This window comes from Thalassophryne amazonica, chromosome 2 (assembly GCF_902500255.1).
Source record: "Thalassophryne amazonica chromosome 2, fThaAma1.1, whole genome shotgun sequence".
Lineage (NCBI taxonomy): Eukaryota > Metazoa > Chordata > Actinopteri > Batrachoidiformes > Batrachoididae > Thalassophryne > Thalassophryne amazonica.
Window position 1 is genome coordinate 38,262,025 of NC_047104.1, and position 288,358 is coordinate 38,550,382.

The following is a 288,358-nucleotide window of genomic DNA, read 5'->3' on the forward strand; positions in this document are numbered from 1 at the left end:
ACAGAATAATGCAATACATAAAACAAAATAACTGATAAACAGTAAATGCAATACATAACAAATGGAACACTGAAGATAAATAATAACCAAAACCCGTGAGTAAGACATAATACAATAAATGTGAAAAACTAAACTAAACTAAGGCTGAAGTAACTAAAGGGACAACGAGTGAAGCAAAACAAAAGTAATATAATACAATAAGGCAAAACTATATACGTGGCAACCAAATAATACACAGAAAATAAATGAAACAAAGCCACTCATAAGGGAAGCATGACCGTGATAACAAGACATGACATGAATAACCACACAGGGGCTCAGAGCACAGAAATGGATACGAATCCATACCTATGGCAGACGGCCCTAAAGGGCTGAATCATGACATTTTTGTGAGAAAAAAAATATTTGGAAGTTGATCTTGGATTTCACCGATACTGCAAAACAGATCCATTGTGATGACTAACATACAATTTGCCATTAATATTACACAAATCAAGGAGCATTTCTAACAAAAAGTAATTTTCTGTAGGTCATTTTGCCGGCCATCTTGAATTTACAAGTGCACAATCTACCACTTGGTAAGCACTACCTTGGAAATCATGATGCCAGATTTAGTGCTTTTATCAGCATTTGCATGATTTTACTGTAAAATTAATGTTGTCTGCTCTACTGTTGTCTTTAACTAATTACTTAAATTACATAAGACACTGTCGGTTACACATTAATGTGACAAATTTGGAATCAAATTTGCTTTTCTGGGATTATATTTCTCAACCTCACTTTCTGTTCACACAGTCAGTCCAAATATTCCCAAAATAAGACTAATTTACATCAACATCATCTCTCATCTTTGTGACACGTGAACTGATGAGTCATCTCCTGACAGCTGTGTAGTGTGAATGTCACAACAACAGAATCCTGTCTGGTCATCCAAACACTTTTTAAAAATCCTTGTGTCTGTATATATTACTGTAGTGAGTCACCGCTGGCTCATACCAGTAAGAATATGTGCCATTTTTAATATTGCAGCAGCAATTTGCTGCTCATTCTTCTTTACCCCCATGAATTGAAAAGGTACAGAAGAACCCAGAGAAAGAATGATACATATGGAGACAAAAACAGTATCTTGTTTCCAGAGAGGGACGAGTCCTTTCTTCCAGTTGTTGGGATGACAAATCGAAACCAAGTCTGCTTGCAGTGCCAGGACATCAGGGCTGGTTATCAGAACTGGATCAGTGCCCCTGAGTCCCGGGAACCAGAGTAAAAATGGCCCAGTGCTCCTTGACTTTGCCAAATGTCACAGCTTATGAGTTGCTGGATCCTGGATTCAGCTTCTGGATGCTCAGGTCCCTGTTTTATGAGAGTTTCACACTCTGGGTAAGAGGACTTGCAAAAATGTTCACAACAGGCCACATGAAAATAATGTTGGACTTCATTTGGAGTCAATAATGGTCCACAGGAGGAAGGCTTTCATATCAGTGGACACTCTGAATGTCATCTGGAGGAGTCATAGTCCTGCAGGGCTTAATGGGAATTCCTGGATACATAATTGAACATCTCAAATGAATTCACGTTCTCCACACCATTCATTATAGTAATGCAATGCAGTCCATCAATACCTCTCCAGCATATGGACTTAAAATCTACTGAGTCCACGTACGAGGAAAAAAAATGCAGACAGTTTTTCCCCCATATGAAAATAAACGTCTTTGAGCACCTCTGGTTCTCCACCTCCCACAGATTTCATGATCCAAACCTCCAGCAGTGAAAAAAACCTGCAAAAATTCAGACTCACCGGTTCGCTTGTTAAATCCACTTTAAACGGTCATAAAACCTGCTGCAATGCAATTAGGAAACAATATACAAGCAGCATCAAAGAAACCTGCAGCTGTTTTAAACCCACATCAAAACTGCCTCAAAACTTACTGAATGCAAACTTTTGATCTCTTGCCCTCGGCAGGTAAAAACCCTAAATCACATTTCCTTTGATACAAAAAGCCGGAGGAATTAAAAATTAAAAAAACAAATATAGAACTAAGCAGCATCATTAGAATGAGTGTATAGAAGCTGGATTTGTTTTTCCATAAGATGGTGATTACAGACGCTTTCTTCTCGACGGACTGATGTCCAGATTTACGGGAAGCAAGGCGTGAGCGGTGCTCTTGTCAAAAGTGTTGTTACAACACACTAAATAGTTTATTGTGAAGTTACATGGCAAATGTCAGATGACTGGCTTCGTGGTGAGAGCACTGAGCCTAAGGTTGCTGGTTCACATCCTGTGTGGCAATGGCACCTGATGTTGCCTACTCAGCCAGCAGTAAAAGTGCTACTTCTCCAAATTCAGTTGGGGGCACAAAAGGTAGCGAGAAAAGGAACTGGCCACTTGACCTTATTGAATGGCAACCACCCAGGTAGACTACCTGCACCAGGTAGATGGTGACTATTGAGGTGTTGGAATGGGATTCATTAGGGGAAAGCTGTTTGGAACCTGGAAATTATGAAACCACAGGAGAGCACCAAGGGTCTTGTTTTTGGAGGGTGGCAACTGGTACGTTGCTGATGGACTGTCCACTGCACAGTGGCCCCTAGGTCTAAATCACTGATGGTTCAAACAGGTGCTCATCTGAAACAAAGTTTCTCTTCATCAAGATGTCCATCCTTCACTTGTGAGTATGGTGCCACCGAAATTCAATGACTCCTCTGCGTGATTGTTTGCCCCTGAACCTGCCGTCTGGGTCCTTCAGTCAGTGTTTTCGCTCCTCGGGTTCATAATAACGTAGAATAACGCAGGGCTCAGTGCTGGGTCCTTTGTTGTTCATAATCTATATAAATGATATAAGTTGGGTGTCGAGTTCATTGAGATGTGTCCTTTTTGTGGATGATACAACTGTGTTCTGTAGCGGTGAAAATCTTGAACAGCTTCTGGACATAGTGGAGAAAGAACTGGAAAAATTTAAGGTTTGGTTTGACGCTAATAAGTTGTCACTCAACCTTGGGAAAACTAAATGTATTATATTTGGAAATAAATAGGCACCCAAATGTAAAAATTTAACTATAAACAATAAGGAAATTGAGTTAGTAACAGAGAATACATTTTTAGGTGTTATAATTGATAATAAACTTAGCTGGAAACCACATATAAATTATGTGAAATCAAAATTGTCAAAAACTATAGCCATTTTGTATAAAGCCAAAGACCTACTGCCGCAAGAAGGGTTACTTACTTTATATCATTCTCTGATGGTACCATATATGACATATTGTGTTGAGTCATGGGGAAACACTTACAAATCAAATACCAATCCAATATTCCTTTTGCAAAAACGAGCCATACGAATCATCTGCAATAAACAATATCGTGAACGAACTCATTCTCTATTTGTGTCTTTAAATTTATTAAAATTCATTGATCTGGTCGGTTACATTACAATTCAAACTTTATTTCGAGCGAAAAACCAAGCCTTACCGAGACATGTCCAGAGTCTGTTCCGATTGAGGGAATCCAGATATAGTTTAAGAGGTTGTGCAATTTTTATGAAACCACCAGTAAGAACAAATGTAAAGGGTTTTTGTGTGTCTGTGGTTGGGGTGAGGAAATGGAACAAATGTTCAACAGAGGTTAGAATGAGTAGTACCTTAGTGAGATTTAAGAAACTACTTAAAAAGAACATTATGTCTAAGTATTATAAAGAAGCAAATATAATTTGATTTATATGGAATGTTCAATTTATAAGTGGGACTTATTGTATATTTGAATGTGTGGGTATGTGTATGCGTATGTAGATATATAGATATGGGTAGGTGTATATGTATATGTATATAAGTGACTGTGTATATGTATGTATATATTTATGTTTGTAAAGTATATACGTATGTATATAGGTATATATGGCACAGCCCAAGCAGAGGGTCACCCCCAAGAGCCTGGTCTGCTTGAGGTTTCTTCCTTATAGGGAGTTTTTCCTCACCACAGTTGCCTGGTGCTTGCTCTGGGGGTTGGTAAGGTTAGTCCTTACTGGCGTAAAGTGCCTTGATTCGACTTTTCTGTGATCTGGTACTATATAAATATAATTATAAGTGAATAGTATATTGATGTGTATGTCTGTGTGTCGACATGTAGTAGTGAATTTATATTTATGTAAATATGACTGATTAGAATTGTTGGACTTGTACTAGCAGGAGTGGGCGCTAATAAGCTTTGCTTCAGCCCACACCCTTTCGGACTCACTAGTTTTGTCTGTGTTTGTTTGTGGAATTGTTCATTTTTTTCTATTTGAATATTTTGTGTGCCGAATAAAAAACTTTGTCACTTTGTCACTTTAATCATTTCTGACATGCAAGTTTGCCTTTGATTTCATTGCCGTCACCAAAAAAGTTAAAAATTTTCATCCTGGCCATTTGATAACTCAAAACCGAACACGTGGCTCTACAGAATAGGAGTTGGACTAGCAATACAGACCAGGGTTCGATTCCAGGTGTGTGTTTCAGGTTACCTGTTTGTGTAATTGGACAATACACTTTTAAGGCATTGTAGCAGACTTTTATCCAATAGGGCAGTGCAGTCTCATTTACCACAGCCGGTCCCATTGTGCAATATATGCACAGCATAACTTCACATGGAAACATGGTGTACTGTTGTGTTTTCGGCTGCAATCACCAAAACAGTTGTGAGAAGTGTTTTTTTTTTCAGTTCCTAGTGGAGAAGGGAAGATGAGGCAGATGGGAGACATTGTGTCGGTAAGTGTTAGCCTACACAGCTAACCAGAGTAACTGCGTTCTATCGCCTGTAAAACCGCCTCAACATGTTTGAGCTCCAGGTCATAAACAAACCGCAGCACATCTCCGCTTTCCCACCGTGTCGTCACTTTATCTTTGTATTTTACTTTGCGTGTAATTTGCCCAAAAACTCAAAGAAAATGCCGTGTTTTTGTTCCCCGGAAGTAGAGAAATCACGTTCTATGTGTCATATTTTACCCCTTTAGCGCCCGCCATCAAAGAGACTGCAGTGCCAAATTCACACTATGGTACCCGAGTGTAAGCAGTGGCCTTGGGGCCTGTACCTGACTTACTACTTATTTATGTATCTTAAAACGACATGAACTGATTTCACTGAAACTGGGTGGAAAGGTAAACCTTCCATGAAAGAATAGTTTAGTAGATTTTGAGATGACATCTGACCCAGGACTGTTTTTAAATGACCACTTCAGCATAGATAAGCAAAAAGCTGTTGGGCCTGGGTAGAGGCATGCACTATGTTTTGTCACAATATTGCCTTTTTTGTTTGCTATCTTGCAGTTTCTTATTTAATTTTGACAGATTTATATTAATAGATGTGTAATCCACGCAGTGCATTTGGCTGATGATATCAGAAGTTGCAGCTCTGACATACAAACAGAACAATAAGAATGAATGTATTTGTAAGAAATACTTTAAAATTTCCTATAAATGAAGACATTTTTCTGTCTATATAGTCACTGTAGGTTGTCTGTTGGTTTTCTCTGGCATTTGATCACATGCAGCGTTTTTACTTTAGGTGATATTCTGTGTAAACAGAAAAAGTGCACTGAATTACTGCAACACTGACTTTTGTAATGATTTCTGACATTAAAAACAGAATGTGTAATGTTGCCCTCTGCAGGTTGTCTCTTAAAATGATCACAGTGAGTGCTGAGCTCTATGATTAACCCTTTCTGCCAGTGTTATTAAGTTTATAAGGTTAAACACCTGTAACACAGTTGTAGAGCAGCTATATGAATTATTTTATTGCTAGTTTTTCTGTTTGTTTGTTTGGTTTTGTTTTTTGCCTCTGACATGGTTCTCCTATTTGTTTCTGTGTTTCCAAATCAGCAACTGATACATTCCCAGTAAAGGAGAATTTTAGTTATGATAAGAATTCTGTAGAAGTGGATCTGGGGACATCATTGAACTTCCTCCGTGAACCTGCACTGATTTCCGGGTACCTGAGGAGTCAGCAAACATGAAATTAAAGTAATGATTAATACATCAGCAAACCTGGTGATGGTGATGATGATGACGATGATGACCGGATGATGAGGCCTGGAAAACAAGAACTAGTTACACTCTAAATACATTTCATGGAGGCAAATTAGCTCATCTTGGTACTATTCCAAAGCCAAGATAATCTGAAATGTTTCACACTTGGAAAGGCTTCCAGGCTGTAAAACCTTTGCCAAAACCACAAATCTTGAGTCATATCTATTTGGTTTTGGAAAATGCAAGGACAAACACTGTAAATGGTAAATAACCTGTAAGCGAGCAGCAGAGACCTCGCCCGATTTATGTGAAAAGGACCAAAGGATACCTGGTCAAGGACAGACTCAATTTGTTTCTTGAGAAGTACAAAAAGATGATGCAGGGGAAGAAGGGTACACTGATGTTGAGAACTGTGGCGCTGAATGTTGGGACAATGAAAGGACAAGGAAGGGAGTTTACAGATTTGAGAGAGGAATGAGATAAGAGTTGTGTGTGCAACAAACTATATGGAAGGACAACAAGGCCAGGGAATATGGAGGAGGGTGCTTGATTAGCAAGGGAGAGGTTGAGTAGGTATAGTATTATCTGAAGAACTCAAACATGCTGTGGCCAGTGTGAATAAGAAGTGATAAAAAAAAATCAGTTATTTCCTATTAAAGATGTCCGATCAGCTCCACAAATAAAACTGCAATACAACAATACATATATAAAATAAATAAAACTTACAAAAATGCTAAATTAAAAAGTGATTTAAAAAACTGGTGCAAAATTGGTGCAAAATTCCACTGGGGAGGTGATGGTCTAGTGGTTAAAGTGTTGGGCTTTGGACTAGAGGATCCTCAGTTCAAATCCCAGCCTGACTGGAAAATCACTAAGGGCCCTTGGGCAAGGTCCTTAATCCCATAGTTGCTCCCGGTGTGTAGTGGGCGCCTTGCATGGCAGCACCCTCACATTGGGATGAATGTGAGGCATTGATGTGTAAAGTGCTTTGAGCGTCTGATGCAGATGGAAATGCAGCCCATTTACTGTTCCTGTGACACTGCAAATTTCCCCATGTGGGACTAATAATGGAATATCTTATGTTATATCTTATGTTATTGATGACAAGTGCTGTTTTACAGGATTAGCTCCTCATCAACAATCTGATTTGTAATGACTCAGTGCAGCGCAGTGGCAGGTGACAAGCTAACTAACTGTATAATCATTGTCTTAAAAAGTTTCTTTACATTTCCTGGAATCAGCTCCATGAGATACTGGACTCTGCTAATGACACGTTCACCTGTCCAGGAGCAACAACAGGCAGATTACAGATTACAGATTAAGTGATTCTGTCTTGTCCCACACAATAATATTGTTTAGCTCACTAGCTCATGGCAGTGTTTACATTGTAAATCAATATTGCACCAATTAAATTTGCTTTGACCCAAGGTGAACCCCAAAACATATAAAAATACAGGAAATACACTCAACAAAAATATAAACACAACACTTTTCGTTTTGCTCCCATTTTGTATGAGATGAACTCAAAGATCTAAAACTTTTTCCACATACACAATATCACCATTTCCCTCAAATATTGTTCACAAACCAGTCTAAATCTGTGATAGTGAGCACTTCTCCTTTGCTGAGATAATCCATCCCACCTCACAGGTGTGCCATACCAGATGCTGATTAGACACCATGATTAGTGCACAGGTGTGCCTTAGACTGCCCACAATAAAAGGCCACTCTGAAAGGTGCAGTTTTGTTTTATTGGGGGGGGGATACCAGTCAGTATCTGGTGTGACCACCATTTGCCTCATGCAGTGCAACACATCTCCTTCGCATAGAGTTGATCAGGTTGTCAATTGTGGCCTGTGGAATGTTGGTCCACTCCTCTTCAATGGCTGTGCGAAGTTGCTGGATATTGGCAGGAACTGGTACACGCTGTCGTATACGCCGGTCCAGAGCATCCCAAACATGCTCAATGGTGACATGTCCGGTGAGTATCCGGCCATGCAAGAACTGGGACATTTTCAGCTTCCAAGAATTGTGTACAGATCCTTGCAACATGGGGCCGTGCATTATCCTGCTGCAACATGAGGTGATGTTCTTGATGTATGACACAACAATGGGCCTCAGGATCTCGTCACGGTATCTCTGTGCATTCAAAATGCCATCAATAAAATGCACCTGTGTTCTTCGTCCATAACAGACGCCTGCCCATACCATAACACCACCGCCACCATGGGCCACTCGATCCACAACATTGACATCAGAAAACCGCTCACCCACACAACGCCACACACACTGTCTGCCATCTGCCCTGAACAGTGTGAACCGGGATTCATCCGTGAAGAGAACACCTCTCCAACGTGCCAAATGCCAGCGAATGTGAGCATTTGCCCACTCAAGTCGGTTACGACGATGAACTGGAGTCAGGTCGAGACCCCGATGAGGACGACGAGCATGCAGATGAGCTTCCCTGAGACGGTTTCTGACAGTTTATGCAGAAATGCTTTGGTTATGCAAACCGATTGTTTCAGCAGCTGTCCGAGTGGCTGGTCTCAGACGATCTTGGAGGTGAACATGCTGGATGTGGAGGTCCTGGGCTGGTGTGGTTACACGTGGTCTGCGGTTGTGAGGCTGGTTGGATGTACTGCCAAATTCTCTGAAACGCCTTTGGAGACGGCTTATGGTAGAGAAATGAACATTCAATACACGAGCAACAGCTCTGGTTGACATTCCTGCTGTCAGCATGCCAATTGCACGCTCCCTCAAATCTTGTGACATCTGTGGCATTGTGCTGTGTGATAAAACTGCACCTTTCAGAGTGGCCTTTTATTGTGGACAGTCTAAGGCACACCTGTGCACTAATCATGGTGTCTAATCAGCATCTTGATATGGCACACCAGTGAGGTGGGATGGATTATCTCAGCAAAGGAGAAGTGCTCACTATCACAGATTTAGACTGGTTTGTGAACAATATTTGAGGGAAATGGTGATATTGTGTATGTGGAAAAAGTTTTAGATCTTTGAGTTCATCTCATACAAAATGGGAGCAAAACCAAAAGTGTTGCGTTTATATTTTTGTTGAGTGTACGTGGCTGATAACTTTTATTGGCCACACCAAAGTAAATCATTAGGAGAACCACCATGCAGTCCCCAAGAATATGAATTAACAAGCGCAATCAGAGATTTCCGACGTCCACCAATCCGGATCCGGATCAACTCCAGAATTCAGTGGAGTCTTCCATGCCCTACTATGTATCTGTGGTGCAAATTTAATGAGAATCCATGAAGTACTTTTGACAGAATCCTTTAAATCCTACATAAAGAGAAATTTTGATCCAGAATCCCGAACCAGTTCTGGATCACCTCCAAAATTAAGTGCAATCTTTCATACCCTAATATCAATCCATGGTGCAAATTTGGTGAGAATCCGTGAAGTAGTTTTGGCGTAATCCTTCAAAGCCTATTTAAAGAGAAATCTTGATCCAGAATCTGGATCTGGATCACCTCCTAAATTCAGTGGAATCTTCCATGCCCAAATATGTAGCTGTGGTGCAAATTCCATCAAAATCCGTGCAGCAGTTTTGACGTAATCTTGCTAACAGTAATCTTTTATAGCCTATGTAAAGTTAAACTTGATCCAGAATCTGGATCCGGATCTGGATCACTTCCAAAATTTCATGGAGTCTTTCATGGTCTAATAGCTATCTGTGGTGAAACTTTTGTCAAAATCCGTGCAGTAGTTTTGACGTAATCCTGCTAAAAGACAGACAAATAAATAAATAAAAGCTGATAATTTTTATTACATCCTTGGTGGATGTAATAAACACCTGAACTGATGGTGCTTCAGGGCCGGGGAGCGTGGTCAGGCTTTTCTTTTTTTTTTTTTTTTTTGTCACACTGAGTCAACCGCGCTCCAGCCCTTCATGCATTAATGAGTTCATTGTGAATCAGTGCGGGCGGGCCTCTCAATATTGGCAACGCCCAGACAAGGGTGTCATTTAGGATGTTCTGGGTCTCTACAGAAAACCAATGAGTGAGGTCACACTGGCTTTGTCCAACATACAGGTGTGCTCAAAAGTTTACATACCCTGGCAGAATTTCTGGTTTCTTGGCCATTTTTCATGGATGGTTCCACTCATGGTTAGTGGTTGGGTGAAGCCATTTATTGCCAAACAACTGTGTTACTCTTTTTAAATCATAATGACAACAGAAACTACCCAAATGACCCTGATCAAAAGTTTACATCCCCCTGTTCTTAATACTGTGTGTTGCCCCCTTTAACATCATTGACAGTATGGAGTCTTTTGTGGTCTTTGTGGACGAGGCTCTCTGATGGAGAAGCTGCCACTGAATATGTCTTGGACTTTATTTACATCAATTACAAAGAAATACAAACAATATGGCACTTTATGGTAAATCTGCACGGAGTAGACAGTTCTCAAAAACTGAGTGACTGTGCAAGAAGAAGAGTGAGGAAAGCCACCAAGACACCCAGACAACCCAGAAGAAGTTATAGGCTTCTGGGGCTGTGATTGGAGAAATTGTACACAGTGCAAACTTTGCATTTTGCATCACCACTTTTAGGATATTCATTCACCAAAACAGATTAAAGCTAAACTTGCATCTCAGATGTACCTTCTGGCAATTTGTAGATAAACTTTCAGGTCTTGTCTTTAAGAAAATCCTCCTCTATACCACTTCATCATGAAGATGGATAACCAGTGATACAAAATGCAAAGCTTTTATCATTCATATTCTCTAAAAAAAAATGGCCAAAATCTAAACTTCTGCCAGGGTATGAAAACCTTTGAGTACAACTGTATATACAGTCTATGATGTCATCATAGACTGGGCTGCTCCACAGGCAACACTCGTTCCTTGATGAGTGTCCATGGGTGCACAACCCTCTGCCCCAAGGAATTCAACAACAGCATGTTTCAAATGCATGTCCAAGTACAGCACCATTTTTTTACCAAGTACCATGCGCACGTGTTACATTGAAGGGGATTCTGCGCATACCTGAAATTCCAGGTGAAAACCTTTTGTTGTATAACATCTAAAAAATAAAGGATTATTCTCAAACCAGTTGCACTTCGATATCTTTCTTATCATTGAAGTAATCAAATTGGAGGCAGAACTTTTCAGCCGATCCTGGTATATCAATTCAGAGTGGGTACCAACCCAATTTGGCAGAACTGGTACTGAAATGATGCACGCCCAGAGTATAGTATGTATAGTACTTCTCCCTTAACGCATCATTAAGCTGGATACCAATCACTAAAAAGAAAGCAGGACTGAATGAAGAGGATGTCCTAGTGGAATCATGCTATTAAACTGAAAGGCAACATTCTTTAATAAAGAGAGGGAATAACCTTCATACTGCTCTGCACCTGACTTGTTTGCACTTTGTGGAACAGTCACAGGACAAGGAAGATGGCTAGGCTAAGGAAAGGCTAACTACTGTATAATGTTTTAGGGCCCCTTCACACATGGTACGAATTAGTACAAATCAGGGTGACTCACGGCGGAACAGCTTGTATGAGCGAACCACAAAAACATCGAGCCGACAAGCAGGCGTGAACGATCTCGGTGTGTAACCACATCACGCAGCTGCTGTGAAAAAAAAAATACATGCCACCCACAGGATTCAAACCTGCACTTTCCAAAAGCTCTGATTGCCAGCCAGAATCTTTACCACTGAGCTACTATTGCTGTCCTATAAAAGGTACGGGAAAATGCCTACATCAAGAAGGACATGGACATATTTAAAAAAAAAAAATCCATACACCATATAAAAACACCCCATTTTATTGAATCCCTCTTATCAAGCGGACAAGACAAGTATGATCTGTCTGTTCCTCTGTAGATGACCCATGGTCACAGACGTACAGTCATGAAATGACATGAATGAGAAGCAGGGCGCTCTTATCATGTCCACATCTGCTGGCAGCATGTTCATCCGGCCCCACGTGCATGTTCTACCCGACACGTGTGTCTTCTGGACAGCGTGCCGCAGGACAGACACCGCGTCATGTGGAACAGAGCTCATGTGGGTGATGTGACATTCAGATTGCCCGCTGCGTGTTATGATCTGACAGTCCGTTTCACCTGGGAAAGCCTGTCAGTGTCCACGCCGTGCGCGCACTCGCTGCAGCCCATTGCAACAGGGATATATGTTTTTATGTATGTCCACGTGAGGACAGCAAGCAGACACATGCGTCACAGTGGACAGTTGTTAGTTCATGTCTGTCACAAACACAGTACGTGTTCCCCAGCCGTGACAGCCAGAACCACAGATCTCCACAGCCGCTCCTGTCAGCGGCTCACTATCAGTTCAGTGCACAGACCAACGTGTCACTATGTCTGTTTGCAAAGCCACACTCATGGGGCACTTAGACAAATTTCACATCCAGCTCGACAGTGATCATCTGCTGACTGTTGTCGTGTTAACAGTGTGAATGGCCACACATGTTCTAAATGCCAAGCAATTAATGTTACAACCCCAATTCCAATGAAGTTGGGATGTTGTGTAAAATGTAAATAAAAACAGAATACAATGACTTGCAAATCCTCTTCAACCTATATTCAATTGAATACACCACAAAGACAAGATATTGAATGTTCAGACTGATAAACTTTATTTTTTGTGCAAATATTTGCTCATTTTGAAATGGGTGCCTGCAACACATTTCAAAAAAGCTGGGACAGTGGTATGTTTACCACTGTTTTACATCACCTTTCCTTCTAAGAACACTCAATAAGCATTTGGGAACTGAGGACACTAATTGTTGAAGCTTTGTAGGTGGAATTCTTTCCCATTCTTGCATGATGTACGACTTCAGTTGTTCAACAGTCCGGGGTCTCCATTGTCATGTCTTGAGCTTCATAATGCGCCACACATTTTCAATGAGCCACAGGTCTGGACTGCAGGCAGGCCAGTCTCGTACCTGCATTCTTTTACTATGAAGCCACGCTGTTGTAACGTGCAGAATGTGGCTTGGCATTGTCTTGCTTAAATAAGCAGGGACGTCCCTGAAAAAAACGTTGCTTGGATGGCAGCATGTGTTGCTCCAAAACCTGGATGTACCTTTCAGCATTGATGGTGCCATCACAGATGTGTAAGTTGCCCATGCCATGGGCACTAACACACCCCCATACCATCACAGATGCTGGCTTTTGAACTTTGTGCTGGTAACAGTCTGGATGGTCTTTTTCCTCTTTTGTCCAGAGGACACGACGCCCATGATTTCCATGTTTTTGGTATATTGATAATATAATATATATATTAATATTGATTTTTGAGTGCACTTTTCCACTTTGCGTCTGTCCATTTCAAATGAGCTCAGGCCCAGAGAAGGCGGCGGTGTTTCTGGATGTTGTTGATATATGGCTTTCGCTTTACATGGTAGAGTTTTAACGTGCACTTGTAGATGTAGCGACAAACTGTCTTAACTGACAATGGTTTTCTGAAGTGTTCCTGAGCCCACATGGTAAGATCCTTTACACAATGATGTCGGTTTTTAATGCAGTGCCGCCTGAGGGAACGAAGGTCAAGGGCATTCAGTGTTGGTTTTCAGCTTTGCCGCTTACGTGTAGAAAGTTCTCCAGATTCTCTGAATCTTCTGATTATATTATGGACTGTAGATGATGGAATCCCTAAATTCCTTGCAATTGAACATTGAGAAACATTGTTCTTAAACTGTTGAACTATTTTTTGATCCTCGCTGTATCTTTGCTTGTGAATGGCTGAGCCTTTTGGGGATGCTCCTTTTATACCCAGTCATGACACTCACCTGTTTCCAATTAACCTGTTCACCTGTGGAATGTTCCAAACAGGTGTTCTTTGAGCATTCAACTTTCCCAGTCTTTTGTTGCCCCTGTCCCAGCTTTTTTGAAATGTGTTGCAGGCATCAATTTCAAAATGAGCAAATATTTGCACAAAAACAATAAAGTTTATCAGTTTGAACATTAAATATCTTGTCTTTGTGGTGTATTCAATTTAATATACATGTAGGTTGAAGAGGATTTGCAAATCATTGTATTCTGTTTTTATTTACATTTCACACAACTTCCCAACTTCATTGGAATTGGGGTTGTAGATGTTCATGTGTGTCAGCTGGAATTTGGCCGACACCGGCCATGAGAGGGTTCGATGGGCTCTCACAGCACACACTCTGTCTTTCAGTTGTTGGTGTGCACAAATATTTGGAGCAACAGGTGCACGAGGCGTTGGAGGCAGCTATGATTTTACATGTATTGCATATGATTCCTGCTTCATGCGCAATTCAACCACATTCGTACTGTGTGAAGGGACCCTGAAAAATGTAAAAAAGAATAAGTCTCTTTTCCTTCTCCCTTGTTCCCACAGCAGATCTGACGTGGATCTGCAAGTTGATTTGGCACAGGTTTTACGCCAGATGCCCTTCCTGACCCAATTCCACATTACGTGGAGAATGAGCAGGGGTGTCTTCGAACCGAGAACCTTCTGTTGGTTCAGGTTACATTTATGTTTAATGCCACCAGAAACAAACGTAGTGGGAGGGGATGGCTTCAATGAGAGAGAGAGAGAGAGAGAGAGAGAGAGAGAGAGAGAGAGAGAGAGAGAGAGAGATGTAATAAAGAGGAGGAGTAACAGTTTTTCTTTTAGTCTTCAGCCTCCTTCAGCTCGTGTGGAAAGTATTTTTGTTCTTTGTTCCAGATCACAGATGGTCTGAATCTTGGACCAGGACGAACCCAGAAACCACAAAATGGACTAAAGAGGACTAAAGGAGGAGTGAACTCTGAACTCTGTGCACCTCGACTGCTTCTCTCACCATGTGAACGTGGTTCTGGTGGATAAATTCTGTGGAAAGTTTTCGTTTGTTTGTTTGAGCACTATGGATCGAAGTGTTTTATCAGCCAGCTGAGGCCTTCTTCCAGTTCCGATCGATTATCGATATCCGGTATTGATCGGCAGGGGGGGTGGGGCGGCGCAGGATGGACGTGCCGCTCGTGCTGCTCGCGCTGTGGACGTGCTGCTGCTGGACGCTCGCGGACACGAAGGGCTCGTTCCCGCTCAGACCCGCCTACAGCCTGTACTCCACGGGACACGGCGGCGCGCACGGGCACGCAGCACGCGCCACCAGCAGGCACAGGTAGTCCCACGCGCACACACGCACACACGCAGCTGGAAAGGTGATGACGTCAGCGTGTGTTCCCCTCCACACGTCCAAACGCCTGTGCTAAAATTAAACACATTTCAAGAAGGATTTAAAGGGGAAAAAAACTTTATTAGACAAAGTTCTTAAATGTCAGAAGTCCTCCGTCATACCTCAAACACACGAACTCTGATTTTTTTTAACGGGACATAAACGCGCTTTTTGCTTTTACACACAGCTGAGATTATCGTGAGACATTTTTAGATTCTTTTTATAACCAAAAATAAAAACCAGCCTGCGAATATTTCACATCAAAGCCTGAGAAAACTAACTTTAATTTGCTGTTAATGTTTTGCTGGAACCCCCCCCCCCCCCCCAAAAAAAAAACAAAAAACAAAAAAAAAGAGAGTAAAGCTATAAAAATAATCCCACTTAAATTAAAACTACACTAAAAGTACTAAAAATAAACCCTCATAAATGTGAACACTAGATAACTTATTTTGTGTCAGAGACTAAAACAGTATTTTTACACGTAAAAAGCCAACGTCTGTCAGACCTTTTAGTCAAACTGGAGGCAGGTTCGAAGGGTTTAAACTCAGATCAGGAAACAGACTTTGCTTCTTGCCAAATGTTGAGTTCTCTGATACAAAAGGTGCTGTGTTCTATGTGGTTTAACAAATCTATATACCAGGATGTAAAAGCTGACATTCCAAACCGTCTAATTCAATCTGTCTTTTGATCTCGAATCCAGATTAATTTGGATAGTTGTTGCAGTACTTTTGGTTACTTCCAAGAGATGGGGATGGACCGCAAGTCTGCCCGGTGGAGGGACCCGGGGCCGTCCCAGACCCAGGGTGGTTCCACAGGCTGTTGCAACAATGTGCAACACCAGTTTCATGCTCCTTGACGTGACCTAATTTCTTCTTTTGTTATTTTCATGGTCCAGTAGATTTTCAAAATCCGTCTTCAGCACTTGTGGAGACAATTTCTTTCTCCTGATGTCATTCTGGGCAGCATAGTGACTTAGTGGTTAGCACTGTTGCCTCACAGCAAGAAGGTCATGGGATCACTTCACAGATGGGTCTTTCTGTGTAGAGTTTGCGTGTTCTTCCCGTGTTTGCGTGGGTTCCCTCCAGGTGCTCTGGCTTCTCCCCACATCCAAAGATACTCTGGTTAGATGAACTGGAAACTTTAAATTGATCATGCGTGTGAATGAGTTTGTTTGTCTACCTGCACTAGACTGGCCTCCTGTCCAAGGTATACTCAGCCTCTCATCCGATGACTGCTGAGATAGGCTCCAGCCCCCCCATGGCCCTTGATTGGAGTAAGTGTGACAGAGGCCAACAGGAGTCACTGTGCATATGTTAGTCACTAAACCTCATTCTTCAACACCTAAAGACACTGGCCACAGACACCGGGGACGGTGGGTTTTACCCTCCTGGTTAGAGCACCTGCCTCCCATGCTGGAGATCGCGGGTTCACATCCCGAGAGTGGAGTAAATGGAGAGAAACACATACACAACACGGGGGTTAAATTGGTGCAAAGTACAAAGTCAGTGAAGTGGAACACCAAAATGTACGTGGTCTGTTAGAAAACTATCCGACCTTTTTATTTTTTGCAAAAACCATATGGATTTGAATCACGTGTGATGGCATCAGCCAAGTTTGAACCTTCGTGCGCATGCGTGAGTTTTTTCACGCCTGTCGGCTGCGTCACTCGCCTGTGAGCAGGCTTTGTGTGAGCACTGGTCCACCCCTCTCGTCGGATTTTTATTGCGAATAAAATGTCTGAATGATTTGGAGCTTTGCTGCATCAAATTTTTCCAGAAGGTTCAAGCTTGGCTGATGCAATCACACGTGATTCAAATCCATATGGTTTTTGCAAAAAATAAAAAGGTCGGATACTTTTCTAACAGACCTCGTAAGTCCCTTTTCTGTTGTTTATAAATTAATAAAATATCAAGTGACAAGAATCTATTTTAGCTATTATATAGAACAAATAATTAATGTTTTTACATTCTTTCAATGGAATGAATATTTAATTTGGTGAAAGCTAGAACATTCAACTCGGCTTTGCCTCTTTGAATGTTATGTTCCAGCTTTCACCTCATGAAATATTCGTACCATTGAACTCATAAACATTCATTATTTGCATAATAGAAAATGGATGATGTCCTTTTCCAGGTTTCACATCCACAGAGCCAATACTGCCCCCGCATTAACTGACTTTTTTTTTCTTCTTTATTAGAAGACAAAGACAACATGACAACATAAAACAAAACAGGCATTAACGAGCACTGACTCACATTAACTGACTTTATTATTTCCTTCAGGAAACAAACATTTCTTTTGGATTCTTCTGTTTTTGATTTGATTGCTAAATTCACTTTGAATTTGTTGGATTGGCACATCCAATCCAATCCAATCCACTTTATTTATATAGCACATTTAACAACAAAAACGTTCCAAAGTGCTGCACATAGAATCACGATAGATAAAACCCCAATAAATTAAAAATAAGAAAATTAACAATAAAAATAAGTAGAATATGCAAGATAAATAAATACATACATACATACAAAAGATAAAACCAATAAAATCTACCTAATTAAAAACAAAAACAATAAAACAGAGGACCACACAACTCATGCGGTGTTGAAAACCAGAGAATAAAAGTGGGTCTTCAGACGAGACTTAAAACACTCCACTGTGGGGGCTGTTCAGACATGGAGGGGCAGAGCGTTCCAAAGTCTGGGGCCAGCCACAGAGAAAGCCCTGTCCCCCCTGGTTTTAAGTCTCATCTTAGGTACAACAAGCTGGAAATGACCCTCAGACCTCAGAGTATGCGCTGGAGAGTAAATTTGTAGGAGGTCAGTGATGTATTGAGGGGCCATTCCATTCAAAGCTTTAAAGACAAACAATAAAATCTTAAAATCAATTATAAAATTAATAGGAAGCCAGTGCAAAGATGCAAGATGGGGATATGTGAGCACGCTTCCAGGCCCCTGTTAAAAGTCGTGCTGCAGCTTTCTGGACTGCAAACGGGAAAGAGCCCGTTGGCTGATGCTGAAATGAAGTGCGTTACAGTAGTCCAAATGACTTGAAATAAAAGAGTGCACAACTTGTTCAAAAAGGTTAAAAGATAAAAACGGTTTTACCTTTGATAAAAGACGAAGATGATAAAAACACGATTTCAAAACACCATTGATTTGTTTATCAAATTTAAAATCGCTGTCTATGGTGACGCCAAGGCTGGTGACTTTGGGACACACAAAATCCTTGAGAGGTCCCAAGTCAACGAGGGCACTTCCAAACAACATAACCTCTGTCTTGCCCTCATTAAGTTTTAAAAATTTCTGTGACAACCAAGCTCTGACGTCACACAGACAGTCGAGTAGGGGTGTCAGGGGGCAAAGGCTGTTTTTAGCAATTGGCACATGTTTTACACCAGATGCCCTGTTTGACACAATGGCAGATATACAAGGAGAATGCAGCACAGGTGGCATTGAACCAGGAACCTTCTTGTTGGAAGACAATCATGGCACTGTCATTCAGCTTTTACTCATGGACTTTAATTTTTCTTTGTGATGTTTTATTCCATGTCACCATTTTCGTCTTTCAGTGATAAGACCAGGTCCATCTTTTATCCACTTTTGATTGGCCTTTCCAATGTTATTTTGACTTTTGGGCTTCATATCAGAGAAGGTGGCTCTGTGGGTTAGGATTCCACTGGTCACTGAGGACCGCCCAGTCAACACATTTTCCATCTCTACCTGCTCTGCCAAAATCTGATTAACTCATTCAGGTGTACAATCCATCAAGCACCAGTAGATGCCTGAATGAGATAATCAGCTTGTGACACAGCTGGGAGACAACGAAAATGTGCACGTTAGGTGGTACTTGTGGACTGATTTCAGAACCACTGTGTTAAACCCCCTGCTGAGATGATCGGTTGCAAGGAAGACCTGCACGGTCTTTCATGGCACACTGTTGCCCACCAGTAAATTAGACTGTCATGTATATAGACTGGGCTTTGATTCCAGCTCTGGGATTTCAGCTACATGTCTGTGTCTTTGGACAAGACACTTCATCGGTATCGTCCATGGGTACTGGTCATGGCTGGGGAAGTAACTGGCAAAGAACATCTCCATGTTTTGAGTCATAGACTCTCATCTGCTTTATGTATCTGGAAATCCCGATTGTCCTCAGGCCTGTAGGACTTCTTGATGTCAGAGCCAGGTCATCAGCAAAAACTATGTCCTCTAAATGGAATGAAAAGCACCAGCAGATTCCAGTCTCCCCTCCCTGTTATTGTGTCATTCATGAGTCAGTCCACAATCAGGAAACAGAGGAACCTTGACGTACAACATCTCTGTCACACCCTCCCAGTTTTTCTTCATAGTGTCCTCATCTCCTGAGTAAAACCCTGAAGTCATCCAGACCACCATTTCTGCAGGTCTGTCCTGGTAAAACAGGCAGAGTCTTGTGTGGCGCCGTTTACTTTTGCACATGAAATCTTACCCCTCCACCCCCCAAAAAAAGCAGTGACAACATCACATAAACAATGGATTTCATGCTGGTTGTTCACAATAACAATGATGTCATCAACATGCTGAGCAAATAATGAATCACAGGATCAGTGTGATGCAAAACAAACAAAAAAAAAAAATAAATATATATATATATATATATATATATATATATATATATATATATATATATATATATATATATATACACACACAGCGTTAAAACACCATCAGCACCATATATACCTTTGCAAATCATCAATTGGAAGTGCCGTAATTGTGGGTTTTTCTTCTGTTTCCTTCACTTGTCACTGCTCATGAGTTTCCTTCACAAGAAGAAAAAGAAAACACGCATTGGTTTTCTATTTCCACTGACATTATTTCAACAGGAAGATGACAGATCTGTATTTGGATCAATGTGACAGCTTTCATTTCTCAATCTTTTCCAAATGTGATAGAATGTAAATAATAATCAATAAACAAAAAAAGGTAAGTGAAGTGATCTTGCCCTGTAATGGCTGCATTAATCAGATGATGTTGTGCTGCACCTCCATGTGTCGTAAAGTTTCTGTTTTGTTCACTGCTAAAATATATATAAATCATAAACAGTGCTGCTGATGGAGGAGACAACGGGAGACAGAAATAAGACAGGATTAGCAGCGTTTTATAAGGCCTCCTGTTGTTTTTTATGAAAGCGTGTGGAAAAAAACAAACTTGTGACAGACTGAACAGCAGCGATATGATGGAGAAAAAAAATCACACACTGAGTAGAAAGTGAAAGTTGTCATCATGGTGATTATCTTACATTTTACAGCATGTACAGTCATGTCCATAACTAGTTGGACAATGACAGTTTTTGTCATTTTGCCTCTATATACACACTCACTCATCTTCAACTGCTTACTCTAATTAAGGGTCACGGGGGGGCTGGAGCCTATCCCATCAGTCATAGGGCGTGAGGCAGTGTACCCCCTGGACAGGGTGCCAGTCTGTCGCAGGGTCACATATAGACAAAAACACATTCACACCCGCAGACAATTTAAAGTTTCCAATCCACCCAACCTGCATGTCTTTGGATGTGGGAGGAAGCCGGAGCACCTGGAGAGAACCCACACAAACACAGGAAGAACAATCAAACTCCACACAGAAAGGCCACAGGTGGGAATCAAACCATGACCTTCTCGCTGTGAGGCAACAGTGCTAACCACTAAGCCACCGTGCTACCTGCCTCTATACACACCTGTAAAATTCAAATAAAATGAAACATTCAAGATGTCCTTGTCATTAGAGCTGCAACAAAATTATTATTTTCATAACTGATTAATTATGAAACTAATTGTAGTTAATCAATTACTTATTTTGTCCATAAAATATCAGAAAATGGTAAAAATGTTGACAAGATGATGCCTTCAGATGTAGATATTCAATTTACTGCCAGACAGGAGTAAATAAACTCGTAAATATTCACATTTAAGGAGCAGAACTCAGAGAATTTGGATATTTAAAAAAGACTCAAAATGTTGCTTTGGTAATCAAAATAATTGACTAAGCATCAATTAATCATTCAAAGGTTTAAAGATTTTATTGTTGTTTTCACTGTGCATTTGTATACACAAGAGAATGAAATTTTGTTACTCATTCAGTGACTGCAGTGCACTAGAAACCTCAATAGAATAGTTTACATCATAAAATAAATAAATAAAGCACATCATAATAAACTAATATAGTCATAAAAACAGATAAAATACAATCAATCAATTAATCAATTAATTTCAAACTTTCAGCTTGAAGAGGCTTTACAAAAATATATTTCATCAATTATTTAGGGATTAAGGCCATTTTTATACACACTCCTGTCATTTCCAGACCCATAAATAATTTGACTATTTTAAATACTAATCATCACTTTTACAGCCACTTTTCTTTAGACACGTCAGGTGGTCTTGGACTTCATTTCCATCAATCATTAAGACATACAAACAGTATGGTACTGTGTGGCAAGGGTGTCTGGAGGAGGCAGTTCTCAATAACTGTGACCACACAGGAAGGAGGTGGGTGAGGGCAGCCAGCAAGAAACCCATGACATGGCATTGCCAGACCCACAGAGCTTGAATGGCTGGATGAACCTGAAAAATGGCCCGAGACTTATTATGGCTGAATTTGCAGCTATCTGATCAACACACTTGGGCCTCATGATAGTGAGGAAGGTTTTCAAGTCTTTGGAGGCGTAGATCAGTGTACAGTTTTATTAGTGGTCACATGAGGGAACGCCGTTATCAGCCTGTTGGTGTTTGTTTGTGCTCTTTCTGCTGTCTGGTCCCATCTTTGTGGGGTGCATGCAGTGCAGCAGCAGGATGTGCCTTGATGTTGAGGTACTTTTTAATGTGGTCCAAAAAAAAAAAAACACTCCTTCACAGTCTGGCTGGTGTGCGCATCCGTGAGTCAGGCTGCAGTTCACCTGAAAGCCACCATACCAGCTAGACCCGAACCATGGCTTCTTGGACAGTCGCCTCTGCGCTTCTTCTTGCTGGCTTTACTTCTTCCGCGGCTTACACTCATTTTGACACTGGCGAGTCCAACTTTTCACTTTTCACATTGTGTACGTCCATTGTCTGCAAAATCGCTCTTTTTGCGTGCTCGCGTTCTGCATAAATGCTCGTCTTTAGAAATGTTAATCTGTGTTTGATTTCAAAAGAATTAACTGAAAATCAGATCGTTAGTTTGCCATAATAACTTCAGTCACAGCTTATTGCCTAAATGTGGAGCTGCACAGAGGAAACCAAAGGAAAAAAGAAAATGAAAATACACAAGGGGAGTGGGTTTGTTTTTAATCTGATGAGTTTGACCACAGGTTGAGCTCCTGTGATCCCATCTTCCACCTGTACTGGACACTTTTGAGCCAAACGACATCCGATCCTCCAGACTAAATGCTTGCGAAGTGAAAATCTTGAAAATGGTCATTGTCATCCATCTGGATGTGATGTGTTGATGAGTTTTACATATGACGCTGAGCTGATCCATCAGTGTGTGATGATCACCGAGTGCACACTTTGAATGGTGACATCTTGAAATATTATGCGCAGTCAGGGGCTGAATAAGAGTTTTCTGCCCACCAGTATGGCCCACGCACCGAATGACTCCAGCCCGTGACATCATCTTGATGCCTCATACTAACTTCTGTGGTTGTGTTTGTGATTGAGAAACTGCTCATAGTGTAACTTTTGTCATCACCAAGCACAGCTTCACAGTGAAGTTTTCTCAAGAGAAAACATATTATTACGGAACCCGGGAGAGGTCACGTAAAGTGATATGTTTTTCTGGCCATGATAATTTGTGCACACGTTTCCCTTTAATTGAGCCCTCGAATTAATAAAACGTGTGCACATTTTCCTTTAATTGAGCCCTCAATTAAATAAAATGTGCGCACGTTTTCCTTTAATTGAGCCATCGCATTAATAAAATGAGCACCCGTTTTCTTTAATTGAGCTCTTGAATTAATAAAACGAGCCATGTTTAAGTAGATCGTGCCCTTGTTTTACTCAAACGATGCTTAAAACATGCGCACAATATAATAAAACGTGCGCACAATATCATAAAATGAGCGCACAATATAATAAAACGTGTGCACATTCTCTCCACATGCAAAACATTTTGCGATGACACTTCCAGGGCTCCGTATATTATATCTAGACTCAAGTCTCTCTTGTGCTGCCTGGCAAAGTTTGGTTTCACATCTTTTTCAGAAAATCCTTCTCTGTACTAGCAAGCTGTACGGTATAATGGAGTGAATATTCCTGCTCCAGGCAGTCCTCATTTGTTCAGTTACATGTGTAAAAGTGTTTTTGATGGCTTCCCTGATGAGTTTCCTGCAAGACAGTGGTTCTGCAAAGTTTCAGTCAGTAACCCTGTAAAACAACTGAATATTCAGAATATTCAAATGGTCGATTATGATAGATACAGGTGAAGACCAGAAACACCCTGATTTTCAGCCATGTTACCATTTTTTTAATATGAGCGAAGCATCGCGCAGCGGCTCGAAGCTCACTCATGGTACGGGGCCTCCTGAACAGAAAGTGCCAAATTTCAAATCCACAGTAAAACAGGAAATGTCCCATGGAATCTCGCGGGAACTCAGTGGCAACAGGAAGTGACAAATTCTCAGTCACAGTGAAACAGGTAATGTCAAATGTTGAACACTTCCTGGCATGGGTGGAGCTAGAGTGGAGGCCGGGGTTTCACTGGACTCCCCTGAAATCAGATTGGACACAGATGATTGACATGTCATGGCACAACACGTCTGGTTGAAAGACCTGCATTTTCAAATTAGTGAGCCACACTGACTGCTAGGTTCCTCCTATCCAGTGGTTTGTGCTGTGTACCACAAAAAGTTCTAATCCACCTTAGTAGAAAAAGAAAAATGTTTGCTTCAGATTTGAACTGAACACGTTGTTTGAACTATGGACATCTAATCACACCAAACTTATATTGATGAGTAAACAACGGTATTTTATGCCATAAATGAGGACCAGGTTGTTAAAAACAGCATTTCTCCTTTAATTCTGGGGGCCTTATTTATATACACACATGTAAGCTAACAGACAGCAGCTGGTTCATGCTCTGTTGGCTTATTAGTGGAGCAGATAACTGAAACAATCCTTCAAATGGTGATACAAGCATCAAATTCAGCACAAATACAGCTGGAGCAAAATTAATGGAGCAACTTTAACTTTTGAACCCTGTACAAACTGAAACTGACCTTTGTCGCCATTATTGCTGCTTTTACCTCATAACTCCAAAACATTCAGTTACAGACTGTCCAAACTATACCTTGAGAGACAATAATTTGTCCATATTGTACAGCCCTACTCTCAACTAGCTGAAAACTTTGAATATTAATTTACTTCTACATAAAAAAAAATGCTTAAAGTGGCAGGGGGTTAAGAGGGCTGTAATTTGGGGGTCAGCTGAAAAGCAAAAAAAGAAAAATGCTTAAAAGGTGGGGAGTATGGGGGGCAGAGCCCCTCCAGAAGCTGAAAGTTAAAATAAGGAAAATGCTTAAAAAGGCGGGCTGTCGGGGGGGGGGGGCCTCCCCACCCCCCAGAAGCTGAAAGGTTTTAGTCATGCTCATGCTCCCAAGAACAATTTTACAAAAAAATTAAAAGTATGTCCGTGACATACTGTATGCATATTATAATAATTTACAGTTCCTCTTTTTATGTCTACAAGGTCTGTCAATAAAGTATAGGTCTTTTTTATTTTTTTCAAAAACTATATGGATTTCATTCATATGTTTTTACGTCAGACATGCTTGAACTCTCGTGCGCATGCGTGAGTTTTTTCACGCCTGTCGGTGACGTCATTCGCCTGTGAGCACTCCTTGTGGGAGGAGTCGTCCAGCCACTCATCGGAATTCCTTTGTCTGAGAAGTTGCTGAGAGACTGGCGCTTTGTTTGATCAAAATTTTTTCTAAACCTGTGAGACACATCGAAGTGGACACAGTTCGAAAAATTATGCTGGTTTTCGGTGAAGATTTTAATGGCTGATGAGAGATTTTGAGGTGATACTGTCGCTTTAAGGACTTCCCACGGAGCGAGACATCGCGCAGCGCTCTCAGGCGCCGTCGTCAGCCTGTCTCAAGCTGAAAACCTCCACATTTCAGGCTCTATTGATCCAGGACGTCGTGAGAGAACAGAGAAGTTTCAGAAGAAGTCGGTTTCAGCATTTTATCCGTATATTCCACTGTTAAAGGAGATTTTTTTAATGAAAGATGTGCAGACGGGTCCGCGCGTCGGGACGCAGCCGGCGCGGTGCGGCGGCACAGGAAAAACACCTCCGTGTTAATAACCATTTGTAAAATCCAGGCGGCTTTTGATGGCTTTCAGTGGAGTGAGTATATGAGAAATTGTTTAACAGCTGGACATGTTCCAACTTGTCCTTAAGGCTTCCAACAGAGGTGTTTTTCCTGTGGTGGAGCGTCGCGGCGGCTGCGAGCCGACGCTGCAATACGCCCGCACGTCTTTCATTAAAAAAATCTCCTTTAACAGTGGACTATCTGGATAAAATGCTGAAACCGACTACTTCTGAAACTTCTCTGTTCTCTCACGACGTCCTGGATCAATAGAGCCTGAAATGTGGAGGTTTTCACCTTGAAACAGGCTGACGACGGCGCCTGGGAGTGCTGCGCGATGTCCCGCTCTGTGGGAAGTCCTTAAAGCGACAGTATCACCTCAAAATCTCTCATCAGCCGTTAAAATTTTCACCGGAAACCAGCTTAATTTTTCGAACCGTGTCCACTTCGATGTGTCTCACAGGTTTAGAAAAAATTTTGATCAAACAAAGCGCCAGTCTCTCAGCAACTTCTCAGACAAAGGAATTCCGACGAGGGGCTGGACGACTCCTCCCACAGGCGAATGACGTCACCGACAGGCGTGGAAAAACTCACGCATGCGCACGAGGGTTCAAGCATGTCTGACGTAAAAACATATGAATGAAATCCATATAGTTTTTGAAAAAATAAAAAGGACCTATACTTTATTGACAGCCCTCGTAGTTTAAATCAAAAAGCTGGCACCGAGGGACATAAAGTCTTGTCACTAATCACAGACCATTCTTGCCTTTGACATACTTTTTACATTTCTTTGTGATTGTTGTAACTGAACTCCAAGTGACAGGCCACACTTAACATTTAATAGTATACAAATAATGAATATTTATGAGTGCAGTGGTAAGAAAGTTCGCATCAGTTGAAAGATGGAACATTCCATCTTTTAACAAATGACAATATTCTGTCCATTGCACAAATGGAAAACATTCATTATTTGTCTTATATGACACCTAAATATATTTGCCTTATTTGAAATTTCATTTAAAATTTGAAGGGTGTTTCTTGTAGGAACATGGGGCAGAGTAGGCTCCATGTCCGCCCAGCAGTTCACTTCAGCTGGGGTCAGCCACCACATGGCTGAGCTCAGCAAGAGTTGCTTTTCTCCTCAGCGGTGGGTGGAAGGACACCTCTGCTTTCCTAAGTCCAGCTATTCTGGACTGAGACAAAAATTTGACTCTGGACTTTTTGGTCCAGACTGGCCCACCACTACAGTCCACGTACAGATACTGTGCCAACTCACCCTCATTGAAGTACATATAAACACACAAGCCCTTAATAACACTACTATACTGAACAATATATCACTTTATATTCTGGAGCCTTGAATAAAATAAGTGATGAAAATTGTGAAAATAGCATATTTACATGCTCAAACCACATCACATTGCAACATGTGAGTTGAAAGCTTGTAGATCTGCAGTCATGTGTGGCATTCTTTGATGAAAGTATAAAATAGTGATTATATGGTTGTTAATAAAAGCAACTAATCAGTTAATCGTGATACGAATATGGTATTGTTTTCCAGTGCTTTAGATAACTACATTTAGTTGTAACACATCACACTGTGCTTTGCTATGAGGTGAGTACATTACATGTTTGATTTGAATGTTTATGGAGACGTAAATCTCTTAAACCCATGGAACCTGAAAAGGTGGGGAGGGGCATTTCATTTATATGACGGGCTAAACCTTTATATGAATGACTGTTTATCCACACTGTGCTGGCACCAAACACACCATCGCCACCACCACTGATCTACTCCTGTATGACCTCCATGGCAGCGGTAGCCGCGTCCTCAATTTCACTGTCCAACTCGTTCGACATCACCGGCTGCTGAGCCTGAGAGGGACCCGCTGCAGGCGCCCCTGCCAGGCCAGTCCCAGGAGCAAACAAACCTGATTTTTTTTTCTGCTCAGCAGCATCCACAGCCCAAGCTCTTTTTTCCATTTTCTGTACGGCCTTTACGTTTCTTATCCATTTTGTGAGTTGCTTTATTTTTCGTGTTCTGTTGTGTTTTTTTCTCTTGTTCTCACCATGTACCCACAATTGGGACAGGTATTTCTTGACAGACGACAAACTACTGGTTTCAGTGCTGTGTGTCTGCAGGCTGCAGTTGGGCTCTGTGGGCCGTGCATGTCTCTCTGTTTGGGCTAGGAAAGTTACCACAGGAAAAAATAAAAATAAAAAAATACCGGGCAGCCATCAGCCCATTTATTGAACGGCCCACCGGGAAAAATCCTGGTACTCTTAATTGCCAATCCGTGTCTGTCAGCAGTACATTAATTTGTCCAGTTTTTAATCTGACAGTGCTACTACAACCACTAAAGATGTTCCCGCGAACACTGAAGCTATTTTTTCCACAAGCTAATGAAGGCGTTCAGTAGAGTGAAACATATGGGACAAAAATGCACAGTAAATAGAACTAAAATAAACACTGCACGATGACAGTCATAAAGAATGTCACATGACATAATTCACCAATCAAATGACAAGGATCTATTTTGATGTCATATAAAACAAATAATGAATATTGTCCATTCATGAAATGGAGAGAATATTTGCATGAGTTGAAAGATGGAATATTTGCATGAGTTGAAAGATGGAACATTCCATCTTTCAACTCATGCAAATATTCTCTCCATTTCATGAATGGACAATATTCATTATTTGTTTTATATGACACCTAAATTAATCCTTGTCATTTGATATTTTTCTTAAAATTAGACAGGTGTTTTTTCTCTGAGCAGGAAGCCGTCTGCACAGGGGTTGACTGCCAACACACCGCTGAGCTCAGCGGGAGCCGCTGTGGGTCAAAGTGCAGTATGTGGAAGCACGTCTACTGTCCTCAATCGCAATAGCAACTTGTTTATTCTTCATCTGAGAGCACTTATTGACACTAAAGATGTCCCCGTGAACACTGCTTAAGCTTCTAATCACCATATTGTGTACTGAATTTAGCTTCCTCATATCATGATTGATTGGTTTATTTATTATAATCCTAATGCAGGACTAATAAACACCTTGACATGAAAAGGTTTAAAACTCTTATTGATAAAAGCCCTGACAAATGACAGTTTCTTAGAACAGGATGAGACGTTTCTCTCCGTGTGCTGTGAAGCTGCTGGAAATCTTGTCTCCTTGCAAATTCACATATTTTGTGGACAGTTTTTGACTGGCACTGTAATTCAATTTAGGAATGACTCATAATCATGAAAACAGTAATCTGATTAAACACAGTTGTGCTGTCCCACAATGGGATGAGGTCACCTCAAAAAGTGATCCCATTTGTGAACCACATTATACTTAAGCTGCATATGAATCAAATAAAAAAATGTCAATTCCCCTGCAAACAGCAAAAACTTGTGATATTTTGAGCCGAATGGGACAAAACAGCATTTTGTTCAAATGTTCTGTGTAAGAAATTAGGAATGTTTTGTTTGCTGTCTTTTTTTTTTTTTTTTTTAGTTTTCACTGACAAAATAAAGTGTCGTAGTTAATTACAAACAGAAAACCACATTTAAAGCAAAGTCTTAATGATGACTGTGGAACAAAACGGAAGCACCGCTCAGATTTGCTTCAGTGGATTTTGTTCTGTTGTTAAGCAAATTAACACAAAGGGCCCTATCTTGAAGATCTACAGAGCACAGTCTAAAGTGCATGGTGCATATGGTGCATGTCCAGTTCCACTGTACTATCTACAATGTGCATAATGTAAGCACAAAGTAAGGCACAGGGTGGAAGGGGGGGTGTACTTAGTCACTTAATGTATGTCACTTCCTTAAAGAGGCAGGTGCACCAACAAATGGCACATTGAATGAAGACTTTGTTTGTTTTCTAGAACAACAAAAAAACTCATGAAGGCAATATCGATGGCAAAGGAAACCAAGCGACCAAGCAGGAGGATGTGCTCTGTGATTTGCAGTTTTTGAGAATTTGAGGTGAACGTGGTGCATTCTGAGTCTACCTGAATGAATGAATGAATGAATGAATAGAAACTTGTCACATATATACATACAACGAAACTTGTCCCCTGCATTTAACCATCGTAATTACAGTTAGACACAATCTAACCACTAGGGGCAGTGAGCAGCCACAGTGCAGCGCCCGGGGACCAACTCCAGATGTAGAGATGCTGCCTTGGTCAGAGCCAGAGAAAGGAGCAGACCCTAAATAAGCATGTTTTTGTTTTTTTTATTGTGAGAGGAAACCGGACATGGGGAGAACATGCAAACTCCACACAGAAAGGCCGGGAATCGATCCCATGACCTTCTTGCTGTGAGGCACCAGTGCTAACCACTTATTCACCGTGCTGCCCCCCAAGTCTACATGAGATGAAAAATTATTGTTTCTTCCTGTATTTTTCCTGAAAGATGATCAAGTAACTTCAAATAGTAAAGAACACACGTTTTCAAGGAGTCTCTGACCCTCCTTGATAAAAGTGTACTTTCACAGATGTCCACAGATTATGTTTTCTTCATAACTGCATTTTAAAAAGATGTATTTCTAGTAAAATATTAAACCTGAGGTCAAAAATTAATGAATGAATGTTTATTTGTAAGGATTTGTTTGTTTGTTTGTTTTGGAAATCCACCCTGTGTAAAATTATCTCCTTCTGCTCTGCCACACATCAGCTTGTTCAGTTTATTGTCTTCCATGTTGGTTCTGGACGCCTCATTTCTATTGGCTGTACAAGTATTTTTCTGCATTTATCAAGCGAGCAACACAAATATGATATGTCTGCTCCTCTGGTGATGACCCATGGTCACAGACATAAAGTCATGAAATGACGAATGAGAAGCAGTTTGATCGTCTCATTCATGTCCACATCTGCTGGTGCGTCTCCAACTGGCCGCATGCACGTCTTGTGGACGACGTGCCGCATTTCACCGCGTCATGTGAAACATAGCTCACGTGGGTGACATGACAGTGAGATCGCCTGCTGCGTGTTCTGATCTGACAGTCCATGTAAACCTGGGAGCAGCCTGTCCATGTGCATGCCATGCACACACTCGCTCGCTGCAGCACGTCGCCACAGTGACATATGTTTTTATTTATGTCCACTTGATAACAGCAAACAGACACACGTGTGTCACAGTGGGCAGTTGTTTGTCCATGTCCGTCCAAACACAGTACGTAGTGTCCAGCTGGAATGTCCAGATCCACAGATTTCCACAGCCGCTTCAATGGGAGGACACACCTCCTGTCATCTCAGCGCACACACAAAAGCCATACTCGTGTGGGACTTAGACAAATTTCTCTGCGAGTATGAAAGTGATTATCTGCAGTCTGTAGTCATGCGAAGAGTGCGACTAGCCACATATTTTCTAAGTGCCATGCGAGCGGTGTTAGGTGTTCGTGCGTGTCACCTGGAATTTGGCCGACACCTGTCGTTAGGGGGTGTGATGGGTTTGCATAGCGCACACTTTGTCTTTCAGGCGCTTGTGTGTGCATATAGTTGTAGCAACAGGTGTACGAGACTTTAGAGGCAGGGACGACATTAAACAGTTTGCACATGATTCCTACGCCGTGCGCACTGAGTGTGCACTTCATCCAAACTTCACACTATGTGTGAAGGAGTCCTTAATACTGTACCATATAAATAACCAGGCTTTTGGTGCTCTACAGTGCGAATGCATTCTGCTTCCTCACGATAACAATGCACCAACATTGTGCCTGACCACACCAATACAAGGACCAACACAAGCAGTCTTACTATTTTATTGATGTTGGCCACGAAAATGCTAAATATGTCAAGGGTAACTCTAAAAGAAATGAACACCTTTCCACACAGAAAATCTTCTGGGAAATGAGTGATTCAATTTTGGAGGTGATCCATAATATATTCTGGAACTGAGAATGATTGGTACGTAACATTTAACTCAAAAAGCTGTGAGAGGATGTTGATGAAATTTGTTGAGCAGATTTAGAATTTGATCCTGAAAATATTTTGGATCCAGGATCCAGAAAAGGTTTTAAGCATTCAGGAACATTAAAAAAAATGTGTATATTGAACTTCAGTAACATTTTGTGAGCAGATAAAGAAAAATGCTTTAGAAAGTAATGCATTTATTTTTGAGTCATTCCAGAACATATTCTGGATCTGGAAGAATGTTAGAGATGCAGCAACATTCAACTCAGAAAGTTATGAATGGATGTTGTTGAAATTTTATCAGTATATATAGAAATTCTTTCTGAGTGCCTTTTAATATTCTCATGGATTTACAGTCTTATATGCTCCATTTAATTTGCTTTACTCATATTTAAGGTGGGTTTTCTCTTCTTATTTACTGATTTACTCTGTGAAGCACTTTGTGACTGTATGTCTGTGTAAATGTTATACAAACGCTTCTTTCTTGCTTCCGTGACACGTCAGAGTCCGCATCATGTGTTTAGGTCTAAACAAGAACACCAGGCAACAGATGTTGATCTTGTAAAAACAAGCACCAATGAAATAATTCAATTCATTTAATTGAATTATTATACAACTACACTTAACACAAAGGATCTAAAAAGTGTAGTTGGATTCCCTCCTAAAGACATCACAGTTACATTGAAGGAGAAACTCACAGGACGCCAGTTTGTCCAGGGTGTGTCCAGTTCACCTAACCTGCATGTCTTTGGATGTGGGAGGGAGGCAAAGCACCTGGAGAGAGCCCACGCAAACACAGGGAGGACATGCAAATTCCACACAGAAAGTGGGAATTAATCCCATGACCTTCTTGCTGTGAGGCAACAGTGCTAACCACTAAGCCACCGTGCTGGCCATGAAAGAGAGACTGACAAAGCTAAACTATCCAGTTTTTTTTTTTTAACAAAGCAGTAAAATCTGAAAAATAACTAATCTGCAGGCCAGATAAGCGCACATACACACGTGCACACGTACACATGCACATGCATACATGTGCATGCAGAATCACTCTGGCTGTAAAATCAGCAACAGCAAACTGAAGAACACATATAAACGCCCGCGTGACTCATTTCCTGTTTAAAGGCTGATGACAGTGTGTGTATGTGTGTAGGTGTGTGTGTGTGTGTGTGTGTGTGTGTGTGTGTGTGTGTGTGTGTGTGTGAGATCCAGATCTTGTGCAACTGCATCATCAAGATCATAATTTTTATTTGTGAACATCGTTAAGATTTGTAACTGAAAATTCTGAGCATCACTTTGTCTGAGGGAGCAGTCTGAGGTTATTGCAGCATTCGTCCCTTTAGCCCCGCCCACATCTGTAGTTAACGCTGCAGATTTTGTTACAGCGTGTTTGATTGATGATGAAACATGTTCCTGTAGGTGTGTGTCCACTGATGGAACATTTCGACGTGGGCACTGTGTGTAACGTTCAGACTGTGAGCTGAATGTCGGTTCTTACGTGTGCTGCATTTTAACTGTGAAAATAAGAGTAAAGTTTGATACTGGTGTTTTTCAGCACCTGTATTTTGGGCTATTTGACCTTTTATTGTAAACAGTGAAATGTTTTCCACACTGCAGTTCTCTCTCTCTCTCTCTCTCTCAGAAACAGCGTTATCCTGACAAACCCTGAGTTTTTGAAGCCGCAAACGCTGGCACTGATTCCCAGTTGGGGGGGGTGTCAAAGGTCACAGCTGGTTCTGATAGTCCTAGTTTAGTTCTGGATGAAGTTCAAAGCTCATGTTTCAGTTTTCACTTTCTGCAGAGTGTGTGTTTTGTCATGCCTGTTCAGAATCGTCTCTCGGTCCACGTCAGAGTTCAGTGGACAGATTTGTTGCCTCCTGCACTGATCGCTGATATAAACATTTATGAATTTTGCTTGGACGGTGGTGACAGCAAGTCCCGTGCTGTGGTTCCAGTCCCACATGCAGTATGACGATCAGAACCCAATGAGTTCAGTGTGAGTTGACTCCGTTGTTAAGGAGACACACGTCAAAACTCTTGTCTCCTAAAAGAAACAGGTCCAGTTGTGTTGATTATGCAGTTTTGTGGTCTTGCGTTACATTTTGAAGACACAAACAGAATCAGAAACACAAGTCTGAACTCTGGCGTCAGTGCAGTGTGAAATTTAAAGTGTCTGTGCATATGCGCCTCCCAGTGGAACCACTCTGGGGCCTGCTTGGCAGTGACGCGGTAGGGCTGGGCAGTAATATGGTAATACTGTATCCCAGGATATTTAAAAATAGCAACAGTATCCCTTTAAATACCATCATTTAAACAATCTGCTGTTTAATGTCCACTGTTTATTATAAATTCATGAGGACTGTGTGTGTGTCAGTGTCCAGCAGTAGGACCATTTCCTGTGTTTGAAGATGCTATAAAAGTAAATGATGCACCCCCTCCGAATGCTACTGCAGAATGCTCCCGATTATCTTCACCACTCCAGTCAGTTTCCACCTCGCTAATTGAAATTGATCAATAAAAAGTAAGCTGCTTTGAGCATTTCCCTTTTTCACTCAGAATCACCACAGCATATCTGAGGTGGATCTGCATGTTTATGTGGCACAAGTAGAAAACAATCTGTATTGTGTTTTAATTTTAGTGAACTCAAACCTGGCATCAAAATAACTGAGCAGCCAGTTATAATAATAATAATAATAATAATAATAATAATAATAATTTATTAGACACCCATGCATAACAGAAATTCACTCATATACAAATAACCAAACTTGTAACAGAAAAGTCAAAAATGAGAAGAAATATAAGAAAATAAACCAAATACATGGTGCCTAAAGGTGTAGGCAGAAGCAATGCTTATCCACGCCTACCCTCCTGTATAAAATCAATCAAACAGGCATATATGCCTGTTCATAGACATTTATATCCAACACAGTCTGAACACAGCAGCACATAGTTACAGATAAAAGAAGTCAAATATTTCTCCAGATAACTCAGAAAACCCCCCCCCCCAAAAAAAACGAAGGTTATGGATGTGGCTCATTCGCGCATACGGCAAACCCCTGCAGCTAAAATAAACAGAAAATGATCTGTCAACATCATTTTGACATCATACTGCCAACAATAAATAATTAACACCTTTTACTGGTTGTTCTATGACTGAGAAATAAGTCTCACATATGGAAAATATAAATACAAATTTAAATTTTTTTAAAAACCATTTCAGCAAATGAATAGAGTCATGTGACTGCTGCTCTGTCACTTTCTGCTCTTCAACATTACTAAATGCTCACGGAGTACCATGACACGGGATCTGGATTATACCAAAGGAGAAGCTGATGGTGTTATTCTTAAGTTTATATATTATAAAGCCTTCGACAGAAGATAAGCTTTCAGGCAGGAGCAGTTGATGGGTGTATCACCTAAACAAACTGTGTGCTGCAAAAAGATATATGTTAAAAAAAACACTTTAAAAACACTAAAGCCCCCAAAATTACATGCGGTGATAAGACAATATGACAGATGACACACCTCCAAGCTGTTGTTGGTAGGCAGACAGTAATACCGTATCTCGGGGTATAATTTGGGGAAGGTTTAAAGGTATCAATTGGATACCACACATCTCTATGATGTAGACATGAACAATCCATCCCCACCTTCCAAAAATAGCAGTTTATCTGCTGGGGGTGGAATGATACATTGTGTATCGCGATAATCATATCGTGGGGCCTGTATTGAATCATATAGCTTTTTTATGAATATCGTGATACCATGCGAAATAATCACTGGAAGAAATAATGACCTTATGCAGAAGAATCATACGTGATTTGTAAAATGTACAAATAGGAAACAGATAACATCAAGGATTACAATTTATACTTCAGAATAATTTGTTCCTTCAAAGTCAAACATTCATCACAGATTACGTTGGAATTAGTGTGAATGGTGCTATAACAAGTAAGATGTCCGTAAGGGCAAGGGACCCAATTGTAAGTTGATTTTTGGCAGTCAGCTCTTTTACCAAAATTTATAAATTTGCATTTATAAATGTCAGAAATGCATGTTTTTTTTTTTTAGCACACAGAGCTTTGACCTCACACTATTAATGTGTAAAAAGTTTCGATTTTGAGAGTTTACGGTTCTTGAGTTTTAAGACATGAACGTTTGCTTTAAGGACAGAATTTCTCCTGACAAGTGCAACTTATGTATCACAATATGTATCAAATCGTGATAGGTATATCATGATATTGTATTGTGGAGCTAGTGTATGGTTCCATGCCTATCTGCCATGTGGGCCTTAACCTTCGATCACTGGTGTTCTCAGTACTGAGGCACCTTCACCCTGGTTCTCTCGCAGGGAAATGCACCACATGGGCATGGTGTTGTCACTGATCTCTCTTCACAACAACATTAATATTTCTTCGCTGGGTCTCTCAAAGTATCTACTTATTTGACACAAAGTCATTCCAATGGTACCCAAGGGTTCTCTGGAGGGGTGCGGTCATGAAGACATCCAGTAGGTCACTTGTTAGAGTCCAAGTCTCATCACCATATTTGGATGTTTGTCTAAGTCTTGAAGGTCCTGGAGCCATGAAGTTGTTAGACAGAGGTACCTCTGTCCAGCAACTTCATGGCTTCATCAGTTCGACCCAAACAATTCACAACCTCATCGGTTGAGCTCTCAAGAGTCATGAATGTTACTAACATACAGACACACTGCTGACAACTTGTTCTGGATTCCTCCAAATCAGTATAATTCAATTTCCACACACTGTGTCTGGGTTGTTGCTGCGTGCGCGCGCGTGCACACACACACACACACACACACACACACACACACACACACACACACACATTCAACAGGCGCCTGTGATTGTCCTTCATCACCATCTTCATCACAGGGTTCCAGTGCAAAGAATTTTGTAGAAATGGTGTCAGTGTCTGCTGTGGACATGGAGGAGGACTGCAGGTCTTCTTTATGTCCTGTATGTAGTGCTAACAAATTACCAGTCATGTATTTGTGTGTTGGACAGGAACTGGTGTGCGTTTGTGGTGACGAAGACCGTGAGCTGCGTGGTTGAGGATGGCGTGGAAACCTACGTGAAGCCAGATTATCATCCCTGCACCTGGAACGGCGGACAGTGCTCCAGGGTGGTAGTGTGAGTCCCGATTTCCTGAGTCTGGAGTAGTCAGGATTTGTACCCACAACACTGTTGCTAATAGAAGACACACTGTTCCTCTGAGGGGAAATAAGATCATTGTCTAATTTAAACGTCTGAGACCACAAAAGCCATTTTCTTCAGAAGCCAACCACAATGTTACATTTTATTTGATTTCCTCTCAGACTTAGAATTGGTGACAATAATCACACATATTTGTATTTTTTTTTAAATTAATCCCATCTAAAAAGTGCACACTAAAATTTCTAAGTATGAATTTGGATATCTTAAATCAACAGACTGATTTAGAGTGAACACAAACAACTACTAATTTAAATTTGAACCACCATCCTGTGATTCATTATTGGCAACAAAAGTAGAACCTTATTTTCTTTTATATAAATCACACTCATTAAAAATGGCCTCTTGAAAAGGAAACACCCATATACAGCCACTTTTTAAAATTAACTTTATTCATATTTTTACATGCATATATATATATATATATATATTAGTATACAGTACATGTTTCAGTTTGTCTCTGTTTTAAGAGAACACCTTCTTTTGATCTTGTTCTTCTTGTTCTTGAAACATTTTTTCTACAGTTTCTTTATAGAGAATAAAGACTATTCTACTGTATTCTACTTTATTCTACAATCAATGGCCACTTTATTAGGTTCACCTGTTCAACTCAGTGGATATAGGCATCTACATGTGGTGAAGACAACATGCTGAAGTTCAAAACAAGCATTAGAATGGTGAAGAAATGGGATTTAAGTGACTTTGAAGATGGCATAGTTGTTGGTGTCAGACAGGCTGGTCTGAGTATTTGAGAAACTGTTGATCTCTTGGGATCTTTGCTCAAAGTGATCTCTAGGATTTACAGAAAATGGTCCAAGAAAGAGAAAATATCCAGAGAGCGGCAGCTGTATGGATAAAAATGCCTTGTTGATGTCAGAGGTCAGAGGAAAATAGGCAGACTGGTTGAATGGGCAACTGCATGATGCCATCATATCAAAATGGACCAACATCTCTGAGGAATGTTTCCAACACCTTGTTGAATCTATGCCATGGAGAATTAAGACAGTTCTGAAGGCAAAAGGGGTTCCAACCTGGTACTAGCAAGGTGTTTCTAATAAAGTGGCTGGTGAGAGTATGTCACACCTTTTCTAGACTAACAGCGCTTTAATTTTAGATTTTTGTGTATTATTGTACTGTACTTTTTGTTATTGCCATTTATGCTCTTATTCTTAGAGTTTACTTTTAGTTTTTCGGTATATAAGTTGCACGGGAGTGTAAGTCGCAGGATCTCTCAAACTAGTAACACAAACAAACAAAAACATGACTTATACTGGTATATATGGTACTTGATGATGATGAAAACTGTTTATTTTGAACATTTGATACAACAACAATTACAAGATAGATCAGTGAAGACAACAACAAAAAAGTTCCTACTGTGTACCCAACATGTCCGAAAAGGGGTAGGGTGAAGCATCAGCTTATTTATCCCTTCTCCTTCTTCCCCACAACCACTAATACCCTTTGCCACATATACACATAGATTCCTACACACCTAAACCGATATCAATATATATATATATATATATATATATATATATATATATATATATATATATATACATACACACATATATATATATACACATACACACACATATATATACATATATATATATATACACATATACACACATATATACACAAACATAAATATACACCTACACGTACCTACTTACATACAAAATACTATATATTTACAAGCCGAAGCAAAAAACAAAAACACCCTAACCCTCATTATCCTTCCTCCTCCCTATACCTAGAAAAAAACATATTTTTGTACCGCTATTTGAACTGGTTCATGCTTGGACATTGCTTGAGCCCCACTCCCAATCTGTTCCACATCCTTACCCCACAGACAGAAATACAGAAACCTTTTAATGTTGTTCGTGCCCACTGATGCTTTAAATTAAATTTCCCCCTCAGACTGCAATCCCCTGTGAATTTTAAGAATTTGGATTGTAAAAATAGTGGATTTGTATGATCTCTATAGCCAGTATTATGAATAATTCTTATAGCTCTTTTCTGCATTACTGATAGTGATTGTGTTGTACCTTTATAAGTATTACCCCATACCTCTGCACAGTACTGTAAATATGGTAAATTTCAAATAAATCAAATAAAATCAAATACAAGCTGTATATTAATCATTTTTAAAAATGCATGAAAGGAAGTAATGACAAAAAAAATCAGACTGGTTATATGTAGGTAAAATAAATCAAGTGGATGGAGATGGAGGACGAGGAGGTGTAACTGCATCACATCTGGGAGCTGCTGCTCCAGAAAAATGATGTGCTTGCAAAACCTCTACCTTCTCTCACCTACTGAGTCCACCATCTAAGCGGCAACGCACCCCTTCAGGGGTAGACCACTGTGAAAGGGAATGGCAGATGTCAGTCTGATGGGTTTAATTCATGTTGTGGCTGTCATGATCTGGACTCTTTTGCTTTGTGTTTCTGTTTTATCATGTGTTTTTGTTTTGCCATGTTTAGTTTAGGTTCTAGTTTTCTTTAGTCTTAGTTTATGTTTCTGTGTTTTGTTATGTGTGATTTCTCTTGCTGGGTTTTTCCTGCTTGGGCTTTGTCTCTCCCTATCTGTCTTGTTGGTTGGTGGTGGGCGTCACACTCTCTTTGGGCCACACCCTGTTCTGGATCGTTCCACACACCTGTTTCTAATCTGCCGCTCATCACCTGGGTGTATTTAAGCTCCACTGGTTGCACTAGTTCCCTGCCAGATTGTTGCCTTGTGCAAGTGTCCAGACGTTTCTGTCCTTCAAACCTAATAAAACGATCTGGCCAGCCATGGACTACAGAGGACTCAAGTGCATTCCAGCTGGCAGTATGCTACCATAGCCGCCAGCTAGCACTACAAGAGGACTGTCTTACTGCACTGAGCTCTGGGATCAGCAACCTCACTAAGCGGCAAGACGCCTTTATGACTTCTGTGAGTTCTCAGATAGAGCAACTTCTTGCTACTGTTTCACATCAGGCCTCCTCTGACTCGGCACTCGCCTCAACCAATCAACCACTTCCACGTCCGAATGCTGTCCTGCCGGCATCTGCAGCTGCGCTTGTATTCTGCAATCAGCTGTCACGGTTCTCTTATGGTTGTGCCATTGAGGTACTTCCCGGTACTAGTCCTCCTCTGGGAAAACTGTTTTCTCTGTCTGCCCTGGAATGCATCGCAATGAATGATTATATACAGGAATCATTAGAGGCACGCTTGATTTGGCCTTCACCATCACCCGAAGGGATGGGGTTCTTCTTCATAGAAGTCCAGAGAATTTTGTTTCTCATGGTCTGAGAGCTCTTCAGCAAACTCCAGGTGGGCTGCCATGTGCCTTTTACTAAGGAATGGCTTCTGTCTGGCCATTGTACTGTACAGACCTGATTGGTAAATTGCTGCAAAGATGGTTGTTCTTCTGGAAAGTTCTCCTCTCTCTACAGAGGAATGCTGGAGCTCTGACAGAATGACTATCGGGTTCTTGATCACCTCCCTATCTAACCCGATTCCCTATCTAACCCGATCGCTCCATTTAGAGGGCTGGCCAGCTCAAGGAAGAGTCCTGGGGGATCCAAACTTCTTCCATTTATGGATGATGGAGGTCACTGTGTTCACTGGGACCTTCAAAGCAGAAGAAATGTTTCTGGACCCTTCCCCAGATTTGTGCCTCGAGACAATCCTGTTTCAGACATCTGCAGACAATTCCTTTGACTTCATGCTTGGTTTGTGCTCTGACATGCACTGTCAACTTTGAGATCTTACAGGTGTGTGTCTTTCCATATCATGTACAATCAACTGAATTTACCCCAGGTGGACTTCAGTTAAGCTCAGATGATCAGTGGAAACAGGATGCACCTGAGCTCAATTTTGAGCTTCATGGCAAAGGATGTGAATACTTGTAATTTCTTTGGTTTATTTATTTGCTTATTTAGGTTTTTATTTTATTTTATTTTTTTTTATTTTATTGCTTAGTTGTGCTGAAGGTTCCCAGTTAAAAATCCCACCTCTGCCACATTTCTCCATGCAGTGTGTAGTTGCATCAGGAATGCCAACCAGCGTAGAACTTCTGCCAATTCAACATGCAGATCCACCTTGGATCTGCTGTGGCGACCATGAATGAAAACAAGGGAGCAGCTGAAGGGCCTTAGTACTAGATTTTTATTTTTAATAAATTTGCAAAAATCTAAAAAAAAAAAAAAAACTTTTTCACATTGTCATTATAGCGTATTGTGTGTAGAATTTTGAGTCAAAAATGAATTTCATCCATTTTGGAATAAGGCTGTAATGTTCACTTTATTCAGCCCCGCCCACTTTTACAGCAGAGGCATTTCCGTTTTGGATTAGGACTTCCGGTGAGCGGTGTTTCAGTACAGAACAACGGAAGATATGACATGGATAGAAACAAAAACCTGTTGGGAAAGTGTAGGAACACGGACCCACAACAGGGGGCGCAAATGAACGGACAATGGAGTAAGTCAAAATAACAAGCTTTACTGTTGTGAATGTGCACAACGAATACAACCAATCACAGCAATGGACAACAGTCAATTCACAAAAGTGTCGTGTGGGCAGGCTCGAAGATAGGAGACGCCTCTCCAAGGTAAGACCGGAACCACACGGCTTCCTCCGCCACAGGACCCCGGGAATACTGGAGCCGCCAAGTCCCGAACTCCCAGGTGGCCACTGCCTCCGCGTGTCGGACCTGGTACTGCTGGCGAGGAACAAAGGACAGTTAGATGGGGGCGCGTTTGCACCCAGGACTCCGAACAGCAGGGAAGTTACCTCCACCTCTCGTTGGAACAGTAATCCACAAACTAAGCACAAATCCAAAAAGATACACTCCGTAGCTTCGATACGTTACCTCTCTGGTAGAAACGATATCTCGGCAATGAGGTGGAGGTGCCGTCCTGCTGATATACCCCACAGATGATTGCCGTCAGCTGTCTCAGGTGATGGGTGACAGCTGTCACCGTAGCTGCTCACGTGAGGCGGCGGCGCCCTCTGGTGCCTGGAGCCCGCACTCCAGGCAGGGCGCCCTCTGGTGGTGGTGGGCCAGCAGTACCTCCTCTTCAGCGGCCCACACAACAGGACCCCCCCCCCAACGGGCGCCTCCTGGCGCCCGACCGGGCTTGCCCGGGTGGCGACGGTAGAAGTCGGCCAGGAGGGCCGGGTCCAGGATGAAGCTCTTCTTCACCCAGGAGCGTTCTTCGGGACCGTACCCCTCCCAGTCCACCAGATATTGAAAGCCCCGGCCCATCCGTCGGACGTCCAACAACCGGCGCACTGTCCAAGCCGGCTCGCCATCGATGATCCGGGCAGGAGGTGGTGCCGGACCGGGTGTACAGAGGGGCGAGGTGTGATGGGGCTTGAGCTTTGACACATGAAATACTGGATGGATCCGCAGTGAGGCTGGAAGCCGAAGCCTCACTGCGGCGGGATTGATGACCTTGAGAATTTTAAACGGTCCTATGTATCTGTCCTGCAGTTTAGGGGAGGCCACTTGTAGCGGGATGTCCTTTGTGGACAACCACACTTCCTGCCCGGGGCGATACGTAGGGGCCGGGGTCCGCCGCCGGTCTGCATGGGTCTTCGCCCTCATCCGGGCCTTCAACAAAGCAGAACGGGCGGCACGCCACACCCGACGGCACTTCCGCAGGTGGGCCTGGACCGAGGGCACACCGACCTCTCACTCAACCACCGGGAACAATGGGGGCTGATACCCCAAACACACTTCAAAGGGGGAGAGGCCGGTGGCTGATGACACTTGACTGTTGTGGGCGTACTCGATCCAGGCCAGATGAGTACTCCAGGCCGCCGGGTGCGCGGCTGTCACACAACGCAGTGTTTGCTCCATTTCTTGATTGGCCCGCTCTGCTTGCCCGTTGGTCTGGGGGTGATACCCGGACGAGAGACTGACCGTGGCCGCGATCGGAGACGATGTCTGATGGTATCCCATGCAGGCGGACGACATGGTGGACCAGGAGGTCCGCTGTCTCCTGGGCCGTTGGGAGCTTCGGGAGGGCCACGAAGTGGGCCGCCTTGGAGAATCGGTCCACTATCGTGAGGATCACGGTGTTTCCCTGGGACGGCGGGAGGCCCGTGACAAAATCCAGGCCGATGTGGGACCAGGGGCGATGAGGCACGGGCAGCGGCTGTAGCAGTCCCGGAGCCTTGCGATGGTCGGCCTTGCCCCTGGCGCAGGTGGTACAGGCCTGGATATAGTCCCGGACGTCGGCCTCCAGGGACGCCCACCAGAAGCGCTGCCGGACAACTGCCACGGTTCTTCGCACCCCTGGATGACAGGAGAGCTTAGAGCCGTGACAGAAGTCCAGAACTGCAGCCCTTGCCTCTGGTGGGACGTAAAGTCTGTTCTTTGGCCCAGTCCCGGGGTCCGGGCTTCGTGCCAGGGCCTCCCGGACGGTTCTCTCTACGTCCCAGGTGAGGGTGGCCACGATAGTGGACTCCGGGATGATGGGTTCCGGTGGATCCGACAACTCCGCTTTGACCTTGTCTTCGTGTACCCGGGACAAGGCATCCGATTTCTGGTTCTTGGTCCCGGGCCGGTAGGTGATGCGGAAGTCAAAACGGCCGAAGAACAGTGACCAGCGGGCTTGCCTGGGATTCAGCCGCTTGGCGGTCCTGATATACTCCAGGTTCCGGTGGTCAGTGAAAACCGTGAATGGCACGGACGTTCCCTCCAACAGGTGTCTCCACTCTTCAAGAGCCTCTTTCACCGCAAGGAGTTCTCGGTTGCCGACGTCATAGTTCCGTTCAGCCGGGGTCAACCTGCGGGAAAAATAGGCACACGGACGAAGGACCTTATCGGTCTTCCCACTCTGGGACAGCACAGCTCCTATCCCTGAGTCCGAGGCGTCCACTTCAACCACTAACTGGCGACTAGGATCGGGCTGCACCAGAACGGGTGCAGACGAGAAGCGCCGTTTCAACTCCTTGAACGCGGCCTCGCAACGATCCGACCAGGTGAAGGGGACTTTTGGTGAGGTCAGGGCTGTCAGGGGGCTAACAACCTGACTGTAGCCCTTAATGAACCTCCTGTAGAAATTCGCAAAGCCGAGGAACTGTTGCAGCTTCCTACGGCTTGTGGGTTGGGGCCAGTCTTTCACCGCTGCAACCTTGGCCGGATCAGGTGCGACGGAGTTGGGGGAGATGATGAACCCCAGGAAGGACAAAGAGGTGCGGTGAAACTCACACTTCTCGCCCTTAACAAACAGCCGGTTCTCCAATAACCGCTGCAGGACCTGACGTACATGCCGGACATGAGTCTCAGGATCCGGAGAAAAGATGAGTATATCGTCTAGATATACGAAGACGAACCGGTGCAGGAAGTCCCGCAATACGTCGTTAACCAAGGCTTGGAACGTCGCGGGGGCGTTTGTGAGGCCGAACGGCATGACCAGGTACTCAAAGTGACCTAAGGGGGTGTTGAATGCCGTCTTCCACTCGTCTCCCTTCCGGATCCGAACCAGATGATACGCGTTTCTAAGATCAAGCTTGGTAAAAATCTTGGCTCCATGCAGGGGCGTGAACACCGAATCCAACAGGGGTAACGGGTATCGGTTGCGAACCGTGATTTCGTTCAGCCCCCTATAATCGATGCATGGACGAAGTCCGCCATCTTTTTTACCCACAAAAAAGAAACCTGCGCCCATCGGGGAGGTGGAATTTCGGATCAACCCGGCAGCTAACGAGTCCCGGATGTAGGTCTCCATTGATTCGCGCTCAGGCCGTGAGAGGTTGTACAGTCTACTGGACGGGAACCCACTGCCTGGAACCAAATCGATGGCACAATCGTACGGACGGTGGGGGGGGGAGTGTGAGCGCCAGATCCTTGCTGAACACGTCGACAAGGTCGTGGTACTCCACCGGCACCGTCCCCAGATTGGGCGAGACTCTGACCTCCTCCTTAGCTTGGGAGCCGGGAGGAACCGAGGAACCTAGACACACCCGATGGCAGGTCTCGCTCCACTGAACCACTACCCCGGACGGCCAATCAATCCGGGGATTGTGCTTCAACATCCAGGGAAAGCCTAAAACCACACGGGAAGTGGCCTGAGTCACAAAAAACTCGATCACCTCCCGGTGGTTTCCTGACACCACCAGCGTTACAGGTGGTGTCTTATGTGTGATCGGAGGGAGCAGGGAGCCATCTAGCGCTCGAACCTGCACAGGCGAGGTAAGCGCCACCAGAGGGAGCCCTATCTCCCTGGCCCATCTGCAGTCCAACAGATTCCCCTCAGAGCCCGTGTCCACCAGTGCTGGGGCCTTCAGGGTTAAATCCTCATACAGGATCGTGACTGGGAGTCGTGTAGCAATGTGGGTGTGTCCCACGTGAATGTCTCGACCCACCCCTAGCCCAGTCTCTAGGGGCGGGCGTTGGTGTTGTAACCGCTCGGGGCAGTCTCTCACATGGTGCTCTAGTGCACCACAAACAAAACAAGCTCCATGGGCCCGTCTCCTCTGTGCAGCTGGTGCCCTAAATGTTGCCCTACTCGTGTCCATAGCTTCGTCAGTAGGGGGAGCTGTGGCCTCACGGAGCGCAGGGGCCGTGGAGCGTGGGGAAGGCGGAGCGCGGTCAGAACCGGAAGGGAGAGGGACGGCGCGTGCCCGGCCACGCCCTTCGTCTCGTTCCCGCCGACGTTCTTCTAACCGGTTGTCCAACCGTATGACAAGATCGATAAGCCCGTCTAAATCCCGCGGTTCGTCCTTAGCCACCAGGTGCTCCTTGAGAACCAAAGACAGTCCGTTTACAAAGGCGGCGCGGAGGGCAGCGTTATTCCAGCCGGATCTCGCAGCCGCGATGCGGAAGTCGACTGCATAAACAGCTGCGCTCCGGCGCCCCTGTCTCATTGACAGTAGCACGGTTGAAGCGGTCTCGCCCCTATTAGGGTGATCGAACACGGTTCTGAGCCCCCTCACAAACCCATCGTATGTCAGAAGGAGCCGTGAATTCTGCTCCCAGAGCGCTGTAGCCCAAGCGCGTGCCTCACTGCGAAGCAGGTTTATGACATAAGCTACTTTACTAGCATCGGTCGCGTACATAACGGGACGCTGTGCGAAGACGAGCGAACACTGCATCAGAAAATCCGCGCACGTCTCCACACAGCCTCCGTACGGCTCTGGAGGGCTTATGTATGCTTCCGGGGAAGGAGGGAGAGGTCGTTGAACAACCAGTGGAACGTCAACGTTACGCACAGGATCTACGGGAGGGAGAGCCGCAGCGGCGCCCGGAGGGCGCGCTTCCACCTGCGCGGCGAGAGCCTCCACCCTGCGGTTCAGGAGGACGTTCTGCTCGGTCATGAATCCAACCGAGTCGTGAAAGCGGTGAGGATCCGCTGCAACTCACCGATTACCCCTCCCGCGGACGCCTGCGCGTCCTGTTCTTCCATTGGCCGTTCAACAGCCGGTTGACGCCCCTCAGGATCCATGACGCTGGCCGAGATATCCTGTTGGGAAAGTGTAGGAACACGGACCCACAACAGGGGGCGCAAATGAACGGACAATGGAGTAAGTCAAAATAACAAGCTTTACTGTTGTGAATGTGCACAACGAATACAACCAATCACAGCAATGGACAACAGTCAATTCACAAAAGTGTCGTGTGGGCAGGCTCGAAGATAGGAGACGCCTCTCCAAGGTAAGACCGGAACCACACGGCTTCCTCCGCCACAGGACCCCGGGAATACTGGAGCCGCCAAGTCCCGAACTCCCAGGTGGCCACTGCCTCCGCGTGTCGGACCTGGTACTGCTGGCGAGGAACAAAGGACAGTTAGATGGGGGCGCGTTTGCACCCAGGACTCCGAACAGCAGGGAAGTTACCTCCACCTCTCGTTGGAACAGTAATCCACAAACTAAGCACAAATCCAAAAAGATACACTCCGTAGCTTCGATACGTAACCTCTCTGGTAGAAACGATATCTCGGCAATGAGGTGGAGGTGCCGTCCTGCTGATATACCCCACAGATGATTGCCGTCAGCTGTCTCAGGTGATGGGTGACAGCTGTCACCGTAGCTGCTCACGTGAGGCGGCGGCGCCCTCTGGTGCCTGGAGCCCGCACTCCAGGCAGGGCGCCCTCTGGTGGTGGTGGGCCAGCAGTACCTCCTCTTCAGCGGCCCACACAACAAAACCTTTTTGAAAAGCTCAAAGGGATCGACTCTGGCTCACCCATGGGTCATAACAGAGTGGGAAGATGACATGAAAAAGTGGCCGTCGATTATTTTAAACTACTTTGTGTTGTCACTCAGCATGGACAGTTTCGCTATGAGTAACTACGAGCTCCGTGCCACACAGCGCTGCTGAAGCTCGTATAAATAATATATATAAAAGCACAATGAATTTAAAATACTACCCGACAAGTAGTATCACCATAATGCCAAGATTACGTAACATTAATATACGTATGGTGTTATTTCATGCAGTGTTTGGTTGTATCAAACGCCAGAAAATGAGTAAATAAGATAGTAGCTAATGTTACAAACACAGCTTACCTATTTGTCTCACTAGCATCCGCCGTGGCTTCTTCAACGGAGGGTTATAGTCCAATAATTTATCTGTGTAAGATCCAGTGGTGTGGTTTTTTTCTCCATAAAATGAAAAGAACAGACAGGGACGTCTGGGTGGATTTTTCAAATTCAGCGCCTTTAGTGAGCACCGGAGATCCTCGTCTTTCAATGGAGGAGGGAGCAAGTTAAATGCTGGTCCACAGCACTCAGATCTCTGCTTTCCATGTTCAAAACATCGTTCTGAAAGTGATAGTTTCCTCTTCTTCTAGTTGTTGTGGCACCTACAAACTGAACAATTAATGCTGCTCATGTTCGGACACTTCTAGTGTACCGTGTTCCCACGGAGATAATCATTGACGCAGTGGCAAACCGGAAGTTGCTTGACAAAATGACGCCACCCACCCTGACTTCCTGTATAAGGTGAATAAAAAAAATGTGGAAATCATGAAGCGCTGTGAATACACTGTAAATAAATATCAACATTCAATGCAGTCGAGACACAAACATGACTCTTGTAGTGTGTTTCAAGCCTAAGTCTTGAATTGAGATACACAAATTGATTGTTTTTTTCCACATTGCACTGCCAGAGATAGTTGTGAAGCAGAATTATTTTCCAGATGCACAGATGCATCAGGATATTGACCAAAGTACATCACATCATGCATTGACACTTAAATATATGGTTCTCTTGTTTTGATTTTGTTGTTGTATTTGAACTGTTGGGCAGTCACAGTGCAGTAATTCACTAAAGGATAGCTTGTCTAATGTTTTACAAATGCTATTTTACAAATTTCAGTGATGCAGAAAGAAGCCCTTATTGAAGCCAGCTGTTATAATGACACACATGTAACTATTTTGAATGCCTTCATAGCGCTGATGAATTCAGTGAAGCAGTTATTTCATTCTTAAACATGACCTCCAGAGTTTGAGCAAAGTATGTGCTTTTGGTTGTGCACCTTAATGTTTTGCTGCATATACAAAATGTTTCTCAAATTCACCTCAGTTACGACAATAGTAGTCAGAAAATATTTAGAGTGTGGGTGGGATGGATCAAAAAGTGACAAATCAGAATTCCTGCTAAGTGTGAGGGGCAATTATGACATTTTGAGCCTGACTCAGAAAAAGTAGGGAAGGTTCCCCATCTTTTGGATTCTGAGAAACCAACATTTCTCAACTTTGCACCCAATGATTCAAAACTTCACACATTCCTGAGAAAAATTGGTTTCTCAGAATGCAAAAGTTGGAGAACCGCACCCTACTTTTTCCGGGTCAGACTCTAAACTTCTCAATTGCCAGTCATAATTAATAATTCCTAACTATATTACAGGCTCTGTAAATGGCATAGAACAGGCTAGGATATGGTGACTTCCATCTGCCCCTCCCACGCATGCGTGCACCAGAGGGTGCGCTCTGCGCTCCTTGATATTGTCTGCATTTATGCTACATTGTCATCGGTGGTAGAAAAGCCATCATAGTGGAATTCCGTCTGCAGCAGCAGGCTATAGGTGATGATGTGAGGCGTGGTATTTTCCAATGCTAATGACACAGACAAGAATTACTTTCTTTGAAGGATACAGTATTTGCTCAGCGATATATTAAAACAGGAAGCAGTGGCTCTGATGGCATCTTAAAAACTGAACTTTTGTGTAGCTATAGATTAATTACTCTCAGTAATATTACACAAATTATTCACATTTACCCAATTAAAACCAGGTAACCCTCTGCACTGATATAATATTTCTCTCCCTGTCCATCTTTCTCCTCATTAAAAATAAAACAGCACCACTTACAGCTAATATGTGAATGCACCATACGTAACATAACTTACACTCACAGTGCAAATGCTTGTAGTTCGTACCAGTTCGAGACAAAGAACACCTCCGTTTCGGAGTGCCAGAAGGACAAGCTGGGACATGCCTTTCAGTGCTTACCAGTCGAGTGAGTATCAGAGAAATTGTGGAGAGCTGGACATGTCCCAGCTTGTCCTTGTGGCACTCCGAAATGGACGTGTTCTTTGTCTCGCTTGCCGTCGTGACGCGCGAAGCGTCCATTCCTCTTTCCATGACAAAAACTCCTCGTTAAAAGTGGAATGTGCCGTTCATTTCCAAACTGGACACTGTGTTTTATCCAGGACATCATCTGGACTAGCACAGGAATTGTGAAAAGACGTGGACATCAGCACTTTTTCGGCAAATTGAGACAGACGTGCGGAGGAATTCTGCGCGTTGCGGGTGCCGCGACACGCAAAGCAACGCCGTGATAAAGTTTCACAGAACATGTTCTGGCATGTCCAGGCTCGTCCACAATTTCTTGGATAATCACTCGACTGAAAAACCACCGACAGCTGTCTGAACGCCATCTCAAAGCCGTCCTGTGAGACCAAAACGGAGGTGGTTTTGTGTCGGTCCAGCAGCAAATCCATCGTGACACGCGAAGCATCCACTCGGCTTTCCATGACAAAATCGCTTGTTAAAAGTGAAATCTGCAGGAAAATAGTTGATGTCCAGCTCTTGTGATAACCAGAGAAATTGCACACGATGGTCACGGATCCACAGAGCGATCCATTTAGAAATGAAATGGTCGCTCAGCCTGTCGATGGCAGCTGGAGCGCGGCGCGCCCCACAGCTGCTGTGGGCCATCCTTAAAGGGACAGTAACATCCCTTAATGTCTTTGAAGCCCATAAAATTTTCACCAAAAACCACCTGAATTTCTCGAATGGTGTCCACATGGATGTGCCTCACAGTTTCTAAAAAAAATTTGATCAAGCAAAGCGGCAGTCTCTCAGCCATTTCCCTGACAATGAAAATCCGCTGAGAGGGCTGGACCACTCCTCACTCAAAGCCTGCTCACAGGCGAATGACGCAACCGACAGGCGTGAAAAAAATCACGCATGCAGATGAAGGTTCAAGGTTGGCTCACGCAAGCACACGTAATTCAAATCCATATGTTTTTTTTTTAAATACGGTCGGATACTTTTCTAATAGACCTCGTATTTTGGGTGTCACGTGAATTACATCTGTCAGACTGTCATCTGTCATTCCCTTAAATAGCAGATTTGAACATGGTGCTTTGTAATTTAGATGGTGGACACAGTACTAGATGACAGAAGTGAGAGGTTTTCTGGAAATGGAACACATGGGAGCAGAAGTCCCTGAGGTGAAGCAGCTGAGCACCTCATTCTTGCTACATGTCCTCATCCTCCTCCCCTGACCACCTGATCTCCCCCATATCCCATCAAGTGCATTGAGTTTTCTGGCCTCACACTTTTCAGCATTTGTTTTAGAAATGCAAACTACGATATATATATATATATATATATATATATATATATATATATATATATATATATATATATATATATATATATATATATATATATATATATATATATATATATATATATATATAGTCAAATAATGGTGTTTGAAATATTTTTCACAAAGCCAGAATGAACCTGACAATGTCAAAGACTCACATAAAGTCTGTCAGTCCAAAATCAAGCACATAGTAGAACACAGCAGAACACGACAATTTAAAAGAAACGTATATTAAGCTTTTTATTTATAATGTGCATTTTAGTAATAGCAAAGAAACTTGATGTTCTCTGTCTTTCAGTTTGACCGTATAAATCACAATAAACACAAACAGAACATTTCCTACCTACTGTTGGAAGCACATATAAAAGTTCATTATATCTTTAACATAAAACATGTATCGTTTAATTTTAAATCATATTGCATCTAAATTGTTTCAGTCACAGTGACAATCTTAACTTGAATCCTTCCAGCTATCGGACCTACATGAGGCCGAGGTACAAGGTGGCCTACAAGATGGTGACGGAGCTCGAGTGGAAGTGTTGCCATGGTTACAGCGGAGTGGACTGTGGTGAAGGTCCAGCAGTGGGTTCAGGGACTCAGATTTCCACCACCAAGCCTCAGCCCAGGCCAGGACAGGGAGGAGCTCCTCCCAACTATGGGCAGATAGGAGGACCTGGGACCAGCTATGGACAGGGAGGGGGAGCTGGTGGGGCTGGCTATGGACAGGGAAGAGGAGGTGGATCTGAATCTCATGGAGGACAAAATGGTTAGTAATTTTTAATTGTTTGAAGCCGTCAAACAGCTCAATACTGAGGACACTTTGGTTACGTCCAACATGCATCTGACTCTAAAGCAGCACTTATGAGAGCACATACAATCACCAAACTATGACCACTGATCATCAAAGCTACCAACAAATCCCCAAATCTATTTGGATCTGTACCAATCTGCCTTTGTTGCCAAAAGACACCGACAATTCAGTTCACTAATGTAAGCCAAAAATTATGTGATTCTCAATGAGCCGCAGAGACAAAGACCATCTCAGTGTCCATGGGCCTCCTTTCTATTAATATTATTAATGAATGCTGTTCAGTTTTGAGTTTAAGAGATAAACTGCTGGATCCACGTAGTACATGTCAACACCACCAATCTGATTCCCTTTGAACAGTAAAAAAACCAAACAAACAAACAACAAAAAAAAAACAGTGAGGAAAAAACTGAAAGGTGGAGAAGGAAAACATGAGAAGAGTAAGAACTAATTTTGGGAACTAATTTTGGGATGACATACAGAGAAGATCCATCTGTGGGACAGCAGTAGGACTATCAATATGCTATAGCTCAATATACAGGCTGGGGTTCTATTCCAGGTGTGTGCTTCAGGCTACCTGCCTGGGCAAGAAACACTGTCTAAACTGTCTATCCACCTGTAAATTGGTACCAATCTTGGTTGGGGAAGTAACCATCCCATACAGCTGGAAACATAGACTCTCCTCCGTGTCATGCTGCGTGTATGTTTAACATTGTGTTACGTCACCTTTCCTTCTAACAACACTCAATAAGCATTTGAAAACTGAGGACACTAAAGGCGCTTTTCTACTACAAAGCTCCAGCACTACTCGGTTTGGTTCCAGGCGCGTCCTTTTCTACTACAAATAGTACCTCTTCAACGTGGGCGGGGTCAGCAGAGCAAACTGCAGTGATGTCGTTTTATATGCGACATAAACATAAACAATGGCAGACTCCATGTGTTTACTGCTGTGTGAGTTTTTAAGAGAAAGTTGCTGGCGGCGAGATGAAACATGCTTGAAAAGTACAGAAGACTTTGGGAATTCATACAACAATATGAAGATGAAGACGAGAAGATACAAGCTGAAAAGAGATGAAGAGACAAAGCATGACGGTAAGCTAATCGTTAGCTTCCTAACTAGCTCGTAAATAAGTAATAACTGCAGGCTGTCGCTATTAACTATTAAAATTGTGGCTGTCAAAATAAAGCATTAATTTAGATTAATTAATGACAGCACCTATCACGCCTTCAGTCACATTTTGCTCTGGGTTTTTTTTTTTTTACATCAGTGACTTGGTCTGTAAATAAAGTCATGTTTCTGAGAGCAATAAACGTGTTAATGGCAATACTTTTTTTTTTTTTTACCAAAGTAACTTGCTTTGATAACTTATTGTTAAATCTCAAATGTGGGAGTTTGTGCGTTTACTGACGTTCATGCACAAAATGTTGATTCAGTTTTTATGACATTAATTAACGTCGTCACTGAACTCGAACAGGCTTAAAACACATTAAAAACGTTTGTTTTTCATACAGATTTTAATGTTCAATGGACAAATTTAAATATGAAATGTAATAAGATAATTATTAAAGGAGTCATATTGTGCAGAAAGAATCAGCCTCCAAACTCCCGCAATTCTGTTTTATAGACATTCTTTATAATACAGCCTTTTGTCATTGTACACATTATACATACAATGAAATTTGTCTGCATTTAACCCATCCAAATTACAGTTAGACAGTTCTCCCAATTTAAGATCAATTTACAGCTTGTTTAATACCTCCTTGATATGTAACAAAAATAACCCTGATCCTTTTGTACCTGAATATTAAATGCCCCAAGCACACACAGATCTGTTTTTTTTTTTTTAAATATACCTGCAATTAAATGATTAATTTAGATTAACTAACCACAAACCCTGTAATCAATTACATTATTTTTTTAATAACCTGACAGCACTAATTAAAATATGTATGCTGTGAGTGTTTCAGATGGTTTTCTCAGAGTCACCGCTGCAAAGGTTCATGCCACAGAACGGGACACCTTTGTCATCATTTGCCTACACGTTATACACCGGTTATGTTTCACTGTGAATTTTGAATAAATTTTTGTACTTTTTGCTAAAATGTCTCCACTTTTGAGTAACATCAATTTCATTTGTAAATGTTACCAAGGTTTACTGATTTAAAGGCTAACAGTTTGAAAAGCTGTTTAAGCTTAATCCAGTAGTAAAATAAGTTTTACATTTAATGGGGTCATAAATGTAAATTTAAGTAAACAGACAGTAAAACTGGTTGTTCAAAATTCCTTGATGTAATGGTGCCTTCACTGAAGTGACTAAACCTTTTTGTTTATGTTAAATACCATTTGGTAAAATCTCGGTTTAGACATGCTTATTCCAGCATCTGTGTAAAGATTCAGCCAGGTGTAGTGTGCAGTATCTTCTGGAGCGGCAAAACCCAAATTAAAAATTCTTAGAAATGAAGCTTCATTGCACCAAAACATCAATGACAAAATGATTTTTACTGTTGATTCAGCATGAAATTACAAATTATGATAGTCACAAGTCAAATTGTTTACTGCAACAAAAAAAGAGCAAATACAAAAAAAAAAAAAAAAGCAACACAAACTACACAAAAGTTTCATGTGTCTGTAGTCTGGGATGGGGGCACAGGTCACACGCCCCGGTCACGCATCGTGTGCACAAAGTCTCCCAGCACGCCAATATATGCCTGATTAAATGCAGCTTCCATCACTGATGCTTCCTCAAGGATCAGTTGGATGTGTCGATCACACTGGGCCCAGTTCAGCTTCAGCCTCAACATCATTCAAGATGGACAGATTCGCTTGCTGGAACAGTCTCCTTTTGTTCTTGCCTGGACAATAATGAAGAAAAAATGGGAAAGCAAGTTTAAACACACACACACACACACACACACACACACACACACACACACACACACACACACACACACACACACACACATACACACACACACACACACACACAGTGACCCCCCCCCCCCCCCCCCCAAAAAAATAAACCCCCAGAAGAATTGTAATAAAATCCTACCAAAAAAAAAAAAAACCTTCAGTCTCTGTATGATCATTCCCCAGAGTTTCGGTTATCTTGGTCACTTTGCATAAAAATTATGTTCTTTCAAAATTATGCTCCAACAAATCAGACCATTTGGAGCATAATTTTGAAAGAACATGACATTTATGCAAAGCGACCAAGATAACCGAAACTTTGGGAAGGTCCAGCAAAATTTACTGGACCTTTGTGGGATTTATGACAATATTTCTTCTGGGTTTTGCTTTGTTTTTTGGTGAGGGGGGGTAACCCTGTATATATATATATATAAATATATATATATATATATATATATATATATCACAGTAATGGCACTAAATGAGTCGAATGTACACGTTTGCTGTCATGCTGACTTAAGGTGTTTGTCTGTCAGAAGTTAATATTTTAAAGCGGAGCACGGAGTTAGCTAGCTCACTAGTTAGCAATCAGCTAGCTCACTGTGTCTGCATACATGAGACAACGATGTTACTTTAACAAATGTTTATATTCAAAATCTCCGTTTGTTAAAGTGTGCTTCCCACCAATGGGATAAGTAACATTAAACGGTGCTCTCAAGCAGACTACAGGCAAAGTCACAAAAACACTTACCATCCGTCACTTCCAACAAAGCAGTCATTCTGCCTCCCGGTGCTCGTTGGTCAGTGTCCGGAAACCGCGTTCCTGCGGTCGAACTGTTTCCAGCCCTTAAGGTGCGTTTACACATAAGCAAGACGTGTTACGAATGTCATTTATCTGTCATTTGTGACACATTCCTGACATTCTTAACGTGACTTAACGCATCTGAATAGGTTTCTTAATAGTGCGTGTTGGTGATATTCTTGATATTCGTGGATCATGTTTTACCTGTCAAACAATCTTCCACAAATGTCACACACCACCCTTATTTCGTCTCACGTCGTGGAGGTTGCAACTGAGCGTATTGAGCCGTCTTGATGAGTAGTGATCATTAACAGATCGTGACAACATTTGTAGTGGTTCCTGTGATGGTTCTTGGAGCCCAAACTTTCACACGTTATTACGAAATGACACGGAAACTGTCAAGTTTTGACACGACTTGTATCGCGGCATCACATTTCACTGCGCGCCACGACAAATCAGTTTTCTGGCACATGCGCACAATTAAACTCGGCTCCACAGAGTTCAGTTTGATGCAGTATGCTGAAGAGGAACAGTGACGCGAAGTCAGCCAAGTGTCGTTCTACAGTTCCTGCTGAAGCTCCTCAGGACGCTCCTGCAGGTGTTCTATCTGCTGTTGTAACCGATGAGCGGGAGAACGAGTCTGACCCAGAGGAACGAGAGGAGACTCATGTGCAGCCAGACATCTCTGCACCTCCTCCAGTCTGGCGGAGGAAGAAGTGTGCGCACAATTAAACCCTGCTGCACTGCATTCAGTTTGATTGCTGACACCAAGTCGGCTGAAAGTCTCATTTCAGTGCTCCTCAGCGCGCTCCTGCAGGTGTTCCACCTGCTGCATGCCTGATGTTTGGGAAAACGCGCGAGACAAGAGCCGCATGAAGCCACACATCTGGCTCTGTCCATCTCATCCTCTCTGCGCCACTCCATGGCACAAAGCCCAACTACGGATGCAGTCACAAAGTTCTTCTGAAAAACTGGAGCGATCTGAATTCAGTTGGATGAATATGGGTGTGTGTGTGGAGACAATTCACCTCGTTCACAACGTGACAGAACTTAACGATGCGCTTACGCGCAATAGCGCGCAACAACGCGGAACATTATTCTTGACCGTGCGTAATGGTTCCTGATAATTCTACAGCAGCACGTGCCATTAATCGTAACGGGTGGTAACATGTTGCAGCAGTTCCTGAGGACACCTGACACCTCTGCCCCGAATCATCACATTCGTGATCAGCGGCCAAGAATGTGTACTTCGTGGCATTCGTGACTTGTCGTCGTTATGTGTAAATGCAGCATTACGGTCTGACCTACTCCGGTCGTTGTGGTCCTGTAATCACTTTTAAGCTTTTTCAGCTGTTCCCTGCATTGCTGTAATGTCCGGTGAGCCGGTCTCGGCCAAAGACTGGGAGATTTTCTCATTTCGGATCACTTCATCCACCTCACTGTATTCTCTCCTCCACCACCAAACACAGAAACGTCTGCAGCTCATCCACGGACCAAGGTGTGGTTTTGTGCGAGTAAAAAAACTTGCCGTGAAATGAAAGAAAAGGACAGCCACTGTAACGCCGCTGTGACTATTTAAAAATGGCTGGTTTTGATTTTCGTCTCGGACGGTGCGCTCATGACTCATCCAGTGATGACATTCTCTGACCAATCAGTGCCCGGCAGCCTGTTGACGTCACATTTTAGTATCGGCTCGGCTCGCTTGGAACCGCTCCTGAGCAGATACTAAAAAAAGCACCCGGTACCAGGTACTAACCCTAGTGGAAAAGCAAAAAAAATGAGTAGAGTGGAGCCTAGTAGTGCTACTTTTGTGAAGTAGAAAAGCGCTATAATTGTGAGTGTCATGATTGGGTAGAAAAGGAGCATCCCCAAAAGGCTCAGCAAAGATGGGGTGACGATCACCACTTTGTGAACAACTGCGTGAAAAAAATAGTCCAACAGTTTAAGAACAATGTTTCTCAACGTTCAATTGCAAGGAATTTAGGGATTCCATCATCTACAGTCCATAATATAATCAGAAGATTCAGAGAATCTGGAGAACTTTCTACATGTAAGCAGCAAGGCCAGACACCAACATTGAATGCCCATGACCATTGATCCCTCAGGCGACACTGCATTAAAAACCGACATCATTGTGTAAAGGATCTTACTGCGTGGGCTCAGGAACACCTCAGAAAACCATTGTCAGTTAAAACAGTTCATCCCTACATCTACAAGTGCAAGTTAAAACTCTACCATGCAAAGCGAAAGCCATACATCAACAACATCCAGAAATGCCGCCGCCTTCTCTGGACCCGAGCTCATTTGAAATGGACAGACACAAAGTGGAAAAGTGTGCTGTGGTCTGATGAGTCCACATTCCAAATTGTTTTTGGAAGTCATGGACATCGTGTCCTCCGGACAAAAGAGGAAAAAGACCATCCAGATTGTTACCAGTGTAAAGTTCAAAAGCCAGCATCTGTGATGGTATGGGGGTGTGTTAGTGCCCATGGCATGGGCAACTTACACATCTGTGATGGCACCATCAATGCTGAAAGGTACATCCAGGTTTTGGAGCAACACATGCTGCCATCCAAGCAATGTCTTTTTCAGGGACGCCCCTGCTTATTTCAGCAAGACAATGCCAAGCCGCATTCTGCACGTGTTACAACAGCGCAGTTTCGTAGTAAAAGAGTGCGGGCACTAGACTGGCCTGCCTGCAGTCCAGACCTGTCTCCCATTGAAAATGTGTGGTGCATTATGAAGCGCAAAATACGACAACAGAGACCCCGGACTGCTGAACAACTGAAGTCATTCATCAAGCAAGAATGGGAAAGAATTCCACCTACAAAGCTTCAACAATTAGTGTCCTCAGTTCCCAAATGCTTATTGAGTGTTGTTAGAAGGAAAGGTGATGTAACACAGTGGTAAACATACCACTGTCCCAGCTAGTGACACTGCCCCTTCTAGTGTGACACATTATTTATTTTAATCATCTCTTTTTGAAGGACAAAGATTGATCTGAAAGGTGTCTCTGTTCTGTTTTCTGAAAAACTGTGAAAAACTAAGCATTTTTTGTAACACAGTCAACCCTGCTAACACATAATGTCTTGGTGATGTTGCATATTGGTTAATTTGGGTTATGGTTATCAGAAACGTTTCTAGAATGTTTTCATAATGTTTTTACGTCCTTTTATGTATTGACAAGTCATGTTTATAGTGCAGGGAAATTGGACAAATCTGTTCATTTCAGTCTCGAGATTATGACTTTAGGTAACGTTACCAGAATGTTTTGGAAATGTCTGGATGAAACATATCTTTTGGTGACTTTATGTAACATTACCAGAATGTTTTGGGAACCAAATAGAAAATTTCCTGAACAATGTTCTCAAAACTGTGCTAACATTATTGTCAAACGTTCTGTGAACCAAAAAGAAACTGTCCTTAAAAATGTTCCCAGAATGTTTGCCTAACATTCTCAAAATGTTTGTGCTAATGTTACTGTTACTATCAAACCTTCTTGGAACCAAACCAAAACTTTCCTCTGAAATATTCCGAGAACTTTATAGCTAACGTTCTGACAACATTTGACAAACATTCTTTTAACGATTTGGGAACTTTATTTTGTTAGCTGGGTTGGGACCTTGTTTTGTATAATGCTTTGGGGATGTTTTTGAGACTTTTGCATAGTATGAACACTTAAATTGTTATAATAATTGCTTTGCAATTTTAAAGTTATAGCATATATAGGAAGATGTCACTGAACAATAAGCTAAATTTATTATTTCAGATGATAATTTGTGATAGAATTCAGAGAATGCTATTTTGATATACGGGGGGTATTTAGTCAGTCCCTGATTGTGCAAGTTCTCCTACTTAGAAAGATGAGAGAGGTCTGTAATTTTCATCATAGGTACACGTCAACTGTGAGAGTAAAATTAGAAAAAAAAATCCAGGAAATCACATTGTAGGATTTTTAAAGAATTTTTTTGTAAATTATGGTGGAAAATAAGTATTTGGTCAATAACAAAATTTCAACTCTTGTAACATAATCTTTGATGCAATGACAGAGGTCAAACATTTCCTGTCAGTCTTCACCAGGTTTGCACACACTGTAGCTGGAATTTTGGCTGATTCCTCACTGAAGGAAGGAGGTTTTGGCTTAAAATCTCAGGATACATGGCCATGTTCATTCTGCCCTTAACACGGATCAGTTGTCCTGTCCCCTTTGCAGAAAAACAGCCACAAAGCATGATGTTTCCACCCCCATGCTTCACAGTAGGCATGGTATTCTTGGGATGCAACTCACCATTCGTCTTCCTCCAAACATGACAAGTTGAATTTTTACTAAACAGTTCTATTTTGGTTTCATCTTTCCACATGATATTCTCCCAATCCTCTTCTGGAGCATATTATCTATCTATCTATATCTGTATCTCTCTCTCTCTATATATATATATAGACTTACTATTGGTAAGATTGGTAGACTTACTATTGGTAAGATGGTAGACCAAATCAGTTCTAAAAGTTTTTGTGTGGAAATAACTTCGAATTTCGTGTGAAGTTGCTAGCCGAATTGAAGAGTGTGTTATTCGGAAATTGAATGTGTTGTGATCTGCGAGGTATCAAAATAAGTACCTTTGCAAATGATCGTTCTCTGTTATTTATATTCTATTTAAATGGAGTCAGGTGTGTGTATGTATGTATGTGTTAGCGGGTAATGTTTGCTAGCTTGTCGTCGCATATCACGTCCGGCCATTCATTAAAATTTCTTTATAAATTGCCTAAATGTTGCTTTTGAAGTATGAATTTGTCCTATAAATTCCCACACACGGTGATTTTGCGACATGTCACAAAGTGTTTTTATGAACTTGGAAGTGACACACCTGGGCAGCCGTCAACCTGACTTTAGCTAAGACGGGATTTTATATATAACGTTACATGTTGCTCATCAGTATCTAAACCAGATAGTTTATACTGGATGTAAATCGATCTGCTGTGTCCTTTGCATCATGTTTTAATCCAGTGACTTGCATTTAAACCTTCTAAACAGCGCCGCTATACGTTGGCAGTCAGCATTACAGGCTGATGCAAGCGTGCTGAAACGTGGAATGTCAAACTGCATTTTTTGTTGTGCACTTGCATTTGTTTAAAATGCAACTGACTTAAAATGTTTTTGGAAGTTTCTTCCACTGAAACGAAGTTGTGTGCACTTGCAGTTTACATTTTGGGAAGTTGCTCCTAAAAAGCTCCTGCACTGATTTTTTTCTTCTTCTTTTTTTAGCACTTGCCAGATTTTTTTTTAAATTGTGTGTTTGTGTGTGCCTGTTTTGTCAATGCCATATGCAAAATTTGAATTTTTGAGAATGTGTTTCATGGGGAGGCTATTATATTTTTAGATATGCCCTTCTTTTCCTACTGTTCTATGCTGCGATGTGACACTGAAATTTCCCCATTGAGGGATGAATAAAGGCTTTTCTTTACTTATCTTATATTTCATGTCATCTTTTCACTCGGGATAAGAACATGATTAATCAGTGCATTATTGATTTTGAATTCAATCACCATAATGGGTTAACTGGTTATATAATGTTATTGGAAGGGACAAGTTAAGAACAGCACAAAGTAAATCGCTTTGTATTGCCACTGAACAGGTGAAAATGCCATTAGAAGTGTGTGGGATCATGTAGAGGGTCCAAATGGATCTAAATGTGAAAATTTACATCACTAAATGTAGATCAACTTCTTTTAAAACAACTGATTATGCAGTTGGCTGCTTACTTTAGTATACACTAAATGACAAGTCGTCAAAAATGTTTAGAGCTCGACCCATACACAACTCCAATTCCAATGAAGTTGGGACGTTGTGTAAAATGTAAATATAAACAGAATACAATGATTTGCAAATCCTCTTCAACCTATATTCAATTGAAAACACCACAATGTTCAAACTAGAGTAGACTTTTTTGTTTTGTGCAAATATTTGCTCATTTTGAAATGGATGCCTGCAACACATTTCAAAAAAATTGGGATGAGGCAACAAAAGCCTGGGAAAGTTGATGAATGCTCAAAGAACACCTAATTGGAAACAGGTGAGTGTCATGATTGGTTATAAAAGGAGCATCCCCAAAAGACTCAGCTGTTCACAAGCAAAGATGGGGCGAGGATCACCACTTTGTGAACAACTGCGTGAAAAAACAGTCCAAGAGTTTAAGAACAATGTTTCTCAACGTTCAATTGCAAGGAATTTAGGGATTCCATCATCTACAATCCATAATATAATCAGAAGATTCGGAGAATCTGGAGAACTTTCTAAATGTAAGCGGCAAGGCCGAAAACCAACATTGGATGCCCATTTCAAATTGTTTTTGGAAATCGTGGATGTCGTGTCCTCCAGACAAAAGAGGAAAAAGACAATCCAGATTGTTACCAGCGCAAAGTTCAAAAGCCAGCATCTGTGATGGTATGGGGGTGTGTTAGTGCCCATGGCATGAGCAACTTACACATCTGTGATGGCACCATCAATGCTGAAAGGTACATTCAGGTTTTGGAGCAACACATGCTGCCATCTAAGTAACGTCTTTTTCAGGAAAATCCCTGCTTATTTCTTTTTCAAGGACATCTCTGCTTATTTCAGCCAGACAATGCCAAGCCACATTCTGCACGTGTTACAACAGCGTGGCTTCGTAGTAAAAGAGTGCGGATACTTGACTGACCTGCCTGGAGTCCAGACCTGTCACCCACTGAAAATGTGTGGCGCATTATGAAGCGCAAAATACGACAACGGAGACCCCGGACTGTTGAACAACTGTAGTCATACATCAAGCAAGAATGGTAAAGAATTCTACCTACAAAACTTCAACAATTAGTGTCCTCAGTTCCCAAACGTTTAGAGTGTTGTTAGAAGTAAAGGTGATGTAACACAGTAGTAAACATACCACTGTCCCAGCATTTTTGAAATGTGTTGAAGGCATCCATTTCAAAATGAGCAAATATTTGCACAAAACAATAAAGTTAATCAGTTTGAACATTAACTATCTTGTCTTTGTGGTGTATTCAATTGAATATAGGTTGAAGAGGATTTGCAAATCATTCTATTCTGTTTTTATTTACATTTTACACAACGTCCCAACTTCACTGGAATTCAGAGAATGCTATTTTGATATACAGTGGGGTAAAAGTATTTAGTCAGTCCCTGATTGTGCAAGTTCTCCTACTTAAAGATGAGAGGGGTCTGTAATTTTCAACATAGGTACACGTCAACTGTGAGAGTAAAATGAGAAAAAAAATTCCAGGAAATCACACTGTAGGATGTTTAAATAATTTATTTGTAAATTATGGTGGAAAATAAGTATTTGGTCAATAACAAAAGTTCAACTCAATAATTTGTAACATAATCTTTGTTGCAATGACAGAGGTCAAACGTTTCCTGTAAGTCTTCACCAGGTTTGCACACACTGTAGCTGGTATTTTGGCCCATTCCTCCATGCAGATCTCCTCTAGAGCAGTGAGTGGCTAGGTCACTCCAGAACCTTGAAATGCTTTTTACGGAGCCACTCCTTTGTTGCCTGAGCGGTGTGTTTGGGATCATTGTCATGCTGGAAGACCCAGCCACGTTGCATCTTCAGCTACAGCTCTTTTTATTGAAGTGAACATATTTATCTGGGGGTAATTCCATAGTGAATATCGCCTTTTCCTGTGTGCAGATGGACTGCAGGAGGAAGCGTGTGTGTGTATCACAAATCTTGTGTGTGTACCACAAATCTTAGAAACATGGTGTCTAACCAGATCCTTACTCTGGATGGCATTACCCTGACCTCTAGTAATACTGTGAGAAATCTTGGAGTCATTTTTGATCAGGATATGTCATTCAAAGCGCATATTAAACAAATATGTAGGACTGCTTTTTTGCATTTACGCAATATCTCTAAAATCAGAAAGGTCTTGTCTCAGAGTGATGCTGAAAAACTAATTCATGCATTTATTTCCTCTAGGCTGGACTATTGTAATTCATTATTATCAGGTTGTCCTAAAAGTTCCCTAAAAAGCCTTCAGTTAATTCAAAATGCTGCAGCTAGAGTACTGACGGGGACTAGAAGGAGAGAGCATATCTCACCTATATTGGCCTCTCTTCATTGGCTTCCTGTTAATTCTAGAATAGAATTTAAAATTCTTCTTCTTACTTATAAGGTTTTGAATAATCAGGTCCCATCTTATCTTAGGGACCTCGTAGTACCATATCACCCCAATAGAGCGCTTCGCTCTCAGACTGCAGGCTTACTTGTAGTTCCTAGGGTTTGTAAGAGTAGAATGGGAGGCAGAGCCTTCAGCTTTCAGGCTCCTCTCCTGTGGAACCAGCTCCCAATTCAGATCAGGGAGACAGACACCCTCTCTACTTTTAAGATTAGGCTTAAACTTTCCTTTTTGCTAAAGCTTATAGTTAGGGCTGGATCAGGTGACCCTGAACCATCCCTTAGTTATGCTGCTATAGACGTAGACTGCTGGGGGGTTCCCATGATGCACTGTTTCTTTCTCTTTTTGCTCTGTATGCACCACTCTGCATTTAATCATTAGTGATCGATCTCTGCTCCCCTCCACAGCATGTCTTTTTCCTGGTTCTCTCCCTCAGCCCCAACCAGTCCCAGCAGAAGACTGCCCCTCCCTGAGCCTGGTTCTGCTGGAGGTTTCTTCCTGTTAAAAGGGAGTTTTTCCTTCCCACTGTAGCCAAGTGCTTGCTCACAGGGGGTCGTTTTGACCGTTGGGGTTTTACATAATTATTGTATGGCCTTGCCTTACAATATAAAGCGCCTTGGGGCAACTGTTTGTTGTGATTTGGCGCTATATAAAAAAAATTGATTGATTGATTGATTGTATACCCGAGGTTTTGAGATTACCTGGGACCTCACCCACTTTCTTGATGCATGTTCCAGGAGCGTGCATGCCAACATCTATAAGATGTCTTGAAAATCACTTTAAAGGGATTGTCTGGTCTCAGAAACAATGTTTTTAGATTGAGAATTGTTTATTTCTTGCTAACTTTTACAAAAGTCAGCTGCGAGTGAGGAGCTGCGTGTCAGAGAGCGAGCTGCAAAAAGTTTGCACCTGAGTTTTTGTGCCTCAGATGTGGTGTTTGTAGTTGCCATCTGCCACGCCGGTGTTTGCCAACCCGGATAGTGGGAATACCACCTCAACCGGCAACTTATCCCAGCGACTGGACAGCAACAACGTCCGAGGCCCACCCAACGTGGTGAATTCACAGAGGCCGTGCGCTGCGTCATTGAAGCCACGCGTCATGAGTGCCGCTTCCCCGAGGCCACGTGCAGCCACCGCAGATCCATCGGCGCGGAAACACCGAGGCCGCGCAGCACCAGCGCAGCGCAGATCCATCCCGGTGACCAACAATGCAAGCTGTTAACATTGGCGATCACCAAGCAGCCCACAAGCCAACCATGGGGCCTAAGAAGGTTCTGATGGCGGAGGAAGGTGATGATATTAAAAAATCTCTGGACTTTCTATCAGAGGAGATTTCTGTTGTGAAGCAGCAACAGAAATCAATCATGGATCTGGTGGAGCAGGTGAAGGCATTAAGGCTCCAGAACGCTGAGAAAGACCGGAGTCTGGTGCAGCTGGAAAATAGAGTGTCTGAATTGGAGCAGTACACCAGAATTAACGACGTCATCATCACCGGTCTTCACATCAAACCACGGTCCTATGCACGGGCGGTAACAGATGAGAGCGGAGGGGAGCCCAGTGAACAGGAGGTCAGCTCTGTGGAAAAACAGGTTGCTGATTTCCTCCTATCTATAGGTATAGAAATGGATTTAAATAACATTTAAATCCATTTAAACACAAACTAGAAACTAGAACTAGAAAACACAAAACAGCACTGTTAAAACAAGGAAGAAAACTGAAAGGGACAAACGTATTCATCAATGAACATCTCACCAAACGGAACGCCGACATCGCCAGGAAAGCACGCTTCTTAAAGAAACAGGGAAAAATCCAGCACACATGGACTTCAAACTGTAAAATATTCATTAAACTGAACGGATCACCAGAACAAGCAAAAGTTATGGCAATAAGGAACATCGAGGAGCTGGACAAATATGAACAATAGGTATGAGGACTCAAACACAACACAGCATCATGAAGCAGACTGGAGCAACCCACTCATCCACATCAACTACACCCGGAGACAAGAGAGACATAATGACTAAGGATAATGATCTGTTTATTTCTGCCCAGGAGCTCTGTCTAGATACATTTAATTATAATAACTCTGCTAACCGCCCCTTCGAATCTGAAAATGATCCTGATACCTTTTTCAGTGAGAATATTGTGAGACAGTGCAAATAGTTTACAGAAGAACAATTCAAAAATGATAAAATCAATGATGAAGATTTTTCAATTATACATTTCAACAGCAGAACTCTTTCTCGTAATCTGTCCACTATTAATGATTGTTTGAAAAAGTTTTTCAGTTATTGCAATTTCAGAAACATGGTTAAATGAGGATAATAAAGATCTGGTATATCTTGATGGTTATGAATTGTTCCTGGTTAATAGGCAGACGAGAAGGGATGGAGGCGTTGCATTATATGTAAGGTCAGATTACAACTGTAAACTCATTAACAACATGTCATTTACAGTGGACAACATGATGGAATGTGTTACCATAGAAATTACATCAATAAACTCCAAAAACATAGTTGTTAGTTGTATTTACAGAGCTCCTGGGACAAATATTGACACCTTTGAAGACGTTATCTTAGGAATGTACAACAAAATCAACAAATAAGCATTTATTTGTCTGTGGAGATTTCAATATAGATTTTTTAAACCCTCACAATCATCTACAAATCACCTCATTTATAAACACCTTGTACTGTTTAGGACTGTTTCCAACCATCATTCATCCTAGCAGAATAACTGTGGACTCAACAACTCTCATTGACAATATTTTAACCAACGCTATATGCGGTAATCTTAGTGGGGGAGTACTGGTCAGTTATATCAGTGATCACTTGCCAGTTTTCTCAGTCTTTGCATTGGAGGGTTGTTGTAAGTATCGAAGCAATACCAAATTCATGAGTAGAAAAGTAACACCTGAAACAATTGAAAATTTAAGGGAGGATTTATCAAGTTAGAATTGGTCGGATGTTTTTGTTGATGATGTTGACAGGTCATATGATGCTTTCATTTCCATTTTTTTCAGTTTGTATAATAAACACTGTCCATTTGTTGACAAAATATACAAAAATCAATACAGCAATAAACCATGGATAACTAAGGGGCTTCAGAGGGCATGTAAAAAGAAAAACTTACTATATAAACGATTCATAAAACTACGAACTAAGGAAGCTGAAAGTAAGTATAAAACATATAAGAATAAGTTAATCAATATCATGAGACTCAGTAAAAAAAAGATATTATAGTGAGTTACTTGTCAAAAATAGAAATAACATCAAAAACACATGGAACATAAATGAAATAGTAAAAAAGAATAGAGTAACTAGAGATTATCCTTCATTTTTTCAGAGTAACAAGTACATCACGATTGATAACAAGTCTATTGCTGAACACTTTAATGAATACTTCGTTAATGTGGGTAAAAATCTTGCCAGTAAAATTGACTCATCAGCTAATAACTTCTGGGTAAATAATTCATCATTTAACAAATCTGTTTCAATGTTCATTGGTAGTACTCACGAAAGGGAAATAGTTTATCTGGTTCATGGTTCAAAAAGTAAGAAATCGACTGATTTTAATAATATGGCTTTATTAAAAAAAGTTATTGATTGTATAGTAAAACTGTTCAATTACATTTGCAATATGTCACTAAGTACTGGTAAATTTCCTTCTCAAATGAAAATAGCCAAAGTCATTCCTCTGTTTAAAACTGGTGACAAACACACATTTTCTAATTATAGACCTATATCACTCCTGCCACAATTTTCCAAAATTTTGGAAAAAATATTTGCTAAAAGATTAAATGATTATTTACTGAAGCATAACATCATTTGTGAAGAACAATATGGATCCAGAAGGTCTCGAACTACATCACAGGCTTTGATGGACTTTGTGGAAAGTATAGCAACTGCAATTGACAATAAACAATACGTAGGTGTTTTTTTTTTGTTTTTTTACAGAAAGCGTTTGACACAATTAACCATGGAATACTATTAACTAAACTGCAGAAATATGGAATCAGAGGTCTGGCATATGAATGGATAACTAGTTATTTACAAGGCAGATTTCAGTATGTTCAATTCAATAATACAAATTCTGAACTCAGGGAAGTCACATGTGGGGTGCCGCAGGGCTGAGTGCTGGGTCCTTTGTTGGTTATACTCTATATAAATTATATAAGTTGGGTGTCGAGTTCACTGAGATGTGTCCTTTTTGCGGATGATACGATGTTTTGTATGCGGTGAAAATCTTGAACAGCTTCTGGACATAGTGGAGAAAGAACTGAAAAAATTTAAGGTTTGATTTGATGCTAATAAGTTGTCACTCAACCTTGGGAAAACCAAATGTATTATATTTGGAAATAAACAGGCACCCAAATGTAAAAATTTAACTATAAACAATAAGGAAATTGAGTTAGTAACAGAGAATAAATTTTTAGGTGTTATAATTGATAATAAACTTAGCTGGAAACCACATATAAATTATGTCAAATCAAAATTGTCAAAAACTATAGCCATTTTGTATAAAGCCAAAGACGTACTGCCACAAGAAGGGTTACTTACTTTATATCATTCTCTGATGGTACCATACATGACATATTGTGTTGAATAGTGGGGAAACACTTACAAATCAAACACCAATCCAATATTCCTTTTGCAAAAACGAGCCATACGAATCATCTGCAATAAACATTATTGTGAACCAACTCATTCTCTATTTGTGTCTTTAGATTTATTAAAATTCATAGATTTGGTCGATTACATTACAATTCAAACTTTGTTTCGATCGAAAAACCAAGCCTTACAGAGACATATCCAGAGTCTGTTCAGATTGAGGGAATCCAGTTATAGTTTAAGAGGTTGTGCAATTTTTATGAAACCACCAGTAAGAACAAATGTAAAGGGTTTTTGTGTGTCTGTGGTTGAGGTGAAGAAATGGAACGAATGTTCAACAGAGGTTAGAATGAGTGGTACCTTAGTAAGATTTAAGAAACTACTCAAAAAGAACATCATGTCTAGGTATCATAAAGAAGCAAATATAATTTGATTTATAGGGAATGTTCAATTTCTAAGTGGGACTTATTGTATATTTGAATGTGTGGGTATGTGTATGCGTATGTATGTATATGTGTGTGTATGTGTTAATGTATATGTATGTGTATATGTATGTATGTATGTAAGGTGTATATGTATATATGTATATAAGTGACCATGTATATGTATGTATATATATATATATATATGTATATATGTAAAGTATATATGTATGTATATAGGTATATATGGCACGGCCCAAGCAGAGGGTCACCCCCAAGAGCTTGGTCTGCTTGAGGTTTCTTCCTTATAGGGAGTTTTTCCTCACCACAGTTGCCTAGTGCTTGCTCTGGGGGGTTGGTAAGGTTAGTCCTTACTTGCGTAAAGTGCCTTGAGTTGACTTTCTTGTGATCTGGTAAAATATAAATATAAATGAATAGTATATTGATGTGTATGTCTGTCTGTGTGTTGACATGTAGTAGTGAATTTGTATTTATGTAAATATGACTGATTAGAATTGATGGACTTGTACTAGCAGGGGTGGGTGCTGATAAGCTTTGCTTCAGCCCACACCCTTTCGGACTCACTAGTTTTGTTTATGAGTTTGTGGAATTGTTCATTTTTTTCTATTTGAATAGTTTGTGTGCCAAATAAAAGTATAGCTCTCAAAAAAAAAAAAAAAAAATGTAAGCAACACATTTGATTTATACATAAATAGAATGTTTCAGAGTGAGCAGCCAGCTGACATCACGCTGCCTTTCTCTACTCTAATTGACAGTCGTGTGTCCTTCCCAGCATCTCTTGTACAGATCGGAGAAGCCCCCGCAAGATCTATGACGTCACTACCAAATGTAGGTCATGGCATCTGATCCCTTTACTTTCTCTATTTCTCTCCGTTGGGGGGAGAAATTCTAAATTGTTTCCAGACAGCACAAATTTTGATCATACTGGCAATATAATATTATGAATCTCTTTTATAAATGCAAAGGAATAAAATTATAGTGGTGCCAAAAAAATATATTTATACGTCTTAAATCCCCAGAGGCCATACAGGTTTAACTGATAGTGCAGCTTCCACTCATCTCATCTTCAACCACTTATCTGGGATTGGGTCGCGGGGGCAACAGCTCTAGCAGGGGACCCCAGACTTCCCTTTCCTGTGCCACATTGACCACCTCTGACTGGGGGAATCCTGAGGCATTCCCAGGCCAGCGTTTAGATATAAAGGCTCCACCTAGTCCCGGGTCTTCCCCGGGGTCTCCTCCCAGATGGACGTGACTGGAACACCTCTCTTGGGAGGTGCCCAACGGGCATCCTTACCAGGTGCCCGAACTCAGCTGGCCCCTTTCAATGGGAAGGAGCAGTGGCTCTGCTCCGAGCTCCCCACGGATGGCTGAACTTCTCACCTTATCTCTAAGGGAGACACCAGCCAACCTCCTAAGGAAGCCCATTTCGGCTGCTTGTACCCGCGATCTAGTTCTTTTAGTCCCAACCCTCATGACCATAGGTGAGAGTAGGAACAAAGATTGAGCAGTAGATCGAGAGCTTCGCCTTTTGGCTCAGCTCCCTTTTCGTCACAACAGTATGGTAGAGCTAATGCAAACCACCCCTGCTGCGCCGATTCTCTGCCCAATCTCACACTCCATTGTACCCTGACTCGTGAACAAGACCCCGAGGTACTTAAAGTCCTTCAAAGGACCACATCATCGGCAAACAGCAGTAATGAGACCCTGAGCCCACCAAGCTGGAAACCCTCCTCCCCCCGACTACGCCTTGATATCCTGTCCATGAATATCACAACCAGGATTGGTGACAAGGCGCAGTCCTGGTGGAGGCCAACATCCACCGGAAACAAGTCCAACATACTGCCAAGCACCCAAACACAGCTCTCACTTTGTGAGTAGAGATTGCATGGCCCTGAGAAGGGACCACCTCACTCCATATTCCCGCAGCACCTCCCACCGTATCTCCCAGGGTACCCGGCCATACGCCTTCTCAAAGTTCACAAAACACATGTAGACTGGGTGAGCATACTCCCAGGCACCCAGGATCCTTGTGAGAGTGGAGTTGGTCGGTTGTTCCACGACCAGGACAAAATCCGTATTGTTCCTCTTCAATCAGAGGTTCGACTATCGGCCAAACCCTCCTTTCCAGCACCCTGGAGTAGACTTTACCAAGGAAGCTAAGTAGTGTGATACCCCTGTAGTTGGCACACACTCTCTGGTCCCCACTTTTAAGTATGTGGACGACCACCCCAGTTTGCCACTCCTTAGGAACTGTCCCAAACCTCAACACAATGTTGAAGAGACTTCTCATCCAAGACAATCCCTCCACACCCAGAGCCTTCAGCATTTCTGGACTGATCTCATTAATCCCCGGGGCATTGCCACTGAGTAGTTGTTTGACTACCTCAGCGACTTCCACCAGGGAAATTGCTGAAAATCCTCCATCAGCTTCCAGCTCTGCCCCTACTATAGAGGGCGCTCTGGTCTGATGCAGGAGTTCCTCAGAATGTTCCTACTGGCGCCAGATTACATCCTCAGTTGAGGTCAACAGAGTCCCATCTTTACTGTAGAAAGCTTAAATGGTTCCCCATTTTCCCCTCCTGAGGTGCCTCACGGTCCACCAGAAGCACCTTGCTGCTGACAGAAAGGTCTTCTCCATGGTTGCTCTGAATTCCTCCCACACCTGCTGCTTTGCCTCCCTCGCAGCAGAGGCTGCTGCTCTTCGGGCCTGTCTGTACCTTGCAACTGCCTCTGCAGTCCTCCGAGATAACATATCCTGGAAGGACTCCTTCTTCAGTTGGATGGCTTCCCTGGCAACTGGTGTTCACCACGGTGTTTGAGGGTTGCTGCCCCTTGAGGCACCTAAGACCTTCACGCCACAGCTCCCTGCTGCGGCTTCAACAATGGAAGCTTTGAACATTGCCCATTCTGGTTCAATGCCCCCAACCTCCACAGGGATGCTCGAAAACCTCTGCCAGAGGTGTGAGTTGAAGATCTGTTGGCTCCTCCAGACATTCCCAGTTCACCCGCACTATCAGTTTGGGTCTGTCTCTAGTCCTCCCCCATACTCTGATCACACTCACCAAAAGATGGTGATCAGTTGACAGCTCTTCCCCTCTCTTCACCCAAGTGTCCAGAACATGCAGCCTCAGATCAGATGATACGATCACAAAATTGATCATCGATCTTCAGCCTAGGGTGCTCTGGTACCATGTACACTTATGAGCATCCTTATGTTCGAACATGGTGTTCTTTATCGACAATCCATGACAAGCACAGAAGTCCAGTAACAAACAACCATTTGGGTTTAGGCCGTTCCTCCCAATCACGTCTCTCCAGGTGTCTCTGTCATTGCCCACGTGTACGTTGGTCCCCCAGCAGAACAATGGAGTCCCCCACAAGAGCCCCATACAGGACTCCATTCAGGGACTCCAAGAAGGCTGAATACTCTAAAATGCTGTTCGGTGCATACGCACAAACAGTCAGAGTCCCCCCCCCCCCCCCCCCCACCCACCCCGAAGGCACAGGGAGGCGACCCTCTCATCTCCCGGGGTAAACTCCAATGTAGCGGTGCTCAGCCGGGGACTTGTGAGTATCCCCACACCCGTCCGGCACTTCACAGCCTGGGCAACTCCAGAGAAGAATAAGGTCCAACCCCTATCAAGGGGAGTGGTTCTGGATCCAAGGCTGTGCATGGAGGAGAGGCCCACCAGATCTAAAGGCGCTTTTCCACTTCACAAAAGTAGCACTACTCTGCACTACTCGGCTCAACTCTACGCGGTTTTTTCGCTTTTCCATTAGGGTAGTTTTTGGTACCAGGTCGTTTTTTTAGTACCTGCTCGGGAGCGGTTCCAAGCGAGCCGAGCCGATACTAAAATGTGATGTCAACAGACTGCCAGCCATTGATTGGTCAGAGAGTGTGAGTCACAAATGCGACGTCCGACGGCGTCCAACAACAACAATCAAAGCCGCCATTGTTCGCTAGCGTTTGCCTTTTCCTAACGCCCGTAAAATTACACTGTGGTCTGTCGATGAGGTGCAGACGTTTTTGTGTTTGGTGGCAGAGGACACCATACAGAGACAGCTCGACGGAGCCACCCGAAATGAAAAAATATTTCAGGAGCTCTCCAAGCTGATGGCTACTCACGGATACCAGCGGACATCGCAACAATGCCGCGAAAAACTAAAAAAGCTGAAAAGCAACTACAGGGCAATTAAAGTCCACAATGGACGCAGTGGGTCCAAACCGTAAAAGGTGGAAATGGTTCGACCAAATGGACGCCATTTACGGGCACCGACCGGCGAGCAACGGGAGGGAGGTTGGCGTTGACTCTGCCATGGCTTTGCTGGAGGCGATGGTGGAGGACGGTGACGGTATGTTTATTATTTACTTATTTTTTGTCTGCTTGAAAGCAGCTTAAATAAATGTTTAACGTTATTTAAACCAATGGTCTAAACACCATAACGCGTACCAGGTAACTAGCTAGCTGTGCTCTGCAATAAAGTACTCAAAAAAAGTCAGCGTATCAACGTCTACGTCTGACTACTAGTGTCATTACTGTTACAGTTTATATTTTATGCAGTGTGTGTGTGTGTGTGTGTGTGTGTGTGTGTGTATAACCGAACCCTATATATAATATATATATATATATATATATACAGTGGTCCCTCGCTATATCGCGGTTCACTTTTCGCGGTCTCGCGGATTTTTTTAGTGCAATTTTGCATGCTGCTTCTTTTTATATATATATATATATATATATATATACATACAGACGTGTGTGTGCATATTGTGTGTGTGTTTTTGCATGTTGCCATGTTGTGTTGTGCTTGTACTTAAGTCATTTGTGTACTTTTTTGTTCAAGATTCACATTCCTTAAGTGAGGAGGGTTCAGCCACCACCTTTTTCCAGGATGACTCCCCTACTGTCCCGTCGCCAGCCCCAACCACGCCGCCAGCCCCGACCCCGTCGCCAACCCTGACCCCGACGCCAGCCTCAAGGCCCCCCCTGCCCGGCACCATCATCAGGTTCTGATTCCACATCCGGCAGACGGCCCACGTGTAGGTTTCTCATCCTGTAGCTCCCAGCTCCAAATGTACATCCTCCATATCTTCTTTAATTGCTTTTTGGAATCACTTTCCATTTCTTTCATTTTTCTGTAGGGAAGAGAAAAAGGAGCCTCTACCAAGACCATCTGACCTTGATGAATCAGATGTAGTCTAACTCTGCTGCACAACACGAGGACAACCGGGCAGAGCGCACAGAACATATACGGTTGATCCTGGATGACGCCCGTGAAGCACAACAGACTGAAGCCGTGTTCAATCAAGGACTCCTTCAAGTGCTGGGTGACCTTGTCCAGGCAATACGCCAACGGCGCGAGTGACCCATCAGTCTGGACTGGGCCCAATGTAGAACATGTAAATTTTGTATATACTTTGCTGTGTTACACTTATTTTTTCTCATTTGTTTGAATAAATAATCACTTATGCGATTGTGTCATAGTTTTGTGAGTGAAAGGTATCAGGTCAGAATGTCTACAAGCCAACAAGTCCACACCCAAAATGTCCACAAAGTCCAAAAGCCAAAAATGTCCACACACTGTAAAATCTTCTCCAAGCATTTCCCACCGAAAATTGTAATCATAAAATACTAAACAGAAATCACATTAAATGCAGACTATATTTAAAGCAAAATTATGTGCACAAAGAGTAACATTTATTAAAAGCAACAAATTTCATTTATGATATTTCACACTTAATTTGAACAAGAAGCAAACTAATAATAAAGTCAAACTATGTGGACGGAGGTTTTAGGTGTGGACCTTTTGGTTTGTGGACGTCTTGACTAGAAAGCGAGTGAACAGTAAAAATATTTGTCATTGATGATTTGAAGCAATGATTGTTCCACCATAAGAATTTTTGATCAGTTAATTCACACTTAAGAAGCCAGTGCACACAGCACCTGGATGAATCTTTGCAATGATGCTGGAGAAATCATGTCCAAACTGAGCTTTACCAAATAGTATTTAACCAAAACAGGTTATACTTAACAACGGTGCTGACCAGTGACAGCACCATTATGAATCCCCGGTTATACAGGGGTTAGGGTTTAATGAGGTGTGACATTCTGACACAAAAAGAAGAAATTAATTCATAGATTCTGGACAACCAGTTGTATTATCAATATTTGCCAGTTTTTCTAGCTTTAAGCATTCACGTGTGATTAAATCTTGGTAACTTTTTAGAGTCATATGTTAAAGTTCCAGACATTTGTGCAAAAACTGCAAGTTTATTCAGAGTGATTCAGGTCACAAGACAGGCAAAATTTAAGAATTCGACAGGTACTGCATCAGACCTTCTCTTACATCTCTGCCCTCCTCCTCTGCCCCCTGTGCCACTGCCACCACGGGCTCAACTGCTGCTGCAGGTGTGTTCCACTCCACGTCATACGTCTCTCCGTGATTTTCACACAAGTTGTGTAAAGCACAGCAAGTCATCACCATTGATTTTGTCAAACTGAGATCGTAGTCATTCCTTTTCAGGAGGCAACGCCATCTTCCTTTCAGCCTGCCAAAAGCATTCTCTACAACCACCCGTGCTCTACTGAATTTTCTGTTGAAGGATTGTTGTTCTGCTGTAAGCCATCCAGTGTCGTGGAATGGTTTCAGGAGCCAGTTCTGTAAAGGATATGCTGAGTCTGCCAGGATGTAGTAGCCAGCAGTCACCCCACCGATGTTTCTGGTGTGAGATCGGAAGCAGTTTCCTTCGGTGGCTAACTCCCACAGTGTGGACAGTCTCAGGACCCTGGCATCATGCAATCTCCCTGGCAGTCCAGTGAAGACATTCCACGAAAAGCCCCTTTCCATCAACAACACCCTGAAGTATGACTGAGTGCCACCCTTTACGATTGAAATAGTCACAGTGATACTCCTGAGGTGCAATGATTGATATGTGTGATCCATCGATAGCACCAACACACTGGGAGTCCCCACCTGTTCTTGAAGTAGAGAGCCATTTCTTTCAATTTGTCCTCACCCGAGAAATGGATTTCTTCTGGCACCAACAAACTCTCTGCTGCATCACAAAATTCCTGCACACACCGACACACAGTTGTGACGCTGACACCAAAAAGATGTGCAATGGTCCGATATTCAGACCCAGTGGCAAGCTTCCACAGTGCAATAGCCACTCGCTTCTTCAGGGGCACACATCTACGGAAGGTCATGTCTTGTCGCTCTATAACTGGCTGCAGTTTGTTACACAGGAAGGTCAGCGTTTCTTCTGACATCCTGAAATTATCCAACCACTGCGTGTGGGTGAAGTTTGGAACAATAACATCCCACCATTCAGATGCTTTGTTCAACCTCCAGACAGACAATTCTCAGCGGGGGCGCACTGACAACAGAACCATCTGAAACAAACACACACAGCACACATATTTTAATTATTAGTGTTGTCAGGTGATTTAAAAAAAAATGTGGTTGGTGACAAGGTCTGTGGCAAGTTTATGTAAATGAATCACATTTATTTGCATATGGTGTTTTTTTTTTTTTTCAAAAATCTGACCGCTCAGATCTGTGTTCAAGGGACTAATCTGTAGTAAATTAAAAGAGGATATTTTTTTCCCCGTTACATTTGTCAAGGAGCTGTGAATTAATCGTAAGGAGAGAAAAAAGAATACTCAGAATTTTGAGAGTTGGGAGATACTACAATTGATTTTATTTAGCCATTAACTATAAATTAAAATCTATATCTATATCTATATCGTAAATCAGACACATTTACACCAGTTCGAGTTCAGTGGCGATGTCAATTAATGATGGTTAAAGTCGAACCAACGTTTTTGTGCATGAACATCGGTAAATAATGCAGAGACTGCTTTTGGCGCCTTTAGCCGCACAGTGCTCCGTCACATAGCGAAGTGCGGCTAAAGGCGTCAAAGGTGGCGCAAATACAGAATCGGAAGTAATGCTTTATTTTGACCGTCATAATTTGAAATTAATAGCGACAGCTTGCACTCATTACAACATTGTACACTGGACTTATTTATGAGCTCCGTAGCAAGCTAGCGACAGCTACAAAAACTTACCCTCATGCGTCGTCTCCTGGCAGCTCTTATCCTCTCGTCTTCTTCTTCATATCGTTGGATGACTTCTAACACTCCTGTACGTTTCTAAAGTTCGTTGTCTCGAAGCCTGTAGCCTTCGTTGAATAATCCACAGAACTAATATTAAACACACAACCAACTTGCTGTCCTCCATTGTTAATGTGTTTGTGTCGCGTACAAACAACATCACAGCGGTTTCGCGCAGCCGACCCCGCTCAAGTTGGGGTGTAGTGGAAAAGCACGCACTTGGAACCAAACCGAGTAGAGCCGAGTAGAGTAGAGCCGAGTAGTGCTGGAGCTTTGTAGTGGAAAAGTGGCTTAACTGGTATCGCTCCACCGCATGCACAAGCTCCGGCTCCTTTCCCCACAGCGAGGTGACGTTCCACACCCCCAGAGCTAGCCCCTCCCCCCCAGGTCTGGTCCGCTGAGGCCCTTGACTTTCGTTGCCACCCATGGGGCAATATATGACTTAAATCTTAAAAACCCAGAGGCTGCACAGGTTTAACTGACAGTGCAGCTTCCAAGGAAAAAAAAAAACACCCGGTGACTCTGCGAAAGCAGCTTGGGGAATTCAGGAATGATGTGCAGAGATGTAGCTCAGCCCGTTACGGCATAAAACGATGCCAAAATCGGCAACTTTACACATGATCACATTTAGCAGCAAGCCTATGTGTTTTGAATTTCAGCACTATGCAAATTCAAAAGGATGTCACTCAAGTGATATGATGTTTTTTGAAACCTTTAAAGACACATGAAGAAGTGTGCTGACCTCCTGTGGTGGCTGGTGCCATGTTTGTGTTGCAGACCATTGACCATGTGACTGTAAAAGCATTTGTAACTGAATCTTTAATGTTTGCTCTTTGTTGAATTCAATACCAAGTTGAACAAGAGAAGATGCGGCAGCTAGAGGAGAAGATCCAGATTCTGACTAAGAATCTCCAGGACCTGCAGTCCACTCTAACAACCATGGAGGAGAACTTCCAGCAAGAGTTGAACAAACCTGGCAGTGGCGGCCAGACAATCACGGGCGGAAGAAACCCAGCCGATGCAGCCCAGCCAGAGATTAAAGAGACAATACACAGCATTCAGACCAAATTGGACCAGCTGGACAACCGCACCCAGGTAAGGATGTAAGGACCAGGAATAGGACATAAGAAGAAAAGGGGAAAAACAGACGGGGTTACTGCTGAAAGATAGATTTATGATTCATAAATTATTTGACATTAGGGGCAGCTTGTGTTTTTGAATGAATTGTACCATCTGGTCATTATATATGTCTTGTGTTTTGGGGCGTGTAGGCTCATGATAAGACACTGGTCAGCATCAACAACCACCTGGTGAATGGCAAAGAGAACGAGCTCGATGGAGGAGCAGCAGAAGTGAAGCTAACCTCCCTGAAGGAGGAGATCCTGAAGGAGCTGGAGAGAAGGGTGTCATTGTCCTGCTCCTCCTGCCAGGTTGCGCTTACCTTTTGTCCAGTCAGCACACTCATGCACACATGTGTGACATGTACAGGTCACACGTTAGGTCATTAATCCACGAATACTGAGGAATAATGTTTGGTGCCCACAGCAAAGCAAAACCATGATGAGACTCAATGCCCAGACTGACCCCCATAAAGATGATGCTGTTAGCTGAGCTTGTTGGTGTCCGGGCTTCTTTGTCTTTCCCAGGTCACCCACGCTCCACCTGTTTGCCAATATATGGGTTGGCCCTGCAAATGGACACACACACAGAACGACAAACACACATTGGGCACTTTATATACAGATTAAAATAAAAATTTTGATACAGCAGTATGATATAAAATTCATTGTATTTTCAGAGTAGTTCCAATTGTGTGAGAGCAAAGTGGACCAAACAATAAGTGCGCTTGTCTCCCAAGTGAAAAATCCCAGGTTCAAGGCTGCCCAATGCCTGTCCACCTCATACAGTTGGAGCTGTTTTATAAAAACCAGATCACCATGTGGGTCCCATGTCGACCCCCCTGTGATGACCTGGAGCAAATGAGGTTCAGTGCACAATAAGTAACAACTGCATTTAAATTCTGCAGAAATAATTAGTTTAGTCAATGGGCAGCACAGTGCTTAGTGTTTAGCACTGTTGCCTCACAGCAAGAAGGTTGTGGGATCGATTTCCACCTGGGGCCTTTCTGTGTGGAGTTTGCATGTTCGCCCCGTGTTTGTGTGGGTTCCCTCCGGGTGCTCCGACTTCCTCCCACATCCAAAGACACACAGGTTAGGTGAATTGGAAACTTCAAATAGTGTATCCGGGTGTGAATGTGTTTGTTTGTCTGTATGTGACCCTGTGACAGACTGGCATCCTGTCCAGGGTGTACACCGCATCACGCCCTATGACTGATGGGATAGGTTCCAGCCCCCCGTGACCCTCAATTGGAGTATGCGGGTATAGATGTATGATAGTGTCAATTTAACAGCTGCAGCTGCTCACACTGTGTTCCATGGGAAGTGTTGCACGACATCGCACTGCCGATGTGGAGGAAAATAAAATAAAAAACAGCTGTATAATTAGTGAATATCATTGGGTTGATATAAGGGGACAATATATAAGAGGTTTTACATCCTCTTTGAAGACAACTTTGGATGCTGTAGCTCCTCTGAAAAAGAGAGCTTTAAATCAGAAGTGTCTGACTCCGTGGTATAACTCACAAACTCGTAGCTTAAAGCAGATAACCCGTAAGTTGGAGAGGAAATGGCGTCTCACTAATTTAGAAGATCTTCACTTAGCCTGGAAAAAGAGTTTGTTGCTCTATAAAAAAGCCCTCCGTAAAGCTAGGACATCTTTCTACTCATCACTAATTGAAGAAATAAGAATAACCTCAGGTTTCTTTTCAGCACTGTAGCTAGGCTGACAAAGAGTCAGAGCTCTATTGAGCTGAGTATTCCATTAACTTTAACTAGTAATGACTTCATGACTTTCTTTGCTAACAAAATTTTGACTATTAGAGAAAAAATTACTCATGGCCATCCCAAAGATGTATCGTTATCTTTGGCTGCTTTCAGTGATGCCGGTATTTGGTTGGACTCTTTCTCTCCGGTTGTTCTGTCTGGGTTGTTTTCATTGGTTGCTTCGTCCAAACCATCGGCATGTTTATTGGACCCCATTCCTGCCAGGCTGCTCAAGGAAGTCCTACCATTATTTAATGCTTCAATCTTAAATATGATCAATCTATCTTTGTTAGTTGGTTATGTACCACAGGCCTTTAAGGTGGCAGTAATTAAACCATTACTTAAAAAGCCATCACTTGACCCAGCTATCTTAGCTAATTATAGGCCAATTTCCAACCTTCCTTTTCTCTCAAAGATTCTTGAGAGGGTAGTTGTAAAACAGCTAACTGATCACCTGCAGAGGAATGGTCTATTTGAAGAGTTTCAGTCAGGTTTTAGAATTCATCATAGTACAGAAACAGCATTAGTGAAGGTTACAAATGATCTTCTTATGGCTTCGGACAGTGGACTTATCTCTGTGCTTGTTCTGTTGGACCTCAGTGCTGCTTTTGATACTGTTGACCATAAAATTTTATTACAGAGATTAGAGCATGTCATAGGTATTAAAGGCACTGCGCTGCGGTGGTTTGAATCATATTTGTCTAATAGATTACAGTTTGTTCATGTAAATGGGAATCTTCTTCACAGACTAAAGTTAATTATGGAGTTCCACAAGGTTCTGTGCTAGGACCAATTTTATTCACTTTATACATGCTTCCCTTAGGCAGTATTATTAGACGGTATTGCTTAAATTTTCATTGTTACGCAGATGATACCCAGCTTTATCTATCCATGAAGCCAGAGGATACACACCAATTAGCTAAACTGCTGGATTGTCTTACAGACATAAAGACATGGATGACCTCTAATTTCCTGCTTTTAAACTCAGATAAAACTGAAGTTATTGTACTTGGCCCCACAAATCTTAGAAGCATGGTGTCTAACCAGATCGTTACTCTGGATGGCATTTCCCTGATCTCTAGTAATACTGTGAGAAATCTTGGAGTCATTTTTGATCAGGATATGTCATTCAAAGCGCATATTAAACAAATATGTAGGACTGCCTTTTTGCATTTACACAATATCTCTAAAATCAGAAAGGTCTTGTCTCAGAGTGATGCTGAAAAACTAATTCATGCATTTATTTCCTCTAGGCTGGACTATTGTAATTCATTATTATCAGGTTGTCCTAAAAGTTCCCTAAAAGCCTTCAGTTGGTTCAGAATGCTGCAGCTAGAGTACTGACGGGGACTAGCAGGAGAGAGCATATCTCACCCGTGTGGCCTCTCTTCATTGGCTTCCTGTTAATTCTAGAATAGAATTTAAAATTCTTCTTCTTACTTATAAGGTTTTGAATAATCAGGTCCCATCTTATCTTAGGGACCTCGTAGTACCATATTACCCCATTAGAGCGCTTCGCTCTCAGACTGCGGGCTTACTTGTAGTTCCTAGGGTTTGTAAGAGTAGAATGGGAGGCAGAGCCTTCAGCTTTCAGGCTCCTCTCCTGTGGAACCAGCTCCCAATTCAGATCAGGGAGACAGATACCCTCTCTACTTTTAAGATTAGGCTTAAAACTTTCCTTTTCGCTAAGGCTTATAGTTAGGGCTGGATCGGGTGACCCTGGACCATCCCTTGGTTATGCTGCTTTAGACGTAGATTGTGGGGGGTTCCCATGATGCACTGTTTCTTTCTCTTTTTGCTCCGTATGCATCACTCTGCATTTAATCATTAGTGATCGATCTCTGCCCCCCTTCACGGCATGTCTTTTTCCTGGTTTTTTCCCTCGGCCCCAACCAGTCTCAGCAGAAGACTGCCCCTCCCTGAGCCTGGTTCTGCTGGAGGTTTCTTCCTGTTAAAAGGGAGCTTTTCCTTCCCACTGTTGCCAAGTGCTTGCTCATAGGGGGTCGTTTTGACCATTGGGGTTTTTCATAATTATTGTATGGCCTTGCCTTACAATATGGAGCGCCTTGGCGCAACTGTTTGTTGTGATTTGGCGCTATATAAGAAAAAAGTTGATTGATTGATTGATTGATATAAGTAATACATAAAAGGGGACGCAATACAGAACCCCGCGGTTTAAATAACCCTGGTTAAAAAAATCCCACTCACGGGATTTGAACCCACACACTCTGATTACCAGATTGAAACTTTACCACTGCGCTACAATCACTGTTTTGTAACAGGAGCATGGCTAAAATCAACAAGCAGATAAACTCATCACTCTCTCACTCACTCATCTTCAATCGCTGAAATTGGGTCGCGGGGGCAACAGCTCTAGCAGGGGACTCCAGACTTCCCTCTCCCATGCCACATTGACCGCCTCTGACTGGGGGATCCCGAGGCGTTCTCAGGCCAGTGTGGAGATATAATCTCTCCACCTAGTGTAGGGTCTTCCCTGGGGTGTCCTCCCAGGTGGATGTGCCTGGAACACCTCCCTAGGAAGGCACCCAGGAGGCATCCTTACCAGATGCCTGAACCACCTCAGCTGGCTCCTTTCAACATGAAGGAGCAGTGGCTCTACTCAAAGCTCCCCACGGATGACTGAACTTCTCACCCTCTCTCTAAGGGAAACATCAGCCACTCTCCTAAGGATGCCCATTTCAGCTGCTTTACCCGCGATCTAGTTATTTTGGTCATCACCCAACCCTTATGACCATAGGTGAGAGTAGGAACAAAGATTGAGCAGTAGATCGAGAGCTTCGCCTTTTGGCTCAGCTCCCTCTTCGTCACAACAGTACGGTAGAGCAAATGCAACACCGCCCCTGAGAGATTGGCCGATTCTCCGGCCAATCTAAGACTCCATTATCCCCTCACTCGTGAACAAGTGAGGGGACAAGGTACTTGAACTCCTTCACTTAAGGCAAGGCCGTATACCCTACCTGGAGTAGGAAATCCATCAGTTTCCTGCTGAGAACCATGGCCTCAGATTTAGAGGTGATGATCCTCATCCCAGCTGCTTCACACTTGGCTGCGAACCGATCCATTGAGTGTTGGAGGTCACCGGCCAATGAAGCCAACAGGACCACATCATCTTCAAAAATCAGTATTGAGACCCTGAGGCCACTAAACCGGAAACCCTCCTCCCCCTGACTACGCCTCGATATCCTGTCCATGAATATCACAAACAGGATTGGTGATAAGGCACAGCCTTTGCGGAGGCCAGCCCCAACTGGAAACAAGTCTGACTTATTACCAAACACCCTAACACAACTCTCGCTTTGAGAGTACAGAGATTGGATGGCCCTGACAAGGGACCCCCTCACTCCATACTTCCACAGTACATCCCACAGTATCTCCTGGGGTACTTGATCATACGCCTTCTCCAAGTCCACAAAACAGCTGTAGACTGGATGGGCATACTCCCAGGCACCCTCCAGGGTCCTTGTGAGAGTGAAGAGCTGGTCGGTTTTTCCACAACCAGGACGGAACCCACATTGTTCCTCTTCAATCAGAGGTTTGACTATTGGCTGAACCCTCCTTTCCAGCACCCTCCTTTTTTGTTTTCTTTTTAGAAAATACATTTATCTGCTTTAAAAAAAAAAAAAACAAGCAGATAAACATTTTTTCAAAAAAAAAAAAAAGAAAAAAAGCACTGTGATAACTGACCAAGCGGTATTTGGTGTTCATATTTCTGCTGATACGTGACTGAAAGTGGCATATTTGTCGCACTGTTGGGTTGTAATGGTCCTGCGGCACGCTGCTCACAGCCCTCATGGCCTGACACGCGTGTCCTGTCAGACATGACATTCAGATCGCCTGCTGCATGTCCAAACAGACTGATGGTTTTTATGCTTTTATGTATTCCCACACAAGCACACGCGCGTGTCCGTCAAAACACGGGACGTGTGCTGCAGCTGTGGTGTCCAGAACCGGAGATGTCTCAACAGCTGTGGGCAGCCAGCCACGCCCCCTGTCCTGTTAGTGCACAGACCAAGATGTCACTCTGTGATCAGATGAGAAATGCCTCGCCTACAGAGGGAGGGGTGCATGAACCACACGTACACATGTGTTGGGGGGCATGCAAAACACACGCACGTGTTGTGGGAGGACTCCACAGTGGGGGGACTCCACTTGGCAACTCCACAGTCGTGGGGGCACATAGACAAATTTCACTGCCAGCTCGACAATGACTGTCTGCAGACTGTTGTCATGTTAAGAGTGTGAATGGCCACACATTTTCTAAGTGCCAAACGAGTGGTGTTAGATGTTCGTGTGTATCACCTGGAATGACACCTGTCGCGAGAGGGATTGATGGACTCACACAGCGCACACTCTGTCTTTCAGCCGCTGATGTGCGCAAATAGTTGTAGCAACAGGTGTACGAGGCATTGGAAGCAGCTACAATTTTACACATTTTGCATGCGATTTCTGCTTCATGCGCACTTTATGAGCAAATCGACCAAATTCACACTATGTGTGAAGTGGCCCTTAGTGAAGCGTAGGGCGAGTGGCCAGCGATCACCTTAGTATTTCTTCTGTTTTTCTTATTGCTTAATGCTGACAAATTATACTGTATTTGTTGTATTTCTGATGCCTGACTCTCTTTTTTTTCCTCTCTGTTTGAGATGCGAGAGTGGTGTCTACTTCTGCAGGCCTCCCATCCTGTACACCGGCATGGACTCTAAAAATTTCCTGTATATTCATTTTGTCAATTGTGTCGGTAGCATGGCCCAAGCAGAGAGTCACCTCATTGAATCTGGTCTGCTTGAGGTTTCTTCCTCAAATCATCAGAAGAAGTTTTTCCTTACCACTGTTACCTGTGTGCTTGCTCTAGGGGTTGGTAAGGTTCAACCTTACTTGTGTGAGTGCCTTGAGGCAACTTTGTTGTGATTTGGTCCTATAAAGATGAAATAAATTGAAATTTACAAAAACGAATAAATAATTAAAAATATGTTCTTGTTCCTTTTAGCATATTCCTACAGTAAGGTTCCATGACAGCTGCTTATTCTCCATGATGATGTTTTGCCTTTTCCTCATGTACTTATTACGTATAACTTGTTACTCTTTCCCTCTTCCTATTTCCTGGTAACTCTCTGCCCCTCATTCCCACAGTCTTCCCATCTTGTGTGGCCGTATCATATTCTTATTTTTCTCACCTGCACAAAAGAGTGAGTCCAGCATCGGGTCACGTCCTGTGTGAATTCTACCTCAGATTATTCATTGTACATGCACATTAAAGTCTTCCATATAAATAACACAATGACCGTTACCGTGACAGCGAGAACATGATGACTGACTGCCATGTGCTTCCAGGCTGGGGTAGAAGACCTGCGTAGACAGCACCAACAGGACCGAGACAGGATTCAAGCTCTGGAAAAGAAGATAAATGTTATGGATGCTCGGTACCAGCAGACTGTGGACGGGCTACAGAAGGATGTGGTACATACTCAGGGCTGCTGTGATGTCATCAACAACCTCCAAAACCGCATCACAGATACTGAACACAAAATGAACTCACTGTCTGAGAACTTTGACATTGTGCAGAACCGTCTGAGCAAGGAGCTGAGCGGAACAGATGGGACAAGTGATCACAGTGAAGGAAATGATGGAGGACGGATTGGTGGTGGCAGTGAAAATCACGACAGACTGCAAAACCAACTGAAGGACCTGGAGTCGCGGATCAACAGCACGATGAGATGTACTGGAGAGAGCTGCTCGCACCTGGAGAACAATCTGAAGAAAAACTTCCATGAGGTACTAGGTGATCTGAGGGATGACTTGTTGGACCGCTTTGATGACCAAGCCTACAGGATCACAGATGTGGAACTAGATGTTGGACTGGTGAAGAACGAGATGACGGACCTTGAGAGGAGACTGGTGAAGCTGGAAAATACCACCTCCCTGCTGAGCAGGAAGCAGGAGACGTGTGGCTGTAGACGAGAAGAAGTAACAGGAGACAGCACAGGAGGAGAAGGAGGAACGAGAGGAAGCATAGGAGGAGAAGGAGGAACGAGAGGAAGCAAAGGAGGAGAAGGAGGAATGATCGGAAGCACAGGAGGAGGAACGAAAGGAAGCACAGGAGGAGAAGGAGGAGGAGGAGACAATATGACAGAGAAGTCCCTGGAGTGGAGGGTTGTAGCCAATGAGAACAAGATTCACCACTTTAACATGCGACTCAAAGACCTGTCAGTGTCGGGAGACTCCCTCCACGACAAAGTAAGAAATATTTTTTTCATTTCTCACATTTTGTGATGTGTTCATCGCACATGCTCATATAACAATGAAAATCCTGTTAATCATGCTGCTCTAATTAATATCACCAGTTTCCAGTGTTAATCAGACATTAGAAGACTCTGACAAACTGAATCAGTACATCCCAATCATTCTCTAAAGGGGCTATTCCACAGAGCACCGTTCCTTCCCGTTTCTTCCCGATTAGCAAATTGGGGCATGTTTTGAAGCATCATAGTAACTTCTTCATCCTTCTTTGTCAGTCTTGGACAAACTTGGTATACATAATAATTACAGCCATCCTCAGCACCAGATTTGAAGTTGGGGTCTAATTTTCAAACTGTTCAAAAATTTCATCTCAACTGTGTGGTAACTTCCGGGTGTTCGTCATCTTAGCAGTTTCAGTCATGTTTGAACATCTTTAAATGGGTTAGTCCTAATGAGTACGGCTTGAAATTTGTATGATTGTGCTCCATTGGGGTAAAAATCTGAAGTCGAAACACTGTTTGTTGCGATGCAGCTCCTTAAGGCCGTCACACCTTGATGATTTAGCCAGCCTATACTGACCGTATTAAAAACGCTGGCATATGCAGGGGTATGTCTAATACATTATGCAACTGTCACACCTTGACAATTTAGCCAGCGTATGCTGACAGAACCGTTTCCATTGAGGGGTTCGGGTCGGTACTGCACGGTATGATACGTGTCGGAATGGTTAAGTCCGGCTTGGTTTGCGTTTCCATCGCTGGCAGAATCCTTTTGTTTGGCAGATGGTGTACGTCATCAAACGGGCGTATGCTGTTGCATGGCCTCACCCATCCACACGGATGCCAAGCACAGTAATTTAACATTTTTTAAATTTTATTTTATTTTTGTCTTGGTGGGTGATGGGATTTATTTTCATCACGGGACGAGTCCACTGATGTCTGTGACAAATGCTGTTAAATGAATGAGGCACTGTGATTCTATCAACTTTTAAAATAAGTAAATTTTCTTGTTGTGGCACAAAACACCGGCGTGCTCTGGTTCAGGCTGAAAAATGCACAAAACACAGAGTGACTTCTTTAAAAATGCTATGTTTCTTCAGCCATGACAAGAAATTGAAGTATTTTCAGACATTGGTTTGCAAAGTCAGGACGCTTTACGGATAAATTTTTGTCAGGCTGTGATGATGAATCCGACTGAAATAAACAGGTAAGATTAGGACTTTATGAAAATTCAGTAAGGTATATCTTATATATTATATTCCAATTCTAAGGTGGAACTATGCTAGTATATAAAGGTATATCTAAATATCTAAAAAGGAAGAGTAAAATAGGAGAGTAGAAAAGAGTAGAGTAGAGCCACTTAGATGCCTGGTCTTGAGAACCAGGGATGGTAGGTTGAAAAGCTTTTTTATCCCATGGGAACTCTCCCTACCCACCCAAGCGGCTCAAGAAAAAGGTATATATATAATATAATAAATAATAAGACATAAGAAGCATAAGACATCACAGGAGAATATTGTAGTATAGGTAATTTAATATGTAGACTAGTAGTAAAATTAAATATAGTTAGAAGGCTAAGCTATAAATCTGCTATTTTATTATAGAAACAGAAGCTATGAGTGTGTGAGTGTACTGGTATCTATCTAAAGTAACTCTGTTAGCATACTATAGGAAAATAAAAAGTATAATCATTATGCTATCAAATGGAAACCTAAGAAATTAGGTACTATAAAGGAACACATAAACTGATGAATCATTAAAAATCTACACCATGTAAAATAAAATTGTAAATAGTGAAAATAAGCTACTTATAGTAGAAGAGCTAAATTAGCCGTTAATAAGCCAACTGTACCCAGCAAGCTAACATGATAAACAAAAATGGTAATTAGTGTATAAAGTATAATAACATAGTTAAACCTATAGTATTGGTATTAACAAATACATATAAAATAAATGTGGACAAAAGTATGAATTAATGTGGGTTATCAAAAACAAAAGAACCAGCTATTTTGTAAGTTACGATAAACATTGCTACAGCCTGCTAGATGTTTAATTCGTGAGTGAATGGTTTTAATATTTCTAACAGTCTGACCTGTTCGCATGAGGACTGCAGTTTTGAGTCAATCAATGGACAGCTTCAGTGGATGTATTTTCACTTATGAGTAATTTACAAGAAACGTATGTCAACAATCACATAACTTACCTGTAGAATGATCGAGGAAGGCTGCTTCCTTGTAACTCCGCTTTTATTATCAGCTCCACTGAACAGAACAGCACACAGTGACTAACATTCCCTCTCCGCTCATCACACACACTCCCGTAAAGCATTACTGTTGTAAAACTGCCTTATGAACCCATATATGACATTGCCTACAACTTATAACCCATGTATGTGGGATGTATGAGACATACGCTGGCATACGTCAAAAATATTGTGCATGCCAAAATTTTTCAATGTACTCGCCGTATTATGATGTATATCAGTGTGCTTCAACATGCTCTAAAGTTAAGGTGCCTTGACACTTCCACAAATTTGATCCCTGCACTGGCACGCAATTTGGCGTGCCAGTGAATAAACTCGTAATGTACTGATTAACTGATTCCATCTGCTCAAAGTGATGTTAATCAGTGAAATCACCTGGTGGAGTGGGTGGTTCCAGAGAAAACCTGCACCCTCTCTGCCCTTTCTAGAACGACTTGAATACCCATGCCCTCATATCTATGTGTGGTGCAAATTTGGAAGTAATCCTTCAAAGCCTATATAACGGGAAATCTTGATCCAGAATCTGGATCCACATCCAGATGAATTACAAAATGTAATGGAATCTTCCATGGCCTAATATCCATGTGTGGTGAATATTTGTTGAGAATTCATGAAGTAGTTGTGATGTAATCCTGCTAACAGACAAACAAATAAATAAATAAACGCCGATGATTGTATTACATCCTTGGAGGATGTAATAAATTTTACAGATACATTAGTTAACTCATAAGAAGGAATGAAAATGCAACTGTTTTACCACTCCATTACAATATATACAGTATATTATAAATAATTACCTTTGAGACGACTCCAGATACGTTTGCCGCAGCACAACACGCATGAGACAACCTGTAGTTGTAGATAATTTCTCTGTGATTCTGGGAGCGATGAGAAATGGTTTCATCAGCCAAGTTCTGAGAGCAAATGTGTCATCGGCTACGAAATTATTATTTTATTTTATGTGTATATAGTGTGGCGTCAAGCAGGACAAAAGCAGGTCGCATTGGCACAACAAATTGCACGGCAGTGCGGGAATCAAATTCATGCAAGTGTTCGAGGCGGCTTTACACACTCATAAGTTATTAGACGAACGCCAGTATATGCCAGCGTTTTTGATATTATATGCTGACTAAATGGTCAAGGTGTGACAGGGGTGTCACTTTCCTTTTTGAGCAGTTTACCAGGTCTGCACTTTATAAACCAGTCTGTTAGGAGGCAAGCCAGAGTAAGTTGTTTCATCCCATTTTTGCAGTTTTTTTGGACTGCAGGTGATCATAACAGCACAGTGCCCTGTGGAATAGGGGTGCAACCATAAAGATTAGTGACTTATTTCCTAGAATCCCCATCAGCCTTAAATCCACTTCTCTTATTCAGTAACAGTCAGTAGTGTCCATGCATAATTTGTAGGATCAGCAGCAGAAATATTAATCCATTAATGATCGTCTTTCAGGTTGTGGATTTGAGCCATGATGTGCGTAAAATAAAGGCTGTCACCGGAGATCATGGCGAACACTTCAACCGTATTGTCACAGAGATTGAGATTTTGGGACAAGAGTGTGAGGTGTGTGGACGGGTGGAGAAGGCGCTAGAGAGGCTGAAAAATAACACCCATCATGCAATGGACCACCTGCAGAACCAGATCAACAATCTCCAAACCCACTCAGAGACTGGAATCCGTCCTGGCGGGTGCTTCCAGATCTGCTCGGAGGTGAAGGAGGATGTCAGGCTGCTGAGAGATGATGTGAGAAGGTGCACATGTCAGAACCCACGGGATCCACAAACAGGTGAGCCGGACCAAGCAGTTTACTCAGAATATGTGTCTGTAAATCACACATCATACAGTGTAAAATAAAGCCGATCCTTGTGGCTCACTTCAAACAGACAGGGAACAGCGCCCCCAAGAGTTCATAAATATTAGCTATTTTGTCTGTGTGTGTATACCGTGTGTGTGTGTGTGTGTATATATATATATATATATATATATATATATATATAAATATATATATATATATATATATATATATATATATATATGCTCAAGATTGGGTAGTGTTTATAAAATAGGCAGCTGATATTTTTCAACGGTGGTAATAAATTACACTTTTTATAATAAGTTGGAAAAGCATGTTAGTCCGGAATGTTTTTGAACATCAGACCTCAACATTTTTTAGAAGAACTCAACCCTTTTATTTCATGTTAATTATGTATTTTTTTTATGTGAATTTACTGTCTTAATGTATTTATAAATTGTTTAGGTTCTTGGAATCATATACACACGATTATTATTATTATCATCATTATTATTATTATTTTCAGTATTATTATTATATTATCACTTCTATTTTGTCATTTGAATTTTAAATGGACCACAATGGAAATAAGTGTTTTCAGTGTCTTGTACCATCCATATATTTTTAATGTATTTGCAATTATATTATGTATTTACTTTGAACTTATTAAATAAAATCACACACGCACGCAGGCACTCAGGCTTTTACTGTATAGATGATGTACCGCCCCCTGCTGGAATGGTGTGTGTGTCCAGAATATAATTAGTAACATCCAGACAGAATCAACTGACATATTTGGACTTATGAAAAAGCCTGTAAAAATCCACAGATTAACCGCATCATCGTTAAAGCCGCAATGTTCAAAGCATGTGAAAAAAGTAGCGGCTTATATTCCGGAAATAATGGTAAGCATACCAAACGGCAAATGACAGCTCTCTCCAGTTTGTCCGTGATTGAAGTTTGTACGCATGCAGGCATAGCTTTTTATCTTTACTGCATTCTGCCGTAAGCAGGTGCTTCTATTTTTGCACATGCACTAACACATGGAAGACATCAAATGCAGTACAGTTTTCACTCATAGTAATGGACACTTAACTAGACTAGACCAACTGAACTACAAAAACACAATAAATCAGTAACACTAACTAAACTAACATGAACCACAATAACAGCATTTAAAACCCCAAAACCCAGAGCTCCCATGGTGCATTGCAGCATAACATCCATTGTTCACTGTTGTTAGCTAATATCGCTGATTTCTCCAAAAATATTAGTCCTATCAACATTGTTTTTGCAGCTTTCATCCTTGAACCATAATACATAAGCATACCAAATGCCAAATGTCAGCTCTCCCCAGTTTGTCCGTGATCGGACTGCTTACTCCAATCCAGTGTTACAGGGGGGCTGGAACCTATCCCAAAGGGATCCCAGGATGCAAGTCTGTTGCAGTAAATATTAGTTATTTAATATATACAATCACAATTCCAATGAAGTTGGGATGGTGTGTAAAATGTAAATAAAAACAGAATACAATGATTTGCAAATCCTCTTCAACCTATATTCAATTGCAACACATTTCAAAAAAGCTGGGACAGTGGTATGGTTACCACTGTGTTACATCACCTTTCCTTCTAACAACATTCAATAAGCGCTTGGGAACTGAGGACACTAATTGTTGAAGCTTTGTAGTTGAAATTCTTTCCCATTCTTGCTTGATGTACGACTTCAGGTGTTCAACAGTCCGGGGTATCAGTTGTCATATTTTGCGAGTTTCATAATACGGTGCACATTTTCAATGGGTGACAGGTCTAGACTGCAGGAAGGCCAGTCTAGTACCCGCACTCTTTTACTACGAAGCCACGCTGTTGTAACACGTGCAGAATGTGGCTTGGCATTGTGTTGCTGAAATAAGCAGGGACGTCCCTGAAAAACACATTGCTTGGATGGCAGCATGTGTTGCTCCAAAACCTGGATGTACTTTTCAGCATTGATGGTGCCATGGGCACTAACACACCCCCATACCATCACAGATGCTGGCTTTTGAACTTTGCCCTGGTATCAATCTGGATGGATTTTGTCCTCTTTTGTCCAGATACAACGTCCATGATTTCCAAAAACAATCTGAAATGGGTACTCATCAGACCACAGCACACTTTTCCACTTTGCGTCCGTCCATTTCAAATGAGCTCAAGCCCAGAGAAGGCAGCGGCGTTTTGGATGTTGTTGATGTATGGCTTTCACTTTGAATGGTAAAGTTTTAACTTGCACTTGTAGATGTAGCGCCGAACTGTGTTAACTGACAATGGTTTACTGAAGTGTTCCTGAGCCCACGCGGTAAGATCCTTTACACAGTGATGTTGGCTTTTAATGCAGTGCCACCTGAGGGGTCGAAGGTCATGGGCATTCAGTGTTGGTTTTTGGCCTTACCGCTTATGTGTAGAAAGTTCTCCAGATTCTCTGAATCTTCTGATTATATTATGGACTGTAGATGATGGAATCCCTAAATTCCTTGCAACTGAACATTGAGAAACATTGTTCTTAAACTGTTGGAGTATAATTTCGCGCAGCTGTTCACAAAGTTAGTGAAATTAACGTCACCTCTGTTGCTTTTACAAAGTGAAAATATTAGCTATATGTTGTAAAGTAATGCACTAATTTTGAAGGTTTGAGCATTTACAGACACATATGCCAAAAGGCATTACGGGAAAATGAGCTTCCGGTCATCAGTGGTTGGTCGGTTTATATATATGTAAAAACCAACACACACATTACTGTAACATCTGTGTTGGTTTTTACAAATAAATCTGTATTTGTAAATATGTCATATTTCTTCATTTTGTAAAAAAAAAAGGCAATTTGAAAACTTAAAATTCTGTTCGTTAAGTGCAATTCAGCACATAGCGAATGTGTGGCAATCGTTATCCACACTCCATCCAGTAGATGGCAGTGTTCATGGCGGTGTGAATACCAATTACCACACATTTGCTATAAGTGCTGAATCACTTAAACAGAATTTTCAGTTTTCAAATTGCCTTTTTTTTTATACAAATGAACATGGAAGTTAATTGATTCACTGATGGTTTCCAGAGTTAGCTGAAAAGCTAATCATCTAACAAAAAAAGTTAGCTTCTCTAATTAACAGATTAGCAGAACTGTGCCCACCGCTGCCTATCAGTCATAGATCATTAGACTCAACATTTACACTGATTTTAAAAAAGTTAGCAGATATAGTCAAATAACCTTTTAAAAATGTGAGCTCAAATTTGTACTTGATGAGATGCAAACTAAAATATTACCTGAAACAAATCTCCAATAGGTGAAGGGTCTCCTGATTCTGGTGGTACCGCTGGCAGTGAACACGGACCTGGGTTGGATGAAGAGAAGTCGCTGGATGGCCACAGTGTTATCGGAGGCTCCATGAATAACAACCAGCTGAAGGCACTGCAGGGTGAACTTTCAGAAATCATCCTGACCTTCAGCTCCATCAATGACACCCTGAAAGGCCTCGAACACACCATCAACAAACACAACAGCGTCATCACTGATCTGGGTGAGCACCAAGCTGTCATTTTTACAGGATGTCAATAGTGATCATCGGAACAAAACTACATTAGTGAAATGACCACTAAAGGTCATTTAACTGCCCTTATTGATTATTCTAAATAAAATTTAAAAAAAATTAAGATGTTCGACTGGTATATGACTTTTATACAAGTCGGAGCTGGTAACTGAAACAGTCTTCTTCAAATTTGAGATAATTTTCTAAAGTTGAGTTATTAGTATGTTAAAGTCTGTGATGAGATGTATACCTGGGTTTGATTTCTAGCCATGCTACCTGTCAGTGTCCTTGGAGAAGACACTTGATCTACATATGTAAATTGGTACCAGCTTTAACTGGGGGAGTAACCTGTATTGGACTGGCATCCAGTCCTAGGAGAGTCATTGAGTTAAGTCAGTGGGGTAATTTTTTGTATTTGGGCGAGTTTCTTCGCATATGGTGCAACCATCATGGTTGTGTGAGCATTGCTGAGAAAGCTCAGACTTGAACTTTAACGCCTTCTGATGTCACCTAGACCAGCAGTTAATATGACTGTGCAAACATGTACTAAGCTAGGTCAAAGGGCACCTTCCAGATACTTTGTAATTTTGATTTAAAATATTATTTTTCAGTAAAGTGAATGCAAATTAGTGGTGGATATAGTGAGGACAACTGCAGATGTAATGACAAATGAAAGATCATAGATCTCACTGTAACTACCAGTTTAAACAAAGGTTAAAGAAGTAAAAAAAAAAGGGAATTGTGTGGTTTTTATGTATTTGTATTTATTCTAACATTAAGTGGTCTTCATAAAGTCAAATGGTAGATTAATATTGGAAATAAAATTAAAGTACAGATCATGTGAGATTCATTAAAAAAAAGATGGTTTTGGATTTTCCCCTTTTTGTCTACCACCTAAATATCACTTGTTCACTCTGTGACAGGGAATACCAAGGATAAGATCATCTCTGAGCTGGACAAAATCCAGCAGGATGTGACAGATCACATTGAGGACAACTGGAACCGCTTGAATGGTATGGATCGGGACATCCGGAGATTTGAGACCACTCTGCTGCTAGAAGCAGGAGATTGTAGGAGGTCCAGCGATGGGCTGGAGAAGAGGCTGTCTAAGCTGGAGGGCATCTGCAAGAAGTTGGAAGGGGTCTTTGACTCCATATACAAGATCAAGGAAGGTGAGCTTGACTATCAGGAAGTTCAATGATTTTGGGTTGGTGTTTTGGACTGTTCGTAGAGTGGGAGATCTTGTCAGATCCATCATTTTGCTCTTTGATGAGGTCTCCAAATGTTGATTTAATGGATTGTGATGAAATGGGGGAATGAGACATGTGTCATGTGACTTTTTCTGAGCCTTTGCCACTTTTCTCCTTATGCCACATCTCCTTGTACTTCTGTCTACTTTGACCATCTCGCTGACTATCCCAGTTCTTTTTCACCAACCTTTACAGTATCTCCTTATATTTTCCTGGACATCTTTATTCCACCACCAAGTCACTTTGTCTTTCTTCCACTGTCCAAATGTCACACCCAGTACCTTCCTAGCTGTCTCCTTCACCACATCTGCAGTACTTTTCCAGTTGTCCAAAATCACTTCACCTCCATCCAGTGCTTGTCACACCTCCTCCCTGAATTTCACACAACATTCTTCCTCCTTCAGCTTTCATCATCTGATCCTTAAAACTCAAATTATTGAACTAATCGGGTGAATTCAGTGTAAATCTGTGATTGGTCAGACATCACCTCAGCAGAACCAAACGGGAAGAACAAATGAAGTGTACAGTGCATCTGAAAAGTATGCTTCATTTTTTACATTTTGAAATGTTACAGCCTTATTCCAAAATGGATGAAATTCATTTTTTTCTCAAACTTTTACACACATTACCCCATAATGATAATGTCATTTTTTTTGCAATTAAAAAAAAAAGCTAAGAAATCACACTTACGTAAGTATTCACAGCCTTTGCCATGACGCTCAAAACTGAGCTCAGGTTCCTCCTGTTTCCACTGATCATCCATGAGATTTTTAAATAATACAGTTTAGGAAGATCATGGCTTAAGATATACCATACTGAATTATTGTTATTTTATTTGTAATTTCAGTAAAGACTGCACACTTATTATGTACAGTTATTATAACGGAGATCAGGGAAACCAATTGGAGTCCCATTCTTGGTAAAACCAAAACCACCAGAGAGTAACAAAAGTCACACCTCTTAATGTTGGAAGCTGGTATGTTGCTGAGATGTCTTCCAATGTACAATGGCACCCAGGACCTAACCAGAGGTGGGTCATGTGGTTGGGTACATGGGTTGTTCAATCTCTCAGATGGGGTGGAGTTTTGATGGACTGTCAAAGGTGCTTGAAAGGTTCTGCATTACAGTGGCAGCACACACTGAGGTTCAGAGACTCATATCAGTCAGACATCAATCAGAAGTCTGGTCTTAGCTTGGTCTTTTGACATATCTTGTAAACAGACACATGAGGATAATCACGTAATTCACACTCTTCTGTTCAGTGGTGGAAATGTCAGCTTCAGTAATAAAAATAATCATCAGTTGCAAAATACAGAGTTCTGCAGAGTTTCAGGCAATCAGAGCATTGAAATGATCCAAAGGTTCTGCAGAAAAAGTCTTGCAAGCAAATAAACAACATGTCAATTTGATATTTCTGTGATCCAGGACTGAACAGCCACGTGTCTCGTCTGTGGACGTGTGTGACTGCACTAAACAACACTGTTGGCCACCACGACGGGGTCCTCTACTTTATCCAGAACAACCAGGATGACATCCACAGCAGGATCAAGAGTCTTAACTCATCCTTCAACCATATCTCCAAAGGTCTGCAGAGTCTGTCTGAACAGAACTGGACCAGTAAGAAGTTTGGGCATTGTATTTTCACCCCTTTTCCACACATTAACTAAAGAAAGCCTTATGTGATTGAAACCATTACTGTGCTTATTGGGGACGCTTCCATTCAAAAAAGGCCATCGCCTGTTATCCAGTATGGCCGTTTCAAACCCCATCTTGATTTTTGTTTCGGCGCACTAACTAAATAACACCTCATCTGACTGAAAACATTTCTTGGTCATGTCTTGAGGGAAGCTAAATGATGGTTGTTTTTGAAAATGAGAATTGTCCGTCATCTACTATGGCCGCCATAGGCGCCATCTTGATTTTCATTTCTACACAATAACAAAAGAACGACAGTACGCATACTCTGATTGGCTGATTTCCAGTGTGATATTTTCTCATATCAGACCATGACAATCGGTGCGGATCGCATGTCACATTTGTGACTTTGTTTACAATTTTAACAGAGCAAAATAAAACAAAACAAAAAGCAAACAAAGAAATAATGAGTGACGAAGAGGACCATTCTCCGAGCGAATTTTATTACACTGACGAGTTTGAATTGGAGGAATTAACAGCAAACGAGCTTGAAGTGGACATGCCGAATGAAGACCAACCAGATGAAAACACAGCTCCGAACAGCCATATAATAAACAAATTATTAACATCGATTGCTCAGTCTGTACGGGAATATCAGACCTCTGACTTTTTTATATGGGCCGAGTGCAGCAAGGTCCGTACTGTCCAGACCTCGGTCTGATATTTTCCCGTGCAGACCTTGCGCTTGGTTAATAATCCTTTAATACAGGGTGTCCCAAAAAAGTGCCACAAAATCATTTGACTCTATTCTGGGAAACTGGTGGAATTCTACTTTGTCAATCGTGCAAACCCAACGAGAATCTCAATGTCATTTAGCAGTTAGAAAAGCTCCAGACAGAAAGACAATATGGAGGATTGTAAAGAAGTTTCAAACTGATAGAACTGTTTACAATGTTGACAAAGGGAGATCTGCCTGAACCAGAGGAGTAGTGCACATATTGAGCACATCTTGTGAATGCCAAAACTCTTACAAACTGGGGTGAAATTAGAAATGAACACTAAAGATAAAATTCCCTGAGATATGCTTCAAGATGACATATGACAGATATCAGTATCCAAAAGTGTATAGGGTTTCTATGCCTTTATTTTTGTGGAACTTTTTTTGGGACACCCTGTACAAATAGACCATGCACCATCTTTAAAGCACCAGTCAACAGCTATATAAATCATTTCCAGACATCCTTATCACCTCTACTATAAAACCATACATAAACCTAACATGCATATGGGGCATATGCCATGCTTTGTCTTGCTCTTGTCTTCACTGGTCTCAAAATTAAACAGAATTAATTTTTGACAACATGCATGCTTCCTTTAATTACACAAAAACAATAAGAGACCAGCTGTATGTTAGGGCCCTGTCCCACTGGCGTTTAGGAGGATTTGCGGATGGAATGCGCACCTAAGTGGCCCACATCCGCCAAACAACCGCAATAACTGTGTAACATTCCTATATGAGTCGGCCGCCATCCGAACACATCCGTGATCATCTGCAGAGGCACGCATGTCCGCAGCCAGGATTTTTGAGCGGCTCAAAAATCCTGCTGCGGATGAGATCCGCATCATTGCCTGAACACATACTGAAGACATATGCAGGACATACACAACCAACACGCCCCATATCCCCTGTCATCTGCTGATATCCGCAACAAGACGGGTTGGCGCGGCTTGGCGGCGGACCGGGACAGTGTGCAAAACAGATATGATGCGTGCCCAGCACGGCCACATCACGGTCGCAAATGGTATGTCGCGCATGCAGACTAGAGCATGACACGGGAGTGGATTTTCACTCCCGTCCCATCCCGCTCCCAGAAAAAAAAATCCCATCCTGTCCCAATCCTGGACTGGAGTAAAAAATAAATCCCATCCTGTCCCACTCCTGTAAAGATGACTCCCAATCCCATCCCACTCCCACTCAAAATCAGTCCCACTCCCATCCTACTCCCGTATGTCTCGAGCCGCGATGATCAATCAGGGACTGAATATGTAGTGACGTGGAGATGTCTGGAGTTTGACTGAAGATGTGAACATGTCCTGTCGCTGGTAGCAGCCTGTGAGCAGGACTTATGTCTCTTTTGTCCTTTATTTCACAATTATGACAGAGTTTTTGGAGCGAGCAGAGTTTCTTTTTCTTTTTATATTACGTGCGCGCGCAAGCGAATGGAGATTATTTTACTTATTAACTACACAGATGTATAATAGAACAAATGGTGACTGGTTTCTAAACACAATTATGACAGAGTTTTTTGGTGGAAGAGCGAGCTGCAGCAAGCAGCGGAGTTTCTTTTTTTTTTTTTTTTTTTTAATTGTTTACATGTGCGCGTGTGAACGGGACAGTTGGTCCTCAAACTGGGTCCTGCAGAGGCAGAAGGACCGCTGAAAGCAGCCGTCATCCAGATGCAGCTCCTGCAGCAAATAATGATACTCTCTGTATTGGGAGCTTTTCACAACTCGCTCCGTGTGATCAAGGTCCGTCATGTTAACTTGACTGACAACCGGAGCCGGAGAGCGGAATGGAAGCTCCTCCTATTTGATGACGCCCCGGGGCAAATTTTCGCAGCAAAAGCAGAGCGACACACCGGGCAAAGGAGGCGCGTCCGTCGCCACGCGACCCCCGCGAATTTGTAGCGTCTGATCGCGCCCGGTGTGAACGCGGCATTAAATAGATGAAAATCATCATCTATTTTTGGCATTCCCGCTCCTGCCCACTCCCGTTCATTTTTATTCCCGTCCCATCCCAATCACGGGATTGATAAAATTTTGACTCCCATCCCGCGGGAATCCCACAGGAATCACGTGACCCACGGGAATTCCCGAAAAATGTCATCCTCTAATGCAGACAGAGTGGGCACGGATGAAGCGAGTGCATCACGGCCGCTGTGCCCCTCATGGGGGCGCCTCCGTGGTCACCTTCGCTTCTGTTCCCTGTTACGAGGGCTGTCAATAAAGTAACGGTCCTTTTTATTTTTTTCAAAAACTATATGGATTTCATTCATATGTTTTTACGTCAGACATGCTTGAACCCTCGTGCGCATGCGTGAGTTTTTCCACGCCTGTCGGTGACGTCATTCGCCTGTGAGCACTCCTTGTGGGAGGAGTCGTCCAGCCCCTCGTCGGAATTCCTTTGTCTGAGAAGTTGCTGAGAGACTGGCGCGTTGTTTGATCAAAATTTTTTCTAAACCTGTGAGACACATCGAAGTGGACATGGTTCGAAAAATTAAGCTGGTTTTCAGTGAAACCTTTAACGGCTGATGAGAGATTTTGAGGTGATACTGTCGCTTTAAGGACTTCCCACGGTGCGAGACGTCGCTCAGCGCTCTCAGCCGCCGTCGTCAGCCTGTTCAAGCTGAAAACCTCCACATTTCAGGCTCTATTGATCCAGGACGTCGTGAGAGAACAGAGAAGTTTCAGAAGAAGTCGGTTTCAGCATTTTATCCGGATATTCCACTGTTAAAGGAGATTTTTTTAATGAAAGACGTGCGGACGGGTCCGCGCGTCGGGACGCAGCCGACGCGGTGCGGCAGCACAGGAAAAACACCTCCGTGTTGATAACCATTTGTAAAATCCAGGCGGCTTTTGATGGCTTTCAGTGGAGTGAGTATATGAGAAATTGTTTAACAGGCAGGACATGTTCCAACTTGTCCTCAAGGCTTTCAACAGAGGTGTTTTTCCTGTGGCGGAGCATCGCGGCGGCTGCGTCCCGACGCGCGGACCCGTCCGCACGTCTTTCATTAAAAAAATCTCCTTTAACAGTGGAATATCCGGATAAAATGCTGAAACCGACTTCTTCTGAAACTTCTCTGTTCTCTCACGACGTCCTGGATCAATAGAACCTGAAATGTGGAGGTTTTCAGCTTGAACAGGCTGACGACAGCGGCTGAGAGCGCTGAGCGACGTCTCGCACCGTGGGAAGTCCTTAAAGCGACAGAATCACCTCAAAATCTCTCATCAGCCGTTAAAATTTTCACTGAAAACCAGCTTAATTTTTCGAACCGTTTCCACTTCGATGTGTCTCACAGGTTTAGAAAAAATTTTGATCAAACAAAGCACCAGTCTCTCAGCAACTTCTCAGACAAAGGAATTCCGACGAGGGGCTGGACGACTCCTCCCACAAGGAGTGCTCACAGGCGAATGACGTCACCGACAGGCGTGGAAAAACTCACGCATGCGCACGAGGGTTCAAGCATGTCTGACGTAAAAACATATGAATGAAATCCATATAGTTTTTGAAAAAAATAAAAAGGACCGTTACTTTATTGACAGCCCACGTATATCCGCTTTTCTTCCTCATGTATTCGCTGATCCACCCCAGGACATTTGTCATTTCCGCCCACCTTTGTTGCAGACGCTCAGCTTTTGTCTCCTCATTTCATGCGCAAATCCTCCTAAACGCCAGTGGGACAGGGCCCTAACATCAACAGAAGACTGATGGAACCAAACAGACGTAGAAGGAAATACATTAAATTTCCTGCCTACTTCACAAGATAATGTTTCCTGCACTCAGAATTGGTGCTTCTTGGTCAAATTTCATCTCCATAGTAGAGTGAGAAGAACTGGATTCCTCTGCCTTGGTGCTGCATATGATCAGTGTTTATTGCTTCATGGAGAAACTGTTAAGCTCACTTCCTTCACTTCTGATGTGCTGAACCTTGGTCTGTGCATGGAAAAGAGTGCTGATGCAACAACTTAAGACCACTGTTATATTAACAAATGTTCTTCCCATGTGGAGCTGTGTGTGTGCACAGTCCAAGTGAAATAACAACTAAATCAAACAAACTACAAGAGCAACATGCCGAAGCTGCTGTCTGCTGTGCCAGCTCTGCTGCTCTATCCATCTCAGATTATTTTTGTCCTGCTGAGAGTTGTGGGAGTTAAAACTTATAAAATTCAAAAATTATAAGTTAAATCATCAAATGGTGAGCAGTGGCGTGCAGTCACTATGATTTGTCTGTGTAGATCGTATATAGGGACAGCCTGCAGAGGGTGCTAATTCACTGTGATTTATTGCAAGTGAGGAAAAAAAAGAATGGTGCTCCAGTAATTGTCCACACGTATATCAAGGCTTTAGTCCAAAATGATTCATCTCTATATGAGGCTTTAGTGGCAACTCATAGAAATTACATCTACCTTCTTTCTTTGTTGTGCTGATGCCTGTCTTTATATTACAATATCTCCCCCAAACAGGTCCCCCAGGAGAGAGAGGTCTTGATGGTTTACCTGGATTACCAGGACCCCAGGGCCCACCTGGTCCTCCAGGAGACTATGGACCACAAGGTTTACCAGGTACGGCATCAGCAGCATAATAAAGGGTGCACAGTGGTGGGACATCAGTACAACTATACTGTGTTACCTGTTAAACATTTGTGTACTGAAAAGTCTAGATGCACATTCGGATTGAAAAAGCACATAGATCCCTCAGGATAAAACCTCCCAATACAGATCCAGCACGCTCCATAATTGTTTGTTTCCTGGATTACGCGGCAAAAGAAGCCATTCTGCGGCAAGCTTGGGCACAAACGCAAGTGATCTTTCATGGGAAGACCATATACTTTGATCAAGACCCCCGAAGTCCAAAAGAAGAGGGCAAGAGTATGCAGAGTGATTCAGCAGCTGAAGGAAAAAGACGTGCGGGCCAGATGTCGCTTCCCTGCGCAGCTCCGTATTGACGTGCTTGTCGAGGCTATACCAACACTCCGGGAGCTGGGTGTTAATGTACAAGTAAGCGAAAGAGAGAAGATAAGATAGGGAAGTTACCAAGGAGCTATGGAGCAGATGAGAGAATGGGAGAAGAGGAGGAAATGGAGCGTCATCACACACTGACTTAAGAGCCTATATTTGAGACACGAAAGCATCTAACTGGCATTGAAATGATTCATAGATGCAATCTAAAGTTATGTTAAGTTTATTTTCTTATAGGGGAAAGATAGGTTTAATCAAAGCCAATGTCACTATTTTTATAAGTGTACATTTAACTTTTTGAAATCATGGGAAGCCTGTTGTACTGTATGCTTTTTGTTATGAGACCTGAGTTTTGGCCAAGATCTCACCAAAGAATTTATGTTCTACTTTGTTTGGTGATGTACTGTGCACTAAGTGCTTGTTTCCCAGACTCTACCTGGTAGACAACAGGGGCCAGACAACGCTGTCTGTGTATTTACTGGCTGGATATGTGGGAGTCACGTTCATTTTTTGCATTCAAGTATTTTTTTTGTTCGGTTCATTTACCTTGACACGTTCATGTTCACACACCTGCTAATCACATCATGTGGAGTTTATCATCGTCTAAAAGTCTGAAAAAATGGGAGCAAATAGCGGAAAAGAATATTATTAAAAGAAGTTATTAAAACAAATTATTGTATGTCAGAGATAAACATTATTACTTACAATGTTAAAGGACTGGGCCACCCAATCAAAAGAAAACAATATTGAACCAACTGAAATAATTTAAATGCTCAATATCTTTATTGCAAGAAACACACCTCGACGACTTTGAGCACAAGAAATTAGAAAGGTAATGAATAAATCAAATATTTTTTGCAAGCTGCCCTAAAAGTAGGAAGAGAGGAGTGGCAATTTTGATTAAGAGAAATACCTGTTTTAAAATACAAAAAGAAGTGAAAGATCCACAGGGGAGATATACAGTGGGGCCAAAAAGTATTTAGTCCCTGATTGTGCAAGTTCTACTTCGAAAGATGAGAGAGGTCTGTAATTTTCATCATAGGTACACTTCAACTATGAGAGACAAAATGAGAAACAAATCCAGGAAATCACATTGTAGGATTTTTAAAGAATTTATTTGTAAATTATGGTGGAAAATAAGTATTTGGTCAATAATAAAAGTTCAACTCAATACTTTTGGAACATAATCTTTGTTGGCAATGACAGAGGTCAAATGTTTCCTGTAAGTCTTCACCAGGTTTGCACACACTGTAGCTGGTATTTTGGCTCATTCCTCCATGCAGTTCTCCTCTAGAGCAGTGATGTTTTGGGGCTGTCGCGGGGCAAGACAGACTTTCAACTCCCTCAACAAATTTTCTATGGGGTTGAGGTCTGGAGACTGGCTGGGCCACTCCAGGACCTTGAAATGCTTTTTATGGAGCCACTCTGTTGTTGCCTGAGCGGTGTGTTTAGGATCATTGTCATGCTGGAAGACCCAGCCACGCTGCATCTTCAGTGCTCTCATTGATGGAAGGAGGGTTTGGCTTAAAATCTCAGGATACATGGCCACGTTCATTCTTCCCTTAATACAGATCAGTCGTCCTGTCCCCTTTGCAGAAAAACAGCCCCAAAGCATGATGTTTCCACCCCCATGCTTCATAGTAGATATGGTGTTCTTGGGATGCAACTCACCATTCTTCTTTCTCCAAACATTACTAGTTGAGTGCTTACTAAAAACTTTTATTTTGGTTTCATCTGACCACATGATATTCTCCCAATCTTCTTCTGAATCATCCATGTTGTTTGGCAAACTTCAGATGGGCCTGGACATGTACTGGCTTAAGCAGGGGGACACGCCTGGCACTGCAGGATTTGAGTCCCTCTCTGCATAGTGTATAGCCTTTGTTACTTTGGTCCCAGCTCTCTGCAGGTCATTCATCAGGTCCCTCCGTGTAGTTCTGGGATTTTTGCTCACCGTTCTCATGATCATTTTGACCCCACGGGATGAGATCTTGCTTGGAGCCCCAGATCGAGGGAGATTATCAATGGTCTTGTATGTATTCCATTTTCTTACAATTGCTCCCACAGTTGATTTATTCATACCAACCTGCTTGCTGATTGTAGATTAACTCTTCCCAGCCTGGTGCAGGTCTACAATGTTCTTCTTGGTGTCCTTCGACAGCTCTTTGGTCTTGGCCATGGTTGAGTTTGGAGTCTGACTGTTTGAGGCTGTGGACAGGTGTCTTTTATACGGATAACGAGTTCCAGCAGATGCAGTTAATACAGGTAACAGGTGAAGGCCAGAAGAGCTTCTTAAAGAAGTAGTTACAGGTCCGTGAGAGCCAGAAATCTTGCTTGTTTGTGGGTGACCAAATACTTATTTTCCACCACAATTTACAAATAAATTCTTTAAAAATCCTACAATGTGATTTCCTGGATTTTTTTTTCTTCTCATTTTGTCTCTCATAGTTGAAGTGTACCTGTTCTGTCCTCACTAGATGTGCTTTAATCTAGCTATGACAGACAGTGAACAGAATGAGAGTTGGCTTCATCTCATTTAATGAAACTGTAAAGCTGTAACACACAAACAATACAGCAATCAGTGTCATTCATCCTTTTGTTGTAACATTTCCATATAGAAATAAAATGTTTGTTGAAATGACTACTCTAGAGTTAGCTTGTAAATTATCCTGCCAAATGGGTCTAATTAGCACAACAAAAGAAAAGCGTTAGCATCATGCTAGCAGTATGCTAACGTTTCTCAGAACAGATCACAAACATGTTTTGCTAACATTTTCTAAAGACAAAGCAATCTGATAAACTGTAGCCTACTGACAAATGAAATTTTTAAATGAAACACCAAACACTTACAGCCTTACGTGGGCCAAGACGACGGAGACGGCTGCTTCTGCTATGAGTTTGCAGTTAAAAACGAGGAATTGAAAACCTGTCGCCACAAGAGGGCAAACTAAACCAACACATAACCAAACTAATATCAAACAGGTAAATAAACTAACCATAACACTCCCTGCCTGGTATTAATTCTTTATACCACTCTAAACTGTATTTACTTTATTTTTCGACCTTTTTATCATTGTTTAGAGGGAGTAGATGAATAAGTTGAGTTACTGGTCGAAGGTAGACACGTGAAGTGCCTTGCTTCACAACTCTTACTTCCACCTTTCTGATTTTCTTGTCTTCACTCGGGATGCACTTAGTAATGAGACCAATCGGCCACTCGTTGTGTTTCACTAAATCATCTTTAACTAAGACGACATCTCCTTCTTTAACATTGTCCTTTTCGTGAGTCCATTTGTTCCTTACTTGAAGCATTAAAAGGTACTCTTGTCTCCAGCATTTCCAGAAGGCATCCGCAAGACTTTGAACTTGTTGCCATTGCTTTTTGTACGTCTTTAATGTCAAATGTTCTTTCAGGAGCGGGCGCAGCTCCTGTCTTTTGAGTTAGGAGCATCGATGGTGTCAAGACAGTTGGCGTGTCTGAATCTGAGGTAATGGGAACTAATGGCCGAGCATTAATAATGGCCATAACGTCTGCCATTAGTGTTGTAAGAACTTCATGTGTGAGACGAGTAGGGCCTGTCTGCAGTAACATGGCGTCAAGAATGCGGCGGGCTATGCCTATCATCCTTTCCCATGAGCCACCCATATGTGATGAGTGGGGCCTGTTAAAAGTCCATGTGCAGCCTTCCTTTGTCAGGTAATCGTGGATCTCAAGGTCACTGGTGCTGATTTTTAACTCTGTACAAGCCCCAATAAAGTTAGTGCCATGATCTGATCTGAGAACTTTGGAAGGGCCCCTGACAGCAAAACACCTTCGTAACGCATTAATGAAACTTGAGGTGGACATAGATTCGATGACTTCTATGTGAACTGCTCGGGTGCCTAGACAACTGACTAAAACTGCCCAGCGCTTACTTTCAGCATTGCCTCCTCTAGTTCTGCGAGAGACTATGGTCCATGGCCCAAAAACATCTAAGCCGACTCGAGAGAATGGAGGCTCCATGACAAGACGGTCCTCAGGAAGGTTGGCCATCTTTTGTTCAGCGGGTTTACCTCTGAGCTTACGGCATGTGACACATTGATAGATTACACTTGAGACTAGTTTTCTGACTCCGATAATCCAAACCCCTGCCGATCGTAGTGCCCCTTCTGTGAGATGACGACCTTGGTGGGCGACTTGAGTTTGTGGATTTGTGGTGCTTTTGTTTGCAGCCTTGGATGTGTTCCTGGCTACTTTGATGAGTTTTGTCATACCTCTTATGAGATGTTTCCATGTTGAAAACCTTTCGAAGCGGTGTGAACTGAGAGGTTTGATGCTGACTTTGGTAGCAGAGACATTGACTTCAGGACGAATCTCTGCATCATGTTCTGGTTCAATTAGTTTGAACTTGCTTGTGTCTGCAGTAGGCGGCAGCTGAGTAAGTTCTTTTGTCAGGAAAGGTGGTCCTGTGAACCAGTACATTTGCGACAGCAGAGGTGGTGTTATTGGGTGTGTAGCAACATCTGCTGGATTGTTTTCTGATGAGACATGATGCCATTGGGACGGCACAGATGATTTTCTAATTCTCGAGACTCTGTTTGAAACATAGACATAAAATCTTCTGGATGTGTTGTAGATGTAACCAAGCACAACCTTACTGTCGGTGTAGAACTTAACAGCATGCAAGGTAAGGTCCATTTCCTGGCATATAAGCTCAGCCATTTCTACAGCGAGGACAGCTGCGCAGAGCTCCAAACGGGGAATGGTGTGTGCTGGCTTTGGTGCTAGTTTTGATTTTCCCATGACAAAACCAGTGAAGTAATCTCCATGCTCATTCTGAATGCGCATGTAGGCGACGGCTGCTATTGCTGTGGATGAAGCGTCACTGAAGACACAAAGTTCTCTGTGTGACGCTGAGGAGAGAAACAATAGTACATATGGTCTGGGGATATCTATATGCTCTAACTCCAGAAGAGAATCTTTCCATGTAGTCCATAACCTTTCTTTGTCAGGAGACAAGAGGTCGTCCCAGTCGCATGGTTCAGAGGTGAGTTCTCTTATGAGTCCCTTTCCCTGTACAGTTATCGGTGCAACAAAACCTAAAGGGTCATACAAACTATTTACAGTGGATAGTATACCTCTTTTGGTGAAGAGCTTTTGCTCTTTGCACACCTGAAAACTAAAAGTGTCAGTTTCAAGACTCCAGCTAATGCCTAAACTTCTCTGAACAGGCAATGGGTCATTGTCTAGGTTGAGGCTTTTAATGTCCTTTGCCAAGTCACTTGGTGGGAATGCCTCCATGACCTTACTGCTGTTTGAAGCAATTTTGTGTAAACGCAGGTTTGACTCTGCCAACATTTTCTGTGTGTTCTGCAGTAGAGTGATTGCTTCGAGTTCTGTGGGGAGTGAGGTCAGACCGTCATCCACATAAAAGTTCCTAGTGACAAACTGCACTGCGTCCTTACCATACTCCACCTCTCCTGCCTCAGCTGCTTTGCGTAGTCCATAGATTGCGACAGAAGGAGATGGCCGATTTCCAAACACATGAACTTTCATGCGGTACTCAATGATCTCCTTTGAGATGTCATTGTCTTTGTGCCAAAGGAATCGCAGGAAATTGTGATGATCTTCCCTCACTGTGAAACAGTAGAACATTTTCTCCACGTCTGCGGTTATTGCAAAAGGCTCTCTACGGAATCTCATGAGGACCCCGAGCAAGGCATTGTTAAAATCTGGGCCGCTTAAGAGGACATCACTGAGCAATATGCCCTCATGTTTGGCACTTGAATGAAAAACCACATGGATCTGATTAGGTTTTTGTGGGTGGTACACCCTAAACATAGGGAGGTACCAACGCTCTTCATCAGGCTGTAAGGGGGGTGCAATTTCAGCTTGCTGGTTATCTAGGATTTTCTGCATGAATTGCACAAAGTGTTCTCTCATATCGGGTTTTTTGTGAAGACTCCGTTGGAGTGTGTAAAGTCTCTTTAAAGTTTGTTCTCTGTTGTTTGGTAAGCATTGTCTGGGTGTAACAAAGGGAAGGGGTGCAGTCCAGCTGTTTGTCTCATCTTGGCACATTTCATTTTGCATTATAGTAAGAAACTGTGCATCTTGTTGAGAGGGTGCCAACCTCTCATCATTCTCTTGTTTAATGAAGATGGTGTCCCATGATTGTCTGTTTTTCTTGTTTGGTAAGTATCTGTGCAGTTTTGAGCCACATTCGTAACTTGTTTCACTTTTTTCTCTTTTACTTGCAGGACATTAGTGCAGGGACTGAAATAGGATGGATGACCATTGAGCAAGGTGTTAGTTTTGTATGCCTTTACAGCAACTGGTTTGTGAGCGCCACTTACACATACATCACCCACAATGACCCAACCAAGGTCGAGACACTGGGCAAATGGTGCATTGTTGGGACCATTGTATTGCTCTCTCACTTTGTGCAGCCTCAGGATGTCTCTGCCGAGTAGCAGCAGAATTTTTGCATTTGGATCGACAGGATGGATTTTGTGCGTGAGCGCATTTAAATGTGGGTGGTGTTGGACGACTTCAGGAGAGGGTATCTCTGAGCGATCATCTGGGATCATGTCACACTCTAGCATAGGAGGCAGTGGCACTCTAATGTGGCCATCCATGGACTCAATGATAAAGTCTTTAGCTCTCCTCCCACTCACTTCCATGACACCAGAGCATGTCTTTAAAGTATAAACCTCTGTGCCTCCATTAACTCTGAAAATGTCAAAAAAGTCTGAGCGAGCAAGAGACTGATTACTCTGCTCATCCATAACAGCATATAAGTTTACTGCCTTTTCTCATTGGCCTGCTGGATAAACTTTAGCTAGGCAGATCTTGGCACAGGACCTAGGACTGCGCTGTTCCCCACATACCTCAGTGCACATTGTGGTAGCAGAGACTTGTGGTGGAGGACTTGGCTCGGGCTCCCCGCCGTGCTGCTCCATCTCTGTTGACGCTGTGATGTCAGGTGATGGAGGAGGGCCGGGATGCAGAGCGGTATTGTGTCTTTCACTCTGACATTCTTTGCATGTAACTTTGATTGGACAGTTCTTGGCTTGGTGTTTTATTGAGGCACAACACTTGAAGCAAATGCCTTTCTCTTTCAAATATGCTTTTCTCTCTTCAAGAGGCTTGTTGCAAAAACCGCGACATTTTTTGAGGGGATGGGGCTTTTATGGAGAGGACATTGCTTATCGGGATCTCCATCTCCATCGGTAAATACTGTTCCCTGTGCTATATCGCTCTTATTCACTGATATTGTAGGGCGAGCTCTGTTTTTAAATGATTTCTCAATCTTGGGTTGGGCTGCTGATAGAAAAGAGAAGCTGGGATTGTTTCTTATGCGTGCCTGCTCTTGCACAAATCTAGAAAAAGTAGAAAAAGGTGGGAAGGTGACCCTATAATTTACTTTGTATTGAGAAGCGTGTGAGATCCACTTTTCTTGTAGGGAATAAGGCAACTTCTCTACTATGGGATTAACTCCATGAGCAGTATCTAGAAAGGCAAGCCCAGGAGAATAACCCTCTGCTTTTGCTAGTTCAAGTTCAAGTAAGAGGTCCCCTAGCTCTCTTAGTTTAACATTGTCTCTAGAGGTGATTCTGGGAAAGTCCTCAATTTTCTTAAAGAGGGCATGTTCTATTACCTCTGGTGCACCATATGTTTCTTCTAGGTGCTGCCAAACCATTTGGAGAGCTGCAGTGAAGTTGTTGATTTGAGCTGCACTGATTCTCTTTGCTTGTTCTGTTGACTTTGGTCCGAGCCATTTCAAAAGGAGATCTAGTTCTTCTCTGGGTGACAAAGATAGGTCTTTGGTGATGTTCAGAAATGAGAATTTCCATCCACGATAGTTTTGTGGGTCATCATCAAATTTCTGCATTGTTCCTGTCACAAGTTCACGTCTCATCAAATATTTAGCTACATCATTGCTGTTGGATGTTTGCTGAGCGTTAAATGGAGATTAACTGAATGGCTGGTATTGGTAGTTTGCTGCTGGATACACAGAGCGAGGCTCGGGTGTTGACGTGTGGTTGTAAGCTACAGGACTTTGTTGTTGTTGTGTTTTCAGCTTGACATCATCAAGGGGGATTGGCTTGAGCGTCAGCATTTGGGATTTCATCTTGGTGAATGGGGTTTATGTTAAGTATTAGAGGTTGTGTTAACATTTGGTTGTCTGGCAGGAAGACTTGACTGTCAATGTAATTCTGAACCCTTTGTCTGGGGTCCACAGAGTTGTCGGACAGACGATCTTGGCAGAGAGGTTGCTGTTCTTCATACTGAGTGGCTGCCTCGAGAATATCCGCTTCTGCTGCTGCAGCTGCTGCTTCTTTCTTTACCTTTAGGATGTGTAGTTGAACTTGAATTTCAGCCTGTTGTTTCATGGCCTCAGCTTCCTCTTCTGCATAGGCCAACTGTGCTTGTGCAGCCCCAGCTTTGACTCGCGCTTTGAGTGCTGCAACGCTTGCGGATGACCTGGAAGACTTGACGATCCAGAGCAACGAGACCTCATTTCAAACTGCTCCCCTTGACTCTCCTATATGTGGCTTCTTACTTGACTTTGAGGTTGTGGGTCCGCTGGCTGCCACATGATGACCGGATGACTGAAGTAACAGCTTCTGGTGCTGCCTGCTGTTTATAAGGCTCTTTACTGTTCTGTCCTCACTAGATGTGCTGTAATCTAGCTATGACAGACAGTGAACAGAATGAGAGTTGGCTTCATCTCATTTAATGAAATTGTAAAGCTGTAACACACAAAAAAATACAGCAATCAGTGTCATTCATCCTTTTGTTGTAACATTTCCATATAGAAATAAAATATGTTTGTTGAAATGACTACTCTAGAGTTAGCTTGGTGTGACAACGTTCTTCTCTGACGTGCGCACCATTAAACCCTGCTGCACCGCATTCAGTTTCATTGCTGCAGTAATGCTGAAGAAGGACAGTGACGCCAAGTTGGCTAAAAGTCTCGTTCCAATGCTCATCAGCGCGCTCCTGCAGGTGTTCCACCTGCTGCTGCTGTCCCTGATGTTTGGGAAAACGAGTGCAACGAGCGCTGCATGGAGCCACACATCTGGCTCTCTCTGTATCCTCCTCCTCTCTGTGCCACTCCATGGCACAGCTAAGCATGCAAGTCTTCTGCCGTGGATTAATCTAGATTTTGAGGAGCAAAGTGGAGCTATCTGAATTGTTCAGCAGCTGGTAGGATGACTATGGGTGTGTGTGTGTGTGTGTGTGTGTGTGTGTGTGTGTGTGTGTGTGTGTGTGTGTGTGTGTGTGTGTGTGTGTGTGTGTGTGTGTGTGTGTGTGTGGAGACAATGTTCCTCATTCACAATGTGACAGAACGTAACGATGCGCTGTTACACGCAATAGCGCGGAACAGAGCGGAACATTATTCTTGACCGTGCATAATGGTTCCTGATAATTCGCTAGCAACACGTGCCATTAATCATAACGCATGGTAACAGGTTGCAGCAGTTCCTGAGGACACCTGACACCTCTGCCTCAAATCATCACATTCATGATCAGCAGCCAAGAATGCATACTTCGTGGCATTCATAACTTGTCATCGTAAATGCAGCATAAGAAGGAATGTTTTGCCATGGTTTCTTTTTCTTTTTCATTCCCTTCCAGTTACAGTTCCTAGCAGCACCATGTAGATAGGCTGATATCCAAATTTATTTGGCAAAACAAACGGCCTAGAGTGAGACTTAAAGTTCTGAACTCCGCTAAAGGAAAAGGTGGATTAGCCCTTCCAAATCTTAAGAGCTACTATTGGGTGACCCAGCTTAAAGCTTTGGTCACATGGATCAGGATGGATAAGCACACAAGATGGCTGCAGTTAGAGCAATGCTCACTGCCAGATAGACCAGTATCAGCGTTGATATTTATGGACACAAAACAACAACAAAAACTGAAAATTCAAAAGGAGTGGGTCAAGTTTACAATTAGTGTTTGGGAAAATATTCTGAAACAATTGAAATTACCTCTTAGTTTATCTAGAGCTACTAAAATAGCAAATATGACAGATTTTCTACCTATGAGGCTGGATGGTGGTTTTAAAAGGTGGGCAGATAAGGGTCTGTCTACAATAAATCAATTATTCATTGGTACAAACCTTAAATCTTTCTCCAAAATTCAAAGTGAATTCCAATTACCTAACAGTGACCTATGACCTATTTCAATTCTTTCAAACAAGACATTACTTGGAGAAACATAAAGAATTTGATAAAGTTAGGGAACAGCCTGTTGTGTGTTGGGGGGGTCTGGCTGGACAAGGTTGGGTTGTTTTGTGTTTATTTTCCTTCCCAGATGATTTGGGGCTGTTCTCTGAGGAAAATGTGCTGCAGAAGAGTCTCTTTCCTCTGTTACAATGATTGGCTGCACCTGTTGCATTCTCGTGCGGCTCTCTATCAGGACAATCCACGACACCTGTGATGTTCACGTGCAGATCTGAGGACTTCCAGCTGGTACCAATGTAGTGATGAGGAACTACATTTAAACCAGCAGTGAGTTGGATAACATTGCCGGAGAATACGACCTTGTGACGACCGTGTGGGGACGCTGAGGGCCGTTTCAGAGTCTGACATTGCGCCTGTGAAGGAGGACAAGGGTGAGAGGCAAACGTTGTCAGCACACGACAGAGGTGAATATTCTGAAAAGTTTATCCGTGAATGTAGATTGGCGTTTATACGCAGCTATAAGTAATTATTGGTGGAAATTGTTTGGTGTGCTCCTCATGGCAGTGGCGTGTGGATTAATGATCCTCCACTAGCTGTGAGCAGCAGCCTCTTTGAACTAAGTTTGAAACCAGACCTAAACGTGTAGCTGATAAGTTTGCCTCTAAACAATATTTCATAGTAATAAGTGTTGAATAATCTCATCTCTGTTCCTCCTTCGCAGAGTACAGTCTGGGAAAGTCACCTGGGGGGGGGGGGGGGGGTGTTGGCGGAACTCCTGAGCCCTGAACGTTCGGACTCCGACTGTTGAGACGCTGAGAGCGCGCACCGCCTTTTCACCTCACCAGAACTTTAATTATTTAGTATTTCATGTATAGCACAAAGGGAGAAAAATAAATGTGTTTTCTTTTTGGAACTGCTTCTGATTATTTCATGCTGGGTTCAGTCAGATACTGGACCGCTCCTCAATCCACGTCTTATCCATAACAGAATTCTCCGGCCAAACCAATATGGACCCAGCGGCAGAAGCAGTTCCATTTCAGGAGAAAGTCCAGAAGCACCTGGAGATGATTTGGGAGCAAGTGCAGCACCTTTCGATTCAAATTAAACAGACAGACGCCCGTGTTACGGAGCTTGTAGCTCAGGCTGTTCCGCTTCCTGTGATTGCAGCTCCGGTTCCATCGAGCCCGGTGCAGATAAATTCGCCGTCTGGAGATTCGGCTCCTGAACTGGTTATATGTCATCCGGAGCCCTATTCGGGAAATGTGGAGGCTTGTGCCGTTTTTGATGCAGTGTTCTTTGGTTTTTGCTCAGCGACCGGCGTCTTTCTCCTCTGAGTAGCCGAGTTGCATATGTTATTAATCTGTTGCGAGGTGACGCCCTGGCGTGGGTCACGGCGTTGTGGAGCAATAAATCATCACTGCTAGAATCCTTTGACGAATTTTCCCGTGAACTTCGTTTGTTTTTTGATCATCCGATGAAAACAAATACCGTGGTTCAATGATTGCTGAACCTCCGACAGGGGCGACGAAGCGCAGCTGATTATTCTGTGGATTTTCGAGTCTTATCCGCTCAGTCTGGTTGGAATGCTGCTGCTTTGAGGGGGGTGTTTGTAGACGGGTTGAATGACTCCCTGAAAGACGAGCTAGCCGTCCGTGACGAACCGAAGGATTTAGATGAGTTAATATCCTTGGTTATTCGTCTAGACGATCGGATTAGGGAGCGTGGACGAGAGAGAGGGCGAGTGTCCGAGCGGGGTGTTTTGTCTCGGGGTTTTCCCCGACACAAGTCCGGACCGCCTCTTCTTCGTTCCTCTGAGACTCCTCCGACGGGACCTCTAGCTACTCTAGTGGACGAGCCAATGCAACTTGGAAGGGTCAGAATAGCCATATTGCCCCGGTCAAACGAGCGTCAGGAGACAGCATCGTAATATGGCTCCAGGTGTTTTATGGACATTTTGTGGGATATAAATGGGAGTTTTTGTAAACCAGGTTTTGTGTATAGCACTTGAGGTAGTTCTGGTGGGGTGAACAGGCTGGCTGGTCGGAGTTCGTTTGGACTCAGGTAAGCGTGTGTTTTTTTTTTTATTGTTTATAGTTATTTAATTTTTGTTAGCGGAATGGGTCGTTTTATTTTGTTGGTTTTTATTTCCCTGTCCCCTAACCCCAGCCTCACACACTTCTGGCCGTTCGTCTTTGGTGTTGTGGGGTGGTGCAGGTTGGTTGCTGGGCATTCCCATGAGGACCTCTGCACCTGGGGGGGGGGGGGGGGGGTCCAGGGCTCTTTTCTTAGATTTAGTTGTTTCCCGGTTCCTCTCCAGCCTCAGCGTGCCTCTGACCGTTCGCCATTGGCATTGCTGAGGTGTCGGGCAGTGGGGATATCGGTGGGGCCGATCAGTGCCGTACGCCTTTTCCGCTGCCCACCCCTCCCGGTAGGCTGGAGTATAGTCGGGGGGTCGACACCGGCCGTCTTGCCGGTTTTCCCCTGCCCTTGGGGGTGGAGCTGGGTTGCGTTTTTCCTATTGGCTTCTCCGGCTTAGTAGTCCTGTGCCGATTGCCACGACATGTTTCCCGACGGACCTGGAGGGTCTTTCGGGGTGCTGGGGAGGTCAATGGGGCTTTCTGTAGTTTTTGTTTGCTCCTGGGGTGGTTTTTGGAAATCCCTGGGGGTTTGGGGTTTTTGTTTCCTCCTGTTTCCCCCCGGGGTTTGATGGGATGGTCCTCTGGGGGGGAGGTTGACTGTGGGGCCGACCGGCCGTGTTGGGCTGGGGTGGGGTTCCTGGGTTGTGGGGGTGTCTCCTGGGGTTTGATGGGACGGTGTTGGCGGAACTCCTGAGTCCTGAACGTTCGGACTGTTGAGACGCTGAGAGAGCGCGCCGCCTTTTCACCTCACCAGAACTTTAATTATTTAGTATTTCATGTATAGCACAAAGGGAGAAAAATAAATGTGTTTTCTTTTTGGAACTGCTTCTGATTATTTCATGCTGGGTTCAGTCAGATACTGGACCGCTCCTCAATCCGCGTCTTATCCATAACACAGCCAACAGATTTTAAGCAATAATGCTTAGAGGTTGTGGAAGATAAAAGGAATTGAAAAAGATCATTTCTTTATATAAAATTATTCATACAGAACAAGAGGAAAATACATTGGACATAAAAAAAAATAAATGGGAGTTAGACCTTAATACAATCATTGAGGACATAGACTGGGAGAATTCATGTGGGGAGTGGCACAGATGTCTCAACAGCCCAAATTGGAGAGAGTTTAGTTGGAAGTTAAGAATGAGATTTTTTAGGACGCCTACCATTGTAGCCAAATTTAACAATGACATAAGCGCCCTCTGTTGGCGAAACTGTGAACAGCTGGGTGACTTCTCACATTTTCTGGGAATGTCCAAAGGCAAAGATTTTTTGGGATAATGTAAATAAAAAAAATTAAGAAAATCCTAAATTTAAATGTACCATTTGAGGCTCATCGAATAATATTAAGTGGTCAAACAAATGATGCTTGGGAAAAGGAAAGTAATACATATTTTAACATTTTACTAGTGGTTGCCCACAAAGTGATCACAGCTAATTGGTTGAAGCCGCATTCGCCTACTTTGGATCAATGGATCCAAAGATTAAAGTCTGTAAATTGTATGGAAGAATTACAACTATCCTGAGTTTAAAGAGGGACATTTATTTAAGAAAGTAGTCATGTTATCCTTTTTTTCTCGCTCTCTCTTTAATGTTTCTTGCTCATTGTGAATTTTCACCAAGTTGGAATTAATTGTCCTAAACGAGTGTGGTTTCATGTCAAGTAATGTTCAGTTTTAATAAAAGTTCAAAAAAAAAAAAAAAAGAAAGAAAGTCTAGATGCATTTTTACAAGTAATGTGAATCTTAGCAATTCAAGAGTCACAGCTGTATCAACAAAGCTACAAAACACTATTTTTTTAGTAATTAAGAGAATAAACACAACCTGTTTCTGTATTTTGCACTCAGATTACACAGGGTGTGCAAATCATAAATGGCGTTGGAACCCCTGGTCTATGCCAACATAGACCGTGTGCCATAGCTTGTTAAGATAAAGCACAAAATCTATTACTTTTAGGGCCCTGTCCCATCCCAACTTTTTCTACTCATGGTTAATGGTCGAGTGAAGCCATTTATTGGCAAACAACAGTGTTTACGCTTTTTGAATCATAATGACAACAGAGACTACCCAAATGAACCTGATCAAAAGGTATAACTGTGTATCACCAGTTATCCATCTTCATGATGAAGTGGTATAGAGGAGGATTTTCTTAAAAAGACGACCTGAAAGTTTAGCTACAAACTGCCAGAAGGTACATCTGAGATGCAAGCCTGGATTTGATCTGTTTTGGTGAAAGAAATCCTTCTCTGCTCTACTCCACTATGAAGCTAAGAGTAGTGATGCAAAATGCAAAGTTTGCACTGTGCACAATTTCTCCAATCACAGCCACATAAGCCCATAACTTCTCCTGGGTTGTTTGGGTGTCTTGGTGGCTTTCCTCACTCTTCTACTTCTTGCACATTCAGTTTTTGAGAACTGTCTACTCCATGCAGATTTACCACAGAGTGCCATATTGTTTGTATTTCTTTGTAATTGATGTAAATAAAGTCCGAAACATATTCAGTAGCAGCTTCACCATCAGAGAGCCTCGTCCACAAAGACCACAAAAGACTCCAAGCTGTCAATTATGTTAAAGGGGGCAACACACAGTATTAAGAAAAGGAGTATGTAAACTTTTTGATCAGGGTCATTTGGGCAGTTTATGTTGTCATTATGATTTAAAAAGAGAAAACACAGTTGTTTGACAATAAATGGCTTCACCCAACCACTAACCATGAGTGGAAAAAAGTTTTTGTGTTGTCATTCATTTCTCTGAAAAATGGCCAAAATAAATAAATAATAAATAAATAAACTTCTGCTAGGGTATGTAAACTTTTGACACAAATGTATACGTCGCTAGGCCGTTTACTCACCAATATAACTTTGGTGTCATTATTAGTCCATGGTTCAAATGACGTGTTCAATTAAAATCTAAGTCAGACATTTTTCTTCTTCTACTAAGTCAATATGTGTCACCAATTTCAAAATGCAGCTCTTCTCAACCAGGCATGCGGTGCCGTGACATGTCAGTCATCTGTATCCAATCAGATTTCAGGGGAGTGCAGTGCAACTCTGGCCTCTGCTCTAGTTCCACCCATGCCAGGAAGTGTTCAACATTTGACATTTCCTTTTTCACTGTGGACTCAAAATTTGGCATTTCCTGTTTCAGTCTCAACTTGCCACTCAATTCCCGCGATATCCCTTGAGATCTCATCTCATAGAATCCAGGAAGTACTCAACAATTCACATTTCCTGTTTCACTGTGCACTCAACATTTGGCACTTCCTGTTTCAGTGTGAACTTGCCACTGTATTCCCGTGAGAATCCATGAGATCTCGTCTGTCAATCCAGGACGTCTTGATCCAGGAAGTATTTGACATTTCCTGTTTCACTGTGGACTCAAAATTTGGCACTTCCTGTTTGGGACTCCCTGCACCATGAGCGAGTTTCGCGTGGCTGCGCGTCGCTTTACTCATATAATACTCAGATATTTACATAAAGGACAATACAAACCTGGATGTCTTCAGGAATCTTTAGGATGTTCCACTGATGGACAAAAACATACATAAGAAATTGCTGATAGGGTGCCAGCTTGTAGCATCCCTTAGAAAATGGGATTTGCCATCAGTAGTAAGCCCTGCAACACTTCAACATGCTTCCCAGGCAATTGCTTTACTAAAAGCTTTAAATGGACTGCATTTATATAGTGTTTTTCCATCTACATCAGACACTCAAAACGCTTTACAATAATGCTTCACATTGACTGCAATGTCATGGTGCTGTCATACAATGTGCTCACTACACACCGAGAGCATGTAGGGGATTAAGGACCTTGCCTAAGGGCCCTTAGTGATTTTCCGGTCAGGCTGGGATTTGAACCAAGGATCTTCCGGTCTCAAGCCCGATGCTTAACCACTAGACCGTCACCTCCCCTGCATTATTACTTGAAGCTCCATTTAACAACTCATTCGGGACTACTAACATCTGTTGATCAACTATTGTAAACCTAATATAGACCACATCACACAATTTCTGTGGACATGTAACAGCAAGCAAATTCTAGTCAAGATGGATTCATGTCTAGTGTACCCACAGATATAGACAGACTACTAGTTTTTTTTTATATTAACTTTGACTGTTATAATTTAATTAATGTGCCATATCATTGCTGAGTTGATTCAGTATTTCCTCAAGACTGACTGGGCTGGTGCTTATCCAGAGAGATATCATAGCCTAAAGCAGATGAGCGTCTATGACTGCCTCTGGATGGGACACCAGTCCATCTGAAGGGTACTTCTCCAGTAAAGAATGGTACCCATTACAGCTGGGTGGAGTGGAGCAAAGTGTCTTATCCAAGAAGACAGCTAGCACGAATCATACAACTGCATCAAACCCCATTTTTTATATTTGTAGTCCAACAGATCCACCTGCTGTATGAGTTCCTTTTTTAATGTAGGACACATGGAAATACTTAATGTCAAAGCCTGTTATGCTATGAATGTCATCTGAAATCAGCCTTTTGTCTATTGAGTCCTTACTTTGGACTTGATACATTAATAAATATAGGCCTAAAATTTGTTTGTTTGTTTTTTGCCACCAGGTCTGCCCGGTGCAGATGCTCATGTACCCAGATTATCATTTTCTGCTGCCCTCACAGTTGCCATGGAGAAGGCTGGAACCATTATATTTGATAAGGTCTTTGTCAATGAAGGAGAATTCTATGACCGAAGAACAGGTGAGCACATCAAAGAAAAAACATGTTGCACACGGAAAACAGTATCTGATCTTCAGCTGCGCTCATTGACCAGAGCAGATGCACAGACTTGTCGTGTTAATTTTATCACCCGATCAGACACTTTAACACCGTGAGAAAGAGTGTAAATGTAAACTAACACACAGTAACTTAAACCTGAGCATCAGAGAGCCAATCAGACACTTTAACACTGTGAGACAGAGTGTAATTATAAACTCTTTTTACATTAAATGTTTGTCATTGGTGTCGGATGGAAAGGGTTTATTAATTATTAGGGAAAGCATGTTTATTAATTATTTATTTCTTCACTAATCCCCTGATGTGTAATGTAATTTGTGCCCGTTGTCTTCTTAAACACAGTCTGTTGTGTTTGTTTCAGGTTTTAGGTTCCTAGTTTGTAAGAAAAATGTTAGTTAACTTTCTGGATGCTGGTGTCCACTCTAGTGGCCTTTATAGATCGATGCTCAAACACATGACAGGATGACCCGCTGCCCCCCTCCTGCACACAGGAGACTTAGGAGCAGATGCAGCAATCAGAATCAAACAAAACAGAGACAAGGGCATTTTAAAAACTGATTTTTGAACGTTTGATTGCACTCTTAAACACGCCCGTGGTACATTTTACAAGATCTGTTAGAAAACTATCCGACCTTTTTATTTTTTGCAAAAACTATATGGATTTGAATCATGTGCGCTTGCATCAGCCAAGATTGAACCTTTGTGCGCATGCATGATTTTTTTCATGCCTGTCGGTTGCGTCATTCGCCTGTGAGCATGCTTTGAGTGAGCAGTGGTCCAGTGTCGTCCACAATTTCTCGGATAGTCACACGACTGAAAAGCCACCGAAAGCCGTCTGAATCTTCCGAATGGTGCAAGAGCTGGACATGTTACAACATGGAGGTGCTTTTGTCCCGCACCATTAGCGGCTCCGTGGCGAATTCCTCTGCTCCTCTTTCCATGACAAAAACTCCTGTAACAGTGGAATGTGCCGAAAAAGTGGTATGTCCACCTCTTCTGCCATTTCTGTAGCAGTCAGACGACGTCCCGGATCAACACAGCGTTCAGTTTGGAAATGATCTAGTCGTTTCAGCCTGCTGATAGCCGCTCGGAGCGCTGCGTGCCCTCCGCCATTGTGCGCCATCTTTAAACCAGTTGTAACACTCCTTAATCTGTGTGATCCCCATAGAATCGTCCCTGAAAGCCGTCTGAATCTTCTGAATGGTTTCCACCTGGCTGTCTCTCACAGTTTCTGGAAAATTTGATGCAGCAAAGCTCCAAATCGTTCAGACATTTTCCTCACAATAAAAATCCGACGAGGTGGGTGGACCACTGCTCACTCAAAGCGTGCTCACAGGCAAATGACGCAACCAACAGGCGTGAAAAAACTCACGCATGCACACAAAGGTTCAAGCTCGGCTGATGCAAGCGCACATGATTCAAATCATATAGTTTTTGCAAAAATGAAAAGGTCGGATAGTTTTCTAACATACCTCGTATATGTTGTGTCCAGCCTTGACGATTTTGCCACAGGGCAGCATAAATGCAAACTCTGCTGAATGCAACACATTTTGGAAAGATTTTCAAAGCTTAAGAGCTTGTTGATGAAAATAGAGAGATATTTTATTTTAGTTTTATGCAAGACATTTTAGTCTTGTCTTTTTCAGCAACAATAATGCATGTTATTTTAAACTGAGCATTTTAAAACACTGACATAGTTTCATTGTCTCATTTTTGTTATGAGGAAGATATTTGTGCTTATCTTGTCTGACAAAATTAACACTAGAGTTATGGCAAATTATGAACCAGACTTGACGGAAACCTTCTGAAAACTATGCCTTTAAATTTCCATATCTTCTGGACCATATGTCACATGGGAATATTAGTCGTATCTGTCCAAAAATGCATCATCAGTTGGAAAAACATATATATGTCACCTAATTTTTGATGGTGGTTCTGCTTCATGCAAAAAGAAGAAGCAAAATATGTTCAATTGATGCATTATTTAGTTCTAACGCAAACACCACATTAGTGAGCAGAAGCTACTGGGCTTATTAATGTTATTGTATAAGGCACAAAGAATCCAAGAGTAAAGTACATCTCATCACCACTGAACAGAGGAAAAATGTTAAAACAAAGCTAAACCCATGCACATTTAAGTTGGTGAATGTACACAAACCTTTGATTAATTATACATTTTTTTAAAACATTGTGGCTACATTTACTTTAGCCTAGCCATCTTCCTCATTGTCCTGTAGATCTTCCACAAAGTGCAAACAAGTTGAGTGCTAAGTAGTATGAAGGTTAATCCCTCTCTTTATTCAAGAGTGTGGCGTTTCAGTTTGAGAGCATGATTTATTAATTCCACTCATTCTCTAAGACCCCAAACATCCTCCTCATTCAGACTTTCTTCTTCTTCTTGTTGTTTTCAATGGTTGGGATCAGGGGCGTGCTGGGAACATTTTTCAGCCCGGGAGTTTCATATCCAACGGGCCCACAAACTGCACAGAGATAATAAGAGTTCTGCTGGGGCATTAAATCTAGCATTTATGTGCTGACTGACTGTGAAAATTGGTTGGCTTATAATAGAAAGAAAAAGTTAAGGTGGGTTTACACTGCGAGTTTTGGCCCTTTTTCAGCCGATTTTTCACTCATGCGAGAATTTTTTGGATCGCACCGAGTTTCAGCTTCCTGCATCGTGCAGTCTACACAGAGTAACGAGCTGCGTTTAACATCTGACGACCACCTCCCGATGGGGAATCATATGGTCAGATGAAAATCAAACCTGCTTGATATTTTGGTCGGCCTTCGTGACTCGCGAGGGTTCCGCGCTGTTGAAGCAGCGCTACAAGCGTCTACGCGCTGATTACCTCGCGCACTGTGCATGTGCAAACACCGGAGAGAGCAAACAATGATCTCATGTAAAGTCTTGTTTTTTTTTTTTAATTGCGTTCCCTCGCAATAACCTAATATCATATTAAAGTTCATGCCTATCAGCGCGCAGTGAGTAGAATCAGGTGGGGGGAGACTGAACGCATATGCGTGCGCGCACGCGCACACACACACAGCAGACAACAGGATTTACGATATGAAATATAGTTTATTTATACAACAGTGTAAGTAGAAGCACCTGTTATGTTTGTTTTCTTTTTTCCATCCTCTTGTGAATCACCTTGCTGTCTGCTGTGTGTGTGTGTGTGTGTGTGTGTGTGTGTGTGTGTGTGTGTGTGTGTGTGTGTGTGTGTGTGTGTGTGCGCGCATATGCATTCAGTCTCCCCCCACCTGATTCCACTCACTGTGCACGCTGACAGGCATGAACTTTAATATGATATTAGGTTATTGTGAGGGAACGCAAAAAAAAAAAACAAAAAAAAAAAACACAAGACTTTACATGAGATCACTGCTCTCGCCGGTGTTTGCACATGCACAGTGCGCGACGTAATCAGCGCGTAGACACATGTAGCGCTGCTTCAACAGCGCAGAAAAAAAGAAAAAGAAAAAAAAAAAAAGTTAGGTTTTGCTTCCCAACGTGTGGTTTTTGAACGTACAGTGTAAGAACATGAATCGTGCGCTCTGAACGTTTAAACCCTGCGGTTTTGTCGCACAGTTTGAGCTGGAGCCAAGTACAATGATTGAAAATATCGTCAGTGAAGTCTGTAAGAAGCTGGAAGAGGTGGTACTGTACTACAAATGTTGCATCAACAGGCACGTAGCCCTATTTACCATTTCCCTCTTCGCTCTGTCTTCTTGAAAAAATATCTGTGAGCTTTGCACACTTGGCAGCATCTTCCTCCAAAGCCTTTCTTTTCTTAATCTAGCCTTTTCAGCTCCACCTGGCTTTTTTCTGTCCATCTTTTCACTCACGGGCCACTCTTCCTATACTTGCTCGTAGCGCAAGTCCCATCTGGGCGCACAGGGCTTGATTGGACTGAACTAACTGTAATGAATGCATAGGGGTGTTAACATGTAATGGTATGTCCCTACCTTAGGCTTTGGAAAAGATAACAGCATTGCAAAGGAAGCAGTCTTAAGTTATTTCGTGATTGTAAAACATTTATAACACTTAATGTCTTCTCTTTAAGATACAGCAGCCCAAGTGTCTTGCTGTGTAGCCTAACAGTTAGTGGTGGTCATATATGTATGCATATATTAACACTCCCTCACAACGGCCCCAGGTTGGACCAGCCCACCGGGAAAACTCCCGACTCTCCCGATTACCCAGCACGCAGTAGGTTGGGATCCAGCTTAATGGTGCATTACTGCCATCTTTGCTCTGGAGTGTGGACCAGACAATGCCTCATTCAGATATACAGTAGCAGCTTTGTGTATATTATGCCATCTTGTGACCATTGATGGTAATGCAGTATTTTGATATGCAAGTCACTGAGTTGCAGGACCAGCCAGACAAATTAAAAACAACATATAGTCCCGAAAACAAGATTTCAGACAATACCCATTCAGATCAGTACATGAGGTGCATGCACAAAGTATGCACCATTATTTTATCACATGGAAACAAATAAAGCATACAAGGTGCCATTTGGTGAGGAGGTGTAGGGAACCTCCTTGGGCATGCATGAATTTTTTCATGTCCGCAGAGCACGCCAGATGTGAGCATCAAGCCAAAGAGTACAGACATGTACTGTGCCACCGTTGATTTTAATACGTATAACACAACTTGAAGCAGAGAATTTTGACAGAGGATTTGGGTATGTGGTTGGTTCATTCATGTTTTTTTTTTCTTTTTTGGCCAAAGCATCACTCCTGTAATTCGTTCAGACTTCCTACTCTGCTGATGTGGCTTTCTCAGATTTTTGGCTATTTAAAATGACAGTAAAAAGGGACTCGATTTGAGTCACGAGAAGACTTCATGAGGAATGCGACAGCCCAGCCGGACACCGTGCTGAAGGAGGACTTTCAAAAATGCTTCTATAAAAGGCAGAATCACTGGGAGAAGTGTGTGTGAGAGAGTAGGGAATAACAGCAGTGTTGTGTTTGGCCAGGAAAACCTGAATCAGCTGAGCAAAATGAGCAGATGCAGGACTTCCAGAGGCAGTTGCTCCTCATCCACCATCAGCTGCTTCATTGCTGACACTCTCCGCATGCCCAGATTGTCCGTTAAATGGAATTTACCAAACTTGTACTAATCCCTACATTCTCCGCAAGCTCTTGTATTGTGACACAATGACCACCCACAACCAAAGTCCATATTCTGTCATCACTTGGTCATTTCGGCTTGTGAATGTTCTCAAGTCATTCCGCCATGGAAATCTGACAAAGGTGCAATACATATCTGCTCACGTCTGATGTGCTCTGCAGACAAGAAAATAATTCACGCATGCGCAAGAAGGTTCCGTACAACTCCCCATGACACCTCTCATGCTTCGTTTCCGTGGGATAAAATAAGGTCAGACACTTTTTGCTTTCACCCTGCCATCATGCCGTATCAGTTTGTCACTTAGCCATAAATAGTAATGCAGTGTCTATATTATAATAGCCAAGTGGCCTCTGTATGTGTGTGTGTATGGCTTCGATCACGCAAAAACCCAGAGAGAGCTGATACAACCCCAATTCCATTGAAGTTGGGATGTTGTGTAAAATGAAAATAAAAACAGAATACAATGATTTGAAAATCCTCTTCAACTTATATTCAATTGAATACACCACAAAGACAAGATATTTAATGTTTAAAACTGATCAACTTTGTGTTTTTGTGAAAATATTTGCTCATTTTGAAATGGATGCCTGCAACACGTTTCAAAAATTTGGGATGGGGCAACAAAAGACTGGGAAGGTTGATAAATGCTCAAAGAACACCTGTCTGGAAACAGGTGAGTGTCATGATGGGTATAACAGAGGCATCCCCAAAAGTCTCAGCCATTCACAAGCAAAGATGGGGTGAGGGATCACCATTTGAGAAAACTGTGTGAAAAAATAGTCCAACAGTTTAAGAACAATGTTTCTCAACTATCAATTGCAAGGAATTTAGGGATTCCATCATCTACAGCCATAATATAATCAGAAGATTCAGAGAATCTGGAGAACTTTCTACACATAAGCGGCAAAGCTGAAAACCAACACTGAATGCCCGTGACCTTTCGATCCCTCAGGCTAGCATGCATTAAAAACCAACATCATTGTGTAAGGATCTTACCGCATGGGCTCAGGAACACTTCAGAAACCATTGTCAGTTAACAGTTTGTCGCTACATCTACAAGTGCAAGTTAAACCTCTACCAGCAAAGCGGAAAGCCATACCTCAACAACCATACAGAAACGGTGCGCCTTTCTGGGCCTGAGCTCATTTGAAATGGACAGACGCAGAGTGGAAACTGTGCTGTGGTCTAATGAGTCCACATTTCAATTGTTTTTGGAAATCATGGATGTCGTGTCCTCTGGACAAAAGAGGAAAAAGGACCATCCAGATTGCTACCAGTGCAAAGTTCAAAAGCCAGCATCTGTGATGATATGGGGGTGTGTTAGTGCCCATGGCATGGGCAACTACACATCTGTGATGGCACCATCAATGCTGAAAGGTACATCCAGGTTTTGGAGCAACACATGCTGCCATCCAAGCAACGTCTTTTTCAGGGACGTCCCTGCTTATTTCAGCAAGACAATGCCAAGCCACATTCTGCACGGTTACAACAGTGTGGCTTCATAGTAAAACAGTGCAGGTACTAGACTGGCCTGCCTGCAGTCCAGACCTGTCGCCCATGAAAATGTGTGGCGCATTATGAAGCGCAAAATACGACAACGGAGACCCCAGACTGTTGAACTACTGAAGTCGTACATCAAGCAAGATGGAAACGAATTCCACCTACAAGCTTCAACAATTAGTGTCCTCAGTTCCCAAACGCTTATTGAGTGTTGTTAGAAGGAAAGGTGATGTAACACCGTGGTTACACATACCACTGTCCCAGGTTTTTTGAAACATGTTGCAGGCATCCATTTCAAAATCGAGCAAATATTTGCACAAAAACAATGAAGTTTATCAGTTTGAACATTAAATATCTTCTCTTTGTGGTGTATTCAATTGAATATAGGTTTTGAAGAGGATTTACAAATCATTGTATTCTGGTTTTATTGTCAAGGTATGAACGAAAACAGAAACTTGATAGGACAAATATTTTTTGGAGAAATTAGCAATTTTTTAATCAAAGTCTTTTATTGTTTTTTTCATCATTTTTCCACACAAATAAACCATTTCCTACAAGAAACCATGAAATGGAAAGTGTTATTCCAAAGCATTACATGACTCTGACAAGACTGATCAATACCACAGAAAAACTGCATTCAGTGTTTACTGGTCTGTTTAAAGAAATTTGAAATGTAGATAATCAAATATTCACCTGCAGAAATAAGTGTGATGACATTCACTTTCATCAGACAAATAGAACAGGGAGGAAGATGTGCAGCCATTCTTACTCCAACCAGACTGACAGCAGCAGCTCTTTGAACATGTCCAGACATGCAGTACCCCATTCACTGCATTGCTCCTCATGCAGGTGGATATAAGCCTAGTAACTGTGGAAACCTTGGGGAATCCCCTGGCAGATCTATGTGCAAGCATCTGGGGTGCCATGAATCATATGAATGCAGTGGTGTGCACCCAGTTAAATGAAATTGTCATTTCAGCACTAGAAATACATTTGCGAGCGCACAAATTAGCCATAATTGGATGCTTAAATTAACCAGGAAGGAGTTTCATAAAGAAGGCTATATTTATAACACATAAAGTAGATATCAATACCTTCAAAAGGGAATTCAGTTTGAAGAGTTTTATTTACTGCCCACGAGGCTATAGTCCAAGTCTGGGTGTCCATGACAACTGCCACAGAACATTTCAGGCCTTCTAAGTCCATAATTTGCTGAGCTATTCTACCTTGAACATGGCTCCAGAAATGACAGCCATAATTTCTGCCTAAAAACGGAGACAGACCCCATGCACACATAAATTGGCCATATCTCAGAAACTACTTGGCCTACAGGCCTACAAACTTCAGATTTGTGTTCTTGAATAGTCTGGGAATATTTGATTAAACTTTAATGAAAATCTGAAACAAAGTGCGTTGAAGCCCCTCAAATATTTGTTGATCTGACATGGAATGACCCCTCAAGGAAGGGACAAACATGATTATATGACACTGGAGCAGAAAACAGTCGATCTGTAAAATGAATGACCTCCGATTCCAGATATTCAGTATGTGAGTAACAATAGGGTTGCAGGTATAGTTTGAAAGTGGATTGTAAATGGTAACTGAGAGCAGAAGAAATTAGCAATTTATCTAACAATAAACAAAAGATGTTGCTGCAATGGACCATGGGAGCTCGGTTTTGAGGTTTTAACTGTTTGTGGTTGTTAAACAGTGTGTTAATGCTATGATTTTATTGGTTTTTGTAGCTGAACTGGTTTTAGTCAGTTTAGATATGGCTGATGTTGCTCTATCTTGAGTAAGTTAAGTTTCATGTTGGTACCATGAGGGAAATGTTTAGTAGTTTTAATATCTTCAGCCACTGTCTTTGTCAATTAAAGCACCTGCTTACTGCAGCTGTGGACAGCTGATATATGTCATTTGGTATGCTTATGTATTTTGGGTCAAGGATGAACACTGTAAAAACATTAAAATTGTAGCCACAAAGGTCCTACGGTCACAATTGGCGAAGGTCCCGGGTCCTGATTGAAAAGATGTTCCCGCTAGCTTGGCTAAGGGGGAATTCCCCTTTGGCTGACCTGGTAGAGGAACAGTCTTTAGTGTGAACCGTCTGGGGTTCGATCCCACCACCATCCCGGCCACAAAGATCCTACAGTCACAATTGGCGTTGTCAGCAGGATGTGCGTAGTCATAGAACATGCTTAAATGCACCTTCGGGACGAAGTCAAAAATGGTGGGGAGATATGTAGTGGGATGAAGGTCCCGGGTCCTGATTGAAAAGACGTTCCCGCTAGCTTGGCTAAGGGGGAATTCCCCTTTGGCTGACCTGGCAGAGGAACAGTCTTTAGTGTGAGCCATCTGGGGTTCGATCCCACTGCCATCCCGGCCACAAAGGTCCTACGGTCACGATGTAGCGGGATGAAGGTCCCAGGTCCTGATTGAAAAGATGTTCCCGCTAGCTACACAATGGATGTTGCTAACTACTTTTTTGATTCACACACCATTCCAGAAGGGGCGGTAAGTCATCTTTACATTAAAAGTGTGAGTGTGGTGATTTTCAAGATTCAATGTAAGTTCATAATATAATAGTAATATGTTAAAAACACATGGATGACACAAGTGAAAACACTTATTTCCACTTGGCCCATTTAAAAAATAAAATGACAAAATAGAAGTAGAAATAAAATAATAATAATAATAATATATATGATAACAAAAACCTAAACAATTTATATATACATTAAGACAGTAAATTAACATTAAAAAATGACATAATTAACAGGAAATAAAGTGGTTGAGTTCTTCTAAAAATTGTTGAGGTCTAAGGTTCTAAAAAACATTCTGGACTCACATGCCATTCCAACTCATTATACAAGCTTTGCTTAATTTATTACCACCCTTACCACAAAAATGTCAGTTACCTACTTTATAAACACAACCCAATCTAGAGCCACTGGATCCCCACGAGCAACACGCTACGTTTTTTATATATAAGTCAGCTTGAGTTGCAAGATCAACCAAAAAAAAAAAAAGAAGCACAACATATAGTCCTGAAAACACAGTAATGATTATTATAACTGAAATCTTACCTTGCAGACCTTGAATCCTATTGTCTATTGATCTAAGCATTGATTGTGACTCTGTCATCCTCAGGAATTTTCACCGCTCCTTTAGATGGACGCTACTTCTTCAGTGCTATCTTGACAGGCCACAAGAATGAGAAGATTGAGGCAGTTTTATCAAAGTCTAACTACGGCATGGCACGAGTGGACTCAGGTGGCTATCAGCCTGAGGGTTTGGAGAACAACCCTGTTGCTGAGGCGAAGACAACCCCGGGGTCTCTGGCTGTTTTCAACATCATTCTGCCTCTGCAGGCTCGAGATTCTGTTTGCATTGACCTTGTAATGGGCAAACTGGCCCATTCTGTGGAACCCCTCACCATCTTCAATGGGATGCTACTCTATGAACACATGTGATTCACAAAAAGGTCAAAAGCTGTCATGATGACCTGCAGTGACTCTGTAAATGTTAGAGGCCACACAGAAAACACAAGCAGGTCGATCGGTGCACTTCAAGAACTCCAGTCAGTGCTTGTAACGTCTGAGAAGTCAAAAGACAAGGCCAGAGAACCTAAACAGTCTCAACGCCATGAAGTATTATGTCACTTCCTGCAGACCTTATTTGATAGATTATAACAATGACATTTTTTCTTGAGCAGTCTTGCCTCCACATTCTACCTAATCATCTGATGTGTTCTTCACACCAACCCCTCCGACCCCATAAATTATTTGTGTAAACACCTTGTTATAAAAGAAATAAGTCCTATACAGGCCTGAGGCCCATTGGTATTGGTCCTTATCCCTGGATGCTGTCGTGTGAAGCAGATGAGAGTCTACAGCTCACCATGGACAGGATGTCAGTCCATCACAGGTTACTTCCCAACCATTTACAGCTGGGTGGACTGGGACAATGCAGATGAAGTGTCTTGTCCAAGGACACAGACAGGTAGCCTGCCCGGGAATTGAACTCAGATCTATAGTCCAACTCCTAATCCCACTGGGCTATTTCAATTAAGCCTCGGTCCCACTGAATAATAAGCCATGAATAATGAACCACACATGGGTGTCAGCGATTATTCAAAGAATGAGCCACGTTTTAAACTGTCACATATCCGCTACTAAGGCGCCTCTATGTGCCTCTCTGTACCTCACATGTACTTGGTATCAGCCTCTTGTGAGCCACGACCGACCTGTCATTTGAGCCCCGTCCAGCCTCGAATGGCTCATGTCACTGCATAAGAGTCATGTAACACAACTTTAGTATACGTTTAGGCATGGGTTTGGTCCAAACCTCCAGCCCTCCCACACTTGGTCCCTTTAAAGTGTGGGTTTTCAATTCACATCCATTCAAGATGTTGTCACACAATCCGGCCGCAGTGGAGGTGCAAAGGGGGGGGCTTGACCACACCCAATAATGAGCCAAGCCCCCCCCATTAATTCTGCCAATACTGTGAATAGTGATTGACATATTGGTGGATCTCAACTGCAGTTTTGCACTGAGAATGTCTCAATATTGCGTAACTGAGCAAAGTGATGAATGTGTGTGTTCGGTGATCCACCAATGCTGAATCACCCTTCACAAACAGAATTTTCAGTTTTGCCAATAAACATTTATTTGTAAAAACCCACACACAAGTTACAAATCAGAAATTTGTGTTTGTGGATCACAAAGCACGTGTACAAATCAAAGGATATTTGTAAATCACCCTCTGTGCATTTGCAAGTATTAATGAGACAAATTTAACTCCATACTCCAAAAATTAGGTTTCCTAAATATTTGTTACGGCCACTCACTTATCTGTATTTACACCTATGTGCAAGTTTACTGAACTTGCAATCATTCTAAGTATGTGTGTGTGCATTAATACCACATTTTAGAGGAGCACGGGTGACTAAAACATACCTTGGTATTATAAAGCAATTTACTATATATTGTTCATTTCGACGACATTTTGTGGAGCCCCTCCAACAAAAATTTCCTGGCGCGCCACTGTCCGGCCAGTGTGCGTCGTGCGCGGGAGCAATAGCGGAAAGAATATTATTAAAAGAAGTTATTAAAACAAATTATTGTATGTCAGAGATAAACATTATTACTTACAATGTTAAAGGACTGGGCCACCCAATCAAAAGAAAACAATATTGAACCAACTGAAATAATTTAAATGCTCAATATCTTTATTGCAAGAAACACACCTCGACGACTTTGAGCACAAGAAATTAGAAAGGTAATGAATAAATCAAATTTTTTTGCAAGCTGCCCTAAAAGTAGGAAGAGAGGAGTGGCAATTTTGATTAAGAGAAATACCTGTTTTAAAATACAAAAAGAAGTGAAAGATCCACAGGGAGATATACAGTGGGGCCAAAAAGTATTTAGTCCCTGATTGTGCAAGTTCTACTTCGAAAGATGAGAGAGGTCTGTAATTTTCATCATAGGTACACTTCAACTATGAGAGACAAAATGAGAAACAAATCCAGGAAATCACATTGTAGGATTTTTAAAGAATTTATTTGTAAATTATGGTGGAAAATAAGTATTTGGTCAATAATAAAAGTTCAACTCAATACTTTTGGAACATAATCTTTGTTGGCAATGACAGAGGTCAAATGTTTCCTGTAAGTCTTCACCAGGTTTGCACACACTGTAGCTGGTATTTTGGCTCATTCCTCCATGCAGTTCTCCTCTAGAGCAGTGATGTTTTGGGGCTGTCGCGGGGCAAGACAGACTTTCAACTCCCTCAACAAATTTTCTATGGGGTTGAGGTCTGGAGACTGGCTGGGCCACTCCAGGACCTTGAAATGCTTTTTATGGAGCCACTCTGTTGTTGCCTGAGCGGTGTGTTTAGGATCATTGTCATGCTGGAAGACCCAGCCACGCTGCATCTTCAGTGCTCTCATTGATGGAAGGAGGGTTTGGCTTAAAATCTCAGGATACATGGCCACGTTCATTCTTCCCTTAATACAGATCAGTCGTCCTGTCCCCTTTGCAGAAAAACAGCCCCAAAGCATGATGTTTCCACCCCCATGCTTCATAGTAGATATGGTGTTCTTGGGATGCAACTCACCATTCTTCTTTCTCCAAACATTACTAGTTGAGTGCTTACTAAAAACTTTTATTTTGGTTTCATCTGACCACATGATATTCTCCCAATCTTCTTCTGAATCATCCATGTTGTTTGGCAAACTTCAGATGGGCCTGGACATGTACTGGCTTAAGCAGGGGGACACGCCTGGCACTGCAGGATTTGAGTCCCTCTCTGCATAGTGTATAGCCTTTGTTACTTTGGTCCCAGCTCTCTGCAGGTCATTCATCAGGTCCCTCCGTGTAGTTCTGGGATTTTTGCTCACCGTTCTCATGATCATTTTGACCCCACGGGATGAGATCTTGCTTGGAGCCCCAGATCGAGGGAGATTATCAATGGTCTTGTATGTATTCCATTTTCTTACAATTGCTCCCACAGTTGATTTATTCATACCAACCTGCTTGCTGATTGTAGATTAACTCTTCCCAGCCTGGTGCAGGTCTACAATGTTCTTCTTGGTGTCCTTCGACAGCTCTTTGGTCTTGGCCATGGTTGAGTTTGGAGTCTGACTGTTTGAGGCTGTGGACAGGTGTCTTTTATACGGATAACGAGTTCCAGCAGATGCAGTTAATACAGGTAACAGGTGGAGGACAGAAGAGCTTCTTAAAGAAGTTGTTACAGGTCCGTGAGAGCCAGAAATCTTGCCTGTTTGTGGGTGACCAAATACTTAGTTTTCACCACAATTTACAAATAAATTCTTTAAAAATCCTACAATGTGATTTCCTGGATTTTTTTTTTCTCATTTTGTCTCTCACAGTTGAAGTGTACCTATTCTGTCCTCACTAGATGTGCTTTAATCTAGCTATGACAGACAGTGAACAGAATGAGAGTTGGCTTCATCATTTAATGAAACTGTAAAGCTGTAACACACAAACAATACAGCAATCAGTGTCATTCATCCTTTTGTTGTAACATTTCCATATAGAAATAAAATGTTTGTTGAAATGACTACTCTAGAGTTAGCTTGTAAATTATCCTGCCAAATGGGTCTAATTAGCACAACAAAAGAAAAGCGTTAGCATCATGCTAGCAGTATGCTAACGTTTCTCAGAACAGATCACAAACATGTTTTGCTAACATTTTCTAAAGACAAAGCAATCTGATAAACTGTAGCCTACTGACAAATGAAATTTTTAAATGAAACACCAAACACTTACAGCCTTACGTGGGCCAAGACGACGGAGACGGCTGCTTCTGCTATGAGTTTGCAGTTAAAAACGAGGAATTGAAAACCTGTCGCCACAAGAGGGCAAACTAAACCAACACATAACCAAACTAATATCAAACAGGTAAATAAACTAACCATAACACTCCCTGCCTGGTATTAATTCTTTATACCACTCTAAACTGTATTTACTTTATTTTTCGACCTTTTTATCATTGTTTAGAGGGAGTAGATGAATAAGTTGAGTTACTGGTCGAAGGTAGACACGTGAAGTGCCTTGCTTCACAACTCTTACTTCCACCTTTCTGATTTTCTTGTCTTCACTCGGGATGCACTTAGTAATGAGACCAATCGGCCACTCGTTGTGTTTCACTAAATCATCTTTAACTAAGACGACATCTCCTTCTTTAACATTGTCCTTTTCGTGAGTCCATTTGTTCCTTACTTGAAGCATTAAAAGGTACTCTTGTCTCCAGCATTTCCAGAAGGCATCCGCAAGACTTTGAACTTGTTGCCATTGCTTTTTGTACGTCTTTAATGTCAAATGTTCTTTCAGGAGCGGGCGCAGCTCCTGTCTTTTGAGTTAGGAGCATCGATGGTGTCAAGACAGTTGGCGTGTCTGAATCTGAGGTAATGGGAACTAATGGCCGAGCATTAATAATGGCCATAACGTCTGCCATTAGTGTTGTAAGAACTTCATGTGTGAGACGAGTAGGGCCTGTCTGCAGTAACATGGCGTCAAGAATGCGGCGGGCTATGCCTATCATCCTTTCCCATGAGCCACCCATATGATGAGTGGGGCCTGTTAAAAGTCCATGTGCAGCCTTCCTTTGTCAGGTAATCGTGGATCTCAAGGTCACTGGTGCTGATTTTTAACTCTGTACAAGCCCCAATAAAGTTAGTGCCATGATCTGATCTGAGAACTTTGGAAGGGCCCCTGACAGCAAAACACCTTCGTAACGCATTAATGAAACTTGAGGTGGACATAGATTCGATGACTTCTATGTGAACTGCTCGGGTGCCTAGACAACTGACTAAAACTGCCCAGCGCTTACTTTCAGCATTGCCTCCTCTAGTTCTGCGAGAGACTATGGTCCATGGCCCAAAAACATCTAAGCCGACTCGAGAGAATGGAGGCTCCATGACAAGACGGTCCTCAGGAAGGTTGGCCATCTTTTGTTCAGCGGGTTTACCTCTGAGCTTACGGCATGTGACACATTGATAGATTACACTTGAGACTAGTTTTCTGACTCCGATAATCCAAACCCCTGCCGATCGTAGTGCCCCTTCTGTGAGATGACGACCTTGGTGGGCGACTTGAGTTTGTGGATTTGTGGTGCTTTTGTTTGCAGCCTTGGATGTGTTCCTGGCTACTTTGATGAGTTTTGTCATACCTCTTATGAGATGTTTCCATGTTGAAAACCTTTCGAAGCGGTGTGAACTGAGAGGTTTGATGCTGACTTTGGTAGCAGAGACATTGACTTCAGGACGAATCTCTGCATCATGTTCTGGTTCAATTAGTTTGAACTTGCTTGTGTCTGCAGTAGGCGGCAGCTGAGTAAGTTCTTTTGTCAGGAAAGGTGGTCCTGTGAACCAGTACATTTGCGACAGCAGAGGTGGTGTTATTGGGTGTGTAGCAACATCTGCTGGATTGTTTTCTGATGAGACATGATGCCATTGGGACGGCACAGATGATTTTCTAATTCTCGAGACTCTGTTTGAAACATAGACATAAAATCTTCTGGATGTGTTGTAGATGTAACCAAGCACAACCTTACTGTCGGTGTAGAACTTAACAGCATGCAAGGTAAGGTCCATTTCCTGGCATATAAGCTCAGCCATTTCTACAGCGAGGGCAGCTGCGCAGCTCCAAACGGGGAATGGTGTGTGCTGGCTTTGGTGCTAGTTTTGATTTTCCCATGACAAAACCAGTGAAGTAATCTCCATGCTCATTCTGAATGCGCATGTAGGCGACGGCTGCTATTGCTGTGGATGAAGCGTCACTGAAGACACAAAGTTCTCTGTGTGACGCTGAGGAGAGAAACAATAGTACATATGGTCTGGGGATATCTATATGCTCTAACTCCAGAAGAGAATCTTTCCATGTAGTCCATAACCTTTCTTTGTCAGGAGACAAGAGGTCGTCCCAGTCGCATGGTTCAGAGGTGAGTTCTCTTATGAGTCCCTTTCCCTGTACAGTTATCGGTGCAACAAAACCTAAAGGGTCATACAAACTATTTACAGTGGATAGTATACCTCTTTTGGTGAAGAGCTTTTGCTCTTTGCACACCTGAAAACTAAAAGTGTCAGTTTCAAGACTCCAGCTAATGCCTAAACTTCTCTGAACAGGCAATGGGTCATTGTCTAGGTTGAGGCTTTTAATGTCCTTTGCCAAGTCACTTGGTGGGAATGCCTCCATGACCTTACTGCTGTTTGAAGCAATTTTGTGTAAACGCAGGTTTGACTCTGCCAACATTTTCTGTGTGTTCTGCAGTAGAGTGATTGCTTCGAGTTCTGTGGGGAGTGAGGTCAGACCGTCATCCACATAAAAGTTCCTAGTGACAAACTGCACTGCGTCTTACCATACTCCACCTCTCCTGCCTCAGCTGCTTTGCGTAGTCCATAGATTGCGACAGAAGGAGATGGCAGATTTTCCAAACACATGAAACTTTCATGCGTTACTCAATGATCTCCTTTGAGATGTCATTGTCTTTGTGCCAAAAGGAATCGCAGGAAATTGTGATGATCTTCCCTCACTGTGAAACAGTAGAACATTTTCTCCACGTCTGCGGTTATTGCAAAGGCTCTCTACGGAATCTCATGAGGACCCCGAGCAAGGCATTGTAAAATCTGGGCCGCTTAAGAGGACATCAATGAGCAATATGCCCTCATGTTTGGCACTTGAATGAAAAACCACATGGATCTGATTAGGTTTTGTGGGTGGTACACCCTAAACATAGGGAGGTACCAACGCTCTTCATCAGGCTGTAAGGGGGGTGCAATTTCAGCTTGCTGGTTATCTAGGATTTTCTGCATGAATTGCACAAAGTGTTCTCTCATATCAGGTTTTTTGTGAAGACTCCGTTGGAGTGTGTAAAGTCTCTTTAAAGTTGTTCTCTGTTGTTTGGTAAGCATTGTCTGGGTGTAACAAAGGGAAGGGGTGCAGTCCAGCTGTTTGTCTCATCTTGGCACATTTCATTTTGCATTATAGTAAGAAACTGTGCATCTTGTGAGAGGGTGCCAACCTCTCATCATTCTCTTGTTTAATGAAGATGGTGTCCCATGATTGTCTGTTTTTCTTGTTTGGTAAGTATCTGTGCAGTTTTGAGCCACATTCGTAACTTGTTTCACTTTTTTCTCTTTTACTTGCAGGACATTAGTGCAGGGACTGAAATAGGATGGATGACCATTGAGCAAGGTGTTAGTTTTGTATGCCTTACAGCAACTGGTTTGTGAGCGCCACTTACACATACATCACCACAATGACCCAACCAAGGTCGAGACACTGGCAAATGGTGCATTGTTGGGACCATTGTATTGCTCTCTCACTTTGTGCAGCCTCAGGATGTCTCTGCCGAGTAGCAGCAGAATTTTTGCATTTGGATCGAACAGGATGGATTTTGTGCGTGAAGCGCATTTAAATGTGGGTGGTGTTGGACGACTTCAAGGAGAGGGTATCTCTGAGCGATCATCTGGGATCATGTCACACTCTAGCATAGGAGGCAGTGGCACTCTAATGTGGCCATCCATGGACTCAATGATAAAGTCTTTAGCTCTCCTCCCACTCACTTCCATGACACCAGAGCATGTCTTTAAAGTATAAACCTCTGTGCCTCCATTAACTCTGAAAATGTCAAAAAAGTCTGAGCGAGCAAGAGACTGATTACTCTGCTCATCCATAACAGCATATAAGTTTACTGCCTTTTCTCATTGGCCTGCTGGATAAACTTTAGCTAGGCAGATCTTGGCACAGGACCTAGGACTGCGCTGTTCCCCACATACCTCAGTGCACATTGTGGTAGCAGAGACTTGTGGTGGAGGACTTGGCTCGGGCCCCGCCGTGCTGCTCCATCTCTGTTGACGCTGTGATGTCAGGTGATGGAGGAGGGCCGGGATGCAGAGCGGTATTGTGTCTTTCACTCTGACATTCTTTGCATGTAACTTTGATTGGACAGTTCTTGGCTTGGTGTTTTATTGAGGCACAACACTTGAAGCAAATGCCTTTCTCTTTCAAATATGCTTTTCTCTCTTCAAGAGGCTTGTTGCCAAAACCGCGACATTTTTTGAGGGGATGGGGCTTTTTATGGAGAGGACATTGCTTATCGGGATCTCCATCTCCATCGGTAAATACTGTTCCCTGTGCTATATCGCTCTTATTCACTGATATTGTAGGGCGAGCTCTGTTTTTAAATGATTTCTCAATCTTGGGTTGGGCTGCTGATAGAAAAGAGAAGCTGGGATTGTTTCTTATGCGTGCCTGCTCTTGCACAAATCTAGAAAAAGTAGAAAAAGGTGGGAAGGTGACCCTATAATTTACTTTGTATTGAGAAGCGTGTGAGATCCACTTTTCTTGTAGGGAATAAGGCAACTTCTCTACTATGGGATTAACTCCATGAGCAGTATCTAGAAAGGCAAGCCCAGGAGAATAACCCTCTGCTTTTGCTAGTTCAAGTTCAAGTAAGAGGTCCCCTAGCTCTCTTAGTTTAACATTGTCTCTAGAGGTGATTCTGGGAAAGTCCTCATTTTCTTAAAGAGGGCATGTTCTATTACCTCTGGTGCACCATATGTTTCTTCTAGGTGCTGCCAAACCATTTGGAGAGCTGCAGTGAAGTTGTTGATTTGAGCTGCACTGATTCTCTTTGCTTGTTCTGTTGACTTTGGTCCTAGCCATTTCAAAAGGAGATCTAGTTCTTCTCTGGGTGACAAAGATAGGTCTTTGGTGATGTTCAGAAATGAGAATTTCCATCCACGATAGTTTTGTGGGTCGTCATCAAATTTCTGCATTGTTCCTGTCACAAGTTCACGTCTCATCAAATATTTAGCTACATCATTGCTGTTGGATGTTTGCTGAGCGTTAAATGGAGATGAACTGAATGGCTGGTATTGGTAGTTTGCTGCTGGATAGACAGAGCGAGGCTCGGGTGTTGACGTGTGGTTGTAAGCTACAGGACTTTGTTGTTGTTGTGTTTTCAGCTTGACATCATCAAGGGGGGATTGGCTGAGCGTCAGCATTTGGGATTTCATCTTGGTGAATGGGGTTTATGTTAGTATTGGAGGTTGTGTTAACATTTGGTTGTCTGGCAGGAAGACTTGACTGTCAATGTAATTCTGAAACCCTTTGTCTGGGGTCCACAGAGTTGTCGGACAGCGATCCTTGGCAGAGAGGTTGCTGTTCTTCATACTGAGTGCTGCCTCGAGAATATCCGCTTCTGCTCGCTGCAGCTGCTGCTTCTTTCTTTACCTTTAGGATGTGTAGTTGAGCTTGAATTTCAGCCTGTTGTTTCATTGCCTCAGCTAGTCCTCTTCTGCATAGCCAACTGTGCTTGTGCAGCCCCAGCTTTGACTCGCGCTTTGAGTGCTGCAAACGCTTGCGGATGACCTGGAAGACTTGACGATCCAGAGCAACGAGACCTCATTTCAAACTGCTCCCCTTGACTCTCCTATATGTGGCTTCTTACTTGACTTTGAGGTTGTGGGTCCGCTGGCTGCCACATGATGACCGGATGACTGAAGTAACAGCTTCTGGTGCTGCCTGCTGTTTATAAGGCTCTTTACTGTTTCTGTCCTCACTAGATGTGCTGTAATCTAGCTATGACAGACAGTGAACAGAATGAGAGTTGGCTTCATCTCATTTAATGAAATGTGTAAAGCTGTAACACACAAAAAAATACAGCAATCAGTGTCATTCATCCTTTGTTGTAACATTTCCATATAGAAATAAAATATGTTTGTTGAAATGAATACTCTAGAGTTAGCTTGGTGTGACAACGTTCTTCTCTGACGTGCGCACCATTAAACCCTGCTGCACCGCATTCAGTTTCATTGCTGCAGTAATGCGAAGAAGGACAGTGACGCCAAGTTGGCTAAAGTCTCGTTCCAATGCTCATCAGCGCGCTCCTGCAGGTGTTCCACCTGCTGCTGCTGTCCCTGATGTTTGGGGAAAACGAGTGCAACGAGCGCTGCATGGAGCCACACATCTGGCTCTCTCTGTACCTCCTCCTCTCTGTGCCACTCCATGGCCACAGCTAAGCATGCAAGTCTTCTGCCGTGGAATTAATCTAGATTTTGAGGAGCAAAGTGAGCTATCTGAATTGTTCAGCAGCTGGTAGGTGACTATGGGGTGTGTGTGTGTGTGTGTGTGTGTGTGTGTTGTGTGTGTGTGGTGTTGGTGTGTGTGGTGTGTGTGTGTGTGTGTGTGTGTGTGTGTGTGTGTGTGGAGACAATGTTCCTCATTCACAATGTGACAGAACGTAACGATGCGCTGTTACACGCAATAGCGCGGAACAGAGCGGAACATTATTCTTGACCGTGCATAATGGTTCCTGATAATTCGCTAGCAACACGTGCCATTAATCATAACGCATGGTAACAGGTTGCAGCAGTTCCTGAGGACACCTGACACCTCTGCCTCAAATCATCACATTCATGATCAGCAGCCAAGAATGCATACTTCGTGGCATTCATAAACTTGTCATCGTAAATGCAGCATAAGAAGGAATGTTTGCCATGGTTTCTTTTTCTTTTTCATTCCCTTCCAGTTACAGTTCCTAGCAGCACCATGTAGGATAGGCTGATATCCAAATTTATTTGGCAAAACAAACGGCCTAGATGAGACTTAAAGTTCTGAACTCCGCTAAAGGCAAAAGGTGGATTAGCCCCCTTCCAAATCTTAAGAGCTACTATTGGTGACCCAGCTTAAAGCTTTGGTCACATGGATCAGGATGGATAAGCACACAAGATGGCTGCAGTTAGAGCAATGCTCACTGCCAGATTAGAACCAGTAATCAGCGTTGATATTTATGGACACAAAACAACAACAAAAACTGAAAATTCAAAAGGAGTGGGTCAAGTTTACAATTAGTGTTTGGGAAAATATTCTGAAACAATTTGAAAATTACCTCTTAGTTTATCTAGAGCTACTAAAATAGCAAATATGACAGATTTTCTACCTATGAGGCTGGATGGTGGTTTAAAAGGTGGGCAGATAAGGGTCCTGTCTACAATAAATCAATTATTCATTGGTACAAACCTTAAATCTTTCTCCAAAATTCAAAGTGAATTCCAATTACCTAACAGTGACCTATGACCTATTTCAATTCTTTCAAACCAAGACATTACTTGGAGAAACATAAAGAATTTGATAAAGTTAGGGAACAGCCTGTTGTGTGTTGGGGGGGTCTGGCTGGACAAGGTTGGGTTGTTTTGTGTTTATTTTCCTTCCCCAGATGATTTGGGGCCTGTTCTCTGAGGAAAATGTGCTGCAGAAGAGTCTCTTTCCTCTGTTACAATGATTGGGCTGCACCTGTTGCATTCCTCGTGCGGCTCTCTATCAGGACCAATCCACGACACCTGTGATGTTCACGTGCAGATCTGAGGACTTCCAGCTGGTACCAATGTAGTGATGAGGAACTACATTTAACCAGCAGTGAATTGGATAACATTGCCGGAGAATACGACCTTTGTGACGACCGTGTTGGGGACGCTGAGGGCCGTTTCAGAGTCTGACATTGCGCCTGTGAAGGAGGACAAGGGTGAGAGGCAAACGTTGTCAGCACACGACAGAGGTGAATATTCTGAAAAGTTTATCCGTGAATGTAGATTGGCGTTTATACGCAGCTATAAGTAATTATTGGTGGAAATTGTTTGGTGTGCTCCTCACGGGCAGTGGCGTGTGGATTAATGATCCTCCACTAGCTGTGAGCAGCAGCCTCTTTGAACTAAGTTTGAAATCAGACCTAAACGTGTAGCTGATAAGTTTGCCTCTAAACAATATTTCATAGTAATAAGTGTTGAATAATCTCATCTCTGTTCTGTTCCTCCTTCGCAGAGTACAGTCTGGGAAAGTCACCTGGGGGGGGGGGGGGGTGTTGGCGGAACTCCTGAGCCCTGAACGTTCGGACTCCGACTGTTGAGACGCTGAGAGCGCGCACCGCCTTTTCACCTCACCAGAACTTTAATTATTTAGTATTTCATGTATAGCACAAAGGGAGAAAAATAATGTGTTTTCTTTTGGAACTGCTTCTGATTATTTCATGCTGGGTTCAGTCAGATACTGGACCGCTCCTCAATCCGCGTCTTATCCATAACAGAATTCTCCGGCCAAACCAATATGGACCCAGCGGCAGTAAGCAGTTCCTTTCAGGAGAAAGTCCAGAAGCACCTGGAGATGATTTGGGAGCAAGTGCAGCACCTTTCGATTCAAATTAAACAGACAGACGCCCGTTGTTACGGAGCTTGTAGCTCAGGCTGTTCCGCTTCCTGTGATTGCAGCTCCGGTTCCATCGAGCCCGGTGCAGATAAATTCGCCGTCTGGAGATTCGGCTCCTGAACTGGTTATATGTCATCCGGAGCCCTATTCGGGAAATGTGGAGGCTTGTGCCGTTTTTGATGCAGTGTTCTTTGGTTTTTGCTCAGCGACCGGCGTCTTTCTCCTCTGAGTAGCCGAGTTGCATATGTTATTAATCTGTTGCGAGGTGACGCCCTGGCGTGGGTCACGGCGTTGTGGAGCAATAAATCATCACTGCTAGAATCCTTTGACGAATTTTCCCGTGAACTTCGTTTGTTTTTTGATCATCCAATGAAAACAAATACCGTGGTTCAATGATTGCTGAACCTCCGACAGGGGCGACGAAGCGCAGCTGATTATTCTGTGGATTTTCGAGTCTTTTCCGCTCAGTCTGGTTGGAATGCTGCTGCTTTGAGGGGGGTGTTTTGTAGACGGGTTGAATGACTCCCTGAAAGACGAGCTAGCCGTCCGTGACGAACCGAAGGATTTAGATGAGTTAATATCCTTGGTTATTCGTCTAGACGATCGGATTAGGGAGCGTGGACGAGAGAGAGGGCGAGTGTCCGAGCGGGGTGTTTTGTCTCGGGGTTTTCCCCGACACAAGTCCGGACCGCCTCTTCTTCGTTCCTCTGAGACTCCTCCGACGGGACCTCTAGCTACTCTAGTGGACGAGCCAATGCAACTTGGAAGGGTCAGAATAGCCATATTGCCCCGGTCAAACGAGCGTCAGGAGACAGCATCGTAATATGGCTCCAGGTGTTTTATGGACATTTTTGTGGGATATAAATGGGAGTTTTTGTAAACCAGGTTTTGTGTATAGCACTTGAGGTAGTTCTGGTGGGGTGAACAGGCTGGCTGGTCGGAGTTCGTTTGGACTCAGGTAAGCGTGTGTTTTTTTTTTATTGTTTATAGTTATTTAATTTTTGTTAGCGGAATGGGTCGTTTTATTTTGTTGGTTTTTATTTCCCTGTCCCCTAACCCCAGCCTCACACACTTCTGGCCGTTCGTCTTTGGTGTTGTGGGGTGGTGCAGGTTGGTTGCTGGGCATTCCCATGAGGACCTCTGCACCTGGGGGGGGGGTCCAGGGCTCTTTTCTTAGATTTAGTTGTTTCCCGGTTCCTCTCCAGCCTCAGCGTGCCTCTGACCGTTCGCCATTGGCATTGCTGAGGTGTCGGGCAGTGGGGATATCGGTGGGGCCGATCAGTGCCGTACGCCTTTTCCGCTGCCCACCCCTCCCGGTAGGCTGGAGTATAGTCGGGGGGGTCGACACCGGCCGTCTTGCCGGTTTTCCCCTGCCCTTGGGGGTGGAGCTGGGTTGCGTTTTTCCTATTGGCTTCTCCGGCTTAGTAGTCCTGTGCCGATTGCCACGACATGTTTCCCGACGGACCTGGAGGGTCTTTCGGGGTGCTGGGGAGGTCAATGGGGCTTTCTGTAGTTTTTGTTTGCTCCTGGGGTGGTTTTTGGAAATCCCTGGGGGTTTGGGGTTTTTGTTTCCTCCTGTTTCCCCCCGGGGTTTGATGGGATGGTCCTCTGGGGGGGAGGTTGACTGTGGGGCCGACCGGCCGTGTTGGGCTGGGGTGGGGTTCCTGGGTTGTGGGGGTGTCTCCTGGGGTTTGATGGGACGGTGTTGGCGGAACTCCTGAGTCCTGAACGTTCGGACTGTTGAGACGCTGAGAGAGCGCGCCGCCTTTTCACCTCACCAGAACTTTAATTATTTAGTATTTCATGTATAGCACAAAGGGAGAAAAATAAATGTGTTTTCTTTTTGGAACTGCTTCTGATTATTTCATGCTGGGTTCAGTCAGATACTGGACCGCTCCTCAATCCGCGTCTTATCCATAACACAGCCAACAGATTTTAAGCAATAATGCTTAGAGGTTGTGGAAGATAAAAAGGAATTGAAAAAGATCATTTCTTTATATAAAATTATTCATACAGAACAAGAGGAAAATACATTGGACATAAAAAAAAATAAATGGGAGTTAGACCTTAATACAATCATTGAGGACATAGACTGGGAGAATTCATGTGGGGAGTGGCACAGATGTCTCAACAGCCCAAATTGGAGAGAGTTTAGTTGGAAGTTAAGAATGAGATTTTTTAGGACGCCTACCATTGTAGCCAAATTTAACAATGACATAAGCGCCCTCTGTTGGCGAAACTGTGAACAGCTGGGTGACTTCTCACATTTTCTGGGAATGTCCAAAGGCAAAGATTTTTTGGGATAATGTAAATAAAAAAAATTAAGAAAATCCTAAATTTAAATGTACCATTTGAGGCTCATCGAATAATATTAAGTGGTCAAACAAATGATGCTTGGGAAAAGGAAAGTAATACATATTTTAACATTTTACTAGTGGTTGCCCACAAAGTGATCACAGCTAATTGGTTGAAGCCGCATTCGCCTACTTTGGATCAATGGATCCAAAGATTAAAGTCTGTAAATTGTATGGAAGAATTACAACTATCCTGAGTTTAAAGAGGGACATTTATTTAAGAAAGTAGTCATCTGTTATCCTTTTTTTCTCGCTCTCTCTTTAATGTTTCTTGCTCATTGTGAATTTTCACCAAGTTGGAATTAATTGTCCTAAACGAGTGTGGTTTCATGTCAAGTAATGTTCAGTTTTAATAAAAGTTCAAAAAAAAAAAAAAAGAAAGAAAGTCTAGATGCATTTTTACAAGTAATGTGAATCTTAGCAATTCAAGAGTCACAGCTGTATCAACAAAGCTACAAAACACTATTTTTTTAGTAATTAAGAGAATAAACACAACCTGTTTCTGTATTTTGCACTCAGATTACACAGGGTGTGCAAATCATAAATGGCGTTGGAACCCCTGGTCTATGCCAACATAGACCGTGTGCCATAGCTTGTTAAGATAAAGCACAAATCTATTACTTTTAGGGCCCTGTCCCATCCCAACTTTTTCTACTCATGGTTAATGGTCGAGTGAAGCCATTTATTGGCAAACAACAGTGTTTACGCTTTTTGAATCATAATGACAACAGAGACTACCCAAATGAACCTGATCAAAGGTATAACTGTGTATCACCAGTTATCCATCTTCATGATGAAGTGGTATAGAGGAGGATTTTCTTAAAAAGACGACCTGAAAGTTTAGCTACAAACTGCCAGAAGGTACATCTGAGATGCAAGCCTGGATTTGATCTGTTTTGGTGAAAGAAATCCTTCTCTGCTCTACTCCACTATGAAGCTAAGAGTAGTGATGCAAAATGCAAAGTTTGCACTGTGCACAATTTCTCCAATCACAGCCACATAAGCCCATAACTTCTCCTGGGTTGTTTGGGTGTCTTGGTGGCTTTCCTCACTCTTCTACTTCTTGCACATTCAGTTTTTGAGAACTGTCTACTCCATGCAGATTTACCACAGAGTGCCATATTGTTTGTATTTCTTTGTAATTGATGTAAATAAAGTCCGAAACATATTCAGTAGCAGCTTCACCATCAGAGAGCCTCGTCCACAAAGACCACAAAAGACTCCAAGCTGTCAATTATGTTAAAGGGGGCAATACACAGTATTAAGAAAAGGAGTATGTAAACTTTTGATCAGGGTCATTTGGGCAGTTTATGTTGTCATTATGATTTAAAAAGAGAAAACACAGTTGTTTGACAATAAATGGCTTCACCCAACCACTAACCATGAGTGGAAAAAAGTTTTTGTGTTGTCATTCATTTCTCTGAAAAATGGCCAAAATAAATAAATAAATAAATAAATAAACTTCTGCTAGGGTATGTAAACTTTTGACACAAATGTATACGTCGCTAGGCCGTTTACTCACCAATATAACTTTGGTGTCATTATTAGTCCATGGTTCAAATGACGTGTTCAATTAAAATCTAAGTCAGACATTTTTCTTCTTCTACTAAGTCAATATGTGTCACCAATTTCAAAATGCAGCTCTTCTCAACCAGGCATGCGGTGCCGTGACATGTCAGTCATCTGTATCCAATCAGATTTCAGGGGAGTGCAGTGCAACTCTGGCCTCTGCTCTAGTTCCACCCATGCCAGGAAGTGTTCAACATTTGACATTTCCTTTTTCACTGTGGACTCAAAATTTGGCATTTCCTGTTTCAGTCTCAACTTGCCACTCAATTCCCGCGATATCCCTTGAGATCTCATCTCATAGAATCCAGGAAGTACTCAACAATTCACATTTCCTGTTTCACTGTGCACTCAACATTTGGCACTTCCTGTTTCAGTGTGAACTTGCCACTGTATTCCCGTGAGAATCCATGAGATCTCGTCTGTCAATCCAGGACGTCTTGATCCAGGAAGTATTTGACATTTCCTGTTTCACTGTGGACTCAAAATTTGGCACTTCCTGTTTGGGACTCCCTGCACCATGAGCGAGTTTCGCGTGGCTGCGCGTCGCTTTACTCATATAATACTCAGATATTTACATAAAGGACAATACAAACCTGGATGTCTTCAGGAATCTTTAGGATGTTCCACTGATGGACAAAAACATACATAAGAAATTGCTGATAGGGTGCCAGCTTGTAGCATCCCTTAGAAAATGGGATTTGCCATCAGTAGTAAGCCCTGCAACACTTCAACATGCTTCCCAGGCAATTGCTTTACTAAAGCTTTAAATGGACTGCATTTATATAGTGTTTTTCCATCTACATCAGACACTCAAAACGCTTTACAATAATGCTTCACATTGACTGCAATGTCATGGTGCTGTCATACAATGTGCTCACTACACACCGAGAGCATGTAGGGGATTAAGGACCTTGCCTAAGGGCCCTTAGTGATTTTCCGGTCAGGCTGGGATTTGAACCAAGGATCTTCCGGTCTCAAGCCCGATACTTAACCACTAGACCGTCACCTCCCCTGCATTATTACTTGAAGCTCCATTTAACAACTCATTCGGGACTACTAACATCTGTTGATCAACTATTGTAAACCTAATATAGACCACATCACACAATTTCTGTGGACATGTAACAGCAAGCAAATTCTAGTCAAGATGGATTCATGTCTAGTGTACCCACAGATATAGACAGACTACTAGTTTTTTTTTTTATATTAACTTTGACTGTTATAATTTAATTAATGTGCCATATCATTGCTGAGTTGATTCAGTATTTCCTCAAGACTGACTGGGCTGGTGCTTATCCAGAGAGATATCATAGCCTAAAGCAGATGAGCGTCTATGACTGCCTCTGGATGGGACACCAGTCCATCTGAAGGGTACTTCTCCAGTAAAGAATGGTACCCATTACAGCTGGGTGGAGTGGAGCAAAGTGTCTTATCCAAGAAGACAGCTAGCACGAATCATACAACTGCATCAAACCCCATTTTTTATATTTGTAGTCCAACAGATCCACCTGCTGTATGAGTTCCTTTTTTAATGTAGGACACATGGAAATACTTAATGTCAAAGCCTGTTATGCTATGAATGTCATCTGAAATCAGCCTTTTGTCTATTGAGTCCTTACTTTGGACTTGATACATTAATAAATATAGGCCTAAAATTTGTTTGTTTGTTTTTTGCCACCAGGTCTGCCCGGTGCAGATGCTCATGTACCCAGATTATCATTTTCTGCTGCCCTCACAGTTGCCATGGAGAAGGCTGGAACCATTATATTTGATAAGGTCTTTGTCAATGAAGGAGAATTCTATGACCGAAGAACAGGTGAGCACATCAAAGAAAAAACATGTTGCACACGGAAAACAGTATCTGATCTTCAGCTGCGCTCATTGACCAGAGCAGATGCACAGACTTGTCGTGTTAATTTTATCACCCGATCAGACACTTTAACACCGTGAGAAAGAGTGTAAATGTAAACTAACACACAGTAACTTAAACCTGAGCATCAGAGAGCCAATCAGACACTTTAACACTGTGAGACAGAGTGTAATTATAAACTCTTTTACATTAAATGTTTGTCATTGGTGTCGGATGGAAAGGGTTTATTAATTATTAGGGAAAGCATGTTTATTAATTATTTATTTCTTCACTAATCCCCTGATGTGTAATGTAATTTGTGCCCGTTGTCTTCTTAAACACAGTCTGTTGTGTTTGTTTCAGGTTTTAGGTTCCTAGTTTGTAAGAAAAATGTTAGTTAACTTTCTGGATGCTGGTGTCCACTCTAGTGGCCTTTATAGATCGATGCTCAAACACATGACAGGATGACCCGCTGCCCCCCTCCTGCACACAGGAGACTTAGGAGCAGATGCAGCAATCAGAATCAAACAAAACAGAGACAAGGGCATTTTAAAAACTGATTTTTGAACGTTTTGATTGCACTCTTAAACACGCCCGTGGTACATTTTACAAGATCTGTTAGAAAACTATCCGACCTTTTTATTTTTTGCAAAAACTATATGGATTTGAATCATGTGCGCTTGCATCAGCCAAGATTGAACCTTTGTGCGCATGCATGATTTTTTTCATGCCTGTCGGTTGCGTCATTCGCCTGTGAGCATGCTTTGAGTGAGCAGTGGTCCAGTGTCGTCCACAATTTCTCGGATAGTCACACGACTGAAAAGCCACCGAAAGCCGTCTGAATCTTCCGAATGGTGCAAGAGCTGGACATGTTACAACATGGAGGTGCTTTTGTCCCGCACCATTAGCGGCTCCGTGGCGAATTCCTCTGCTCCTCTTTCCATGACAAAAACTCCTGTAACAGTGGAATGTGCCGAAAAAGTGGTATGTCCACCTCTTCTGCCATTTCTGTAGCAGTCAGACGACGTCCCGGATCAACACAGCGTTCAGTTTGGAAATGATCTAGTCGTTTCAGCCTGCTGATAGCCGCTCGGAGCGCTGCGTGCCCTCCGCCATTGTGCGCCATCTTTAAACCAGTTGTAACACTCCTTAATCTGTGTGATCCCCATAGAATCGTCCCTGAAAGCCGTCTGAATCTTCTGAATGGTTTCCACCTGGCTGTCTCTCACAGTTTCTGGAAAATTTGATGCAGCAAAGCTCCAAATCGTTCAGACATTTTCCTCACAATAAAAATCCGACGAGGTGGGTGGACCACTGCTCACTCAAAGCGTGCTCACAGGCAAATGACGCAACCAACAGGCGTGAAAAAACTCACGCATGCACACAAAGGTTCAAGCTCGGCTGATGCAAGCGCACATGATTCAAATCCATATAGTTTTTGCAAAAATGAAAAGGTCGGATAGTTTTCTAACATACCTCGTATATGTTGTGTCCAGCCTTGACGATTTTGCCACAGGGCAGCATAAATGCAAACTCTGCTGAATGCAACACATTTTGGAAAGATTTTCAAAGCTTAAGAGCTTGTTGACGAAAATAGAGAGATATTTTATTTTAGTTTTATGCAAGACATTTTAGTCTTGTCTTTTTCAGCAACAATAATGCATGTTATTTTAGACTGAGCATTTTAAAACACTGACATAGTTTCATTGTCTCATTTTTGTTATGAGGAAGATATTTGTGCTTATCTTGTCTGACAAAATTAACACTAGAGTTATGGCAAATTATGAACCAGACTTGACGGAAACCTTCTGAAAACTATGCCTTTAAATTTCCATATCTTCTGGACCATATGTCACACGGGAATATTAGTCGTATCTGTCCAAAAATGCATCATCAGTTGGAAAAACATATATATGTCACCTAATTTTTGATGGTGGTTCTGCTTCATGCAAAAAGAAGAAGCAAAATATGTTCAATTGATGCATTATTTAGTTCTAACGCAAACACCACATTAGTGAGCAGAAGCTACTGGGCTTATTAATGTTATTGTATAAGGCACAAAGAATCCAAGAGTAAAGTACATCTCATCACCACTGAACAGAGGAAAATGTTAAAACAAAGCTAAACCCATGCACATTTAAGTTGGTGAATGTACACAAACCTTTGATTAATTATACATTTTTTAAAACATTGTGGCTACATTTACTTTAGCCTAGCCATCTTCCTCATTGTCCTGTAGATCTTCCACAAAGTGCAAACAAGTTGAGTGCTAAGTAGTATGAAGGTTAATCCCTCTCTTTATTCAAGAGTGTGGCGTTTCAGTTTGAGAGCATGATTTATTAATTCCACTCATTCTCTAAGACCCCAAACATCCTCCTCATTCAGACTTTCTTCTTCTTCTTGTTGTTTTTCAATGGTTGGGATCAGGGGCGTGCTGGGAACATTTTTCAGCCCGGGAGTTTCATATCCAACGGGCCCACAAACTGCACAGAGATAATAAGAGTTCTGCTGGGGCATTTAAATCTAGCATTTATGTGCTGACTGACTGTGAAAATTGGTTGGCTTATAATAGAAAGAAAAAGTTAAGGTGGGTTTACACTGCGAGTTTTGGCCCTTTTTCAGCCGATTTTTCACTCATGCCAGAATTTTTTGGATCGCACCGAGTTTCAGCTTCCTGCATCGTGCAGTCTACACAGAGTAACGAGCTGCGTTTAACATCTGACGACCACCTCCCGATGGGGAATCATATGGTCAGATGAAAATCAAACCTGCTTGATATTTTGGTCGGCCTTCGTGACTCGCGAGGGTTCCGCGCTGTTGAAGCAGCGCTACAAGCGTCTACGCGCTGATTACCTCGCGCACTGTGCATGTGCAAACACCGGAGAGAGCAAACAATGATCTCATGTAAAGTCTTGTTTTTTTTTTTAATTGCGTTCCCTCGCAATAACCTAATATCATATTAAAGTTCATGCCTATCAGCGCGCACAGTGAGTGGAATCAGGTGGGGGGAGACTGAACGCATATGCGTGCGCGCACGCGCACACACACACAGCAGACAACAACAGGATTTACGATATGAAATATAGTTTATTTATACAACAGTGTAAGTAGAAGCACCTGTTATGTTTGTTTTCTTTTTTCCATCCTCTTGTGAATCACCTTGCTGTCTGCTGTGTGTGTGTGTGTGTGTGTGTGTGTGTGTGTGTGTGTGTGTGTGTGTGTGTGTGTGTGTGTGTGTGCGCGCATATGCATTCAGTCTCCCCCCACCTGATTCCACTCACTGTGCACGCTGACAGGCATGAACTTTAATATGATATTAGGTTATTGTGAGGGAACGCAAAAAAAAAAAACAAAAAAAAAAAAACACAAGACTTTACATGAGATCACTGCTCTCGCCGGTGTTTGCACATGCACAGTGCGCGACGTAATCAGCGCGTAGACACATGTAGCGCTGCTTCAACAGCGCAGAAAAAAAGAAAAAGAAAAAAAAAAAAGTTAGGTTTTGCTTCCCAACGTGTGGTTTTTGAACGTACAGTGTAAGAACATGAATCGTGCGCTCTGAACGTTTAAACCCTGCGGTTTTGTCGCACAGTTTGAGCTGGAGCCAAGTACAATGATTGAAAATATCGTCAGTGAAGTCTGTAAGAAGCTGGAAGAGGTGGTACTGTACTACAAATGTTGCATCAACAGGCACGTAGCCCTATTTACCATTTCCCTCTTCGCTCTGTCTTCTTGAAAAAATATCTGTGAGCTTTGCACACTTGGCAGCATCTTCCTCCAAAGCCTTTCTTTTCTTAATCTAGCCTTTTCAGCTCCACCTGGCTTTTTTCTGTCCATCTTTTCACTCACGGGCCACTCTTCCTATACTTGCTCGTAGCGCAAGTCCCATCTGGGCGCACAGGGCTTGATTGGACTGAACTAACTGTAATGAATGCATAGGGGTGTTAAACATGTAATGGTATGTCCCTACCTTAGGCTTTGGAAAAGATAACAGCATTGCAAAGGAAGCAGTCTTAAGTTATTTTCGTGATTGTAAAACATTTATAACACTTAATGTCTTCTCTTTAAGATACAGCAGCCCAAGTGTCTTGCTGTGTAGCCTAACAGTTAGTGGTGGTCATATATGTATGCATATATTAACACTCCCTCACAACGGCCCCAGGTTGGACCAGCCCACCGGGAAAACTCCCGACTCTCCCGATTACCCAGCACGCAGTAGGTTGGGATCCAGCTTAATGGTGCATTACTGCCATCTTTGCTCTGGAGTGTGGACCAGACAATGCCTCATTCAGATATACAGTAGCAGCTTTGTGTATATTATGCCATCTTGTGACCATTGATGGTAATGCAGTATTTTTGATATGCAAGTCACTGAGTTGCAGGACCAGCCAGACAAATTAAAAACAACATATAGTCCCGAAAACAAGATTTCAGACAATACCCATTCAGATCAGTACATGAGGTGCATGCACAAAGTATGCAACCTTATTTTATCACATGGAAACAAATAAAGCATACAAGGTGCCATTTGGTGAGGAGGTGTAGGGAACCTCCTTGGGCATGCATGAATTTTTTCATGTCCGCAGAGCACGCCAGATGTGAGCATCAAGCCAAAGAGTACAGACATGTACTGTGCCACCGTTGGATTTTAATACGTATAACACAACTTGAAGCAGAGAATTTTGACAGAGGATTTGGGTATGTGGTTGGTTCATTCATGTTTTTTTTTTCTTTTTTGGCCAAAGCATCACTCCTGTAATTCGTTCAGACTTCCTACTCTGCTGATGTGGCTTTCTCAGATTTTTGGCTATTTAAAATGACAGTAAAAAGGGACTCGATTTGAGTCACGAGAAGACTTCATGAGGAATGCGACAGCCCAGCCGGACACCGTGCTGAAGGAGGACTTTCAAAAATGCTTCTATAAAAGGCAGAATCACTGGGAGAAGTGTGTGTGAGAGAGTAGGGAATAACAGCAGTGTTGTGTTTGGCCAGGAAAACCTGAATCAGCTGAGCAAAATGAGCAGATGCAGGACTTCCAGAGGCAGTTGCTCCTCATCCACCATCAGCTGCTTCATTGCTGACACTCTCCGCATGCCCAGATTGTCCGTTAAAATGGAATTTACCAAACTTGTACTAATCCCTACATTCTCCGCAAGCTCTTGTATTGTGACACAATGACCACCCACAACCAAAGTCCATATTCTGTCATCACTTGGTCATTTCGGCTTGTGAATGTTCTCAAGTCATTCCGCCATGGAAATCTGACAAAGGTGCAATACATATCTGCTCACGTCTGATGTGCTCTGCAGACAAGAAAATAATTCACGCATGCGCAAGAAGGTTCCGTACAACTCCCCATGACACCTCTCATGCTTCGTTTCCGTGGGATAAAATAAGGTCAGACACTTTTTGCTTTCACCTGCCATCATGCCGTATCAGTTTGTCACTTAGCCATAAATAGTAATGCAGTGTCTATATTATAATAGCCAAGTGGCCTCTGTATGTGTGTGTGTATGGCTTCGATCACGCAAAAACCAGAGAGAGCTGATACAACCCCAATTCCATTGAAGTTGGGATGTTGTGTAAAATGAAAATAAAAACAGAATACAATGATTTGAAAATCCTCTTCAACTTATATTCAATTGAATACACCACAAAGACAAGATATTTAATGTTTAAACTGATCAACTTTGTTGTTTTTGTGAAAATATTTGCTCATTTTGAAATGGATGCCTGCAACACGTTTCAAAAATTTGGGATGGGGCAACAAAAGACTGGGAAGGTTGATAAATGCTCAAAGAACACCTGTCTGGAAACAGGTGAGTGTCATGATTGGGTATAAAAGGAGCATCCCCAAAAGTCTCAGCCATTCACAAGCAAAGATGGGGTGAGGATCACCATTTTGAGAACAACTGTGTGAAAAAATAGTCCAACAGTTTAAGAACAATGTTTCTCAACTATCAATTGCAAGGAATTTAGGGATTCCATCATCTACAGTCCATAATATAATCAGAAGATTCAGAGAATCTGGAGAACTTTCTACACATAAGCGGCAAAGCTGAAAACCAACACTGAATGCCCGTGACCTTCGATCCCTCAGGCAGCACTGCATTAAAAACCAACATCATTGTGTAAAGGATCTTACCGCATGGGCTCAGGAACACTTCAGAAAACCATTGTCAGTTAACAGTTTGTCGCTACATCTACAAGTGCAAGTTAAAACTCTACCATGCAAAGCGAAAGCCATACATCAACAACATACAGAAACGGTGCCGCCTTTCTGGGCCTGAGCTCATTTGAAATGGACAGACGCAGAGTGGAAAACTGTGCTGTGGTCTAATGAGTCCACATTTCAAATTGTTTTTGGAAATCATGGATGTCGTGTCCTCTGGACAAAAGAGGAAAAAGACCATCCAGATTGCTACCAGTGCAAAGTTCAAAAGCCAGCATCTGTGATGTATGGGGGTGTGTTAGTGACCATGGCATGGGCAACTTACACATCTGTGATGGCACCATCAATGCTGAAAGGTACATCCAGGTTTTGGAGCAACACATGCTGCCATCCAAGCAACGTCTTTTTCAGGGACGTCCCTGCTTATTTCAGCAAGACAATGCCAAGCCACATTCTGCACGTGTTACAACAGTGTGGCTTCATAGTAAAACAGTGCAGGTACTAGACTGGCCTGCCTGCAGTCCAGACCTGTCGCCCATTGAAAATGTGTGGCGCATTATGAAGCGCAAAATACGACAACGGAGACCCCAGACTGTTGAACTACTGAAGTCGTACATCAAGCAAGAATGGAAAAGAATTCCACCTACAAAGCTTCAACAATTAGTGTCCTCAGTTCCCAAACGCTTATTGAGTGTTGTTAGAAGGAAAGGTGATGTAACACCGTGGTAAACATACCACTGTCCCAGGTTTTTTGAAACATGTTGCAGGCATCCATTTCAAAATGAGCAAATATTTGCACAAAAACAATGAAGTTTATCAGTTTGAACATTAAATATCTTCTCTTTGTGGTGTATTCAATTGAATATAGGTTGAAGAGGATTTACAAATCATTGTATTCTGGTTTTATTGTCAAGGATGAACGAAAACAGAAACTTGATAGGACAAATATTTTTTGGAGAAATTAGCAATTTTTTTAATCAAAGTCTTTTTATTGTTTTTTTCATCATTTTTCCACACAAAATAAACCATTTCCTACAAGAAACCATGAAATGGAAAAGTGTTATTCCAAAGCATTACATGACTCTGACAAGACTGATCAATACCAACAGAAAAACTGCATTCAGTGTTTACTGGTCTGTTTAAAGAAATTTGAAATGTAGATAATCAAAATATTCACCTGCAGAAATAAGTGTGATGACATTCACTTTCATCAGACCAAATAGAACAGGGAGGAAGATGTGCAGCCATTCTTACTCCAACCAGACTGACAGCAGCAGCTTTGAACATGTCCAGACATGCAGTACCCCATTCACTGCATTGCTCATCATGCAGGTGGATATAAGCCTAGTAACTGTGGAAACCTTGGGGAATCCCCCTGGCAGATCTATGTGCAAGCATTCTGGGTGTGCCATGAATCATATGAATGCAGTGTGTGCACACAGTTAAAATGAAATTGTCATTTCAGCACTAGAAATACATTTGCGAGCGCACAAATTAGCCATAATTGGATGCTTAAATTAACCAGGAAGGAGTTTCATAAAGAAGGCTATATTTATAACACATAAAGTAGATATCAATACCTTCAAAAGGGAATCAGTTTGAAGAGTTTTATTTACTGCCCACGAGGCTATAGTCCAAGTCTGGGTGTCCATGACAACTGCCACAGAACATTTCAGGCCTCTAAGTCCATAATTTGCTGAGATATTCTACCTTGAACATGGCTCCAGAAATGACAGCCATAATTTCTGCCTAAAAAACGGCAGACCCCATGCACACTAAATTGGCCATATCTCAGAAACTACTTGGCCTACAGGCCTCAAACTTCAGATTTGTTGTTCTGAATAGTCTGGGAATATTTGATTAAAATTTAAAGAAAATCTGAAACAAAGTGCGTGAAGCCCCTCAAATATTTGTTGATCTGACATGGAATGACCCTCAAGGAAGGGACAAACATGATTATATGACACTGGAGCAGAAAACAGTCGATCTGTAAAATGACATGACCTCCGATTCCAGATATTCAGTATGTGAGTAACAATAGGGTTGCAGGTATAGTTTGAAAGTGGATTTGTAAATGGTAACTGAGAGCAGAAGAAATTAGCAATTTTATCTAACCAATAAACAAAAGATGTGCTGCAATGGACCATGGGAGCTCAGGGTTTTGAGGTTTTAAATGTTTTGTGGTTTGTTAAACAGTGTTGGTAATGCTATTGATTTATTGTGTTTTTGTAGCTGAACTGGTTTAGTCAGTTTAGATATGGCTGATGTTGCTCTTATCTTGAGTAAGTTAAGTTTCATGTTGGTACCATGAGGGAAATGTTTAGTAGTTTTAATATCTTCAGCCACTGTCTTTGTCAAATTAAAAGCACCTGCTTACTGCAGCTGTGGACAGCTGATATATGTCATTTGGTATGCTTATGTATTTTGGGTCAAGGATGAACACTGTAAAAACATTAAAATTGTAGCCACAAAGGTCCTACGGTCACAATTGGCGAAGGTCCCGGGTCCTGATTGAAAAGATGTTCCCGCTAGCTTGGCTAAGGGGGAATTCCCCTTTGGCTGACCTGGTAGAGGAACAGTCTTTAGTGTGAACCGTCTGGGGTTCGATCCCACCACCATCCCGGCCACAAAGATCCTACAGTCACAATTGGCGTTGTCAGCAGGATGTGCGTAGTCATAGAACATGCTTAAATGCACCTTCGGGACGAAGTCAAAAATGGTGGGGAGATATGTAGTGGGATGAAGGTCCCGGGTCCTGATTGAAAAGACGTTCCCGCTAGCTTGGCTAAGGGGGAATTCCCCTTTGGCTGACCTGGCAGAGGAACAGTCTTTAGTGTGAGCCATCTGGGGTTCGATCCCACTGCCATCCCGGCCACAAAGGTCCTACGGTCACGATGTAGCGGGATGAAGGTCCCAGGTCCTGATTGAAAAGATGTTCCCGCTAGCTACACAATGGATGTTGCTAACTACTTTTTTGATTCACACACCATTCCAGAAGGGGCGGTAAGTCATCTTTACATTAAAAGTGTGAGTGTGGTGATTTTCAAGATTCAATGTAAGTTCATAATATAATAGTAATATGTTAAAAACACATGGATGACACAAGTGAAAACACTTATTTCCACTTGGCCCATTTAAAAAATAAAATGACAAAATAGAAGTAGAAATAAAATAATAATAATAATAATATATATGATAACAAAAACCTAAACAATTTATATATACATTAAGACAGTAAATTAACATTAAAAAATGACATAATTAACAGGAAATAAAGTGGTTGAGTTCTTCTAAAAATTGTTGAGGTCTAAGGTTCTAAAAAACATTCTGGACTCACATGCCATTCCAACTCATTATACAAGCTTTGCTTAATTTATTACCACCCTTACCACAAAAATGTCAGTTACCTACTTTATAAACACAACCCAATCTAGAGCCACTGGATCCCCACGAGCAACACGCTACGTTTTTTATATATAAGTCAGCTTGAGTTGCAAGATCAACCAAAAGAAAAAAAAAGAAGCACAACATATAGTCCTGAAAACACAGTAATGATTATTATAACTGAAATCTTACCTTGCAGACCTTGAATCCTATTGTCTATTGATCTAAGCATTGATTGTGACTCTGTCATCCTCAGGAATTTTCACCGCTCCTTTAGATGGACGCTACTTCTTCAGTGCTATCTTGACAGGCCACAAGAATGAGAAGATTGAGGCAGTTTTATCAAAGTCTAACTACGGCATGGCACGAGTGGACTCAGGTGGCTATCAGCCTGAGGGTTTGGAGAACAACCCTGTTGCTGAGGCGAAGACAACCCCGGGGTCTCTGGCTGTTTTCAACATCATTCTGCCTCTGCAGGCTCGAGATTCTGTTTGCATTGACCTTGTAATGGGCAAACTGGCCCATTCTGTGGAACCCCTCACCATCTTCAATGGGATGCTACTCTATGAACACATGTGATTCACAAAAAGGTCAAAAGCTGTCATGATGACCTGCAGTGACTCTGTAAATGTTAGAGGCCACACAGAAAACACAAGCAGGTCGATCGGTGCACTTCAAGAACTCCAGTCAGTGCTTGTAACGTCTGAGAAGTCAAAAAGACAAGGCCAGAGAACCTAAACAGTCTCAACGCCATGAAGTATTATGTCACTTCCTGCAGACCTTATTTGATAGATTATAACAATGACATTTTTTCTTGAGCAGTCTTGCCTCCACATTCTACCTAATCATCTGATGTGTTCTTCACACCAACCCCCCTCCGACCCCATAAATTATTTGTGTAAACACCTTGTTATAAAAGAAATAAGTCCTATACAGGCCTGAGGCCCATTGGTATTGGTCCTTATCCCTGGATGCTGTCGTGTGAAGCAGATGAGAGTCTACAGCTCACCATGGACAGGATGTCAGTCCATCACAGGTTACTTCCCAACCATTTACAGCTGGGTGGACTGGGACAATGCAGATGAAGTGTCTTGTCCAAGGACACAGACAGGTAGCCTGCCCGGGAATTGAACTCAGATCTATAGTCCAACTCCTAATCCCACTGGGCTATTTCAATTAAGCCTCGGTCCCACTGAATAATAAGCCATGAATAATGAACCACACATGGGTGTCAGCGATTATTCAAAGAATGAGCCACGTTTTAAACTGTCACATATCCGCTACTAAGGCGCCTCTATGTGCCTCTCTGTACCTCACATGTACTTGGTATCAGCCTCTTGTGAGCCACGACCGACCTGTCATTTGAGCCCCGTCCAGCCTCGAATGGCTCATGTCACTGCATAAGAGTCATGTAACACAACTTTAGTATACGTTTAGGCATGGGTTTGGTCCAAACCTCCAGCCCTCCCACACTTGGTCCCTTTAAAGTGTGGGTTTTCAATTCACAGCATCCATTCAAGATGTTGTCACACAATCCGGCCGCAGTGGAGGTGCAAAGGGGGGGGCTTGACCACACCCAATAATGAGCCAAGCCCCCCCCATTAATTCTGCCAATACTGTGAATAGTGATTGACATATTGGTGGATCTCAACTGCAGTTTTGCACTGAGAATGTCTCAATATTGCGTAACTGAGCAAAGTGATGAATGTGTGTGTTCGGTGATCCACCAATGCTGAATCACCCTTCACAAACAGAATTTTCAGTTTTGCCAATAAACATTTATTTGTAAAAACCCACACACAAGTTACAAATCAGAAATTTGTGTTTGTGGATCACAAAGCACGTGTACAAATCAAAGGATATTTGTAAATCACCCTCTGTGCATTTGCAAGTATTAATGAGACAAATTTAACTCCATACTCCAAAAATTTAGGTTTCCTAAATATTTGTTACGGCCACTCACTTATCTGTATTTACACCTATGTGCAAGTTTACTGAACTTGCAATCATTCTAAGTATGTGTGTGTGCATTAATACCACATTTTAGAGGAGCACGGGTGACTAAAACATATACCTTGGTATTTATAAAGCAATTTACTATATATTGTTCATTTCGACGACATTTTGTGGAGCCCCTCCAACAAAAATTTCCTGGCGCCGCCACTGTCCGGCCAGTGTGCGTCGTGCGCCAGGCTGCTGTTCACATGTGTTCCAGAGTCGTTAAATGCACCAGACCAGCTAGAACCGAACCACTGGTTCCTGGACAGTCGCCTCTGTGCTTCTCACTGGCTTTATTTCTTCTGTGACTTTACAGTCATTTTGACACCGTGATCCAACTTTTAACTTTGTGCTCGTCCGTTAATGTCTGCAAAATCGCTCTTTTGCAAGCTCGTGTTCCGCGTAAATGCTCGTTTTGAGCACAAGTCATTGTGTCAGCACACCAGCGCACGCCTCATCTGATCCATTATAACAAGATGTTAAATCTATCAGAACTTTTACAGTTGCTTATAAAGAAGGAATGAACATGCAACTGTTTTACCAAACTATTACAATATAAACATTCTCATCTCCTCATCTGTCCTTGTAGTACTCCGTACACAAACTGTCCCACGCTGTTGTTGCTAAATTTTGAACTTCTTGTAATTCGTGCCACGCTCAAAGATGAGCCTCATTAGCTGAATATTCTGCCTCTAAGAACCTCTATTCTCCCACGTTTGTTGAATAATTGGACTTGCACCAAAAAAAAAAACAAAAAAAAAAACCATGGTACGTGGCTCATTATTCATCTTTCATTATTGGGTGGGACCAGGGCTTTACAACCTATAGCAAGGGTCCCTACGTATTTTCTAACTCTCCTTGTTCCACTCACTGCTAATTCACTAAGTCAAGTGCTAGGAAAAACCAGACTTAACTAACTTGCAGCAGGGAGGTATGGAAAACATGCATTTTGCAACCCCTGGCCTACAGTTATATTTTAAAATTAGTACACAGCAACCTCTAGTGACTGTGTAAAAAAGTGTCTTTGTCACTTTGACCCCTTACTCTGTTTATAATCCTAACCCCCAGCCTCCCACTGATTTCAACCGCAGACTTGGTTCACCACTTGAACCATGGTTGTGTTGATTGCAGGACTTGTCTTCACAACTGGCAGCGCTGCAACAATATAATAAATCTCCATGTCACACTACAAGACTCATACCTAAGTTGCCTATGCTATCACCACGATGTAGTCACATGGCCAACCCTTATGGTTTACGGCAAAAGGCTTGTGCTTTATAAATGATGGCCGAGTTGATTCTAAACATTTTTCCAACTTTATATAAGGACCAAAGTTCACTTACCAAATAACACTCAGCACCCTGCCAAAAGTCAGACTTTAACTCCTGACAGTACAGTGTCACGTTCAACACTATAGAGTACATAAACACTGTTTTTACCATTTGATGAGTACCCATATTGAATGTGCCTTTTCCTGCTTGCTTAAGAGAACATTATATCCCAAGGTTGGCACTCCAGACATTCTTGTCTTTCATGGCACTGGGAAAATCACTTCAGCCCAGTATCATGGCACAGTACACCAACACTGGTTGGTTTTGGACTTCCTGGACTTCCACAGCCTTGAAATGACTCCCAGTCTGCCAACTACTAGTTCAAGGTGTCTGCAGCAGTGCCCTGCTCCTGGCCCTGATTGTACATCTGGGGCAAGGCAGAGCTCCATATAGCTGCCAGCTGTTTGAAAGTCACCACTTATTACCCTCAGTGTTCGGGTCTTGCATCCATCCAGCCATTTCTCCAGCTGTTTTGTCATTGTTCAAGATTCACAGCCATAACCAAAGTACCTTTGGCAAGGTACGATCCCACAACCTTCTTTTTATTAAATGACAGCTGCCACTCCAGAGCAGGGACAGGAATTGATTTTATTGATATTGAAGCCATTATTGATTGTGCTTAACAGTCCAGTCCTATTGATTCCTCATCAATTTTCTCTGTGGAAAATGTAGCTTTTCAGCATCTATGCAGCCATTTTCATTGTTGCTAAGCACAGTTTGACGTCATGTCTTCTTCAGGCGTGATGTCTTTATGTCTTTGTAGCATGCAACAGTTAGAAAAATATGCCAGCATTGAGAGGAGAACTTGATAATGACTCTGGTATACGATTCTGATGTATTGAAGACTTTGGAACTGGTTCTCAATTCTCATTCCTACTTCACAAAACTGAACGCTGCTGTGATCAACTCTGATAACTAACTCCAACACTATGTAAGCTTCATCTAGGAGGATGTTAAAATAACTCAACAAAATAAAACTATTTTATTAAACTATGAATTATATTACAAAACTTTATTGGCATCTTGGGGCTTGGGTAAAATATCTGAACATATCAGTTTATAGTGGAGTTCTGGTATTCTCTTCTAGAAGTTGCAGTGTTGCAGAAGGTGCAACAAAGTGTTTTGAGGACAGTGCTGCAGTGTCCATTTCATACTGACACCACAGAAACACACCATCTGATGGTTTTCAGTAGCTGAAGCAGCCATTTTAATTTCAATTCCATTTATACAGCGTCATATCAACAACAGAGCTGCCTCAAGGCGCTTCACATGGTAAAGTCCAACCTTACCAGCTCCAGCAAGTCTGCACCTAATTGTTCCTACAGACTATGGTCCACTTGCAGATTGACAACATACCCAAGCAGCACCTACATGCAAGAAAGTCCAAATCCACAATTGGGAATTAACTGGGATTTGATCCTGTCAAGTTGGATGAGCTAGCGCAGGTCTGTGAGCTTTGTTTTGGACCTAGAGGAGAGTTCCATTATTTGAGTATGGACTACATTACTGGACAGACATGAACATTCATTTCAAGCCTTAATCCCCCTGCAGAACCTAATAATGGTGAAGGAAAAGTGGACTCCACAATGTCTGAGTACAGAATTGGTGTCTAAGACATCAGCTCTGTTTTATTGCTGGCATGATTAAACTTTATGAATGTATTTTAAAAAATTGCACCTGGTTTTGTTATAATTCTGCTTTGATGGACAAATGTTACAATGCGTTAACCGTTTGCAAACGGACAGGTCGCATAGTCTTGTGACAGTGATATGTTACTATGACAACAGCCTAAAACAGAAATACAGATATATTTGTGAGTCCTCTGTCAGTTCTTAACATACAGCAATAATAAATGTGAAATTAATTTGTCATCAAGCAAACGATCCTGTTGATTCTGTTATTGAGTCCAGCATAATTACACAGATAATAAAGCATTAAGTGCACAAATGAACATACTTTTTAGAGGTTTGACATTTCTGTATTACAATTTTTTATTGATCTTATGATATTATATTATATTATAATATTCTAATATTTTGAGATACATTTTTCTTAGCTGTAGGTCATAATTACAAAAATTAAAATAAAAAAATGCTTGAAATTTTTAGTTTATATGTAATGAGCAATGTATAAAATGTTTTTGCAATATTCAATTTTTTTTTATTTTTTTTTTAAGTGCACCAGTAAGTCTCTTGGGCTGCTTCCCTTTTCACTTGGGGTCACCACAGCAAATCAGAGATGGATCCGCATGCTGATTTGGCATAGGTTTTACACTGGATGGCCATCAAGCTGCCCTCTTTCAGATATACCAGTATATCTGAAATATCTCTTTGAATGGATTATGTTTTGTCCTGTAACATGGCAAAAATTAATTAATTATGACATCATTTGGAGGAGAAATAACATGAAAAACATTTATTTCTTGGTTTAAAATGACATTGTGTACACCACATTATAGGACAATATAAGTTCAACATTCAGAGAATGCATATACAACCCTTGGCAACAATTATGGAATCACCGGCCTCGGAGGATGTTCATTCAGTTGTTTAATTTTGTAGAAAAAAAGCAGATCACAGACATGACACAAAACTAAAGTCATTTCAAATGGCAACTTTCTGGCTTTAAGAAACACTATAGGAAATCAGGAAAAAAAAATTGTGGCAGTCAGTAACGGTTACTTTTTTAGACCAAGCAGAGGGAAAAAAATATGGAATCACTCAATTCTGAGGAATAAATTATGGAATCACCCTGTAAATTTTCATCCCCAAAACTAACACCTGCATCAAATCAGATCTGCTCATTAGTCTGCATCTAAAAAGGAGTGATCACACCTTGGAGAGCTGTTGCACCAAGTGGACTGACATGAATCACGGCTCCAACACAAGAGATGTCAATTGAAACAAAGGAGAGGATTATCAAACTCTTAAAACAGGGTAAATCATCACGCAATGTTGCAAAAGATGTTGGTTGTTCACAGTCAGCTGTGTCTAAACTCTGGACCAAATACAAACAACATGGGAAGGTTGTTAAAGGCAAACATACTGGTAGATCAAGGAAGACATCAAAGCATCAAGACAGAAAACTTAAAGCAATATGTCTCAAAAATCGAAAATGTACAACAAAACAAATGAGGAACGAATGGGAGGAAACTGGAGTCAACGTCTGTGACCGAACTGTAAGAAACCACGTAAAGAAAATGGGATTTACATACAGAAACGCTAAACGAAAGCCATCATTAACACCTAAACAGAAAAAAACAAGGTTACAATGGGCTAAGGAAAAGTAATCGTGGACTGTGGATGACTGGATGAAAGTCATATTCAGTGATGAATCTCGAATCTGCATTGGGCAAGGTGATGATGCTGGAACCTTTGTTTGGTGCCGTTCCAATGAGATTTATAAAGATGACTGCCTGAAGAGAACATGTAAATTTCCAGAGTCATTGATGATATGGGGCTGCATGTCAGGTAAAGGCACTGGGGAGATGGCTGTCATTACATCATTAATAAATGCACAAGATTACGTTGATATTTTGGACACTTTTCTTATCCCATCAATTGAAAGGATGTTTGGGGATGATGAAATCATTTTTCAAGATCCAGATCTCAATCTAATTGAAAATCTTTGGTGGAAGTTGAAGAAAATGGTCCATGACAAGGCTCCAACCTGCAAAGCTGATCAACAGCAACAGCAATCAGAGAAAGTTGCAGCCAGATTGATGAAGAGTACTGTTTGTCACTCATTAAGTCCATGCCTCAGAGACTTCAAGCTGTTATAAAAGCCAGAGGTGGTGCAACAAAATACTAGTGATGTGTTGGAGCGTTCTTTTGTGTTTCATGATTCCATAATTTTTTCCTCAGAATTGAGTGAGTCCATATTTTTTCCCTCTGCTTGGTCTAAAAAAAGTAACCATTACTGACTGCCACAATTTTTTTTTGCCTGATTTCTTATAGTGTTTCTTAAAGCCAGAAAGTTGCTATTTGAAATGACTTTAGTTTTGTGTCATGTCTGTGATCTGCTTTTTTTTCTACAAAATTAAACAACTGAATGAACATCCTCCGAGGCCGGTGATTCCATAATTTTTGTCAGGGGTTGTAGTTTACAAGACCAGACGATTTACAGCAGAGTGGATTTTTTGTGTGTGTGTTACAAGAACTAGCATCGTCAGTTAGCTCAATTAAATCATCACGCTGCTGTCGCTGTCCTGCATGTGTGTGTAAAGGGACGTGCTTGTGCGTGTGTGTACTACCAAAAAAAGGACTGTGTATTTCCTCAATGCAGCGCAAAAAAAAAAAAAAAAAATCAGAAATTAGTCCAGCTTTTCATTCTAACTTCCTGCTAACAGCCTCCAGACGGCTTACAGTTCAGTGGATTTGTTTTTTGTGTGTGTGTGTGTGTGTGTGTGCATGCGTGCGTGCGTGTAGAGTGCAATGGTACCAAATTTGCACTCTAAATGGAACCAAATCGACAAATAATGGATAATCAATAAATGGAACCACTCTAAATGCAATGCAACACAAAAGGGACGAATGTGACAACAACACAAATGTCACATGAATAATCCATGTCATGTGACATACAAAGCACCAATCAAATGACAAGGATCCCCTCAGCTGTTACATAAAAGTGAATATTGGGATTTTTTTCCATCACATCCATATCATTGTGTTTTGAGACATCTTGGAGTGAACATAACTTCCACTGCGCGTGGGTGTGTGGTGTTTATGGCAATGTTTACATTAACTCTACAAATCACTGTCATCATTAACAGAGAATATGACAAATATGTTACACATTTACCATATTACAGCTTGCAAAGTTATTTTCCAGCTCAGCTGCAGAGAGGGGCAGGTAATGTAATTTGTACCACAAATATACTCCATCCAATATACATGAATCTTGGACTGTGACCAGCTGTGTTCACATGAAGTGCTGTATAAATGTGTGGGCACGTTCAGGAGGGAACCCAGATGTTGCCATGTGTGTCTGGAGCCTGGCTGTAGGGAATATTCCAGATCCAGGGCTGGTCTGAGAAAGAGAAAAAAGGATAGGAGTCTTGTAGTAATACTTTAGGTCATTTCAAAATAGTATAGAGCAGCACAGCTGATCTACAGTATTGTTCTGAATATAGGACTTTTTTTTTGTTCTTGGAACTGCTTCAGAAAAAAAAATGTGGTTATCTTGTATTCAGGGACTACACGTTTACATGTCAATACATCCACAGCATTCGGTGGTGCCAAATATCTGTGAAAAGTGTGTCCCCCACAGGTCTGAAGCAGCCTGCCCCTCTATTCTTCCATGGAAGCAGATGGATGATGCCTAAATCATGCTGTTAAGTGTGTGTTAAATCACCATATGCGTTGTGAGCCTTTTTGTTAGTTGTGAACGTTATAGAAACAAAAGCCATGTACAGTGCTCCATAGGATCATGACAGTGCTTTTCTGCCAGGAAACAAACACTATATAAACACAGGGCCTGTGCAACAAAGGAAAACTTGTGATGCAAAATTTAAGCTCATGGTGATAAATGCCAGAGTGATCAAACAACTCTCAAGCAGTAATGAAATAACATTGTGACTTTGTGAAATGTTAGAAGATACAACCACAAAAAGACTGTCTGGGTCATTCTGTCTGAGATCACCCCCCAAAAATGTAATTTTTTGTAATTTTAATCCTTACCCCTTCAGATTTTGATGAATATATATGAATTTGGTATATAGGTAGTCTTTGGTGGGAAAATGGTAATTTTCAAATTTCAGCTCAGACCAATGGTTCCTGAGATAGTGCCATTTCTTCCTTTTTCTCCCCACTTTTTCCACAAAAAAGGGTGCAGCTGTTGAAATTAAAATGATCATAACTCAAAAACCAATGGTCAGATTTTCAAAAGTAAGGTATCTTTTGGAAATGATGTTACATAAGGAAAATCTTATTTTTAACTTCTGAGAATATTTAAGCATTGTTACCTTTTGATGTATTTTTAGACCTTGAAATTGACAAATTGGAACAACTTACATTGCAATACTCTTTAATGAAAACTGTAGCCCTGTAAAATAGCTTATCATGGCCCAAAAAGCAGCCCCTTCCAAGATATTGACAGGTGAGTGTGTTAGAATAGGATTAAAAAAAAGTAAGACCTGCCCATATAATGTGCCTTTATTAGCATTACTATCAAATGAAATACTTTTCTTTATTTTAAAATAAAATATTTGGTCTTCAGAAGGTTTTTTTTAATACACATATGTTTGTATTGTATTACAACATGTCTTGAAAAACAGGAAGTCATCATATATTGAGGGTTGTGTTTAATTCAGAACAATATAGAAAATGTTGTGTGGGCCGCTGAAGAGGAGGTACTGCAGGCCCACCACCAGAGGGCGCCCTGCCTGAAGTGCGGGCTTCAGGCAACCGGGAGTGACAGCTGTCACTCATCAACAGCACCAGCTGTCACTCATCATCACCACAGCACCATAAAAGCCGGGCAGCAACTCCACCACGCTGCCGAGATATCATCTACCGCTTAGGTAATATTCTCTGCAGTATTTGAACTGTGACTTACATCTGATCTGTTTGCAGCCGTTGTCCTGTGGTGCACTTTCAGCTGGGTTGGCGGTCAGTGAGAGAACCGACGTCCTCGCCTCTCACTCCATCCAGATAAGTGGTTAACAGGAGCTGCTATTGTGTTTCCTACTTCGGAGGTGGAGGTGCTCCCTCCCGGAGGAACTGTATCAGTGTCTGAGGATTTACTGGGTGTGTATCCACACACCCACCATTAACTGTCTCTGCTTCCTGCCAGCAGTACCAGGTCTGACAGCTGGAGACGGTGGCCACCTGGGGACCCAGGACTTGGCGGCTCCGGTGTTCTTCAGATCTGTTGGTGGTGGAAGTCGTGTGGGGACCCGGCTCTTCTCTGGACAGACGTCTTCTATCCTCCAGCCTGCCCACACGTCACTTTTTGTATAATTGACTGTCATTCTCAAACTGCATTTGTCTGTATTCCGTTGTGCACAATTCGCAACATTAAGTTGTTATATTTTGGCTTATCCATTGTCCGTTCATCCGAGTATGCAGTCGCCTTCCGCATCGCGGCAGCGTGGGCCGGCTGGAATACTGTTGCACTCCGCGCCGCCTTTGTAAACGGACCATCTCTGGTCCTTAAGGAGCACCTGGTGGCTAAGGACGAGCTGCGGGATTTAGACGGCCTTATCGACCTGGTAGTACGGTTAGACAACCGATTAGCAGAACGTCGACGGGAGCGGGGTGAAGGGCGTGGTCAGGCACGAGCCGTCCCTCTTCCTTCCGGGCCCGAAACGGAGCCATCTTCCCCACGCTCCACAGCCAGAGGGCTCCGTGTGGCAACAGCTCCCCCTGCTGACGTTGTTAGGGAAACTAGCAGGGCCAAAATTAGATCAGATGACAGGTTGAGGAGGCTGGCCCGCGGGGAGTGTTTTCTCTGCAGCTCGAAAGAGCATATACAGAAAGACTACCCCAAACGGCCAAAACAACAACACTCGCCCTTAGAGACTGGGCTAAGGGTGGGTCATAACATGCACGAGGGGTGCGCACGTAAATCTGCACGACTCCCAGCTACGATCCTGAGTGGGGATCTAACCCTTCACGCCCCAGCACTGGTGGACACGGGGTCGGAAGGGAATCTGTTGGACAGCAGATGGGCAAAGGAAGTGGGGCTCCCTCTAGTGGCCCTTCCTTCACCATTGAAGGTACGGGCACTAGATGGCACCCTTCTCCCTTTAATCACACACAAGACACAGCCAGTAACATTGGTTGTGTCTGGGAATCATCTGGAAGAGATTGTGTTTTTTGTAACACCTTCTACCTCCCGCGTTATTTTGGGCTTCCCATGGATGATAAAACACAATCCCCGGATTGATTGGCCATCTGGGGTTGTGGTTCAATGGAGCGAAACCTGCCACCGGGAGTGTTTAGGATCCTCGGTTCCCCCTGGTATGACCGCTAACGAGGAGGTTAAAGTCCCCCTCAATCTGACGGCGGTGCCTGAGGAGTACCATGATCTTGCTGATGTCTTCAGCAAAGATCTGGCACTCACTCTTCCCCCACACCGTCCGTATAATTGCGCCATTGATTTGATCCCGGGTGTCGAGTACCCGTCCAGCAGGCTGTACAACCTCTCACGTCCAGAGCGCAAATCAATGGAGACCTACATCCGGGACTCGTTAGCTGCCGGGCTGATCCGGAACTCCACCTCCCCGATGGGTGCTGGTTTCTTTTTTGTGGGCAAGAAAGACGGCGGACTCCGTCCATGCATTGATTACAGGGGGCTGAACGAGATTATGGTTCGCAACCGATACCGTTGCCCCTGTTGGATTCAGTGTTCACGCCCCTGCATGGAGCCAAAATATTTACAAAACTTGATCTTCGTAATGCGTACCACCTGGTTCAGATCCGGAAGGGAGACGAATGGAAGACGGCATTCAACACCCCGTTAGGTCATTTTGAGTACCTGGTCATGCCGTTCGGCCTCACAAACGCCCCCGCGACGTTCCAAGCATTGGTAAATGATGTTTTGCGGGACTTCCTGCATCGGTTCGTCTTTGTATATCTAGACGATATTCTCATCTTCTCCCTGGATCCTGAGACTCATGTCAAGCATGTACGTCAGGTCCTGCAGCGGTTGTTGGAGAACCGGCTGTTTGTGAAAGGCGAGAAGTGCGAGTTCCACCGCACTTCTTTGTCCTTCCTGGGGTTTATAATCTCCTCCAACTCCGTCGCCCCTGATCCGGCCAAGGTTGTGGCGGTGAGAAATTGGCCCCAACCGACAAGCTGTAGGAAACTGCAACAGTTCCTCTGCTTTGCAAATTTCTACAGGAGGTTTATTAAGGATTACAGTCAGGTGGTTAGTCCCTTGACAGCCCTGACCTCCTCCAAAGTCCCCTTCACCTGGTCGGATCGGTGCGAAGCCGCGTTTAGGGAGTTGAAACGCCGGTTCTCGACTGTGCCAGTCCTGGTGCAGCCCGATCCTAACCGCCAGTTTGTTGTTGAAGTGGATGCCTCTGACTCAGGGATAGGAGCCGTGCTGTCCCAGAGCAGGGAGTCCGATAAGGTCCTCCACCCCTGTGCCTATTTTTCCCGCAGGTTGACCCCGGCTGAGCGAAACTATGACGTGGGCAATCGAGAACTCCTTGCGGTGAAAGAGGCTCTTGAGGAGTGGAGACACCTGTTGGAGGGAGCTGCGGTTCCATTCACGGTTTTCACGGACCATCGGAACCTGGAGTACATCCCGCTGGTCATTGTTCTTCGGGCATTTTGACTTCCAAATCACCTACCGCCTCGGGACCAAGAACCAAAGATCTGACGCCCGGGTTCACGAAGAGGAAGTCAAAGCCGAGCTGTCAGATCCCACGGAAACCATCATCCCCGAGTCCACTGTCGTGGCCACCCTCATCTGGGACGTGGAGAAGACCGTCCGGGAGGCCCTGGCACGGAACCCAGACCCGGGAACTGGCCCGAAGGACAAGTTATACATCCCACCTGCTGGAGGTTTCTTCCTGTTAAAAGGGAGTTTTTCCTTCCCACTGTCGCCAAGTGCTTGCTCACAGGGGGTCGTTTTGACCGTTGGGTTTTTCCGTAATTATTGTATGGCTTTGCCTTATATAAAGCGCCTTGGGGCAACTGTTTGTTGTGATTTGGCGCTATATAAATAAAATTGATTTGATTCAATTTGCTAATCTACGGTAATAAGAAGGTTATGAGTTCAATGATACGCTGTGACTTTCAAAATGAAGTAATTATTGCCAGTTTATAAAAATTTGTGGTGATGAAGTCCTCTAAGCAGTACACCTTAAACAAAAAACAAACAAATAAAAAAACAAAACAGAAGAATAAAAATCAGCCATATTACTTTGTCACTGTATATAGGCCGCTGGCCCATACTACAATAACAAATCACTCACCTTTCAAATTTCTTGTGCAATATCTGTAAACCATGTGCAATATTCCAGTGCAATATGATTCTACAGTTGTATATAATTCTCATTTTTACATTTTAATTAGTCCACATTTTATTTTATTTTACCTTATCTTATGTTTATTTAGTTATACATATACTCTGGACAATTTATTGTTAAATTTTATTATCTTTTATTTGGCTAAAAATTACTTGCACCATGGAAAGCACCTTTTTGGAGTTGCACTCAAATCTCGTTGCAATGCAAATTACAATGACAATAAAGGCGATTCTGATTCTGACTATGAATTCTTAGATGAATTTGGTGAGTTCATCTCTAACTTGTCAACTAGTGCAGATAATCTGATTATTGGTGACTTCAACATTCATATAAATAAGCCTTCTGATCACCTCTGCAAATCATTTATGGAAATTATGGATGTTTTTCGAATTCCAGAAATGCATTTAGGATTTGACGCACATTAGTGGAAATACCCTGGATTTGGTTCTCGCACGTGGTATTGCTGTCACAAATATTGACTTCAAGCCTCTTGCATCAGTGGTCTCTATTTATCATTTTGGTGACACATCTCCTCAACTATAACTGAACTTGAAGCTAGACTGCCTGATATCTTAGCCTCATATTTGGAAAATGCCCAATCAGTAGACAGTCTTGTGGACATTTTAAAGTCAGCGCTCAAAACTACATTCAACATGACTGCGCCACCTATATTAAAACCATGCCCCCCAAAAACACAGTCACCTTGGTTCAATGAGTACTTACATGACCTCAAGCATAAAGCTAGAGGTCCAGAACGGAAATGACACAGTTCAAAATTAGAAGTGTTCCACTTCACATGGCTTGATGCTATCTGAGACAGGGTTCTAGCTAGGGCCATTTTGGTGCCAGGTAAATATGTGATCGCGGCTCTTAACTTCGGGGAGCTGTGAGCCCCGCGGCCCCTGAGGTGAGAGTGGCAGGGTGAAACGGCTGTCTGATCGTGATGGATGATGTCATGGACAGATCAGAGTTCACAGCTGATGATTCTTGAGGCTACAACAACTTGATTAGCATGGTATAGAAAATGAAAAGGGTTGAGCTCGATGTTCTCTACCCTTGAGCTAACTGGTGCCAAATGGTTTACCTTTAGCAGAGTAGCTTGTAGGAGGGAGGTCAAAGGGCACAGGGAAACCAGCTGATGATGAGGACACAGGAAATTTATTTTTCTGAAGCTATAGGGGTTTTATACCTCTAAAACATTATTGGCAAGCTCTATTTTAACGAATTTTGACTAGTTTTAGCATAAATAATATTTATGTTGTAATGTTTGTAAGATCAAAGTTCTTTTTTGCATGTTCCTGTCAAAGTCTAAGATAATAAATTAAATAACATTGAAAATGTTAAAAACACATTAATACTTAATGGACAAAGCATTCACTCCCTTCTTCAAAAATGACACACAGTAGTTTTTAATTCAGTGAAGCAAGCAGTTTTTCTGTCATCCTGACAGTTTTGGTTCTTGTTGTTTTGTTTTTTCAACAATTTGAGTGAGACTGCATTACTTTTTCTTAAACAATATAACACCTGTTTTTCTTGTTGCTTAATGCTGACAAATTATACTGTATTTGTTATTTTTCTGATGCCTGATTCTGTTTTTTCTCTCTGTTTGAAGTGCGTCTCCATCCAGAGATGGGTGTGGTGACTGTTTCCGCAAGCCTCCCATCCTGTGCACCGGCAAAATTTCCTATATATTCATTTTGTCAATTGTGTTGGTAGCATGGGGCCACCCCTTTCAGTCTGGTCTGCTTGAGGTTTCTTCCTCAAATCATAGCAGGGAGTATTTCCTCAAATCATAGCAGGGAGTATTTCCTTACCACTGTCATCTGTGTGCTTGCTTTAGGGGTTGGTAAGGTTAGACCTTATGTGTGTGAAGTGCCTTGAGGCAACTTTGTTGTGATTTGGTGCTATATAAATGAAATCAATAAAAAAAAAAAATAAATAACAAAACTTAAAAAAAAATCTGTTTCTGTCACACCTGTTATCACAGTAAATTGTATGATACAACAACCAGTGCCACAACTAATAGAACAGTAATTGTTTCAAACTGCCCATGACCCTCTTACTGTACTTCCTAAGGTTCTTGCTTCAGTTTATAATCTCTTCCTGAACTGAAAAGTTTGGAACCTGGGGCTCTGAAGTCTATTCCCTGAGGTGAGAGTGGCAGGGTGAAACGGCTGTCTGATCGTGATGGATGATGTCATGGACAGATCAGAGTTCACAGCTGATGATTCTTGAGGCTACAACAACTTGATTAGCATGGTATAGAAAATGAAAAGGGTTGAGCTCGATGTTCTTTACCCTTGAGCTAACTGGAGCCAAATGGTTTACCTTTAGCAGAGTAGCTTGTAGGAGGGAGGTCAAAGGGCACAGGGAAACCAGCTGATGATGAGGACACAGGAAATTGATTTTTCTGAACAGGGAACGTCTTCATGTTCTGGAGCGACACATTATACCAGCTCTGCATGAGACGTGTCAGTGCAATATGATTTTATTTATAACAGCTGTCATATATCTGTCTTACGAAAGCCGACGGCAGGTAGAGAACTCCAAGCTCGTATGAACGAATCATCAGCTGAGTGTTGTTCTTCTCCAGGGCGCCCCACGCCGCTTTGGATAAGTTAGCACTGAAAACATACACAAGACTCGATGTTTAAACAGCGCAAGTGTGTGTTTTACAAAACAGATCATAGAAGAAAGGTGGCGAATAGAAAGAAAACGGTTTACACTTATCAACAACCGAGGGCCTGATTTACTAAGCTCTCATATAATGATAATGTTATGCATGAACTCTGCCACACAACCGACCATGTTCATGTGCTGGCAATGTAATTATAAGCACCCCTGCAGTTTGAGACAATAATTATTGTCCCATCAATGGTATTGCAATGGAATGATCTTTTTTTTGTCTACAAGGAGGCAGCAGCGTCTTGGCTGTTGAAACAGCAGGGTGTCAAGCACCACAAGTTCACAGGTTACAAACGTAATATTCAGACACAGTCAGAACATATTGAAATTCCTTTTGATCTTACTAGAGCTTACTAAGAGAGACTAAAATGAGGAGTATCACTTGCATTGTGAGGGAGCATCAGCTACAACATTTTGGTCATGTGGTCCGTTCCTCTGTGCCTGAGTGTTGAGAACCCCAGATGCTAGAGAAGGCCAAGGCGATGCCCACATGGCTGCAGTAAAGAGTAAAAATGGTTATTTTAGAGATGTGGTGATGTACCGGTTGTCTGCATGGGTATTTGTCATCCAGGACCCAAGGCTGTTCCATGGTGTTGTGAGTGTGGCAAAGAGTACATGCTCCCAGATTTGACAAATCTCACTGTGTGTGGTAAATTCATCTCATAAATTTTAGCCAGTTGCCTTGACAGGTACACTGACACAGTGATGCAAACCTGACCATATTGGGGGGGGGGGGGGGGGGGGGGGGGCTCTAATCTGATCATATCGCAAAATGATAAATGGATCAATTAAGCATGCATATTTCATGACTGAGTCTGTTTTCTAACATACAAATAATGAATGTTTATGAGCACAATGGTACAAATATTTCATGAGGTGAAGGATGGAATGTTCCATCTTTCACCTCATGAAATATTAATTCCACTGCACTCAAACATTCATTATTCGTTTTATATAACAACTGAAACAGATTCTGGTAATTTTATATTTTATTCATTTATAAACAAGGGGAAAGGGACTTACATTATAGTGTGCGTCATTGGCAATGTTGTCAACTCCTCAGTAAGAAAAGTACCTATTGGCTGTCTTAAAAGTCGCTAGAAGTGGCTAAATGATGTCATCATCTAATTTGGAAATTACTTGCCTAATATGATGTCGTAACAGATGCCGTAGGAAAAAAGAATAACGTTGTGGGAGAGACAAAAAAGTGGGTAAAAACAGCTTAATAATATTTAGAACTACAAATAAACTTGATCCTTGGTTTGTTTATTTATTTTTCAATTAGGTTTGTTTATTTATTTTTCAATTAGAACTGGCCATCACTTCTCAAAATAAAATAATAATTTCTCAAGGCCAATGCCTCTCAAAGTCTGGAAACTAAAGCCCTATAAAAAAAAAAAACCTTTAGTTTATCATCCTTGACATCAGAAAAAGTGATGAAGGCGAACGCATTTTTTATTTTTTTTTATATTTTTTTTTATTTTTTCTATATGATACAACAAGAGAGAAGGATTTTCTTCAAAAGAAGAAGGCACACGGAATAGAATGCATCAGCACAGAGTTACAACTCCCTGAAGAAAAAAACTCACCTTGCAGCCGTTGTACTTAGCGTCCAAGCTACCTCTGTTGTCAAGCGGTAAGTTCCCGACCCGCCTCGGTAAACTTTGGCCGTCTTTGGCCGAAGCATATTCGCCACTGAGCGGACGTGCCAATTCTTGCACCAGCTGTAGCACCGTCAATAAAATTTGGCAAAAAAAAAAAAATTGTTGCGGCCCAATGATCCGCAACATGTGGCATGTGGGTGAGGATGATAAACTTTTTTATGGGGCCTAATTAGGCCTACAACTGGACTGGCAGCCCCTTAATTCATCACATGACACTCTCCTACCACATCAGCGCAGCACCAGTGATTTGGGTGAGAAACTAATTTTTTTGTTTTAGACCCTTCTAAAACAAGGCAGGATCAGCCACGGCGGCATTGCGCGTGTGTGATTCATTTGCACTTTGAATGCGGAGGAGTGTAGAGCTCCCTCCGCTTTGTGCTTTGCAGCTGCGGCAGGCGGAGCACACTGTGTGCTGACTGCTTGTGACCGCTTTGGGGCAGTAGCACTCGCTGCCGATCGATGAGAACAGACTATAGATCAGTACGTGCTTTCACTTTTGGGTCACCAAACACCATAAAAGTATCCACTGATACCAGGAATAGTAGCTAGATTTGTCGCTAGTCCCTTTTGAGAAAATACATCGTCAAGAGGGTTTGGAAAGTTGTCAGAGTTAGTGAGAAAGTCACCAATTTAGCAACACTAGTTACTGGTCCATTGACGTCAACAGGTTCCAAACAGTACAACACAAACTTTAAATCGGAATCCAACCAAATCCAAATTTGTTCTCGGTCAACTTGCAAAAACAGTGAGATAGTTAAAAACAATCCTGACGATGTGGTCCGTCGCCAATACTGTGCATCGTGTACAGACTGCCGTCTGTTTTTCTCAGTCCAGCAAAAAACACGGGAGAAATGTGTCGAGCTCTTCATCTGATAGTGGTTCCACTTCACCTACAGACGTCCCAGTGAATACTACAAATGCTTCCAGATGGCTTACACGTATTGGATTAGTTTTTTTGTGTTCAAAGAATGAGCAGTGTCAATAAGCTCCCATCATGTTTTTTTTTTTTTTTTTTAAGATAACTCGGGGTCGGGCCGTGCAATAGCATGAATCATACAGTTCCAAAATTGCACACTAAATAGCACTAAAATTGCATGGTAAATGGAACACAATGGTAAATGGTATGAATAAACCATGTCACGTGACAAACAAACCACCAATCAAATGACAAGGAACTAGTCAGGCGTTATATAATATCCATCTAACAACAGCTGAAAAATGTTTTGAAGGAGTGAAGTTAGTGTTTTCTGCAAACATGAGTTGTGGGCTCATATTTACTCACCTTGTGACAAAGAACCAGGCGAGCTGAGTGAAATCTGGTGATGCCCTCATATATGTTTTGATGTGAGGCATTGCATGAGTCCTTCCTGTTGTATTTGCCTTCCAACAGCTACACACACACACACACACACACACACACACTGTAGACTACAGGTGCCTTTTACTAATTTAGAATCATTCTGCATGAACACATTTATTCCAAATACGTAGTGCAAAGTATGTAGTTTCATAGTGCCAACATACTTAGTGGAACCATGCATTTTACAAAGTAAAATTACAAAAAAATATTGTTTTAAGTGCCAAAAGAAAAACAAAGACAAATGCATATTGATTTTAAACCACTTTAATTTGAACAAGACAGCTGTTGTATCTACTTAAAAAGAACTCAACACTAATTGCTAAATTTGAACTTGTTTTCTTTTTAATAAGCAAATTAATTTCTTTGGATTTGGGACATTTGGTTTATATAACAAACCATTCTCTTAGAAAATATTCTGTATATTTATCATTATTCAAAAGTAATCAGTCAATTTTGAGTCAAATTAATCAAGGAAATAGCCAATAATGAGTTATAAACCTACATTTAATGTCCTCAAATCTCTTAGTTTTTGAAACGTTACACTTCTAAAGACCATGCCATCCAGACTGACCATGCCCGATTTGCTTCATTCTTTCACAAAATAATGTTATCATACCCCCATTAAGTGCCATAAAAATTTCAGCCATGTATCTGCATTACTTTTGGAGATACAGGAACTTGAAAAATGGGCTGTAACACATTCAAGATATGAATTTTACATTTTATGCATGCATTATAAAAACATCTTTCCAGTGACATAATTCTTTTTTAGGGGAGAAGTCATCATTCATGAGCAACATGTGATTGGGTGTGTATGGGTGTGAGATTGTTTTTCATTGTTAATGCCTCATAAATCACAACATTTTATTATTTTATTTTATTTATATTAGTTTTCAGCAAGCTACAAACTTGAAATATGTACCTCACTGTTGGTTTTATAACACTGTAGTTAAAGACATCATATATCTAAGAACAAGTCATGAATACTTCATGGATTTAGCCTGAGTATTACTGAACTTGGCATTGTTTTCTGTACCACTTGTTTTAACCCATTTTGCCCCACTGGCAACAAATGTTGCCAAAGTGTATCACTGTCATTTTCTCCTCACAATAAAAAAAAATCTCAAAGGCACTAATGCAACTTTTTCCACTTACAGTGGGGTAAAAAAGTATTTAGTCAGTCCCTGATTGTGCAGGTTCCCCTACTTAGAAAGACGAGAGAGGTCTGTAATTTTCAACATAGGTACACTTCAACTATTAGAGACAAAATGAGAAAAAAAAAAATCCAGGAAATCACATTGTAGGATTTTTAAAGAATTTATTTGTAAATTATGGTGGAAAATAAGTATTTGGTCAATAACAAAAGTTCAACTCAGTACTTTGTAACATAATCTTTGTTGGCAATGACAGAGGTCAAACATTTCCACTATAGCTGGTATTTTGGCCCATTCCTCCATGCAGATCTCCTCTAGAGCAGTGATGTTTTGGGGCTGTCGCTGAGCAACATGGACTTTCAACTTCCTCCACAAATTTTCTATGGGGTTGAGGTCTGGAGACTGGTTTTGCCACTCCAGGACCTTGAAATGCTTTTTACGGAGCCACTCCTTCGTTGTCCGAGCAGTGTGTTTGAGATCATTGTCATGGTGAAAGACCCAGCCACGTTGCATCTTCAATGCTCTCACTGATGGAAGGAGGTGTTGGCTTAAAATCTCATGATACATGGCCCCGTTCGTTCTTCCCTTAACACGGATCAGTCGTCCTGTCCCCTTTGCAGAAAAATAGTCCCAAAGCATGATGTTTCCACCCCCATGCTTCACAGTACGTATGGTGTTCTTGGGATGCAACTCAGCATACATCTTCCTCCAAACGTGACTAGTTCAGTTTTTATTAAAAAGTTCTATTTTGGTTTCATCTGTCCACATGATATTCTCCCAATCCTCTTCTGGATCATCCATATGCTCTCTGGCAAACTTCAGACGGGCCTGGACACGTACTGGCTTAAGCAGAGGAACACGCCTGGCACTGCAGGGTTTGAGTCCCTCTCTGCGTAGTGTGTAGCCTTTGTTACTTTGGTCCCAGCTCTCTGCAGGTCATTCATCAGGTCCCTCCATGTAGCTCTGAGATTTTTATTCATCGTTCTCATGATCATTTTGACTCCACGGGATGACATCTTGCGTGGAGCCCCAGATCGAGGGAGATTATCAATGGTCTTGTATGTCTTCCATTTTCTTACAATTCCTCCCACAGTTGTTTTATTCACACCAACCTGCTTGACTATTGTAGATTCACTCTTCCCAGCTTGGTGCACATCTACAATTTTCTTTCTAGTGTCCTTCAACAGCTCTTTGGTCTTGACCATAGTTGAGTTTGGAGTCTGACTGTTTGACGCTGTGGACAGGTGTCTTTTATATGGATAACAAGTTCCAGCAATTGCTATTAATACAGGTAACAGGTGGAGGACAGAAGAGCTTCCTAAAGAAGTTGTTACAGGTCTGTGAGAGCCAGAAATCTTGCTTGTTTGTGGGTGACCAAATACTTATTTTCCACCATAATTTACAAATAAATTCTTTAAAAATCCTACAATGTGATTTCCTGGAATTCTTTTTTCTCATTTTGTCTCCTCATAGTTGAAGTGTACCTATGATGAAAATTACAGACCTCTCTCATCTTTCTAAGTAGGAGAACTTGCACAATCAGGGACTGACTAAATACTTTTTTGCCCCACTGTATAAAAAACAAATCTGGACATAAACAGGTTAAAGTAAAATCAACATCACCACCCACCCCCATCTTATCTCAATATCTCTAAGACTAATGAAGCTATAAGGCTGAAATTGTGTATGGTCTGTACTGATATTAATAACATTATTTTGTGATAGTATGAAGTAAATCGGAGATGGTCAGTTGGGAGGTCTCCGCTGATTTCACCTGGACTGAATGAGAATGGGACTCAGTTGAATGGTCAAGTGTGTCAAAACGTTTGACTGGTAATGTACGTATGGTAATGTACGCTAATAAACCGATGAAGTATAAGTCAATTTTGATAAGTTTACTTACTGGAAGTAAGAGTGGAGCCAGCGTTGTTTCTGAGCCGTCTGGATGCTGTATGGAAGGGAGCCCCCCGCTGGAAGGACAAAAAGGTCCATGATAATGACCAAATTAATTAATTACAAGTTTACTGTTATAAATAATTAACAAAAAGAAGCTAATGCTCTGAACATTGCTTCTGCCACACAAATTTTGATGCAGAATGTTTGTCAATGCATCCTCCAGGACAGATATTTTAAAAAATAAAACCGAATATTCTAACTCACCAGGATAACCTTCTAAACTATTCCTCACGTCTTCCACTGAAGGATACACCTGCAATCAAACATTGACTTGGTTTAGGAGCTCAGTCATCACAATTTCACTCACTCATCTATAATGGCTTACTCCAATTAAGGGTCACAGGTGGCTGGAGCCTATCCCAGCAGTCATAGGGCGTGAGGCGGGGTACACCCTGGACAGGATGTCAGTCTGTCACAGAGCCACATATAGACAGACAAACACATTCACACCCACACGTACACTTACTGACAATTTAAAGTTTCCAATCCACCTAACCTGCATGTCTTTGGATGTGGGAGGAAGCCGGAGCACCTGGACAGAACCCACACAAACACAGGGAGAACATGCAAACGACACAAAAATGCCACAGGTGGGAATCAATCCCATAACCTTCTTGCTGTGAGGAAACAGTGCTAACTACTAAGCCACCGTGCTGCCCTCATCAGAATTTAAGAAATTGAATTATTGTTTAGTTCTTCTAAAACAGTGCATATTTGAAAGTGACTAAAAAGATACACCTGGTTAGTATGTACCAATGGGACAAAGTTTAAAAGTCCAAGAAGAGAATGGCAGGATCAGAGGTAGAGCTTTTTCTTATCACGCTTCTACTTTATGAAACAAGTTGACAGTAGAAAAAACACTTCTGCTGAATATTTGAAGTCTAATCTTAAAACATGTATTTTCTGTTGCCTACAATTAGTTTGTTTTACCTCATTTGTGTCGTGGCAATCCCTCAATAGGGAGAAAAATGGTTTGATTGATTGATTTCCGGACAGAATGGTGGACCAAAGCTGGTTCTGGATGATGACACACTTTATGCTCTGGAGCTTGGCTTCAGCCAGGACACTGATGTTGGAATAATACTCACTACCTGATCTGGAGGATACTCCTCAGGCAGCATTGCTGGAATTGTCTAACGGTCTTCAGGTGGCAGTGGTCCAGGTGTCAGATCCGTATACCAGGATTGGCATGACAACAGCTTTGTAGACAAGGATTTTTGTCTCATGTTAAAGGTCTCTGTAGTTGAAAACCCAAATGCAAAGCTGGCCAAAGGCAGGTTCTGTACACTTGAGTCGGCGTTGGATCTCATCATCGATTTACCTAATTTTACCACATTTGTGTTGGGTGTTTCAGTTTTAAAAGGTTCTCATGGATATTCAATTATTTTTAATCTGTTTACTGTTATCCTTTGATTTGGTTTTGTAGAACGCTATGAATTTTTATAGCTCAAGGAGCAATATAGATAAACTAGTGCATTGCCCGTGGGGATCCATGGGCTCTACATTCAGGAGTATTTCTAAAATAGGTAGCTGACATTTTTCAAGGGTGGTAATAAACGGTGGCGGAAGACATTAAAACACTACACATTTCACTCATAGCGTCAACATAACACTTAACTCAGTCATGGGGACAACAACATAACACTTACCTAAACTGACTAAACCAATTGAACTACAAAACACAATAAATCAATAACACTAACACACTGTTAAACTAACATGAACCACAAAACCAACACTGAACACTGATGACACGTGTCATCATCGAGAGCTGCGTGTCATCACTCTCTCAGAGCTGTGTGTCGTCAGAGCGAGCGGCAAAAAGTTTGTACCTGTGTTTTCTGAGGTGGTGTTTGTAGTTGCCATCTGCCACACCGGTGTTTGCCAACCCGGACAGTGGGAATACCACCTCAACCGGCAACTTAGCCCCGCGACTGGACAGCAGCAACGTCCGAGGCCCACCCAACGTGGTGAATTCACTGAGGCCGCGCGCTGCGTCATTAAAGCCGCGCGTCACGAGTGCCGCTTCCCAGAGGCCTCATGCAGCCACCGCGGATCCATCAGCGCGGAAACACCGAGGCTTTACGGCACCAGTGCAGTGCAGATCCATCCCAGTGACAAACAACGCAGGCTGTTAACATCGGCGATCGTCAAGCTGCTCATAAGCCGACCATGGGGCCTAAGAAGGTTCTGACAGCGGAGGAAGGTGACGATATTAAAAAATCTCTGGACTTTCTATCAGAGGAGATTTCTGTTGTGAAGCAGCAACAGAAATCAATCATGGATCTGGTGGAGGAGGTGAAGGCATTACGGCTCCAGAACGCCGAGAAAGACCGGCATCTGGTGCAGCTGGAAAATAGAGTGGCTGAATTGGAGCAGTACACCAGAATCAACGACGTCATCATCACAGGTCTTCACATCAAACCACGGTCCTACGCACGGGCCATAACAGATGAGAGCGGAGGGGAGCCCAGTGAACAGGAGGTCAGCTCTGTGGAAAAACAGGTTGCTGATTTCCTCCTATCTAAAGGTATAGAAATGGATTTTAAAAACACAAACTCCCATGGTGCAATGCAGCACAACGCCCATTGTTTATTGGTTAGCAAAAATTGCTAATGTCCCCAAAAACATTTGTCCTATGAATTTTACGTTTTTGCAGCATTCATCCTTTACCCAAAATACATAAACATGCCCAATGGCAGATGTCAGTTCTCCCTGGGTTTTGCATGATCAAAGCCATACACACGCACAAATGTATGTACACACACAGAGGCTACTTGGTTATTATAATATAGATTATTATTCACATAAAACCACCTTGGGTCCTGTATTGCAATCATCCAGAAGGCAAGGGTTATTTTTAAAAAAGAAAAGAGGGTCAAAAAGTTTCAGAAAAGAAGAAATGTCAAAACATGAACCAGTTTTGCAAAATATACATTTCAGAGGAAAAGAATGTTCAGCTGGCGGGAAACCAGTTGGCATTTCATTTGTTATCAACATTTGCTTTAAAGACTTCACCAAAATTGAAGTGAAAACAATGAATTTTAAGTCATTACATATCCCACACACCCACCCACCCACCCACACACACCTTCAACCGCTTATCCAAGATTGGGTTGTGGGGGGCTGGAGCCTATCCCAGCAGTAATAGGGTGTGAGGCGGTGTTCACCCTGGAAAGGACTCCAATCTGTCGTGGGCCACATATAGACAAACAAACACACCTATGGACAATTTAAAGTTCCCAATCCACCTAACCTGCATGTCTTTTGATGTGGGAGGAAGCCGGAGCACCCGGAGGGAACCCACGCAAACACGGAGAGAACATGGAAACTCCACACAGAAAGGCCACAGATGGGAATCAATCCCATGACCTTCTCGCTGTGAGGGAACAATGCTAACAACTAAGCCACCGTCCTGCCTCTCATAAACGCTGTGAGGAAATTTTAAAATACAACTTTAACATGTCAATATTCACCAGTCTGAAGAGCAGTGAGAATATGTTAGCTATAAGTAGCAGTAAGCTAGATCTGCATAATTCTTTTCAAAACAATATTTGGAAGATTCTATTTTAACCCAGATTTAAATGCTACACCACAGCAGTCACGGAAAACATGAAGTATTTGAAGTCATGTACCAGATGAACAGGAGGGTCGGGGCGATGAGAGGATTTTCCCAGTGTGGTAAGGGTGCGCTGAAATTCCCCCGCCAACCACTTAGTCTTATCCAATCCCATGGAGCCGATGCTGGAGAACTGGCCAATCACAGGCCACCTCTCCTCAGAAGGAACAGGATCTGTGTGATCATAAAGCAGCTACAAAAGAACAAGCAAGAAAATAAAGAAAAGGACAAAAGAACCTAGTTACAGCCCATGCAGAAATGGAAATGTGCATTTAATTTGATCTTTGTGCAGTAACAGAAGCAAATTCTGTTATTTGACCAGGTTTCACTATCGAGCATTGACAATGTAGCAGAACCAAAGTGTTACAGTTCAAATGCTGGAGTCTCCCACAAGCACCCAAACGCAACAGAAAAGAAGCATTTCTGTTTTTCTGTCCTTGGTTTATGGTACATTTCCTTAAATTAAAAAAAAACTATGCCATGTAGAACTGAGATAATTTTAAGGTAAAACTGGTCCAACCTAATATGAATAACACAAATCACCCAGCAAATCACAATCATTCCTTTATGGAAAATTTAAAAATGAGATATTGGCTGAAAGGCCTTGTGTCCCCCATCGCTCAGTGATTGAGATGGTCTTCTTCTTCAGAAGGTCTGCACCTTTGTGCAGAGTTGATGGATGTGTGCTTGAATGACCATGTGTGTGGGTAAATGATGGGTGGTTAGTTTTGATAGTTCATGATGATAGTAAGCACTGCACACTGTACCTTAGCTGTGCTACTGGATGCTGATCCATGTGAAAAAGTTGTCCGTGCAGTAACAGAATCTTTGTGTCATGGCATGTTTAGTTATTTATTTTTTGCTACATGATTTGAAAAGCAACTCAAGGTCATTCATCATTGACATTATCCAACATCTCCATAAGGTCCATAAGTGGTGTAAATTTGGTGACTGCACCCAACTTATGGAAAGTTACTGTGAGTACTACATTTTTCAAGTTGTTTTTGTTGTTCCCCATCGTGACATCCTGACTAACAGACCTCAGAATGTCAGGATTCAAGATTCAAACAACTTTATTGATCCCTAAAAGGGCAATTCATGCTTCACACCTGATTACCTCAGACAAAAATACAGCAATTAATCCACAATTATTACTAGTTAAACGTAATAATGGCAGACATCAGAATTAAAACAACCGCACATATACATTTGATTGTTTATGTGTGCTAAACTTTCAAACAGTCCGTCGTCCAAATTGAGGCAATGGTGGCCTCAGCAGCGTGCCGCGCCGCCAGTATGGGGGAGGTGAAGGCCGCTGCAACTACAGAGCTACACGGCTTCCATAGGGGGGAAGAATGGCAGGGCGGAGGCAAGGGGATGGTGTGGAGGAGGTGGGGGGTGTGCATCATGTGTGCAGATGAGATGAGTTTGTATCAGTTTCTGTCAGTGTGTGCATAATGTCTGGAGTTGCCTTGACAACATCAGATTGTAGTGGAGGGCAGAAAGATAAGAGGGGCAGCCGAATTGTTTCACCAAGGCCGAAGAGATTTTTCTGGAGGAAAACAAGCGGGGTGCTGTCCAGCACTCTTCACTCTCTTCACCCAGGACTGTGTCCCCACTCACTTCTCCAACACCCTGATAAAGTTTGCGGATGACACTACGGTGGTAGACCTTATCAGGGGCAACAACAAGACCTGGTACCTGGAGGAGGCCAAACACCTTACAGAGTGGTATGCAAACAACAACCCGGTCCTCAATATCATCAAAACCAAGGAGTTCACCAAAGACTTCAGGAAGACCAGGAGAGTCTCACAGCCCCCACTACACATCACCAGAGAAGAGATGGAGAGGGTGGACACAATCAGGTTCCTTGACACTCACATCACCAAGGATCTGACATGGACATTACACACCCACAACCAGCAGAGGATGTTCTTCCTGAGGAAGCTGAAGCAGGCTGGTCTGGCTCCAAAGGTGCTCAGAAACTTCTACAGAAGCACCATCGAGGGCATTATCTGCCAGGGCTGCACAGTGTGGTACAGCAGCTGCACGGCAGAGGACAGAAAAGATCTGCTCCAGGTAGTGAAGACAGCACAGAGGATTGTAGGAGCTGAGCTCCCGGACTTAGACTCTGTGTATGTTGAGTGCTTGCAGAAGAAGGCACAAGCCACCTGCAAGGATAACAGACACCCAGAACATTCCCTGTTTGCTCCTCTGCCGTCTGGGAAGAGGTACCGCACTATAAGGACACAGACAAGTAGGCTTTTTTCCCCAGAGCTGTTGCCTTCATCACCCCACCCTGTCCCCCTCCCACAAACACATATGCAGATATTTCGTAACGGATATCAACATGTGCAATAAATAATACAGACTGTTTACATATCTAAAACTATCCTACCTCACTGAGAATTAGGCACCTTAAAAATTTATTGAGCGCCTTTTTTTCCCCCCCTTTCTTTTTTTGGTATTTCAAGAAGGTCTTGTCATCCTGTGAAGCTGTTTGTTGTTTTTTTTTTAAAGCTGCTGCTGTGTTGTTTTTTTTTGTGTATAGCTGTTTGGAGAGGGCCACCAGAATTTCATTGCAGAAATGCAATGACGATAAACATCTATTCTATTCTACTGTTGTTTTGTTTTTTGCTCTGTGACCTTGACGATTACATCAAGGACACTCAACATCGAACTCAACAAATATCCTCAAGAGGTGAATATATGGTGCAAATTTGGTGTCCCCACCCTCAACCTGGGCAAAGTTATTACGAGTACTTGCATGGATGGACTGACAAACAGCAAGACAAGGAACAATAATATATTACAGATACTACATACAGATATTGCATTTTCATCCCCTACTGGTGTTTCAGAAAGCTGTGAGACAGAAGACGGAGGATAAAGGAAAACATAAATATTTACCTTCCGCAGCTTCAGATGGCCCCAGCGCTCCATGTCTGAACCAACATACCGCCCTGGAGTTGAGCCGACCAAATACACCCTGATAACAGGAAAAATAATACAATCTACTAATCTACCGTATATTCCAGATTTTACATTCACTAGCAGCTGCATGTTATACGTATATCATTAAAAACAAGCAGTGACGTTGGTGGCCACAAGACAGAGGCTGAGGAAATGAAAAATTGATGTATTCATTTCAAATTACTGTACATGTAAAGGAAAAAGTGTGCAGTTCACCTAGATTCATACAAAATCTGTTAGACTGTGTGGCGGTCCGACTGTTTGATTTGAATTTGACAGCATAACACGATGATACAATTGGAAAATACATCTCTATGTTTCTATCATCCATCCAGCATCCACTAACCATCCAGTAGGCGGCAGTGTTCAGCAGGTCCACTGTATATTACATAAGTAAATTAAAGTTTCATTTTTTATTTATCTGATACACCAAAGTTAACCCCATTTTAATCAGTTTATCTTCATTCTGTTTCCTTTTATTTTAATATACATGATAATGTCATTTATTATTTTTGATTCAACCTGTCAACAAAGTGGGATGAGACAGATACATATATTCACTTGTTACATTTCATGGGGTATATACCAAGGGTTTTCCACAGCTTAGAAACAAACTAGTTCTCCCAAACCTCTAAACATTTTACCTTGCAATGTAGGTGCGTTTTTTTTAAATGCAGACCTAATCCAGATTTTAATGATTTTTAATGAAGGGCAGAACTGTTCCTGGTATTTTCTTTTCTTCTTGTACTTTAATTTTTTGAAGTCCATAACTAAACAAATACAACCCCTGGCAATAATTATGGAATCACCGGCCTCAGAGGATGTTCATTCAGTTGTTTAATTTTGTAGAAAAAAAGCAGATCACAGACATGACACAAAACTAAAGTCATTTCAAATGGCAACTTTCTGGCTTTAAGAAACACTATAAGAAATCAGGAAAAATAATTGTGGCAGTCAGTAACGGTTACTTTTTTAGACCAAGCAGAGGGAAAAAAATATGGACTCACACAATTCTGAGGAATAAATTATGGAATCACTCTGTAAATTTTTATCCCCAAAACTAACACCTGCATCAAATCAGATCTGCTCGTGAGTCTGCATCTAAAAAGGAGTGATCACACCTTGGAGAGCTGTTGCACCAAGTGGACTGACATGAATCATGGCTCCAACACGAGAGATGTCAATTGAAACTAAGGAGAGGATTATCAAACTCTTAAAAGAGGGTAAATCATCACGCATTGTTGCAAAAGATGTTGGTTGGTCACAGTCAGCTGTGTCTAAACTCTGACAAGACATCAAAGCGTCAAGACAGAAAACTTAAAGCAATATGTCTCAAAAATCGAAAATGCACAACAAAACAAATGAGGAACGAATGGGAAGAAACTGGAGTCAACGTCTGTGACTGAAATGTAAGAAACCGCCTAAAAGAAATGAGATTTACATACAGAAAAGCTAAACGAAAGCCATCATTAACACCTAAACAGAAAAAAACAAGGTTACAACGGGCTAAGGAAAAGCAATCGTGGACTGTGGATGACTGGATTAAAGTCATATTCAGTGATGAATCTCAAATCTGCATTGGGCAAGGTGATGATGCTGGAACCTTTGTTTGGTGCCGTTCCAATGAGATTTATAAAGATGACTGCCTGAAGAGAACATGTAAATTTCCACAGCCATTGTTGATATGGGGCTGCATGTCAGGTAAAGGCACTGGGGAGATGGCTGTCATTACATCATCAATAAATGCACAAGTTTACGTTGATATTTTGGACACTTTTCTTATCCCATCAATTGAAAGGATGTTTGGGGATGATGAAATCATTTTTCAAGATGATAATGCATCTTGCCATACAGCAAAAACTGTGAAAACATTCCTTGCAAAAAGACACATAGGGTCAATGTCAAGGCCTGCAAATAGTCCGGATCTTAATCCAATTGAAAATCTTCGGTGGAAGTTGAAGAAAATGGTCCATGACAAGGCTCCAATCTGCAAAGCTGATCTGGCAACAGCAATCAGAGAAAGTTGGAGCCAGATTGATGAAGAGTACTGTTTGTCACTCATTAAGTCCATGCCTCAGAGACTGCAAGCTGTTATAAAAGCCAGAGGTGGTGCAACAAAATACTAGTGATGTGTTGGAGCGTTCTTTTGTTTTTCATGATTCCATAATTTTTTCCTCAGAACTGAGTGATTCCATATTTTTTCCCTCTGCTTGGTCTAAAAAAGTAACCGTTACTGACTGCCACAATTATTTTTCTTGATTTCTTATAGTGTTTCTTAAAGCCAGAAAGTTGCCATTTGAAATGACTTTAGTTTTGTGTCATGTCTGTGATCTGCTTTTTTTCTACAAAATTAAACTGAATGAACATGCTCCGAGGCGAGGCCGGTGATTCCATAATTTTTGCCAGGGGTTGCATATTGGTAAAACCATAGACATCATAAAGAGTAGACACTGCATTGGTTGCTAAGGCACAAGAAATGCGGCCACCATCTGGGTTCCAGTCACTGTTGTTGTGTGGGCCGCTGAAGAGGAGGTACTGCTGGCCCACCACCACCAGAGGGCGCCCTGCCTGGAGTGCGGGCTCCAGGCACCAGAGGGCGTCGCCGCCTCACGGGAGCAGCCTCGGTGACAGCTGTCACCCATCACCTGAGACAGCTGACGGCAATCATCTGTGGGGTATATCAGCAGGACGGCATCTCCACCTCATTGCTGAGATATCGTACTACCTGGAAGGTAATATTCCCAGCTGACTGCTTGACAGTAACCTTTTGTGACTTTTGTGAGTGATAACAGACCTTTTTTCCAACGAGAGGTGGAGGTAGCTTTCCTGCCGTGTGGATTACTGGGTGCAAACGCGCCCACCTTTAATTGTGTTTTTGTTCCTCGCCAGCAGTACCAGGTCCGACACGCGGAGGCAGTGGCCACCTGGGAGTTCGGGACTTGGCGGCTCCAGTATACCCGGGGTCCTGTGGCGGGGGAAGCCGTGTGGTACCGGTCTTACCTTGGAGAGGCGTCTCCTATCTTCGAGCCTGCCCACACGACACTCTTGTAAATTGACTGTTATCCATTTCTGTGATTGGTTGTATACGTTGTGCACATTCACAACAGTAAAGCGTTGTTATTTGACTTACTCCATTGTCCGTTCATTTGCGCCCCCTGTTGTGGGTCCGTGTTCCTACACTTTCCCAACAGGATATCTCAGCCAGCGTCATGGACCCCGAGGGGCGTCAACCGGCTGTTGAACGGCCAATGGAAGAACAAGGCGCACAGGCGTCCGCAGAAGGGGTAATCGGTGAGTTGCAGCGGATCCTCACCGCTTTCACGACTCGGTTGGATTTGATGGCCGAGCAGAACGCCCTCCTGAACCGCAGGGTGGAGGCTCTCGCCGCGCAGGTGGAAGCGCGCCCTCGGGGCGCCGCTGCGGCTCTCCCTCCCGTAGACCCTGTGCGTGACAGCAACGTTCCACTGGTTGTCCAACGACCCCCCCCACCATCATCTGAAGCATACATAAGCCCCCCAGAGCCGTACGGAGGCTGTGTGGAGACGTGCGCGGATTTCCTTATGCAGTGTTCGCTCGTCTTCGCACAGCGTCCCGTCATGTACGCGACCGACGCTAGCAAGGTAGCTTATGTGATAAATCTGCTTCGTGGTGAGGCACGCGCTTGGGCTACAGCGCTCTGGCAGCAAAGTTCACGGCTCCTTCAGACATATGATGGGTTTGTGAGGGAGCTCAGAACAGTGTTCGATCACCCTAATAGAGGAGAGACCGCTTCAGCCGTGCTGCTGTCACTGAGACAGGGGCGCCGGAGCGCAGCTGCCTATGCAGTCGACTTCCGCATCGCGGCTGCGAGGTCCGGCTGGAATAGCACTGCCCTCCGCGCCACCTTCGTAAACGGACTGTCATTGGTCCTCAAGGAGCACCTGGTGGCTAAGGACGAACCGCGGGATTTGGATGGGCTTATCGATCTTGTCATACGATTAGACAATCGGTTAAATGAGCGCCGTCGGGAACGAGACGAAGGGCGTGGCCAGGCACGCGTCGTCCCTCTCCCTTCCGGTTCCGACCGCGTTCCGCCCTCCCCACGCTCCACGGCCCCTGCGCTCCGTGCGATCACAGCTCCCCCTGCTGACGAAGCTATGGACACGAGTAGGGCAACATTTAGGGCACCGGTCACACAAAGGCAGCTGGCCCGCGGAGCGTGTTTTGTTTGTGGCTCGATTGAGCATCAGGTGCGAGACTGCCCCGAACGGTTAAATACTAAACGCCCGCCCCTAGACACTGGGCTAGGGGGGGGCCGAGACGTTCACGTGGGACACACCCACATTGCCACACGACTCCCAGTGACAATCCTTTATGAGGATTTAACCCTGAAGGCCCCAGCACTGGTGGACACGGGCTCAGAAGGGAATTTGCTTGATAGCAAATGGGCCAGGGAGATAGGGTTCCCTCTGGTGGCGCTTACCTCGCCTGTGCAGGTACGGGCACTAGATGGCTCCCTACTCCCTCCAATCACACATAAGACACCACCAGTAACTCTGGTGGTGTCGGGGAATCACCGGGAGGAGATCGAGTTTTTTGTAACTCCGGCCACCTCCCGTGTGATTTTAGGTTTTCCCTGGATGTTGAAGCACAATCCCCGGATCGATTGGCCGTCCGGGGTAGTGGTCCAGTGGAGCGAGACCTGCCATCGGGTATGTTTAGGTTCCTCGGTTCCTCCCGGTTCCCAGGCCAGGGAGGAGGTCAGAGCCCCGCCCAATCTAGGGACGGTGCCGGTGCAGTACCATGATCTTGCGGAGGTGTTCAGCAAGGATCTGGCACTCACCCTTCCCCCGCACCGCCCGTATGATTGCGCCATTGATTTGGTTCCAGGCGTTGAGTTCCCGTCCAGCAGGCTGTACAACCTCTCACGACCTGAACGTGAATCAATGGAGACCTACATCCGGGACTCTTTGGCTGCCGGGTTGATCCGGAATTCCACCTCCCCGATGGGTGCGGGTTTCTTTTTTGTGGGGAAAAAGGATGGCGGATTACGTCCATGCATTGATTACAGGGGGCTGAACGAAATCACGGTTCGTAACCGATACCCCTTACCCTTGTTGGATTCGGTGTTCACGCCCCTGCATGGAGCCAAGATATTCACCAAGCTTGATCTTAGGAATGCGTATCACCTGGTTCGGATCCGGAAGGGAGACGAGTGGAAGACGGCATTTAACACCCCGTTAGGTCATTTTGAGTACCTGGTCATGCCGTTCGGTCTTACAAATGCTCCCGCGACGTTCCAAGCATTGGTTAACGATGTCTTGCGGGACTTCCTGCACCGATTCGTCTTCGTATATTTAGACGACATACTCATCTTTTCTCCGGATCCTGAGACCCATGTCCGACATGTACGTCAGGTCCTGCAGCGGTTATTGGAGAACCGGCTGTTTGTTAAGGGCGAGAAGTGTGAGTTTCACCGCACTTCTTTGTCCTTCCTGGGGTTCATCATCTCCCCCAACTCCGTCGCTCCTGATCCGGCCAAGGTTGCAGCGGTGAGAGACTGGCCCCAACCCACAAGCCGTAGGAAACTGCAACAGTTCCTCGGCTTTGCGAATTTCTACAGGAGGTTCATTAAGGGCTACAGCCAGGTTGCTAGCCCCCTGACAGCCCTGACCTCACCAAAAGTCCCCTTCACCTGGTCGGATCGTTGCGAGGCCGCGTTCAAGGAGTTGAAACGGCGCTTCTCGTCTGCACCCGTTCTGGTGCAGCCCGATCCTAGTCGCCAGTTAGTGGTTGAAGTGGACGCCTCGGACTCAGGGATAGGAGCTGTGCTGTCCCAGAGTGGGAAGACCGATAAGGTCCTTCATCCGTGTGCCTATTTTTCCCGCAGGTTGACCCCGGCTGAACGGAACTATGATGTTGGCAACCGAGAACTCCTTGCGGTGAAAGAGGCTCTTGAAGAGTGGAGACACCTGTTGGAGGGAACGTCCGTGCCGTTCACGGTTTTCACTGACCACCGGAACCTGGAATATATCAGGACCGCCAAGCGGCTGAATCCCAGGCAAGCCCGCTGGTCACTGTTCTTCGGCCGTTTTGACTTCCGCATCACCTACCGGCCCGGGACCAAGAACCAGAAGTCGGATGCCTTGTCCCGGGTACACGAAGATGAAGTCAAAGCGGAGTTGTCGGATCCACCGGAACCCATCATCCCGGAGTCCACTATCGTGGCCACCCTCACCTGGGACGTAGAGAGAACCGTCCGGGAGGCCCTGGCACGAAGCCCGGACCCCGGGACTGGTCCAAAGAACAGACTGTACGTCCCACCAGAGGCTAGGGCTGCAGTCCTAGACTTCTGTCACGGCTCCAAGCTCTCCTGTCATCCAGGGGTGCGAAGAACCGTGGCAGTTGTCCGGCAGCGCTTCTGGTGGGCGTCCCTCGAGGCCGACGTCCGGGACTACATCCAGGCCTGTACCACCTGTGCCAGGGGCAAGTCCGACCATCGCAAGGCTCCGGGACTGCTACAGCCGCTGCCCGTGCCTCATCGCCCCTGGTCCCACATCGGCCTGGATTTTGTCACGGGCCTCCCGCCGTCCCAGGGCAACACCGTGATCCTCACGATAGTGGACCGATTCTCCAAGGCGGCCCACTTCGTGGCCCTCCCGAAGCTCCCAACGGCCCAGGAGACAGCGGACCTCCTGGTCCACCACGTCGTCCGCCTGCATGGGATACCATCAGACATCGTCTCCGATCGCGGTCCCCAGTTCTCCTCGCACGTCTGGAGGAGCTTTTGCCGGGAGCTGGGGGCCACGGTCAGTCTCTCGTCCGGGTATCACCCCCAGACCAACGGGCAAGCAGAGCGGGCCAATCAAGAGATGGAGCAAACACTGCGTTGTGTGACAGCCGCGCACCCGGCGGCCTGGAGTACTCATCTGGCCTGGATCAAGTACGCCCACAACAGTCAAGTGTCATCAGCCACCGGCCTCTCCCCCTTTGAGGTGTGTTTGGGGTATCAGCCCCCGTTGTTCCCGGTGGTTGAGGGAGAGGTCGGTGTGCCCTCGGTCCAGGCCCACCTGCGGAGGTGCCGTCGGGTGTGGCGTGCCGCCCGTTCTGCTTTGTTGAAGGCCCGGATGAGGGCGAAGACCCATGCAGACCGGCGGCGGACCCCGGCCCCTACGTATCGCCCCGGGCAGGAAGTGTGGTTGTCCACAAAGGACATCCCACTACAAGTGGCCTCCCCCAAACTACAGGACAGGTACGTGGGACCGTTTAAGATCCTCAAGGTCATCAATCCCGCCGCAGTGAGGCTTCAGCTTCCAGCCTCACTGCGGATCCATCCAGTATTCCATGTGTCGAGAATCAAGCCCCATCACACCTCGCCCCTCTGTGCACCCGGTCCGGCGCCACCTCCTGCCCGGATCATCGATGGCGAGCCGGCTTGGACAGTGCGCCGGTTGTTGGACGTCCGACGGATGGGCCGGGGCTTTCAATATCTGGTGGACTGGGAGGGGTACGGCCCTGAAGAACGCTCCTGGGTGAAGAGGAGCTTCATCTTGGACCCGGCCCTCCTGGCCGACTTCTACCGTCGCCACCCGGACAAGCCCGGTCGGGCGCCAGGAGGCGCCCGTTGAGGGGGGGGTCCTGTTGTGTGGGCCGCTGAAGAGGAGGTACTGCTGGCCCACCACCACCAGAGGGCGCCCTGCCTGGAGTGCGGGCTCCAGGCACCAGAGGGCGTCGCCGCCTCACGGGAGCAGCCTCGGTGACAGCTGTCACCCATCACCTGAGACAGCTGACGGCAATCATCTGTGGGGTATATCAGCAGGACGGCATCTCCACCTCATTGCTGAGATATCGTACTACCTGGAAGGTAATATTCCCAGCTGACTGCTTGACAGTAACCTTTGTGACTTTTGTGAGTGATAACAGACCTTTTTTCCAGCGAGAGGTGGAGGTAGCTTTCCTGCCGTGTGGATTACTGGGTGCAAACGCGCCCACCTTTAATTGTGTTTTGTTCCTCGCCAGCAGTACCAGGTCCGACACGCGGAGGCAGTGGCCACCTGGGAGTTCGGGACTTGGCGGCTCCAGTATACCCGGGGTCCTGTGGCGGGGGAAGCCGTGTGGTACCGGTCTTACCTTGGAGAGGCGTCTCCTATCTTCGAGCCTGCCCACACGACACTCTTGTAAATTGACTGTTATCCATTTCTGTGATTGGTTGTATACGTTGTGCACATTCACAACAGTAAAGCGTTGTTATTTGACTTACTCCATTGTCCGTTCATTTGCGCCCCCTGTTGTGGGTCCGTGTTCCTACACTTTCCCAACAACTGTAGTGATTCCATCACATGGCACAGTGAAGGGTTTATTTATAATCTTGTTTAGTTTTTATTTTAATCTTACCATATTTAAGTTGTTTGTTCTTTGTTATTTTCTCTGTTCTGTAAAGTATCTTTTAGCATTGTGTAAAGCCCTATATAAATATGTTTTATTGTTATTAGTATTATTATTATTATAAGGTGCTGAGCGCTGCAGAGGGGGTGAAGCGTCAACAAAGCTCACATGGTAAAGGAGGAGAACGAAGGATGTTTGCCAAACTCACCTCTTTTGACATACAGAAAGGGAACACAATCAACGCTCTGCCAAACAGTCCTCTTTTAGGGCTTTTAGCTGGAAAACTTTCATAAGCACGTTTGCACATGTGTAAATATGGTTTGGGGTGGGGACGTCATGTTCTTGTGTTAATTTGACAATTTACATTTACATTACATTTTATTCTCTCTCTGCTTTGTACAGCCTTGGAACTCTCTTTCTCTCTCTGACCTGATATGAAGTATATTATTACTCTATGTGATTTATATATTATCATTTTCTGATATATAACTTATACAGTAGTGTTCAGAATAATAGTAGTGCTATGTGACTAAAAGGATTAATCCAGGTTTTGAGTATATTTCTTATTGTTACATGGGAAACAAGGTACCAGTAGATTCAGTAGACTCTCACAAATCCAACAAGACCAAGCATTCATGATATGCACACTCTTAAGGCTATGAAATTGGGCTATTAGTAAAAAAAAAAAAGTAGAAAAGGGGGTGTTCACAATAATAGTAGCATCTGCTATTGAGGCTACAAACTCAAAACTATTATGTTCAAACTGCTTTTTTAGCAATCTTGTGAATCACTAAACTAGTATTTAGTTGTATAACCACAGTTTTTCATGATTTCTTCACATCTGTGCGGCATTAATTTTGTTGGTTTGGAACCAAGATTTTGCTCGTTTACTAGTGTGCTTGGGGTCATTGTCTTGTTGAAACACCCATTTCAAGGGCATGTCCTCTTCAGCATAAGGTAACATGATCTCAAGTATTTTGACATATCCAAACTGATCCATGATACCTGGTATGCGATATATAGGCCCAACACCATAGTAGGAGAAACATGCCCATATCATGATGCTTGCACCACCATGCTTCACTGTCTTCACTGTGAACTGTGGCTTGAATTCAGAGTTTGGGGGTCATCTCACAAACTGTCTGCGGCCCTTGGGACCAAAAAGAACAATTTTACTCTCATCAGTCCACAAAATATTCCTCCATTTCTCTTTAGGCCAGTTGATGTGTTCTTTTGCAAATTGTAACCTCTTCTGCACATCTTTATTTAACAGAGGGACTTTGCGGGGGATTCTTGCAAATAAATTAGCTTCACACAGGCGTCTTCTAACTGTCCCAGCACTTACAGGTAACTCCAGACTGTCTTTGATCATCCTGGAGCTGATCAGTGGGTGAGCCTTTGCCATTCTGGTTATTCTTCTATCCATTGTGATGATTGTTTTCCGTTTTCTTCCACGCGTCTGTTTTTTTTTTGTCCATTTTAAAGTATTGGAGATCATTGTAGATGAACAGCCTGTAATTTTTGCACCTGCGTATACGTTTTCCCCTCTTCAATCAACTTTTTAATCAAACTACGCTGTTCTTCTGAACAATGTCTTGAACGTCCCATTTTCCTCAGGCTTTCAAAGAGAAAAGCATGTTCAACAGGTGCTGGCTTCAGTTCCACAAAATTGATGAACTCACTGACTGAATGCCACACTACTATTATTGTGAACACCCCCTTTCCTACTTTTGTTTTTACTAATAGCCCAATTTCATAGCCTTAAGAGTGGGCATATCATGAATGCTTGGTCTTGTTGGATTTATGAGAATCTACTGAATCTACTGGTACCTTGTTTTCCATGTAACAATAAGAAATATACTCAAAACCTGGATTAATCTTTTTAGTCACATAGCACTAATTGATACTCTATATATGATTGATATATTTTATAATTTTCCACTTCTTATATGATTTATATATATTATGATTTTCTTCTTATATACAACTCCAATTTAAACAAAGTTGGGACGTTGTGTGAAATGTAAATAAAAACAGAATACAATGATTTGCAAATCCTCTTCAACCTATATTCAACTGGAAACACCACAAAGACAAGATATTTAATGTTCAAACTCATAGACTTTATTGTTTTTGTGCAAATATTTGCACATTTTGAAAAGGATGCCTGCTTCAAAAAAGTTGGGACAGTGGCGACAAAAGACTGGGAAAGTTGATGAATGCTCAAAGAACACCTGTTTGGAACATTCCACAGGTGAACAGGTTATTTGGAAACAGGTTAGTGTCATGATATTTGCTCATTTTGAAATGGATGTCTGCAACACATTTCAAAAAAGCTGGGACAGTGGTATGTTTACCACTGTGTTACATCACCTTTCCTTCTAACAACACTCAATAAGCATTTGGGAACTGAGGACACTAACTGTTGAAGCTTTGCAGGTGGAATTCTTTCCCATTCTTGCTTGATGTACGATTTCAGTTGTTCAACAGTCCGGGGTCTCCGTTGTTGTATTTTGTGCTTCATAATGCGCCACACATTTTCAATGGGCGACAGGTCTGGACTGCAGGCAGGCCAGTCTAGTACCCGCACTCCTTTACTACAAAGCCACGCTGTTGTAACACGTGCAGAATGTGGCTTGGCATTGTCTTGCTCAAATAAGCAGGGACGTCCCTGAAAAAGACGTTGCTTGGATGGCAGCATGTGTTGCTCTAAAACTTGGATGTACCTTTCAGCATTGATGGTGCCATCATAGATGTTTAAGCTGCCCATGCCATGGGCACTAACACACCCCATACCATCACAGATGCTGGCTTTTTGAACTTTGCGCTGGTAACAATCTGGATGGTCTTTTTCCTCTTTTGTCTGGAGAACACAACATTCATGATTTCCAAAAACAATCTGAAATGTGGACTCATCAGACCACTTTGCATCTGTCCATTTCAAATGAGCTCGGCCCAGAGAAGGCGGTGGTGTTTCTGGATGTTGTTGGTGTATGGCTTTCTCTTGACAGAGTTTTAACTTGCACTTGTAGATGTAGCGACGAACTGTGTTAACTGACAATGGTTTTCTGAAGTGTTCCTGAGCCCACGCGGTAAGATCCGTTACACAATGTCGGTTTTTAATGCAGTGCCGCCTGAGGGATCAAAGGTCATGGGCATTCAATGTTGGTTTTCGCTCTTGCCGCTTACGTGTAGAAAGTATTCTAGATTCTCTGAATCTTCTGATTATATTATGGACTGTAGATGATGGAATCCCTAAATTCCTTGCAATTGAATTTGCAAATCATTGTATTCTGTTTTATTTACATTTTACACAATGTCTCAACTTCATTGGAATATAATGTGTGTGTCTACAGTGTTTGCCAAATACCTGTCTACAGTCTAGACTATATCAGAATATTCTATTACTGTTAATCCCACTATGAATATTAAAATATGCCGAACCATTTGTCCTGTATCATAGCTACATGTATGACATTTGCAGAAAAAAAAATGCGGGAAAATCAGTTTAGTATTCAGAGAGTTACGATGGATTAAATACCCTGACACTTCACTGCACTGCCAAACAGCGCTGAGTGCAGTGGGTTGTACAACCGGCCCCAAGGCTCGTCAGCGCCAACAGGCAGTAGTGGTCGATGCGCCATCTACTCTTTATAATGTATATGGGTAAAACAACATACATTCTTTGAAAAGATTATTATTGAGTATTTCATTGAGTTACATCCATCACTAATAACTTTAAGAAGGTAAACACGAGAGTCCATCTGCATTCATCGTACGCTCTCACGTTACCTGGTCTCTGACAGGTTATGCTCTTTGATTTGTTGAATCCACTCCTCAAGTTCTGGTGCACAGTATGACGCCAGGTACTCCAGCAGGTCCCTCTTAAAGAAGGTCGGCGACTCACCTGCACCCAGGCTACTGCCCTTTGGTAACCGTGGAAAGAGGGGGCTCATCCACATCCTGATTAGCCAAGTTCACATTAATGGTCATTGTGTTAGCCAAGTTTTAAAATTTAATGTGGCTGTATTTAATAAACAAAAACAACAACCCTTCTGCTCACCCTTGTGTTTTCTGGTACCAGTCTGCTCGGATGAGGTTAGACGTCAGAATGATGACTCTGAAGCCTTCTTCATACCAAAGCAGCATCATCTTCCTGAACAGAGATGGAAAAACAATCAACTAAAAGATCCATGACAGAAGAACAGTTGCTCCTGGTGTGTAGTGAGTACTTTGTATGGCAGCACCCTCACATCAGGGTGAATGTGAGGCATTATTGTAAAGCGCTTTGAGCATCTGATGCAGATGGAAAAGCACTATATAAATGCAGTCCATTTAAGAACACGATTCAACCTAAAGGGAGAATCTCCTCATCTTAACTGTATATCTCCAATTTATTGAATATCTACTTCTCAGTAAACAGATTTTTACATTTCTTCCAAAATCCACGCAACTTTAACTTTACAGACAGGTGAAAGTTGATGTGATGATCACATCAACTTAACATTGATATACATAAAGCTTTAAAAAGATTTCTTTTGGGCGAGTTATTTTTGTTTTAATTCTTAATCTTAAACAGCACATAAAACGTTGACTGTCCACACCAACACAGCATCAGCTAACCAGCACTGTAGTTTGATTGAAATGTACCATTTCACTTTTAAAAAGACAAATCTGAAACATATTGGTAAAAATGCCATGAATGATGTTAAACTGACTTTAAATGAATGAATAAGGTTCACAACAGTCTAACCCACTATGTTTCATAACATCAGGAAACGTTGCTGCTCAAACAAGAAAAATAAATGATGTTGCAGATAAAAAGAAAAGCTTACGTATGATGAGTTCCAAAAGCAATATCCAGTTTGGCCTGAACAACAAAAAACAAACATGTTAGTCAAGACTTCACAAAAGTTAAGGAACCAGACAGGAATCACCATTCTACAAAAATATTAATAATTACAAAATTATAATGAAAAGATACAACAGATTGTAAAGGATTTTCAACCTAAACAGCATTATAAGAAGTAGTTCTAAACAGTTACAATATTCTGAGTATTTTATTGATGAAGATAATGTAATTTGTAATAAAAATGATGTGGCTGACAATATAAATAATTTTTTTTGTAAATATGGGACCCAATCTTGCAGGAAAAATCTCTGATCCAGGGACAGTTGGGAAAAATATGGATGTATTGACAGAATGAAACTGTAACTCAATGTTTCTCAAAGCGGTGGAAGAGAAAGAAATATTAGATATTGTTAAAAAATCTAAAAACAAAACATCAGCTGATATAACACTGATATGACAACAGTAAAAGAGGTCACTCCAGGGATCTCAAAACCTTAACATACATCTGTAATTTATAATTTCAATCTGGTTCATTCCCAAACAAGATGAAAATAGCCAAAGTCATTCCACTGTACAAAACTGGGAACAAGCATCATTTCAACAACTACAGACCTGTGTCTTTACTTCCACAATTTTCCAAAATACTAGAAAAACTCTTTAATAACAGATTGGCAACATTAATTGAAAAGCACAAATTACTGTCCGATAACCAATATGGTTTGAGATCAAACAGTACAACATCATTAACAATAATACAAGCAACTGAAGAAATCATAAACGCCATTGAACAAAAGAAAAATGCAGTTGGAATATTTGACATTAAGAAAGCCTTTGACAGAATCAACCATGAAATATTAATTAGAAAACTGGAAAGATATGGTATCAGAGGTATTGTGTCAGACTGGGTTGGAAGCTATTGACAACAGAGACAACAGTTTGTTAAGATGGGTGATGTGAGTTCTGAATGTTTGGACATTGTTTGTGGGGTACCATAGGGGTCAGTGTTGGGGCCCAAACTATTTATACTGTATATTAATGATAGTAAGGTGTCACAGATACTCGAACTGGTGTTGTTTGCTAATGACACAAATATTTTCTGTTCTGAGGAGAATTTAAAAGAAATGGTAGAGGAAATCACTGAAGAAATTAACAAATTGAAAATATGGTTTGACCAAAACAAATTGTTACTGAATTTAAATAAAACAAAACTAATGTTATTTGGGAACTGCATAACCAATGAGCAAGTACGAATACAGACAGATGGGGTGCAGATTGAAATGGTTAATGAAAATAAATTCCTTGGGGTAATAATAGATGAGAAAATCAATTGGAAACCACACAACAAATATACAGGTGCTGGTCATATAATTACAATATCATAAAACAGTTGATTTATTTCAGTAATTCCACTCAAAAAGTGAAACTTGTATAATATATTCATTCATTACACACAGACAGATATATTTCAAGTGTTTATTTCTTTTAATTTTGATGATTATAACTGACAATTAATGAAAATCCCAAATTCAGTTGTTGTTGTCCATTCAGCTGCACCCGTATTGTTTTGGGGTTACCACAGAAGATACAGCCAGATCCGCATGAGTATTCGCCACAAGTTTTACTCCGGATGCCCTTCCTGACCCAACGCCAGTCTTACCTAGAGAAACAAACACAGCCGCTGGTGTTCCAAAGAGGTCTCCCATCCAAGTACTAACCAGATCCTGCACTGCTTAGCTTCTGAGATCTGACGGGATCAGGCTAACACAGAGCAGACCAGCTGCAAAATACCAAATTCAGTATCTCAAAAAATTTGAATATTACTTAAAACCAACACAAAAAAAGGATTTTTAGAAATGTTGGCCAACTGAAAAGTATGAACATGAAAAGTATGAGCATGTACAGCACTCAATACATAGTTGGGGCTCCTTTTGTCTGAATTACTGCAGCAATGCGGCGTGGCATGAAGTCTGTGGCACTGCTTAGGTGGTATGAGAGCCCAGGATGCTCTGATAGTGGCCTTCAGCTCTTTTGCATTGTTGGGTCTTTTGTGTCGCATCTTCCTCTTCACAGTACCCCATAGATTTTCTGTGAGGTTATGGTCAGGCGAGTTTGCTGGCCAATTAAGAACAGGGATACCATGGTCCTTAAACCAGGTACTAGTAGCTTTGGCACTGTGTGCAGGTGCCAAGTCCTGTTGGAAAATGAAATCTGCATCTCCATAATATTGGTCAGCAACACCAGCAGATGACATGGCACCCCAAACCATCACTGACTGTGGAAACTTTACACTGAACCTCAAGCAACGTGGATTCTGTGCCTCTCCTCTCTATCTCCAGACTCTGGGACCTTGGTTTCCAAAGGAAATGCAAAATTTACTTTCATCAGAGAACATAACTTTGGACCACTCAGCAGCAGTCCAGTCCTTTTTGTCTTTAGCCCAGGCAAGATGTCAAGTCAGCAGTCTTCCCCATGATTGTGCAGACTACAGAACTAGACTGAGAGACCAGTTAAAGGCCTTTGCAGGTGTTGTGAGTTAATGAGCTGATTAGGGTGTGACACCAGGTGTCTTCAATACTGAACCTTTTCACAATATTCAAATCTGAGATACTGAATTTGGGGTTTTCATTAGTTGTCAGTTATAATCATCAAAATTAAAAGAAATAAACGCTTGAAATATATCAGTCTGTGTGTAATGAATGAATATAATATACAAGTTTCACTTTTTGAATGGAATTACTGAAATAAATGATATTCTAATTATATGACCAGCACATGTATACAAACCAAATTATCAAGAATTTCTGTGTTACACAAAGCAAAACATGTTCTGGATCACAAATCACTCCGCATCTTATACTGTTCCATTGTCTTACCATATTTCAATTACTGTGTAGACATTTGGGGTAATAACTATATGAGTTCAATGAAATCATTAACTATTCTTCAAAAATGGGCAATACGGGTCATTCATAATGTCTGCTATCAAGACCATACTCACTCACTCTTCTTAAAATCACAACTATTAAAATTAACAGACATAGTAAAATTCCAAACAGCACAGATCTTGTACAAGGCAAAAAAATGACCTTTTACCAAAAAAATACAGAAATTGCTCAAGGATCGAAAGGGGGATATCAATTACGAGGGAAATACAACTTTAAAAAAATGAACAAAATTCACACAAAAAAGAAACGATTCTGCATTTCATTCTGTGGGGTAAGACTATGGAACAGCATGAATGAGGAGTTAAAACAGTGTCCATACATTCAACAGTTTAAAACAAAATATAAAGAATGTGTTTTCACAGGACACAGGGGTGAAGTGGGGGTGTGAGAGTCACTAGGTGTTCATGGGAAACTGTTATTAATTATTTATTTCTGTATTTGCTTTATGGATTTATTCATGTTCATTGTTAGTTGGGTCTATCTTTTCTGTTGTTTTGTTTTGTCGGGTTCGTTATGTCTGTCTTTTTTCTAAAATTGTATTGTATCGTTGTATCATTATTATTGTTACTATTAGTATTATTGTTGTTGCTATTATTATTATCAAGATTGTCAATAGTAGTATTTTTAACGAAACAGGGATTGATATGTAAATCATTATACAGGGAGAAGGGGTGGGATTAGATAAGTTTCGACTTCTCACTCCTTTTGAACTAACTTTAATTTTACGTTGTCTGTTGTTTTATTTTTTCTTTTATGTTCAAAATAAATCTTCATCAAACCAAATCAAACCTAGAAAACAGATCACAGTTAGGCTTGAACCTCTCATGTGCCTTCTGGCAAACTCGAGCTGAAATTTCTCATTTTCTTTTGAAGAAAATCCTTCTTCATGGCTGCCCACTGCTCCTAGTGGTTGGATTGTGTCTAACTGTAATTAGGATGGGCTAAATGCACAGGACAAATTTCGTTATATGTATGTATATATGTACAATGACAATACAGGCTGTATTCTCTATTACATATGAGCTTTGAAAATGGGGAGACTATCCACCCTTTTCAGGTTTCAAATCCTGCAAAACTTCGAAGAGGTTGCCGCTCTGCGAGATCTCAGTAACATTGAGAACTGCATTGAGACACTCTGATCGGGCTTCACTTTAACCGCTGCACACGGACAACACCATTAACATCGCAACATAAAACTCTTATACTGTGCCTAAAACTCTCATGAATATATTCTCCGGGTTTATAGATGTTGTAATTGGGTTTATTTTATGTAAACATGGGAGAATCACAGGCTGTCTCTCCGTTATTTTCAATGGGAGCTGCTGTGAGCTCCACTCACTTCCTGATCATATTGTTTTGGGGAAAAGTGAAGTTTGCTCTTTAACGTCTTGATTATTGTTCTTTACAGCACTGTTTATCCTCTTTGTTCCAGACTAATATATATGTCTGAAATTCGGTTTGTGTTTATTAAATTCCACGCAGATTAAACGTAGCAGACACGGATTATTTGTTATAATTGTTTTAGCAAGTTTTCAGGGTATCATGCATGCAGTTTCTTATTAACGTGACAAAAAGCATAAAAAATTACATTTTTGTAGTATAATATTCATTTACAAATGTCATGTGGATTCTCTGTGTTGTTTTGACTGCAGCGACTCTCTGGCGCAAAAGGGATTATGGGATACACGAAAACCCTGAATGCACAGAAATTAGAGCCTGACTGGTATAAATTTTTGGGGGGCTGATAAGACACTGATATTGGGAAGTAAAACATTTCCAATGCCAGTATATCTGCTGATATATAAATAAAAATGGCAATGATTCCAAACATTTCATTATCAAACCATTATAGCAAACAAATACAATTGAGGCTTGATGTTTTACAGTTTAAACATGAACTTTGTTGTTAATAACTTTAAATATAACCAACGACCAACCAACATATGTTTTCTGCAGTGTTTATTCTGCTAAAATAATGCACACAGCAATATGCTCGTGAAAGGCTGTGATTAGCATCAGTTGATACTAATCAGCTAACCGATATATCAGTCAGGCTCACATAAAAATGGCTTTAAGTCCCTAGAATTGAAACTGAAAGCAAACAGTACACGAACATCTTGACTGTTTCATTACAGCTGCATTGTGTTGGCAGAGGCAAAGAAATACAAATATTGTGTCAATGTCCAGTGGTGCGTTCATACCTGGCACAGCCTGACATGAGGGTAGGGCTGAGCCTGCTGGACAAGACGGGCTTTAGCCTCCCTCTTATCCCCATGGACAATCAGAACGGGCCGATCCCTGAAAATGCATCCCAAAACCCAAAGTTTACACTGAGCCTGCTTCCACTCAATATCATAATATTTTCACAATCATCACATTTGATAACAGCATGGGTGGTGGCCAAATGGTGAGTGAGCTTGGTTTCAGTACAGAAGGTTCACGGTTCAAACCTCACCCTTGCCACATTTCTCCATGTAATGATGGAGTTGTGTTAGGAAGGGCATCCAGTGCAAAACTTGTGCCAACTCAACATGCAGATCCACCTTGAATCTGCTGCAGTGACCCTGACCCTCAGCTTGGGACTCTGACAAGGGAGGTCGCATCTCCTCCACTCTCTTATCTCTGCTCTCTGCTTTAACCTTCAAGTCCCTACTTCACCAGACTGTGAATTTCTCAAATTATATTGGATTCTGGATCTACTGGACTACTACTGGATTAACCATGGAATTGATCAGCTGGTCTCTGAACGCTATTGACACCATTTTTTCTACAAGAAGGTCAGGAGCAGGGGATCCTACCTGCCCAGATGGAACGTATCCTGTGGACTATGTTCTCGACTCCTGGGGGTCTTGGCGTATTGCATGCTTGGCGCCTTTCTCCATTGAGGACGTCGAGGATTTATTCATTTTTGGTCTTATGGTAGCAGGGCTGGTACTTTCTGGCTTATGTGCTGCCCTGATCTACCGGAAAATTGGCAAGACGGCGGCATCAAGAACCACGGCCCCTCGCTTGTCCGTCATGATTAACGAGGTTGGCAAGGCAGTGCATTCTCAGACTGCGATGACTCTTGAACTCAGACGCAAATTGGATGACATCTTGGAACAGATGCATGCCTTGCAGTTGAAGTTGAAGATTTCAGAGGCCGGTGAATATCCTTAATTCATAATTGGGAATATTCTTAATTCATAATTGGGATTTGGTTGTTCAAGTGGAACTGTTAAAAGTGTTTTCACTGCTCAACCACAACACTCCAGGCTTATCAAGCCTGAAGGACAAATTGCCTGACTGTTTTCTCCTCCAGAGGAATGTCCTTGGCCTTGGTGAGATTATTTGGCTCCTTTCTTATCTCAACCCACAAATACAATAAACTGACAGACTTACACATGGACAGAGATGAAGCACGCTCCATTTTTCCCTATACCTCCCTTCCTGCCCCCCATCACACACCCCATCCCGGCCATTGCTCATGCCACCCCTTTACTCTCCGGGGGCTGCACGGTTTTTAGCTGCGGCATGACCCCGTTCCCCCCAAGCTAGCAGCGGCGCGACTCCAGTTGCAGTGGCCTTCACTTACTTTGCCTCAATTCGGAAGACAGACTGCCTCAAGTTTAGTGCACATAAACAATGTCAAATGTATATGTGTTGTCTTTAATTCTGACGTGTGCCATTATTATGGTAAACAAGTAATAATTGTGGATTAATTGCTGTATTCTGAGGTAATTGCCCTTTTTTGGGATCAATAAAGTTGTCTGAAGTCTGAGTGAAAACAAGGGAGCACCCAAAGGGACTTACTATCACATTTGTTAAAGAGTGCATCCTTCTCAGACTAATAGCTTAAATTGTCTCAATTATCCACCTAAATGCAGCTTCCCTGATACTTAGTCCAAATGTCAGGGTTGGTCACTACCATCTAAAGTGGCATTTTGGTCGCTTCTCTATAGGGATTTAAAAAAAATTTTGATAGACTTTTTAATCTGGCATCTCCATCCATCCATCCATCCATTTTCTTCCGCTTTATCCGGAGTCGGATCGCGGGGGCAGTAGCTCAAGCAAAGCCACCCAGACCTCCCGATCCACACACACCTCCCCCAGCTCCTCCGGGGAAACCCCAAGGCGTTCCCAAGCCAGCCGAGAGACGTAGTCCCTCCAGCGTGTCCTGGGTCCTCCCCGGGGCCTACTCCCGATGGGACGTGCCCAGAACACCTCTCCAGTGAGGCGTCCAGGGGGCATCCGGAAAAGATGCCCGAGCCACCTCAACTGGCTCCTTTTGACGTGGAGGAGCAGCGGCTCGACTCCGAGCTCCTCCTGAGTGACCGAGCTCCTCACCCTATTTCTAAGGGAGCACCCAGCCACCCTGCGGAGGAAGCTCATCTCGGCCGCTTGTACTCGCGATCTCGTTCTTTCGGTCATGAGCCAAATCTCATGACCATAGGTGAGGATCGGAACGTAGCTCGATCAGTAAATCGAGAGCTTTGCCCTCCTACTCAGCTCTCTCTTCACCACGACAGTCCGATACAGCGACCGCATCACTGCAGGTGTTGCACCGATCCATCTATCGATCTCACGCTCCATCCGTCCCTCACTCGTGAGCAAGACCCCGAGATACTTAAATTCCCCACTTGAGGCAAGGACACTCCACCGACCTGAAGAGGGCAAAGCACCTTTTTCTGGTCGAGAACCATGGCCTCGGATTTGGAGGTGCTGATTTTCATCCCGGACGCTTCACACTCGGCTGCAAACCGCCCCAGTGCACGCTGAAGGTCCTGATTTGATGAAGCCAACAGAACCACATCGTCCGCAAACAGCAGAGACGAGATTCTGTAGTTCCCAAACCAGATCCCCTCTACACCCTGGCTGCGCCTAGAAATTCTGTCCATAAAGATGATGAACAGAACCAGTGACAAAGGGCAGCCCTGGCGGAGGCCAACATGCACTGGAAACAGGTTTGACTTACTACCGGCAATGCGAACCAAACTCCTGCTGTGGTTGTACAGGGACTGGATAGCCCTTAGCAAAGGACCTCGGACCCCGTACTCCCGGAGCACCCACCACAGGGTGCCCCGAGGGACACGGTGGAACGTCTTCTCCAGATCCACAAAAAACATGTAGACTGGTTGGGTGAACTCCCATGAACCCTCGAGCACCCGATGGAGCAAGTAGAGCTGGTCCAGGGTGCCGCGACCAGGACGAAAACCACACTGCTCCTCCTGAATCCGAGGTTCGACTATCGGTCAAATTCTCCTCTCCAGTACTCTGGAATAGACCTTACCGGGGAGGCTGAGGAGTGTGATCCCCCTGTAGTTGGAACACACCCTCCGGTCCCCCTTCTTAAACAGAGGGACCACCACCCCGGTCTGCCAATCCAGAGGCACTGTCCCCGACCACCACAGAGGCACACTTGCAGAGGTGTGTCAGCCAAGACAGTCCCACAACACCCAGAGACTCAGGACGGATACTCAGGACGGATAATCTGGCATCTTTATTTTTAATCTGGCATCTTTATGTATGAAATCCAATATATCCATTTTGTTAAATTCTTCAAATAGTCTGTGAAACAGAAGCCAATTTTGACCTAATTGGTACCACTTAAAGTATCCAAACAATGTATACAAGCCACCCTTACTATAACATGGCCTAGACCATGGGTGGGCAACGAGGGCCAAGACAGTGCAGGTTTTCCTTGAAACCAATCACCTCAGCAGGTGGGTTTGCTGATGAGCTTCTCCCATGAACATAAACACCTGATCATCACCTCTTGCTTGCCTCTACTGGTGGTTGGCTCTCACTGCGGTATTGTATCACTTCCTGTTCCAGAGCACAGCGGTGTTTTGCTGTATCTGTTAGCTGTTTAATCTGCGCAGTTAGATTGATTTAGATAATTTGTTTCACAGTGTAATCTTCACGTGCCTTAACTAAAGCACTCCCTCTGCTGAATCACCTCTAAATTATTTACACATTATTCACTTTGTGTGTTTTTAGGAATCCGCTAGCTTAGCGCAGCTACTAGCTCTTAGCCGGTTTAGCATGGTGGCTTCTCCTGTCTCTCCCGCACTTTTCTGCTCTGGGTGTCAAATGTTTAGTTATTCCTCGGCCTCCTTTAGCAGTAATGGTACTTGTAATAAGTGTAGCTTATTCGTAGCTTTGGAGGCCAGGCTGGGCGAACTGGAGACTCGGCTCCGCACCGTGGAAAATTCTACAGCTAGCCAGGCCCCTGTAGTCGGTGCGGACCAAGGTAGCTTAGCCGCCGTTAGTTCCCTTCCAGCAGATCCCGAGCAGCCGGGAAAGCAGGCCGACTGGGTGACTGTGAGGAGGAAGCGTAGCCCTAAACAGAAGCCCCGTGTACACCGCCAACCCATTCACATTTCTAACCGTTTTTCCCCCACTCGGCGACACACCCGCCGAGGATCAAACTCTGGTTATTGGCGACTCTGTTTTGAGAAATGTGAAGTTAGCGACACCAGCAACCATAGTCAATTGTCTTCCGGGGGCCAGAGCAGGCGACACTGAAGGAAATTTGAAACTGCTGGCTAAGGCTAAGCGTAAATTTGGTAAGATTGTAATTCACGTCGGCAGTAATGACACCCAGTTACACCAATCGGAGGTCACTAAAATTAACATTGAATCGGTGTGTAACTTTGCAAAAACAATGTCGGACTCTGTAGTTTTCTCTGGGCCCCTCCCCAATCGGACCGGGAGTGATATGTTTAGCCGCATGTTCTCCTTGAATTGCTGGCTGTCTGAGTAGTGTCCAAAAAATGAGGTGGGCTTCATAGATAATTGGCAAAGCTTCTGGGGAAAACCTGGTCTTGTTAGGAGAGACGGCATCCATCCCACTTTGGATGGAGCAGCTCTCATTTCTAGAAATCTGGCCAATTTTCTTAAATCCTCCAAACCGTGACTATGCAGGGTTGGGACCAGGAAGCAGAGTTGTAGTCTTACACACCTCTCTGCAGCTTCTCTCCCCCTGCCATCCCCTCATTACCCCATCCCCGTAGAGACGGTGCCTGCTCCCAGACCACCAATAACCAGTAAAAATCTATTTAAGCATAAAAATTCAAAAAGAAAAAATAATATAGCACCTTCAACTGCACCACAGACTAAAACAGTTAAATGTGGTCTATTAAACATTAGATCTCTCTCTTCTAAGTCCCTGTTAGTAAATGATATAAAAATTGATCAACATATTGATTTATTCTGCCTTACAGAAACCTGGTTACAGCAGGATGAATATGTTAGTTTAAATGAGTCAACACCCCCGAGTCACACTAACTGCCAGAACGCTCGTAGCATGGGCCGAGGCGGAGGATTAGCAGCAATCTTCCATTCCAGCTTATTAATTAATCAAAAACCCAGACAGAGCTTTAATTCATTTGAAAGCTTGACTCTTAGTCTTGTCCATCCAAATTGGAAGTCCCAAAAACCAGTTTTATTTGTTATTATCTATCGTCCACCTGGTCGTTACTGTGAGTTTCTCTGTGAATTTTCAGACCTTTTGTCTGACTTAGTGCTTAGCTCAGATAAGATAATTATAGTGGGCGATTTTAACATCCACACAGATGCTGAGAATGACAGCCTCAACACTGCATTTAATCTATTATTAGACTCAATTGGCTTTGCTCAAAATGTAAATGAGTCCACCCACCACTTTAATCATATCTTAGATCTTGTTCTGACTTATGGTATGGAAATTGAAGACTTAACAGTATTCACTGAAAACTCCCTTCTGTCTGATCATTTCTTAATAACATTTACATTTACTCTGATGGACTACCCAGCAGTGGGGAATAAGTTTCATTACACTAGACGTCTTTCAGAAAACGCTGTCACTAGGTTTAAGGATATGGTTCCTTCTTTATGTTCTCTAATGCCATATACCAACACAGTGCAGAGTAGCTACCTAAACTCTGTGAGTGAGATAGAGTATCTCGTCAATAGTTTTACATCCTCATTGAAGACAACTTTGGATGCTGTAGCTCCTCTGAAAAAGCGAGCCTTAAATCAGAAGTGCCTGACTCCGTGGTATAACTCACAAACTCGCAGCTTAAAGCAGATAACCTGTAAGTTGGAGAGGAAATGGCGTCTCACTAATTTAGAAGATCTTCACTTAGCCTGGAAAAAGAGTCTGTTGCTCTATAAAAAAGCCCTCCGTAAAGCTAGGACATCTTACTACTCATCACTAATTGAAGAAAATAAGAACAACCCCAGGTTTCTTTTCAGCACTGTAGCCAGGCTGACAAAGAGTCAGAGCTCTATTGAGCCGAGTATTCCTTTAACTTTAACTAGTAATGACTTCATGACTTTCTTTGCTAATAAAATTCTAACTATTAGAGAAAAAATTACTCATAACCATCCCAAAGACATATCGTTATCTTTAGCTGCTTTCAGTGATGCCGGTATTTGGTTAGACTCTTTCTCTCCGATTGTTCTGTCTGAGTTATTTTCATTAGTTACTTCCTCCAAACCATCAATATGTCTATTAGACCCCAATCCTACCAGGCTGCTCAAGGAAGCCCTACCATTAATTAATGCTTCGATCTTAAATATGATCAATCTATCTTTATTAGTTGGCTATGTACCACAGGCTTTTAAGGTGGCAGTAATTAAACCATTACTTAAAAAGCCATCACTTGACCCAGCTATCTTAGCCAATCTCCAACCTTCCTTTTCTCTCAAAAATTCGTGAAAGGGTAGTTGTAAAACAGCTAACTGATCATCTGCAGAGGAATGGTCTATTTGAAGAGTTTCAGTCAGGTTTTAGAATCCATCATAGTACAGTAACAGCATTAGTGAAGGTTACAAATGATCTTCTTATGGCCTCAGACAGTGGACTCATCTCTGTGCTTGTTCTGTTAGACCTCAGTGCTGCTTTTGATACTGTTGACCATAAAATTTTATTACAGAGATTAGAGCATGCCATAGGTATTAAAAGCACTGCGGTGGTTTGAATCATATTTATCTAATAGATTACAATTTGTTCATGTAAATGGGGAATCTTCTTCACAGACTAAGGTTAATTATGGAGTTCCACAAGGTTCTGTGCTAGGACCAATTTTATTCACTTTATACATGTTTCCCTTAGGCAGTATTATTAGACAGCATTGCTTAAATTTTCATTGTTACGCAGATGATACCCAGCTTTATCTATCCATGAAGCCAGAGGACACACACCAATTAGCTAAACTGCAGGATTGTCTTACAGACATAAAGATATGGATGACCTCTAATTTCCTGCTTTTAAACTCAGATAAAACTGAAGTTATTGTACTTGGCCCCACAAATCTTAGAAACATGGTGTCTAACCAGATCCTTACTCTTGATGGCATTACCCTGACCTCTAGTAATACTGTGAGAAATCTTGGAGTCATTTTTGATCAGGATATGTCATGCAATGCGCATATTAAACAAATATGTAGGACTGCTTTTTTGCATTTGCGCAATATCTCTAAAATTAGAAAGGTCTTGTCTCAGAGTGATGCTGAAAAACTAATTCATGCATTTATTTCCTCTAGGCTGGACTATTGTAATTCATTATTATCAGGTTGTCCTAAAAGTTCCCTGAAAAGCCTTCAGTTAATTCAAAATGCTGCAGCTAGAGTACTGACAGGGACTAGGGCTTCCTGTTAATTCTAGAATAGAATTTAAAATTCTTCTTCTTACTTATAAGGTTTTGCATAATCAGGTCCCATCTTATCTTAGGGACCTCATAGTACCATATCACTCCAATAGAGCGCTTCGCTCTCAGACTGCAGGCTTACTTGTAGTTCCTAGGGTTTGTAAGAGTAGAATGGGAGGCAGAGCCTTCAGCTTTCAGGCTCCTCTCCTGTGGAACCAGCTCCCAATTCAGATCAGGGAGACAGACACCCTCTCTACTTTTAAGATTAGGCTTAAAACTTTCCTTTTTGCTAAAGCTTATAGTTAGGGCTGGATCAGGTGACCCTGAACCATCCCTTAGTTATGCTGCTATAGACTTAGACTGCTGGGGGGTTCCCATGATGCACTGAGTGTTTCTTTCTCTTTTTGCTCTGTATGCACCACTCTGCATTTAATCATTAGTGATTGATCTCTGCTCTCTTCCACAGCATGTCTTTTTCCTGGTTCTCTCCCCTCAGCCCCAACCAGTCCCAGCAGAAGACTGCCCCTCCCTGAGCCTGGTTCTGCTGGAGGTTTCTTCCTGTTAAAAGGGAGTTTTTCCTTCCCACTGTCGCCAAGTGCTTGCTCACAGGGGGTCGTTTTGACCGTTGGGGTTTTTCCGTAATTACTGTATGGCTTTGCCTTACAATATAAAGCGCCTTGGGGCAACTGTTTGTTGTGATTTGGCGCTATATAAATAAAATTGATTTGATTTGATCATCAATGAAATCACCTGCTGAGGTGATTGGTAGAAAGGGAAACCTGCAGTGTCTTGGTCCTTCAAGGCACATGACTGCCCACCTGAGACAAAAATGTATCACAGCTATCACAAGGTTGTAGTGATAGTCAGGTAGGAGTCAGTGAAGGCTTATACAGGTGTCAACATTTAAAAATGCTCCAATCATATTGAAAAGTTTTCCACATTTTTTGTCTGACCATGGAGATTTCAAAAATGTATAATTTGGACTATCTATGATGGAATGTTTTGGAGTTATGTGGAAAAACAGCTTTGTATTTTTTTTTCTACTTGAAAGCGCTATAAAAGTATAATTTATTATTATCAAAATAAAATCTGTGCTCAGTACATGGATTACGTAGGACACTTACTGTGATAAAGTGATGGTAGCAAAGACGGACGACACGTTACCTGAACTCTGATGGGTACTGCTGCAACATCCAGCCAATATCAAAACAGTAGTTAAACTATAAAGAAATGCAGCACTTAAATAGTAGATATTATGTAGTTCCTGGCAAAAATGTGCAAAGCAGAAAACATAAAAATATTGTTCTCACAGTTTTTGTGGCTGCTCACCTGAACGGATTCTTTCAGTGTGCCAAACAATGGAGAGAGGACATCTAGGAACGAGACAAAAACAGACATACAAATAACATATACAACCCCAATTCCAATTAAGTTGGGACGTTAAAATGTAAAATGTAAATAAAAACAGAATACAATGATTTGCAAATCCTCTTCCACCTATATCCAGTTGAATATATTGTTTTTTTTTTTTTTCTCTGTCTTGCTGAAATAAGCAGGGACGTCCCTGAAAAAGACATTGCTTTGATGGCAGCATGTGTTGCTTCAAAACCTGGATGTACCTTTCAGCATTGTTGGTGCCATCACAGATATGTAAGTTACCCATGCCATGGGCACTAACACAACGCCATACCATCACAGAGGCTGGCTTTTTGAACTTTGCACTGGTAACAATCTGGATGGTCTTTTTCCTCTTTTGTCCGGAGGACACGACGTCCATGATTTCCAAAAACAATTTGAAATGTGGACTCATCAGACCACAGCACACTTTTCCACTTTGCGTCTGTCCATTTCACATGAGCTTGGGCCCAGAGAAGACAGCGGCGTTTCTGGATGTTGTTGATGAATGGCTTTCGCTTTGCATGGTAGAGTTTTAACTTGCACCTGTAGATGTAGCGATGAACTGTGTTAACTGACAATGGTTTTCTGAAATGTTCCTGAGCCCACATGGTAAGATCCTTTACACCAGTGATTTTCAACCTTTTTTGAGTCGCGGCACCCTTTTTATATTTACAAAATCCTGCGGCACACCACCAACCAAAATAATATTATAATGTTATTACCTGTGGTTTTGCGCAAAACCCAATTATCGCAATAGAAAATCGATACAGAAAACACCGCATTTCGAAAATCCTCAAGCATTTTGCACTCTGATCTCAAGTAGGGCTTTCACGATTAGGAATTTCTGGAGACGATTAATTGTCAGACAAATAATTGCGATTGACGAATATATTGTCTATTTTTTTTTCTTTTTTCCCCTTCTTTATATTCTACTATTGTGGTATAATTACACAACTTTGGAAGAACGTTTGGCTTCTGTGAGTGGAGAAACTGGGAATGGTGCAACATTTTTATTTTTATCTTCATTTTACATACAGTCCCAACTTTTTCTGATTTGTGGTTGTTTCTGTTGCATTTCTGAAATTGTTTCTCCTCATCAGTCACGTTTTGTGCTTAAACACTGCATTAAGCTCAAGACTGAACCTTGTATTCTGTTTTTATTTACATTTCACACAACGTCCCAACTTGATTGGAATTGGGGTTGTATTACAAACACTGAAAAAAATGACTTAGTTTTAAAGCTGTTTGAATCAGAAACAGACGCAGTGGCCAGTGCTGTTTCATTAAAAGACACTCTGTGAGTACTAAGTGTAAAAATAATAACACCACTGGTTAGAAACCACTTATTTAAGATGGACCGCTTGTCATCAAACATTAAACTGAATCGTGCTCACCACGGATGTGCAGAGCTCCTCTGTTGTACGTGCTGTCTAGCCCAGTGACTTTGTTGAGGTAGAATCGGTATGTGTCATTTAGACAAGAAACATTCGACTCAAAACAGTCATCTGGTTCGTCAATATAATAGGTACGCCCGTGGGGGCTGGAAGGGGGATCCTCCTTCACCTTAACTTTTTTTGATTTGGAGCTCTGAGGTGTCCTTCTGGATGAATGACTGGAATGTTTCTTCTCAACTTTGCCATCATCATCATCATCACTATCTGACAGAGCCCAGCCTAAGTCATCTGACACCTCTTTCTTCCGTTTTCCAGACAATGACTGACTAAATTCATGTTTAATTGGATTTATCTGGTTAATTGCAGCTGACTTTTGAGCCTCAGAGCCACCAACCACCTCTTTTTCTTGTTTGGTGCCAACAGCAGCTTTTACTGGTTCCACTTTGGGGCTGTGATTGGAGTCACAGAGTTGGTGGGCTTTCGATGTTTTGATTCTGGAAGTGAGCAGGTCCTTATCCTCGTCCTCATCATCATCACTGCTGGAGATGGTCCATTTGCCGTGTTGACTGTCTTGAGACATACCTAGAAATAAAGATAGATTTCAAAGCAGGGCAGTGAGGAACTGGCAAACAAGCCTGATGAATCCTGAAATCACAGTGTGAAATGCCGATATTGTCTACTTTGTCGCCTCTGTATGTCTCAGGTAATATAAAACAAAAATCTAAAGTACTGTGCACAGGTTTTATTACACACTTCAGATGGCTAAAACTTTTAAAAACAATGAAAAGCTGCAGAAGCTTAAAGAACTTAATGTTCCCTCACATTCACCCATACCGATGTCAACATGCTGACATTCAAGGTGTTCCACTGCACACTGAGAACAGCTTGAAGATTAAGCACCTTGCCAAGGTGCTTAATCTTAATCAAGGCCCCTCAAACCCATCACCTTAACCACAAGACCATCACCTCTCTATAAATGACATATATACTGGACCTTCTGATAAGGTCAGGGTAGACTTAATGCCCCAAGTGGAGGAGATCAAGTATCTCTGGAATCTTGTTCCAGATTGGGGGTAAAATGGAGGACCAGATCAATGAAAGAATTGGATTGTATTTGAGGTCCTGCAGACACTGTATCAGACCGTCATGGTGAAGAAAGAGCTAAGCCAGAAGATGTGCCTCTCTATTTACACGCCTATCCCCACCTATAGTCATGAGCTTTGGACAGTGATACAGTACAAGTGGCAGAAATTAGATTCCTCCTCCGGGTATCTGGGCTTACACTCAGTGACAGGCTGAGAAGCATGAATATCCAGGAGGGACTTGGAGTACAGCGCTGCTTATTCGCATCAAAGGGAGCCAGCTAAGGTGGTTCGGGTGTAAGGTAAGGATGCCCCCTGGTAGTCTCCCTAGGGAGGTCTTCCAGGCATGTCCAACTGGGAGGAGGCCTGGGGAAGACCCAGGGCAGGACTACATGGCGCCAGACTAACATATACACACACACACACACACACACACGCTGCATCTGGAACGTATTCACGGTGCTTCACTTTTGCCACATTTTATGTTACAGCCTTATTCCAAAATAGAGTAAATTCATTTTTTTCCCCTCAAAATTCTAGTCACAACACCCCATAATGACAACATGATTTTTTTTTTTTTTTTGCAAATTTATTAACAATAATAATAACAAAAACTACTAAGAAATCACATATATACATAAGTGTTCACGCCTTTTGCTCAATACTTTACTGATGCACCTTTGGCAGCAATTACAGCCTCAGGTTTTCTGGAATATGATGCCGCAAGCTTGGCGCACCTATCTTTGAGCAATTTTGTCCATTCGTCTTTGCAGCACCTCTCAAGCTCCATCAGGTTGGATAGGGAATGTTAGTGCACAGCCATTTTCAGATCTTTCCAGAGATGTTCAATCGTATTCAGGTCTGGGCTCAGGGTGGGCCACTCAAAGACATTCACAGAGTTGTCCTGAACCCACTCTTTTGATATCTTGGCTGTGTGTTTAGGGTCATTGTCCTGCTGAAAGAAGAACTGTTGCTCCAGTCTGAGGTCAAGAGCGCTCTGGAGCAGGTTTTTATCCAGGATGTCTCTGTACATTGCTGCATTAATCTTTCCCTCAATCCTGACTAGTCTCTCAGTTCCTGCTGCTGAAAAATGTCCCCACAGCATGATGCTGCCACCACCATGCTTCACTGTAGGGATGGTGCCTGGTTTCCTCTAAACATGATGCCTGGCATTCACACCAAAGAGTTCAATCTTTGTCTCATCAGAGCAGAGGATTTTGGGCGAAACTTGTCTGCTCCTTGAAAGCGGCTCTTCAGTCCACTTGGCCCTACGATTCACGCACCACTTATTTCGACAGTCGGACATTTAAGATTCAGTGGAGAACTTTGAATAGTTAGTTGGTTAGTTTCTTTTCCTCCGCTTAGTCATATGTTTAAATTCAGCGTGTCATCTCATCTGATCTGAGGTCATGGTCATGGTCTGAGAGTCCTTCAGGTGCCTTTTGGAAAACTCCAGGCGGGCTGCCATGTGCTTTTACTAAGTTGTGGCTTCTGTCTGGCCACACTACCATACACACCTGATTATTGGATGGCTGCAGAGATGGTTGTCCTTCAGCAAGGTTCTGCTCCCTCCACAGAGGAATGCTGGAGCTCCTATAGAGTGACCATCGGGTTCTTGGTCACTGACTAAGGCGCTTCTCCCCCAATTGCTCAGTTTAGACAGGAGGCCAGTTCAAGGTGGAGCTGAACTTCTTCCATTTACAGATAACGGAGGCCACTGTGCTCATTGGGACCTTCAAAGCAGCAGAAATGTTTCTGTACCCTTTCCCAGATTTGTGCCTCGAGACAATCCTGTCTCTGAGGTCTACAGGCAATTCCTTTAACTTCATGCTTGGTTTGTGCTCCCACATGCACCGTCAACTGTGAAACCTTATAGACAGGTGTGTGCCTTTCATGTCCAGTCAACTGAATTGACCCCAGGTGGACTCCAATTAAGCTGTAGAAACATCTCAAGGATGATCAATGAAAACAGGATGCACCTGAGCACAATTCTGAGCTTCAATGCAAAGGCTGTGAATACTTATGTACATGTGATTTCTTAGGTTTATATATTTAAAATTGCCAAAAATCTTTAAAAAAAAACTTTTTTACATTGTCATTATGGGGTACTGTGTGTAGAATTTTGAGGAAAAAAATGAATCTCATCCATTTTGGAATACATTTCAAAATGTAATAAGTGAAGCACTGTGAATACTTTCCAGATGCACTGTACACTTAATTTGTTCTTTCCCTTTGGTTCTGCTGAGGTGATGTCTGACCAATCACAGATTTACACTTAAATCACCCTACTAGTTCAATTATTTAAATTTTAAGGATCAGATGATGGAAGCTGAAGGAGGAAGAATGTTGTGTGAATTTCAGGGTGGAGGTGAGATAGGCACTGAATGGAGGGGAAGTGATTTTAGACAACTGGAAAAATACTGCAGATGTGGTGAGGGATACAGCTAGGAAGGTACTGGGTTTGACATCTGGACAATGGAAGAAACACACAGTGACTTGGTGGTGGAATGAAGATGTCCAGCAAAACATAAGGAGGTAAAGGTTTGTGAAAAATAATTGGGATAGTCAGAGAGATGGTCAACGTAGAGAGAAGTACAAGGAGATGTGGCTTAAGTTGAAAAGTGGCAAAGGCTCAGAAAAAGTCATATAGTGAGCTGTACAAGAAGTTAAACACTAAGGAAGGAGAAAAGAATTTGTCGTGAATGGCCAGACAAAGGGACTGAGCTGGAAAGGATGTGTAGCAGGTTAGATGATAAAGGATGCAGATGGTGGTAATGTGCTGACAAGTGAAAAGAGTGTGTTGAGAAGGTGGAGGGAATATTTTGAGGCGCTGATGAATGAAGCAAATGAGAGAGAAAGATGGATGATGGACCTACTTTGGGACCTTATATACTGTATAAACTGTTTGTCAGTGTGGCTGGGGACGGAGCTTTGACTCGCCCAGTGTGAGGAGAGCGCTGAGAGTCCCTCGCACCGAGCAGAGAGAGACAGCAGATGGTTGCCGGGCTAATAGCCACTCCGGAGAGGGCTATTAGCGGAGAGCAGGCAGCAGATGAAACAGTGTTTTTTAAAAAGAGACAAACACACTGCTTTGTTTTAAATGCACAGTAAGCTATTTCAGATGATCAGCTTGGACTGTCCTTTTTCCTAAAAGGCTTCATTTTACTCTGTGCCGCATTGGAAAGCGGTAGCTTTTGTGCTAAATTGATTTGTGTTTACACGGCTTAAGTGTATGCTCTAGTCTTCTTCTGTTTTATTCTGGGGATGTTACAGCACCACACACAGGCCTGGCATATGTACTACAATGTTAAACGAAGCTTTGAGGAACAGAATTTGCCTCAAACATTTTCTGTAATTGAATTATTTGAGTTACTCGACTAATCGTTTCAGCCCTACCCGAAAGTGATACAAAACCAAATTAGCAGCAGCAGGACTGGCATCTTGTCTGTACCAACTCAAATCTGGATGATGGAAAAATTATCCTATACAACTGCCAGATGTTCAATATACTGAAATTTATTCCTACCTCATAGACACATGAGGTATTTATGAAAGTAATTTGTATTTTATGTCATGTATGCATTGTGACTTGCTGGTCTGCCCCAGGAGGAGCCATACTGCTGATTATTGTCCCCAAAGTAATACATGATAGTGATCAATGTGATGTATAATCCTTTTGGTGTGTCATCATTATGTTTTATGAAATACTGGCCTGTGCCAAGGGGGGCCATGCTGCCCAAATTTTGCATTCTATGTTTTGTTTTTAATACTGTGATGGATTTTAATTTTCTTTCTCACTTTGTTCGTACAACCCACTGCCTCACATTACCTAGGCATTTTAAAAAACAAAAACTGGCTAAAATGTAAAAAACAAAAAACAAAAACAACCTGCATCTAATTAAGATGTCCACTACTTAAACAATCCAACCAGCTTGATTATTGTCACGCTAGTGTTGCTAAGCATGTTGCTCAGACCGCAAAGATGGAGTGCTCGGATGTGCAACTGAGTCAGTATGTACATACATATATGACTTCTTAGTTTTAATTTTTAATAAATGTGCAAAAATCTTTAAAAAAAAAAAAAAAAAAACTTTTTTCCACGTTGTCATTATGGGGTGGTGTATGTAGAATTTTGAGGGGAAAATGAATTTCATCCATTTTGGAATAAGGCTGTAATATTACAAAATGTGGGAAAAGTGAAGTACTGTAAATACTTTCTGGATGCACAGTGTATTATATATATATATATATATATATATATATATATATATATACACACACACACAGTATGATTGTTTGAATAGATATTTTGGACATCTGATTCCGTACTGTAGCTCTGTAAAAATTACGTTAGTACGTTATTTCTACCCACTGAACTCTCAGTGTTTCTACCACACGGTTTGTCGACATAAAGTTAATACAAACTACAAAACAGCACACGCTAAATTTTATAATTAAACAAATCAAATGAAAAGACTACTGTCAAAACTTATAAAAGATTTACAAATACGTGATATTTGCGTTACCAAGTTAGGTGAGAGAAGGGAAGAGCTGGTTGACTGTTGTGAACAGAAAAAACACTTCACTCAAAGACACCACAAAGAAACCAGCGTGCAGAAGAAAACACTTCCGGGTCGGAACTCTCTTCACACTTTTAGTTTCCGCCCACGTCATAAAAGTCCCCAACAAACTCTTCACGAGTTCATTCCAAACATTTCAGAATAATTTAAAACCCAATGTGACAGATCTCTTACTAAATCACAAATGTTAACAGCAGTTAGATCTTTTAAAAAAAAAAAGGGAAAGCGCCTGGTAGTGATGTATTAATTGCAGAATTTTTTCACCACTTTTGGGACATTCTTGAAGTTCCTGTATTTAATACTCTAAAACAGTCTCTCTTCAGAAACTAAATGCCTAATACTATGAAACAAGGACTTATATGTTTGATCCCGAAATCAGAAAAAGATACCTCGCAAATAGGAAACTGGAGACCTATTACCTTATTAAATGTGGATTATAAAGTTCTTGCTCTAGCTTTGCCAATCGCTTAAAAAAAATGGACTAAATGATTTAATAAGTGAAACACAAACAGGTTTTTATGACCAATAGATACATAAGCTCCAATATTAGATTAATTTTAGATCTATTGGCTTACCCTGAACTCATTGACTCACAAGCGCTTATATTATTCTTAGGCTTTTATAAAGCATTCGACACTGCAGAACATCACTTCTTATTGAAAGCTTTACAAGCATTCGGATTTGGTTCAAAATTTATAATGACCATTCAGACACTCTATAAAGATATCAATAGCAGTGCTCTATCCTACACCACCTCAAGGTTTCCCATTATAAGATCTGTACAACAAGGGTGTCCACTTTCCCCGTATCTATTTCTATTAGCAGTCGAATTACTTTCAATATATATTAAAAATGATGAGGAATTAAAAGGAATTAAAATCCTTGATAAAGAAATTAAAATAACTCAATTAGCGGATGATACTGCTATATTTCTAAAAGACAAACTTCAGGTTGGGAGAGCGATATCTAAGATTAAAGAATTTTCAGAGGCTTCCGGTTTGAAACTAAATATGTCCAAATGTGAAATTCTATGTTTGTATGACTGTGACGATACAACAATTGATAATATAACTGTAAAGGAAGCAGTCAAGTATCTTGGAATTCACATCTGTAAGGACAGTAATATGCACCAGGCCGCCAGCACCTTAACTTCTCTCCTGAACTGGAAAGCTAAAAACATTTTTAATATGTGGACTCAAAGAGATATCTCTATTTGGGGAAGATCACTCTTAACAAAAGCAGAAGGAATAGCTAGGTTTGTCTATCATGCTAATCTCTGAATGTTAACCAAACTGTTTGTGATGAAATCAATGTTAATCACGAATTTTGTTTGGAAGAATAAACAGCATGGAGTGAAACGGACTGGAGCTTTTAGACTTTCAGGTTCTAAATAGCACGTTTAAGATCAAATGGATCAAAAAATGCATTGAAAACCCTGACTCTTTGTGGTATTTTATTCCCAACAATATTTTTGAAAAGGTTGGAGGTCTTCCATTTCTACTGCAATGTAACTTCAATGTCACTAAACTGCCGCTGACGTGTGCTTTCTATCAACAAGCCCTTTTAGCTACAAGCTACAAGCACAATTTTTCACCACACATGTATTATTTTGAATAATGACAACATTACTGCACGGAATCAAACACTTTTTATGCCTAAATGGATAGAGCAAAAAATCGTAAAAACGTAATAAAAAATTTACGTATGAAATGTTTTTAAGAATTCACCAATTTCCAGTCACTTCTAAGGAATTTAACTATGTTGTGAAAAGTATTTCTAGTGGATTGAAAGAAATGATGAAGGCACATGTGAAAAAGGAAACTCAGTATACCATAGGCTCAATAATGATTGATGGGATTCCATTTAATAGCAAGTGCAGTAATAAACATATTAGGAATACAATTCAAAATTCTAATAGGAATAGACCCAACTGTAAATCTTATTGGAGCTCTCAATACAGTGATTTAAACTGGAAACATATATGGCTTCACCCCTTTCAATATTGTATTTATAATAAAATTAGAGAACTACACGGGAAAATTTTACATTGTATTTATCCAACAAACTTGTTTATATCCAAATTTACAGATGTAGATCCCAAATGTTGTTTCTGTGGTATAGAAGAAGAGTCAATAATACATGTATTTTATGAGTGTAAGTTCACAAGAGATATTTGGCTTAATTTGGAGTTACTTATTCATAATAAAACTAATTATAGAATTAAAATAGCCAGTCATAATGTAATAGCCTCCTTTGAATATAAAAATAAAAATATACAATATCTAGTAAACCTATATATACTACTTGGCAAATATCACATACACAAAGCTAAATTCAGTCAAATTAAGCCCCTTCTGAAACTATGGATAATTGAAATCAACACCTACCTTAAAACTTTAACTAATATACCAAACAAAAAAGCTATAAAGACAATAAACTTGGTAAAGAACTTCAGTTTACAATAAACCCTCCCATACCCCTCGGATCTGTGCTGTATAATATGTCTTCTGTTAAGTGTTTGGGATGTTGTCTGTCTGTTAGTCATACTGTATGTTAGTCATACCATTTGTCGTACCTCCTGTTATGTTTTTTCCTTTGTTTAATTAAAAAAAAAAACAACAACAACAACAACAAAAAACACAGACAACTCCGGCTGACATTTAAACAATGAGTAGAACTTAGAAATGATATCATAAATGTACTAGATGTTGTAAGTTTGAAGCACCTAGTCGCAATGATAACAACTTAAAGATGCTTTATTGTGACAACTGTATTTTTCAATTATCTGTCAGTTTTCATGAGGTCTGTATTTTTATACCTCAGCTGGATGTGGATCCTCGGGTTTACGAGACCCCTTGTATCCATTGTAGCGGATCCAGTTTTTTCGAACTACTTTCCTTCTCCCATCTTTGTTGACGGAGGGACAATAGTTCCGCACAAAATGGATCCCTAATCCTGTTTAATGTATCAGTTTCATATAAATACAGTCACAGCTGAGGTATAAAAACAAAACACCGACTTGTCTGGAGAGCAATATGAGCGGATCCTCCAGTTCGAAAACCAACAGTAATTGAATTAACTTTGATACTACTGTAGCAAGGTGAAGTCCAGATGGACTGTCTCTGCTAGCTTGGCCAGCAGGGAATTCCTATTTGGCTGACCTGGTAGAGTTTTGGTCTTCAGGTCGAGCAGTCTGGTGTTCAAATCCCACTGCCATCCCGGCCACAAAGATAGGTCCTCTGGTCACAAACTGCCGTTGTCGGCAGGATGTGGGTAGTCACAGAATTTGCTCAAATGCACCTGTGACTTCGGGATGAAGTCAAAAATGGTGGGGAAATATGTACCAAGGTGAAGTCCAGATGGAAACGATGTCCCCTTTGGCTGACCTGGTAGAGTCTTGGTCTTCAGGTCGAGCAGTCTGGTGTTCGAATCCCACCATCGTCCTGGCCACACTACGTTGTAAGTACAAAACACGTTTTCAGATGATGTGGTTCTGTTGACCTCATCAGAGGTCAGACAGTCTGGTCATCTCCCTAGGGAAGTCTTCCAGGCATGTCCACCTGGAAGGAGGCCCAGGACACACTGAAAGGACTGTATGTTCCAAATGGCTTTGAACCGCTTTGGGATCCCTCAGGAGGAGTTAGAGGACTTGGCTGAAGATAGGGAAGTGTGGGGTGACCTGCTTGGTCTACTCCCACTGCAACATGGATCCAGATAAACAGCAAACAGCTGATTTATGCGCCTATCCTCATCTATGGTTATGAGCTTTGATAGTGACTGAAAGAACAATGTCCTGGATATGCAGTTCCTCTTTAGGGTATCCAGGTTTCCAGTCAGGGACAGGATGAGAAGGTTGACTATTCAGATTTGACTCAGAGTAGAGCTGCTGCTCTTTCACTTTGAAAGGAGCCAGCTGAGGTGACTGGGAGAGCACCCAGGGGCATGCCTGGTGGTGTCCCTGGGAAGGTCTTCCAGGGATGTCCAACTGGAAGGAAGACCCAAGACATACTGGAGGGTTTACAGCTCTCAGGTGATTGAGACCAGCTCAGAATCCCCCAGGAATGGTTAGAGGGCCTGGCCAAGGATATAGAAGTATAGGATGAGCCATATGCTGAAAAAATAGAACCTAACAACAACTTCTTCAGTTAGTAGCACTCAAATTAATTTGACTGATCCAAATTATCTTAACAAGTCAAATTTATGCCAACTTGTTATCTTAACTTGGACGAAGCAATTTAATTTTTGTACTTTCGTCTTTCTTTCACAGCGCAAACTTCCAATTCAAACTCCTGTACTGGTGGTGGCAGTAATGCACCAACCTTTCGTTAGCGCCCGCTGATTATGTGTTCATGATGAAGAAGCGCGGCGCTCCTTTCTGGTTGTGAGGTGCTCGGTGGAGCTTGCAGCTGTGTTGTGTATCTGTGCAGATTTCATTTTTCTGAAATCGCAGAGGATTCACTGTCTGCCTGGAAACGAAATAATACAGACAATGGCCTTAAACTTCACCATCAACAGAAACAGTCTACCTCTCGGTGAGTGACAGGTGGCTAGCAGTTATTCTTAGCTGTAGCGTTCACCTCGGAACCACAGACGAACACAAATGAGAAACCATGTGAGAAACCTGCTTTTTTTAATATTTATGTTCATCTTTCTGCTGAAGCGTGACTCAGCTCAGACTTACTATTGGTAAGATGGTAGACCAAATCAGTTCTAAAAGTTTTTGTGTGGAAATAACTTCGAATTTCGTGTGAAGTTGCTAGCCGAATTGAAGTGTGTGTTATTCGGAAATTGAATGTGTTGTGATCTGCGAGGTATCAAAATAAGTACCTTTGCAAATGATCGTTTTCTGTTATTTGTCTTCTAGTTAAATGGAGTCAGGTGTGTGTGTCTGTGTTAGCGGGTAATGTTTGCTAGCTTGTCGTCGTGGCATATCACGTCCGGCCATTCATTAAAATTTCTTTATAAATTGCCTAAACGTTGCTTTTGAAGTATGAATTTGTCCTATAAATTCCCACACACGGTGATTTTGCGACGTGTCACGAAGTGTTTTTATGAACTTGGAAGTGACACACCTGGGCAGCCGTCAACCTGACTTTAGCTAAAACGGGATTTTATATATAACGTTACATGTTGCTCATCAGTATCTAAACCAGATAGTTTATACTGGATGTAAATCGATCTGCTGTGTCCTTTGCATCATGTTTTAATCCAGTGACTTGCATTTAAACCTTCTAAACAGCGCCCCTATACGTTGGCAGTCAGCATTACAGGCTGATGCAAGCGTGCTGAAACGTGGAATGTCAAACTGCATTTTTTGTTGTGCACTTGCATTTGTTTAAAATGCAACTGACTTAAAATGTTTTTGGAAGTTTCTTCCACTGAAACAAAGTTGTGTGCACTTGCAATTTACATTTTGGGAAGTTGCTCCTAAAAAGCTCCTGTACTGATTTTTTTTTTTCTTTTTCTTCTTTTTTTTTTGTAAGCCCTTGCCAGATTTTTTTTTTTTTAATTGTGTGTTTGTGTGTGCCTGTTTTGTAAATGCCATATGCAAAATTTGAATTTTTGAGAATGTGTTTCATGGGGAGGCTATTATATTTTTAGATATGCCCTTCTTTTCCTACTGCGATGTGACACTGAAATTTCCCCATTGAGGGATGAATAAAGGCTTTTCTTATCGTATATTTCATGTCATCTTTTCACTCAGGATAATAACATAATCAGTGCATTATTGATTTTGAATTCAATCACCATAATGGGTTAACTGGTTATATAATGTTATTGGAAGGGACAAGTTAAGAACAGCACAAAGTAAATCGCTTTGTATTGCCACTGAACAGGTGAAAATGCCATTAGAAGTGTGTGGGATCATGTAGAGGGTCCAAATGGATCTAAATGTGAAAATTTACATCACTAAATGTAGATCAACTTCTTTTAAAACAACTGATTATGCAGTTGGCTGCTTACTTTAGTATACACTAAATGACAAGTCGTCAAAAATGTTAAGAGCCCGACCCATGTACAACTCCAATTCCAATGAAGTTGGGATGTTGTGTAAAATGTAAATATAAACAGAATACAATGAATTGCAAATCCTCTTCAACCTACATTAAATTGAATACACCACAAAGAAAAGATATTTAATGTTCAGACTGATAAACTTTATTGTTTTTGTGCAAATATTTACTCATTTTAAAATGGATGCCTGCAACACGTTTCAAAAAAGCTAGGACAGTGGGATGTTTACCACTGTGTTACATTACCTTTCCTTCTAACAACACTCCAAAAAGCATTTGGGAACTGAGGACACTAGTTGTTGAAGCTTTGTAGGTGGAATTCTTTCCCATTTTTGCTTGATGTACGACTTCAGTTGTTCAACAGTCCGGGGTCTCCGTTGTCGTATTTTGTGCTTAGGTCTGGACTGCAGGCAGGCCAGTCTAGTACCCGCACTCCTTTACTACAAAGCCACGCTGTTGTAACACGTGCAGAATGTGGCTTGGCATTGTCTTGCTGAAATAAGCAGGGACGTCCCTGAAAAAGACATTGCTTGGATGGCAGCATGTGTTGCTCCAAAACCTGGATGTACCTTTCAGCATTGATGGTGCCACCACAGATATGTAAGTTGCCCGTGCCATGGGCACTAACACAACCCCATACCATCACAGATGCTGGCTTTTTGAACTTTGCGCTGTAACAATCTGGATGGTCTTTTTCCTCTTTTGTCCGGAGGACACGACGTCCATGATTTCCAAAAACAATTTGAAATGTGGACTCATCAGACCACAGTACACTTTTCCACTTTGCGTCTGTCCATTTCAAATGAGCTCGGGCCCAGTATGGCTTTCGCTTTGCATGGTAGAGCTTTAACTTGCACTTGTAGATGTAGGGAAGAACTGTGTTAACTGACAATGGTTTTCTGACATGTTCCTGAGCCCAAGTGGTAAGATCCTTTACACAATGATGGTTTTTAATGCAGTGCCCCCTGAGGGATCGAAGGTCACGTGCATTCGTTTTCGGCCTTGCCACTTACATGTAGAAAGTTCTCCAGATTCTCTGAATCTTCTGATTATATTATGGACTGTAGATGATGGAATCCCTAAATTCCTTGCAATTGAATGTTAAGAAACATTGTTCTTAAACTGTTGGGCTAATTTTTTCATGCAGTTGTTCACAAAGTGGTGATCCTCACCCCATCTTTGCTCGTGAACGGCTGAGCCTTTTGGGGATGCTCCTTTTATACCCAGTCATGACACTCACCAAACAGGTGCTCTTTGAGCATTCATAAACTTTCCCAGTCTTTTGTCACCACTGTCCCAGCTTTTTTGAAACGTGTTGCAGACATCCATTTCAAAATGAGCGAATATTTGCACAAAAACAAAAAAGTCTATCAGTTTGAACATTAAATATCTTGTCTTTGTGGTGTATTCAATTGAATATAGGTTGAAGAAGATTTGCAAGTCATTATATTCTGTTTTTATTTACATTTCACACAACGTCCCAACTTCATTGGAATTGGCGTTGTATATCAGTTGGCCGATATGAGTCTTTCACATGTGTATCAACTTAATTTTTGCAGATAGGAAAACTTTGTTATTTTATCAAATAATGCAGAAAAAACACTTTGAAATGTCATGATGTAATTTGTCAATCAGTGTGTGCTCCAACACCATTGTTTGCAATGCTGTTAAGCATAGCTGTGGTCCTCATGTGTTGCATTATCTACAAGAAACAGAGGCAAAGCAACCAGTTGTCATTCATCTTCAGAGTGGGTGTCTTGTCTCTTAGAGCAACAAGAGACAAGTGGTTGTTAAGCCTGGGTTCCACCGAATAATGAAGGATGAATAATGAGCCACGCAGCATGTTTTCTTTGCTACGAGAGGGTTTCTTCAACTATCGTGGGAGAATAATGGCTTTGAGTGGCTCTTACGGGCATTGTCTTCAGCTAACGAGGCTCCTTTCTGAGCGTGGTGCTAATTTCAAGATGTTCAAAATTTAGCAACAACAGCGTGGGGCAGTTTGTGTACAAGGTACTATGATGAATTATGCCGCGTTCACACTGGACGCCACGCAACGCCACAAATTCGCATCCCTCGCCTGGCGATGGACGCTCCACCATCGCCCGGTGTGTCGCTCTGCTTGAGCCGCATTCACATCGGACACCAAAAATTCATCATTTGCCGCAGGAGCTGCGTCTGAATGATAGCCGCTTTCAGTGGTACTTCTGCCTCTCCAGGACCCAGTTTGAGGACCTCCTGTCCCGTTCGCGTGCGAAAAGTATGTCTATGGTTGATTTAATATCTTGTTAATGGATCACATGAGCTCCGCTGTGTGTGCACACTGTGCACTGAAGCAATGACTCATCATGCTTCAAAGGAACATTTAGGCGGATTCCAGCTCACAAGTGATTTTTTTTTTTTTTTTTTTTTTTTTTTTTTTTTTTTTCCTCCAGTCACTAATGGACGAACACAAAGTTAAAATTTGAATGACTGTGTAAAAGTGGCTGTGTGTTTAAAGCCGCAGAAGAAATAACTCCAGTGAAGCAGTGCAGAGCTCTGCAGCAACACAGCAGCAGAGCACGCAAAATACTAATTTTGAAGACATAACACAAAGTTAAAAGTTGTATCAAGGTGACTTGTAAGCTGCAGAAGAAATAAAGAATTTTTTTTTTTTTTTTTTTGGAAGTGATCCACATGAGTTGCGGCAGCAGGTGTATATAATTAAATTGGCCACCTCATTGTGTATGCAGAACGGCAACGTGCGCACAAAAGGATGATTTTGCAGAAATAAACGGACGAACACAAAGTTAAAAGTAGGATCACGTTGTGAAAATGACTGTGTTTAAAGCCAGGGAAAAAATAAAGCCAACAAGCCACAGATGGAAAGGAAGCCAGTGAGAAGGAGCACAGAGGTGGCTGTCCAGGAATGGAGAACAGCAGCACAAGCGTAAAAGAGTGATTTTTGCAGAAGTAAATGGATGAACACAAAGATAAGTGGGGTCACAATGTGTGTGTTTAAAGCCAGTGAGCCACGGAGCCAGCGAGGAGCACAGAGAGGGCTATCCAGGAACATGTTGTTCGGTTCTAGCTGGTCTTGTGCATTACAGATGGACAGCAGCCTGGCGTGCAGCGCACAACAGCGACTGTACTGGAGCGTCTATTTTTGGACTGCCTTTAAAAAATGTGACATTTGTAAACCCGTGCCTAAACGTGGGCCAATGTCGCTTTATCATGGCGCTATGTGGCTTAGCGTGGCTGATGCAAGCCATTCGAGGCTCTAATGACACGTTGGTCGTGGCTCACTAGAGGCTGCTACATGGCACATGCGGGGTACAGAGAGGCACATAGAGGCACCTTAGTAGTGGATACGTGATAGATAAAAATGTGGGTCATTCTTCGAATAATCGCTGACACACACCCATGCATGGCTCATTATTCATGGTTTATTATTTGGTGGGACCAAGGCATTACCTACTGCACTGCTGCACTAAGTGGAATTGATGAGCCATATAAAAAACAAATCTTGATTTAAAAATAAAAAATAAACTGCTTTTCAATGCCAAGATTGCACCAAATTTGCATCAAAATTTCAAATTTTCTTTACTCCTGGCAGGCACCTATGCCAGGTGAGCATTTTGGATCTCACTGAGCTCGGCCTTATCCATCATGTTCTTGAGAACAACCTGTGTACGGAACAGCAATGAAATCCACTTTTGTACTTAAAATTAGGGATGTCCCGATCCGATCACATGATTGGAAATCGGACATTGCTTCCCGATCAGGAATCCGATATAGATCTTATCATCATTATTTTGCTCAGCGCTATTTCAAGCTCATTATTGTAGATTAATGGGCCTTTCACGCGTCGGAAGCGTCAGAGGCGTCAAGAATTGGTGTAAAAAGCATTATTTTCAATGAGACGCGTTGCTTTTTAGAGGCATCAGCATTGCGTCAGAAGCTGAGCTAAAGCGATGCTTCTAATGGGAGCGAGCATTGCCGCTTGTTGGCAGGCTGGCGTGGTCAAAGTTCAACCCAATCTTTTTTTTTTTTTTTTATTTTTTAATTGAACAAAAAAAACCCCATAAGTTCAACCCAATCCAACTTTCGGCGCTCTGAGCTGTGACGTAGCTTCGCGCTGTCCAGTAGGAACAGTGCGTCGGGCCAGAACATGGAAGACTAGTGGCAGAAACCACTGATCTGTGCAAAACAGATTGGTGCAGAAACCACTGATCTGCTCATTTATAGAGCAGTTTTCTGAAGAAAAATCCTTGGAAATGTTTTTTGTTGTTGTTGTTGTTTGTTACCTCAAAATTTCTGATTACTGTTTAAAAAAGTGTAGAACCCTTGTAATTAAATTAGCTAAATCAGTAAATGTTCTTTAGAAACCTTTCATCTGAAAATTAAAACCACCTGTTATTTCAGATTAGATAATTTCTTGTTTAACATACGGAATCTTGGACATTTATTTTTAGACAGATAAAATAACATGGAAATTTGTACATTTTTTAAGTGTGGTAGATTATTACTTGATTGTTCAAGCTACCTCAAGGAGAAGTGCACTGTTTAAGTGATAAATAATAAAATAAGGTGATTAAAACGAAAATATTGTATATTTAGCATTTGTTCATTGTTCATTCAGTTTTTTTAAAGTATCGGATTGGGACTCGGTATCGGCAGATACTCAAAATCAGATGACTCGGAATCGGATCGGGGCCAAAAAAACCTGATTGGGACATCCCTACTTAAAATCTACTGAATTCATTTTCTGTTCATGTAATTTGATGGTAAGTTACAATTATAGTGGCTGGATAACTTAAATAATATGAGACAATAGTTGTCTCTTGCCCAGAATGGGTAAAGTTACAGTGAGTTAGTTGATGAGAATGTAATTGAAACCCTGCAGTGAGGTTGTTTGACACTCAGCGATGAGTTGAACTGGTTTTCTGCAGTCACTCAGCAGGTTCAGTCGGTTCAGCAAGAAGTTTGCAGCTATATAGACCAGCAACCGGTGATAATTCTTTATTGTCCTGCAGGGGCGCTGTTGACGGCAGAGCACATGAAGGAGACTGTGCAGCTGGTGGTGGAGGAAGGAAAAGATACCAGACTTCGTGTCTCAGAGTTAGTGAGACATTTGCCAGTTTCATAATCAAACTCAGGCAAAAATATCTCATTAATGCACATGATATTACAGGATTTACAGTTTCATTGTATGAGTCATTGGTCTGACAGCTCTTCTCCTTCAATTCTCCAGTGCAGTCCAGTTCAGTGATACCAACTCCATCAGTCGCTACTTGGCCCGGGTTGCCCCTGCCCTTGGCCTCTATGGATCCAACATGATGGAGCAGACGGAGGTGCGTGTTTGCAAGTTGGATTTTCCGGCAGTAGTTTGAAGTTCTTGGTCTTCATTCGGGGCGCTGTCTGATACCTGTAGGTGGATCACTGGCTGGAGTTCAGTATGCGCCGTCTGTGTGCTCAGCCTGCTTTGGCTGTGGCTCTGGGTGAACTGGACAAGGCTCTGTCCCTGAGAACCTTCCTGGTTGGACACACCCTCACCCTGGCTGATCTCTCTGTCTGGGCTGCTCTTAGAGGTCAGTTCCCGATAAGAATCTGAAATTGAACGATGTACTCCATCTTTAAAATCTGTCAAATGTTTTAAAACTCAGCATCATACTCAGTTGACTTCTGTTTGCACACTGACTACCAGAGAGGGGCACTTCTCACTTTTTCTCATTGTGCGTGATTGTTGGATCCAAATTAAAATCTATAATCTGAAAAATCTCAAAGCAGCCAGACATTAACAAAATGGCTTAATAATAATGTCAGATTTGCTTTTCTATTCATCCAACATGCAGCTGTATCTGTTTCCCCAGGTCACAGTGAATGGTCTGGACAGGACAAATCCTTCTCCCATGTCAATCGCTGGTTTTCGTTGCTGAGCTCACAGGTTCCCTTCACTTCTGTGGGCAGCAAGTACACCAGCAGCAAAGCTCCACCATGCAAGTCCAATGTAGGTTCAGGGTCCAGTCCTGTTTTCATCAACATTTAGATTGAGATGTCTCGTTATTACTGCTGATCACAGTAACCGCAGTACATGACGTTCATCTAGTGAACTTTTAGTATGTTAACATTTACAATGTGGCAGCATTAAACAATAAGGACAGCTAGGAAGCGCCAACATCTGCTGGGGTAAAGAGAACCATTATCTTACCCTGGAGACGGGAGCTAAAACTGACATAAATGGACTGCATTTATTTAGAGCTTTTCCATCTGCATCAGACGCTCAAAGCACTTAACACATCAATGCCATCAATGTATATGTAAGAGTTATTGTCACACTTTTAATTTACAGTAAATCGTCACTTTTCTGTGCAGTTTTCTTAAGACTACTCAAGAATGAAAACATGAACGTTTCCAAGCCACTAAGTATCAGGGCTGTGAAAACTCTGCGGATGCGTGGAATTCCACAGATTTCAGCATGGGGAGGAGGGGGAGATGTGTTGGTGTTTCACTCTGTAATTGTGATCGTCACCGAGTTTTTAAAATGCCTGTTGCAAAGCGTTCTTATTTTTTACAACATCATGCAAGTTTTATAAATCCATGTGCACTGATCTGTATAACAGATATAGATCAGTGTAGCCACGGAGATCCGTAGAGAAAAATGGCTCACGCAAAGCGTAGCTGTTACAACAGTTGTCGTAAAGCAGGACTGGGTGGTTGCTACGGCGACGTTGTGTGCCTCCTGCTGCCAGACGCTGTTCTTTAAGCTAAATGTAGCATTTGGACATTACATACTTTTTAGAGCTATCAAGTTTTTAAAAGAAGAATTTTGTAGCATGTCTCTGTCACGAAGTGACGTTGGACAGAGAGAACATGGCGAGAAACTGTCAAAAAGTTGGATAACAAATGAAGAATTCATGGAATTGGCGCTGGCTTGAATTTTAAGTTGTCTTCTTGAATTGAAAGACAGAAGAAACTGGAAAAGCGAACTGCATCTTGTCCCATCAGGAAACATGGTAAGAATTTTTCTCTCCCTGGAAAATAAACATTGTGTTGATCAAACAGGATTTCACACAAGATTCTAATCCAGTTACATTTTTTCTGGAAATTTGATTGGTTAATCTTGTGAGATTTCAGGCCGTATAATATCAGGTGTACGGTGGCAAAATATTCGACCGCTTCACATTTCATGTATTACTCCACATCCTGAGTGTGCGCTGCTACGCCGATATCAGTAATGGCGCAGTCAGCTGAGAGCGAGAGATGTGGTGTAGTGACAGCGATGCAGAAATGGTTGAATTGAAGCTACCATACGAAAGTATTGATGTGGATTCTGATACAGAATTACTGTTTCACATTTAATGGATTACTGCTGTTGGAGCGATGATGAAGATGCTGTTGGTAACGGTAAGCCTCGCCGATTGAATTGCAACCCCAATTCCAGTGAAGTTGGGTTGTTGTGTAAAATGTAAATAAAAACAGAATTCACACTCACTCTCTCACTCATCTTCAACCGCTTAGTCCAATTAAGGGTCGCGGGGGGGGCTGGAGCCTATCCCAGCAGTCATAGAGCGTGAGGCGGGGTACACCCAGGACAGGACATCAGTCTGTCACAGGGCCACATATAGACAAACAAGCACATTCACACCCACTTGCACACCTACGGACAATTTAAAGATTCCAATCCACCTAACCCACATGTCTTTGGATGTGGGAGGAAACCGGAGCACCCGGAGGAAACCCACGCAAACATGGGGAGAACATGCAAACTCCACACAGAAAGGCCACAGGTGGGAATTGAACCCATGACCTTCTTGCTGTGAGGCAACAATGCAAACCACTAAGCCACCATGCTGCCCCAAACAGAATACAATGATTTGCAAATCCTCTTCAACCTATGTTCAATTGAATACACCACAAAGACACTATACTTAATGTTCAAAATTATAAACTTTATTGTTTTTGTGCAAATATTTGCTCATTTTGAAATGGATGCCTGCAACACGTTTCAAAAATTGGGACAGTGGTATGTTTACCACTGTGTTACATCACTTTCTAAGCCAGCACAGAAAGTGACAGTTCTCATCATAATGTCAGAATGGTCAACTCACTGATGATCACTTCTCGGGTCTGTGATCTTTACTGCCTGATTGACGACCACTTTCACGTGATTGGCTACTGCTTTGCTGCATCTTCTCTGTCTTGCATGTTTGACAACTCTGTTCTTTATTTATTTGTTAATTTGACATTGGTAGTATGGACACAGGAGATGGTCACCTCACTGAGTCTGGTCCGCTTGAGGTGTTGACGTGGTGGCTAAGGCTTACACTTTCTTTCTTTGGGGGTGACTTATGTTGTGATTTGGCGATATATAGAGTGCCTTAATTAAGAGAGTGGCGACATAATGAGTTAAAAAAAAAGTCATGTGACTCATGGTGCCATCTTGGGTTCAAAATAGCATTCACTGTTAATCTCTCTGCATGGAAATCCAGCTATTTTATTTACTTATTCGCTGAAAATTACGGGTTGCTGTGCATTTGGAGGCACAAATAGACAACAAGAGCTTCAAGATGTACAGATTCCCTTCAGATCCAAACAGAAGAAAAATTTGGGGAAATAAAGTCAGCTGTGTGGGATGGAAGCCGACATCATCATCAAAGCTTTGAGAAGTAAATTTATTGTTCAGTCCCATGTACAGTAAAACTCACATAAACCGTCATCGTATAAACCAGATATTCAGTCACCAGACAAAAAAGTCCCAAAGTTTGTATTGTTTTCCATCTAATAAACACAGTATAGAATGTAATTTGTACAATGGATAAAATGTCCTGTCCAGTCGCAATGTATTTCCATTAAACCCCTTGCATGTGGGACGGGAGTCATTCCTGTGATTAAAAGCCCGACCGTTTATTTTTTTCACACCGTACTCAGACTCTGAGCCGCAGCCTGACATGTACCTGTTAAATCAGACAGTGCAACAGGCTGTGATTTGACACTTTTCTGCTTTCACTGTTTAATATGCCATCATATTATAGTTTTTACAGTGCACACGCCGATTAAAAATGGATCAGAAAAGTCCGCAACTTTACAGTAGAGTCTGAAAAAGACGAAATTGAACACTTTACCTTTTGATTTGGAGGTGATGATTGTAGAAAGAAAAGCTTGTTGAGAATCAAATTAATCCATAATAAAGCGTAATCCAGAGACTGAGAACATTAAAACTGTCATGCAGTTACAGAGCTGCAGAAGCATAAATCAGGCTTTAAGTGAATAAAATAAATCATCATAAATTGTAAATTTTATAGCTTAACTATTTATATATTTATTTTGATAGCACCTGTACCTGGATGTCTTGCTGTATGTGGTTAAATTATTTAAAAAAATGTTGAAAACAAAAGGTTCATTCAGGAGTTCAGCGCAGTTGGAAGTAAAATGGTGCTATGTTCTGAGTTGATGCCACTCTCGCAATTAAGGCACAGTAACATTATATAAATGAATGGAGTTGAAATTAGTCGCAGAAATCTACAATGCCTTAAGAGTTGTCGTGTGTGCCTTTGTGGCTTCTCTCACTCGTCTCTTTTCTTGTGCTTGAGAACATTCGTCCAGAAAGATGTGCTGTAGAGTACCATACTGTTTGTGTTTGTTAATGACTGATGTTTAGACATTTTCAGGGACTTGGAAATGTTGTGTCTCTGTCCCCTGACTTGTCTGGGGGGAAAACAAAACTGTAAAAGGGATAATTTACTGTAAATTCATAAATGTCACATGTACATTTTATACCTGTATTTGTTTTATTTCACTGTTAAAGCTTTTGTTATTCAACAAATTTGCAAATTTATATAAACATTGTGATTATGCAAATTTGGTAAACCTGCATTCACTTGTGTGTATTTTTAAATTCTGTGCCAGTAATTCTGTCCAGGACAGTAGACATGATTGACAGCTGTCACGCTGCCTTCCTAACTGTTTGTGTCCATTTTCTGCAGTCTGAGGAGAAGGAGAAGAAGCAAGACGTTGGAAAGTTTGTGGATTTGCCAGGAGCTGAAATGGGCAAGGTGGTAGTGCGATTCCCTCCTGAGGCCAGTGGGTGAGGCACACTGTGATGTTTATTAGATATTCAAATCTCAGAGGAAAATTACGGAATAACCCTGTTGTGTCTGATGATTTTCAGACATTCATGTTGGATTTTACGGTTGCAGATTGCTTTTGAGGTTTTTTTTTTAATGGATAACTAATCCAGTTCCATCGTTTGCACAATTTATTTTTCTGTAAGTAATTCAGTCGGCGAAAGGGTGTGGTCGGCTCGTCAAAGCTTACCATAGGAACAGCGTCTTCATGCTAAACTGGAAATTCTGAGCAGACCCACAGATTTCTCCATCTTGTCAGCTGCATTGAGTCCATCAATCATTCCAGTTAAATCCATTAAATCCACACAGTTCAGCATCGTCATCCCTGCACTAGTTTCTGTCACTGTCAGCTGACAGCGCCATTAGTGAGGGTTAGGGTTAGGGTCAGGATGTGGAGTAACACATCAAATGTGAAACGGTTGAATATTTTGCCACCGTCTACTCGATATTTTATGGTCTGATATCTCACACGATTAACCAATCAGATTTGTGGAAAAAATGCAGTTGGATTAGAATACATCATTAATGGCTCAGTTTTTGCATTTTCATATCACTTGACCCTTGAAGGGCTGCACGATGTATCATGATATGTGCATGTGCGATTGCCACGCTGCAGGATGTGCAATGTCAGATCAAACGTGTCAGCCGACAATTGGTTCCAGGACTAATATACAACAGAAGTCTGTCTGATGTAACATAATTTACTCCTATTCAAGGGTTCTTGCTTATGTGGAGTTTTGTTTGTAATTTTTCCTTTTGCAAATGAGCATTGTGCAGGCTACACATCAGGTTAGCCGCAAGTTTTCACAAACATCTGGTGGTTGTCTGCTCTTGTCAGTATTAGAGAAGCTTCATTAAACATACCATTCGAAGAGGTGGATGCCTCGTTGAATAGTATGTTCCATCTTTCTGCTCATGCAAATATTCTTACCATTGCACTCATTAAACATTCATTTTTTAAATATTTTTATTGTTTATGAATACTGTAAACTTTTATTTCCACCTTCACCTACAGATTATATTGGAACCTTCATCTTAAAGCCAGTCCTATTAGTGCAGCGGATAAGAGAATATTCAGAGGGGAATCCTGCAAATGGTGATTTAAAACATCAAATTCGGCAAAAATACTACTCAGACAATCCTCTTTTGAAAAAACCGATTGGCCACTTGAATTTTCAATCGGTGGTCAGGTAGGGGTCAATTGAAGAATTACACAGAGGTCAAAATTAAAAGATGCTCCAATCATATTGAACAGTATATTCCAGATTATTTGCTTGATCATAAAGATTCCAAAAAGGTATAGTTTGGACTATCTGTGACTGAATTCTATGGAGTTACGGGATAAAAACAGCAAGAATGGTGACAAAGGTCAGTTTCAGTTTGTACAGGGTTCAAAAGTTAAAGTTGCTCCAAATTGGGTAAAAAGTGATGCAAATTACTAGTTGAGTTAACACCGTTTTAAAGAGGAATAGTTTGGACCATGTATCAGCCTTACTTATCACGTTACGGGGTAATGTGTCACATGTCATAGAATCCAATAGAAGTAGACCTTGTTTGACCTTTACTTTGGAGATCAAGCATTCAACACTGTCAACACTATTCCATTTATTAATCCTATTAGCACAACCAATAATTTGCATCACTTTTTACCAAAATTGGAGCAACTTTAACTTTTGACCCCTGTACAAAATGACACTGACCTTTGTCACCATTCTTGCTGTTTTTATCCAGTAACTCCATAGAATTCAGTCACAGATAGTCCAAACTATACCTTTTTGGAATCTTTATGATCAGGCAAATAATGTGGAATATTTTTCAATATGATTGGAGCATCTTTTAATTTTGGCCTCTGTAATTCTTCAATTGACCCTTACCTGACCACCAATTGAAAAGTCAAGTGGCCAATCGGTTTTTTCAAAAGAGGAGTGTCCAAGGAGTATTTCTGCTGAATTTGATGCTTTTATCACCATTTGCATGATTGTTTCACTTATCTGCTACACTATATTTCATTCACATGTTGCGCTTCTTGTGATGTTGAATGAGGGACAGATGCCTGTTTTGTTCCTTGTTAAGCTTATTTTTCCCCCTTGTTTGTTTTTTGTTCCATCAGCTACCTTCATATCGGCCATGCGAAAGCAGCTCTGCTCAACCAATACTACCAGCTTACATTCAAAGGCAAACTCATCATGCGCTTTGATGACACTAATCCTGAGAAGGAGAAGGAGGATTTTGAGAAGGTGAGGGATCTGGAATACAGGGGAAATGAGGAAATTACATAATTATCTGTATTTTACCTATGACTTCTTAGACTTTTTTTTACCCCGATGTTTGTCTACCATGAAAATCTGAAAAACATTGTTGCCTCACATGTTCTTTTTTTTGTCTTCAGGTCATTCTGGAAGATGTTGCCATGCTCCATATCCATCCAGACCAGTTTTCTTACACCAGCGACCACTTTCCTGCAATCATGCGCTTTGCAGAGCAACTGCTCGCTGAGGGCAAAGCTTACACCGATGACACTCCACCGGAGCAGATGAAGCAGGAGAGGGAGCAGCGCACAGAGTCTAAATGCCGGAACAATAGTAAAATTGGCTTTTTATTCATCTTCAGTGGAGTCACCTACATATTCACACAGTTCAGCATAGTCGTCATATTTAATGCTCAGCAGTTTTTGTATAAGCGAAGTGCGCATCGCATCTGCGCATGCGTGGGTCAAATCACCGCTACCACACTCACCCTGCTCCCATTGAATTTCGTATACAGTAGCATTAGCGGACTGTAAAAGTTAAGGCTTTTACAGGGATTGTTTCAAAGTCTTTAAGCCTTAAGCGACACATACAGTAATGACAGGGGCGCATTGTGCTGTTTTCAAATGCTCAAACAGAATTTATAGGCTTGAAAGTTGGCTGGAAACACACTATTGCAAAGCTCTGGCAAGTCCAAACAAAGACGGAAAGAAGAAGAAATGTGGTTGTAAACCTCTGTTCATTCTACACAATTTTGCCGTAGAAAAGAAAGATCCAGATGGATGTAAAAGACGGACTAACATTGTAACACATTTATTTTGTCAATATCCTGAAACCGTGCCGCCGTTTTCATGCATCGGCTTATGACTGTAATGTCACGCCATGAATGACGTGGCACATAATATTGTAAAATTGACATGTTCTATAAACAAACTGCATGCATGCACATATCATTGTATGTCTGTCAACTTATCAAAACAAACGTGACACCAAAGAGTTTATATGTGAGACTCACCGTCATTGTCGTCATTATGAAGCCAGCGGAGTAGCGATTTCTCATCCCTGCTTAGCAAATATTCTGCAATATCCACAGTTTCAGTCTCTGGACTTCGTCTAACCATCCGTCAGTTGCCTTCAAGGGGTCAGAAATTTGTTTGTCTCCAACTATCAACAAGGACTGGTCATTTTCGACAGCAGCGCGCTCTTCCTCCGTCGGCACTAACGGTACTTTCTGTACACATGCAGCACACGCAAGCACAACCAGCTCTTCTTTCCATTTCTGTCCACTGCCGTACGTAGTCCTGGTTGTAACAGGCAATCCGCGGAGCTTACAAAAACACTTTAAATCGTCAACTTTCCAGCGGTTGAAGTGATCCAAATCACAGCACTCCTTGCTGCTTTCTGCCGCCATAGCTTGTGGGTTGGTAGCTGAAAAATTTAGCCTACCCAAAATGCACCACGCAGCCTGAGATGCGCACTTTGCTTATTGGTTTCACTGTCACAGCTTAACATTTCATTTAGGCTTACACAAAACATTTTGTATCTGCATTTTAGTGCTGAAATAATACAAATGTTAGTTTACTAGTTCCTGTAAAATAATAATGTTATTATGCCATAGTTGGGGCTTTGTAGATGCTATTGAATCATATTATTTATCGTGTGTCTTATTTCTACCTAAAGCAGCAGTCGGGGTTATTATGACATTTATTGTAGACATGCATTGGCATGCTGCCCCATCATACAGCTTGTTTGCTTCCGGGTTAGTTGTTGTCATGAACTGTCCAGCCTTTGTTTTGTTAACTGGCTTTATCAACATTTATGGACACATACAAACTGCAGAATGATGTGCTTAGCTGTTAGCCTAGCAGTTCTTGTTCGACACTTATGCCAAGCCTTTTTGTGCACACAACACTGCTCATTGTAACAGTGACGCCCAGTGGCTAATGTGAGAACTGTCACAAACATATGACAGTCGCATGCTACAGCCATGGCTAAAAGCGGAGGAAACTCTCCTTTTGGAGGAACACGAGTGATGTAGGGGTGCTCTTGGTTGTTCCATCAAGTGGTGGTACATGATAGTTGCCATTTTATAGGTAAGACATTGAAGTTTTGCAAACTAAAATAAGATTAGCTTCCTCTGTACCAGGCTAAAACTGTAGTCGGGTAACGTAAAACTTTAGCCGACTAAGTGCTTTGTGCAAAGACTAATGTCAGACGATTAGTCGATTAAGTGAGTTTAGTTGACTATACAAGATTAGACTGTTTTATGAACCTGGGCTCAGATGTTCTATTTATTTTTTTGCTTTGAAAGTGTCTGCAATTACTTTAGTGAACTGGATACAGGCAGTGTCATTGCTATAGGTTGTGCTGACGGTAAACCTAAAGCAAGCTTTACATTTGCCATGTTATAAAATAAGTCAATCCGTACAGTCCATGGTTTCCATTTGGGGCAGAGATTATCCTTGTATTCCATATGCCAAGTCTAGGACCATGCACTGATGCCACTTGTTGTCGCATCCACCATACCACAAAGCCGTCTTGGATTCTACATGGTAACCGCCCAGGGAAATAACCAGTTAACCCAGCAGAAAGCAAATAGGAGTCAAAGTCCCCCTGGAGGGGATGCCCAGGCCATTACAAATTACTGCCCCTTTTACAGCTGGGTTGACTGGGTTGATGCAAATAAAGTATCTTGTCCAAGGACACAGACGGGTAGGCAGGAGGACATAGCTTCAATCGATTTGCAGCCTCTATATATTTGTAGTTCAACACCTAACCCACAGAACCACCTGCTCTGTGCCATGTTTTAAATGGAGTTCAATTTTGTGATCATTTTTGATTTCTCACTGCTTTGATTTGTTGGAGTCTGGTACTGAAACGCGACTGGGACAGGAGCTGCTCTGCTGGACCCACACCTGTCTCGACACAGATTGCATTTCTGAGACACATACTTTTAAAAATGTTATAATTTGAAACATTGATGCTGTGGCAGACAGCGTGGTTCCCAGCTATGTTTTGGCTGCACACTTTGAAATTCATAATGTTACTGGGAACAAGAAACAGGTGGTGCAGTGGTTATCTGCACCCATCTTGTTTGGTCTGAGCTGGACCTGATCTCTGAATTCAGTGATTAACATTAGTCATAGTCAGTGTGTGTGTGTGTGTGTGTGAGTGTGTATACACAGATGCACCCAAGGCAGATTGACTAAATATTAGGAGCATTTGTGCGAGTAATGAAAGTGTTTACTTACACTTGACATATGCTTGGTTGCACTGTGGAGTGTTGCTTTAGGTATGTGGATACTTCCTCTCTCACTGTTGTTCGTCTGTTTAATGCAGAATGTAACTGATCTGTGTAGAGACTTGTCCAGCTGGCAGTCAGATTGTTTTTGAATGGTACAGAAAGAGGAAAGCGGTTGACAGTTTATGATAGAAAGTCTGCAGTGCATCTGATTTCCTCCCTTTTTTTCTCTCAGCTGTGGAGCAGAACATGAAGATGTGGTTGGAGATGAAAGCAGGCACAGAATACGGTCAGACCTGCTGTTTGAGGGCCAAGATTGACATGAACTCCAACAACGGCTGCATGAGAGACCCCACCCTTTACCGCTGCAAGAACACACCCCATCCTCAAACTGGAAACACCTACAAGTACTTCAATACTGTTTGTTAAAGTCCAAAGCGATTATTTGTCATGCTGCAGTTGGTTTTATTTGTATAAACCACTGCTGCTCCAGTGGAGGTTGTTCATGGATGCCACAACAGGCACTGTGGAAAGGAAACATGGTGCTAAGGCAGCAGATGTTAATTGTGTAGCCAATTTCAAATTAAATTTGCCTTAATTTTTTTAAATGTTAATTATAAGATTATATCTGTGTTCAGGTGTTTAAGTGGTTTGGTTAGTGGTCATAAAAAATGAACAGACATTAGTATTCAAGTACACAAATATTGGGTGTGGAAACTACATACAGTAGTGTTCAGAATAATAGTAGTGCTATGTGACTAAAAAGATTAATCCAGGTTTTGAGTATATGTCTTATTGTTACATGGGAAACAAGGTACCAGTAGATTCTCACAAATCCAACAAGACCAAGCATTCATGATATGCACACTCTTAAGGCTATGAAATTGAGCTATTAGTAAAAAAAAAAAAAAAAAAAAGTAGAAAAGGGGGTGTTCACAATAATAGTGTGGCATTCAGTCAGTGAGTTCGTCAATTTTGTGGAACAAACAGGTGTGAATCAGGTGTTCCCTATTTAAGGATGAAGCCAGCACCTGTTGAACATGCTTTTCTCTTTGACAGCCTGAGGAAAATGGAACGTTCAAGACATTGTTCAGAAGAACAGTGTAGTTTGATTAAAAAGTTGATTGAAGAGGGGGGAAAAAATTATAGGCTGTTCATCTACACTGATCTCCAATGCTTTAAAATGGACAAAGGCTCACCCATTGATCAGCTCCAGGATGATCAAAGACAGTCTGGGGTTACTTGTAAGTGCTGTGACAGTTAGAAGACGCCTGTGTGAAGCTAATTTATTTGCAGGAATCCCCCGCAAAGTCCCTCTGTTAAATAAAAGACGTGCAGAAGAGGTTACAATTTGCCAAAGAACACATCAACTGGCCTAAAGAGAAATGGAGGAATATTTTGTGGACTGATGAGAGTAAAATTGTTCTTTTTGGGTCCAAGGGCCGCAGACAGTTTGTGAGACGACCCCCAAACTCTGAATTCAAGCCACAGTTCACAGTGAAGACAGTGAAGCATTTTGGTGCAAGCATCATGATATGGGCATTTTTCTCCTACTATGGTGTTGGGCCTATATATCGCATACCAGGTATCATGGATCAGTTTGGATATGTCAAAATACTTGAAGAGGTCATGTTGCCTTATGCTGAAGAGGACATGCCCTTGAAATGGGTGTTTCAACAAGACAATGATCCCAAGCACACTAGTAAACGAGCAAAATCTTGGTTCCATACCAACAAAATTAATGCCTCGCAGATGTGAAGAAATCATGAAAAACTGTGGTTATACAACTAAATACTAGTTTAGTGATTCACAAGATTGCTAAAAAAGCAGTTTGAACATAATAGTTCTGAGTTTATAGCATCAACAGCAGATGCTACTATTATTGTGAACACCCCCTTTTCTACTTTTTTTTTTTTTTTTACACTAATAGCCCAATTTCATAGCCTTAAGAGTGTGCATATCATGAATGCTTGGTCTTGTTGGATTTGTGAGAATCTACTGAATCTACTGGTACCTTGTTTCCCATGTAACAATAAGAAATATACTCAAAACCTGGATTAATCTTTTTAGTTACATAGCACTACTATTATTCTGAACACTACGGTATACATTTTCTTTGCTGTCTTGACTAGGGATGGGTATTGATAACATTTTATCTATCGGTTATCGATTCCACTTATCGATACAATTCCTTATCAATTCCCTTATCGATACCTCTTGTGAATTTTCTGTGTACTAAAAGTAAGCTTTACATGTTTTCTATGTCAACAACCTTTTATTGAGTCTTAAAGTAAATAAATATGAAATTGGTCACTGGATCCTTAAACTCTTGATATAATAAACTCTACATGGTGGATCCTTGATCGCTGGACATAAATAGAAATAAACTAAATCTGTAGTTTTTGTCAAAAGCATTTCCTTTCAGACATTATCGGTATGAATGTCTTTCCATACATCTGAGCTGAGCTCAGGTAGCTGTGCTGCATGTCAGGATGTAATTCATAAAGAATGCAGGATGTCTCATTTTGGGAGGAAAACAAATGTTTTAGTTGATGCTAGTGTATTGTCTGAATTACAGCGTTTGGAAAGAGGTGCCATTTTATTTAAAGCGGCAGTTTTTGTTTTGAAGTTATTAATTCAGACTGGACTCTGTCTTGGCAGAGAGCCGCGCAGCGTTTGGAGCTGTGCCAACGGAACAGAGGATGACTCTCGCTTCTTGACTGCAACAAGACAAGAGTCACAGTTAGTGACTTTAATCCACACAAGTGACTCACGATTGACATATTTTAATGGCTCTGAGAGGGGTTAAGAAGCGGACTTGCCGCTTCTGAAGAGCAGCAAATCAAAGAACCAACGAGCCAGCGCATCGAAGCATTGCTTCATTGGTTCACGCTTCAAGGTGGAGTTGCGCTGAAGAAGTGGTTGATTACAGACCCGCTGCAGGGTCTGTAATCAACGTAGAGAAATGATCATTTTCCCAACAGACACCCTCAAACAATGGCCGCTCTGAAGGGCCGATAAGGGAATCATTAAGCAAAAAGACTATTGCTATCGGTGGATCGAATAATTTCTTAACGATACCCAAAAAGAACTGGTTCTCGATACCCAACCCTAGTCTTGACATTTAATTGCCCAAACAGTCCCAGTTTTGTTGACAAATCAGTAGTAACTCTATTGACACCAAACTGTCCAAGCCAGTCTGCTAGGCACTTAATTCTGGACCTTATGGATCCTTCCAGGGTGTACCCAACGTATGACTTTGCCTGCCCCATTGTGGACAGTCTGGAGGGTGTTACTCATGCCCTCCGTACCACTGAGTACCATGATCGTGATGAGCAGTTCTACTGGATAATTGATGCCCTGCGCCTCAGGAAGCCTTACATCTGGGAGTATGCGCGACTCAACCTCAACAACACTGTGCTTTCCAAGAGGAAGCTGACCTGGTTTGTTGACCAGGGATTTGTTGATGGATGGTAGGTTTTGTTTCATCTCATATTGAGTCTTATTTTGAACAATTTGCTAGACTATTTTACAGTGAACTTTAGCTCACTTTAGGTGTGTGAGTAGCACACAGAATTGGTGCACAGTTTTGTAATTTATTGCTCCCGCTCCTACAGTTCAGTTCTGCTCATCAGTTTGTCTTCTTCTCTCCATCCTAATATTCCAGGGATGATCCTCGCTTCCCCACTGTCAGAGGAGTCCTGAGGAGAGGAATGACTGTGGAGGGTCTGAAACAATTCATAGCAGCTCAGGTACATTTGCATTATAGTCATAGTTGTTGATGGTTAAGCCCAAAGCCTGGCCTACCCACTTGAACCAAAACCAGTTGGAATACAGTTGTTTAGCCCTCTGGGGTCCGAGGGCATTTTTTTGGACAGTTCACTCGCCTGGCATAAATGATTTATTATTGCTGTTAACAGCTCTCCCTGCATCCCACAATCAAGTTTTATGTCTCTTTTGTTTCAGGACAACCTGTGCTTTCATAATATATATGCTTTTGTTGTGTTTTATAAGTGTAATAAAGGTTTACAATCAGAAATAAGAAAGGAAAAAGTAAAGCGGAAAATAATTTTCCACACACATTTATTCAAAACACACAGCAAACTATAATAAACAACTGTTTTGACACTTTATAAAGGTAATTTGTGGTCTTGTGTGAAAGACTGTACAACAAAAAGGTTCAAACAATAAATACAAATGCACATTTTGAACAATATATACAAAATGGTCTTTGCATTTTGTTTGTCTTCATCTCAAAGCAATTTCTGTCTGCTATTACAAAGGTTACATCACGAACTTCTACTGTGTTTTGGAGTGTTCTGTGCTGCTCCTAAAGCAGCTTTCATTCACACTTTGGCCCCCTACAGTCTGAGGAGCTGCCCTCCCCTCGCGCCATTGATATGGTAAACAGTGCTTTTCGCCGAGAAAGCAACGGAGTTATCCAGTAACATTCACATGCAAACTAGTGGAGCAATCCTGATAGTTACACACTCTTTGTTTGAGCACGTGAGATTATCATCAGAGGCTCTCCGTCTGCTTCGTCTGCTTTCACTGATGGCTGTGCGCAATCGCGCAGGGCGTATTGGAGCCTAATAGTATGTACTCATTGGAGCACCCAGGGGGCTATTCAAACGGCCAACTAGTAACATATCACTCCTGAAAACGATCTTTGGCTTTTCACGTGAGGTAAATCTGCCCAACTACTGGATTTTGGAAAACCATGTGACGGTAAACCAATTCTGATTGGATACTCATTGCGCACGTCATCACACAGCTTCTATGAGGAGTACAAAGATGGCCGACGGCTGTCTCGAAAGTCCACGGAGTTAACTTTTCAGCAAAAAAAGAGTAAGTTTCTATCTCATATCATTAAAAAGTTATTTATAATTTAGTAAAGCTTGGTCTTAGCCGTCGTATACGAAGGGGTCGGCCCCAGAGGTTTAAAAAATGTCTACAAATAAAAACAAGAATTGCTGTCTTACTACATAGTATTCTGAAAATGTAGATATTAATTGAACCATCTATTTTCTGTCCTTGTTGTTCCAGGGGGGATCGAGATCAGTGGTCAACATGGAGTGGGACAAGATCTGGGCCTTCAATAAAAAGGTAAAAGTTTTTTGTTGTTGTTGTCAACTTCTACATAATCCTTTTGTTTGTTTGTTTGTTTTTTAAATTTTGTATGGACCACTACAATGTATTTGTAGTTAACTGCAACACATTATTATTTTTTTTTTTTTGGCAAATTTGGCTTTTTTTTCCCCCCACCTGTTCAGTTGATTAGACCATTTACTTTGGTCTTGCCAAAGACTATCCTGCAGATTTATAACACTGAATGGCATCAACACGGGTTGTTACTTAAATTGGCAATATGAAATCGTCCATATGCCTTTATTTTTTGTTTTGTAAGTCTTGAAGGGAGATTAGTTATTCATACAGCAAAGTAGAAAAGCATAATGTTATTCTCTTTGTTTGCTAAGATTAAAGATTCACTGTTCCACAGAATTGTACTGCTGAACTTTATATGTTAAGCAGTGACTTGCCACACCATGCAAACTAGACCTTAAAAGCAAGCTCAATTATTTAATGAACTAGTTTTCAGGCTAAGGGCTTGTTGGTACATGATGCCTGGTTTGAATATTGGAGAACTTGGGTCATGTTCAGATGAGCGTCTGTGTCTTTGGCTCACTGCTTGGCATGGCTTTTGTATGCTTTGCTGTCATCTTTTATATATTAACTCTTTCATTGAGAACTTCATTAAGGGACACTTCTTGTTGATTCCAAATACACCAAAATGTCTAAGTCAGTAGTTGTTCCACTTGTATTTACTCTGTCCTCCCCTACACACCCAACTGCTGCCCTGCTTTTAGTCTTGAAATCTGTGTTGCTTCTTCCTGTGTTTTCCTTGCTGGCACTTGCTGCTCCACCCTCAGTGAAAAGGTGCTAAGGTGATGATTTTAGAAAAGCATCTGGGAGATGGCTGTGGAAATGTGTTGACCAGGAGAATACACAGTAAAATCACCAGTGTAAAACTAACATTGACGGTGTTAAATTAACACTGCCAGTGTACATGTGGTCCTACTCTGGTCAGAGTGGGACCATATGTTCACAGTCAGTGTTACTTTAACACTGGTGATTTTACTGTGTACCGTACCGTTTTCGTGGTCTTGGTTAAATGAGAGAACTCATCATTTAAGTGGAAATTAGGTACACAAACTTCACTTCTGAATGGTGAAAGATGTTCAGACTCAAAGATTCTTGGTACCAGGAATGACTGTTATACCAAGATATAGGAAGTTTTGGATTAGGGAGGGGTGTTATTTCAAAAAATTTGGAAATCTATAAATGTTTGCATGGAATATGGAAATATACACAGAATAAACCATAGCAGGATAAAATTTGGGTCATTTGGTTCCAAAAACCCATATGGACGGAGCTTTTGAAAACTTCAAGTAACGTGTGTGTCGTATATGTGCTGTTGATGTAGAAAACCACTCTGTTGCTTATAATTAGTTCATTGTGGCCATGTCATTCTTTACATGTGATGATTATACTCAGCTGATGTTCCTGAAATAAAAACTACATGTTTGTTACAATTGATCGTAACATATGTACTGAAATGAGTTTTGTTTTTTTTTTTGGCTGACGTAAAAACATATGAATCAAATCCATATAGTTTTTGAAAAAATAAAAAGGTACGATACTTTTCTCACAGACCTCGTATTTCCATATTCCATACAAACATTTAAAAATTTCCAAATTTTTTGAAAGAACACCCCTCCCTATTTGGATCATACAGACTTTACATCATTAATGAAGAAATATCAACAGAACCTTAGGTTCACAACTAAAGAACTTGTGGAGATGGAGGCATCAAATAGAAATGTGATGTTCTACACCTTTTGAGATGGCACTCAAAATTCATGTAAACAGAAGGCTTAGCCTTTGTTCTGGCAATCAACTGTAAATGTTTCTCTCTTCCAGATGTTGATTTTATAGAGTAATGTTTGTAATGAGAGTAATGTCCTCTGTGTTTTGGCTCTGACCCTGTTTAGCGCTTACATGGACTAGATGTTGGGTTAGGGTTGTGGAAACCAGCAACTTTGGTGCTTTTGTTCTGGCAGAGTGACCCTTCAGGTTCTTGGTCACCTGTCTAAGGCCCTTCTCCCCCGATCACTCAGTTTAGATGGGCGGCCAGCTCGAGGAAGAGTCCTGGTGGATCCAAACGTCTTCCATTTATGGATGATGGAGGCCACTGTGCTCACTGGGACCTTCAAAGCAGCAGAAATGTTTCTGTACCCTTCCCCAGATTTGTGCCTTTAGAAAATCCTGTCTCAGAGTTCTACAGACAATTCCTTTGACTTCATGCTTGGTTTGAGCTCTGACATGCACTGTCAACTGTGGGACCTTATATTTAGACAGGTGTGTGCCTTTCCAAATCATGTCCAATCAACTGAATTTACCCCAGGTTAACTCCAGTTAAACTGTAGAAACATCTCAAGGATGATCAGTGGAAACAGAATGTATCTGAGCTCAATTTTGAGCTTCATGGCAGAGGCTCGGTGTACTTATGTACATGTGAATTCTTAGGTGTTTGTTTTTTATTAATAAATTTGCAAAAATCTCAAAGCAGTTTTCACATTGTCATTATAGAGTATTGTGTGTAGACTTTTGAGGAAGAAAATTAATTTCATTCATTCTGGAATAAGGCTGTAGCATTTCAAAATGTGGAAAAAGTGGAGCGCTGTGAATACTTTCTGGATGCACTGTACATTGTGAGAGAGTGTCGGCTTCAACATTTTGGCCATGTGGTGTGTTTACCTATGTATGATCCAGCACATAGGTGCCTGACTGTTGAGGACCCCAGTGGCTATAAAAGGCCTCAGGAACATCCACGCTTCATCTGGCTGCAGAAGATACATGGTTACTTTTTCCACCGGTTCATCAATGTCTGCTTGGATGGTTGCCATCCAGGACTCAAAGCGGTTTTGTTGTGTTGTGCATGTGGTGAAGAATGACACCAGCACATGCTCCTTGACATCCTGCTTGGTCAACAGCATGTTAGGCTATAGTGATGTTGTGCTCTCTTAAACGTGAATGATGCAACATTTCTGTCTGAGGTCTCCAAAGTCTTCTTAAGGGTAGTATCTCATTAGCCTGTGACAGCTTGCAAATGGCATTTGTGAGGGGATGTTGTGTGTTGTTTGCAGGGGTTCGCCATTCCCTTGCATGAGTCACAAGGCGTTGCTCACGTCACTTGATTTTTGACCTGTCCAAAAAATTTGTGCCACTGTTCAAAAAAGTTGTTTGCCAAATAGTTGGACGGGCATCACCAAAGCTTCTTAATGTAGTCTCTGCAGCTCAGCACATGGAAGAAATGTGAGACAGCTGTGTAAGGGGTGGATGATGAATGAAACTACATTGTGAATGATTGGAAACAAAAATCAGGATCCGATATTTCTCGTGGGGCTGTGCATGACCTGCTTGAGGAGCACAGCAAAAGAGGGGAGATGATCGGAGAGGCACAACGCTTCTGGGAGCAGCTGAGCGAGTCCAGCACCCCCCCAGCCAAGTGGCTCTGCCGCCAGCCTGGCTCCGTCCCGCCAGCCTGGCTCAGACCTGCCGGTTGACTCCTCGACGCAAGTGGGCTGAAGCACCCCTTGACATGCTGGAACATCTGCTTGTCCTTACCTCTCCTGCAGCCTGCCAGTTTGCAGGGTCAGTGGGCAGTTCCGTCCTGCTGCAGAGTATGCACGTCATCTGGATCCATCCTTTTTCTAATTTTTTTTTTATTGAGGACCACAATGGAAATAAGTTTTAAGCTGTCGAGCTGGCTCTGATCAGCCATGCACACAGGGACAGCGGGTGGCAGAAGCGGCATTTGATCTGGATTTATTTATTAATTTTTAGGTCCACAATGTAAATAACTATCCTCTGCAGTTTTATGTACTGTATTGTTTGCTTCACATATACAGTGAGGAACATAAGTATTTGAACACCCTGCGATTTTGCAAGTTCTCCCACTTAGAAATCATGGAGGGGTCTGAAATTTTCATCTTAGGTGCATGTCCACTGTGAGAGACATAATCTAAAAAAAAAAATAAAAAATCCGGAAATCACTGTGTGTGTGTGTGCGTAATTTATTTGTATGTTAATGCTGCAAATAAGTACACTCAACAAAAATATAAACACAACACTTTTGGTTTTGCTCCCATTTTGTATGAGATGAACTCAAAGATCTAAAACTTTTTCCACATACACAATATCACCATTTCCCTCAAATATTGTTCACAAACCAGTCTAAATCTGTGATAGTGAGCACTTCTCCTTTGCTGAGATAATCCATCCCACCTCACTGGTGTGCCATATCAAGATGCTGATTAGACACCATGATTAGTGCACAGGTGTGCCTTAGACTGTCCACAATAAAAGGCCACTCTGAAAGGTGCAGTTTTGTTTTATTGGGGGGCGATACCAGTCAGTATCTGGTGTGACCATCATTTGCCTCATGCAGTGCAACACATCTCCTTCGCATAGAGTTGATCAGGTTGTCAATTGTGGCCTGTGGAATGTTGGTCCACTCCTCTTCAATGGCTGTGCGAAGTTGCTGGATATTGGCAGGAACTGGTACACGCTGTCGTATACGCCGGTCCAGAGCATCCCAAACATGCTCAATGGGTGACATGTCCGGTGAGTATGATAGAGCTTTTTGGAATCAACTCCACTTACCATGTTTAGAGGATGAGAACAACCCAAAGAAAATCATCCCAACCATAAAGCATGGGGGTGGAAACATCATACTCTGGGGTTGCTCTTCTGCAAAGGGGACAGGACGACTGCACCGTATTGAAGGGAGGATGGATGGGGTCATGTATTGCAAGATTTTGGCAAACAACCTCCTTCCCTCAGTAAGAGCACTGAAGATGGGTTATGGCTGGGTCTTCCAGCATGACAATGACCCCAAACGCACAGCCAGGGCAACTAAGGAAGGGCTCCGTAAGAAGCATTTCAAGGTCCTGGAGTGGCCTGGCCAGTCTCCAGACCTGAACTCAATAGAAAATCTTTGGAGGGAGCTGAAACTCCAAACCTGAAAGATTTGGAAAAGATCTATATGGATGAGCGGTCCAAAATCCCTGCTGCAGTGTGTGCAGACCTGGTGAAAAACTACAAGAAACATTTGACCTCTGTAATTGCAAGCAAAGGCTACTGTACCAGATATTAACAGTGATTTTCACAGGTGATCAAATACTTACACTCAACAAAAATATAAACGCAACACTTTTGGTTTTGCTCCCATTTTGTATGAGATGAACTCAAAGATCTAAAACTTTTTCCACATATACAATATCACCATTTCGCTCAAATACTGTGCACAAACCAGTCTAAATCTGTGATAGTGAGCACTTCTCCTTTGCTGAGATAATCCATCCCACCTCACAGGTGTGCCATATCAAGATGCTGATTAGACACCATGATTAGTGCACAGGTGTGCCTTAGACTGCCCACAATAAAAGGCCACTCTGAAAGGTGCAGTTTTATCACACAGCACAATGCCACAGATGTCGCAAGATTTGAGGGAGCGTGCAATTGGCATGCTGACAGCAGGAATGTCAACCAGAACTGTTGCTCGTGTATTGAATGTTCATTTCTCTACCATAAGCCGTCTCCAAAGGCGTTTCAGAGAATTTGGCAGTACATCCAACCAGCCTCACAACCGCAGACCACGTGTAACCACACCAGCCCAGGACCTCCACATCCAGCATGTTTACCTCCAAGATCGTCTGAGACCAGCCACTTGGACAGCTGCTGGAACAATCGGTTTGCATAACCAAAGAATTTCTGCACAAACTGTCAGAAACTGTCTCAGGGAAGCTCATCTGCATGCTCGTCGTCCTCATCGGGGTCTCGACCTGACTCCAGTTCGTCGTCGTAACCGATTTGAGTGGGCAAATGCTCACATTCGCTGCTGTTTGGCACTTTGGAGAGGTGTTCTCTTCACGGATGATGCGAAGGAGATGTGTTGCACTGCATGAGGCAAATGGTGGTCACACCAGATACTGACTGGTATCCCCCCCAATAAAACAAAACTGCACCTTTCAGAGTGGCCTTTTATTGTGGGCAGTCTAAGGCACACCTGTGCACTAATCATGGTGTCTAATCAGCATCTTGATATGGCACACCTGTGAGGTGGGATGGATTATCTCAGCAAAGGAGAAGTGCTCACTATCACAGATTTAGACTGGTTTGTGCACAGTATTTGAGGGAAATGGTGATATTGTGTATGTGGAAAAAGTTTTAGATCGTTGAGTTAATCTCATACAAAATGGGAGCAAAACCAACAGTGTTGCGTTTATATTTTTGTTGAGTATATTTACAGCAGTAACATACAAATAAATTATTAAAAAAAATCATACATTGTAATTTCCGGATTTTTTTTTTTATTATTATGTCTCTTACAGTGGACATGCACCTAAGATGAAAATTTCAGATCCCTCCATGATTTCTAAGTGGGAGAACTTGCAAAATCACAGGTTGTTCATATACTTATGTTCCTCACTGTATGTATACTATTGCTGCATAAATCAAATCTAAAAGGTGCACACCCCTGAAGTGCTGCTCTGGGCATCACACTGCACTGTACGAGGAGGTAGGTTCCCAGACGATCCCTTTGCCTTGTACAGCGAGATGGGCTTTGAGTGGATCCCGGAGCACGCCCAGCAGAGCATCATATACTGGTCATTTCCAAGAAGCAAGAAGCACATCTGTGTCTTCTCCTCCTTCAACACTGAAGGAGAGGAGAGTGGACTTAAGAGGACAATGCTGGAGAGACACAGTGGCCTGTCACTCTGCTGGTCGATGTTTCTGCCATTGGTTAATGCGTTGCCACATTACACATCATTCACACTCTTCATTGTTTTTCTTCTCCTCCAAGGAGCCACACAAGGATTTTTGTATCCTTATGTATTTATTTATTATTTTGTCTTCCTCAATGATGTGAAAACTCTGTGGTCCCAGGCATCTGCTGTTTTTTTGTCCAGTGGATTGCATAGTAACACTTAGTACTACAAATCTTTTTGAGACTGCTCCAAAGTAGGAACTAGACGTGGAGATAATATCATATTGTTCCAAAAACTTTGTTTGATTAAATGGAATATGTGCAAATGGGGGTTGAATGGTTTGAGTCTAGGTATATGTAAACCTGTGGCTACAGCTGTGCAATGTGTGTTTTTTAATTGAAAAAGTGCTATTGAGTTGGATACAAATTTAAGTTTAGGAATAAAGAGCTGCATCTATGTTTGTAAAGGGCTCATGCCTCCCTGCCCCTTCAGACAGTTTCAGAATTCCTCCACTTCAACCAGACTACCGGGGATTACAGGAATTCCATCTTGTTTAGTTTGTGTGTTTCTAATACCCATTGGAGTTCAGTGAGAGCGGGTCTGGGCAGTATGTAATTTGTATCTTCATGGATTAGTTTGGATAGACACTTATTCACAGGATGACGTGAAGCAGCTCATGCTGGCCAATGTTGCAGATTCTCAGAAATCTCTGTGAAACCCTGGAGAAGGCTCACTCCAGGGGTCGATGCTCAATGTTCAGCACAGGTTGATGTAGCTCAGTGGATGATAACATTGTGCTGTTGGAGCTTGACAGTTCACCAGCTTAGTACAGGACGTAGTTCAGGTTTTGTCATCAGAGGGTGGGTGATTTGGTAGCGCACTTCTCAGAGCAGTAGCGTAACTTGACGGAACTGATCGTCGACTCGACGCTTGAGAGGTGACGTGATGTAGCCTACGTAAACTTGACAGATTTCTGTCATTCAGTCACTTGCTACTGGTGTGTCATTGAGACAGGTACGTATTCCTTCACATTTCTCCTTGCCCAAGGCATCCAGAGGAGGTGGTGTGTCCAGTCAAGGCTCTGACGTTGGCCAGTGGAGGCCAATGGAGCAGTGATGGCACACTAACAGGGGTGACTTAGTGGTAGTGGAGCTCAACTCTTGGCGGTGTTTTAGTATGAACGTCAAAGATTTTTAGCACGTTGGAAAATTTTTCTGGGACTACTGCGAATATCAGCATTGCCCCACTAACATCAACTTAGCTCCTGCAGAGTTTGGCAAACCTCGACACTGGAAGATGTTAATCAGCTTTTCACTCTCACGCTTCCAATCTGTGGCTAATCGTCAGAGTGGGGATGGGCCCTCAGAAACTGATTTTGAAGTGTTTTAAGAATTAAGGGTTTTCTTAATGTAGTGGGAATTTTGCTGAACTCTTGCAATGTAATTCATAAAGAACGCAGGACTTCTCATTTTGGGAGGAAAAAAATGTTTTACTCTGTTGTAGTTTGTTGTCTGTGTTACAATGTTTGGAAAGAGGTATCATTTGATTTAAAACGGTGATTCACTTTGACTCGGCAGAGAGCGGCACAGCCTTTGGAGTTTTGCGAGCGGGACAGAGGACGATTCTCGTTTCTTGCCTGCAACAAGACAAGAGTCCCAGTTAGTGACTTTAATCAGCACAAAAGTGACTCACTATTGACATTTTAAAATGGCTTTTGAAAGGGGTTAAGAAGTAGATTTGCTGCTTCTGAAAAGCAGCGAAGCAAAGAATCAACAAAGAAGTGGATCGGAGCACTGCTTTGTTGCTTCAAGAACAACTGCTGCAGAAGCGGTTGATTACAGACCAGCTGCAGGGCCTTCAGTCGACGTAAAGAAATGATCATTTTCCCGATAAAAAACCCTCAAAAACAATGAACTCTCTAAAGGACCAATAAGGGACTCATTAAGCAAAAAGGCTATTGATGTCGGTTGATCGAATAATTTCTTTACGATTCTCAAAGAACCAGTTCTCGATACCCATCCCTTGTGCCCCCCTGAAGAACTCTGGCCCCCTCACAGTTTGAAAACCACTGGATTAGACAAAATGTAATTTGCTGTAAAAATGTCACCCAGAATATAAGTGACATTTTTTCCATACTCTTTAATTTTGTGTAAGCCTTTTTTACTATACCTGCATGAGGAGACCTGACAGGAATGTACCGTGACCTTGAAGCTCTGATTTGTACCAAAATGTTCTTGCAGTCCCTAGTCAGCAGTGTCCAAAAAAACCCCCTCACCATTACAATAAAGTAATTGAGAGATTATCGTTGCTGTGTTGTTTCAGCTCGTGTCTGTTTGACTGGGTACTTGGTTAAATGTAGCCATGTAAACATTTAGTCTTATCTGTGTAAATGTGTGTCTGCCTCTTTCCTCTCTCTTCCTCCCTCCTTGTATCTGACATTAAACAGCATCTCACTCTTCTGTTTCCAAGCTGCCAATTAGCTGTCTGAAGGTACTCCTCCACCTGCTCCTCTTCCTCTCTTTCACCTGGTCCCCCCTTCCCTCCCTCCTCTCCTGCATTTCATCCAAGACTGGATAACCTGAAAATCCGCCTCATGCCTCACTATTTTAACAGCAAGATTCCAGCTGTCAGGCTTAATAAGTGTAACAGGGTGGCGCAGACTTTGTTCAGTGTACCTCTAAGTTGAAATGTCCTTGAGCAAGTAGGTGTGAATTTTTTTATTAGCTGTACTGCTGAAACGGTGAGCTGAAACATAATTGTCACCCCTATTTTTTTTTTTTTAATATATGTATTTCTAAACGTTTTAGTGATTTGTCAAGATGATGTGCTAGTTGGTGACTTTCAGACTTTTCAGTGCTGAGGATTTGCTACTTTTTCTCTTTCATCTAATTTTTATGTCCATTTAATATTTATATTATTCACATTGTTTTTCAAATAAAATACAGTCGCAGACTTTGTTTTGGACCCTGAAACATGTATTTGGCATTTTCACTGTTTCATCCAAAAAGGTGCCAAGAGTTTTGCATGCCACTGTGTTCTTTCTTCTTTCTCATCTGCAGCTTTGAGCTATTGAGAATGCTCCTCATTTATCCAATTTAACTTCTTAATATGGTGTTTATCACTTATGTGGAATATCAAAAATAGAGCCTCGCTGATATGGACATCTGTGTAACCAATACTGAGATTAGGGAGTAAAATATTTATGATAATGTACCAGTATCGCTTGAAAACATGTGGATTCCTTGAGCTGTTACATGTTTGATTTTAATTTGTTTAACATCAAAAAAACAAAACAAAAATTTAGGCTTTTTTGGGACAAAGATCAACTTTATCCCAAAGGAAATTATATAATTATATTAAATATCTAAAATCTCGACTACATACTACTGCGTCCATATGCTAAATTTCACATTATTCATTTCATAACTTTTCCTTGATCATCACTGCTGGTGTAAAAATAACACAGTAGTCAGGAAACCTAAGTGCTTGGCTCCATATTCCTACCTCACTTTCCTTGAACTCAGCTGGGATGACAGCGATAACTAGAGATTATTTCCTTGAAATTTTCTTCGTTGATCAAGATGACTGTTGTGCTGGTAAACAGTGACATCTGTTGTTTAATTCCGTAACTAGTCATGACTGCATGTACGTAGAGATGACTGCACGGTTTTTGTAGAGATCAGAAAAGTGTTTATGTAGCCGAACCCCACTCTAATCTTTATATGACAGAAGGGCTGCCTGTTTAAAAAGATTTCATTCAAATCTAATGAGAGCGCATGGAGACATGTGACCCCCAAAACACAGAAATTGACAGATTTGAGGGCCCCTTGCACCTTCATTATCCCACATTAATTTCAAGTGGCGTTGTATTGGGCATGCAAATGGATTCGTATCTTGCATAAGCTGGCTTGGGGTGTTGAGGATTCAGTCCAGAAATGGTTCAAAATTAAGCGTCACTTCAGCAACAAGTAGAGTTTTTGTGGTACCCTTGACTGCACTCCAAAATTTTGGAGTGCAGTCAAGGGTACCACATTCCGGAAGTCCTCTTATCATAGATTGACACCAATGAAAATTAAGCTGGGCAGTCATTGGCCCATTGAGATATTTCAACTTCAAAACCTAATTTTTTTTAAGAAGTCCTCTTTTGGCTATCAAGGAATTGACTGTTCAAGAGGACGTATCGGGGCGAGTTTGGTTTAGGGACTTAGAATTCTAGAATTTTTTGATCTACCCATAGACCTTCTACCAAAATAATTTCAGGCAAATCTGAGGAGGTCATATATCACCCCCTAGTAATAATCTGCCGGAATCTTTTAACAAAAAAATCAGCTCTTAAACTTGTTTGAATTTTATTTATAAGTGACTTAAAACATCATCATCATTTATATTTAACTGAAATAAATAAATGGGTTGCAAATTTACAACTGAAATAAATATCAGTTAGTCAGCTTACTATTAATTTAAAGCACTTAAAGACAGTATCTACAGTATCTAGTTTAAAGTTCTTTAAAGAATATTTTGAAGCTTTTAAAAACTGTTAAAACCTTTTTTTTTTTCACTTTTGTGTACAGTTTAAAATACAGTAAGTCCAAACCTGTTGCTGAAGGAGAATCTGGGCAAATCCTCACATTTGGGAAGGTGAACGTGTCAAAGATACGGTATTTTCATGATACATGACTTTGAATACTGGTGTCGCGGACTGAACAGTCCCCCTAAAAATCAGTCCCCCCTCCTGCGCTGCACATGCATCATTTCGGTGTGTCAGCAGCAACTCACCAATTATCAGAATCTTTATTGTCCTGTGAAATTAGTGTTGCAGCAGGAGCACACAAAAGACAAGGTACACAATGATAATATTAACAGTGAGAATAAGACCCAATTAAAAGTCTAAAGTCAGACATAATAAAAGCAATACAATAGAAAAAAGAACCATTCACATACACAAAATCACTTCAGTCCTGAGTTCATGCCAACACTACAAAGTATTGCAAAAAGTGCAGTGTGTGGATGTGCAAATAAGCAGTAGTAGTGCAAGAAAAACAAAAGCACCTAAGGGCTAATTGCCATTAAGTAATAAAATTGCACTGGGGATAAACAAGACCTGAAATCTTTGTCCTCCTCATAGGAGACCTAAAACGATGGCTTGAGGGAAAAGCTCAAACTCTTTTTCAGTGGGTGATTAGGACAATCCAAAATAGCATTAGCCTTTCTCAGGACCTGTCTGTTATAGATAGGCATTTACCCCGGCCTGCTGACTTCCTGAGGTTTTTCCAGCAGTTTTAACAAGACTACCGAGACGACTCTTACTGGAACAGGTCAAGTTTCCAAACCATGCAACGAAGCAAAAAGTTAAAACAGATTCAGTAAAACTTCTATAAAAGAGAGTCATCGTCTCAGAAGAAACATGGAATGTTCTTATCTTCCTCAAAAAGAAAAATCTTTGCTGAACCTTTATGGCGGTAACATCAGCCTGAGGTTCAAAGCAAATTTTATTATCAAGGACTGCACCCAGATATTTGTAGCTCTCCACCATCTGAACATCACCACCTTTGATAACAATTGGTGATGGGAAAGAGGTAGACTTCCTAAAATCGATAATCATGTCTTTGGTTTTTGACACATTCAACTCCAGAGAAGAATTATCGCTTTGTTTCTGCTTCAAACTACGCTCCAGTCATCATCTATCTCCGTGACAGATATCTGAAGCTTTTGTACAACAATCATTTCCACATAAATTCAGCATTATTTCATCAGAAAAGACGGAGGAAGCGATCAGAGTGCCACAGCATGTCAGTCTGACTCTCTACACTCAAAGCGATCAAAGGGAATAATGTGGTTAATAACCATCAGATGACAAAATCATTCTAAAGTCAGTTTTAAGCAGAAAAAAGGTGATAATCGGTGAATTGCTGCTGATGGTCCGAAATGATGGAGGCACAGTGAAGGCGGGGGTGGGGGGGGGGGGGCGTTTGGTCGGCGACACCAGTAACTAAATTTTGAACAGTATATTTTACCCGTTCAGAAGACGAAACAATTTTTTGAGAAGTTCCTATTTTACATCACAGAATTGTGAGGGTTTTGCATTCTAAAGGTTGACTGTCTGAAATAGTGAAGTTGTTGGTGGATTTTAGGAGCTCTGCACACAGTCATGATGAACTTGTAAAATGAATTCTGCTTTTTTTCCCCTTCATGTCTGCTTTTCTGTATTTTTTTTTTTTTCTTTGCAAGATTTAGGCTGTGCTTTTGACTTATTTTTGATTATGGAAAGCTTTCTTGAACATGGCAGCAGCATCATGTACCGTGCATCCAGAAAGTATTCACAGCGCTTCATTTTTTCCACCTTTTATGTTACAGCCTGATTCCAAAATGGAGTAAATTTATTTTTCCCTTCAAAATTCTACTCACAACACCCCATAATGACGATGTGAAAATAGTTTTGTTGTGGTGGTGGTGGTGCAGTTTGAATAATAATAAAAAAAAAAACTAAGAAATTACATGTACATAAGTATTCACAGCCTTTGCTCAATACTTTGTTGATGCACCTTTGGCAGCAATTACAGCCTTAAGTCTTCTTGAATATGATGCCACAAGCTTGGTGCACCTATGTTTGGACAGTTTTGTCCATTCCTCTTTGCAGCACCTCTCAAACTCCATCAGGTTGGATGGGGAGCGTCGGTGCACAGCCATTTTCATATCTATTCAGGTCTCTCGCTGGGTCACTCAGGGACATTCACAGAGTTGTCCTGAAGCAACTCCTTTGATATCTTGGCTGTGTGCGTAGGGTCATTGTCCTGCTGAAAGATGAACCATCGCCCCAGTCTGAGTTCAAGAGCACTCTGGAGCAGGTTTTCACCCAGGATGTCTCAGTACATTGCTGCATTCATCTTTGTCTCAATCCTGACTAGTCTCCCAGTTCCTGCCACTGAGAAACATCCCTACAGCATGATGCTGCCATCACCATGCTTCACTGTAGGGATGGTGCCTGGTTTCCTCCAAACATGACGCCTGCCATTCACGCCAAAGAGTTAACATTAACATCACTTTGAGCAGATGGGATGAGTTCATCAGTGGAATCACCTGCTGGAGTCAGTGGCTGCAAATAAAGCTTGCACCCTCTTGGCCCTTTCTGGAATAGCTTCGACACTGCTGGTCTACTTAATTTACCATACAGGCCTGATTGGTGGATTGTTGCAGAGATGGTTGTCCTTCTGGAAGGTTCTCCTCTCTCCACAGAGGAATGCTGGCGCTCTGACAGAGTGAGCATCAGGTTCTTGGTCACCTTCCTGACTAAGGCCCTTCTCCCCCGATCGCTCAGTTTAGATGGATGGCCAGGTCTTGGAAGAGTCCATTTACAGATGATGGAGGCCGCTGTGCTCATTGAGACCTTCAAAGCAGCAGAAATATTTCTGTACCTTTCCCCAGACTTGTGCCTTGAGACAATCCCGTCTCAGAGGTCTACAGACAATTCCTTTGACTGCATGCTTTGTTTGTGCTCTGACATACTGTCAACTGTGGGACCTGATATGTAGACAGGTGTGTGTGTGTGTGTGTGTGTGTGTGTGTGTGTGTGTGTGTGTGTGTGTGTGTGTGTGTGTGTGTGTGTGTGTGTGTGTGTGTGTGTGAGAGAGTGAGTGTGTGTGAGAGAGTGTGTGTGTGTGTGTGTGTGTGTGTGTGTGTGAGAGAGTGAGTGTGTGTGAGAGAGTGTGTGTGTGTGTGTGTGTGTGTGTGTGTGTGAGAGAGTGAGTGTGTGTGAGAGAGTGTGTGTGTGTGTGTGAGTGTGTGTGTGTGTGTGTGTGAGAGTGAGTGTGTGAGAGTGAGTGTGTGAGAGTGAGTGACTTTCCAAAACTGAATTTACCCTAGGTGGCCTCCATTAAGCTGTAGCAATATCTCAAAGGTGATCTGTGGAAAGAGGATGCACCTGAGCTAAATTTTGGCTCAGGTGCATCCTGAGGCTGTGAACACTTATGTAGATGTGATCTCTTCGTTTTTTTTTTTTTTGTTTTTTTTTAAATAAACTTGCAAAAATCTCGAAAAACGTTCACGTGGTCATTGTGGGGTAAAAAGTATTTTCATCCATTTTGGATTAAGGCTGTAACATAATTATGGGAAAAGTGAAGAGCTGTGAATACTTTCTGGATGCACTGTATTTTGCTCATGCATTACTCAGGATTCAGCTTGAAATTTTTGTTCTGTTGTTGTTTTGACTGAGCAGTGATGATATTCCATTTGTGTCTTTGTGGCTTTTAGGTTATTGACCCAGTAGCTCCCAGATACACAGCTCTGTCCAGGTCCTATGTGGTTCCTGTTTCCATCCCAGAAGCTGTAGAGGAGATGAAGGAAGCAGCCAAACACCCAAAGGTTTCACCTCTCTGGACATTTTCAATAATACAGTTGTCTCCTCCAGCAACTGTGATGCCAATTCTGAAGCTGCTTTTTGTGTCCATCTAGAATGCTGAGGTGGGGATGAAGGAGGTTTGGTATGGTCCTCAAGTTCTGATTGAAGGTGCAGATGCTGAGACTTTGTCAGAGGGAGAGATGGTTACCTTCATCAACTGGGGCAACATCATCATCACCAAAATCAACAAGTGTGTATGATTTGAAGGATTAATATTATGATGGGTGACGTAATAGTGTCAGTAATTGCTAGCCCATAGAGCACGATAGAAAGCAGCATCTGTGTTGAAGCTGGTTGATTTTAGCATTTGAAATGCAAGAAAGGTTTGGGTGCTTCACACTGATGTGATTTTGAGTTGGGTAACATTTTTGCAGAGGGCTTATAAAGATGGTGGCTGTTTTGCTCATATGCTCACCTTTTTTCATCACTCAGAAGTCCAGATAATAAGGTTGCATCCATTGAGGCTCGTCTTAACTTGGAGAACAAGGACTACAAGAAAACTGCAAAGCTCACTTGGCTGGCTGACACATCCAGCGCCCCTCTGTCGCCTGTCATCTGCATCAACTACCAACCACTCATCTCCAAAGCAGTCATCACCAAAGATGATGACTTCAAAGAGTACATTAATAAAAACAGCAAGGTCAGCTCTCTACTGTGGGCGCATACATTTTACTTTGCGTTTGTCCTTTACATGAATTTTGTGGTTGGAATTTTATAAAAATTTTGGATTTTGCAGTTAGAGGAGAAAATGTTAGGAGATCCATGTTTAAAGAACCTGAAAAAAGGTGATATCATCCAGCTCCAGAGGCGGGGCTTCTACATCTGTGACCAACCTTATGAGCCAATCAGGTGAGACCATGGGGGGGGGGAAATGTATTTAATTTATTTATACACTGCCAAATCACTTTCACCCCAAGGCGCTAAACACAAACAAGATTTAAATAGTTACCCATAACATTAGCAAGTACATTAGCGACTGTGGTAAGGGCAAAACTTCCTCACGTTTTAATTGTAGATAAAACCCTCAAGCAAACCAGAATGGGTAAGGTGACCATCTGCTGTGGACATACTATCAAAAGAAGAACACAAGCATGCAGTGACACAAATGTTAGCGCTAAAGTACCACAAACCTTCTGATTTGTAGTGTTCACTACATCGTACATGCTTACATTTGTCGCATGTAGACATGTTTGTTGTTTGACTGAACAATTTGGGTTACCTATGGTCAGTAGTGCCTTGGTTTTCATACCTGGAGGGGAGCATATATTGTTTAGCCACATTCAACATGCTGTTCACTTATTTGTACTTGCTGTTCTGATATGTATATTATGCACTAATATCTGTATCCAAACTGGCTGCATTTGTAGTCCTAACAGCTGTAAGGAGAGTCCTTGTGTTCTGCTTTACATTCCGGATGGACACACCAAGGAGATGCCAACATCTGGATCCAAGGAAAAAAGCAAGAGCCAGGGTCCCAGCTCTACAGTAAGTGGTTTTCTGACTTCCAAGCTGTCTTTGAGGGGTTGCATTAACGTAGAAGTTATTTTATTTTTGGCATCTGTTACTGTGACGATGCTAAGTTACTGACAGTGGGTCTGAATGCATGTCCTTGCTTTCCAACAGTTTTAAAATGTTTTTGTAGAAAGCAATGTTGAACTTAATGGTGATATCTCAACAGTTCAACCAGCTGTGGTGATTAACTGGTTCTAGTTGGATCATCTGGAACACTTTCGTTTTACAATTTGACTTAGTTTTAACCTTCAAATCCCAGATGCCGCCGATTTACAGCTCACGCATGGGGAGCCAATGTTAGCCAGTTATTCAACTACAGGAACTTCAACGCGTAAGCTGTTAATGTCCAAGTTAAATTTTGGAGTTTTAATATCCATCACTCAGCATATGGAGAGCTTTCAGTTGAGCCTATTATGAACAAAAGGCAACAAACTTGAAAATTGTCCAGTTGTGAGCTGTAAATCAGCAGCCATCTTGGATTTAAAGGTCAAAACTAGGCCAAATTGTAAAACTCACATAAAATATGAATTTCTCAACCCCAAAAACTCCAGAAACAATATATTAAGCTGCAGTGTTGGCAAACCATTGAAAAACGAGTTTTCAAAATGGGCAACATCAGCCATTTTGGATCCCTCCCCCCCCCCCATGGCTTCCGTTCACACTTTTGCAAGGGACACCCCCTCCACTTTCATTAATTAACCTTTAAAGAAGACAAAAGAACTAAAAAACAAAACAGAAGTGCTTAAGATGACCCAACTATTACATGATAATGTAAAAAAAAATTACAGTATGCTACGGTCAAAGTTTTCACGTTTGCCTGCATTCAAACATGGTGTCCTTAGAAAAATTGTCTAACAGCTGTCATTGATGTTCAGTGTGATCCAGAGCTCTTAATGTAAAGTCGGTTTAATATGGTAACTGTTGGGATCCAATCATCCAGCTGTAGCTGGTGTGATTGTCCCTATTCTTATTGACTTTAATCAGAAATGTCATCTTTGCATAATGTACCCACGCCCATCTTCTTTTGCGTAAATGGATGGATATCGTCTTTCAGCCTGACCTTCCTGCCAAGAATACCTTAACCTCAGCCTTGAAAACTACCTCATCCCCACCTGGAGAGCTGTTCTCAAGTATTGCAGCTCAAGGTGAAGCTGTTCGCCAGCTAAAAGCTGCCAAAGCTCCAAAAGATGAAGTGGACAAGGCAGTTGAGCTGCTGCTTTCTTCAAAGGTATTTCTCCTGCCAGTAAAATCACTCAGCGGAACTTGTACATTTTTAACTAACGCCGGTTTGCGTCTCCCATCCTGAAGGCTCAGTTCAAGCAGCAAACAGGTTTGGACTACAAGCCAGGCATGACTCCACCTACCTCTGGACCAGCTGCACCCATCTTGTTGTCAGGCTCTGAATCGTGCCCATATACCCTTGTTGTCCAACAGGGGGAGCTAGTGAGGAAACTGAAGTTAGACCAGGCACCCAAGGTACCTGAACATCCATCCAGTCAATAATTCTTCTCAGTCTGGCTCTCACCTCATCACTTGTTTGTTCACCGCCATGAATGATTTGTGCCATCATGTCGTGTTCCTTTGTGCAGCTGTCCAGTGACTTATCAATGAGTTCAACACGCAGTTTGTCCGCTTTAACATCTGAAATTGTTTGTCCATCTGCGCTCGTGTCCCGTAAATTTGTCCAGTGATTGCTCATGTCCGCATGATGCATGCCAAACAAAATTGATCTTGTCAATGCGTGTTTGTAAGCAACAGTAGGCTAATGTGTTGACGGTATCAGGACCAGATTGATGTAGCTGTGAAGCAGCTCCTCACTCTGAAGGCAGAGTTTAAAAAGCTGACCGGTCAAGATTACAAACCAGGGATGGCCCCACCTGTCCCCACCTCCTCTGCGCCTTCTTCTGCACCTCCTTCCTCTTCTTTCTCCTCCTGCCCTGTCGGACTTTACCAGCGAGTCGCACAACATGGGGAGGTTGTGAGGAAGCTGAAGTCTGAAAAAGCACCAAAGGTACTGATATACAACTTCAGGGAAAATGGGAATGTCCTTAAGTTAAGAAATACTTAATTGTAAAACAGTGATGGTATAAAAACAAGAAATCTAAATTAGAAAATGCGGCTGGTTAAATCTCATGCTTGTCAGCAACTAAAGCATATTTGTAAATGTTGTTGCCATGGCTCAGGTGTGGTTGTTACAAAAAAAAAATCTCTCTTATTCAGTAGTTTATTTTCTATCGCAGACATGTTTTGTTGATTGCAGTGTACTCAGTGAGAGTAACTTACTGGAACGGTCAACCAGCCACACTCACTAAAAGCCAGAATTCAATTCAATCCAGAGTGCACCTGCTCTGGTCCAGAGTGCGCCGGCTCCGGTTCATGTCGGGTTTAGTCCAGCACCTGCTGCCTCTGGTCTCTATGAGAAGGTTGCTGAGCAAGGAGAAGTGATCAGGAAACTGAAGACTGAAAAAGCTCCAAAGGTGCGAGTGTAACTGTGACTTAGAGCTGTACCTTTTTAAAAAAAGAAAAAAGTTTAATTTTACAGCCAGTGTTTGTCCCATAAATCAGACTACAGTCCAAAGCTTTTCATCCGTTCTGTCTTGTAATAGTACACATGTTGTAGGAATGATAGCTGCCTGCTACAGCTAATCGTGGTGCTGACTGTACTACACCGGTTTGTGGGCATTGATTAAATGGTAGAAACTGTTTTTCTGGCTGACCCGCAGGACCAAGTCGATGCTGCCGTCAAGCAACTTTTGGAACTGAAGGCAGAGTACAAACAGCAGACCGGAGAGGACTACAAACCAGCACAACAAGCCCCACCTAGCCCTGCTCAGACCCAATCCAGCTCCTCCTCACAGACCCAGGACCTGTTCTCAAAAGTTGCTCAGCAAGGGGAGACCGTGAGGAAGTTAAAATCTGAGAAAGCTCCCAAGGTAAGGAACCCATCACAGTGTGAAGTGAAATAAGACAGCAGGGGACTGAAACAGCAACTGACCAGGAACCGTCATTTCAGGATCAGGTAGATGAAGCTGTGAAGCTTCTGTTGGACCTGAAGAACCAGTACAAGACCCTAACTGGAGAGGATTACAAACCCATCTCTGCAGCTGGAGCCGCTGCAGGGGAGTACAAAAACCGCAAAGAGAGAGAAAACAAATCCGAGAAACAGGGAGGAGGAGGAGGAGGGAAGAAAGCCAAAGGAGACAAAGCCAGTCATTACAAGGAGGTCCCAGGAGGAGCAGGAGGTGCAGGAGATGGTCAAGGACCCAAAAAACAAACACGGTGAGAAACAGAAAGCAGATAAATAGACGGAAGATGGTGAAGCCATGGATGGTTCAGAAACTGTACCAGATAACTCTGGTTTTGTTTCTGATTAGAGCTGCAAGATTTTGGGTAAACTGATAATCATCATTACAATAAAAATCACTTTACTGCAAAGACCTTGTGAAGAAATGTTTTTCATATGTGTCTTTTCTTTATTTGTAACATTTGTTTTGTAGAGATGAATGTCAGATGTTCTAACAGCTGAAGAACATTGAAATTGTTTACAATTAACTGTAGATGTAAATTCAGTGAAGTCTTGAAGCTAAACTGCCTTTGTGGAGTTTCATAGTACATTCAGTGTGTTTATTCTGGGAGATAAATGGTTTATTGCAGCATTAACATTTTGTATGGAGTGAAGCAGTGACCAGCTACAGAAGTGGTGCTTGAACTGTGGCCACAACTCGTAGCCGCTTAAAAAGATATTGTAGTGTTGCTGGAACAGAGCCTCGTACCTTCAGTTGTGACGTTGGACTCAGAGGATGGATCACCTGTCAACAAAAATGACCTGACATTTCTTTTAAATGTTTGATCTTTGGTGAGTTCAGCCGGTGTGGTCCTGGTGTTTGGTGCTTGTCTGGCTTTATGATAGCGCTGCACTACCCAATGCAAGATTTAAAAATTTCACATTGAAAATGGTCAAAATGCTGCTATAAGATGCAGAAAGTCAACAGTTTGTGTTAATCAGATCCACAGTTGTCAAACCAGTAATGATGATTATCTTTTTTTGCCCTCAGAGTGCAGCTCTATTTGTGTTGTGAAGCTTGTAGCACTTGGCAGACCTGCCAGATTTGTAGCCACAGCTCTGATTAGCAGTACTGATCCGGGAACGGCTTTATGTTCTGGTAGAATGCATGAGTTTTGATGATTATAACTGTAGTCTAACCCTACACGGTGTGACAGGTTGACGTTTTCATTTGTAGAACTACTCTCTTAATGGATTTGGGCATGTCTACTAGTGTCGTCATTAATTGAGTGGATGCTCTGAAGTTTACCATTGCATTGCTATAATGCCAAATAGTTCAAGTCTCATTATCTCCTGGCTGAGTAAGTAGTTATCATGGTCCTTTCAACAAGGTATGAAATGCATTTATCTTTTTTAATGAGATTTAAGTCAGTTTTGTCTTGCTGTAACACAAACATATAATACTGTAGAACTGCGCCCCTCCCCCCCGAAAAGCTTTTTCATCATGTTTTGTACTCAGTCCTATATTTAAACACCAGCTTCATATTTCAGTACACAATGTAATGCACAAGCAGTGATGTCCTCTGTGGTCACCAGACCTCACCTTTTTAAATGAAAGAAACTAGCAAACAAGCTTATTTCAAATTGCAGCTAACTTCAATAACACTTGTATCTTATTTCCATAATCCATCCAGCTTCTGCCAAACATACAGCAGGTAGCAGTGTTCAGCACGGCAGGAAGAGGCTTGTTTTTGTTTTGATCTAGGGCATCCAAATTGAATCCATTTAGCCTCATTATGTGGCCTTTCAGCTTGATGAGTTACAAGGTGATGGTTTTCCACAGGGCACATGCCTAGGTTTTCCCAAAGCAGGCCAGGACTGCTTGTTTAAAAGTATTAATGATTAAATCTTCACTATTCACCCAATGTGTTTAAATGTACGTAATTTAGAAATGACCACTTGGTTTTTCAGTTTGCATAATGTTGAAACCATTTTTGCTTTAAACAGCTTTCTCTCGTCAGGTTGGGTCTTGAGGCTAAGAAAGAAGAAAACTTGGCTGATTGGTACTCACAGGTAGGTTTGTGGGTCACTGCTTTTAAGACCTTAAGTGTTGTGTTTTTGTCATCTTAAAGTTTTCTTCAGTATAATGGTTTTCCTCCGCTCTAGGTCATCACTAAATCAGAAATGATTGAGTACTACGACGTCAGCGGCTGTTACGTGCTGCGACCGTGGGCCTTTGCCATCTGGGAGAGCATTAAGGATTTCTTTGACCGGGAAATTAAGAAGCTGGGTGTGGAAAACTGCTACTTCCCCATGTTTGTCTCCCAGGCTGCCCTGGAGAAAGAAAAGTCCCACATTGCGGACTTTGCTCCAGAGGTAATGGCAACTTTTTAAAGTGTCTTTGGCTTGTTCAAAATACAGTGAAGGATGTATTGCATGATTCTTAGTTAAACAGTGCAGCCAGGAAAAATCAAAATTGCTCAATTTTGTGGACGGGATAAGTTGCAAATGAATTGTAATATTTTGATCAGTAAATTTGTCTGAATCTCAAATGCACTGAGTGAGGGAATGCATCCATCCCATTCAGTTTCACTGAAGAACTCAAGAGCAACAAACGTGGCCATCCTCTATATCTCCAAATTTAAAGGGCATGTGATGAGGATGAGCTGCTTTTAAATTTGATGAACCTGATCAATACAAAAAAAAAACATCTTTGTTTTTCTTACTATCCATAGCCATGTCTGGATTTGTTGCAGGGAATAAGGTCACATGCGTGATGGAAATTTGGAACTGCTGGCCACCAAACCTACCACTGCTTGTATTGAAATTGTTACGCAAATGACAAATGGGCTGACTGAACCAAAGTATAAAACAAATGCAGCAGGACTCAAAGAACACGTGCGTCTCACATCGGTGTTGACTTCTTTTGCAGGTGGCCTGGGTAACACGTTCAGGGAAGACCGAGCTGGCAGAGCCCATTGCAGTCAGACCCACCAGTGAAACCGGTCAGAACATGATTATTAAAAAAGTGTTGTATTGTTTACACTGTTAGCTACTTTGTCTTACTTTGTACCAACCTGTGTTCTGCTTTGGTTGACTGTAGTGATGTACCCAGCCTATGCTAAATGGGTCCAATCCCACAGAGACCTGCCAATCAAACTTAACCAGTGGTGCAACGTTGTGGTCTGTGTCTTCCTCAGATACCTAAAAGCTGTTTCTCATTTTGAAAATCACAAGCTAGCTGAATGAAATTTGTACCCAAACTAACAATGCTCAGCATTTCAAGAAACCTTTTTTTTTTTTTTTTTTTACCCTTTGTTTTCTTCTATTCTTCTTGGGCCCTGTCCCTGTAGAGGTGGGAGTTCAAACACCCACAGCCCTTCCTCAGGACGAGGGAGTTCCTGTGGCAGGAGGGACATACAGCCTTTGCCACCAAAGAGGAGGCGGCTGAGGAGGTAAGAGGTGTTCAGTCATAGAGAATAATGTTGCTCGCCTGCGTTGTATCACTGTGTCAGCGCGGCTGAGGAGTTCAGGGGGACAGTTACTGCAGTCTGCTTCTGCAAGCACGCATTTTTCTGTTGTAACAAACTGAGCAGTAATTAATTGAGATACAGCAGAGTTTTAGGATTTTCCTGATGCTAAAACTTCATTTCTTTAATGTCACACAACCTGCTCCTGTTTACCTGATTAAAATAGTGTTAGTCTGCTCTCAATCAATCCCTCTCTCGCTGACCGTCTTTCCCCATCATGAATGATAACACAACGTCCGACCTACTGCTTACAGCCAACGTATTTATGTGTGCGTGCAGGTGCTGCAGATCCTGGATTTGTATGCCAGGGTGTATGAAGAGCTGATGGCGATCCCTGTGGTAAAGGGTAAAAAAACCGAAAAGGAGAAGTTTGCAGGAGGAGACTACACCACCACTGTGGAGGTTTATATCTCTGCCAGCGGGCGAGCCATCCAGGTATGAACCACGGGCAGGATCACTAAATGTGATCCTTCAGTCCTGATCTTTCTTGGGTTTGAATCTTGTCCTCATTTAATCAGTTACACACCACAATATAAATGTACAAGTACATATACGCCAGTCTATAATGGTAGGGTTTTTTTTTTTTTTTTGGACTCTATGAGTTTATCACGTTTTTAAACCATGAAAATTCAGTGAGATATATCTTCTGTTATACATACCAATTCTAAGGTACAACTCTACGAGTGTATACCTAAATATCTAAATAAAAAAAAAAGAAGAGTAGAGCCACTTAGGTGCCTTTTCTTGAGAACCAGGGATGGTAGGTTGAAAAGCTTTTTTTATCCCATGGGAACTCTCCCTACCCACCTAAGCGGCTTAAGAATATGGACAGCATGTACGAGGTCTATTAGAAAAGTATCTGACCTTATTATTTTTTTTCAAAAACCATATGGATTTGAATCACGTGTGATTGCGTCAGCCAAGCTTGAACCTTCGTGCGCATGCGTGAGTTTTTTCACGCCTGTCGGTTGCGTCATTCACCTGTGAGCAGGCTTTGAGTGAAGAGTGGTCCACCCCTCTCGTCGTTTTTTTCATTGTTTAGGAATGGCTCAGAGACTGCCGCTTTGCTTGATCAAAATTTTTTCAGAAACAGGGACATCAAAGTGGACACCATTCGAGAAATTCAGATGGTTTTTGGTGAAAAGTTTATGGGCTTCAAAGAGATTACGGAGTGTTACTGTTGCTTTAAGGACGGCCCAGAGCGACTGGTGGTGCACCGCGCTCCGAAGCCGCCATCGACAGGCTGAGCGACCATTTCATTTCTAAACGGATGGCTGTATGGATCCGTGACCATCGTGTGCAATTTCTCTGGTTATCACAAGAGCTGGACATCAACCATTTTCCGGCAGATTTCACTTTTAACAAGAGATTTTGTCTCGGAAAGCCGAGCGGAGGCTTCGCGCATCACGATGGATTCGCTACTGGAGCGAGACAAAACCACCTCCGTTTTGGTCTCACAGGACGGCTTTGAGATGGCGTTCAGACAGCTGTCGGTGGTTTTTCCATTGAGTGATTATCCGAGAAATTGTGGATGTGCCTGGACATGCCAGAACATGTCCTGTGAGGCTTCATCACGGCGTTGCTTTGCGCCATGTTGCGAAGCCTCCACTCCTCTTTCCATGACAAAAACTCCTGTAACAGTGGAATGTGCCGTTTATTTCCAAACTGGAAGCTGTGTTTTATCCGGGATGTCATCTGGCTAGCACAGGAATTGTGAAAAGACGTGGACATCAGCACTTTTTCAGCACGAGACAGACGTGCGGAGGAATTCCGTAACCATTTGTAAAATCCAGGCGGCTTTTGGTGCCTTTCAGTTGAGTGAGTATCTGAGGAATTGTTTAACAGCAGGGCAGGTTCCAACTTGTCCTTAAGGCTTCCAACGGAGGTGTTTTTCCTGTGGCGGGCGCGCGGCGCCGGCTGCGAGCCAACGCACCAATCCGTCCGCACGTCTTTCATTAAAAAAAAAAATCTCCTTTAACAGTGGAATGTCCGGATAAACTGCTGATTCCGAGCTCTTCTGAAACTTCTCTGTTCTCTCACGATGTCCTGGGTCAACAGAGGCTTAAATTTGGAGGTTTTCAGCTTGAAACAGGATGACGACGTCGCCTTGGAGCGCTGCGCGACGTCCCGCTCCGTGGGAAGTCCTTACAGTGATAAACAATCCAAAATCTCTCATCAGCCGTTAAAATTTTCACCAAAAACCAGCTGAATTTCTCGAATGATGTCCACTCGGATGTGCCTCACAGTTTTTGAAAAAATTTTGATCAAGCACAGCGCCAGTCTCTCAGCAACTTCTCAGACAAAGGAATTCCGACGAGGGGGCTGGACCACTCCTTCCACAAGGCGTGTTCACAGGCGAATGACGTCACCGACAGGCGTGAAAAAACTCTCGCATGCCCACGAGGGTTCAAGCTTGGCTGATGTAATCAGACGTGATTCAAATCCATATGGTTTTTAAAAAAAATAATAAGGTCGGATACTTTCCTCACAGACCTCGTATAATCATACAGGAGAAGATTGTAGTATATATCTACCTAGTATGTAGACTTGTTGTAAAACTAAATTATAGCTAGTAGGCTAAACTATAAATATGATGTAATATGATAGTAATATGATGTAATATGTTTTAGGTATATACAGTGGAGTAAAAAAGTATTTAGTCAGTCCCAGATTGTGCAAGTTCTCCTACTTAGAAAGATGAGAGAGGTCTGTAATTTTCATCATAGGTACACTTCAACTATGAGAGACAAAATGAGTGAGAAAAAAATCCAGGAAATCACATTGTAGGATTTTTAAAGAATTTATTTGTAAATTATGGTGGAAAATAAGTATTTGGTCAATAACAAAAGTTCAACTCAGTACTTTGTAACATAATCTTTGTTGGCAATGACAGAGGTCAAACGTTTCCTGTAAGTCTTTGCCAGGTTTGCACACACTGTATCTGGTATTTTGGCCGATTCCTTCATGCAGATCTCCTCTGGGCAACACGGACTTTCAACTCCCTCAACAAGTTTTCTATGGGGTCGAGGTCTGGAGACTGGCTCAGCCACTCCAGGACCTTGACATGCTTTTTACGGAGCCACTCTTTCTTTGCCAAAACGGTGTGTTTGGGATTATTGTCATGCTGGAAGACCCAGCCACGTTGCATCTTCAATGCTCTCACTGATGGAAGGAGGTTTTGGCTTAAAATCTCACGATACATGGCCCCCTTCATTCTTCCCTTAACACGGATCAGTCGCCCTGTCCCCTTTGCAGAAAAAGAGCCCCCAGCATGATGTTTCCATCCCCATGCTTCACAGTAGATATGGTGTTCTTGGAATGCAACTCAGCATTCTTCTTCCTCCAAACACAATGAGTTGATTTTTTTGTTTTTTTTTTTTACCAAAAAGTCCTATTTTGGTTTCATCTGACCACATGATATTCTCCCAATCCTCTTCTGGATCATCCATATGCTCTCTGGCCAACTTCAGACGGCCTGGACATGTACTGGCTTAAGCAGGGGGACACGCCTGGCACTGCAGGATTTGAGTCCCTCTCTGAGTAGTGTGTAGCCTTTGTTACTTTGGTTCCAGCTCTCTGCATGTCATTCATCAGGTCCCTCCATGTAGTTCTGGGATTTTTGTTCACCGTTCTCATGATCATTTTGACCCCATGGGATGAGATCTTGCGTGGAGCCCCAGATCGAGGGAGATTATCAATGGTCTTGTATGTCTTCCATTTTCTTACAATTGATCCCACAGTTGATTTATTCACACCAACCTGCTTGACTATTGTAGATTCACTCTTCCCAGCCTGGTGCAGGTCTACAATGTTCTTCCTGGTGTCCTTCGACAGCTCTTTGGTCTTGGCCATGGTTGAGTTTGGAGTCTGACTGTTTGAGGCTGTGGACAGGTGTCTTTTATACAGATAACGAGTTCCAACAGATGTCATTAATACAGGTAACAAGTGGAGGACAGAAGAGCTTCTTAAAAGAAGTTGTTACAGGTCTGTGAGAGCCAGAAATCTTGCTTGTTTGTGGGTGACCAAATACTTATTTTCCACCACAATTTACAAATAAATTCCTTAAAAATCCTACAGTGTGATTTCCTGGATTTTTTTGTCTCATTTTGTCTGACTCCAGCAGGTGATTTCACTGATAGAATCAGTTAATCAGTGAAATCACATGGTGGAATCAGTGGCTGCAAAGAAAACCTGCACCCTCTTGGCTCTTTCTGAAACAAGTTGCCCACCCCTGGTCCAGTGTCTTTTGGAAGGGGTGGGAGGTGTTGTCCATAATTTCCAGCTGTTAGGCAGCATTCTGTCCTCAGCCACCTCTTCCAGGTTGGCAGGCTTGGAGCTAGCAACAGACCCTGCTTTTTTGACCATTTTATTCACTCTGTTGGTGTCCTTTACTTTGATGCCTACACCCCAGCAGACCACAGCAAAGTAGATGACACACAGCAACAGACTGATAGAACATCTGGAGCATCCTGTTACATACACAAAGGATCTGAGCCTCCTCAGGAAGTAAAGCCGGCTCAGGCCCTTCTTGTAGACGGCCTCTGTGTTTTTAGACCACTCCAGATTATTGTCCAGGTAGATGCCCAGATACTTATATGATGGGACCATGTCCACATCAGTCCCACTGATGCAGACTGGAGAAGGCTAGGGCTTGTTCTTCCTGGAATCTACCACCACCTCCTTTGTCTTTGCCACATTCAGATGTAGGTGATTCTCCCCACACCACCTCACAAACTGGCCAACCAGGTCCCTATGCTCATCCTTCTGACCATTTTCCACACACCTAACTATGACCATGTCATCAGAAAATTTCTGTAGATGACACAAATCAGTGCAGTACTTAAAGTCTGCAGTATAGGCTGTGAAAAGGAAGAGAGATAGAACATTTCCCTGGGGGGCTACGATGTTACTGGTGAGAAGCTCAGACACACAGCTCTGTAGCATCATGAACTGTGGTCTGCCCGTCAGTCAGTGATGCATATGACCAGGAGAACATCCACCTGCATTTTCTCCAGTTTCGCCTTCAGCAAACTAGGCTGGATGGTGTTAAAGGCATGGGAGAAATCCAAAAACATGACGTGGATTGTGGTGTTGGGTCATACTGTAGTAGAAGACATACCGCAAACCAGCCGCTAACTAGAGCATAATAGGTGCTAATTAGAGCTATTGTTTAGTCACTAGCCTTAGCAGTCTGCCTCTCGGTAGGAGGGGTCTGGTTCGGTTTAAAACTCCAGCTTCTGTTTATTCTTCTCTACAAGAGTCTAGACAGAAGTCAGACTACCAGAGCAAGAATTTTAGCTGAGGAAGTTTCTGCGATTTGAAGCGAAATGTCCTCACGTCAAGCAACCCAGTCCAGTCGAAGATTCAAGCTTCTTTACTATCCGCAAACCAAATAAACCAAAGAAAAAGTGTCGTCCATTGAAAATTTGATGGAAATACTGTATGTCTTCAGTCTTCCCACAGTTCTCTTGTCTCACAGAAATATGGCTTCCCAAAGTTTAGGTTTTGTGAAAATGTGAAAAGCATTATTTTTCTGATATATTATAGACTAAATAATTACCAGATTAATTTCAGCTGAAAATGTATTATCACAAATAAGGGAAACTTGTTTCGCAGAAGTTTAAAATAAATGCATGAATTAATTAAAAAGCAAAGGTTACTTGTCTCATAAATACATCAAATAAAAACTGTTGATTAAATTTATCTTACAAAATATTCTAAGATCCTTTACATTAATTATTAAAGTTAAAAAGCAAACATCAGTAGTGCTCGCCCTGGTTTATTGGTTCTTAATAAATATTTAAAAATGTAAATATTTCAGGAACCCTAACCATTTCTACTGCTTTGGGTATTCTCAGGGTGCTACATCCCACCACCTTGGTCAGAATTTCTCCAAAATGTTTGAGATTATGTTTGAAGATCCGAAGAACCCGGGCCAGAAACAGCTGGTCTATCAGAACTCATGGGGAATCACAACCAGGACCATTGGCGTCCTGACCATGGTCCATGGAGACAACATGGGACTCGTGCTGCCACCCAGGGTGGCCTGCCTGCAGGTACACAAGGCACAGACTTGGAAATGTTGCACATCTGGGGCCTCGTGTATACAGTTTCCGTATGCACAAAAACGTGGCGTACGTCCGTCTCCATGCAAATGTTCCAATGTATCAAAAGTGAATCGACTGTGGAAATGTGCAGTGCATCACGCAAAAATCCTGGCTTGCGTACACACATTTCTACAGCTATTATTCCACTGCAGACATGTAAAGTTGATGCTGGGAAACTGTTAATAGTGTGAGAACAAGAAGTCATCAGAGTGATGTGCACGTCAGAGACACACTTATTGAACAATTAACACACCCACGTGTTCGCAATTATATTGGTGGACATAAAAGCATGCGCAGTGATGCATAAAATGTCATTAACAATAGCTGCATTAGCATTGTTAGAGGACCTTGTAAATGGTACAATCTAACATGAGTGTGCAGTCAGGGAATGCAAGGATTTACTTGCAAATTACGATAATCGGCTAATAAGCTGATTTTGATTACCAAGGCCAGTGTTACTGGAGTTGTGTGCAGAAAGCAGCCGGCCCAGAGCACAATACGGAGGGCAGCCAGGGTTTGTCTGTACCCACACAGCTACTGACCATGCCGGGCATCCTGGCAACAGGGGCATAACTATTTACGTGAATTTGGATATTTAAATAGAGGCATGGAGAGGGAGGCGCTTGGTGCATGAGCGCTCAATTCCACGCGTTCAGTTGGATGTACAAACAGAGCATGCTTGGATCCATGCGTATGCACACTTTGATACATCTGAATTTTTTTGTGCTTATGCCAGTTTGTGTTTTGTAATAAGCCATGTTTCAGTAAATCCATGCACGTCTTTGTACGAGGGCTGTCAATAAAGTATAGGTCCTTTTTATTTTTTTCAAAAACTATATGGATTTCATTCATATGTTTTTACGTCAGACATGCTTGAACCCTCGTGCGCATGCGTGAGTTTTTCCACGCCTGTCGGTGACGTCATTCGCCTGTGAGCACTCCTTGTGGGAGGAGTCGTCCAGCCCCTCATCGGAATTCCTTTGTCTGAGAAGTTGCTGAGAGACTCACGCTTTGTTTGATCAAAATTTTTTCTAAACCTGTGAGACACATCGAAGTGGACACGGTTCAAAAAATTAAGCTGGTTTTCAGTGAAAATTTTAACAGCTGATGAGAGATTTTGAGGTGATACTGTCGCTTTAAGGACTTCCCACGGTGCGAGACGTCGCGCAGCGCTCTAAGGCACCGTCATCAGCCTGTTTCAAGCTGAAAACCTCCACATTTCAGGCTCTATTGATCCAGGATGTCGTGAGAGAACAGAGAAGTTTCAGAAGAAGTCGGTTTCAGCATTTTATCCGGATATTCCACTGTTAAAGGAGATTTTTTTAATGAAAGACGTGCGGACGGGTCGGGATGCAGCCGGCGCGGTGCGGCGGCACAGGAAAAACACCTCCGTGTTGATAACCATTTGTAAAATCCAGGCGGCTTTTGATGGCTTTCAGTGGAGTGAGTATATGAGAAATTGTTTAACAGCTGGACATGTTCCAACTTGTCCTTAAGGCTTCCAACAGAGGTGTTTTTCCTGTGGCGGAGCGTCGCGGTGGCTGCGAGCCGACGCTGCAATCCGTCCGCACGTCTTTCATTAAAAAAATCTCCTTTAACAGTGGAATATCCGGATAAAATGCTGAAACCGACTTCTTCTGAAACTTCTCTGTTCTCTCACGACGTCCTGGATCAATAGAGCCTGAAATGTGGAGGTTTTCAGCTTGAAACAGGCTGACGACGGCGGCTGAGAGCGCTGCGCGACGTCTCGCTCCGTGGGAAGTCCTTAAAGCGACAGTATCACCTCAAAATCTCTCATCAGCCATTAAAATTTTCACTGAAAACCAGCTTAATTTTTCGAACCGTGTCCACTTCGATGTGTCTCACAGGTTTAGAAAAAAGTTTGATCAAACAAAGCGCCAGTCTCTCAGCAACTTCTCAGACAAAGGAATTCCGACGAGGGGCTGGACGACTCCTCCCACAAGGAGTGCTCACAGGCGAATGACGTCACAGACAGGCGTGGAAAAACTCACGCATGCGCACGAGGGTTCAAGCATGTCTGACGTAAAAACATATGAATGAAATCCATATAGTTTTTGAAAAAAATAAAAAGGACCTATACTTTATTGACAGACCTCGTACATGAGGCCCCTGATTTAAAAAAAAGAAAAAAGAAAATGCATAAAAATACTAATCTGAAAAAGCTTTAAAAATAAATCAGTTGTATATGAACAGGCTCATTCATAATTAACACTTGTGAAATAATAGCACAGAGTATGTAGTTAAAGGTGTGTGCACCCCCCCTTCCCCAGGTTGTCATTATTCCATGTGGAATCACAGCGTCTCTGAAAGAGGAGGACAAGGAGGCGCTGTTGGCGCAGTGCTCTAAATACTTGAGGCGTCTCCAGGATGCCGGCATCAGGGTGAAGAGTGACCTCCGGGACAACTACTCACCAGGATGGAAGTTCAACCACTGGGAGCTGAAGGTCTGTCATAATGACAATTACAGCAGTTTTGACTTGGATCTGTAATGCAGTATGTCAACATTAAATGTCAGGGACGATATAAAAAATGCTTTAGTACAAAGGCTGCAGTTAGTTGAAACAACCAACCACAGCTGCTCCACTGAACACTTTGTGCATCTTAGGGGGTTCCTGTCCGTCTGGAACTTGGTCCTAAGGACATGCAGCAACAACAGTGTGTTGCGGTGAGGAGAGACTCTGGGGAAAAGGTCACCATTCCTGAGGCTGAGGTGGAGAAGCGGCTGGCCGCTATGCTGGAAGACATCCAAAACGGCCTTTACAACAAGTAGGTTTGAGCACCAGAAGCAGTGTGTCTCCTCTGCATGTTCTGGGCTTTGATCACAAGCATCAGTATGTCAAAGAAAACCCACTGTGATAACAGACTGTTTCATCAGGTTATTCAGAGGAATCATTCCACAGCAACTTGTCTTGACCTTTGTTGCAGGAAAACCTGATAGTCCTTCCTGCTCACTCCACTAGAGAGAACTGCAGTAGCTCATTATTATGTAATAAAGCACATCTTGTTTTAAGGCAAATGATGTATTTGGATGTATATTTATTTTTTAAATATCTTCAATCTCAATCTGAATATAAATCTCTTAAATTGTAATCTGAATGAAATAAAAAAATATAAATCCTAAATGTTCAATTCTTTAAAGCTACAGTGTGTAGGACTTAGTGCCATCTAATGGTGAGGTTGGAGAATCTTGTTCATCAGAACTTGTATCTTATTCACAATTGATCCACACCAGAAGTATTTTGCTTTGTTCATTGGTCAGCAATGGGCAGCAAGACAGATGGATGTCTACATATCAATCCCCCCCCCTTCTGCTGACAACACATTTTATATATACATATATAATTGAAAAAAAGTTGTTATAAGTGGAGGCCATTTCTCGTCTACCATGCGCTGTCTGTTCTCTGAGGTGTAACTATCAACAGCCACAAATGGTTTAAGATGTGCTTTTATTTTGTGCAGTAAATATGGATCAGTTAGTAGTAAAGTGACGGCTGCAAACCTTAGTAATGCTCATGTATGATTCGGTTGCATACGCTCGTTTTGCAGTCTGAAAAGAAACTCCTACAGACCTAGTTTGACATTGTGCATTTTTAGTAAATCCAAACAGCAGTTTTGTTTTTGTTTGTAGACCATGATTTATTAATTAATTTTTTTGGATACACAATTGTTGTGGCTATTGTGTCTTGCAGTCAGTTGGCCTCACACAGACTGTTTTGTGTGTGTTCATTAGAGCTTTGGCTGACCTTACGAGTCACATGGTGGCTGCGGACACATTGGAGCAGTTCCAGAAGGAGTTGGATGATGGAAAGGTGAGGAACATGAGCAGCATTCAGCTCAAGATGTTTCATAATGTAAGCACACGGTGCAAATGCTGACCTGCATGTTTGTTTTGCGCAACAGATTGTCCAGATCCCATTCTGTGGAGAAATTGAGTGTGAGGACTGGATCAAGAAAACCACTGCCAAGTACGTGCAACCCGCCATCAGGAATTCAAGTTCACCTTCCGACAGGCGATGACTACATACATTTGTTCATGCAGCGCTGAGGAGAGCGCTAGTGACAGTTTTTAAAAAGTGAACTGCTCTACACTAGCTGTTCCCAAATTTGAGAACACACTGAAATATGAAAACCTCTTTTCACAGTTTTGAGACTAAAATGTTGTGTGTGGGTGTGTGTATAAAGTAGGCCTCATATGTTTATTACTTCAAATTATATTAAATAAAAATCCCCAACATTTTTTTAGCTCATTTCAAAATTGAAAATCAGTGTTTTTGTTTTTTTTTTAATGACCATCCATGACCCAGCTACCTGATGGGCTCTGCAGGTGCTCCACAGCCCACACTTTGGGAATCAATGCTGTATGCTGTCACTCTCTATTAAATCAAGACTTTGAGGAGAAAAAAATGCACAATGCGAAGCATCAGTTATTTCTGTCTAGTTCGTACTTGTTTATTTTGAGTGTTTGATGTTTCATCCAGTAAGGAGTCTGTGTGTTCTGTTCTGTGTTAACAGGGACCAGGACCTGGAGCCTGGAGCTCCATCTATGGGGGCAAAGAGCCTGTGTGTCCCCTTTAAACCCCTGAGAGCACTGCAGCCTGGTCAGATGTGTGTAAGCGGCAAAGAGCCTGCTCAGTTTTACACCCTGTTCGGACGCAGTTACTGAAGTCCTGCAGCACGAACGTTCCAGTCTGAAAGAACTCTTCTGTACTTTGTATCTCCTCTGGGGTCTTGTGGGTTGATGGCCATATAGACGTGAATCAGCGACGGTGTTTAGACTGGGAACTTTTTTTAACGCGTTACAACACTTTGAACGGTAAATAAAAATGGGCAGAAAACTTTTCTGTTGCAATCTGAGAAGCAGCAGTTCTCTTGGTTACTAAGATCAGGAGTTTCTAATCTCGAAATTAGAAACTCTCAAAAGATGGTTGTTTGGGAATTCTCATCAGGGGCCTGACCTAGTGTAGAAAACGTTTCAAGTCTGAAGGTTTAGATAACAAACGTGTCAGCTGGATTGTGTTAATGACTGTAGTCAGGATATTTTCTTTAACACCATACATGATTCTGATGTCAAAACAGAAAATCTCGTCTTTCTTGGATGTATAACTTCAGTGCATGTGCAAGAAAGGATTTTGATCACGTGTGGGTGTTACAGTCTGAAATGTTTGCCCTGGAAAGGAGAGGCAATGCTGAAGTGTTTCAAATTCAGAATTTACTGTTGGTGGTCATCATACAAGCAGCAGTGAGCACCAGACTTCTGCTTTAGAAATGAAACAAAATGACAAACAAGCTTATTTCAAGCTACATATAACTTCAAAACCACACATATGTGGACAGTTGCACAAATTATTTCCTTTGAAGGGCCATAAATTAATCTGAATGGAGCCACCAGCCAAAAGTAAAAGCTGATGTGTGAATTACATGTGTACATTTAAATGTATTCATAGTAATACTTTATTTCAGACTCACAAATGGTCCCATTAAATGCATACCGTAATTTCCAGACTATAAGCCTTTACATTTTTCACACACTTTGAACACTGTGGCTTTTACAATGAAGTGGCTAATTTATTGATTTTTACAGGCTTTTTCATAAGTCAAAATATGTCAGTTGATGCTGTCAATTGATTTCCTGAAAGCTGCACTCCTCATGCTGTGTAAATTCACACACACTGTAAATATAAGGTCTTTACCCATTCATTTTAGTGACGAAAAGTCCCTTTCCGGCACTTTGCTCCAGAGTTGGGTCGTCACATCAGTTAGTGGAGTGGAACCTTCTCCCCCCACCCTTCCAAGCCAGTTACCTGTCTTGGTGCAGCAAGTCATAAAAGTCACAGCGCCTCATTAACGTCTCATTTACCACAGCCTCCATCCGATCCTGGCTGCACACGATGAAAGTTAGAAAAAGAAAAGTTAAAATTACTCAGTTCTCTGTGTGGAGCAGAGACACCATGTGTGCGCTGGATGACGTGCGCATCAATATTTACATGTAACACTTCAGGGGAAAAGGCATTTATGGTATGTATTTACGGTAATTAAAAAATAAAAAAAAATCTAACATCTTTCTGTGTAAATATCTTATGTTACAACGTAGAGACGTGGCTTATAGACAAGTGCGGCCTATTTATGTTCAATTTTTTTTTTTTTATTGGTGGGTGCGGCTAATATTCAGGTGCGCTCTATAGTCAGGAAATTATGGTTAAAAACAATAAAACAGACATAAGAAGTTTGTATAAAGGCCCCAGTGTTGCCAGAGAGTGAGTCCCAAAAGCAGTTTGTCCTCCAGTTTTTCTTCTGTTCTTGACGGATTTTGATTCTGATGATATTTGGTTCATCTTAGCACTGTCCACAATATTTCCCCCACAGAATGTTTTAATTTTAGGGGAAATAGACTTTTTTTTTTTTTAGGTAAATCTGAAATTCATGACAAAACACTGCTTCACCTTCAGTTTTAAATTATTATTATTATTATTGATTCTCATAGTTTTGTAGACTTTATCTAAGCACTACCAACAATTCTTCCTCAGAATTTTTTTAATTAAAGTTTTGGCATGTTCCTGAATTGCATGGTTGCTGAGTTAACAATTCACCAAAATAAGATTCAAACAGCTTTATTGATCCCTAAAAGGGCAATTTACTGATTTACAGATTGATAACCTGGTGCTTCTGGTTTAATTTAAAAATATTGAAAAATGCTGACATAACTCAGAAAATTTACAGCTATTTGTAAACGATTTTATTTACAGTATGACTTTTTTTTTTTTTTTTTTTTGTCAGCTGTGGGGAAATAGTGTCTGGAAAATAAGCCTGGATGAGGTTTGTGTCATTGATGCTCTGGTCCACAAGTAATTTTTAGCAGAAATATATATTTTTAATAAGAATGAAATGTAATGCTAAAGTGGGGCCGTGGGACATGTCATTGACTAATGAATTTAGGAATGTCAAGCTGCGTGTTGGACAAATACTTGTTAAAACAGTGAAATGGTATCAACAGTTGAGGAGGGCAGTGTTCACATTGAATCCCTCGATTAACACAGTTACTGCTTTATTAGGTACTCAATGTAAAGCAGTGCAATCCAGTATGACTACCCTGTCCTTACTGATTGTAGCTGCGTCACCCAAATCACAGCAGCTCCAGGGACTGCTAGACTCTAGTACATTATATATATTTTTTTTTAGTCAACATATTTTGAAAAAAAAAATTAGAAAAATTTGTGTGTCAAGGTTAAATTTGATATACAAGGTAACTTCATGAAGGCTTCTGGCAAATTCAACTGTGGCCACACTTATACTCAACAAAAATATAAACGCAACACTTTTGGTTTTGCTCCCATTTTGTATGAGATGAACTCAAAGATCTAAAACTTTTTCCACATACACAATATCACCATTTCCCTCAAATATTGTTCACAAACCAGTCTAAATCTGTGATAGTGAGCACTTCTCCTTTGCTGAGATAATCCATCCCAACTCACAGGTGTGCCATATCAAGATGCCGATTAGACACCATGATTAGTGCACATGTGTGCCTTAGACTGTCCACAATAAAAGGCCACTCTGAAAGGTGCAGTTTTGTTTTATTGGGGGGGGGATACCAGTCAGTATCTGGTGTGACCACCATTTGCCTCATGCAGTGCAACACATCTCCTTCGCATCATCCGTGAAGAGAACACCTCTCCAACGTGCCAAACGCCAGGGAATGTGAGCATTTGCCCACTCAAGTCGGTTACAACGACGAACTGGAGTCAGGTCGAGACCCCGATGAGGAGGACGAGCATGCAGATGAGCTTCCCTGAGACGGTTTCTGATAGTTTGTGCAGAAATTCTTTGGTTATGCAAACCGATTGTTTCAGCAGCTGTCCGAGTGGCTGGTCTCAGACGATCTTGGAGGTGAACATGCTGGATGTGGAGGTCCTGGGCTGGTGTGGTTACACGTGGTCTGCGGTTGTGAGGCTGGTTGGATGTACTGCCAAATTCTCAGAAACGCCTTTGGAGACGGCTTATGGTAGAGAAATGAACATTCAATACACGAGCAAGAGCTCTGGTTGACTTTCCTGCTGTCAGCATGCCAATTGTACGCTCCGTCAAATCTTGCGACATCTGTGGCATTGTGCTGTGTGATAAAACTGCACCTTTCAGAGTGGCCTTTTATTGTGGACAGTTTAAGGCACACCTGTGCACTAATCATGGTGTCTAATCAGCATCTTGATATGGCACACCTGTGAGGTGGGATGGATTATCTCAGCAAAGGAGAAGTGCTCACTATCACAGATTTAGACTGGTTTGTGAACAATATTTGAGGGAAATGGTGATATTGTGTATGTGGAAAAAGTTTTAGATCTTTGAGTTCATCTCATACAAAATGGGAGCAAAACCAAAAGTGTTGCGTTTATATTTTTGTTGAGTATAGATTCTAATTCTGGCCACTAGGGGGCTAATCTCAGAATCCATGTGTATCTGTTGTGTAGTATGAGAAGGTGGAAATTTCCAGAGATAAAGCTGGACCAAATCAGGATTCTGGAACTGCGTAAGACTTATGGAATAGTGCCATGATGTTGTCTGGATGCAGAAGTATTCTTCCAATTTCCAGACTTCTCATGGATTCCAAAAAATGAAACCCCAAACCATTAAAGTAATTTGGAAGGTTGCGCGGCAGCTGAGACATGGGGTTTAGAGCCTTTTTCTACAACCCCAATTCTAATGAAGTTGGGACATTGTGTGAAATGTAAATAAAAGCAGAATACGACTTGCAAATCCTCGTCAACCTATATTCAATTGAATGCACCACAAAGACAAGATCTTTAATGTTCAAACTGGTAGATGTTTTTGTGCCAATATTTGCTCATTTTGAAATTGATGCCTGCAACACATTTCAAAAAACTGGGAGAGTGGCAACAAGAGAATTGGAAAGTTGATGAATGCTCAAAGAACACCTGTTTGGAATATTACACAGGTGAACAGGTTAATTGGAAACAGGTGAGTGTCATGATTGGGTATAAAAGGAGCATCCCCAAAAGGCTCAGCTGTTCACAAGCAAAGATGGAGTGAGGATCACCACTTTGTGAACAACTGCATGAAAAAATAGTCCATTTTAAGAACTGTTTCTTAATGTTCAGTTGCAAGGAATATAGGGATTCCATCATCTACAGTCCATAATATAATCAGAAAATTCAGAGAATCTGGAGAACTTTCTACATGTAAGCAGCAAGGCCGAAAACCAACATTGAATGTTCATGACCTTCGATCCCTCAGGCAGCACTGCATTAAAAACCGACATCATTGTGTAAAGGATCTTACCGCATTCAGAAAACCATTGTCAGTTAACACAGTTTGTCACAAAATCTACAAGTGCAAGTTAAAACTCTACCATGCAAAGCGACAGCCATACATCAACAACATCCAGAAACGCCGCCACCTTCTCTGGGCCTGAGCTCATTTGAAATGGACAGACGCAAAGTGGAAAAGTGCGCTGTGGGCTGATGAGTCCACATTTCAAATTGTTTTTTGAAATCTTTTTTTTTTCCCCTTCATTTATATTGCACCAAGTCACAACAAGGTTGTCTCAAGGCGCTTCACACAAGTAAGGTCTAACCAACCCCCAGAGCAACAGTTGTAAAGAAAAACTCCCTCTGGGGAAGAAACTTCAAGCAGACCAGACTCAAAGGGCTGATCCTCTGCTTGGGCCATGCTACACACACAAATTACAAAACAAATCACAAAACAAACATACAGGAAATGTTGCTGGTGCACAGGGTGGTTTCCAGAACAGATACCACGCCCATCTCTGGATGGAGCCGCACCTCAAACAGAAAGAAAAGAAGAAGAAGAAAAAAAAAGCAGAATCAAGCATCAGAAAGATAAGAAATACAGTGTAATTTGTCAGCATTAAGCAAAAAGAAAAATAGAAGAAATACTAAGGTGATCGCCGGCCACTAGCCCTAAGCTTCACTAAAAGACCCAGAATTTAGATAACGTTGAGGCCGCGGCCTGCTCCGTTTCCTAATAAAATTAATTAAAAGAGTAAAAAGCACAGAAACATACTATGCCAATATGCTAGCCATACGAAAGGGAAAATAAGTGCATCTTAAGTCTGGACTTAGGTCTCTACAGAATCTGACTTTTATTGATGCAGGGAGCTCATTCCACAGAACAGGGGCATGACAAGAGAAAGCTCTATGACCTACAGACTTGGATGGAAATCATAGGCGTGGTGTCCTCTGAGCAAAACAGGAAAAAGACCATCCAGATTGTTACCAGTGCAAAGATCAAAAGCCAGTATCTGTGATGGTATGGGGGTGTGTTAGTGCCCATAGCATAACCAACTTACATGTCTGTGATGGCACTATCAATGCTGAAAGGTACATCCAGGTTTTGGACCAATACGTGCTGCCATCCACGCAATGTCTTTTTCAGGAACATCCCTGCTTATTTCAGCAAGACAATGCCAAGCCACATTCTGCACGTGTTACAACAGCGCGGCTTCGTAGTAAAACAGTGCAGGTACTAGACTGGCCTGCCTGCAATCCAGACCTGTCACCCATTGAAAATGTGTGGCGCATTATGAAGCGCAAAATACAAAAACAGAGACATCGGACTGTTGAACAACTGAAATCGTACATCAAGCAAGAATGGGAAAGAATTCCACCTACAAAGCTTTAACAATTAGTGTCCTCAGTTCCCAAACACTTATTGAGTGTTGTTAGAAGGAAAGGTGATGTAACACAGTGGTAAACATACCACTGTACCAACTTTTTTGAAACATGTTGCAGGCATCCATTTCAAAATGAGCAAATATTTGCACAAAAAAAACGTTTTATCAGTTTGAACATTAAATATCTTGTCTTTGTGGTGTATTCAATTGAATATAGGTTGAAGATTTGCAAATCATTGTATTCTGTTTTTATTTACATTTTACACGATGTCCCAACGTCATTGGAATTGGGGTTGTAGGTTACATAAGACAGTGTAGGTGTCATCGACCGAACGCGGCCCTCTAAAAATCGGTACCCCCCCCCCCCCCTCCACTGCACATGCATCATTTCAGACCATCTGCATCAATTCACCAATTATTGCCTTAAATCTGCACTGCAGTCATCATCTGTGTCAGTGACAGATATCTGAAGCGTTTGTACAGTAATCATTTCCACATAAATTCAGCATTATTTCATAATAAAACGCAGGGGATCAATTACAGCACCACAGCAGCCTGTCTGAGTCTGACTTTCTGAGTCTGACTCTCTACACCCAAAGCGATCATGACTCGATTATGACTGGAGTGCAGTTTTAAGCAGAATAGGTAGGGAAACAGTGGATCAGAAATGTTTTGTGGCAGCATAAACACATTATGCATAGGTTTAGGTCATTCTATTGTGAATTTAATACAGCAGGTTGTTGTTTCTAAGGCTTTGTTATTTATGTCTCCCCAAGTGTAATTTACAGGTGTTTAAAATCGATTTTAAAATTTTTGATTCACTGTGCCCCGGACACTAATTAATGGGGCACAGTGAATCAACAATATCATGAAAAAACATGATTATAAAGATTTCTTCGAAATTATTAAATATATGCTGATGCATGTACTACAAAGTATAATCCAGCAAACCATGTTGTGTGGGCCGCTGAAGAGGAGGTACTGCTGGCCCACCACCACCAGAGGGCGCCCTGCCTGGAGTGCGGGCTCCAGGCACCAGAGGGCGCTGCCGCATCATGGGAGTAATCTGGGTGACAGCTGTCACCCATCACCAAACACAGCTGTTTCCACTCAGCACCGAGGTATATCAGGAGGACGGCGTCTCCACCTCAGTGCCGAGATATCACCTAAGACCAAGGTAGTATTCTCTGCAGGTATACTTTGCATTATTACTTAAGACTGTCAAAACTGTTTTTCAGGACTGGTGACTACTAAGAACCTTATTCCTTGGATAAGTACTCACCTTCCTGCTGAACTTTGTCAAGAGGTGGAGACGGCTTCTCCCCTCTCTGTAACTGGGTGCGTTCATCCACTCCTGTGTGTTGTTGCTCTCTCCTGCCAGCAGTACCGGATCCGACGAGCGGAGGCAGTGGCCACCTGGGAAGTCGGGACTTGGCGGTTCCAGTATTTCCAGGGTTCGGTGGCAGAGGAGATCTGGGTGGTTCCGGTTCGACTGAGACGGACGTCTCCTACCTTCGAGCCTGCCCACACGACACCAGCGGATTCGACCCTAAATTGTGTTTGTTGTATTACTCTTGCTTGTTCAGTAGTAAATCTTGTTATTTACTTTCTCCATTGTCCGTTCATTGCGCCCCCTGTTGTGGGTCCGTGTTCCAACACTTTCGCAACAGGATATCTCGGCCAGCGTCATGGACCCCGAGGGGCGTCAACCGGCTGTTGAACGGCCAATGGAAGACCAAGACGCGGCGGAGGCTTCGGGAGGGGTAATCGGCGAGTTGCAGCGGATCCTCACCGCTTTCACCTCTCGGATCGATTCAATGACCGAGCAATACGTTCTCCTAAACCGCAGGGTGGAGGCTCTCGCCGCACACGTGGAGGCGCGCCCTTCGGGCGCCGCTGCGGCTCTCCCTCCCGAGGACCCTGCGCGTAAAAGTGACGTTCCACTGGTCGTTCAACGGTCCCTTCCTCCGTCCCCAGAAGCATACATAAGCCCTCCAGAACCGTACGGAGGCTGTGTGGAGACGTGCGCGGATTTCCTGATGCAGTGTTCGCTCGTCTTCGCACAGCGTCCCGTGATGTACGTGACTGACGCTAGCAAGGTAGCTTATGTAATAAATCTGCTTCGCGGGGAGGCACGCGCTTGGGCTACAGCGCTCTGGGAGCAGAACTCACGGCTCCTTCATACGTACGTTGGGTTTGTACGGGAGCTCAGAACGGTGTTCGACCATCCCAACAGAGGAGAGTCCGCTTCAACCGCACTACTGTCAATGAGACAGGGGC

At 42.2% G+C, this 288,358-nt stretch overlaps 4 protein-coding genes across 12 annotated transcripts; 3 read left to right on the plus strand and 1 right to left on the minus strand.

Annotated features, from left to right (window-relative positions):
* Window positions 1-14,589: 14,589 nt before the first annotated feature.
* On the plus strand, window positions 14,590-129,765 carry LOC117523498 (EMILIN-1-like). Of its 2 annotated transcripts, none has more exons than XM_034185062.1 (14): window positions 14,590-15,122; window positions 36,435-36,560; window positions 50,954-51,183; window positions 51,217-51,249; window positions 77,200-77,441; window positions 77,618-77,776; window positions 84,581-85,483; window positions 89,199-89,532; window positions 92,855-93,088; window positions 94,021-94,269; window positions 95,773-95,964; window positions 101,227-101,325; window positions 118,606-118,740; window positions 128,564-129,765. In XM_034185062.1, exons 1-14 carry the CDS (start codon window positions 14,965-14,967, stop codon window positions 128,884-128,886), a joined length of 3,417 nt encoding a protein of 1,138 aa, XP_034040953.1. In that variant the 5' UTR covers window positions 14,590-14,964; the 3' UTR covers window positions 128,887-129,765. The 2 variants fall into 2 exon arrangements, with proteins under 2 accessions (XP_034040953.1, XP_034040946.1); XM_034185055.1 differs by having other exon boundaries at window positions 50,954-51,176; window positions 51,210-51,249.
* A 7,240-nt stretch (window positions 129,766-137,005) lies between these two features.
* Window positions 137,006-158,199, plus strand: LOC117503549 (EMILIN-1-like). Its single transcript, XM_034162812.1, has 3 exons — window positions 137,006-137,057; window positions 146,747-146,881; window positions 156,727-158,199. Exons 1-3 carry the CDS (start codon window positions 137,006-137,008, stop codon window positions 157,047-157,049), a joined length of 510 nt encoding a protein of 169 aa, XP_034018703.1. The 3' UTR covers window positions 157,050-158,199.
* A 5,996-nt stretch (window positions 158,200-164,195) lies between these two features.
* Window positions 164,196-219,468, minus strand: tdp1 (tyrosyl-DNA phosphodiesterase 1). 2 transcript variants are annotated; one of them, XM_034185073.1, is made up of 16 exons: window positions 219,370-219,468; window positions 213,762-214,343; window positions 212,299-212,342; window positions 212,134-212,189; window positions 203,558-203,654; window positions 198,395-198,429; window positions 197,623-197,715; window positions 197,352-197,522; window positions 185,133-185,211; window positions 182,239-182,415; window positions 178,808-178,856; window positions 178,551-178,617; window positions 175,416-175,523; window positions 172,306-172,408; window positions 172,113-172,218; window positions 164,196-164,830 (listed from the first exon to the last, which is right to left on the minus strand). In XM_034185073.1, the coding sequence occupies exons 2-16, from the start codon at window positions 214,339-214,341 to the stop codon at window positions 164,757-164,759; spliced, it is 1,839 nt and encodes a 612-aa protein (XP_034040964.1). In that variant the 5' UTR covers window positions 214,342-214,343; window positions 219,370-219,468; the 3' UTR covers window positions 164,196-164,756. The 2 variants fall into 2 exon arrangements, with proteins under 2 accessions (XP_034040964.1, XP_034040969.1); XM_034185078.1 differs by lacking the exon at window positions 219,370-219,468 and having other exon boundaries at window positions 213,762-214,542.
* A 4,319-nt stretch (window positions 219,469-223,787) lies between these two features.
* eprs1 (glutamyl-prolyl-tRNA synthetase 1) lies at window positions 223,788-280,909 on the plus strand. Of its 7 annotated transcripts, none has more exons than XM_034185098.1 (35): window positions 223,788-223,955; window positions 230,450-230,534; window positions 230,668-230,767; window positions 230,848-231,004; window positions 231,287-231,423; window positions 235,400-235,500; window positions 237,651-237,777; window positions 237,930-238,122; window positions 241,263-241,434; window positions 244,267-244,500; window positions 244,695-244,779; window positions 246,074-246,133; window positions 255,331-255,351; window positions 261,109-261,219; window positions 261,310-261,446; window positions 261,689-261,896; window positions 261,993-262,105; window positions 262,624-262,741; window positions 263,805-263,996; window positions 264,077-264,244; window positions 264,552-264,779; window positions 265,492-265,701; window positions 265,782-266,047; window positions 267,794-267,845; window positions 267,939-268,148; window positions 268,705-268,777; window positions 268,876-268,955; window positions 269,126-269,227; window positions 269,582-269,737; window positions 275,161-275,358; window positions 277,701-277,874; window positions 278,036-278,196; window positions 279,161-279,239; window positions 279,331-279,395; window positions 279,943-280,909. In XM_034185098.1, the coding sequence occupies exons 1-35, from the start codon at window positions 223,913-223,915 to the stop codon at window positions 280,091-280,093; spliced, it is 4,767 nt and encodes a 1,588-aa protein (XP_034040989.1). In that variant the 5' UTR covers window positions 223,788-223,912; the 3' UTR covers window positions 280,094-280,909. The 7 variants fall into 7 exon arrangements, with proteins under 7 accessions (XP_034040989.1, XP_034040980.1, XP_034040997.1 ...); XM_034185089.1 differs by having other exon boundaries at window positions 263,805-263,991; window positions 264,072-264,244; XM_034185106.1 differs by having other exon boundaries at window positions 263,823-263,991; window positions 264,072-264,244.
* Window positions 280,910-288,358: the final 7,449 nt, after the last annotated feature.

What these genes read in the sequence shown, in the direction of transcription:
- LOC117523498 (XM_034185062.1), top strand. Translation starts at nt 14,965, where the DNA reads ATGGACGTGCCGCTCGTGCTGCTCGCGCTGTGGACGTGCTGCTGCTGG. An exon ending in CAGCGTCATCACTGATCTGG is followed by an intron (nt 93,089 to 94,020) that starts GTGAGCACCAAG and finishes ACTCTGTGACAG; the next exon opens with GGAATACCAAGGATAAGATC. An exon ending in TGGACCACAAGGTTTACCAG is followed by an intron (nt 101,326 to 118,605) that starts GTACGGCATCAG and finishes TTTTGCCACCAG; the next exon opens with GTCTGCCCGGTGCAGATGCT.
- LOC117503549 (XM_034162812.1), top strand. Translation starts at nt 137,006, where the DNA reads ATGGGGCTTTTTATGGAGAGGACATTGCTTATCGGGATCTCCATCTCC. An exon ending in CGGGATCTCCATCTCCATCG is followed by an intron (nt 137,058 to 146,746) that starts GTAAATACTGTT and finishes TTTTGCCACCAG; the next exon opens with GTCTGCCCGGTGCAGATGCT. An exon ending in ATTCTATGACCGAAGAACAG is followed by an intron (nt 146,882 to 156,726) that starts GTGAGCACATCA and finishes TGTCATCCTCAG; the next exon opens with GAATTTTCACCGCTCCTTTA.
- tdp1 (XM_034185073.1), bottom strand. Translation starts at nt 214,341, where the DNA reads ATGTCTCAAGACAGTCAACACGGCAAATGGACCATCTCCAGCAGTGAT. An exon ending in CACTGAAAGAATCCGTTCAG is followed by an intron (nt 212,190 to 212,298) that starts GTGAGCAGCCAC and finishes ATTTCTTTATAG; the next exon opens with TTTAACTACTGTTTTGATAT. An exon ending in CTCATGTCAGGCTGTGCCAG is followed by an intron (nt 198,430 to 203,557) that starts GTATGAACGCAC and finishes TTTGTTGTTCAG; the next exon opens with GCCAAACTGGATATTGCTTT.
- eprs1 (XM_034185098.1), top strand. Translation starts at nt 223,913, where the DNA reads ATGGCCTTAAACTTCACCATCAACAGAAACAGTCTACCTCTCG. An exon ending in AGCTGCTGCTTTCTTCAAAG is followed by an intron (nt 263,997 to 264,076) that starts GTATTTCTCCTG and finishes CCCATCCTGAAG; the next exon opens with GCTCAGTTCAAGCAGCAAAC. An exon ending in AGTCTGAAAAAGCACCAAAG is followed by an intron (nt 264,780 to 265,491) that starts GTACTGATATAC and finishes GCTGACCCGCAG; the next exon opens with GACCAAGTCGATGCTGCCGT.